Raw genomic sequence first — 236119 nt, 5'->3', positions numbered from 1 at the left:
CAAGGATTCCTTAACTACTGCTGTTTGCCTGAAGTTACAAATAAGTTCAAATTTTCTATTTCAATGCTTTTGTTTCAGTTGCTATTAACCATTGTTTTGCATAGCAAAAATTTGAAAGCAACAAAAAACCAAAGCCTTCAATGAGACAATGCTAAGCAATCACAGAAATTGCTCTCATCTAGCACTGAACAAAGTACTTTATTAGAATGAAGAAAAGTATTATTCCTAAACCTACTTTTTCTTTCCGATGCAGAGCATCTACCTTGGACTTTCCCCATCCCCTTCCCTGCTTAGTTTCCTGCTGCAAGTTAAATGAGAACAATACACATGCCTTGCCTTCATATCTGCTACCCATTTTTATATCCTCACTCTTTTTTCAAAGGCAATAATGATTGACAATTTTCCTTTACAAACTTTAGTGAAGCTCATTTATGAGACTTGGAATGGAAATATGAACACACAGTGGTTTTTGCAATTGTATCCTATTAGACTGAGAGCTTAATGAAGAAAAATCTCATTCCACGTGCAAGTTAATGACAGAAGAGTAAGGAAGGCGTCATTTGGTTCATAGAAATCTACAGGACCATAATTTCAATAGTGGGGGAAATTCTGATAATACAATGTCATTGGAAATGGGTCAAGTGGAGGTATCAACTTTCTCACACAAACACAATGGTAACAAACATGGAAAACCTAGAACTATGATGTGGATACACATTTGAGAAAATGTTTAGAAATCAATTGTTTTAAATTATCCTTTAACACACAGATGCACCATATTTTATGTAGAGTTGCCGTTGCCATTCTAAGCACTGTGCTATTTTGTTTCGTAGAGTGAAGCTCTGGTCTGTGCATCCACGCCCTTTCTGAAAGCCAGATTGCTCTTTTCTGAGAATGCTATCAATTGCCTCCGATATACTGTACATTGGACTATGATCTTACACAATACTTCACTTGGCACAGATAAAAGTGTGATACCATGCCAGTTATTACAATCACAGAGTTCCTTTCTTTGGTATCTTCACTATAACCCCATTGGTCCACTCATCTGGCACTTTTTCCCTTTCCCAGATAGATGTAAATAGAGGGCCCAGGATAGATGCTGCTAATTTAGGATTTACCTTGAACAATTTTGCATTCAAGTTATCCTTGCCAGGAGCGTTCCCATTTTTAAGGATATGATGGCTTGAATGATTTCTTCCTTAGTTCGGATGTCTGTGTTGATATCAAGATCATCTTCTGCCTCCTAGATGTTTGCTTCCTCTTTAGGTGGCTCCCTGTTCAGCAATTCTTTGAAATGCTCTGTCCAGCACATTTCCTGTTCTTTTTCAGTTGCTAGTAGGTGGTCTTGTTTGTTCCCGATGAGAGTGTTTATTAGTGTCTGCCATTTACCACTGATAAGCCACGTCATTTTGTAGACAGTTCCTTGTTCACTTCTGCGGGCATATCGAATTTCTTTCCATAAAATCAACGTAATCAAAAGCTTCCATTTCAACTTTACATGGAGTGTTGAGGACAGTGAGCTCAGTTTTGAAGTCAAAACGGGTATGTCAGCGGTGTGTCATGTCTGCAATCCTCTTCAACACTGCCATCGACTGGGTAATGCGGCGTACAACAGAAGACATGTCAAGAGGAATTAAATTGACACTCCTCTTAGCCCTTGAAGACCTGGACTTCGCAGATGATGTTGCTCTCCTATCACATACCCAACACCATATACTAGAAAAAACAACTTGGCTCAATGCATTCAGCCAGCAAATTGGACTGAAAATCAACCGCAATAAAACAGATATCATTACCTTTAGTATTGCCTCACCATTACCAGTACGGATAGTGGATTATATTCTCACCAATGCAGAAACATTCACGTACTTGGGCAGCACCATCAGCCAGGACAGTGGAACAAGCCAGGACATCTGGAACAAAATCAGTAAAGCCAGGAACACCTTCAGGAGCTTAAATACAGTCTGGAAATCATCAAAATACAACACCAAAACCAAACTCAAGATTTATCAGCATTGTGTACTTTCAGCACTACCTTATTGTTCAGAATGCTGGGGAATGAGAAAGTATGACATGTCCAAACTGTCTTCCTTCCATACAACCTGCCTCAGAAAAATCCTCCATATCTTTTGGCCCAGAACAATCTCAAACCAAGATCTATTGACACAATGCAGCTAAGAGGATATGAGCACCATCACTGCTAGGAGGCATGGGCGATAGATTGGCCACGTGCTTGGGTGAAAACTGATTCCAACACCAGAGCAGCAATAAGATGGACACCTGAAATCAAGCGAAAACAAGGCCATCTGAAAACAACATGGCAAACAGCTGTGGAAGCCAAGCTGAAAAACTTGGGCCACGGCTGGGGAACCATTGAAAGACTTGCCAGAAACAGAATGGAGTGGAGGAGCATCATCACTGCCCTAAACGCCAGAGGCATAATAACATGATGACATAGATGCACTCCTTACATAAAAATTAAAAAAAGACATTTATCTCTGGTAATCTTAGGGAAATTAGCCTTAACCAGGGCTGGCTTTATGACCCACAGGGCCCGATTGGAATACTCGGTGGCGGAGCATCCGCTCTGGATTTTCTGCGGCACTTAAGGACCCCACATCGCCAAAGACCCCCACACAGGGGGCCCCCTTAGGCGCAGGGCTTTCTTTGACATGGGGCCCAATTCTGGGGAATCGGCTGAAAGCCGGCCCCGCACTTAACATATAGAACTGTTGTGCCTACAGGTCCTTCATGCCTTATAGCTACGGAAGCAAGTGGGCTAGGATTAAAAGTTCAGGCTGCTGCTCTACTCTCACCTCGGGTGTTCTCAGAAGTAAGGGCATTTAGGTGTTTTGTTGCGATGGGAGTTAAGCACCTAAAGACCTTTGAGTATTAGAGCTTAAGCTCTTGCCACACACTATATGGGCTGTAAGTTCCCCCTACACAAGCGAGCTGCAGCCTCAACTCCTTTTGTAGCGAACTTCTAACGTTTTAATGTGGAACCTAAAAATGATTTCAATCGATTCCGTCACCACCCCCCGGCTTCCTCAGGCGGTGAGCCCTAAGCGACCTGCCCCACCCCCGCGAGCCGTAACGCACGCCGGGAAATGCAGAACGGAGAAAAGCTGCATGCTGGGGAGTTTAGGCCCTGCAGGGCACGCGATACTCCGGCGAGCGTTGCATTCCGGGTATTGTAGTCTTCCTCGCTCCGTGTGCCGGACAAATCGCGGAGCGCGCTGCTTGCTCCCGCCGGTTGCCCCAGTGTGTTCTCCTCAGAGGGGTATCGGAACCCGAGGCGGGCATCACGCTCCGCTCCCCCCCACCCTCCTCCTCTCAGTCCCGCAGGGGTGGGGCAGTTTTCACCGCGAGGCGGGAGTTTGAATCCCTCTCGCGGGTGCCGGCCTCGGCGCTAACTGCCCCCCCTCGCCTCAGCGCGGCCGTTCCCTCGGGCACGACGAGACAGGTCGCGGTGCCGGTTTGTGCTGTCCTGTTTCCGAACGGGGACGGGCTCTGTGGTGAGTACCTGGCAGAGGGGTGCCCGGGCTAGCGGCAGCGGCGGCCTCTCGACATCCAGGCCGCCAACGTCCTCCGTTTCCGCGTGGCGCGAGGCGGCGGCGGCGGTTGGCCGGGCGCGAGTCCCTCCCCTTCTGCCTGGGAGCGCGCGGTAGCCGCGTTGTTCGCGGCCGGGAGGCGGGTCGTACTCAGCCTCGCTCCCCTTGGGCCCGGCGCGGTTCTGACTCCTGCGCTGCCGGGTCTGCTGAGCTGCCGGTGCCTGCGGTGACGGCCCTGTGTTGTCGGGCGTGGGCTGCTTGGCTGAGTGAAAGGGGCCTTCAGACTGACTAACAGGAGTGGGATTGTCACTTGTTGGTTAGGTGGGTCCTGAAGGATGTAATCCCGGGTCTCTTTTGAAGTGTGTCCCTGCTTGTTCTTACGTCAGAAATTCAGGGCTATCTGGAAGGCAGACGTAGGGTGGTGACATCACAATTAGTAACTATCCCTTCTCGCCTCTGTGTTTTTAACACCTCATCAGCTAAAACCTAGAAAAAAGATTTCTGGGTGTTTAGCACCCTTCCGTCTCCCCTCCCCCTGCCCCAAACAAGTAGTCCAGCAAAAGTAGCGAAGGCCCAGACTTGACATTCTTGGTACTTTTAAGGTAATAAACAGAAAAAGACAAACAAAGCCCTCTTGGACTTTATATGTTCTGAACAAGCAGAAGAGCACAATCCGGAGTTTGCCTTCTTTAAGATAAGGGTGCCTACAGTCAGCACTGTTTAGTGGAGGAGAGGTGCAGTTTCTAGGCACCAGAGAAATTAGCAGTGTTTCTCATGGTGGAGTATGCCTTCTTTAATTGCTGCTAGATTATTCAGGCCCCTTCTTTTAATATAAAAAAAGAGTTGAAGACTTTGCATTGTAATAGATCCCGGCACAGCAGAGTATATACACTGGATACAGTTAAAGCCTTTTTATTGTTAAATGTGAAATATGAATTATTATAATCTTTAGATGCGTGTGTAATGGCAGGATCGAAGCTGGGACCTCTAGAGTTTAGTGCATAAACCTCTACTGCGTGAGCTAAAAGTCAGCTGCCTGTTAGCTAAGGCTGTAGAGCAGACTCATTTTATCTCTCTGGTGCCACTAGATGGGACACACCCAGGAGGTGTGTGGGTTACGTGTGCTCTTACTCTCTCCCCCCACACAGTTGACAGTGCTTATTATTCTTAATTCAAAGTGGCTTTACTGAAATACTTCTTCCCTGTCCCCAAACAGGAAATAATTGATGGACATTGGAGTGTCCAGAGAAAAATAAAAAGGGTATAAAGGACAAATTTCCAGGGGCTGACGGAAAAACCTTAAAAGTAATACTTTGAAGTGAAAGGTAACTAATGACTTTTTTGTGTTTTTATCACATTAGAAAATATTGGTAGATTTTACACTTTATCTGATATCTGTTCTTAAATACCATGTTTTAAAATGTTGCTGTGATTCTTGGATATCTAATTGTAGGTCTGGATTGTAGGGAAAACTTTTAATTTAAATCAAGCAGTTTTCTCAGGCTCTAATCCAGCAAATACTTATACCAGGGATCCGCAACCTATGGCACCCTGGCAGGCCGGGCCAGTTTGTTTACCTGCCGCGTCCGGAGGTTTGGCTGATCCCGGCTCCCACTGACCGTGGTGGGCTGTGTGAAGCCGCGTTGGCTGAGGGATGCGCTGGCCACCGCTTTCTGCAGCCCCCATTGGCCTGGAGTGATGAATCACTGCCAGTGGGGGAGCTGCGATTGGCCGAACCTGCAGACGCGGCAGGTAAACTAACCCCGGCCAGGGTGCTTACCCTGACAGGCCACGTGCCAAAGGTTGCTGATCCCTGACTTATACACTTGATTAACTTGTCTAACATAAGTAGTCCCACTAAAATCAGTGGGACTACTCACAATAGTAAAGTTAACCTAGTGGATGAAGTTAGGACTTCACTTGGCATCAAAATTGCAAAATAACTGAAAATATTTTTGTTGAATGGTTATATTTAGAAACCAGTTATTATAATTCAAGGATGACTAATACAGTTTTGTAAACATGGGGGAATTGATATACACTGCAAATCCTATTAGCATGGTATTTCCTTATTTGTGATCTGACACTTGCTTTTTTCTGTGCAGTGCCTTTCCTATTAAAATCCCTGAATACATATTTTAAACAACTTTTTTTATTTACCATTGGGCTAGCAGACAGACTCCAGATTTTCCTTGTGTTTGGATATTTTTTAAGGCTGCTTGTAGATCTCTATATTCATAGCAAAAGTGTTGCCTGTAATCATGAACAGTGGAAATCAATTTGTGGAAACTCTAAAGAAAGTTGGTTATCCAAAAGCTGCTCAGCTTAATGGAGAAGACTTTGACTGGTTGTTTGAAACTGTGGAAGATAAATCATTTTTGGAGTGGTTTTGTGGAAATGTGAATGAGCAGCATGTGTTAACTGAAAAAGAACTGCAAGCTTTTGATGCTCTTCTTAAATCTGGCAAGCCCATTTTAGAAGAAGAGGCTTTGGATGAAGTTCTTAAAACCTGCAAAACCTTTGATTCAAAAGCAAGTAGCATGGACAAAGGAGAACTTCAGAAGCTAGAGGAAGAGTTTCAAGCTCTTCAGAAAATTAAAAACCTAAAAATTCATCGTCGTAATAAGCTTCAAATGATGTCCTCAACAAACAGCCATATGTCACTGAAGTTAAATGATAAAGCAGAAAAGGCAGCTAAAATTCTGAAAGAGGGACAAGGAATTTTCACTGCTATAAATACTAAGATAAATAATGAACTTCACTCTCTTACTGAAGGAGTTAAGAAGTTGACCTTTTTCTTCACCTTTTCTGACTCAGAACAAGGCTTAGGTCCTCATCCAGTATTTTTATCCCAACTTGCCTTGGATAAATATTTGTGTCAGGAAGAGAAAAGCACTGCTGCACTTACTTCATACACAAAAAAACAGTTTTTTCAAGGAATATCAGAGTTGGTTGAAAGCTCAAATGAAGAAAATTTCCAACTTGTAGATATAAGCAAGCCACTAATTTGTGATGAGAACAAGGAAGTCTGCAAGGAGAGACTTGAGATGGCTAGGCTACAGATGGCATATATTTGTGCTCAGCATCAGCTGATTCAACATAAAGCTAAAGATTTAAGCATAAGCTCAGCTGTACAATGGGCAGAGAATAATCTTCAATCCTTAAAGAACAAGGTAAGCTGTTAAAGAGAATTATGTATTCTAGTGGAAGTCCTAAACAAAACCCAGACTTCTTACTCTGGATTTAACAAAAGACTAACTGGTAATTACTCACTTTTTAACTTGAATTGTTTTCCTTTAGTGGTAATAACAAAATTTAATACTAATAAAATTGCAACAGATTCTGGTGCATTTAGTGAAATATAATTTCTTAGGTATCAAATGGTGTTATTAGTACCATGTCTCCTAGTTGTCAATAAATGTAGTAATTCTAGAAATATTTTTAAATAGGTCGTTGGTCCTTTGATTATGTACTGTTGATTTCAATTGATCTATACTATATGAAAGAATGGAGAGCCTACTGCATGTATATAATAATACAAGTAGAGACTGAGGTTGAGTTTAAAATTTTTCATTGCATATTGGGCAAAAATTTAAAATAGTAAACATTTTCCTGCCCTTTTTCTTGTTTAGCATAACTTTTTAATACCTGCCTTCCCATCTACCTTTTGCGTGAAGAATTTTCAAAGCTACAGGTTACTATTTTGAATCTGGCTAATCACAAACAGGATTCAGTTTGACTAAAAAGTTGGAGGTTTTTATCTTTATTGACCAGACCATTCAGGATTTTATGTGTTCGTTTACTTTTTTGAATGGTAGGTCTAGATGTCCCTTGATTTTCACAGAGGAGCCATCATTCCTTGAGGGAAAGAAGTCTGGGGGCTGGGAAAGTGGTGGGGAAACAAGGATCAGATGTATCTGTGAAAATTTGGCTGATTAGAGGAAACATTTTGGTTGGGAGGTTTGGCATGGTGAGCTAATTTGTCAGGGAGGAGTGTGTGCAAGGGAGCTGGGTTGGCCTGAGGAAATCAGATTTGAGGCCATGTCACACTACTAATAGAAAATGTTACATACAGAACCAAGAGGAAAGGATGGATTAGATAAGACTGGTATCTCAAAAAATTTCCAAAATAAAACTCCAATAATTTTGGAATCACTTTATGAAAGTGTAAGTGGTGGTTTCCCTCCTCACCATACAACTTGAAAACCTCAGTTATGTATCTGGTACCATAAAAATTGTTTGCATATGGCATAATGGTTAAGGCCATGTTTTAGTCACAGGTATTTTTAGTAAACGTCATGGGCAGTAAACAAAAATTCACAGCCTGTGACCTATCCATGACGTTTACTAAAAATACCCCTGACTAAAATGGGGGGGGTTGCACGACTCAGGGGGCTCCCCGGGTGCTGGAGAAGGGGGTGCGGCCTGGGGAAGCACCATGGGTGTTGGGAAGGGAGGAGCAAGTGCTGCGGGGGGGGGGGGGGGGGTGAAGGCTCCTTACACAGCTCCTGGGAAGCGGTGGCCCCAGCTCCCTAGTTCTGTAGGCTGCTTCTGCTCTGCCCCAAGCCCTGGTTCTGCAGCTCCTGTTGCCTGGGAACCTTGGCCAATGGGAGCTGTGGGGGTGGAGCTGAGGAAGAGGAGTGTCGCCTTCCCCACCCCCAAGTAAGCAGCAGCTCCAAGCCCTGAGCCCTCTCACACCCAAACTCCTGCTGCTGGTAGCAGTAGCAGTCAGTGCTTCTGACTCAGGGGATGCCCGAGCTGCTCTGGCAGTTCCTGGGCCAGCCGCACTGGGCTGCTGCAGATGTCCCGGAAAGTCACGGAATCCATGACCTCTGTGACAAACACGGAGCCTTAATAATGATTGATAAGCGAGACTGCAAAACATATTCATTAAAAGTTTGTTGCTTCTTGGATAGGAACATATCTGCCAGTTCCTATTCTTGGGTTCCTCCATTCCTCAGCAGTACAGAATCAGCTAGAGTTGTTGTGAATGAGGTCATCAGGGACTACCTTCAATGGTTGTGATTTTCATTGTCCTGAAAAACTTAGGTATTAAATAAAATGTTTAACACATATACATATAAAATGGGAAATGGTAGCATGGAACATGAATAAAAATGTTAGTAGTCTTTGAATATGTTCTTACAAGTACTTTTGTTTTGCTTTTTGTAGACTTTTGGAAAAGAACACCTTGAGGCTAGAATTTCTAGCTTAAACAGTGAAATTTCAAAAATTAAAAAACAGCTAACGCAAATAAATAATGAAATACTGCCTTCCCTGGTGAAGGAAAATGCACAGCTATTGAACATGCCTGTGGTGAAAGGAGATTTTGATTTGCAGATTGCTAGACAGGACTACTATACATCAAGACAAGATCAAGTATGCAATCAGTTGCTAAAACAAAAAGCATCATTTGAACTTCTTCAGCTAGCTTATGAAATTGAACTGAGGAAACATCGGGATATCCATCATCAACTTGAGAACATAATACAAGATCTAAAACAGAGCAGCAAGGCCCTAGAACAGAGACTGGAGATGATGTCTGACCCACTCATATCTCAGCATGCAGTACCAAGGAACACTATTGATTCAAGGGATGCTGCCTCTCATAGGTAAATATTGTACAGTGGTTGTCAAACTTTGATATGAGGTATTATGTGGGAGCTAGTAGACCTCTGTGTAAGTTACCTACCATTTGCTGTTATAATCTTCTTGCAATCTCTCACTGAGAAGCTCTAATTAACTGCAGCAGGCCTTTGAAATTCCTACCAGGAACAAATCCATGGGGCTAGACACTTGCTTTTACTTGTCATATGAAATTCTATTTGGGTTTGGATGAAATAGTTAACTGTTCAAATTTCCATTTCCCTGCTTTTCATACTGTTGCTCCAGAAAACTTCAGCAGCATGCCAGAATAACTGAGTGTGAATGTTCTAAGGCCAGGCCCATGCTACAGTCGGCGTGGCAGAACGCACTGAACTGGGAATACCTAGTACTGACTAGAGCTGGGTAAAGAGGCAGAGTACCGGGCTGGAATAAGCATGAGGCCACGTCAGCCCTATCCCACCACTTTAGGGTACCATCTGTGGCAGGATCGTCCCCACTTCTGAGGAGGGCACAGAGCTGGGTTTGGTTCCACCCAATTACTCCCAGGTCTAACATAGCCCCAGCAGCCACTGCCCCACATTGGAATAATAGGATTCTCCTGCTTTTAGCTGATGTAGCTATCTAGTCTTGTAGCTCTAATGTGGTGGGGTGCTGTAGATTCAGGATTCAAACCCTACTGATGAGACATTTTGGGGGCTTTTGTTCCAATTGTATTTTTATAGACTTATTTTTACCTTTTTAAAAAAATCTATTAATACATAGCAAAAGAACGATATTAAAAGAACACTTTGGTTATGGTGAAGCTCTGATAAGATAAGAAAAGTTGGATTTATGGTTCCCTGTGCAATTTTAATTCTGCTCCCTTGGTAATACTGCATGTATGCTCATAACTTGAGTCTCATGGTATTTGGGTTTTACTTAAAGCCTCAACTTTTTGAATCTGAGTATTACATAAAAATCTTTTCATTTAAAAACAATAAAGTTCTCATGGTTGTGCAGAAAAGCTTGAAAAGAAGAATAGAGTGCACCCTTAAAGCTCAGAAACCAAAGGCACATGAAAAGAACCTTTGGCTTAAAAATTAGACTTATTTGTAAAATGCATATCTTGTGATTTTGAGGGGGCGTGACCCATGTGTTTCGACTGTTCGGAGTTAGCAGTAAGTATGATACGTAGAACAGTGATTCTTAACCTGAGGCCCCATCAGCACAGAGCTGTGGTCCATGTGACATTCTCCGGGCAATACAAGTAGTATTGGATGTGGCCCACAATAGTAAATAGGTTGGGAACCACTGCAATAGAACCTCAGAGTTAGGAATTGACTAGTCAACCACATGCCTCATTTGGAACTGGAAGTATGCAGTCAGGTAGCAGTAGAGATGGAAAAACAAAAAAACCCAATTACAGCTCAGTACTGTGTTTAACCTAAGCTACTAATAAAAATAAAGGGAAAGCTTAAAAAGAAAAATTGACAGGATAAGGAAACTGTTTCTGTGCTTGCATCATTTAAATCAGTGGTTCTCAAACTTTTCTACTGGTGACCCCTTTCACACAGCAAGCCTCTGAGTGTGACCCCCCCCTTTATAAATTAAAATATTTTTATATATTTAACACTATTATAAATGCTGGATGCAAAGCAGGGTGACACCTCACGATCCTCCCTGTAATAACCTCGTGACCCCCTGAGAGGTCCCAATCCCCAGTTTGAGAACCCCTGATTTGAATTAAGATGCTTAAAAACAGCTTTTTTCTTCTGCATAGTAAACTTTCAAAGCTGTATTAAGTCAATGTTCACTTGTAAACTTTTGAAAGAACAACTATAGCGTTTTGTTCAGCGTTACGAACAATCTTCTTGAGATGCTCATGACTGAGGTTCTACTGTACAATCTTTAACATGATTACATACACTTTTTTCTCTCCCACCTAATGCTATAAGAATGTAACAGAATATAGCAGACATCACTGCTTGCTGAGTGACTGCTGTCCCCTCAATGATACAGTCAACTATGTTACCTTTGGACTAGTTCCGTCATCATATTTAGTCATAAATACCATGTTGAAAATTTTATGAAGATTAGTATGGATTCATAGTGGTATGTCAAGGTCCAAAAGTAGACTGATTTACAGAGATACTCAGTATCTCCCATTTCCACTGAAGTGAGTGTGAACTACAGTTGCACAACACTCTTGGAAAAAATTACCAGCAGATCATATTTTATTTGGTGTCAAAATAGGGACTTAGATTTAGGCACCCTAATTTGAAAATGTAGGCCCTAATGTACAAATCTGGCTTTGTTTTGATTCAAATTAGGAGGTATAGCAGTATGAGTGGGTTGGGATGCTAGAGAGGTGCAAGGTAATTTATTCTACAGATCTATAAACTACTAAGTGATAAAGATTTTATCTTTTAATACTGTTATTTATGTTCAATATTTGATTGTATTGCTAAAATAATAGAATTTATGGCAACATAGAGCAGTAACTGTACTACATTCAGATGCATCAGTGTCCCAAAAGTAAAGAATAACATTTTAAATAGGTTAGCAGTTGAGTATCTAGGGTTCTACCTTTTACAGGAAGGAACCTGTTACAAATTCCCAAGTACTGTATATTTTTAAAGGATACTTAAAAATTTCTGCCATTAGAGAATTATCTTAAAATTCACTCCTGTTGGAATCCGTTTTACCATCTATTAAACAAGTAATTCCTAAGATTACTGCAACTGAATAGAGGAAAAACGTTTTTCTGATTTTTTTTCTTCAGTTTATGTATTTGAAAGTACTTTGTAGTTAGTTTCACTCTTTACCTTTTTATACATTCATTTTTTCTGTTTGTGTAGGTTCCCCCCCCCCGGGAGAATTTTTTTTTCAAATATAAGAAAATGTTTGCTAAAGCACAAAAATTGGCAGTGGGACTTTGGATAGGTGTACTGTCCTCAAACTACTTTTAAACTAATTATTTTAAATAGACTAGATTTCAAGTTGATAGTGTCCCTTTAATTGCAGTCTGAAATATTTCAGACTTCAACCAACCAAGGTTTAAACCAAAAAATTAAGGTGGTCTAGAAGTGACCAGGAGCAGCTCAGAAGTTAGCAAGACACATCACTCTGACATTGTTGGGCAGAACTGTACTTGCCTTTTCATCAGAATGACATCTCAGAGATGAATGTGAAAAAGCTCTGTCTTAACTGATCAACTGGTGGCATAAATGTGTGCTGAATTTTTTAAAAGATGAATATTGCATCTCTAATTTTTGTCACTGTAGGCTATACCAGCTTTTGGAAGGAGAGAATCAGAAACAACAATTGTTCAGAACACATGAAGGCATTGAACAAGTGGCTCAGAAATTAAAGCAAGACATTACTTCAGTGCAAGATCAGCTAGCAGTATCTTCTCAAGAACAGTTTCTCTTTTTGTCTAAGCTGGATAGTGATTTAGATACACTTTGTGACTCTCTGTATTGTGGAGGAAACAAGATCTTGCTTAGTAACCAGGTAAGTCCTTAGTGTAGAACTACAACTATTGCTGCATTAGTAAGCATATTTTGCAAATGATTAGTTATACAGACAAAAGGGTCTGAACATGCAGTTAAATAGATTAAAATAATATATTTCACTAATTAATACTTCCTTTAGTATTAAAGAAGTAAAAGTAGCTTTTTTCCAAATGTGTTATCAGATATAGGTCATAATCATTGGCCATGGCAGTTTAACAACTGATGTATACCTCTTTGCAGGGTATGTGTTTCATCAGTTTATGATGTCATAAATTGCATCTGTGAATTTCCAATAGAAAAACTTATGATGTTTCTTTCCTGCAACTGTGGTATGGTTTGATGGAAATATATGGGCTGAAATACAATGATATACTACCACTTTAAAAATCTATAGTAATATTTTTTCCTGGCAGCAACTCTTTCTAAGAATGTCTTTGTTCTGTGTTTATATAGTGCAGGGGAAGGCAAACTACAGCCCACAGGTCGGATCTGGCCCATCAGGGCTTTCAGTCTGGTCCATGGGATTGCCAGCCCCATGGTGCAGCAGGGCTAAGGCAGGCTCCCTGCTTGCCCTGGCCTCACGCTGCTCCCGGAAGCAGCCAGCACCACGTCCCTGCGGCCCCTAGGTGGGGGCAGAGGGTTCCATGCGCTGCCCTTACCTGCAGGCACCATCCTCCACAGCTCCCATTGGCTGAGAATGGGGAACCGCGGCCAATGGGAGTTTCGAGGTGGTACCCACAGATGACGGCAGCGTGTGGCGGAGCCACCTGTCACTCTTCCTCCCCCCTGAGCCACTGCTAAACATGCTGGCCAATTCTGGGAGCGGCGCATGGCCAGGGCAGGCAGGGAGCCTGCTGTAGCCCTGCTGCATGCTGCTGCCGCCCCAGGGCCAACCTAACCCCGATCTTGAGCCCCCTGCTGCACCCCAGCCCCCTGCCCTGAGTCTCTGCTGCACCCCGCATCGCTCCTGCATACCACACCCCCTCCTAATGTAATCTGGTCCTGGCCCATGACTAGGCTCCATGATAATACTAATACTAATAATAACAGAAGCAGCTTAGACATTTGCATTGAGTCCTTTATAACAATCAAATGAATAGCTTACCTGTGCTAAAAAGATTAAGATAATTCAAGTTATGAAGCAGTGAAAGATGGAAAAATACAGGTGCAAAGAATCTGGTTCCAGTTTAAATCTATGAAGCATTATTTTTGTCTAAGTGCAAGGAGTACTTTTAGAATTGTAACTACTTTTAATGTGAGTAAAATTGTTGTTCTACCATATTGATCCAATACCAGACAGATGGATAGATTCTGATACCCTTGTTCACATTAAGTACTAGCTGTTTCTACTTGTAATTTCACTTAGTTGAGTGGAACTGTTTGTAAAAGTAAAATGCTATTCAGTGTGAGTGTAAAGGTATTACAGTCTGGCCCACGTGAATTCTACAAATCAAATGCGATTACCTTGTACCTCACACTTTTGCTTCTTTTCATTAGGCATATCCTGTGTGTTGTGCAAACCTGCCTCCAAAAACTAAAATATTTTTATATTGTAGTTGAATTCATGTATCAACAATGCAAATGTAATAAACTTTCCTTTTTTTTTTAAATTTCTATTAGGAACTAACAGACCAACTTTGTCAACTGGAACTGAACTTAAATAAACTAAATCAGCTTATTATGGATCTTCTTGCTGATGTAAAGACCAAGAGAAAGGTTTTAGAGACAAATACCCTGCATCAGATGGAAAGAAAATTGTATGTGTATTTTTTCAAAGATGAAGACTATTTGAAAGATATTGTGGAGAAGCTTGAGCATCAGTCTCAGGCTCAAGCTATTGGTCTAGAGGATTAAACATTAAATGCTTCTTTATTCTACTGTTAAGATGCGGAAATATTTACTGTAGACTTTTTTTTTTTCTTTATGATTCAGTAGGAAAACAAACCTTTTGGATAAGTGCTTTATTTTATAAACTAATATATCATTATCAGCCTTATCAAGAATAGACTGTAAGCTCCTTTATAGTTTTTGGCGTACAGAGACTTTGGGCTCATACTTCAGTTTGTGAGGGTTTGCTTTACAAGAGAGGGAATGCATTAAGTATCTAGATACTGCTAGACTACATATTACCCTCTAGTACTTAATATGCAGAGTAAAATGCAGATTCTTGCTTCCATGATATGCTTTTCCTTTGTCTTCAGATGCTATGAAATCCTCTTCATATGTGATCTGCAAAGTTAGTGCAGAGAAGGCATTTTAGGGGTTGGAACCAAGGAATGACTGTTGAATATAGTATGCTTCCTTCTGAAGCAGATGGTTTTCCTAGATAGTAAAATTTTACAGTAAGTTCTGTCCTGCGATCCTTTGAGAGGATGTAAGCTGCAGTTGTGCAAAAGTGACAGCATGTTTGGGTATAGATCAAGTGTGTCTGCTTTTTTTTTTTTTCTACGAATTGTCCAAAATCCCTTGGATTAATTGATTGCCCTTCTTTCCTCCTCTTGCTACCCTTCCAAACTCTTCCTAGAATCTTGAATTTCTAAGAGCAAGAGTTTTGAACTTGCCTTTTGTAGCAGGGTATCCCAAAGATGTTTGTGTTCAGCAGATAATTAATCTGCTATGATCTGTTTCTTTTTTGGCTCACTCTATATAATTTGTAGTAACACAAATTTCAGAATGTTTTAATAACTGCCAGACTTATTCAATTTTTAATAAGAAAGATTTTTGACTCATCAACTGCAACCCCAAGATATGTGTAGCAAACAGTATAAGAAACTTGTTATAGATTAAAGAGAATTAAATGTGATTTCACACAATTATGATGCCTTTTCTCTACTGTGTCCATTGGATCTGGATCTTGGTCGGAGCAACAATTCTACTTGCTCTCAGGTCATATACAGATATGTTCATAAATATATATTTGATAAAGGGAAGCAAATTAAGAATGGCTATTATTATAACTACAGGTAACATTATTTTTAGTGTATGAATAACATTTTAAATGTTAAAGCAGCAAAGATTTTAAATGTTTTTAACTGTAAAATTGTATTTGACAATTACTTTTCATGTTTAAATGTATAAGAGCACAGCCTCTGTTAAAAGTATTACAAACGTCAAATATTTTAAAGTATTTAAGTCTGCACTGTCTTTTGAATCCTATTAAATGTTTAATCATCTTGACTATAAACATCCATAAATCATATCAAGGGTAAAAACATTACAGGTTAATGGAATGTGTCCTCCTACACCCATTATTAAAAAGAGAAAACGCAATAGGTGCATTTATGTCCTTAATATTAAGTGATTTAAATCTGCAAACATAAGAATGTTTCAGGTTAATGGTGGGATTGGTTGCAACAAGCATAACATTTCTGTATATTCTGATCCATGGTATATTGTACCTTTTTGCCTGTCAAATTCTAAATCTAATCTAGATTTGCCGCCTGAAATAAGACTGATCCCTCCCACAAGAGAAAAAGTTAGTCTGCATTTAAAAATCCTCTTTCTCTAGGGAGAAACTACACACCTAAGGAACAATCTCTTGACTACTGTTTTTCTGCCCAAGGTAGGAAAAGAGGCTTGGTCATGACTACATTGTTGACCTGGGACATATCCTGGACAGAGGGGAGAAGCATTTGCAATGCTTGTGGTCATAAGCTGAGATGAGTTGTTCCCTCTAAAGAGGGAGAAAACATTTTCTGTGTGGTAATAGAATTTGATTTGGACATGTACTAGTGAAGGGAGCCAAGAGTGGCCAGTGAATAGTCAAGACCTCTGTATGGGAATAAGTTATTTAACCACTACTGAACTGCCAGTTCTATCCACCAATACTATGGAGTTTGAACCCCAGTTGAGTGATGACCCCTAGAAATACTGTAAGGCACACTATGTACATTTTTAGTATCAATCTTGAATGTGGTTCAAAATGTTACCCCTATTGTCTGAATCTCCCTGTATAATTTACACTGATAAAGTCTTCTTTACTGACATGAAGGATTTTGCTTCTCTTGCTCCCCAGTGGCCCATGTGATTTACATTCTGTACTTATGTTGCATCTAGATATTATAGAATGTGATTAAATGCAGGTCAACTGAAAGATATGATTCCAGACCAGTAGTAATATATGTGGAGGTTTAAACATCAGAGAACAATTGAAGATCATTTGTCAAAAGCAAAGTTTAATGTCTTATAATTTTTTTTTCTGGCAGTAGTTGATCACATCACCAACACTTACAGTGTTTGTTTAGTGATCTTTATTTTAGGAAAAATGCTGAACTTTGTGTCTAAATAATCAGCTCTTCTTTCCATCTTTTAATGATGTTTCAGCCTTCTCAGGTTTTTGCTTTTAGCCTTAAGACTTGAAAACTGTTTGTTTATAGAGGCTTGTGCTTTACTGTAAGGATAGAAAGTAATGAATATATGCAGACATTGTTTTCTAATGAAGATCTAAAATTAATGTGGGAGATTTTTCAAAGACACACATGACATTGATTTGGAGTTTTTGTCAGACTGATTCTTAAAGGCACTGTGTGCCACTGAATACATCTCTTAAAGGCTATGACTACCTCTTTTTGAAAATCTGGTAGTGTGTATCAAACTGTTTCAGTCATGCTTCAGTGATTATTTCTCTTAAATTATTGGCAGCTGCCAGTACTTATAAGAAACAGTTTGACAAACGAATGGGCATACATGGTAGTAGGGGGAAAATATCAGTTTGTATATTGATATTAAAGTCTCTAGGTCAGTGGTTCTCAACCTATTAGCCATTGTGGACCGCATATGCAGATCTCTGTATTATGTGGGCCACATCCACACTAATATATGTATTACTTATAAGGCTCTGAGGATGTTACATGAGCCGCAGCTATGTGCTGATCGGGCTGTAAGCAGGCCGCAGGTTTGAAAGCCACTGCTCTAGGTAGAGAGTGGGTATACTAGATATTATATATGCATTATTCATTCCATCTTTAGCCTGATGGAATACATGCTAATTGTTTCATGATCTTAATGTCTCTTGTATAATACATATGTGATATCTTGTGTTCAGGGGTGATGAGAAAAATGGAGAGTTACAAGGAGTACATAGAACATGACCTTTGTAAAGTGCCGCTATCAAATATTGCTCAAAGGATTATGTCAGCTATGCAGTCTGTTCCTTTAGAGGAAGCTCAGAATAGCAGAGAAGGTGGACAGAGTGAGTAACTTGTTCAGTTTTTTAACTTAGTTGTGTATTATGTATTTTTGAAAATGGAAAGACGTAAGGGAAAATTACCTTTCTAAACACTCACTTTTGCATCTTGAGGGGTAAAAGTACAGTTTCAATGGTTTTACACAGAAATATCTCCAACACTAAGGCCTTATCTAAACTACACAGTTTTTTGTCAACAAAAGCCAACTTTCATCAACAAACCAGTGGAGGTGTACACACTGAAATGCTCCTTCCACTGATGTAACTCCCCTGCTACGCCAACATAATACAACCACCTTGACGAGAGGCATAGAACTTTTTGGGATGTGGTTAGTCATACAGCATCAGTGTAGACACTGTGCTTGCTTATGTTGCCCTAATTGACTTTCAGGAGTGTCCCACAATACCCATCCTGACTGCTTTGGTCAGCAATTTGGACTCTTGCCCTGCAGGTACACAGGCATGCACCCCTCCTCCGTTTAAAGGCCTGGGAATTATTGAAATTCCTCTTTGTGTTTGCTCTGTGTGGTCTGTTCCCACAGCATCTTCCCAGCTGACTATGCCTGCTTTCCACAACAGATGCGCTCCCGCCTGGAGTTTGCCAGAGGTGTTGGATCTGTTAGGTCTGTGGGGAGAGGAGGCTGTGTAATCACAGCTTTGCTCAAGCTGTAAGAGCTTTGATATCTATGAGCAGATTGCTCATTGCATGCAGGAGAAGGGACGCGAAAGGGATATGCAGCAGTGCTGTGCTAAGATCAAGGAGCTGAGGCAGGCGTACCAGAAGGCAAGGGAAGCCAACCATTGCTCTGGTGCAGTGCCGAAGACTTGCCACTTTGAGGAGCTGCATGGTATCCTTGGCTGTGATCCACTTCCAAGAGCCCCGTGGATACTTTGAGGGGACTGGAGGCAGCGGCCAGTGGAGTCAACCCCATGGATGAAGTGGTGGATACGAAGTGGACCTGGATGAAGATGAGGGACATGCAACAGGGTTGTCCGATACGATGGCAAGCCAGGACTGTTTTTGACTCCAGAGGGGTCTAGCTAGTCCCAGCACTCCATCTCTGGCACACGTGAAGCAGGAGAGGGAAGCTCTGGTAAGCACCCATTTTTCTTTCGTGCTGCACAGTGACAGATCTCATTTACTTTTTTTATAGTAGAAGAGAGATAAGGGATAGAAATTAACAATAAAGGCTATGCAGCTAGGTAGTGGGGCCTTGGTGAAAAAAGTTTGTTAATGTACATTGGGATGTCCGAGGAATCCTCCATAGAGATCTCTAGGAAACTTTCATGTAGGTACTTGGCAATCCCCTGCTTAAAATTTCTTGGCAGAGCTGCCTTGTTTCTCCCCCTGCAGTAGGAAACTCTGTCGTGCCAACTGACTATTTTTTCTGCAGGGACCACAGTGGCACACAAGCAAGCAGCATATGGACCTGGTCTGGAGCCATATGCATGCAAGAGATGGACTCTTGCATCCTGGGTTACCCTATGGAATGAGATATCAGGTTTGATTATCCCAGCCTGTGGAAGTGTGCCAATATTCAGAATATTTCCCTAGGCACATGTAGTGACCCTCTTTGCAAACCGCCTATACCCTTTGTCTCTTCTTTGCCATTCATTCTTCCCAACCCACCCTGCCCCATCGAACTCACCGTATTTGGGACTCTAACCGAGCTGTGTGCTAGCCGAGGGACAGTGAGAAAGAGGTGTATGTGGCTTTTGTGATTCATGGCTGGGAGTGCAGTCACAATGCTGTGTCTGTTCATTGTTTCTTTGGCTTTTGCAGATGTGCCCTTGGGTACCAATTCCTCCACATCAGCAGAATGCTTCTGTCAGATAAGGAGGCAAACCAGGAGGAGCAAGGAGATTATGTTTCTCAAAGTATTGCAGTCAACAGATACAGCAGATAGCGAAAAGAGTGTGGACGAAGACCATTAATGAAAAACTCAGGCTGGATAGCCTGGAAAGGAGACAGGGGCTGGAGTGGATGATAGATGGGCAGGAGTGGATGATAAAGCCACTGGAGGGCCAGACAGAGATGCTCAAGTCCCTCATAGAGATGCTGTCTGAGCACATCTGTGCATGTCTCCCTCTGCAGCCAATATCGAACACTGTTCCATGACCTCCCCAAACTCCCTCAACACATTCCTTGCATGTTCCCGTTCCCTCACAGTACTCCTTGCACTCCACCCCCAGAGACTGGTTTCATGATTAAAGCTGGAGCTACACACAGCTGTGAACCTGTTCCTCATTTCCGTATCCCCTGTTTGTGCCTAGTCCCCCCTACCCCCCCCCAAAAAAAACTTATTCTTTTAATTAAAGTGTAGTTCTTGAAACAAAATGAGTCTTTATTTGTATCATGCACACAGTAGTTGCTGCTAAAATTCACAGTGGCTATAGGCAAGAACACTTGCTCACCACAGTTAACGCTCAGGAAGCAAACATGGGGGGGAGGGATAGCTCAGTGGTTTGAGCATTGGCCTGCTAAACCCAGGGTTGTGAGTTCAATCCTTGGGGGGGCCACTTAGGGATTTGGGGATTGGTCCTGCTTTGAGCAGGGGGTTGGACTAGATGATCTCTTGAGGTCCCTTCCAGCCCTAATAATCTATGATTACAGGGGTCATTCAAGGCAGTAAGTGAACATTGCCTAGCCAAATGCATCGCATAAAGACAAATTACTGGGGCTCATTATCAAAATGCTCCAAAGCCTCCCTGATTCAAATAGCCTTCTGCTGAGCCCCACTACTTGCCCTGGTATCTGGCTGCACAAAATCAGCAGCCAGCTGATCCACCTCAGCATTCTGACCCTGGGCAAACTTTTCCCCCTTCACTTTGCAAATGTTATGCAGAGCATAGCTGTCTGCTATGACCATTGGAATATTTTCCTCATTGAGGTCTAACCTGCCAAAAAGGCATCCTAGCAACATTTTAATCTGCCAAACAGGGACATTCAGTCTCATTCGGCGCCTGTTGTTGAAGCACTTCTTGCTGCTGTCCAAGTTCCTGGTGTAAGGCTTTTGAGCCATGGGAGTAAGGGGTGGGTGGGGTCTTCCAGGATCACTATCGGCATTTGCACATCCCCCATTGGAATCTTCTGGTCTGGAAAGAAAGTCCCAGTGTGCAGTTTTCTGTACAATCCAGTGTTCCTAAAGATGTGTGCGTTATGAACCTTCTCCTGACCAGCCCCACATTGATGTCAGTGAAATGGCCCTGGTGATTCACCAGTGCCTGCAAGACCATGGAGAAATAGCCCTTTCAGTTGATATATTCTGTTGCAAGATGGTCTGGGGTCAAAATTGAGATATGCGTACCATCTATCGCACTGCCAAGGTCAGGGAATAGCATTGCCACAAAGCCATCAACTATTTCCTGCACATTACCCAGAGTCACAGTCCTTCATAGTAGGAAGCGATTCATGTCCCGCCGCACTTGCATCACCCATAAGCCCCAAGGTGGACTTTCCAACTCCAAACTGATTGGCAACTGACAGGTAGCAGTCTGGAGTTGCCAGCTTCCACACAGTGATTGCTACTTGCTTTTCCACTGTGAGCGCTGCTCTCATTCTGGTTTCTGTGTGCCGCAGGGCAGGGGTGAGCTCCCCACATAGTTCCAGGAGAATGACTTTGCACATCTGAAAGTCCTGCAGCTGGTGCTCATCATCTCATACATGCATCATGATGTGATCCCACCACTCAGTACTTGTTTCCTGAGCCCCGTACTGATGGTCCACCATATGCAGCTGCTCCAAGAACGCCAGCGGCAGTCTTGAGTTGTGTCTTTCCAGTGTACACAACAGGATAGACAAGCAGATTGACTGTGTTTCACAGCTTATGAAATACTGCAGGATCAGCTGCATTGTGTTCATAATATTCATCACTCGTCAGCAGTTCAGGATCCATTTCAGGTAGAAATGGTGGGCGCACCATTTATAGGGGCTGTTCAAAAAGGCACAAAACTAAGAATGATGGGATGGAAAAAAATACACCTCTACCCTGATATAACGCTGTCCTCGGGAGCCAATAAATCTTACTGCGTTATAGGTGAAGCTGCATTATATTGAACTTGCTTTGATCCGCCAGAGTGCGCAGCCCGCCCCCCTGGAGCACTGCTTTACCGCGTTGTATCCGAATTTGTGTTATATTGGGTCGCATTATATCAGGGTAGATGTGTACATTGTGGAACAATGAGCACACCCCCATGATGCGTCATCATCCATCTCCAGATCTCCCATCAGCAGAGGGTGGCAAGTTGCATAGTGGGATAGCTACTCACGATGTAACACACTATTCATGCAAGAGCGCTGACTGTGAACACACTCCGCTGACATGAGCATTGTGTTGACATGCACAACTTATGTAATTGGAGCAACTGATGATTGATGACAACTTATGTAAACTGGACTCTAGTGTACACATGGCCTTAGGAAATGCTTTTTATTGGCAATAAAACATTGTTTCTTAATGTTGAAATCATAGGACTGTACCAGTGTTTAATTTCTGTGGTTCAACAAGCTTATGGTATCTCATACTTGAATGAATATTAATGAATCTTTACTTTTAATGAATGAACAAGTTGTGGCTATCTGTTAGCAGGGCAAGCATTCTTGAGGGTGACCCTCATATATTGACTAAAAATGCTTTATAGTACAACTTCTAATCATCTACCAATAAAATCACAAAATCTAGTATCTTTTAAAGTTTTAAATATATTTAGAGAATTTACTTTTGTAATATAGTGTCTTTTTTTTGTGAGAGGGTTGGTTGGGGAATTAATTGACAATGTTCAAATTAATTCACTTTTTACTGCATGGCTAGGTGTCAAAAAAGGTTGGAAAGACAAAACATGTTGTAGATGAGGGCTCTGTTGTTGCAGATACTATGGTGGTATAGCCCTCCTTCCACCAAAAGGGCTATTTTAGATGGGCATATGAAATTGGGTATCTCATAGACAGCTAATTAAGCAGAATCCTCCCTGCTGCAGGCGAGTAGGATAGTAGAGTATGAACTTTGGCTCAGAAGTGTCAGTCCTTTTGCTATTGACAATATGGAGGGAAGGGCAAAGGGAAGGGCCTGAAGCCCAGATAATTGCAGCTCCAGTGTCTTTGCTGAGACCTAGGCATCCGAAGAAGCCTCAGAATTCCTTTTGAACGTGACTTTCACCTGTATCTTTGAGAGAGAAATCCTTATCAGATGGGTTTATTGCATCTTTTACTACAGATACCACTGCAGAATAGAGCTTTGGTATTTCTATGATGGCAATTTTGGGCTCTTGAATTTTGTATCAAAGTGCACGTCTGTTTATTCTCTGTCTCATTCATCCCTGATCACATCGTTCAAGAATGCAGTAGTATTGTTGTCTCAGGCCTGGACTACACTACGCGTTTAAACCGAATTTAGCAGCTTTAAACCAATTTAACCCTGCACTTGTCCACACAACAAGGCCCTTTATATCGATGTAAAGGGCTCTTTAAACCGGTTTCTGTACTCCTCCCCGACGAGAGGAGTAGCACTGAAATCGATATTGCCATGTCGGATTAGGGTTAGTGTGGCCGCAAATCGACGGTATTGGCCTCCGGGCGGTATCCCACAGTGCACCACTGTGACCACTCTGGAAAGCAATCTGAACTCAGATGCACTGGCCAGGTAGACAGGAAAAGCCCTCCGAACTTTTGAATTTCATTTCCTGTTTGTCCAGCGGGGAGCTCTGATCAGCACAGGTGGTGATGCAAATGAATGCTGCTGTGTAGCACTGCAGTACCGCCTCTGTCAGCGGCATCCAGTACACATATGGTGACAGTGACAAAAGGCAAAACGGGCTCCATGGTTGCCATGCTATGGCGTCTGCCAAGCCAATCCAGGGAAAAAGGGCGTGAAATGATTGTCTGCCGTTGCTTTCACGGAGGAAGGAACGAGTGATGACATTTACCCAGAATCACCCGTGACACTGTTTTTGCACCATCATGCATTGGGATCTCAACCCAGAATTCCAATGGGCGGGGAAGACTGTGGGAACTATGGGATAGCTACAGGATAGCTACTCACAGTGCAGCGCTCCAGAAATTGACGCTAGCCTCAGTACGTGGACGCACACCACTGAATTAATGTGCTTAGTGTGGCTGCGTGCACTCGACTTTATACAATCTGTTTTACAAAACCGGTTTATGTAAAATCAAAATAATTCCGTGATGTAGACATACCCCATGCAAAGATTTGGATGGGAAGTATTTGCCTTTAGGCTTGCCTTCAGGCACCTTCTCTGGCTGTATCTGGATGGCAGGTCCAACCATTCTGCACACAATATCAAACTTATCAGGCGGGATGTGGGAGGGACATCTTCACTGTTTTTCCACCCCCCCCCTTATCTGTCTCTGAGCCCTGATTCTGAGAGCTCTTTTCCTCAGTGGAGTGGATGGAACCTGAGTTATAGGATGACTATTTCTTAGATTTCTTATTTTCTTTCCCTTTTTACTTATATATATATATATATTTGACTTGTTGGCCCTCTTTTTACTTGCTTTATATGAATTTTGATGTGGGTGTAGCTGGGGCAGGACCTCTTATGGCTCTTTTTTTTATAGAATAATAGAATCATAGGCAGTATTGGCTCTGAAAATTCTTGAGGCAGAAGTACTACTATCCCTGTTTTACAGATGGCAACATGCTGCTCAGAGAGACTGAAGAAAATTTCCAAAGTTCACTCAGGACGAAATCTGTGGCAGAGCAGGGAAACAAATACAAGTCTCCTAAGTTTCAGGCCAGTGTTTTATCCACTGGACCATCCTTCCTTTTTTCCATCCAACCCCAAATCCTGGGGTTGGAGCTAGAGGATTTGTTCCAGATGGATCCATAATTTATTGCCCCTCATGCAACAAGAATGTAGGAGCAGCAGAATTACTGCAGATTTAGGGGCCTGTAACATCTGTATAGAGGCTTGCTTTTGCTTTGTGGCCTAGAGCATTGGATTATTCCAGCTCCACCCTCTATGCCAAACCTAGCTATTTGGATTTGGTTTGGAGGAGGGGAGGAGACAAGCAGGGAAGATTATTTAATATGACGAAACCTATTGATGTAGAAGGTATTTAGTGTATGGCACAGCAATATGGAGTATTCCCATGTAATATAATGTGACCTCAGTCTTAACCAATTTAGTTTGAAAGCTCCATGGTAGGATCTATTGGACAAAGAAAGCAGTTGGTGTGGTGCCATTCTGGTGGGCAAGTTCATGGTGACTTGAACGATATGGTCCAATTCTGTACACTTGTTCTAGCTCAGTAGTTTCACTGAGGGATTGCACCAGTATTACAGAGTAGAATTTGTCCTCGTATGTGCAAGTCATCTTGAAAGTCAGTGTACAAGTCAAACATGGTAGATCCAATGATGGAACTACATGAGAGTCAGAGCTGATAATGTGTGCACTGACCACTTTCACAAGCAAGACTGCACTTGCTTCAGGATATTTACAAATTCCATGGCATTACTGCAAGAACTGTTGAGTAAATGACTCGGTTAACCATTTAAAACTGGATATCTTAATCCCATGTAAGAATATTGTTAAAGCATAGAATTGTTGGACTGGAAGGGGCCTTGAGAAGTCAAATCCAGCCCCATGCGCTGAGGCAGGACCAAGTAAACCTAAACCATTCCTGACAGATGTTCATCCAGTCTGTTCTTAAAAACCTCTAATGATTGGGATTCTACAACCTCTCTGGAAGCCTATTCCAGAGCTTGACTACCCTTATAATTAGAAAGGTTCTCCTAATATCTAGAACCTTCCCTGGCAGCAGATTAAGCCTTGTCTTATTTCTTGTGTTACTGTCGATGGACATGGAGAACAATTGGTCACCCTTTTCTTTATATCAACACTTAACATACTTGAAGTCTATTGTTAGGTTCCCACTCAGTCTTCTTTTCTCAAGACTAAACATACAGTTTTGTTTTGTTTTTATAGGTCAGGTTTTCTAAATCTTGTATCATTTTTGTTGCTCTCCTTGGGACCATCTCCAATGTGTCCATGTCTTTCGTAAAGCTTGGTGCCCAGAATTGGATAGCTGAGTCCTCACCAGTGCTGAGTAGAGCACAACAATTACCGCCCTTGTCTTACATACATACAAAAGCAGTCAAGTATAATATGTACATGTACTTTTGTTTGTAGGTTGTTGGTCTGGAACTTTTCTTTAAATGGAGTTAATTAGCTGGGCACTGTCCTAAAAAACAACTAAACCAATAGCAAGTTCTTACTCAAAGGGACATAAAACATTAGGAACTGTACCACAGTCAAGTATACCTAAACATGACACAAACATCATCTAAATGTTACATTGCCATGAGGTGTACTGACAGAGAACATATTACTTATTCCAGGTCAACAGCTGGTAGTGAAGATCTGCTTTCTGACCCCTACACTTCCAGTTTTTAACTTTTTTTCTTTAAAGTATCTTGCCCAATTTGGTTTTCCTTTCTGTAGTCCATTGAGGCAGTAACCCCTGTGATCTGTTCAAACATGTCATGCTTGAACCAAACTCTCTCTCCCATTTCTTTATTTGCTTCTGAGGGCAGTTGACTGATCCATCTGAGAAAAAGAACAGCAATGCCTCAGGAATAACTAAAGCAATATGGAAACTTGTGTTTGGAAAAAGAATCAATATTGTGATTTGTCAGCAGTAATATCTCTAGACCCATGCTTCAACAACTTGATGAAAACCGTTGGGCTACTTGCTAAATTGTATCTTTCGTATGATGCAGTAGTAGTTGGAAGGTTCATTTGATATCCAGGATGTACTTCTAATTCTAGAATGGTAGTGATTTGTCCCTAAGGATTACATCTCAACAAGAACCTAAACTGTCCTGAGTTAGCTTTATGAAGTCATGCTTTTCATTTTATTGCTCGTTATAACTTGTATATACCTTTCAGTACTCTCTTAAAGTGTCAGAACTATAAAAACATAATTAAGGAAAAGCTACAATGGTAGATTTAGTCATAGTTGTGCGTTTATGTAATATAATTTACACAAACTGGATGACCATCTAAAGATTTCCTGTTTGAGAAATGTTAACAAAAATAGTCCCTGGACAAAAGTTGCGGTTCTGACTTGGCCTGTTATTACATTCTGACAACCCAAACATACCTACCAAATAAAAGTATACAAATAAATATGCAACAATACCATATCACTTTTTAATCTGTCTTTCCCTCCAACACCCACGCCCTCCTTTCAAAGGGATAAGCTTGCTGCCTCTATTCTGCTCTCAAGCCCCTACTTCCTTGGAAATGAGGGACTGAGTTCTAGTATAGGTCCATTTTTCTGTGTGATATTATGTTGCTCTGCTGCTAGATCTTTCTGATCTCTCTCCTCTCTCCATATTTAAAATGAGAAATTAAAGCTATTAGTTTTATAAAAGCAAATGGAGACAATTCACGGAACTTCTAGGTAAGTGAAAAAGAGAAAGTGGATATAAAAACTAACTTGTAAACTTGAGGAAAAACAAAAAATAGAGTACCTACTTCTAATTACTATTGTCCACTTACCTAAAACGTGATAATTTTAAAAGCAAACTTACAGAAAATAAAACATTTTTATGAAACCACTTTCAACCTAGTAAACACACTGTTGATTATTCCTGTTCTATATGTTTTAAAAATAAGTTTACAATTTGTGCTCTGTTCTGGGAATTTCCTAGGTTTAAGCCTGTTAATTTGTATGATAGATGGAAAAAGAAGTCAATTCTTAAGAACAGGTAGACTCGAAATGGAGAGGAATCACAATTTTCTGTTCTGTTTTTCATGTAAGACGCAAACACACACACTTCAACTTCTGAGATAAGCCTTTTAGAACCCCCTCTATGAAGACACTTTTAGGCTGTATTTTATTGTAATATGTGGAGAATTAAATGTGATTTTTGCTAATCTCTTGGAAGTGCCTTTGGAAAGTTTGTATGTCTTTCTAAAATATATGCTCTTTTTCAGCCAGAAATTATGGGCTTTATGAAGGAATTTACTGAGTGAAATTCTATGGCTTCTGGTGTGAGAATAGATTATCACAATTGTCTTTCTTCTAGCCTTTAAAATCTGTGAAAGCAAAGATAGGTTTATATTGCCATCTAGTGATTTTTTTTCCAGACTGCAGGAAAAGATATACAAAACAGAACTAAGGTTAGTTGGATATTAAGATACAGGTGAGATCCTCTGAACAGTGCATGGTGAAGAAGGTGTAACTGGGCAAAACTAGAGATTCCCTTGGAATAAAATCTAGAACTTTAATGGATTATTTTTTGTAATTGCATTAGATGAGGTCCTTAGTAGAATTAAAGTTTTACAATTTTTTCTCATTTAATATTGTCCACTGATCTTCATCCTATAATACAACAATGTAGTATAATTTATTTAATATTTATTAGCTTTATGTTTTTAGTGTCTGGCGTTACTGAAGGAAAGATCCCACTTACTACAATAAGAGTTTTACCTGAATAAATACTTCAGAATTTGGCCAACTTGTTGCTTCTTAATAAATAAGAAAACTTACCTATGGTTGCCTGTTTCATTGTAATAATAGTTTGATATCCAAGATATAAATAAATATAATTTGCTTTAAAAAATACACATACTCTGTGTATATATTATGGTGGAGCTGTAGTGATACCATAGTTAAGGTTGTGGCAATGTTTATATTTTGACAAAACTGTTAAATGATTATTTTTTGAGAAATGTAAAAGTGTATGTGTGGAGAGGGGAAACGCCATTGAAATTAAACTTCTCATTGTATTTGAATTTTTATGTTAGTTTGATGCAGATCAATTTGATACATTTGGAATCAGGGCTTTGGAGTGGAGCCCGGAGCTGGAGCATGGAGCAGTTCCGGAGCAGTGGAGCTGCAGGTTTTTGCCTGGAGCTGGAGCAGAGCCTGAGCACAGCTCCAAAGCCCTGTTTGGAATACGTTGATGTAAAAATGATCACTTAAATTTTTTTTTAATAGGATGAGGACTGTTTTGGGTGCCTTTTGACAAAAACGTATAAGTTCCAAGGGATCTGAATTTTGCCTCACACGTTACATCTGCTAAGTAGGACAATACTAACTAGAAATAGGTAATCCTAATTTTTCTGAAGTTTACACGTTACTATTTTTTAATTTTGTCTGCACGAAGCAGACATATTAAGCACTCTCAACACTATCATCGTCATGTGACGAGTGTTGTCTGTATTATAGACTTCACTTAATATAATACCTATTGGCTTATGGGAAAGTTCCCTGAGCTGGGAAATAGGAGACCATGAGGTGAAATCTTGTCTCTGCCGAGGGTGTTTTATATTTCCGTTATGTTCACCACCCTTATTACCAAACAAGGTCGTGATGCTAACCCTGGAAGGCAGGTAAGTGTGAGTTGCTGCTGCTTCTGTTTTACAAATATGTTAACAGCAAAATTACATAAGGTCATTCTGATATTTAGGAATATAGAACCCAGTTCTCTAATGTGGTAGATCCAAACCTTACCCACTTAATCCACTTCTATATGCTTTGGTTATCTCCTCAAAATCCATTACAGTGGGAATAGAATCCAGGATTCCTCATCTCCGGTTTTCTACAGCTGTCTAGCTAAGAGTGGTGTAATTCAATGGGAAATTGCTAAGTCTCTTCCCCTCGTCCCTTATTGTTTGGTCCACAGAAAGGCTAGCTCAAGTCTTAAGGGTCTCAGCTGGGATTCTACAAGGCCAGGTTTCAAACCTTTGCTGATGATCCATGTTGGGGGAGGGCAGGGGAAAGATATTGTGAATGGTATCAGAGGGGTAGCCGTGTTAGTCTGGATCTGTAAAAAGCAACAGAGTCCTGTGGCACCTTTAAGACTAACAGATGTATTGGAGCATAAGCTTTCGTGGGTGAATACCTACTTTGTATTCACCCATGAAAGCTTATGCTCCAATACACCTGTTAGTCTTAACGGTGCCACAGGACTCTCTGTTGCTGTTGTGAATGTATGTGATACTAGAGGGTTGTACGTTTCATTGTTTCTGTAGGCCAAGCTCATTGTGCACACCAGGGATCTAACTTACATACCTCCATGTGCCATTCACACTCTGCTCATGCAGGTTGAGTTCTATGTATCATTTAATTCTTTAAGTGCAAATGGCTTTTGAAAGGAAAAAAGCATGCAGTGAGAATCTGTGAAATGTATGGATAGATTAGAGCCTATAGCTATTTTACAGTGTACTGCCACAGAATTTAAATTAAATTGTCATTTAAGCTGCTTGTCTTTTTCTCAGTTTTTTATATTTTTTTGTTTTATCTGTTAGTTATTGAATGCAGGGTCAAACATAATTTTTTCAAATGTTTGGGCCTATGGGATGATAAATCATAACATTCAGAAACATAACATAATACACCTACATATGACATAAGTGGAGGTACTTAATTTAAATTCATCAAATAGCCATGAGAAGGAGTATTGAATAACCCAAATATCTAAAGCAGGAATATTTTCAATTCATCTTGCACTCACCCCACCTCATGCCAGGGGTTGTGCATCTCCCCCACCCCCACTCTTCTCCCATGCCAGAAGCTGTGTGTGTCTCCAAAGTGAATTTAGTCTCCAACTTGATTGGAAGGGATGGGCAGATGGCTGGAGCCCTCCCTCACATGGAGTAGGCTTTGGGGAAGCAAAGTGCTAAGAGGGAGGAAGGAATAAAACCTCTTTCATTCTCCTCTCCCTCTGGCTCCCCCCTGCTATTTCTTTTCTTTCTGTCCAATAAATCTTACAGAATATCAACATTTTAAACTCCACTGGGGTATGGGCAGAGCTGAGGTGGAGGTTGGAGATAGTGTTAGGATGGAAGGTCAGTTACTGAGCTGGTTAAAGCAGATAAGTGAACTAAGCAGATGCAAGGGGGCTCTGTGTCTCCTCCATTTCCATTTTCCTGTTCGCTGATTCTCTCCCCCACCCAAAAAAAAATCAATAGAGTTCTGCCCAGAACTTTCCTTGAAATTTTGGAATCGATCAAATATGGTGCTCCAAAGTTATTGGGTTACTTACGGACAAACTGAGAAATTCTATTGAGTTGAGTATAGGGCCTTGTTCACTCTGCCAATAATTTTTTTGAAACAATTCAGCAAACGGGGGGAAAAAATTCCATCATGTGGAATGGTGCTGATCCCCACACGGGTCATTAGCAGGGTTGGGATATTTAGATACACGGCACAGACCTCTATTGCCTGAGCTAACTAAGTAGTTGGGAATGGTAGTAAGTTGTTATCCTCTGGACCAGCAACTAAAAGGGGCTGGCATGTGCACTTTGCCAGTGGGTTCCATGTCTATTTACTAGACAGCAGAAAAATGCTGGGACTCTGGAATACCAGTTTCAATTCCAGGTTCTGGAGGGAGATGTTCTCTAGAAGTTATATACCCTTCTGTCCCTGTTCATCCTTTAGGCTTGTCCCTGTCCCCCTTCTGCTCCTGTTCTATTGGCGTCTGTCTTTGTTCTCGTTGCTTCCTGTCAACTACCTTGGCTCCTGTCCTTGTTTCCCCTCTGTTCTAACCTATCCCAGCCTACCCCTGCTTCTCATCTCTTTGCATTTGATGCAGATTGTTCTTGTTCCTCTATCCATCTTGAGCTCTGGTAAGCAGGGGTTGAGAGCAGAGGAAAGAGAATTTCCTTGCTCTGAGTTCTGGTGCCCAGCACCAAAGTGCGCCACCTGCTGCCAGAAGGATCAGTTGTAAATAAAATCCTAGCAGTTTTTGTGGGATAAGGCATGCTCGGGCACTCTGTGCGGATGAAGCATACACAGTCTGGTTGACACACAGGATTTGTGTGCACAAATGGAGCCTTTTGGTGAAGGAGGACTCTTTGGAGAATTAAGGTGCCAGCCTCAATGGGTTAGAATTGTATGTGAATTGCGATTTTTCAGATGCTTATAACTTGCCCAAATGTGAGTGGATTTTTCACATGAATGGGAAAACGCACATCCTTAACACCAGAGACTGACCTCTGCCAAATGTCAAGCCCTTGCAACAGCGCGTGGAGGTATTAATGCATCTCTGTGAAGTTGTGCAGGTTTTTTCAATAATTATCCTAGAAAACAGCTGAATTATTTTAACACAATCTTTTTTTTTTTAATTCAGCCTGAAGCATACAAATGGCAGGGAAAATTTCAGTGCAAATGCTTAAAGTTTGGTGAAGTTAAAAGCAATTGAAAATAGGGTCTTATAAAGGAAAGTTTTTGGAGATCTTAGCCATAGGCATTGCTGCCACCTCTGGCTATAGTATACAAATGCCTTTTTTTTTTTTAAAGGTAATAATGAGAAGATGAATGAGTATAAATTCAGGGAAAAGAAAATCACTTTGGAAAATGAAGAGGCAAGTATATTGTAAAACTAAGGAAAAAGTTCAAAAATATACTTTTTATGTTGTTAAATTTTATTTTCCACCATAAATTTTATTAGCATAAACTGTGTGTGTATTATCAGCAGCAAAGAGTCCTGTGGCACCTTATAGACTAACAGACGTAATGGATGCATCCGACGAAGTGGGTATTCACCCATGAAAGCTCATGCTCCATTATGTCTGTTAGTTTATAAAGTGCCACAGGACTCTTAGTCTGGATCTGTAAAAGCAGCAAACACAGCTATCCCTCTGATACTTGTGTATTATCAGTCACCCATTTGGAAAATAGGCATCCTTCCTCTATCTTTCTGTCTTACCTCTGTCATCCAGTTAGCAGCGGGAGTCTTGGCTCCAGTTCTGCCTCCTTTGTCAGCTCACTCTAATAACTCCCAAGTTGTCTCTATCTGTTTCTCCAGGAAGAAGCTTGTATTACTTTTGAAGTGCCATTTCTTTCCACCACTAGTGTAATATGGGGACTAGGTTTACCTTGCTTCTCTGTGGCTCTTGGGGTCATAGCTGTAGTCAGCCATAGGAGATGAGTGGAAAGGGTATATTGTGCATGTGGAGTCAGCCCTGTCCCACCCCCAAAATAAACACACTCAGAGGAGTATATTCTAACTAGCAGAAGGAGGACTATAGTGAGCAGAGGAGGAAAGGAGACATGCCCGAATTTCTGCTTCCTGTATCCAGCAGGAACATTTTTTTACCCTAGGAGTCATAGCCTGGAACAGTCAAGATTACAGTATTGCCAGCCCCAAGCGTTCAGAATTCATGAGTCAAACCTCCTTTCTTTCCTCCCAAAATGACATTTTGAAATATAGTAAATTAATCGTTTTGTCTGTTGGTCTGCCTTTGAGCCTTTACAGGAGAACTGTCACCCACAGTTTTATGTGTAATACTTGGTATCATAATTCAATTTTACATGCACACAAAGTGAACACAAAAAAATGTAGGACTCTCTGCTTGCTATTTGGCAGTAGAATTCACTCCACTGATTGCATGTTTGGGTGTCGTGCTAAGGATATTCCCTCTCTTTCAGCCTTAGTGGTGTCCTATTGGGAACAGGGGCACTACAATTTTTATAGTAGGAGTACTGAGAGCTATTGAACCAAACTGTAAACCTTTTATATGATGGAAACCACTTCAAGTCAGGGGGCACAGCAGCACCTCCCGCATCCCTAGTTCCAGCACATATGTTTGGGAATGGTGATTGGGGCAAACTCTTTATAATGCCCCCTACTCCATTCATTTCAGATTCATTCAGTTTATCTTCTTCCCTAACCAGATACTATCAGTCAGAACCATTAGCTACATTGATGGCAGACAAGCCACACATAAGAAGACAGATTTTTCTGTTATTTGTGTTTATTATCAACTTGTTCCCAGAGTGTGTAGTCTCAAGCTAGAGAATTGGTTTCATAACTTTGAAGTTAGGGAGCCTGAGGAATAAGCTGAGGAAGGAGAAATTAGTCACATTTTTGGTACCCTGCTTGATAAATGAGGCGAAAGAGTGAATGGGCATGGAAAATTAACTTCCATTTGGCCTCTGAAGACTGTCTTGCCAGGTCATGGATGAAGCACTTTAATATGGATGATAGAGAAGCTTGTACAGGAGCTGCTAATACCGGTTTTGCAGTCAGTAGGCTGTTAACTTTGCACTTTCCTTCAGCCCTGTAATTCACGTAAATATGACACCAACAGCAACAATTGAAAAATAATTCTAATTTTTTATTACAAATAATATAAAGGAGCGGAGTGACTTTTTTTAAAGGGATGCATATTTAGTCTTTATAGTGTTTTCTCTTTGTTATATAATCTTGTTAAATTGAATCTTCTATTTTAATAGAACTCATAAAACGCATCAGGCAGATTTATTTTAAAATGAAAGTAAGACAATATCAACATTTTTGTGTTTTTTCTGCATAAATCATTTTGAAAAGCTTTTCAGGAAATGTTAAATTGATATTTACTTAATTTTCTCACCTATAATAAAAAGGTGAATAATTTATCCACTAAAAAGTTTCTGATTCTTCCAGGAGATCCATGATTCTATAGCTGCATCATTAAATATGAATATCAGCACTGCAGAAAATAGTAGTCAATTAGCCAGTACAGAACTTACGGACAAAATGTTGTGTAATCAAAACACCAAAATAGTGAGCTCAGTATTGCTCACTTCTAGTATGAGCACTTTTATAAATTACCAGGATGTGGACCTACCAAAATGGGACGATATAGAGAGAAACTTGTCAGTACAAAGAAAGAAAAATAAGGATAGTGAAAATAATAAAATCACCAGTCTTAAAAGGAAGAAGGATATATCTACTTATTGCTCATACAAGATGGAGCAGTGGCTACCAGTGAAGGAAGATGTTAATTCACATAAAACAAAGTATGATTGGGCTTCTGAGCAAGCAGAATCACCTGAAAAAACATTTTGTGATGTCGGAAGTTTGGGACACAAGGAAAAAAGCCAGTTAATCACAACTATAAAAGAGGCAGTAGCTCTGGTGGTTACTATGGTATTTCAAGATGGTTCTTCACAGCTGAGCTCGAATCAGGTTAGTGAATAATAATCTGTTTTATTTTATGAATTTAAGAAAATGTTCATACTAGAGCTGTGAAAAATGTTGGAACCAGGATGTTTTTGGGTATCTGTAAGGGACATGGTTGATTCCCAAATTACCACTCACAATGGTTAAGAGTTTTTTGTCTTTCACTACTGATACAATAGCTCTTAATAGCTGCCCCCCTCTGCTGGCTTTTTCTCTCACAGATCAGTTGTCTAGGTATGGGTATACCTGCAACTGCCTCCTCCAAAGGAAGGCTGCTACGACCGACATGCACTTGGTGAATACTCAGGGGCTGTTGGCAGATCAAATGGGAGGACTGTGAACTGATAGTGTTTGTGGCTGAGCGAAAACCAGAGAAAACATCTGTGCGCAAGTTGAATGGCTATATGAAAGCATGTTCCTTTCATGTTGAGTGCGGTGTACCAGTCTTCTGGATCCAGGGAAGGGATAATAGTGCTCAGGGAGACCATGCGGAACTTCAACTTCACCATGAACTGGTTGAGTCCTCACAGGTCTAAAAGAGGTCTGAGACCCCCTTTTGCCTTGGGGATTAGGAAATAATGGGAGTAGAAGCCCTTTCCCCTTAGCTCCTGAAGAACCTCCTCCACTGCCTCTATGGCGAGGAGTGATTGCACCTCCTGGATAAGGAGTTGCTCATGAGAGAGGTCCCTGAAAAAGATTGGGGATGGGGGTGGCAGGGAGGGGAGGAGCCAGAATTGGAGAGAATATCCCACTTCTACCATGCAAAGAACCCAGTGGTCCTATGTTATTTGGGACCAAGCATGGTAGAAGTGGGATAGACGATTCAGAAAACATAGTAGTGTGGTGGATGCGCTATCCTCCTTTTGTCCATCTTCAAAAGGCCTGTTTAGAGCCTGATGAAGGGGAGGTTGGAAGGTTTCCGCCTGCCATTCCTGCCCCTTCATCTATAAAAACCCTGCCTCGGCTGAGGAGGATATGAGCGCTGTTCTTGTGGTTGGGGCTAAAAGTGCTTGTGTTGGATTGCCGATGTATGCATTCCCAACAACTTCATAGTCGCCCTGGAGTCTTTCAAGCTGTGCAGCTTGGAGTCAGTCTGCTCTGAAAAAATCTCCGCGCCCTCCAAGGGAAGGTCCTGCAGGGTTTGCTGCACTGATGGGTATAACCATTAAAACATGTTAATTCACAACTAGATATACTATAATATAAATATATGCTAAATATTATATATAAATCTTTACTAAATTTGATGGCTCTCTTTGCTTACCAGGAGGAAACACTATATTGTAAATATTTTATTTAAGCATTTATATAGCTCAATATAAATGTATTCAGATTCTAAATTTTTACATTTTTATTGTGTTAGAATATGAAAACTTACCATTGATTCTGAATCTATAAGGGACCATTGTGATAATCTAATCCTTGGATTCTCAAACTTCATTGCATGATGACCCCTGTTGTGACAATAATGTTACTACATGATCCCTGGGAGGTGGGGGGTGGGTGGCAGAGCTGGAGCCTGAGCCCTGGGGGGGCAGGGGAGGAGGCTGCAGCCCAAGCCCCATTACCCCAGGTGGGGGTGGAGCTCAGGCGTCAGCTTCAGTCCTGGATCCCAACAAGTCTAATGCTTGCCTTGGTGACCCCATTAAAATGGGGTCCTGATCCACTTTGGGGTCCTGACTCACAGTTTGAGAACTGCTAATCTAATCTGAAGTCCTGTATAGCACAGCCTATAGAACTTACTCGAAATAATTCCTAGAGTATAGCTTTTGGAAAAACATCCAATCTTGATTTAGAAATTGTCACTGATATATTTCTTATTGTACTAGGTGCTTAATTTTGTATTAATGAGTTTTATATCAAGCAGCATTTGAATTGAAATTGGAATTCAATTAAAAATACACAAAACTAGCATTTAATTTAAAAAAAAATTAAATGTGGCTACCTTAAATGTGTTGGATACATAAGGGAAAAAAAAGTAAATATGTCAAAACATACTTTGCATTTAAAACTGATTTATTAAACAAAGAAAGTATTAGCTATAGTTAATGAATTCACAGATCATTTCTGTTTTCCATGGGCTGGATTTTCAGAAGTATTTAGGTACCTAGTAGGATTTTCAAAAGTCCCTAAGCAGGTTAGGTGCCTAACTCCCATTGAAATCTGTATTTTTAGCTGTCTAGCTGCATCTTTGGGTGCCTAAATACCTTTGAAAATCTAGCTCCATGCCCTTCAAGTTTTTTATAATTAGTAGATCTCATTGTCTCTCAGCTGATTTTTGTTTTCCAATCTATAAATAATGTTTTCTGCTTTTTTATCTCCTGCTTTATTTCTCAACTTTGAATGAAATAGTCCCAATGAAGAAATATTATCTCTGCACCTCTTAATTTAACTGAAACCAAAAATAACTAATGCAAAAGCTTTTCTGCACAAAAGAAACTGAGACTACTTATGTTTGGAAAAATGTAAATATCAGCATCCACTCCACTATGAAGACCACAAGTATTGTAGATACTTACTGCAGTACATGGTTTTGTGGCATATTTATAAAGCTTGTATTGATCTTAAAAATAGTCCCCTTCTCCCATTTCTGTGTATACTTTAAAAAACAGCCTCCTTTCACTCACTAAAATTTGAGAAGGCTGCATTTTGATGCAAGTTTATTTTTTAACTTATTTAAAATGTTAATACATTATAGTAATGTTAGGCCATATTGCAGTTATACTTAGTCCGTACTGCAGTTGTGAACAGGTAAGGCGCTTGAGCAGAAGCTCCCTCAACACAAACTCAGAGAGTCACTGGCAGATATTTATTGAGATTTCCCTAACTTGTTGAAATTCACTGCTCTACCTTGGTCCACCAGAAACTTCTGGACAATAAGGCAAAGAACATCTTTTTCCTCCAGGTTTTTGAGAAAGTGTGTGCTGAGAATTGGAAGGGTTAATTTAGTCTACTATTCTCATATTAGTAGTTAAATGTGTATGTATTTATATGCCTAGATGTTATGGGTAGTCTTTAATATTATATAGTATTTTATACTGTGTTTTTAAATGAACATCCAGGGTTAATGACTTAAATTGTAAACTCTTGAGTCAGGGACCATCTTTTTGATTTGTGTTTGTACAGTGCCTACAACAGTGAGGTCTGGTCCATGACTGGGGCTTATAGGTGCTACCATAATAGAAATATGTAATAATAATAATATGTAAGGCTGTCAAGTGATTAAAAACATTAATCACAGTTAAACAATAATAGAATACCATTTTTGGATGTTTTCTACATTTTCAAATATATTGATTTCAGTTACAACACAGAATACAAAGTATACAGTGCTCATTTTCTATTTATTTTTAATACAAATATTTGCACTGTGAAAAACCAAAACAAATAGTATATTCCAGTTCACCTAATACAAGTACTGTAGTGCAATCTTTTTATCATGAACGTTATAAAAGATGTAGAATTATGTACAGAAAAATAATTGCATTCAAAAATAAAACAATGTAAAACTTTAGAACCTACATATCCACTCAGTCCTACTTCAACCAATCGCTCAGACAAACAAGTTTGGTTATGTTTGCTGGAGATAATCGTGCCTGCTTCTTGTTTACAATGTCACCTGAAATTGAGAAGAGGCATTCACATGGCACTGTTGTACCCAGTGTTGCAAGATATTTACGTGCCAGATGTGCTAAAGATTCATATGTCCCTTCATGCTTCAAGCACCATTCCTGAGATATGCATCCATGCTGATGATAGGTTCTGCTCAATAACAATCCAAAGCAGACTGGACCAACGCATGTTCATTTTCGTCATCTGAGTCAGATTCCACCAACAGAAGGTTGGTTTTCTTATAACGCCAGCTACAATGGTGCCATGTGAATGCCTGTTCTCACTTTCAGGTGACAGTGTAAATAAGAAGTGGGCAGCATTATTTCCTGTAAGTGTAAACAAACTTGTGTGTCTTAGTGATTTGCTGAACAAGAAGTATGACTGAGTGGACTTGTAGACTCTAAAGTTTTACATTTTGTTTTTGTTATGTAAAAAAAAAAATCTACATATGTAAGCTGCACTTTTACAATAAAGAGATTGCACTACAGTAATTGTATTAGGTGAATTAAAAAATACTAATTTTTATCTTTTTTACAGTGCAAATATTTGTAATAAAAAAATAAAGCCCTGTACACTTTGTATTATGTACTGTAATTGAAATCAATATATTTGAAAATATAGATAAACATCCAAAACTATTTATAATAAATGTAAATTGTTCAATTATTAACAGTGTGATTAAAACTACGATTAATCACAACTAATTTTTTAATCTAGTTAATTTGTTTAGCATTAATTGCTTGAGTTAATTGCCATTAATTGACAGCCCTAAAATATGTTTGTTTTTTAAATAAATGTAATGTACATAGCACACTGCATCTAGGGAAATGTGGAAATTTCTAGATAGAATTGCATAAAGCTACTCAATAGAAAAATATTACTCATCTTGATCAATTGTACTTATAGGGCCTAGTCTCATCAGTAAGAGGAATTGTTGTGTTAATAAAGAGACAAACAGACCAACTTTGTCCTTCCAAAGGCTCTTCAATTGTTAATCCAATTGTTTGGGATGCCTGTACCAGAAATGATAAGTTCATTTATTTAAAAATAGAACACTCTTCTGTTTGGGAGCAACAAGAACAGACTCATAAGAAGTACATCAGGTGAGGGAACACAGTAATCTCTTTGTTCTGTATGTGTGTAAATAGCAGTGATGTTGATTGTCACTGTTGTCTAATACTACAACAAATGTGTAAGTAGTTCTTCTTTGAGTGCTTATTTGCATGTGTTCCGTTTCTGGTGATGTGCATATGCCCCATGTGTAGGGTAACTATATTTCACAAAGGGAAAATGGGACACTGCGTGGGGCTGCTTGCCCAAGCCATGTCCCCTCTCCCCCTGCATGTGGGGCTGTCCATTCCCTGCCCTCTTTCCCCCCTGCACATGGGGCTGGCCTGTGCCTTGCCTCCTCTCCCCTCAAGCACAGGACTGACCCGAGTTGCTGTCCCCAGCCCTGCGTCTGCCATGCACAGGGATCTCATCTGAGCCCAGCCTGCTCCCCATGTGGGGCTGGTGTCACTTCGCCCGATCCCTGCTGCCCCCCACAAGGCTGGTGTCGCTGCTCGCCTGAACCCTGCCTCCCCCCATGTGGCTGGCATCACTGTTTGCCCGAACCCTGCCTGCCCCCTTTCCCCCTGGCTGGCATCGCTGCTCGCCAGAGCCCTGTTCACCCCCACACACAGACACACGCACATTCCTCTCTGCCTCTCTAGGGGTGCACACCAAACTTTTGCCAAAAAAGTCAAGATGGCTGGGACAGAGCTTAAAAAAGGGACTCTCCTGGCCAAAACTGGACATATGGTCACCCTATCCATGTGCCAGAGATTAGAATGCTTTAGCCAGCAATGTTGTTTGGTTGCATCTGCTCCCCTGGTGACCTCGAAAGTATAAGGAGGGGGGAGGCAAAGTGTCCAACCGGCCCTCCGTTACTTTCAGCTGCTCCTGGATGTGAGACTGACCCAAACAGCAATGCCTACTCTTTTTCCAGTTGCATATTTTATTCTGACTTTGTGAATAGTTAATTATTTAGACTAGGTATTTAGTATAATGATCAGTGTAAAGTTTTAGTAGGTTTCAGCTTTCTCTAGGTTCATTTTTTACCGTGCACAGGAGGTGGGGATGGTGGGTCTGTTGGAACAGAAAAAGCCAGGCTTTAAAGTGAGGGATATATAAAAGAAAAGTAAGGATTTTACAATTCTTCAACAACGAGGACAACTTAATCTAGGGACATCAGGATGAAGTTGTTCCTTTTAGAGAAAGCTATAAGGCTGGTCTCTGAACCAGATGGGAGACAGGATCCTTCTAGTCTGGGATTATCCTCAGGTAAAAGTGTTCCTGTAACTGCCTTTATCTCTGGGGTTCTGCTTGCTCCTGCCTCTGTGGCTGCGAGCAGGGATAGGCATCACACCTCTCAGGAGCACAGACAAAGATCTCTCAAGACTTCCTTAAAAGAAAGAGGATTGGTTCACTTCTTTATGTCTCCATGAAGAAGAGAGCTCTGAAAGCAGCCCCTCCCGTCTCTTTTTAGCAGGAGGCAGCCTGGAAGGCTTCGCTGGTGTCCATGTTATTGGACAATTGGATGGTGAGAGGATCATCTCCAGAGCAGGTGATAAGCAGTGTTCAGTACGTCATAGATCTGTTGTCCAGACTGGGACTGAGAGGGAACCTGGAAGTCTCACTTAATTCCAACACAAAAGATTGTTTATTGGGACTCTAATCGATTCCATGATGGCTTGAGTGTACCTCCTGCAGGGCAGATTCAACAATAGGTCAGAGTTGATAAATGAACTGCAAAACAAATCATGTACTACTTCAAGGACATGTCTCTGGTTTTAAGGTCACATGGCTTCATGTACTCTGGTGACCCCAATTATAGATTTTTTTTTCTTTCATAGATTCATAGATTCCATGACTAGAAGGGACCATTGTGACAGTCTAGTCTGACTATCTGTATAACATAGGCCTCCTAGTGCATATCTTAGAAAAACATCTAATCTTGATTTAAAATATCCAATGACATTACAACCCTTGGTAAATTGTTCCAGTAATTAATTATAATTTAAAAAAAAATTACACTTTATTTCCAGTCTGAATTTTTGCTTATGTTCAACTTCCAGTCACTGTATCCTGTTGTATCTTTCTCTGCTAGATTAAAGAGCTCATTATCAAATATTTCTTCCCTATGTAGGTACTTATAAACTGTAATCAAGTCACCTCTTAATCTTTTGCTCAGTTTAATAGATTGAGCACCTTGAATCTGTCACTGTAGGGTATGTCTTCCAATTCTTTAATCATGCTCGTGGCTGTCCTCTGGACTTGTTCCAGTTTATTAACACCCTTCTTGAATTGTGGGCATTAGAACTGGACACAGTATTCTTGCAGAGCCAAATACAGAGGTTAAAATAACCTCTCTGCTCCTATTCGAGAGTCCTCTGTTTATGCATCCAAGGATAGCACTATCCTATTTGGGCAGTGTCATTCTGGGAGCTCATGTTCAGCTGTTGATACACCAGACTGTGTCTCTGTTGTCGTAAAGGTACACATGTCTCAAGAAGTTTTGAACTCCTTCAACTGGTGGAAAGATCCATATCAGGTCTGCAAGGGGTGTCTATTCTCCTCACAAAGTCAGTAGTGACTGATATGTCATTGCTGGGTTGCTGGCGTGTACAGTACAGGGTCAAGGGCCTCAAAGAGATGCTTGGGTTCATATCAGTGTCCTGGAGCTCAGAGCACTATGCCTTTCCTGTATGGCCTTTCTACCTCATATCAAATATCAGAGTGTACAGATGAGAATCAACAATGCCATCACAATGTTTTATGTAGACATACGTGGGAACCATATCAACAATCTTGTGCAGGGAAGCAATCATTCTGTGGAACTGATGTATCCTGCACAACATAGTACTAACTGTAGATCACCTTCCAGGACTATACAACATGCTGGCAGACAATCTAAGCAGACATATTTCTCTGAATCATAAATGGTCCTTAAAGGATTTGGTCATCAAGTCCATTTTCAATCAGTAGGTTGCACGCTGCATAGATCTGTTTGCAGCTGACCAGAACAAGTAATGCAAAGTATTTTGTTACAAAGGAGGACAGAGTCTGAGTTCTCAAGAAGATGTCTTTCTAATCCCCTGGATTCAGGCCATGTTGTTTGTTTATCCCTCAGTTCCTCTGACCCTCCGTGTATTAAGGAAGGTCAGACCAGACAAGGCCTCAGTCATCCTAATAGCCCTAGACTGGCCCAGGAATACTGGTTCAAAGAAATCAGAAATCTCTCTGACACCTCCAGTATCTACCAGACTTAATTACTCAGAACAATGGGACATTTCGTCCAGTTTTATGGGTGCTCTGCACCCATGGGCAGCCAAGCTCCCCCCACCATGCCCCACCTCCTCCTCCACTTCCTCCCCTGAGAGCTCCATGTCCCCGCTCCTCTACCTACCTCACAGCGCTTCCCGCCTTGCTGCCACCAAACAGCTGTTTGGCGGTGTGCTTGGAGGGAGGGAGAGGAGTGGGAATGTGGTGTGCTCAAGGCAGGAGGTGAGGAAGAGTCAGGGCCGGGGAGGGGATTTGGGGAAGGAGTCAGAATAGGGGCAGGGAGGGGGTAGAGTTGGGGTGGAAACTTTTGGGAAGGGGTTGGAATGGGGGCTGGGCAGGACAGAGATGGAGTCGGGGTGGGGCTGGGGGCAGAGGCTGGTCAAGCACCCACCAGCGGGAGCAGAAATCAGCACCTATGGCTGCCAGGCACAGAGCCTGCCTGCCCACCTGCAGTCAACCGGACTTTTAGTGGCCCAGTAAGCTATGCTGACTGGAGCTGCCAGGGTCCCTTTACAACCGGGTGTTCCAGTGAAAAACCAAATGCCTGGCAACCCTATCATTTGTCCAGAACAAAACCATTCAGAGAGTCCCCTGGGCTATTTATTTCTGTTGCCAAGAGATCCAAGAGTCTGGCAGTCTTGACTCAATCTCCAGTTGGGTATATCGCTGCATAGAGTTATAAGGTGGCCAGTTAAGAACTCCCAGATCATGTTAGGTAACTTTCTATTAGAGCAATGGTTCTCAAACTTATTTTGTTGGGCGCCCCTTCTTTGTGTCCAGAGTCATTTACACCTCCCCCTCTTGCCCCCCACACGCAAGTACATATTCCGCTGCCCAGCACTGAAGGCAGAGTGGAGAATGGGCTGCTGACCGGGCACCAGACTCTGAAGGCATTGTTGCCCAAGCAGCAATGCAGAAGGAAGAGTGGCAGTGTGAAAAGTGATACTGATAAATATGACTTTTCATGGCAGGCTTAGTGCCCCATTGCCACTGTTACTTCTGTGCTGCTGCTTTTGACAGCCAGATCCCTGCTGCTGCCTGCAGGTATGGGACTAGGGGAGTGTCAGGGGTGGGAAGGAGAGCCTGAACCCAGGCTGCCTCCTGATGAAGGATTTGCAGGGTCGGGGGTGGGGAGGAGAAGGAGGAGGAGAGCCCAAGCAGGAGGGAGTCCAGCAAGCAGCCCTGGACAGGAGTTCTGACTGTCTCCTTTATCCCCTCCATCCCACCTCCCAGATGTGTCCTAGCGGGATAATTGTAGCTGATCTATGTAGGGCTACTACTTGTTGTAGTATACATACTTTCACTAGCCAATGCCATTATACTTTAGTTCAGGAATCTCATTCGCATGCCCAGTTTGGGAAGGCTGTGTTGCATTCTCTATTTAATTAGATTTGCAGTACTCTGCTCCGTCTATTACCTACTACTTGGGAACACATGTAAACAAGCATTCAAAATGGAAAGTAAAGTTACTTTTAGTAACTTGAGTTCTTAGAGATGTGTTGTTTACATGTGTTTCATAACCTACTTTTTTTCCGCACTACTGTTGAGACCAATAGCCTGGAGTTGATAGTGGTGCTGGGACTGAGGATGGATGGTCACTTGGTCCTTTTATATCTCATATGGAGAGGGCCTCAAGGTCATCAGGGGAGCAGATGTGACCAACAGATACTGCTGGCTAAAGCATTCTTATCCCCAGTGCATGGGGCACATGCATACAATTGGAAGTGGAACACAGGTAAACAACATCTCTTGAATAGCTCTAGATACTAAAGGTAAGCGACTTTCCTTTCCAATTTTATTTTTCTTGCCTATGGATGATCTTCATTTCTGGAAGATTTTTAATGCACGTTCTTAAAGAGAACATATGAACAGGATTACAGCACAGCTTTTTTAACTCTGTTCATAATTTTTTAAAATTTTTGAATAGAGTGGGTTTTTTTAAAATAGCATTTAAGATTCCTGAGGATAGTCATTAGCAGCCAATAGCAATTTTTATAATAGTTTAGATAAAAATTTCAGTCTAAATGCTAAGATAACGTTTAAAATATAAATCTGTCTTCGCTATTGCCACGTAATTTTAAAGATTGCATTTATTTCTTTTAAATATCCAATTTTTCTAATTTAATCAAATTCCATTGTTGATTTATTTAAAAAATCTAGTATAATATTATATATGTCAGACTTTGGGAGACACAGGACTTAGAATTCTAAGGGGACCAGAATGTAATGTTAGTTACATTTTTAAAATTTATTTGAATTCAGCTAATTTACCCTAATGACTGGGAGGTCTGTTGTGAATTACTGAATTTTGTAAATGAGCAAAAAAGTAAAGAACAAAACAACAACAACTTCAGATTGTCAAAATTAATTATACTTTATAAAGTATAAGATCAGGGACAGGGACTTAGGTTCTGTCACAGTTCTTGAGTTAACTATATCAACAGACAGGTCACTTTATTTGTTTATGTCTCACTCCATCTATAAAATTGTAAATATAAAAGTGCTAGTTATTACTAGTCAGATTCTGCCAGTAATTTTAATGTAAATTATTATTGTTTAGTACTTTCACTGGGCACTGTGCTGTGCAATTCAGAAAAATAAAATAACTTCCTTTTTAAAGAGCTTTCAAAAGTAAAGTTTTAGTAATATGAAATCCCAGCATCAGTTTTTCGTTCAGATTATAAACTGAGCAGGTCATCAGTGTACTACAGTATACAATAGTTCACCTCTGTAAAACCAGCATATCATTTTAATGTGGAATAATTAGCATTTAGACAAAACCTATATCTATTAGTCCACTGTTATTTAAAGCTTTGTTTACTATTAAACACAATCTTTTTTGTCCATAAGAACTCTTTTTAGTGACATCCTAGTTTTGATTCATAGCAAAGTCTACATAAATGTCCCTGCTTTTTATGACTGTGCATCATAAATTCTTAAATACAGCACAGGCAGACAAACTGTAAACAATTTGAGAAAGATGAAAAGTAGTGTGATATGCTTATGCTATTCCCAAGGGATCTTATAGCAATGAGCAGGCTATATTTAAATATCACTTTGTACAGTGTTAAAATATTAACCATTTTATATTACATCATGATTTCACTAATCTGCCTGCATAAACTGCTGATTTAATTATCGTAGCACCGTTAGCATGGTTAAGTTTGTTATGGAGATGCCAGTTGTGTTGAGTTTTGCACTTAAAGTGGGATTTTTAATCCCTTTGTTGTCTAAGAATACATGATATCCTTCCTAAAATTACACTTCTTTGAGTATAGAATTTTCTGAGAATTTATAAGTGAATCTGTTAATTAGTCTAGGAATGGTTGAGAAACGGGCCATTAAAAAATTTAGCACCCGGTGTTGGATTTTATTTGAACTCAGATTCTCTTAATAACAGAAAAATGCAGATGCTTTAAACCTCTCGTATTTAAAACTCCTGACATTTTGTGTGTAGACCACATTTGATGATTTTTTTTTTTAGGATTAATAGTCATTTTTACTATTTTTCTTCATAACTGCAAGTTTCTTCTTCAAGGGAGGTTGAACACAGGACACCCAGCATATATTAACTCTGCCCTGTAGTGATACCATAAGGAGGAAAACTATCTATCTTTAAATATCAGTTTAAAGAAATCTGGGGCACAAACACTAAAATGCCTTAATCATATGATCACTGTATGCTGCCACTACAGGACAAAGTTACATTGCTTTGGATGCTCTAATTGTATTTCCAAAGCTTAACATGTTTGGATTTCTTTTGAGTTCAAGAATTTCCTTCATTTATACTGCTGGGTTGAGTGCTAATTACATCCTGTAATGTATTTTCCTTTAAATTGCTGATATGTTCTATCAACCTGGACTCCATTTTAACATAATTGCTTTGTCTGGGAATATAAATAAATTATACACTATTTTTGGAATGCTTAAACATCTCTTCTGAGTCTTTTAAATTTAAGAGTCACTGAAATATTTTTCTTTGAGTTCTGTCTCTGTGGGTGCTCCACTCCAGGTGACAGTGCGTCCCGGTGCCATTGATTGGAGATCTTTGGTAGCAGTACCTGGTCAGGCCATGCATGTGCAGCTTCTGTCTTGCAGCATCGGTGGAGTCTGTTCAGTGTACACACATCACAACCCCTCAGTTCCTTCTCTACCGTCCTTGCCTGAAGATGGAGCTCGGGGCAGTGCTGTAGTTTCTTCCCCTATTGACAGAAAAATTAGATACAATTAACCCAGATTTACCCTTCCATTTAGATAAGTTAGTTAATAGTTTTTTAAAAAAAAATCTTTTCCCATCATTTTTTTTCTTCAAGTTTTCTGCTCCCTGCGGAACGAAAACCCTGCTTTGTAATTTTTGGTCCACCGTGACCTCTTGGTTTTTTTTTCAACATGTCAGGCTCTCCTGGTTTTAAAAGACGTGGCTCCTGCAAAGAGGCCATGCCACGCTCAAGCGGACATTCACTCTGTGTCTTGGAAAGACGCACATTCCACCCAAGTGCACCCACTGTAACAACTTGAAGGCGAAGGTCCAGTGCGACCGAGACCTGCACCTGAAAATTATCCTTATGGAGAAATCTCTTCTACCGGGATTGGAGAAGGGCATACCTAAACCTTCTCCCAAGTGTTTCCATCCCAGTTGGAACTGACCACAGACTTTCATCCATCATGATCACTACAGATGCCTCCCTATTGGGTTGGGTAGCACACCTCAACCACCACACAATACAAGGAAGGCAACATATCAACCTTCTAGAACTCAGAGCAGTATAGAATGCCAGCCTTTACTTCCTACTGCTCATAAGAAACAAATCAATCCGAATAATGACAGACAATATCATATGCAGGTTTTACATCAACAGACAAGGCAGGGCCCAATTGCATGGAAGCGATGAAACTGTGGAACTGGTGCATCCAGCATCACATCAACATCTCCGCTTCACATCTACCGGGATGTCCAAATACTACAGCTGATACACAAGGTAGATGATTTTCACAGGACCACAAATGGGAACTGAACTTGACAATATTCCATCTATGGGGATTCCCGTCTATCAACCTATTTGCCACAACACAGAACTGCAAATGCCCTCTCTTTTGCTCCAGAGTGATGCTTGGCCCCCATGCTCTGGGGAATGCTTTCCTGATTCGGTGGAACAAGACTCTTTTATGTATGCATTCCCACTAATCCCACTAATACACAGGGTCCTACGCAAGGTCAGGGACAACAAAGCCAACATTATCTTAATTGCCCCAGCACATATCCAGGCAGAACTGGTACCCTTATCTGCTGTGCATCAGTCTGTCCTCCACAGACTCTCCAATGAGAACAGACCTCCTATCCCAATGACAGTCAGATCCTCCATCCAGAGCTGCAGAAGCTCCATCTCAAAGCGTGGCTCCTCCATGGTTCCAAGTTAGCCTGTTCGGAACAGATCAAACACATTGCTGAACAGCAGGTGGGATTCCACACGCAATATGTTTCTTCAAAGTGTAAATGTTTGTCCATATGGTGTCTCCATAAAGGGCTCACTCCCTGCACTGCATCCCTTCCTATAGTGCTGGACTATCTGGTAGAGCTCAAGAACTTGGGGCTATCGTTCAGCTCTATAAAAGTGCATCTCACAGCAATTAATGCTTCCCACGATAAAATCAAAGGATTCTCGGCATTTACACATCCAAACACTTTTTGTCATGGGGCTTCAGAACCTTCACCCTGAAGTAAACACTCCCATGCCCATGTGGGATCTGAAGCTAGTGCTCTGGGGCCTCATGAGGCCTCCTTTGAACCCCTTGCTACCTGCTTTTTACTACACATGTCAGTGAGGGTAGCATTCCTAGTATCACATCGGCTAGAAGAGTGAGTGAAAGAAATGCAAATTTGAGTCACTGAAATATTTATTTATTTATTTCATTTCATAAATCACCTAGACTCTTTGTCTCCACAACTGAATGATCCAAAGGTGCCGCTATATCCAATAATGACTTTCCAAGTGGATATGGATTGTATTTGATCATGCTACCAAACCCAGAACATAGAAGTCCCTGCCAGAGTCTGGTCACAGTCTACTTGACCCATGTCAACAACCTGTGGCATTCCTGCATAATGTACCCATTCTGGATATTTGTAAAGCGATCACATGGGCCTCAGACCATAACTTTGCCAAGCATTATGCCATTACACAAGTCCCCAGGGCGGATGCCATACTAGGCCTTACTGTCCTCTCCGCTGCTACCATGCACATAACTCCAAAATCCCAACTGTAGTGGGTACTGCTCTACATTCACCTCGAGTGGAGCACCCACAGGGACAGCACTTGAAGAAGTAGAGAAAGTTACTCACCTTGTGCAGTAACTGAGGTTCTTTGAGATGTGTGTGTCCCTGTGGATGCTCCACTACCCACCCTCCTCCGCTCTATTTGGAGTTTAAAAAAAGAGAACTCTACGGTAGAGCAGGAACTGAGGGAGTCATGCTGTGCACGCGCTGAACAGACTCCAACGATGCCACGAGACAGCAGCTGTGCATGCGCAGCCTGGCTAAACATTGCTATCGAAGATCTCCAGTCAAAGGCGCTGGGACGCACCGTCACCTGGAGTGGAGCACCCACAGGGACACACATCTCAAAGAACCTCAGTTACTGCACAAGGTTCTCTTATGAAAGCATATCAACTAAGTGGTTGTAATTTGAAAACCATAATTTAGAAAAAAAAAATTAACTTAGTAAAATGAAAATACAATCTTGTTTTCCTATTCATTGCTCAGCAGAAGCAATGGGGAGGGAGAGGGAAACATTTATTTCTAACCTCCGATAGCCTATTTGTACAAGAAGTAAGAATCCTTATTTGTTTTAACTAAATAAGTGATATTAATTCATGTTCAACAGAAATGTACATAATGTAAATTTTGCATTCAGTAATATGAAACGATAAAATGAAATGCTCGGTGAATTTATTTTTATATCCTTATACAGGGAAATACTATTTCAAATACTACACTGTACTGTTATTTGCTTCAATGCAAAGGATTTTTTGAGAACACTGCTTCATGTTTTTGGTGATGATATTAACTGGAAACAAGGTAAGATGTTTTGTGCCTAATTATGCAGTCTTTGCATTGGCAAAACTCCCATTGAAACCAATGTATAAGTGATAATAAATATTCTTTATTAAAACATTTATACAGTGACATTAATAGTGTAACATGTAATTTTAAAGACAGAATCACACATCAGAACTGACACTTACCCACTCTTTCTGGATCGGGGCTCACAGACTTGTGTGCTGCTCTGCCCAGATCGCAGGCCATTTGCTGCTCTGCCCTGACTATAGGCAGGAGTCATAGACTGGTTGGTGCCTCGCTCTGCTTGAGGATCTGGGGCTCAGAGACTCATTTGCTGCTCTGCCTGGACTGCAGGCCAGCATAGGCTGTGCAGTGCTCTGCTAATTCCCTGACAGTGAGCAATGCCCAGTGACATAGTGAGGCAAAGTGGCTTCCCACTGACCCAGAGTGGGAGGGACTACTGCTAATCAACTACACAACCCTAAATATCTGACTGCCAGAGGCTGGGAGGGGAATATAGGAGTAAATTTCTCCAAAATTGTCCTGTTCTCTATATTCCTTCTGAAGTTCTGGTACCTGCCATTGTTAGAGACAGGATACTGGGCTATATGGACCATTGGTCTGACCCAGTATGGCAGTCCTTATCATTTTGGAAGTCTCCATGATTCTTCTTTGAATAGTGTCATGATGGGTGCTCCACTGTAGATATATATGTGTCCCTGTGCTGCTGATCAGAGAATTTTGGTAGTAGTATCCATTCAGTCTGCGCATGCACTGCTCCTCGCCTGCCACGAGACTATCCAGCGTGCCTGGGCGAACCCTCCTCAGTTCCTTCTCCACCATCCCTGGCTAGAGATGGAGCTGGAGCTGTTTGTTCACAGATTAACTCTTTTAGAATTGCTAATTTTAAGCTTCCCTTGACTCTGTGGTACAGAAGGAATAGAGGAGGGTTTGCCTGTGCATGCTGGCTAACCTTATGGTAGGTGAGGAGCAGCACATGCACATGTGGAATGGACACTGCTACTAAAGTTGTCCGATCAGCAGAGCAAGGATGCAGACCCATGTACAGTGGAGCAACCACAGAGGGACACATCTCAAAGAACCCTCATTACCGCACAAGGTGAGTAACTTCTTTCCCTTGGTATGGTTCCTTTGTTCTTCTAAGATTGGAAAATCTATGGATTCATGGAAAACTCTCCTCATATATTTTAGTCTTTAAGCATAGGAATCCAGGTAATATAACTTTCTAAGAGAAAGGATAACCTGTAATTGTGCTTCTTGGAAGATGTCTTCTGACCGGATTCCTACTCATCCACCTGTCCCCTAACAGTTGAGAAGGAGGCAATATTTTTCAAAAGATAATTCTTTTTTTCTGATGGACTCCCCCTATCTTATAAAGATTTATTGACTGTTAGTTACACTTAGAATTTAGGGATAACTCCACTTCCCTTTCTTGAAGGAACTACAGTGGAATGATCCAGGCAGTACTGAGGCATTAGTATTGGTTTCAGAACAGGGCTAAACTGCCTGGGCTTCAAAAACCCCAACTCATTGAGATTTAGGGGGTTCCAACTTTTTTTGTGCTAAGGAGTGGAACCAGAAGAATAGGAATCTGGTCAAACAATACAGTCAGACAGGTAGTATTACAAGTAAGTAATTGTCTCTTCACTAACTCGGCTCTGAATTATTGGTATCACCCAATTTATACCTCTAATTTAAATTCTCTACCTTTTTAAAAACATCTCTTCCCAGGAACTCAACAAAAGTCTGAGTCATAAAGTGTTGACTGTAATTTAGATTTTAGTTTTATTGTCATAGGAACATGTCTACAAAAAAGATGGAAAAATGCTACTTTGCAAAACCATTTTTTAGTCTTTTGCTATAATGTAAATGAAATTGAAATATTCTTCTTTGAGTGCTTTCTTATGTCCATTCTGTGTTAGGTGTGTGCACACCGTGTGCGCTGTTGCCAGCAATTTTTCGCTCAGTGGTATCCATTGGGCTGGCTCTAGCACCCTCTGTTGCTGTGCGCTTATGCGCTGGTAAAAAGGGCACCACCAGCCACAGACACTTTCAATTCCTTCTTAGCGCAGATGACAGTTGCTTGAATGACTTCTTGCTTTGGCAAGGCTTCTTCCCAGTAGTTTTTGGACTATAACCCTTAGTTTATCATAGTTTAGAGTATATAGTTATTGTGATTAGTGTTAGTGTATATAGTTACTGTAAATAGTCCCTATCATCAAGGGACATCTTCACTCCAGGCATGCCTCAGTCCCCGGGCTTCAAACCTTGTGTCTCCTGTGGCAAACCTGTGCCCGTGAGCAATCCGCACTCCAGCTGCTTGAAGTGCTTGGGGGAAACTCATGTGAAGGACAAATGCCAGATCTGTAAGGACTTCAGATCCCATACTAAAAACGACAGACACATCAGGTTGATGACTATCATCATGGAAGCTGCCCTCATACCTGCCTCAGAGCCAAGCCGCTCTGTTTTGGCACTGAGCGCTTCGGTGTTTGTGCAAAGTGCTCCTCCGGAACCAAGCTCTTCCTGGTACCATTCAACATCTCTGGTGCTGCAGAAAAAGCACAAAAAATAGCGCCCCCGCAGAGGGTGCTCACTGTTGCAGAAGAAGGACAAGTGGTGGAGAAGGAATCATGGTGAGACCCATGCCACACTTCCACTCCTAGCATCATGATGGCACCGTCAACTCCGCCCAGAGCATTGAGTCTGGTGTGGTACTCTCTGCTCACACCCGGAAGCCACAGTGGCACCAGCAGTCTGACTGTCCCGTCGACCCCAGAGACTTTTCAAATATCCAAGGATTTACGGTCTCTCCTGGTCTCCCTGTTCAACTCTGATGGGACACCTGCTATCTCCAGTGACTGGAAGGAGCAAGGACCATCAAGCTCCTTCCTGGCACTGGGCCCTCCAGCACTCTCTAGAGGCAAGCCATCCCTGACCCTGATGTCCCTACCATCTCTGGTCTGCCACAGGTCCCCCAGCACCTGGAGGCAGAGGCAGGTACCACAGTGCCATGGTCTTTGAGAGAAGACTCCTTTTCCAAGTCTGAAAGGGAACCCTATGTGCAACCTCAGGGTCACCACCAATACCCAGCCTACATGCCACTGGACTTCTGTACTGGTCCCCCAGCTGGCACCAGACCAGCAGGTCACTGGCCGATACAGTGGCCTTACTGAACCTCTGGGGCTTTCCCCTCATACTGGGTCTTCTCTTCCATTGTCTCTCTTACTCGGTGGTTTTCAAGAGCCCGGTTTCTGCTTCTTCCTGCCTGGCACGGCACCCCAACTCTGCTACCAATCCAGGTGCTGACATCCAGGATATGGCTCCTGTGGATGTCATTGAGGCTGAGGAAGAGGAAGGAGCCCCTCCTCCAGTGCAAACTGCCTCCTCCTCCTCCCCAAATGAGGCTGCCATGGGACCCAATAGCCTTCAGGGCCCAGCAGTGAACCTGGGACTGGAGATTGAAGAACTTAAGGAAACACCACACAGCCTTATTGACATTCTACCTACAGCAGCTCTCTCCAAAGTGGCCTTACCGATCAGTGAGGCTGTGATGAGTCCAGTCAAGGCCACATGGCAAACTTTTTCTTCTTGGCCTCCCACCTGAAAGAGGCCAGAAAAGAAGTAGTATGTGCCAGCGAGCAGGTTTGAATATTTATGTAACTCTTCTACCAGGTGGAGCAGGCAGCAACCAGGGCTAGATTCAATATCTAGGGGGTTCCTTTTCAACAGTACAACACAAAATCGGCTCAAGCTCCCACCCAGTAACCTGGGAAACATTATACACCACCTCTCAGTGCCAATGAGAGGCAATACTTCCCCATTCACAAGCACAGAGTCTGAGTGTAGAAGAGAAAAGGTAATGAAAGGAGGGAAGTCACCCAACATTAATTAGGGAAAATGCCACCAGCAAGATTCATAATCATAAAACTGTGAGCAGGACACCCACCTCAGAGTGCATGGGGCAGTGTCTTCTACCTCATGTTCTTGAGTTCTACAACCAAAAGTTCTTTACTGTGCCCCCCTCTGCTTCCTCATCGTACCCAACTCACAATTGTTGTTCTTGGTCAGTGAGGACCCAGGCTTCAGAGGTGAATCTGTGTAAGTTCACTTCCCACCCAGGGAAGAAGGCACCTTGCTCCACCATCTGAGCACTTGCTCTGGCTGGCCACCTCGCCAGCCACCGCTCCTCTGCACTGGCTGCCGCTCCTCTCACCAGTCACCTTCTGCCACCTGCCTCTCTGCTGTGACTTTTGTAAGTCAGTCTCTTGAGAGTCCACCCAACCCTTAGTGACTTTCAGCTCTTAGTGAGCAATTAACGTAACAAAAGACTCCTAATGGAGCCTATTTAGCTCTGTCTTTGAACAATGGGGAGGAACAGTTTAAACCAAACTGTGGACCCTTAGGGAGAGTCCACACCTCCTGGCTGGGACACCTGTTACTTTCACAGGGGTCTGACATTTGAGCCCTTGATTTCATCAGTGCCAACTCAGAAAAAAATTGGTGGGTGCTCAGCACCCACCAGCAGCTCCCCTTGGCTCCACCCCACCCCCCTGCTCCTGCTCACCTCCATCTCCTCTGTGAGCCCGCCGCCACGTCCTACTTCTTCCTCCCTCCCTTCCAGCGCTTGTGTAGCAACACAGCTGATTCACAGGGCAGGGAGGGAGGTTACAGGAGGGGGAACGCGGTGCACTGGGGGAAGAGGTGGGGTCGGGGATTTAGGGAAGGATTCCAATAGGGGTAGGGAGGGGCAGAGTTAGGGCGGGGACTTTGGGGATGGGGTTGGAATGGAGGTGGGGCCAGGGGTGGGGATGGGGTGGAGTTGGGCAGGGCCAGGGGCGGGGAAAGGGGTGGGTGGGCACGGGAGCTGAGAAATTTGGCGCCTATGCTTGGTTTAATGAGGTCCTTTCAGCTTAAGGTGACCCTCTCATTTGTGACATAGTAAACACAATTCCTGTGGGTGCTCCATTTCAGGTGTCAGTGCATCCTGGTGCTGCTGATCAGAGATTTTTGATAGCTGTACCTGGTCGGGATACACATGTGCAGTAGCTGTGTTGTGTCATTGGTGCTTCATCAAGTGCTCGTGCGGTCCAGCTCCCTCAGCTCCTTCTCAACCATCCTTGGCTGCAGATGTAGGTTATTTTCTGACACTGCCCTTGGAGCTCCAAGATGCATTTATTGTATGAGTAAAGGGGATGAGTAAAGAGAACAACACTGATGATAACATTTCACTGCCCCTGCATTCAATACCAAAGTGGTTTATAACCTGACACTAGCCAGAGTTGATCACTTTGAGCAACACAGCTCTATCTGTTGGATAGCAAGGCAAAGTAGGTGTGTTCATGTAAATACAGTTTGTTCCTGAAGTCTCTCCCCCTTTCCAACTAGCTGTTGGGAGAGTTCATTCAGACCTTGCTTACACTTTCACTTATACCCCCTGATTGTGTCAGCAGCCAATGAGAGAGACAGGCAGGGCCTGCTGAGCGCTTCCTCCAAACAAAGAGATGCCAAGGACCTGGGCCATGTTGGAAGAAAGGTTTATTCAACGGGTAGCTTTGCTGAGGAGATACAGCTATAATCTGTGGGACTCCTTGTGTAAATTTAAGGACTCACTGCCTCAAAATTCAAGGCAGAAATTCATTGCCCTTTTGGAAGAAGGTAAGACTGTGCCAGGATCTCTCTCCAGGCAGCTCTGGATGCACCTGAGTCGGCAGCCAGGATAATGGCCTCCGCTGTCACCATGAGGTGTTGTTCTTGGCTCCTGTCCTTGGGACTGCCTCACAAAGTCCAACAATCCATCCAGGGCCACCCCTTCGAAGGTTCCTTGTTATTCTCAAAGCATATGGACATGATAATTCACAGCCTGAAGGACTCAAGGGTCAGCCTCCAGGTTTTAGGCCTTTATGCTCTGCTGGCTTCCAGGAAGTACTTTAGGCCCCAGCAGCCTCCTTATTCTTGGCGCCAGAAATTATCAACTATGCTAACCATTCCTGTCCACCTCAATCTCCCAGCCAGGGTCTCAGAGATACTCCGAGGGGCCCAAGCGGACCTTTTGAAGGTGCACCGTCACCACTTCAGATCCGACTTCCCTTTTCCCACAACATTGGACCATTGGGTACTAAGTGCAGTAACAGTTGGCTATACCCTTCAGTTTTGTCCACCCCTCCCTACTAACCACCATCCCTGCCCCTCTTCAGGGACTCTTCTCATGAGCAGCACCTCATCCAAGAGGTGCAATCCCTCCTACAAATGGGGTCGTGGAAGAGGTTCTGCAAGACTTGAGAGGGAAGGGGTTTTACTCCCAATATTTCCGAATCCCAAAATCCGGGATGGGGGAGTGCAGGGCCCTCCAGCCCATTCTGGACCTGCATTGCCTCAACAGATGTCTGCTTCTGCATGGTCTCCATGACCTCTATCGTTCCTTCCTGGATCCAGGGGACTGGTACAGCACCCTCTATTTAAAGGACACATACTTCCACATTTCTGTCTTCCATGGCCACAGAAGATTTCTCAGATTCATTGTGAATCAACACCACTACCAATTCACCGCCCTACCGTTCAGCCTCTCTGCATCCCCTTGGGTTTTCACAAAGTATTTGGTGGTATTAGTGGCCTTGCTTATACGGTGAGGCATACAGGTCTACCCGTACCTCAGCAACTGGCTGATCAAGGGTCAGTCAGAGGCTCAAGTACAGAACAGCATCAGCACTGTCCAGGCCACCTTCTGGGTGCTGGGTCTGCTGATAAATGAACAAAAGCCAACTCTTGTCCCAGTTCAAAGCATAGGATTTATTAGGGACTTGACCTAAGCCATGGCCTTCCTGCCGGAGACCCAATTTCAGACCATATCATTCCTGATAGCCAATCACAGAATATCAGGATTGGAAGGGACCTCAGGAGGTCATCTAGTCCAAACCCCTGCTCAAAGCAGGACCAGTCCCCAAGTAAATCATCCCAGCCAGGGCTTTGTCAAGCCTGATCTTAAAAACCTCTAAGGAAGAAGATTTCCACCACCTCCCTAGGTAACCCATTGCAGTGCTTCACCACCCTCCTAGTGAAAAAGTTTTTTCTAATATCCAACCTAAACCTCCTCCACTGCAACTTGAGACCATTACTCCTTGTTCTGTCATCAGATACCACTGAGAACAGTCTAGATCCATCCTCTTTGGAACCCCCTTTCAGGTAGTTGAACGCAGCTATCAAATCCCCCCTCATTCTTCTCTTCTGCAGATGAAACAATCCCAGTTCCTCAGGGTCTTCTCATAAGTCATGTGATCCAGCCCCCTAATCATTTTTGTTGGCCTCCGCTGGACTCTTTTCAATTTTTCCACATTCTTCTTGTAGTGTGGGGCCCAAAATTGGGCACAGTACTCCACATGAGGCCTCACCAGTGTCAAATAGAGGGGAATGATCACGTCCCTGGATCTGCTGGCAATGCCCCTACTTATACAGCCCAAAATGCCGTTAGCCTTCTTGGCCGCAAGGGCACACTGTTGACTCATATCCAGCTTCTCGTCCACTGTAACCCCTAGGTCCTTTTCTGCAGAACTACTGCCTAGACATTTGGTCCCTAGTCTGTAGCAGTGCATGGGATTCTTCCATCCTAAGTGCAGGATTCCGCACTTGTCCTTCTTGAACCTCATCAGATTCCTTTGGCCCAATCCTCTAATTTGTCTAGGTCCCTCTGTATCCTATCCCTACCCTCCAGTGTAATGTACCACTCCTCCCAGCTTAGTGCCATCTGTAAACTTGCTGAGGGTGCAGTCCATGCTATCATCCAGATCAGTGGTCCCCAACACGGTGCATCTTAATGTGCCCGCGTCCTGGACCCCGGGAGAGCACCCGCCGAAATGCCCCTGAATTTCAGCAGCATTTCGGCAGGGACGCCTCTCGGTGATGATGCTTGTTGCCAACAAGTGATGTCATTGAGAGGCGTCGCCCCCAAATTTTGGTGGGGACGCCTCTCGATGATGCCACTTGCCATTGACAAGTGATGTCATCGAGAGGCATCGCTCCCGAATTTCGATGGGGACGCCTCTCGATGACGTTGCTTGTCGACGGCAAGCGGCATCATCGAGAGGTGTCGCTGCCGAAGTGCCGCCGAAATTCAGAGGCATTTTGGTGGGTGCTTCACCGCCGCAGTGGTCCTTCGTCTGGCGCCTGCCAGATGAAAAGTTTAGGGACCACTGCTCCAGATCATTAATGAAGATATTGAACAAAACCGGCCCCAGGACCGACCCTTGGGGCACTCCACTTGATACAGGCTGCCAACTAGACATGGAGCCATTGATCCACTCCACGTCTAGCCAGCTTTCTGTCCACCTTGTAGTCCAGTCATCCAGCCCATATTTCTTTAACTTGCTGGCAAGAATACTGTGGGAGACTGTATCAAAAGCTTTGCTAAAGTCATGGAATAACACATCTACTGCTTTCCCCTCATCCACAGAGCCAGTTATCTCATCACAGAAGGCAATTAGGTTAGTCAGGCATGACTTGCCCTTGGAGAATCCATGCTGACTGTTCCTGATCACTTTCCTCTCCTCTAAGTGCTTCAGAATTGATTCCTTGAGGATCTGCTCCATGACTTTTCCAGGGACTGAGGAGAGGCTGACTGGCCTGTAGTTCCCTGGATCCTCCTCCTTCCCTTTTTTAAAGATGGACACTACATTAGCCTTTTTCCAATCATCTGGGACCTCCCCCGATCACCATGAGTTTTCAAAGATAATGGCCAATGGCTCTGCAATCACATCCACCAACTCCTTTAGCACCCTTGGATGCAATGCATCCAGCCCCATGCACTTGTGCTCGTCCAGTTTTTCTAAATAGTCCTTAACCACTTCTTTCTCCACAGAGGGCTGGTCACCTCTGTTCGTTAGGTGGAGCCCGTCTCTGCCTAGCACTCCTCCTTCTTGGAACGCCATCCCATGGTCAAAGAATCCAAAGCCTTCTCTCTGACATCACCTACTTAGCCATTCGTTGACTTCCAACAGTCTCTACTCAGGCCTTTTCCTTCCACAGGGAGGATGGACGAGAACACCTCCTGTGGCTCAAACTCCTTTATCCTTGTTCCCAAAGCCACATAGTCTGCAGTGATCCACTCAAGTCATTCTTGGCAGTATCACTGGTGCCCACACTGAGAAGCAGGAAGGGGTAGTGATCAAAGGCTTGATGATTCTCAGCATTCTCTCCATCACATCATGAATCCTAGCTCCTGGCAAGCAGCACACTTCTCAGTTTCCTGGTCAGGACAGCAGGACTTTGTCCCCCTGAGGAGGGAGTCCTTGACCACCACCACCCACTTCCTTCTCTTGGGAGCTGTGGTCATGGTACCCCCATCCCTAGGACAGTGCAGCTCATGCCTTCCCTCCCTTTCCTCAGATGTATCATCTAGTCCACTCTCCGCATTAGTACCTGTGGAGAGAAAATGAAAATGATTGCTCACCTGTATCTGCAATGCTAGTACATGGACACTCCTCTTTCTTCTTCTAGAGGACACATGCTGCCAAATTTCTTCACCGTCCTTCTGTCCCCACTGCGCAGCTTGCTTTGATTCTTTAGAATGTTGTGCCCATAGAAGCATATCCTGACAATGCAATGCAGGGTCCACCCAATTACAACAGCTCGGGTTTGCTGCAAGCTACTGGGGCACATGGCTACATGTATTTACATGGTTCAGCATGCAAGATTGTGCCTCAGACCCCTCCAGATGTGGCTAGTTTCAGTGTTCTCCCCGAGCAGACAACACTTGGACTTGGTGCTCACAATTCCTCCCCTGTCCTTTCCTCCCTTGACTGGTGGAAAGACCCAACATCAGTAATGATGGGGGTGCCCTTTGTTCCCCCACAACTGTCAGTGTCTTTAATCTCAGATGCGTCAGACCTAGAGTGTGAAGCCCATCTCAACAACTTCAGGACTCAGGGCCTCTGATCCCAAGAACTGTCCCTGCACATAAATGTCAGGGATTTCAGGATGGTTCGCTTAGTATGCCAAATGTTCCTTCCCCAGATCTCAGGTGGGGTGGTGCAAGTCCTGACAAACCAATATTGCAACCATGTTCTATATCAGCGATCAGCAACCTTTCAGAAGCGGTGTGCCGAGTCTTCATTTATTCACTCTAATTTAAGATTTCCCCGTGCCAGTAATACATTTTAACGTTTTTAGAAGGTCTCTTTCTATAAGTCTATAATATGTAACTAAATGATTGTTGTATGTAAAGTAAATAAGGTTTTTAAAATGTTTAAGAAGCTTCATTTAAAATTAAACTAAAATGCAGAGCCCCCCGGACTGGTGGCCAGGACCTGGGCAATGTGAGTGCCGCTGAAAACCAGCTCGTGTGCCGCCTTCGGCACCCATGCCATAGGTAGCCTACCCCTGTTCTATATCAACAAGCAGGGAGGGGTTCTTTCTCTGATGCTTTTATGTTCCCATGATCAGAAGATCTCCTATTCTATGCTTTTTTCTCTAATTCCTCTGGTTCACAAGGTCCTCCTAAAAGTCAAGTGGGACATGGCAAGGGTTATTTGAATAGCTCTGGCATGGCCATGTGAACACTGGTTGGCCATGCTCCTGGATCTATTGGTAGCAACTCCACTGTGTCTGGAGCTAATCTCACAAAACCAGGGCTGGTTGTTTCACCTGAACCTCATCTCCTTGCACATAGCTGCATGGATGCTACATGGCTGAACCCAGAATAAATGGCCTGTTTGAAACAGGTTCCTCAGGTCTTGCTAGAACCAGGAAGCCATCCTCTAGGGCTACCAGCTGGTCAAGTGGAAGTGCTTCTCGATATGGGTGTCTCAACAAACTCTCTCTCTCTCTTTTTTCCTTAAGTCTATCTTGGACTACTTGCTGCATTTAAAGCAGCAAGGCCTGACACTTGCATCTATCAAGGTATATTTAGCAGCAATCTCAGCCTCCTTTCCACCAGTGAATGGCTAGTAGGTGTTCTCCCATGCGATGATGGCACATTTTATCAAGGGTTTGGAGAGACTCTATTCTCAGGTCCATGAGCAGATCCCAACATGGGACTTAGCCCTGGTTCTGTCGAGACTCACAGGTCTTCCCTTCGAACCACTAGCATCATGCCCACTGCTGCTTCTCTCTTGGAAGGTTGTCTTCTTGGTGGTGATCACTTCAGCCAGAAGGACCTCTGAAACATAGGCGCCCACGGAGAAAAATTAGCAGGTGCTTAGCAACCATTGACAGCCAATCTACCCTATCTCCCCCCTGTAAGCAGAGTGAGGATGAGCTCTACTCTGACATCTGGTGGTGAATTGTGGCGAGTTGTGGAAAAGAACTTCAGGGCCTGATCTTGTTTGCATAGGTACACCCATCCCGCCTAGCATGAGCCCACAGCAGCCCAAATGGTCACTTTGGCTGCTGTGGGATCCCCAGTTTCTCTGTTATTGAGGCAGAAAAAATAAAGTGTTGTTACCCTGATTGTGTGAATCAAGGACAGTGGAACTGTTTTATGACAGAAGGACTGTGAGGCTGAATACGATCTTAGCGGGAGCGGGAAAGAATCCGTTGATTATCCTTCATGTGGGAACGAATGATACGGCTAGTTACTCGCTGGACTGTATCAAGGAGGACTATGCCAGACTGGGGAAGAGGCTCAAAGACATCGAGGCTCAGGTGATCTTCAGTGGGATTCTGCCAGTTCCTAGAGCGGGGCGACGAAGGAGTGACAAGATTATGGCGATCAACAGATGGCTTAGGGAGTGGTGTTATAAGGAGGGCTTTGGGATGTACGGTCACTGGGAAGCGTTTACGGATAGACGACTGTTCGCTCAGGATGGACTCCATCTAAGCAAGGAGGGAAATAGAATTCTAGGATGGAGGCTCGCCGACCTCATCAAGAGAGCTTTAAACTAGGAAGTTGGGGGAGATGGTTGGGAGATGTTCGGGAGATCTCCACGCCGGAATATAACCTGGAGAGGAAAGTAAACAAAGTGAGAGGGGATACCCTTGCGGTCCCAAGATTTGATCCAAGGAGGAATAGTGGAGTAGAAACCAGAGTAACGGGTGATGCTGGTGGTAAAAGGTCTCTGCACGACAGGGGAAAGACTGTCACTGACGCCAAACGCCGAAAATTAAAAGGTCTGTACACTAATGCGAGGAGCCTAGGTAACAAGATGGAGGAACTGGAGTTACTGGTGCAGGAAGTGAAACCGGATATTATAGGGATAACTGAAACCTGGTGGAATAGTACTCATGACTGGAGCACGGGTATTGAAGGCTATGTGCTGTTTAGAAAAGACAGGAAGAAAGGCAAAGGAGGTGGAGTAGCCTTGTACATCAATGATGAAATTAACTGTAGCGAAATAAGAAGCGATGGAATGGATAAGACAGAGTCTGTCTGGGCAAAAATCACACTGGGTAAAAAAGCAACTAGAGCTTCCCCTGAGATAGTGCTTGGCGTGTGCTACAGACCGCCGGGATCTGATTGGGATATGGATAGAGACCTCTTTAATGTCTTTAATGAAGTAAACACAAAGGGGAAATGTGTGATTATGGGGGACTTCAACTTCCCGGATATAGACTGGAGGACGAGTACTTGCAAGAATAATAGGGGTCAGATTTTTCTGGATGTGATAGCGGATGGATTTCTTCATCAAGTAGTTGAAGTACCTACGAGAGGAGATGCCATTTTAGATTTGGTGTTGGTGAGCAGTGAGGACCTCGTAGAAGAAATGGTGGTAGGGGACAACCTTGGTTCGAGTGATCATGAGCTGATTCAGTTCAAACTAGATGGAAGGATAAACAAATGTAGATCTGGGATTAGGGTTTTTGACTTCTCGAGGGCTAATTTTAAAGAGTTAAGGAAATTAGTTAGGGAAGTGGATTGGACGGAGGAATTAATGGATTTAAATGAGGAGGAGGCCTTGAATTACTTTAAGTCGCAGCTGCGGAGACTGTCGGAAGCCTGCATCCCAAGAAAGGGGAAAAAAACCATGGGCAGGAGTTGTAGGCCAAACTGGATGAGCAAGCAACTCAGAGAGGGGATTAGACAAAAGCAGAAAGCTTACAGGGAGTGGAAGAAAGGCAGGATCAGTAAGGAAAGCTACCTTGGTGAGGTCAGAGCATGTAGGGATAAAGTGAGGAAGGCTAAAAGCCGCATTGAACTGGACCTTGCAAAGGGAATCAAAACCAATAGTAAAAGGTTCTACAGCCACATAAATAAGAAGAAAACAAAGAAAGAAGAAGTGGGGCCGCTATACACTGAGGATGGAATGGAGGTTAAGGATAACCTAGGCATGGCCCAACATCTAAACAAGTACTTTGCCTCAGTTTTTAATAAGACTAGTGAGGAACCTTGCAATGATGGAGGGATGATAAACGGGAATGTGGATATGGAAGTGGATATTACCGCAACTGAGGTAGAGGCCGTACTTGAACAGCTCGATGGGACAAAGTCGGAGGGCCCGGACAATCTCCATCCGAGGATATTAAAGGAACTGGCGCGTGAAATTGCGAGCCCGTTAGCGAGAATTTTTAAGCAATCGATAAACTCGGGGGTTGTGCCGTATGACTGGAGGATTGCTAATGTAGTTCCTATTTTTAAGAAAGGGAATAAAAGTGATCCAGGTAATTATAGGCCTGTTAGCTTGACGTCTGTAGTATGTAAGGTCTTGGAAAAAATTTTAAGGGAGAGAGTAGTTAAGGACATAGAGGTCAAAGGTAATTGGGACGAATTGCAACACGGATTTAGTAAAGGTAGATCATGTCAAACCAATCTGATCTCCTTCTTTGAGAAGATGACGGATTACTTAGATAAAGGAAATGCGGTAGATATAATTTACCTAGATTTCAGTAAGGCGTTCGACACGGTTCCGCATGGGGAACTGTTAGTCAAATTGGAAAAGATGGGAATGAATATGAAAGTTGTAAGGTGGATAAGGAACTGGTTAAAGGGGAGACTTCAGAGGGTCGTATTGAAAGGTGAACTGTCAGGCTGGAAGGAGGTCACTAGTGGAGTCCCTCAAGGATCGGTTTTGGGACCGATCTTATTTAACCTTTTTATTACTGACCTTGGCACAAAGAGCGGGAATGTGCTAATAAAGTTTGCGGATGACACGAAGCTGAGGGGTATTGCTAACACGGAGAAGGACAGGGATACTATTCAGGAAGATCTGAACCACCTTGTAAACTGGAGTAATAGAAATAGGATGAAATACAATAGTGAAAAGTGCAAGGTTATGCATTTAGGAATTAATAATAAGAATTTTGGATATACGTTGGGGGCGCATCAGTTGGAAGCGACGGAGGAGGAGAAGGACCTTGGGGTACTGGTTGATAGCAGGATGACTATGAGTCGCCAATGTGATACGGCTGTTAAAAAAGCAAATGCGATTTTGGGATGCATCAGGCGGGGTATTTCCTGCAAGGATAAGGAGGTGTTAGTACCGTTATACAAGGCGTTGGTGAGACCCCATCTGGAATACTGTGTGCAGTTCTGGTGTCCCATGTTCAAGAAGGATGAATTCAAACTGGAACAGGTTCAGAGACGGGCTACAAGGATGATCCGAGGAATGGAAAAACTGCCTTATGAAAGGAGACTCAAAGAGCTTGGCTTGTTTAGCCTGGCCAAAAGAAGGCTGCAGGGGGATATGCTTGCTCTATATAAATATATCAGGGGGGTTAACGTTAGGGAGGGAGAGGAATTATTTAAGTTTAGTACTTATGTAAGCACAAGGACGAATGGGTATAAACTGGATGTTAGGAAGTTTAGACTTGAAATTAGACGAAGGTTTCTAACCATTAGGGGAGTGAAGTTCTGGAACAGCCTTCCGAGGGAAGTAGTGGGGGCAAAAGACTTTCCTGGCTTTAAGACAAAGCTTGATAAGTATATGGAGGGGATGTTATGATAGGATCGTTAATTTGGGCAATTGATCTTGGATTACCACCAGATACGTCTGCTCAATGGTCTGCGGGGAGATGTTGGATGGAATGGGAACTGAGTTACTGCAGAGAATTCCTTCTTGGGTGCTGGCTGGTGACTCTTGCCCACATGCTCAGGGTTTAGCTGATCGCCATATTTGGGGTCGGGAAGGAATTTTCCTCCAGGGTGGATTGGCAGGGGCCCTGGAGGTTTTTCGCCTTCCCCTGCAGCGTGGGGCACGGGTCGCTTGCTGGTGGTTTCTCTGCAGTTGAGGTCTTCAAACCAATTTTGAGGATTTCAATAACTCAGTCCTGGGATAGGGGTTGTTATAAAATTGGATGGGTGGGGTTCTGTGGCCTGCCTTGTGCAGGAGGTCAGACTAGATGATCAGATTGGTCCCTTCTGACCTATGAGTCTATGAGACTTGCCATCAACTAAGTAGCACTTGCTAGACAAGGGACATGGGTTCCAAAACCCAGTGAATTGAGAGAGGCTGGGGACAGGTATTTGTACCTGATTGGTATAGGCCCCTTTTGAGCGCCTGAAACACAAATTGCACCCCCTCCTTTCTCCACTGTGGAATATCAGAGCTAATTTTGATTCCATTAGCAGTCTAGTTACAGGCTGCTGAGCTGAATTTACTTTGGGCCAATGGTGCACCAGCACTGAGGCTCACCTTCTACAAGCTGAAATCACTCAAGAGCTAAAATTACTAAGAGCTGAAATCACTGAGTGATGTGTTAAGTAATGGAGGCGGTGTTAAGATATATTGCTGAGCAGCTGACAGAGCAGAGCAGTTTTCGGAATGGCTGGAGTGTCTCATGGGACAGCTGGTGGAGCAGAGCAGTTTGCGGAACGGCTGGAGTGGCTCATGGGATGGCTGGTGGAGCGGAGTGGCTGGCAGAGTGGCTCGCGGTGAAGGCTGCAGCAGAACCCCACGGAGAGGCGGAGCAATCGGCCTCGGACCATGTAAGGTGCCCTTTAAGACCCCTGCCCTCCCCCTCGTTGCCACTCAGGCTGGGAAGTAAAACTCTGCAGATAAACTTTTGAACTCTGGGGCTGCGCTAACCAGGGACAGAGACTTTTGGGGTGTTGGACTTTTGGGACTTCGGGTGATTTTTTGCATTGCTGGACTTAAGACCTTGCAGGGAAGAGGACACTGCCAAACTTACTTGGGGGTGGGTCTTTTGCTCATGGTTTGTGTTATGAATCCTGTTTGTGGTGTTTCTTCAACATAATGCCACATTGTTTCCCTCCTTTATTAAAAGGATTTTATTACACTCGTGCTTGTGAGAGGGAAAGTATTGCCTCTTAGAGGTGCCCGGGGAGTGGCATGTAATTGTCCCAGGTCACTGGGGCTCGAGCTGGTTTTGCATTGTGTTATTGAAACAGAACTCCTAGATACTGAACCCAGCCCTTATTGCTGCCAACTCAGATGGGCAGAAGGGTTACACCCCCACTCCTGCCCACTGGCCAGCCCTCACCGATCAACTCCTTCTCCTTCCTCCCAGTGCCTTCTGCACACCATGGAACAGGGAAGGAGGTGGGAAGAGGTGGGGCCTGGGGCTGAGTGGGGTTTGAGCACCCTGGGGTAAATTAGAAGCTGGTGCCTGTGCTCTGAAATCAAGGCCCTTATGTTGGAATTACCTTACACAGTGTTCTTCAAGGACAAGGTCCAACTGCAACCCCACCCGACCTTCCTGTGAAAGGTGGTGTCACAATTCCATAGCAACCAGGCCATTTTCTGCCAGACTTCTTCCCAAAATCTCTTGAGAACTCTGAGGCATTGCATCTTCACTCTTTGGACTTTAGGAGTGCCCTCACTTTCTATATTGAGAGGACTAAACCATTCCACAAATCCATACAACTCTTCGGAGCAATAGCAGAAAGGAGGAGAGGGCTACCTATGTCAGCCCAGAAGATCTCATCGTGTATAACTGCCTGTATTCAAGCTTGCTACAAGCAGGCAAATGTCCCACCTCCAGCCAGCTTAACTGCTCACTCCATAAAAGCCCAGACTTTGGTAGTAGCATTCCTTGCACAGGTCTCAGTCCAGGACATGGGCAAGACCACAACCTGGTTATTGGTACATACCTTCACATCTTACTGTGCCATCACCCAACAGCCCAGAGACAATGCCAGATTCAAGCATGTCCATGAACTTCGAGCCAACCTCCTGGGGTACTGCTTGTGAGTTACCTAACATGGAATGGCCATGAACAAGCAAGCAAAGAAGAAAATGTTACTAACCTTTTGTTCTTTGAGATGTGTTTCTCATGTCCCACCCCTCTCACCCCTATGTTGGAGTAAACCAACAAGAAAGAACTGAGAGATTATGTGGCTAGTGAGGTGTTTTGTATCAGCGCATAAGCACGCGGCAACAAAGGGTATTAGTTGGCCTGATGGATACCACTGAGGGAAAAATCTCTGGTAATGGTGCATGCTGTGCACACACACCTAATATGGAATGCACATGAGCAACACATCTTGAAGAACAACAGTTACAAAAGGTCAGTAACCATTTTTTATTAAATCAGAAATGAATGATTAAAATATTTTTTTATTTTTTTAGTGGCTGATTGTGTTGTGTTAGATCCAAGGATTGCTGCATGGCTGATAAACCCCAGTGACACTGTCCCCTCTTTTGAATATTTGATACATAAGCATTTTGAAGAGCCTGTCTCAGAGAGAACAGTGAATATGAATGCAGATTCCTTGAGAAACGCATTGGTAAGTAGTTTTTAGAAACTCATAATCAGATAAACCAAATAGTGAAATAGTAAAGATATTTAGATACTTTGCAAGGTACAATAGAGAAAACTATACGCAGGATTTTCTTCTGAGAGGAAAGGGTTATCTTGGTCAGCAATATATGTCAGAGAATTGGTATAAAATAATCAGGGCTTGTTGTATTCTTTGGGCCAATGGAACCAAATTCCCCATGAGTAGATCCTAAATCCTGCAGCACAAACACTAAATTCCATGGCAATATTAATTAATGTTATCACCATGAAATCTCCTTTGTTCTCTTCCTCCCTGGCTGCAAGCTGGACTCCAACTCTCACTCCCAGCATCTCCAATGCCCTGCTGCCTTATTCCATGGAATAGTGCAGGGTGCTTGCATCAAAATCTAATTAATTCTCCTTTGTGAGGTAAGTTGAAAAGAAAGATGCATTTGCAGGTAGAGTGCTGGTAGGGTGACAAAATACAAAATGTTGAGCACTTGGCTGCAGCAAAATGGTGAATTTCATGCCAGAAATGCTGAATTTCATGGCATCTTGGGAAAATGTCAAATTACATAACCAGGCAATCAAGGGGAACTTTATATACAAATACACAACATGCACACAGAAAATCTGTGAATTTGTCACACTCAGTATGATAGAAATTTTGTTGAGTTGCTGCTCTGATGACCGGGAGATTGCTGAGCAATATTTGGTCACCGAGTTGATGGTATTCGTTGTGAATTCTCACTTAATAGAGTGGGCCCTATAAAGGCTGCCATCTCCCACTCTGGAAGAAATATATGGTGTGAGGCAATTGTAATTGCCATTCCAAAGTTTGGAAAGCCCCCTGATGAAGCAGGAAGCTATAGGCCAATTTCTCTCTTATGTATGACTTATAAACTTCTTGAATGTATCATTCTCAAAAGAATACGCTCTTTTACTGAGCCAATTATCCCTGTCAAACAGGCAGGCTTCCGGTCAAAACTTAGTTGTTGTGACCAAATTCTGGCACTCACAACTCACATTGAGGCTGACTATAAAAAAAAAGCCCTTAAAGACTAGTGTAGTATTTGTTGACTTGTCATCTGCGTATGATACTGTATAGATTAAGGGCCTGAGGCTGAAACTTGCTAAAATTATACCTTGCTACCAAACACTTTACCCGCTTTGGACCATGCTGAGTAACAGATGCCTGTGGGTGTACCTGGGGTAATAAGACCAGCTCACCCTGTAATACAGACAACGAACTGCCACATGGCTCTCTACATACACTAACCCTTTTTAATATATACATAAGTGACATACCTCCAACCAAATCATGAAAATTTGGATATGCAGATGATCTTGCCATTACAATCCAAGGTAGCTGCAAAGATAAAAATGAGAGCCAACATAATCCGGAAACTAGCAGGTACAACCTGGGGTGCATCAGCATCAGTGTTGCAAACATCTGCAATAGCACTTGTATATTCAGTAACTGAATATTGTGCACCGGTATGGATCAGTTGCAGCCACACACAACTTGTGGATACACAGCTAAATACAGTGATGCGGTGCATCACGGGAACCCTTAAGTTGACTCCAACAGCATGGCTACCTGTCCTGTCTAGCATCGCTCCCCAGCCGATATGCTGAACTGCTGCAACATTCCACAAAGCTCAGAGAATCCAGGAAACAGATGTTGTCTTATTCACCAAGACCTTTACAATGCCCCCCCTGCCCCTCCCGTGCAACGTGATAAATCCCACAAGCCTTTCTGGGAACATTTGTTTAGCATCATGCTATCAGGCTGTGATCAGAAGGAGGCTTGGAAAGCAGATTGGGCTAAACAAGACTTAAAAAATAAGCACCGTGTGCCAGATCCCACACAGAAGGGTCATGGGTTTGACCTTCCATGGTCATCTTGGTCAACTCTGAACCAAATTTGAACCAGCTATGGTAGATGCGGATGTCTAGTGCACAAATGGAAAATCAAGGACTCCGTGGTGTGCGAGTATGGTTCCCTACGACAGAGCATCGAATATATCACTACCTACTACCCAATTTCCAAATATGAAGGAGGCATTACTGCAATAAATTCTGATACTCCTGATGTAGCCATTTTGGCTCGATCAACTTCAGGTGAAATTGTAGTTGCTGCTCTTCACCAGCAATATGAAAGAAGAAAAATAGAAATGTTTTGTCTCTTTAATGAAGCTTTTTTAAAAAAACAGAATTCTTAATTGTTAGCCCTGCTGCAATAGAAATGATCCACAGAAATCATGATTCTGCTGGCAAAACTGTTTCATGAACATTGTTATGTAGCCAAGGGTTTGGGGTTCTTCATATTTTGGGCCACAACAGTGTAGTCTCATCAAAAATTTGAGATAGTTTGGAGACACTAAGCTTCACAAGTTGTGTTAATTATTCTGGGAGTTTAGAGAAGCAAGGAGAACTATTCAGATCTCAATCTGTGTCCAGTAGTCTAAATGAAGTGTTACTTTTGATATCATTAAAACTGTCTTGTCTCTTGTATACCCTGTAAGAATGCTTTAAAATATTCCAAAACATCTAGCTTATCTTAGGAACTTTATTGATTGATGCTGTAGAAATTCTTCACTGAAATTAGTGGACCATTCAGATTGAATGTGTAGTAATAGACATGTCTTGAAGTTCTTATTAGGTATCCTAAAGTACTCATTTTTAAAAAGTATATTCTTGTCCTGCAAGGTGCATGCATGCTTCGTCAGAATGGCAATTTTCCACTATTTCCTCCCATTTATTGTGTAGCTGTCTTGTTGCCTTCTGAGGGTTTCCACGTTCTGGCTACTATGTTACTTACTCTTCTTTGTCTTCTGTGCCAATCCCCTCCCTTGCTTGTGACTGCTTCTGTACTACATCATCCCATGTGAACCACTGCTGCATTTCACACAGAGAAGGGAATGAGGAGGTATAGTGTAACCAAAGGGAGGAATGAAATAATCCAGTAGTGTGTCATAGGAGGAAAAAGTGGGCAGGTTAGTAAAACACAGAAGAACACAGCAAGTAGATGAGAGAATATCCAAGGAGAAGAAGTGCAATAAGAAGTTGAGGGAATATGGTGAGTTAACAGTAGGGAAGAAAATAATATGGCGAGAACACTGGGCATGCGAATGGGATATACAGAATGAAAATATCATTTAAGAAAGAAGGCGGAGTATAAGAAAATGAAAATGTGAAAAGAGGAGAGGTAATTGAAAATAGAAAATACTCCCAGGAAGGAGAAGGAAAAATGAGCAAGGGATTCTCCTCTTTCCACAAAAAGAAGAAAACTGTTAAAATTTTAGTGAAAATATTGAGAGAGAAAATACAGAGTACAGCCAAGCAAGGAAGGAAATAAGATATTAAAAAGGGTAAATGAGATAAGTACCAGCACATCTTGTTGCATTTCCCACAGCTCTCTTATTTTGGTAGTTAGGAGTAGGAAGTGATAATAGATTGTTAATTTTATCCTACCCTACCTAAATTTATTTAACCTTAACTTTAGTCTAGTCAAGCAGTCAACAGAGGGGAAACATTTTACATCCAACTAGATTAACTGAGAAGAGTTTTCATAAATTCCATGCCAGAATGGCAAGTAATTTTCTCCTCTTCAACCAAGCCTACCCACACAGTCTCTCAAAATGTAAAGCTCTACAATGTAATCTGATGATCAGTGCCATTGGTTTTAATGGAAATTATTTCTATAGATCACCTAATTAAAAATATTGGACACTTCTGCAAGGGATGAGGTGACAATAGTTATCCCGAACTACTTTTCATGGTTAAAAACTTCTTGTCTGTCTGTGAGGGCTTGTTCACAGAATAAGATCTTCATTTTAAGGAGGAAAGATCTGTTTATTTAAAAAAATGGGTGATGCTGTAGAAGAGATGAAAGACACTAAGGCTGTCTCTACACTTGGAGCTAGGGGTGTGATTTCAGCTTACGCAGACATACTCACACTAGCTCTGCTCAAGCTAATGTGCTTAAAAAAAAGTAGTGTAGATACAGTAGCATGGGCAATGTTGAGTGGCTGCATGGGCTAGCCTTCTTGAGTATGTACCCACTGGTTCCAGGTGGATTTGTACTCGGGGAGGCTAGCCAAATGCAAAAACTACAGAACCCAAACCACCAAAACAGAAAAACAACCTTCTGTTGGTGGCCTCTGACTCAGATGATTAAAATGAAAGTGCATCAGTCTGCACTGCTTTTGATTGTTATTGAGCAAAACCCGTCATCAGCATGGAAGCATGACCTCTGGAATGGTGGCTGAAGCATGAAGGGGCATATGAATGCTTAGCATACCTGGTACATAAATATTGCAACACCGGCTATAACAATGCCATGTGAAGGCCTGTTCTCACTTTCAGGTGACATTGTATATAAGAAGCGGGCAGCATTATCTCCCTTAAATGTAAACAAACTTGTTTGTTTTAGCAATTGGCTGAACAGGAAGTAGGATTGAGTGGACTTCTAGGTTCTAAAGTTTTATGTTGCTTAATTTTTGAGTGCAGTTATGTAAAAAAGATTTTACATTTGTAAGTTGCACTTGTATGATAGAGATTGCACTACAGTACTTGTATGAGGTAAATTGAAAAATACTATTTTATCTTTACAGTGCAAATATTTATAGTAATAATAATATAAAATGAGCACTGTACACTTCGTATTCTGAGTAGTAATTGAAATCAATATGATTGCATGACTATTGAGAGGGAAGCACAAGCAGTCATTTTATCCTCCAAGATGGTCTGCACTCTGCTGGCCTCCAGACAGACTTTAGCATTGAAGGCCTACTCCTCCATATGGTCGTGGTTAAACTCCTGGAGTCAAGCAAACAAAAATCCCAAGGACCCTGGAATTCCAGCTATTCTGGATTTTCTTCAGGACAGTATAGACAAGGGACTACAGCCCAGCATCATAGTGAGTCAGCACCATAGTGAGTCCTTAACTGAAAATTTGCAAGTCTCGTGATTTCTCAGAGCTGTCAGACTGTCTAAACCTGCTGTCAGGTCAGTTTTTCCCAAGTGGGATTTGCTACTGGCTCTAAAAGCCCTAAGCACCCATCCATTTGAACCATTAACAACATTTATGCCATTGTTTTCTATATATCAAAACATGCTTCTTGGTCACTATTATGTTAGCATGACAAGTCTGAGTTGGCAGCTCTATCCATACAGGAACACATTGTGTTCCATGATGACAAGTTGGTTGCAAGGACACCAGAATCTTTCTTACCAAAGGTGAGATTTCTCTTTCCATACCACACAGGAAGAGATCCTCCCATTATTCAAAACCCCAGTGTCCTACAGAAAATCTGTAGCATATTCTGAATTTATGTAGAGCACTTAAGAGCTACCTCAAGTGGAATGAATTGATGAGAAGATCAAGCTCCTTGTTTGTATCCTTTCACCCAAAGCACTAAAGCCTTTTGGCATTCTACCTATCACTGGCCAGATGGATGAAGTTATGTGTAATGGAGACATACATTCAAGTTCACCTATTTTTGAAGACCTCTGTAGCAATATGATGGGCAGAAAGAATGTATGCCTCAGCTGAGGAAATCTGAAGGGCACCAACCTGGTCTTCTGTCAACAGCTTTATCAAACATTGTAAGATGGATTTTCTATCCTCTGCAGAGGCCTCTTTTGGAATGAAGGTGCTGTTTGTGGTTATACAAAAATAACTTGCCATTTATTTTCAGAGAGCTCTTTATTTCAGTTTGGGGTTTTTTTTTGGTCCTTTCTTTCTTATAATTCATTGCTCGTTACTTCCCAAGCATCATATAATTGAGATGCTGGGCTACAGAATGAAATATATGGAAAAAGACATAAAAAGACCTGATAATCTCCTTTCTGCTAGCAGTGTCTCCCACAATTCTACCATCCCTGATATGATTCCAGTAGCCAAAGGACAACATTTATTTCTGTCTACAATTTGTGGACCAGTAGCCTACTGTACGTAGTTCACTGACTGGCACTATTGTTACTAATCATATTGTAAGAGTTTCTACACAGCTTTGGAATGACTCTTCTGGCGTGCAGCTGGAGAAGGGATCATAGCCAGCATGAGCTATGCTGCAACTCTGAACTGCCTTCATTTTTTCAGAGAGGAGGGGAACAGCCCAAAGTCACAGAATTGTGGCAGACACTGCTAGCAGAATGGAAGTGATCAGGTAAGAAACTTTCCATTTTGTAGACATGATGGTAGAACTTTTTTAAAGGGACTGCTCAGTGCAACAAAGATAAATCTACTTGCGGGACTGCAGGCTGGGGACTTGCTGCATATCTAACTGCTTCGCAACAGAGTGGGGAGAACAGTCCCATGGACTAAAACAGGAAGTAAGGCATGGGGGAGGAGCACAGCTCCATCCCATAATACTCTGGCCAACCCAGTTAACCCTGTCATGATCAATTCACTACAAGAACTTTAACTCTAGTATCAAAAGCACAATGTTACAATATTATCTCTTAAAAGTAAATACACCTCTTCAATCTTCATGCTCAGATTGTGTTCCCAGGGGCAGTATGTAAAATAAGGAATACATTAAGTTCTAAATGTTCCAGATCATTACTTCCCCAGGAACTCTTGAAATGTGATTATCAGTGACCTAATAATATTACTAGATATGTAAGAGTTAGCATCAGTAAATGCACAAGGGAAAAATGCTTTCATGTTGGTTAGTCGCTTAGTATTGAAGTAATAATCTTAACAGTTTTATATTAGTAATTGAGTATTCTTGATTTTTTCTTTTAAATCAGCACCAGAACTTGGTTCTAAACTTGAAGATACTTTACAGTATAATGATGGGCCTGGCTGGTGAATTACAGGTAAGTTTTTTGTAGCAAAATATCATAACAAAAAATTGTACCTACATAGTGATATGGTGAATGAAAAAAAAATTTGTGATTTACCTTCAATTAAAAGTAAAGTCAGAGTCTATATATGGAAAAAGACAAGAAGGCTTCATATGTTAAATATTATTAGACACTGAATCCATCTGAGGTGCTGTTTTCAGTAACAGAGGCGCTCCCTTGATTTAGGATCATGTGTGCTAAATGAGATTCCCACAGATACTGAAGTAGTGAGAGCTAATGAAGGCTGTTTCCAAATCATAGTGTGTATCTACACTGCAGTTGCCTTCCGCCTGGTTAAACAGACTCAGACTAGTTCTGTTTGAGATAGTGCGCTTAAATAGCAGTGAGGATGTTGCGGCATGGGTGGTGACTCAGGCTAGCTATCTGAGCCCAGATGGCTAGTCCAATCTGCTGCTAGTGCTATAACATCCTCACTGCTATTTTTAGCTCTCTGGCTAGGGTGAGTCTCTCCATCTATGCTGGGAGGAATGCTCCCAGCTGCTGTGTAGACATAACCATAGAATTTAAAGCCAGAAGGGGTCACCAGTTCATATAGTCTGACCTCCTGTATATCACAGGCCATCAGCACCATCCAGCCACCAGCACACGCCAAGCCCAACAACTGAAATTAGTCCAAATTATCAGGATTCTAAACTATTGTGTGCCATAGGCAGAGAATAGGAGGGACTGAAGTGCACCAATGCCTGAGGCCCCTGTAATGGCCTGTGGTTGGCATCAGATTATGCTAAAAGTGTTCTCAAGATGATGATTTTATTTGTTTAATTTATAAGACTCCTTATAAGTGCTCCACTTAGGAAGGAACAATCAGTTTCACACATACAGAATGGGAAGAGACTGTCTAGGAAGGAGTATGGCAGAAAGAGATCTAGGGGTCATAGTGGACCACAAGCTTAATATGAGTGAACAGTGTGATACTGTTGCAAAAAAAGCAAACATGATTCTGGGATGCATTAACAGGTGTGTTGTAAACAAGACACGAGAAGTCATTCTTCCGCTTTACTCTGCGCTGGTTAGGCCTCGACTGGAGTATTGTGTCCAGTTCTGGGCACCGCATTTCAAGAAAGATGTGGAGAAATTGGAGAGGGTCCAGAGAAGAGCAACAAGAATGATTAAAGGTCTTGAGAACATGACCTATGAAGGAAGGCTGAAGGAATTGGGTTTGTTTAGTTTGGAAAAGAGAAGACTGAGAGGGGACCTGATAGCAGTTTTCAGGTATCTAAAAGGGTGTCATCAGGAGGAGGGAGAAAACTTGTTCACCTTGGCCTCCAATGGTAGAACAAGAAGCAATGGACTTAAACTGCAGCAAGGGAGATTTAGGTTGGACATTAGGAAAAAGTTCCTAACTGTCAGGGTAGTTAAACACTGGAATAGATTGCCTAGGGAAGTTGTGGAATCTCCATCGCTGGAGATATTTAAGAGTAGGTTAGATAAATGTCTATCAGGGATGGTCTAGACAGTATTTGGTCCTGCCATGAGGGCAGGGGACTGGACTCGATGACCTCTCGAGGTCCCTTCCAGTCCTAGAGTCTATGAGTCTATGAGTCTATAAGACCACAAGAGGCACCTATTTCATCCTTCAGTGCCACTAACATTTAAGTACATGCACAGTCAATATAAATCAAAGGGAAATAAGTAAATAAACCATATAGCCAAATAAAATGAAAAGAATTATCACACACACCTTAAATGTAACCTCCTTAAGCAAGCTTTCTCTCCTCAAAAAAGATGACCCTTGCAGTATATGTGTTTGTTGATTTTCAAGATAGACTATTTTGACCAAGGAGAAAAATTCCAAAAGAAAGGAGGTCTCACAGAAAATAGCCTTCCAGCAGCCCTCTCTCTTATACTTAGGAATGTAGGAATTGCCATACTAGAACAGACACATTTTATATTTAGTTCAGTATCCTATCTCTGACAGTGTCCAGCACATAATGCATAAGAGTAAGATGCAAAAAACACTAGTGGTACACAGATGTAGGATAATGTGTGCCCTGTGAAAACTTTGACCTAACCTCTAATAGTTGTTAGAGATTGGTTTAAGCCCAGAGGCATGAGGTTTTATATCCCTTCCAAGATTCTTTGTTAGTCTTTATTATTATAACTGAATATTCTAGTTACCCACACAAATGTCAAAACTTTCTTTAAATCTTTTGGCGTTCTAGGGCTTGTGGCAATGAGTTCCATGGCCTAATTTCACAAGATGAAATTCAGTAAAGACAAGTGTAAAGTATTATACTTAGGAAGGAAAAAACAAATGCCCAAATACAAAATGGGAAATAAGTGACTAGTTAGTAGTACTGCTAAAAGGATCTGGAGGTTGTAGTGCATCACAAATTGAATATGAATCAGCAGTGTGGAGCTGACAAATATACTGGGTATACTAACATGAGTGTCATGTGGAAGACATGGGATTGTTCTGCTCTATGTTGTGCTGGTGAAGCCTCAGCTGGAGTATTGTCCAATTTTAGATGCCACACTTAAACATGAGGATGGTTTGGAGAGAGTCCAGAGGACAGCTACAAAAATAATAAGTTTAGAAAACCTAACTTATGAGTAAAGATTTTAAAAACAGTGTACGTTTAGTCTTGAGAAAAGAAGACTGAGGGTGGGGGTAACTTGATGGCAGTCTTCAATTATATTGAGGGCTGTTTTGAAAAAGATCCCTCACTTGGTAAGACAACTCCCATTTTTTCACATGCTGTGTATTTATACCTCCCTACTGTATGTGCCACTCCATGTATCTGATGAAGTGGGTTTTAGCCCATGAAAGCTTATGCCCAAATAAATTTGTTAGTCTCTAAAGTGCCACAAGGACTCCTCATTGTTTTTTAAAAGGATGGTGATCAATTGTTCTCCATGTCTGTTAAGCACAGGACAAGAAGTAATAGGCTTAATCTGCAGCAAGGGAGATTTAGATTATGTCTGTGTCTATACTTGCATGCATACTCAGGTACGCTTCTACGTGTACCCCATACCTGTACTGAGTGTCCACATATGCTGTACATGTGTATACCACCATCCACGCTGCTGCTGTTTGGTATGTGATGGTAGCATTACCATTTCAGGGGTATATCCCAGGTTTCTGTGCATCAAAGGAGAAGCTCTAGGAACTGCCTTGCTATTTGGTATTGGTGCTGTCGATTGCCTTCATATATTTGCTGATGGCAGTTCCTGTTCACCTCTCCCTTCTGCCAAACAGGGTGTAAGATGTGGAGAAAGTGAATGATGATGTGGTTCTGCTCCTGCTCTGTCTTGTGGACAAATTTTTCTCCAGTGCAGTAGGCAATCAGTGAGAGATACTGGATTGAATTGTGCTAGAACTTTTTGACAAGCCAAAGTCAGCTGACCAAGCAGGTGACTGACAACCCACTATGGTCCCATGGAACAGATATGATGTCTGCTGCTATTGCCATGGTATGCCCATGGGTAGATGGCCGCTATTGGGCCAAGTAGGATCACATGGTTTTGGAAACCTGGGATTAGGAGCCAGTGGGTTCAGAACTTCCGAACGAGGAAACAGACCTTGAGGGAGATGTGAGAGAGCTTGCTCCAACCCTCCAGTGCCAGAGCACTTGATTTTGGCAAGCCATACCAGAGCAGAATTATATTGCTTTTGCCTTGTGGAACCTGGCAACACCTGATGGTTTCTGGTCAGTTGCAAACCAGTATGGGTTTGGGAAGTCCACTGTCAGGGTTATGGTTGTACAGATTTGTGAGACAATTAGTGCTGTCATCTACCCACCAGTGGTTGCCATAATCCAAGTATTGGACATTATAGCTGGATTTCAGGGAATAGGATTTCCAAACTCTGCAAGGGCCATTGATGGCACTCATATCCCAATATGTGAATCAAAAAGATTACTACTCAATCATTCTTCAGGGCTTAGTGGACCACATAGTTCGTGACCACTGTTGGAAACACAGGAAAGATTCATGACACCAGGGTGCTGAGGAGATTGGGATTGTACTTCGGGGCAGGGGAAGAGACTTCATTCCCTCGAAATGAAGCCTCACTCTACAGTGGGTTTTTGCCAACAGTTATTTTGGAAGACCTTGCAGACCCACTCTTAGCTTGGCTCATGAAACTGTACCCCTGACATCAATGACCCAGGAAAAAGGGAATTCAAGTACAAATTGCATAGATAACGAATGGTCATGAAGTTCAAGTCTGGGTGGCTGAAAGCTCAATGATGCTTACACACCAGTCTGGATGCCAGTGTGGTCAACACTGTTCTCATAATTGTGGCCTGCTGTGCCCTTCACAATATATGTGAGGGTAAAGACGGGTACTTCCATACAGTGTGGGCACAAGACAGGACTTGTTTGTAAAGCATTTAGACAGCTAGATCCCACCTGCTTGCACGGTGGTCCTGGTTCTTTGAGGACAAGAGAAATCTGGGACACCTGATGTGCATGCATCCTGGAACAGTGGGATGCAGTGGGTGACTTCTGCATGTTTGAGGGACAATATCACATCCTATGCAGCTGCTGGAGTTGCACAGGAGAGACCATAGGCACATATTTGGGTGTGAATGTACCTTTGTGGAGGATAAGTCCATCAATGTCTATTGTCCAAGATGGTCAGAGATGCAACCCCATGCTCTGGGTATCCCTAAACCTATGGCTGCCAGAAGCTGGGACTGGATGACGGGATGGAAGATTTGATAAATTGCCCTGTTTATTTCCTCTGAAGCATCTGGCACCAGCCACTTTCAGAAGACAGGATACTGGGTTTGATGGACCATTGGTCTGACTCAGTATGGCTGTTCTTATGTTTTGTTCCTTCTAACTGTGTAATTAGCCTTTCATTTCTGTAACTATTGACTCTTTATAAACAATTGTGGCAGGGCACCTCAACAGCATTAAAGAACATAAGAATGGGGTTTTCCGGGTGTTCCTCCATGGTCCCTTGCGGCCTCCTTGCCTTGCCCTGGCCCTCATGAGCATCCTGTCAGGTGACGAGGTTGGCAGGATTGAGGAGGGGGTTGACCCACTTCAGGCTCTGTACTGTGAGCCTTGGGAAGCACCCCATCCAGTTCATCATAGAAAAGGCACGTATGATGATGTCATCTGGAATGAATGTTGGAGTCTTTGCTCTATGGTACAGGAGCCGCAGGTGCTTCATGTGTTCCTAGCATTGGGCTGGAGTACAGAGAATACCCACTTACTCCAGCCTCTATAACATTTCCTGGTATAGGAGAAGTTGTGGCGGATGGTATTCTCTGACCATACATGGATCAAGACTGCTGCATGCTTGGCAGAGTACTGCACTGATCAAAGGAGTGCAGTGAAAAATCATTCTCAAGTGATCAGCACAACTTGATACTAGTGGTGACAGCAGGGCAACAGGGACCTTTTATAGACGTGGGTAAAGGTTAAGCAGAAAAGGTTTCACTGCATTGTGGGAATGGGGCTGGAGGACCACTGGCAATTTTTCTTCAAGTGCTTGTTCGTGTCCATTGCATTGTAGGTGTGTATGCTTGCCACATGCACCGATACTGGAAGTTTTTCCCTCAGTGGTATCCATAGGGGACCGGCTCAGGCACCATCTGGAGTGGCACATGTATGCACTGGTATAAGGGACGCCATTGGCTCCCTCTCCCTCAGTCCCTTCTTACTGCCAGTGATGGTGCTGGAATGTCTCCTTGCCTTGGCAAGCTTACTCCTCTCAACTGTGCCTAGTTGTGAACTTTTTGTATATAGTTGTTAAAAACTTTGATAGTTTTATAGTTCCCTTAGTGTAGAGTTAGTGATAGTTTCTTAGTCCCAAATGTGACTTAGCTTAGGGACGGGAATACCCCAGTGACTGCTGCAAGAAGCCCATGCCAGTCAGTGATCACCATAGAAGCTGTCTGAAGTGTTTAGGGGAAACCCACATTAGCAACAAGTGTCGCATCTGCAACAGCTTCTTCCGCGGATCAAAAAGGAGCAGGACATTCATCTCCAAACACTACTTTTGAAGTCAGCCCTTGCACCGGCCTCAGACCTGACCAGATTGACAGTGTTCCTAGCAACGTGACCTCAGTGTGGAGTGGTCTGCTGACACCGCCCTGGTATGCCCTTGCCAGCATTGGTTCAGCACACTCATGGATCTGGCAGTGGCAGCCCTGTGGCCACTTCCCAGGCCCCCGGACCTACTCTCATGGGATCATGGTCAGTATCCAAACCTTGCCTCTCTCCACCTCAAAGCTTGGATGCTGTGTGGCTGAATCCAGAGGAACAGGCCTGCTCTAGTCAGGTACAGCAGGTTCTCTTGGAAAGCAGAAAGCCCTCCACTAGAGTGACTTACCTGGAAAAGTGGAAGTGTTTCGCCTGCTAGGTGTTGGAGTGCAACATCTCCCTGACCCAGTCATCTCTGCAGTCTATCCTGGATTACCTGTTCTACATAAAGTACCAAGGCCTCGCCTTCTCTTCGATTAAGTTGCTCCAGATAGCCATATCAGCCTTCCATCCTCGCATCCAGTGTAAGTCAGTATTCTTGCATGAGATGTTGATCAGGTTCTTGAAGGGCCTTGAAAGGCTCTTTCTACTGATCTGGGACTAGGTTCCCCAATAGGACCTCAGCCTTGTCCTCTCGAGGCACACAGGTCCACCCTTTGAGTCCATGGCTTCTTGTTCCCTTTCCCACTTGTTGTGGAAGGTTGCATTCTTTGTAGCAATTACCTCAGCGAGGTGTGTCTCCAAGATTAAAACCCTCACTTCGAAGCCCCCGTACGCTGTATTTTTACAAAGACAAGGTCCAGCTGTGGCCCCGTCCAGCTTTTCTGCTTAAGGTAATGTCTCACTTCCATGTCAACCAGGATATCTTCCTCCCAATGCTCTGTCTGAAGCCTCGTTCAACCAAAGAGGGGAGAGGTGGCTGCACACTGTGGATGTCAAGCATGTCCTGGCATTCTACCCCTTCACAGATTGACCCAGCTTTTTATCGTGATAACTGACAGGATGAAGGGCCTTCTGGTGTCCTCTCAGAGAATTTCAAATTGGATCACCACCTGCATCCATGCTTGTTACGAGTTGGCTCCGGCTGTGCCTCCACTGATAGTGAAGACCCATTTGACTAGGGTATAGGCGTCTTTGGCTGCCTTCCTGGTGCATGTCTCTATCCAGGATATATGCAGGGACATCATGTGGTCTTCAGTACATTCACGATGCATTACGCCATCACTCAGCAGGCCAGAGATTATGCTGGCTTCAGCAGAGCTGTGTTGTAATCAACACATCCATGAACTCCTACCCACTTCTGATGGTACTGCTTGGGGATCACTTATAATGGAATGGACATGAGTAAACACTCGAAGAAGAAAAGACAGTTACCTTTTCATAACCATTGTTCTTCAAGTGACCCACTCTCCTTTCCCACTGTCGGAGTCTCTGGCAAGAAAGAACTGAGGGAGGGGGAGGCGGCAGCGCCCCTTATATTGATGCATACGTGCATCACTCCAGAGGGTGCCAGAGCTGGTCCCCTATGGAAAGAAGTGAGGGAAAAACTTCTGGCACCAGTGCATGTGACAAACATACTCACCTACAATGGAATGTACATAAGCAACACATCTCGAAGAACAACAGTTACTAAAAATTAACTGTCTTTTCTCCCTCCTCCTTGTAACCTTTTATATACTTGAAAACTATTATCATATCCCCTCTCTGTCTTCTCTTCTCCAGACTAAACAAACCCAGTTTTTTCAATCTTCCCTCAAAGTTACTGTTTTCTAGACCTTTAGTAATTGTGTTGCTCTTCTCTGGACTTTCTCCATTTTGTGGCACCCAGAACTGGACACAGTACTCCAGTTGAGGCCTAATCAGTGTGGAATAGAGTGGAATAATTACTTTGTGTGTCTTGCTTACAACACTCCTGGAAATACATCCCAAAATGATATTTCCTTTTTTTCCCCCAATAATGTTACACTGTTGACTCATATTTAGCTTGTAATCCACTATGATCCCTGGATCCCTTTCTGCAGTACTCCATCCTAGGCAGTCATTTCCTATTTTGTATGTGTGCAATTGATTGATTGGTCCTTCCTAAGTGGAGTACTTTGCATTTGTCCTTATTGAATTTCATCCTATATACTTTCACACCATTTCTCCAGTTTGTCCAGATCATTTTGAATTTTAATACTGTCCTCCAAAGCATTTGCAACTCCTCCCAGTTTGGTATCATCCACAAACTTTGTAAGTGTACTCTCTGTGCTATTATCTGTGCATATAAATTTCTCAGCATGAATATGAATTTACATTACAATGAGTATTTCTCTTTATATATCACTTAGAAGAATGAGGCACATGTGCTCATCATTAGCATTATTGTACCTCTCCCAGCAAGACTACATGTTTATGCACCAGATTGTAATTCTGCTGATCACACAGAGTAGTACTGCACTCCACATGTGGTCCCATTTATTTAATAGTACTACTTGTGGAGTCACATAGTACTCACGGTGAATAACAATATCACACTCTGGCCCAATTTCATAATTAAAATAAGTTTATATTGAAAAGATTGTGTTCTGCCTTACAGGTTCAAGGCTTGTGGAAAATCTTTTGTACTTTGGAGCTTCCCTTAATAAAAATTTTGGCAGGTGAGACAATGAGTGAAAAATAAGGTTGTTCAACAATTTTTCCAGACAGCATTTTCTAGTATGATTCATAATGCTTAATAGTTAAATAGAGGGTTGCACATTTAAAGTGCTATATAATCATCATATCATCCTCACAACACTTCTCTAATGCTGTTTTCCTCATTTTACAGATGGAGAAACAGAGCTTAAGACCAAAACTGTCAAACTTGGGTGCCTAAAGATAGGCACTTAAATCCATATTTAGGTACCTAGAAAAGCGTACCTCTGAAAATCAAGCCATTTTTCTAAGTACTTAAATATGGACATAGGTGTCTAATTCTGAACTTTGCACCCAAGTTTAAAAAATATGTCCCTTGTGACTTACTCAGGGTTACGTTCAAAGTCAGTGGCAAAAATGGGAGTAGAAACTAGGAATTCCTGGTTCCCAAGGTGGTGCTTAGTCCATTATACAACACTATCTTTTAATATTATAGTTTCAATATAGTATTGATGCCTCTAAGGTTTTTTCAAAATTGTATTTTGTTCTCAGTTATATACTTGTATTTACAGTGATGGAAACCAATAAAATACACGTGAATAAAGAAGAACTAAAAAGAACATCAGAGATTCTAGGGGTAAACTATTGTATTTCCTTTTTTTTGACAATTTTGAAATTGTGCAACATATAGTGCAGTGGTTCCCAAACTTGTTCCACAGCTTGTGCAGGGAAAGCCCCTGGCCATTCTGACCCAGCCCCAAGGGCAGCTCTAGGAATTTTGCCACCCCAAGCATGGCAGGCAGGCTGCCTTCCGCGGCTTGCTTGCGGACAGTTCGCTGGTCCCGCGGCTTCGGCAGACCTCCCACAGGTGTGCCTGCAGGAGGTCCGCCGAAGCCGCGGAACCAGCGGACCCGAGGCAGGCAAGCCGCTGAGGGCAGCCTTCCTGCTGCCCTCGAGGTGCCAGCAGAGGCCTCCCCCCCCCCGCAGCTTGCACCCCAAGCACGTGCTTGGCGTGCTGGGGCCTGGAGCTGCCCCTGCCCGGCCCGCCAGGGGCTTTCCCTGCACAAGTGGTGGAACAAGTTTGGGAACCACTGATATAGTGTAAGGACCAATCCCCCACTGACAGGAAGAGGACAAGATTATAGTTAGAAAATTATTTTGATGTTCATTTCCATTTTGACTTTGTAATATGTTCTACAATTAATAGTCTTGTAGCCCATAGACTTTTGTTATATGAAAGTTCAAATATAATTTTGGGTCCTCTGATATATTGTAACTAATGATGAGTTAACTTAAAGTTGGGATAATTTTAAATTTATTTATAGAAGCAAGATGTAGACTTATTTACCCTTTATAAGTCAGACAGTTTATTGTTTTATGTGTAAATGGTTTTCTGATTTTGAGTGTCCATTCACCAGACATCTTTGTTCCTATCTTTGTTCTTATCTTTTAGTATTCCTGCTTTTCAAGTAATACTTTTGGAAGACAGTATAACAAAGCCTTATAGGGTCAGATTTGACCACCAAAACAAGTATTTTCATAGGTTTACCTCCAGATATGAATTGACATACTGCAGTATTGCCATCTCCAAAATTAAAGAAAAATCATGTCAACCCCCATCTTCCAAAATCATGACATTTAAAAATAAATATTGTGCGTTTTAATCTTCGATTTTTTGAATTCCCCTTGCCCAACCTTACTGTAGGTGCGTGACATTTAGTGTTGACAACTCTCCCAAATTAATGAATGACAGTGATTTTTAGCTCCTGTTGCCTGAGGGTGCAGAGTTCCAGCTTCTCCCCCAAACCACAACATTCTAATTTATTAAATCTCCCACTCTCACATCTGCCCATTCCCTGCAGTTGAGCAATTAATTCTGCCCTTCATTCCCCACATCAGTTCTGCTCCTTGATCTCACCTTGATTTTTTCTGTAGTCTTGGGTTTTTCAGCACCCTCTCTCAAGCCTGGGGAGTGTGTGTGTCTCTACAGGGCCTTCCTACCCCATTATTCCCCGCTTACTAGGCCTGGTGTTGCAGCCAGGAAGGTGAGAGGATGGTGGAATATTAGGGAGTAGACTGACCCAGAGTTTGCAGGAGGGGCAAGGGGAAGAGGGAGCAGACTCATCCTGAGCTGCCAGGATGTTTCTCCTCTTTTCTCTCCACCCCCTCTCCTGTGAGAATGGCCTCAGCTGCTCCCTCTCCTCTACTCCTCCAAAATTAGATTCCCCTGGCACCTGAGGGAAGGGGAAAGAGAGATATGGCTAACTCCTGCAGCAGCTCTGATTGGAGGGTGGGGAAGTGGGAGATGGCAGCCAGTCAGAGAGTGTTTTCCTCCCAGTCAGGAGTGAAATTTGCTAGAGGGCTGGCACTTCTTGCATGATAGTGAGACTAGCTCCAGACTCAGCCAAAAGCATGTTACTTGTAAGAAAATCACAAGAGTTGGTAGACCTTATACTGGATCAGATCTGAGATCCAGCTGGTCCAGTATCCTGTCTGACAGAAGCCAGTACCAGATATTTCAGAGGAATGTGTAAAATCCCTGCAATGGGCAGATGTGGGATATTCTCTCATATAGCTTCTCTCTCCATTCATCACAAATGGGTAATGCCTCTCACCTGCGGAATTTGAAGGTGGTCCAGTGTTGTTGCTGGAGGTTCCAGTGCTAAGCCCTACCCTTCAACTCAAGCCACTAGAATTTCTGCCTCTGGCTGTGGAACAAGTTAGTGGTTCAGTTTCTCCTCACCACTTTGTTGTATAATTGTATTTTTTACTTTTTTTAATGCAGTGGTGACTTCCTTTCAATTTCTGCCTTTGTTTTCTCTGTCAAGAATTGAGGAATCACTGGAGTTTTGAATTTCTAGCTCTCTGGTTTCTCCAATGCAGCCACCTCTCTTGTGGGTTCCCTCTGCCTCCCACCATAGCAGCAGTAAAGCCCTGCAAGCATCAGGCTAAGTCTAAGAGTTTCTATAGGGAGCTTTGAGGAGCCTCAGAGATCAAGTTATGTCTTCCTGCTGCAAGCTGCTGACCGTGCCTTTGCTAGCACAATGGGCTCTGAGTCATTTAGGCATGCAGAGTTCTAGACCACCATCCAAAGCAATGACTCCTCTGTAGAAAGGCTTGATGTAAGGGATTCCCAGGGAGAGGAAAACTACTAGCAGCTTTCTTTTGAACAAGTGTTGCAGACTCCAGAGACTCCAAGTTCCAAAAAGCAAGTGTCCCCTTCAGAAGGCAGCAACGCATATTGTTAACGAGCAAGTGGTGTAAAAATAAAGGTATAAAGTCTTGCTTTTTTTCCTTCTCACTGTGAGGGAGTGTTTGCTGCAGCTTTTGTCATACGCAGAAGCTCTCACTGTGCTCTGTGTCAGGCTCACTGCTCCTCCCCCACTCTGCTCAATATTTGGGTATGCAGAGAAGTCTGTTGCACTGTAGCCTGAAGCAGAACTTCACAGGAGTAATGGGAATTATGCCTGTCTGGCTTTCAGCCCATGTAAGCTGATAGGTAGGGAAAAAGGGCTAAGAGTCTGCCTGGGACTTAACTATCTTGAGCAGTTTTGTATCATCTGTAAATTTTGCCACCTCTCTTTTTGCCCCCTTTTCCAGATCATTTATGGATATGTTGAATAGTACAGACCACTGGGGGACACCACTAATTACCTCTCTCCATTCTGAAAACTGATGATTTATTCCTTCCCTTTGTTTCCTAACTTTTAACCAGTTACCAATCCCTTTGAAACCTTATGGCCTTTCCCTGATCCCTATCCTACCTTCCGGGTTTGCCAGCCCAAATGCATCTCCCTTCTCCCAGAGAGTGACTGTAGACATTCCCAGCAGTCCCCCTCTGCTGCCAATTTCCTGACTATTATCCTAGCCCAGCTCGTTCCCCCTCAGCTGGGCTTCCTCATTCAGTCAGGAGATTGCTTAGCCACCTGATTCCTCCTAGCTATGGCCTGTTGGGTTAATTAGCCCCCTTCTCAGTCTGCATTAATTCTTTCAAGGCAAATGTGGGGTGAACACCCCATCACAAGGACTTAAGCATATATTTGCCTTAAAGTTAGGCAATATAATTTAAAGTTGTTGTTTAATGCTAATAATTGGCGGTTGAAGAATTTTTACAGCTTTGGAAGAACTTTTCTGTGGGTTGAGTTGAATGGTGGAGATTAGTCTTGGAGCCTCTAGAAACAACATAAAATCACCTCCAAAGTCCACAGGCATTACTCCTTTGTGATGAATCAGAAGAGAAACTGATAATTTTGTTTCTGTTATCAGGTAAAATATTTCTCAGTTTGCCTCCATGTTAGGGTTCATCCTGTTCTATAGAGATTAGCTTAAGCCCCGCAGCATGAGATTTAATATTACTTACAGTTTTTCATCAGTAATTATATCTGTGGATATTCTTGTTATCCACATAAATATCCAGTCCCTTTTTAACAGTTGCAAAGCTTTTGGCCTCAGCAATTTCCTGTTACAATGAGTTCCACAGTCTTATTGCACAATGTATGAAAAAAGTATTTTTATCATACATCTGAGGAAGTGGGTATTCACCCACGAACGCTCATGCTCCAAAACGTCTGTTAGTCTATAAGGTGCCACAGGATTCTTTGCTGCTTTTACAGATCCAGACTAGCACGGCTACCCCTCTGATACTTTATCAATTTTGAATTTCCTACACTTTTTTAATTTCATGGAATGTCCCTTGTTCTTATGTTGCAAGGCAATGAGAAAGAGAAGAGAAGTTTCTGATCTACCTTCTTTATAATATTCATTATTTCATACACTTTATTTCATCCCCTCCCATTTGTCTTCTTTCTAAGGTAAACAATTCCATTTTTTTTTTCAGTTTCTTCATATGAGAGTTTTTCCATTACATTGATCATTCTTATTGCCCTTCTGTGAGCATGTTCTAATTCTGTAATATCCTTTCTCAGATGAGGTGATAAATGCTGCAACAGAGTATTGTGAATTCGGCCACATCATTGATTCATGTAATGGAATTGTAATATTTTCTGTATAATTCTCCATCTCATTTCTTATGGATCCTAAAATCTTGTTTATTTTTTTGACTGCAACCGCACATTCAGCAGAGGTCTTCACTGTGCAGTCCACATAATAATACCTAGGTCCCTTTCCTGAGTTAATACAATTAATTTAGAAATTTGTAAAGTGCATGAGTAGTTTTAATTTTTCCCTCCAATGTGCATTCCTTTGCATTTATCAACACTGAACTTCATTTGCCATCATGTTTCCCATTCACCTAGACGGTGTAGATCTCTAAAGTTCTTCACAGTCCTTTCTGGTCCTGACTAACCTAAATAACTTGGTCCACTGCAAATTTTGCTAGTCACTAAGTATTACTCAGCCCCTTTCCAAATCATTGATAATTATGAGAAACTAAACATAGATAGCCAACAATGGTGACACATACAGTGATCAAATTGCAAGTAAGTAAAAATAGTCCTGAATGCTTGTTAAATTAGACTGTAACTGTAAATTGAACAAAGTAGTTCAAGTGGAATAATTATGATGTACCAATTTTATAGTTGCGATTGAAAGAGCTTGAGCAGGAAGCCCATCGAGCTGCTGGACAACAATTCCTATTGACCAGCAGTAGTCAGCTGAGAGAGGTACTGTTTAGATTGCTACTTTTCTTTAAATTATTAACACTAAAAATATTATTCATGGAGAGGGATTATGAAGCAGTAATGCTCAAAACCTTGAAAATCTTGTTCTTATTGTACTAGTTATATCATTGGATGATGATGATGATGATGGAGGATATGTCATCAGCTTTCTCACAAACATAGCGTTTACCCTTTTTGACCTGAGCAAAGTTTGGGGCCCTGGGGATTTTCCAGCTGGAAGAAGAAACTGATGGAGTGTGGTATTTTCTTTGATGAAGTCTTGTTTATTTTTTAACAAGGAACGTATAAAGTCCTGTGTCTCTGAATGCAGAAGGAACCAAGAACAAAAGGAGCAATTTCTTAGCTTAAGTCCCTAGGCCTTGTTGGCCAACACCAGATCCAAAAGCTCTTTCGCTAGCTTTTTCTAGCATCACACCATGCTCCCAACCTCCAAACTGGCTTTCTTGTCTTTCCCTCTCCCTCTGGTCTTGCCTGTTCTCTGTTTCTGTGTGATCTGCCTTCACACACACATGCACAACCACACACTCCAAAAAAAATATTCAGCTGAAAGTTCCTATGCAGGTTCACCACGCACCATTTGTCTTAGGTGGGGGCTTATGCTTTCTGTCATGTTAACTGAAGGGTGAGTTCACATTTGTCAGTCTCAGTGGGGTTTTAACTCAACCCATAACAAGGTTTCACCCAGGTCATGGCAATAGCAATGCATTTGACTTATCTGTTTTAGGCATCTTTAAAATTAAAGAAGAAGCCTGTTTGCTTTTGATAAATACAACAATTTTTAACAAATATCTAACAATTTTTCCCCATTTTGTTCCCTTTGATACAATATGCTTTTTGTTTTCTATAGAATTTAAAGCCAGATGCACAATAGTAATGCTCCATTATGTTTCAATTTTCAAACATTTCCATCACCTTGAAATATATAATTTTTGTTAATATAGGTATTGTTTGAAAAACTAAAGCTCCATATGCTGTGTGAGAAAATTCCCAGAACTGAGATGCAGCATCTTCAATCCACTTCTGAAGTTGTGGTGAGAACTAAAAGATTTTTTAAACATATACCTAGTTTAGAATTTGCTAGCATAATGAACTCGTATTTATTTGTTGTTTTTAAGTTTTAAACTTGATTCAAATTTACAGTCCGATTTACTTAGATCAGAAATTCTCAAACTTTTTCATATGATGGAGAGAGCTGTCTTATGGATGACCTCACTGATATTCATGATCAAGTAACATCCCTGTGGCTTCTACAGCAATAATGTAAGGAAAAGTAATATTAAGAAAGTTTAGTGTATTTCTATCTGTCTTTTGATGCAACTTAATATCTGGAAATCAGGAGGAGAGCTGGCAGCCAGCTTTCCAGGCAGCTTTCTGCTGACTACCAGTAAGTATTCTTGGGAATTGCTTCTGGACATTGGGGGGTCCCTTGTCTTAGTTTAGTTCTATGGCTATGATGTGTCTGGTACATTTGGCTAACTGTATGCATGAAAGGCTGGGAAGGTGAGAAAAAATGATGGCATAACTTGGAAAAATGACATAATAGAGAGACATTTAATGGAATGAAGTTGGAAAGACAAAAATATAGACAGGCTTGGAAGGATTAAAGTTTATTCAGTAAATGTTGGTAATCATCAGATCATCCACACACAAATGAAAAAATATTTCCATCAATAATAGAAATTTACATATAGGCAAAGTAAGAAAAATGCTGCTTGTGAACTTAGTTTGATTTAAGGATTTACTTTGTATATTTTGACACATGATGTTAACAATTTGTTTTTATAATAGTTATAAAGCTTTAACTTTTTGAATCTCAACGTCTATTGTTATTAAACAATCCTGATCTCCCCTTTTCTTATCCCTCCTTAATTTCCTGCAACTATGAAAATTTAAATTGATAAAACAGAAAAAATGCTTAAAAATAAACATAGATATTATCCGTTGAAACTATTAAAAAAAATATCAAATGATGGAGGCTCAGGTAGAGCACACAGTGCAGTGCAAGAAAGAGAAAAGACTAACTGGATAGAAAGAGATAGTAAGGAAAAATTACATCAAAATCTATTAGAGGAAGGATAAGAAAAAGTGAACTCAGGAACAGAAAAAAAGTGTAGCAAAAATGAGAAACACAGTAAATTACATTTTAAAAAATATTAAGTAGAAAGTTGTTTGACAGTTTATTACGAATAAATATTGTACATAAGAAACCATGCACAACTGTTTAATGCTCTCATTCTACAGGCATATAACCTTGGGGGCCTGTTATTGCATTGATGGTTTTCATCCTTGTTTTTTTTCAGTAATGATAGTGAGACTTTATAGGAATACAATTTATTGATTGTTGCATCAGTAGACTTGTAATCTGCTTAAACATTTTTCTTCACTTTCAGAATCATCATGATCTCATTTTAGTTTTCTTGTGCCAGAAATTAAAGAGAATTTTTGTCCAATGTAGATACTGTTTATCAAGAATAAAAATGCTAGTGAAGAACTCAGTTGCTCCTGGTATTTGCAGGCTTAATATAGAAAAGATTCTGATTATAATTCTATTTAGCTACTACAGAGTTTTTCAGGGAAAATGGCGTATTCTCTAGATTTTTGGCTATGAAGTTCTTACAATTCCTCTGAACCTTACCTTGTTATTGCCAGGAAGATAGACCTAATGGCAGGTGTTTTCTCACCTGTAGAAGGGACTCTCTTGAACTTGGTAGTGTGCTGCCTAGGTATATTTTAACTTTCAGTATTCCTTCCTTGCTTTTTAAAAACATTTATTCCTAGGGACAGGCATTGGAACAGACTACTAGGTAAAATACTCACAGGGGGAGGGATAGCTCAGTGGTTTAAGCATTGGCCTGCTAAACCCAGGGTTGTGAGTTCAATCCTTGAGGGGGCCACTTAGGAATCTGGGGCAAAAATTGGTCCTGCTAGTGGAGGCAGGGGGCTGGACTCGATGACCTTTCAAGGTCCCTTCCAGTTCTAGGCGATTGGTATATCTCCAATTATAATAATATAATTATAATATAATAATAAAGGCACTCATGGAGGCAGTTCACTGGAGAGGTTTTGGCACCAAAGTGCTCCCTATAGATAGATGTAGAGGTAATGTAGATAGATGGCTTGGAACTCTGCCAAAAGGCCAATGTTTTGCCCAGCAGCGGCTCCAGGCACCAGCGGCAAGCTGTAGGGGGCGCCCTGGCGGTCCCTGCAAAGAGCGGCAGTCAGGCAGCCTTCGGCGGCTTGCCTGTGGGAGGTCTGCCAGTCCCGTGGATTCGGTTGCAGTTGGGCGGCAGGTACAATGAAGACATGGGACCAGCGGATCTCCCGCAGGCAAGCCGCTGAATCTGCGGGACCAGGGACCATCCGCAGGCGCGCCACTGAAGGCAGTCTGCCTGCTATGCTTGGGGCAGCAAAAAAGCTAGAGCCACCCCTGGTTTTGCCTCCATTTGGTAGAAGCCCCTCACTCTACTGTCTCTGTCTGGTTTGATGAGAGACCATCAGACTCAGATCTTGGAGACAGTCTGTTTCCCGTTTTTTCTGTCATCTCTCTTCATACTTCCACCTCGGAAGACACAGACTGATCAACCTCAGTGGTAGACCATTTAGGAGTAGGCAAGTGCAACTTGTTCATCACCTTTCTGCCAGTGTCTTCCTCCAGCTGCAAGATATACAGGCTGAACTATTAGCAGCGGCTATCTCATTAGTGGGGCAGCAGCTTTTGTTGGTCTCTCTCTGAATATGGCACAAACATTGATCCCTGCTAAGTGAACAGTTCTGTGGGATGACATTTGATGCCTGTGGCTGGAATAGGAATCATCATTTTTTTATGTACAGCCCTCTTTACATGAGGCCTTTTCACTAGGTCTGTCAATTTAATCGCAATTAACTCACTTCATTAACTCAAAAAAAATTAATCATGATTACTCAGTTTTAATTGCACTGTTAAACAATAGAATATCAATAGAAATGTAATAAATATTTTTGATATTTTTCTACATTTTCAAATGTATTGATTTCAGTTACAACACAGAATACAGAGTACAGTACTCACCTTGTATTATTTTTTGTTACAAATATTTGCACTGTAAAAATGATAAACAAGAGCAATTATATTTTTCAGTTCATAATACAAGTACCGTACTGCAATCTCTTTATTGTGAAAGTGTAACTTACAAATGTAGATTTTTTTTTGTTTGTTACATAACTGCACTCAAAACCAAAACAATGTAAAACTTGAGCCTACAAGTCCACTCAGTCCTACTTTGTATTCAGCCAATTGCTAAGACAAACAAGTTTGTTTACATTTATGGGAGATAATGTTGCCCCCTTCTTATTTATAACGTCACCTGAAAGTGAGAACAGGCATGACACTTTTGTAGCCAGCATTGCAAGGTATTTACATGCCAGATATGCTGAGCATTCATATGCCCCTTCATACTTTGGCCACCATTCTAGAGGACATGCTTCCATGCTGATGATGCTCATTAAAAAAATGAGTTAATTAAATTTGTGACTGAACTCCTTGGGGGAGAATTGTATGTCTCCTGCTCTGTTTTACTCACTTTTTGCCATATATTTCTTGTTATAGGAGTCTCAGATGATGACCCAGCATGTTTGTTTTAAGAACACTTTCATTACAGATTTGACAAAATGCAAAAAAGGTACCAATGTGAGATTTCTAAAGATGGCTACAGTACTCAGCCCAAGGTTTAAGAATCTGAAGTACCTTCCAAAATCTGAGAGGGACGAGGTGTGGGCAATGCTTTCAAAAGTCTTAAAAGAGCAACACTCCAATGCGGAAATTACAGAACCCGAATCACCAAAAAAGAAAATCAACCTTCTGCTGGTGGCATCTGACTCAGATGATGAAAATGAATGTCCATCAGTCAGCACTGCTTTGGATTATTATTGAGCAGAACCCATCGTCAGCATGTCTTCTGGAATGGTAGTTGAAGCATGAAGGGACATATGAATCTTTAGCGCTTCTTGCAATGCCAGATACAACAGATCAATGTGAACGCCTTTTCTCACTTTCAGGTGACATTGTAAACAAGAAGCGGGCAGTATTATCTTCTTCAAATGTGTAAACAAACTTGTTTGTCTGAGCGATTCTCTGAACAAGAAGCAGCACTGAGTGGACTTGTAGTTCTAAAGTTTTACATTGTTTTATTTTTGAATCAGTTTTTATATGCATAATTCTACATTTGTAAATTCAACTTTCATGATAAAAAGATTGCACTACAGTACTTGCATTAGCTGAATTGAAAAATACTATTTCCTTTGTTTTTTACAATGCAAATATTTGTAATAAAACATAAATATAAAGTGAGCACTGTACACTTTGTATTCTGTGTGGTAATTGAAATCAATATATTTGAAAATGTAGAAAACATCCAAACATATTTAAATGGTATTCTGTTATTGTTTAACAGTGTGATTAATTGCAATTAATTTTTAAAATCTTTTGACAGCCCTATTTTTCATCTTTCTTTGGCCTTTCATCAGCTCCAAGAATCTTTGTCAACCTTTTTTTGGGATGATTATTGCCTCCTTCAGAGATAAGATATCTGCATTTTTCACCACTTGTATGATATCTCCAGCAGATCTCAGTGCAGAGAGAAGGTGATTTTGGGCTCAAGGAGAGAGAGGTTCTTTGACAACATGAGTTTGTGAACAGTTAGGATGAGATTCTTTTATCTCATTCACAATATTTGACACCTTGAGGCTAGGCTCTGCTCATACTTTGAGAGTATCTTGCTTCCCTTAGAGCAACAAACATCAAGCAGCTACTTCAGACCCTACTGAGATCCAGCTACAACAATTTGATAGGCCCTTGGTCTCCTAGGATTCACATACAGTTTGACTCCTGTTTAGATATAGCTAAGTGAGCGATTTTTTACATGAGGCCTTTTCACTTGTTTGTTCTGTCAGTGTGGAATCACTTCACCTATTCAGTCCTTCAGGTCATGAAATGGAGCAGATAAGGGAAATCTCTGTCTGAAATTCCTGAAGTCAGGATCACTATGAAAGCCTTCCTGGCCAATTTGTGGCACGTGGGTACTAGGAAATTTCTAGAATACAAGAGGAGCACTGTGGATAAGGGATAAGCCATAAGATGCCTAGTGACCCTCGCAATTGCCACTGCCACTCTGAGTTAGTTTCTCAGACCCGAAGAAGAGCTCTGTGTAAGCATAAAAGCTTGTCTCTTTCACCAGAAGAAGTTTGTCCAGTAAAAGATCCTACTTTATTCACCTTGTCCCTCCACTCTGAGTGACAGTTGCACAGCTTTAACTTATGTAACAAAGTAGCACCCTAAACTGTCAGTTGAGAATGGAAGCCTTTTGGACATTTAATTGAGTGAAAAGTTGGAGTGTAGTACTTTCAGCTTGTGAATATATTCATGGGAAAACTCAACATTCAGAACTGTCTCCAAGGAAATGAGAACTGAACAACAATTTGCAGCAGTCTGTATTCCAGGATAGGAGATACCACAGACAGTATCAGTCAACAACAAAAATGTGGACTACTTCTGATTTCAGAAACTGGGAGACAAAGCCATGGAAAAACCTATGTCTTTTGTGTCATAGGAACATAGGAATTATCATACTGGATTAGATCCATGGTCCATTTAATCCAGTATTCTGCCTCCAACAGTTGCCAGCACAGTATGCTTTAGAGGAAAGTATGATAAATCTCACGATAGGCAGATATGAGGCAATCAGCCCCCTTGCAGATGTAATCTAATCCATAATAGTTAGAAATGGGTGTAAACCCTAAAACATGAAGTTTCATCTCCTTTGCTAATATACTCTGTTAGTTAGCATTAAAATTAATAATACTGGATGTTATCTGTATAAATGTCCCAATCCCTCTTTGAATTTTGTTTAGTTCTTGTCCTCAGCAACGAATCCTTGGTAATGAGTTCTGCAGCCTAAGTGTTATGTGAGATACTATTTCCTTTTATCAGTTTTGGTTTTGCTACCTTTAAATTTCATTGGATGTTTCTTTAGTCATATACTATGAGACATAGAGAACAAATTCTTCTTTGAGTAGTTGCACATGTGCATTCTGCTCTTGGTGTCTCTGTGCCCAGCGCACAGTCATGGGAAACTTTTTCCCTCGTCAGTATCTCTTGGGCAGCTCAAGCACTTCTGCTGCTGCACAGCGCTGCATGCAGGTATAAAGGGCAGAACCACCTCCAGTCCCTGATAGCTTTTTCTTACTACTGTAACAGTCATTGGAACGCCTGTCAATTGCTAGAGCAGTTTTCTCTCAAACTTTATGTACATAGTCTAGTTATAATTAGTTGTTACTGTAGTTAGTAAGTTTTAGTAGTTTAAACACTTTGCTTATATTGTTTTCCCCCATTTTGGGGTTCTGTTGCCAGTACCAAATCATGCCCTGATCACTAGGCTTCAAACCATGTGCTTCCTGCTCAAAGCTTATGCCTGTGAGGAACCTGCACAGCAGTTGTTTCAAGTGCTTGGGCAAGGCATATATGAATGATTGATGCCAGATTTGACCAGAGGAAGAGCTCCACACCCAAACTCTGTAAAGCAAGGGGAAAGGGAGTCGACTAGAGTGCAAGAGAGAAACAAGCATTCCTCCTCCAGCATCACTCATTGACTCTAGTGTCAGAATGGGCACCGTTGACTCTGATTCCAGAAACTACACTGTCAACTTTAGCATCAATGCATCCACCAAATATGATCTCAGTGCCAACTATGCCAGAGTGTGATGTTCCCTGAAGGTATTATCTGGACCAGTGATCTGCTAGGTCACTCCAATCCTTGACTCTGCGAGCCAGCCTTATCTTGCTCTGCTGTGAGAACCCCCGCTCCTGGGCTGTTCACACACACCTTCTAGCATGTAAGCTGCTCCTTGGATTGTGCAACTGAATGACACTGGCCAATATCTCTGATCTCAGACACAACCCTGGGAACCTCCATCTTGCAGTGTCCAGTTATGCCCGTTGGATGCTGCAAGCTTATATGAGTTTGTCAATTTAACAAATAAATTGATATATACCAGGCTTGTTATCCCAAGGGAAGTCTCTGGCATGCTTCAAACCAAATGCACTGCTTCAGGTAGAATAAACAAACAGATTTATTAACTACAAAGATAGATTTTAAGTGGTTATAAGTCAAAACATAAGTCCTATTTGGTCAAATGAAATAAAAGCAAAACACATTCTAAGCTGATCTTAACTCTTTCAGTGCCCTTACAAACTTAGATGCGTCTCACCACAGACTGGCTGGTTGCTCTTCAGGCTCTCCCCTTTGATCAGCACTTCAGTCACTTGCTGGTAGCGGTTTCTGTAGATGTAGGTGGAAGAGAGAGGAAGAGCTTGGCAAACATCTCTCCCTTTTATCATGTTTTTTCTTCCCTCTTGGCTTTGCCCCCACCCCCGAGTCAGGTGAGCATTACCTCATCGCAGTCCCAAACTGACCAAAGGAAGGGGGGGTGGCTCATGCGAGAGTTCAACAGATCCTTTTGTTGCTGCCTAGGCCAGCATCCTTTGTTCCTGTGAGGCTGGGCTGGGTTTGTCCCATACATGCCTTGATGAAATACTCTTAGAGAGTGTTTGCCTGTGCTTATTTTAAGTCATGAAGACACATTTCAGCCTCATAACTATATACATGAAATTACAGCCTATAACATCACTATAACAACAATGCTCAGTGCATCATGAGCCTTCCAAAGACACCCAACATGACAGACTTTGCATTGGATACCACACAGTCATTTTGCAAGGATGAACATGGGGTTATGCTGGGTGTTCCCCAAGATACAGAGAGTCACACAGAGGCATTTGCAGCAGTGAAGAATTTACTCTGCTTCTCGATGCCAGTATTAGCTCCCTAGGTACTGTTAAACACCGATGACCCTCACAAAGCCTGCATAACAGAGACTGTCTTACAAAAGCTCCAGCAAATCCTGGGATCAGCCCTTTTTCCTATGTCACCCAGTTCAGACATTAGGTCATAGATGATGACTGGAATGATGCTGAACTCCTCCATCCATTTTGGCTTGCCCTTTGCAAAGAACTAAAAAACAAGCTGGCATGGGTGGATCCACCCCCCTTCCCTATTTAGAGGCCTTGCCAGGCCTGTGTATCCAGATAGACAGCAGGCTGCATGAACGTCAACTGGAACATAGGTTGATAAGCCTACCTACCTCCTTCACTCACCTAACAGTCAGTCCTCAGGCCCAAGTGAGCTCAGCCTCAATCAAGCCCATACCAACTGACATTGGATGACCCTGCCTATCCCCACGTGAATGAAAATGCAGAAGACAGGAGAACCTCTGCTTCTATTATGGAGTCCAGGACATGTAGTATCCAAGTGTCCTGACAAAATCCTTGCTAAGCTGATAATAGGGAAGAAACTAACTCCACACCCAATCAGAGACCCGAAGCTGGCAACCATCAGGAAGACACCCCAAAATTATGCTAACCTAGAAGTTCCTCATCCACCTCCACTTCTACAGATTCCCCTGCAATTGCAGATCCTGCAAGTCAAGTAGGCCTTTCCTATAAAATAGGCATTGATTCGGGAGTGGGAGACAATTTCATGTATTTTTTTCATGACCCAGGTCCTCAGTCTCCCACTACAACTCAGCATTACCTTAGACCTGGTAGAAACAGTAGATGGGTCTCCACTGGCATCGGTCCTAGTTACACAGGAGACTGCACTGCTGGAAATGGTGATTGGGGAGCACCGGGAAGCCTTATGAGCTAACCTTATTTTCTCCCCACATTTCTTCCTGAATTTAGGGGCACCCTGGCTCATTTGTCACAATCACCATATTCTATGATCCAATATGTCATTACTTTCCCATTAAGGTTCCACAGGAAGAATTGCCTTCTCATTCAAGAACTGAAAACCCAATAAACCAAGGCAGAGGATTCTAGTCTGGTAAACCAGACATTCCCCTATGTGGTGGCAACTGTCTTGGACCTAAAAACTCCATCCCTGCATGATGGACCGCATCTTCTTATGAAATACTGGCACTACCACAATGTCTTTGAAAAACAGAATGCAGACTCACTCTCCCTGCATCATGTTTATAATTGTCCTGTCGACATTAATCTCGGAGCCAACATTCAGTTTGCATGTATATTCTATGTCTGAATCAGAACTAGCAATAGTAAGGGATTAGCTCCAGGAAAACCTAGCTAAAGGCTTTATCCACTGCTCTACCACCCCCGCAGGCACCCCAGAAATTTTTGTGAAGAAGAAAGGAAGCTCTCATTCTGTGTAGACTACAGGGTACTGAACCAAATAACTATATGAAATTGGTACCCCTTACTGTTAATTCCAGAGATCCTGGACTGAGTACAGGTGTTTGCTAAGATGTACATTAGTGGAGCATATAATCTAGTTCAAATCAGGGCAGGAGACAAATGGAAGATAGCCTTTAGAACAAGTTATAGACACTTTGAGTATTCGATAATGCCCTTTGAACTTACCAGTTCTCCAGCCACTTTCCAGCACCTGATCAGTGACATATTTCAAGATATCCTAGACAAGTTTGTGTTTTCATAGTTAATGATATTCTAATCTATTCCAGTAGTCAAGCAAGCCATGACCACCATGTCCATGAAGTGTGAATATGATTGTGCCAGCATGGGTTATATGGAAAACTGGAAAAGTCTGTATTTGACCAATCATCTGTTGAATTTTTGGGGTTCATACTGTCAGAAGGAGGACTATGGATGGACCCTCAGAAGGTATCTGCATTTCAGGATTGGGATGAACCCTGGAGCATCCAAGACCTCCAGAGGTTCATGGGGTTTGCCAGTTTTACAGTTTATTCCAAACTTTCAAAGGTCACAGCCTCTATAACTGTCATCCTCCACAAATGTGCAAGGTTTCACTGGCCACTAGAGACTCATCAGGCCTTTGAACACCTGAACATAGCTTTCACGTGTTCCCCAGTGCTGGTCTCCCCTGACCTTAACCTACCCTTTGTCCTTGAGGCTGACACCTCTGATGTAGCCATTGGACTGATACAAAGAAACAGAGCCCCAGCATGAAATGCATCCATGTGCTTGTTCTTCATGAAAAATCATCCCTGTTGAATGCTCCCTGTTCCTGATAACTACCATGCCTCATCCCTGTTCCAACTGCCTACCATGCCTGGTTCCTATTTCCTCACCTTGACCCCTGTTGCTGACTCTGACACCGGCTTGACCCTGGATGGGACTTCTGGCTTTGACCCTTGGCTTTTCAACAACTCTGACACTACTCCCAGCTCCAACCACTAGGTCAGACAGCCTACGTTACAGGCCCTTATGGTGTCAGTCAAAACCTGGTTTTTTCTTCTTATTTGGCACATTCATTAAAGATCTTAATTTCAGCACTTTCATGTCCATGTGGCTGTGTTAAGTTCCCTCTGTTTTCTGGTAAAGGAAGTTTGTTTTCATACCTTCATATTTTTAGGTTCACAAGTGGGATCTTAAAGCTTCATTTGCCAATCAAAATCTGTTGGCCAATTGGAAACTGAAGTAAATTTTGGGTCAACTAATGGAACTGCCCTTTGAACTAAAGACTACTACCTTATTGATTTTCTTGTTATTTTGTCAAGTCATTAAATTCTTTTTGGACACAAGGAAGTCTTGCACAAAAACAGATACTTGATTAAGTTGAAAACACTGGCAAGAGCAAAAGTTTCAAAGTTTCAAAAGCAACAATCATCTACTGTATCTTGGCAGCATTTGTGGAGTCTTATAAGAACGGTAGAAAAGCTACTCCCTCATATTTGAGCACATTCTGCCAGATCTGTTTCCACTTCATGAGCAAGAAAAAATAGAGCTGCATATGAAGAGATCTGCATTGCAGCTAGTGTTTCTCTCCATACTTTCAAAAGAAAAATGCAGGTTGGACATCTAATTTTTCTCTGAGGTAACCTTTGGCTGGTGGGTTTTATAGACCGCTGACCTCCTTTGATTCATATGTTTCTAGATAGTCTCTCTTTTGGGACTTGGACTGCTTGTGAATTTCCAACAGTTAGAGCCCTGTGAAATTGAGTTATTTATTTTTTTTATATTTTTTTGTTTTTATTTTTTGACAACATTGTGTTATCTTGTTTTATCCACCCTGCCCCATCACCCACACTTCCACACCCCATCTCCCCCCTCTTAGCTCCCCACCACTTCTGCCTGAGCCCCAGGCACCCCAACTTCAATATCAACAGCCACTCCTCTCCCAGGGTGCCCAGAGCCCAGCCTGGGCTGCCTCCCTCCACTCCATTCCATGGCACCATGAGGAGAACCACACACCGCAATCCCCTTGCCAGACAGGCTCAAAGGAGGCTGAGGGCCTGCTGACACCACCTCCACACTGCAATGTCTCCCTTGCTTGTGTAAGTCATGGTGAATGTGGCTCACTGTCTCACGCTCTTTGTGTTACTTCGAACTCCTCCTATCGACCTCTACTAGGCCCACACCCTCAGCACTCATTTCACATGTATGTAGGGTGACTAGACAGCAAATGTGAAAAATTGGGACGGGGGTGGTGGGTAATAGGTTCCTATATAAGAAAAAGACCCAAAAATTGGGACTGTCCCTATAAAATCGGGACATCTGGTCACCCTACATGTATGCAATGCATGCACATGGCTCATGTGGGAGAAACCGTTGGCTGGTGTGCTCAACTTGATGGAAGCAATCCCATTAGCTCATTTGTTGCACCTCTGGGTGCTGCCATTGGCTACTGAATCTTCTGAGGGTGATGAGAAGCTTTGTTTTATAATTATTTGTTTTATTTAATTTTTTGTGTAACTTATTGCTTTATTTCATGTTATTTCTACCTATGTATAAGGATAAGACAATTTTTTCTTATCTCTAAATCTGGATTTTTCCTTTCCTTTGTTAATATGCTTGCAGGATATTATAGACTTTAAGACAGGGGTTCTCAAACTTGGGGTCGGGACCCCTCAGGGGATCGCAAGGTTATTACATGGGGGGTCATGAGGTCTCAACCTCCACCCCAAACCTGCTTTGCCTCCATCATTTATAATGATGTTAAATATATTTTAAAGTGTTTTTAATTTATAAGGGGGGTCGCACTCAGAGACTTGCTATGTGAAAGGGGTCACCAGTAAAAAAGTTTGAGAGCCACTGCTTTAAGGATTAGAATTCTAGTGATCTTGCAGTAGAGTTCTCTAGGGTGACAACATATCCCGTTTCGGCTGGGGCAGTACCTTTTTTAAGCCTTGTCCTGGGTGTCCCAACTTTTTTTTCCAAAAGGAGGCATTTGTCCCTGTCATAAACATACAGCAAAGAGTAGCATAAAATCCCTCTTTACCTTGTAAAGGGTTAAGAAACTCAGATAACCTGGGGGCACCTGACCAAAAGGGCCAATAAGAGGAGAAATGCACCCACCACCTTCCAGAAACTTGTAGATGGTCTCCTAGTGGGATTGGGAGAATCTACAATAGCCTACCTTAATGATGTGGCCATTTTTTCCAGAACACCTGGAGCATCTGCAAAAAGTCTTCGAGCGCATAAGGGAGGCAGGACTAACTGTTAAGGCTAAAAAGTGTCAAATAGGCCTAAATAGAGTGACTTGCCTTGGAAACCAGGTGGGTCAAGGAACTATCAACCCCCTACAGGCCAGAGTGAATGCTATCCAAAAGTGGCCTGTCCCAAAGTCAAAGAAATAGGTCCAATCTTTCTTAGGCTTGGCCAGATATTACAGGCGATTTGTACCGCACTGTCATAAACAGATAGCTAAGGGTTAATGTCTCTTTCACCTGAAACACCTGACCAGAGAACCAATCAGGAAACCGGATTTTTTCAACCTTGGGTGGAGGGAAGTGTGTCTCTGAGTCTTTTGTCTGTCTGCCTGTTTCCTCTGAGCTTTGGAGAAGTAGTTCTATTTTCTAGTCTTCTGTTTCTAAGTGTAAGGACAAAGAGATCAGATAGTAAGTTCTATGGTTTCTTTTCTTTGGTATTTGCATGAATATCAGTGCTGGAGTGCTTTGATTTGTATTCTTTTTGAATAAGGCTGTTTATTCAATATTCTTTTAAGCAATTGACCCTGTGTTGTATCATCTTAATACAGAGAGAACATTTGTATTTTTTCTTTCTTTTTTATATAAAGTTTTCTTTTAAGACCTGTTGGAGTTTTTCTTTACTTCAGGGAAATTAAGTCTGTACTCACCAGGGAATTGGTGGGAGGAAGAAATCAAGGGGAGAGCTGTGTGTTGGATTGCTAGCCTGATTTTGCATTTCCTCTGGGTGAAGAGGAAAGTGCTTTTGTTCCAGGATTGGGAACGGAGAGGGGGACTCACTCTGCGTAGTTTCACAGAGCTTGTGTCTGTGTATCTCTCCAGGAGCACCTGGAGGGGGGAAGGGAATCCGGATTATTTCCCTTTGTTGTGAGACTCAAGGGATTTGGGTCTTGTGGTCCCCAGGGAAGGTTTTTCAGGGGGACCAGAGTGCCCCAAAACACTCTAATTTTTTGGGTGGTGGCAGCAGTACCAGGTCCAAGCTGGTAACTAAGCTTGGAGGTTTTCATGCTAACCCCCAAATTTTGGACGCTAAGGTCCAGAATCTGGGAATAAGGTTATAACATGGTGGCAGCGGCGGGATATAGACAGAATCCAGTAGGAATATTATATTTTTCTTTTCTCTGCTAAGGGCTTTTTAGCAGAGAGAAACAGTTTGGTTTTAAAAGGGAACCAGAGAGAATTTTTTTTTTCTGCTCTCTCTAGCAGTTGTGGTTTGCATATTAAGCGAGAAGACTGTTAAGGGTCTTTTGTCATGCAATAGCCCTCCCATTAGCAGGCAAGTACCAGCACTTATATGCATGCAAATAAAGTGGTTTTTCTGGTTTCCCTTCATTGAACATTAGCTAGAGAGAGAAAAGGAAAAAAGCACTGTTGCTAGGCAGACTTCAGGAGGCAACAGAGAGCCTGCAGTTCAGAAAATAAACACCGGAGGGCACCCCAACACAAGAAAACAGGAACCATGACTTCTAAGGCAAAGATTGGCGCCGAAGAACAAATCAAAGACGCTGAACACAGGCGACAGATGGAGATGAAAGAAAAGGAAGAAAGCCTCAAACTGGCAGCCTTCCAAAGAGAACAGGCAGCCCAAGAGGCAGCACACAAAAGAAAACTAGAAGAAGAAGAGGTGGCCCACCGAAGGAAGCAAGCAGAAGAAGAGTTGGCCCACAGAAGGAAGCAAGAAGAAGAAGAGGTGGCCCACCGCCGAGAAATGGAAAAGCACCAAAAAGAAATGGAAAAGCACCAAAAAGAAATGGAAAAACAACAAAAAGAGAATGAAGAGAAGGAAAAACAGAGAAAACATGAACTGGAGATGGCAAAAGCTGGGCTGCATGTGCCAGCCAACCCTAACAACCCGGCGCCAATTATTGCTCCCCAGCACAGGAAATTTCCCACCTACAAGGCAGGTGATGACACCGAGGCCTTCTTGGAAAATTTTGAAAGAGCCTGTCTTGGGTACAGCATCCCCGAAGACCAGTACATGGTAGAATTAAGGCCACACCTCAGTGGACCTTTAGCAGAGGTGGCAGCTGAAATGCCCAAGCCGCAAATGAATGACTATAAACTTTTTCAAACCAAGGCCAGATACAGGATGGGGATAACCCCAGATCATGCCCGTCGGCGCTTCAGAACCCAAAAATGGAAACCAGAGGTGTCATTTCCCAAACACGCCTACTACATTGCAAAAAACTATGAGGCCTGGTTAACAGGAAACAACATTCAAACCTTGGAAGAAGTGAACCTCCTCATACAAATGGAGCAGTTCTTGGATGGTGTTCCTGAAGACATCACACGGTACATACAAGATAGAAATCCCAAAACTATCGCTGAGGCGGGGGAGATTGGAGCCAAATGGATGGAACTGGCAGAAAGCAAAAAAGCTACTGTCAAGGGGAACGATTACCCCAGGGGGCACACAGACCATAAACCCTACAACCGAGGACAGCCAAAGACCCTCCATACCACCCAAGTAAAGCCACAGATACCCTACTCTTCAACCTCACCAGTCTCCAGTAACTCACCTCGGCCCAGTGACCCATCAGATGGAAGATGCTTTAAGTGTAATGAACTGGGACATATCAAGGCCAACTGTCCCAAGAACACCATGCGAGTGCAATTCATTACACCACCATCACCCCAAAGATCCCCAGGCCCAGATGCCTCTCAAATACCCTTGGAGCGAAGGGAAAATTTGAGAGTGGGCGGAAAGAAGGTTACTGCGTGGAGAGACACGGGGGCACAAGTGTCAGCTATCCACCAATCCTTCGTTGACCCCAAATTCATCAACCCAAAGGCCAAAGTTACCATTTACCCCTTCATGTCACAAGCTGTAGACTTGCCTACAGCTGAACTGCCTGTCCAGTACAAAGGCTGGTCAGGAATGTGGACTTTTGCAGTCTATGACAATTATCCTATCCCCATGCTACTGGGGGAAGACTTGGCCAACCAAGTGAAGCGGGCCAAGAGAGTGGGAATGGTTACCCGTAGCCAAACCAGGCAAGCTTCCAGACCCATTCCTGTTCCTGAGCCGTCCACAGAGGCCCCGTCTGTGTTACCAGAGACCCAGACAGAGGTAGTGGACCCGGATTCCATGCCTACCACTGAAACAGCCACAGCATCTCCAGTCCCAGGCCCGGAACTGGAACAGCAACCAGTACCAGCAAGTGCAACCACATCTTCAAACTCAACGCCAGAGGGCGCCAGCGAGCCAGAACTGGCAGAAGCACACGACAGCCATACCCAAAAGGCTCAGCCAGAGCCTGAAATACCCTCAGGTGCACCAGCGGAGAGCGGTTCACCAGCAACGGAAACAACCCCATCACCTACATCGCTTCCAGAGGGACCAAGCCCAAGTCCACAGTCTGAGGAAGAACTGGTGACCCCAGCCTCAAGGGAACAGTTCCAGGCTGAGCAGGAAGCAGATGACAGCCTTCAGAAAGCGTGGGCGGCGGCACGGAGCACCCCACCGCCTCTCAGCTCTTCTAATCGATCCCGGTTTGTTATAGACCAAGGACTTTTATACAAGGAAATTCTTTCTGGTGGACACCGGGAAGAATGGCAGCCGCAAAAACAGTTGGTGGTTCCAACTAAGTACCGGGAGAAGCTCTTAAGCTTAGCCCATGATCATCCCAGTGGCCATGCTGGGGTGAACAGAACCAAGGACCGGTTGGGGAAGTCCTTCCACTGGGAGGGGATGGGCAAGGATGTTGCCAAGTATGTCCGGTCTTGTGAGGTATGCCAAAGAGTAGGTAAGCCTCAAGACCAGGTCAAGGCCCCTCTCCAGCCACTCCCCATAATTGAGGTCCCATTTCAGCGAGTAGCTGTGGATATTCTGGGCCCTTTCCCAAAAAAGACGCCCAGAGGAAAGCAGTACGTACTGACTTTAGTGGACTTTGCTACCCGATGGCCAGAAGCAGTAGCTCTAGGCAACACCAGGGCTAACACTGTGTGCCTGGCCCTAACAGACATCTTTGCCAGGGTAGGTTGGCCCTCTGACATCCTTACAGATTCAGGGTCTAATTTCCTGGCAGGGACCATGGAAAAACTGTGGGAAACTCATGGGGTGAATCACTTGGTTGCCACCCCGTACCACCATCAAACCAATGGCCTGGTGGAAAGGTTCAATGGAACTTTGGGGGCCATGATAAGAAAATTCATCAACGAATTCTCCAATAATTGGGACCTAGTGTTGCAGCAGTTGCTGTTTGCCTACAGGGCTGTACCACATCCCAGTTTAGGGTTTTCACCATTTGAACTGGTGTATGGTCACGAGGTTAAGGGGCCATTACAGTTGGTGAAGCAGCAATGGGAGGGGTTTACGCCTTCTCCAGGAACTAACATTCTGGACTTTGTAAGCAACCTACAAAGCACCCTCCGACACTCTTTAGCCCTTGCTAGAGAGAACCTAAAGGATGCTCAAGAAGAGCAAAAGGCCTGGTATGACAGACATGCCAGAGAACGTTCCTTCAAGGTAGGAGACCAGGTTATGGTCTTGAAGGCGCAACAGGCCCATAAGATGGAAGCATCATGGGAAGGGCCATTCACGGTCCAAGAGCGCCTGGGAGCTGTAAACTACCTCATAGCATTTCCCAGTTCCTCACTAAAGCCTAAAGTGTACCATGTTAATTCTCTCAAGCCTTTCTATTCCAGAGACTTACAGGTTTGTCAGTTTACAGTCCAGGGAGATGATGCTGAGTGGCCTGACGGTGTCTACTACGACGGAAAAAAAGACGGTGGCGTGGAAGAGGTAAACCTCTCAACCACCCTGGAACGTCTGCAGCGGCAACAAATCAAGGAGCTGTGCACTAGCTTCGCCCCATTGTTCTCAGCCACCCCAGGACGGACTGAACGGGCATACCACTCCATTGATACAGGTAATGCTCACCCAATCAGAACCCCACCCTACCGGGTGTCTCCTCATGCCCAAGCTGCTATAGAACGGGAGATCCAAAACATGCTACAGATGGGTATAATCCGCCCATCTACCAGTGCATGGGCATCTCCAGTGGTTCTGGTACCCAAACCAGATGGGGAAATACGCTTTTGCGTGGACTACCGTAAGCTAAATGCTGTAACTCGTCCGGACAACTATCCAATGCCACGTACCGATGAGCTATTGGAAAAGTTGGGACGTGCCCAGTTCATCTCTACAATAGACTTAACCAAGGGGTACTGGCAAGTACCGCTAGATGAACCTGCCAAGGAGAGGTCAGCATTCGTCACCCATGCGGGGGTGTATGAATTCAATGTCCTTCCTTTCGGCCTTCGAAATGCACCCGCCACCTTCCAGAGGCTGGTAGATGGTCTACTAGCTGGACTGGGAGAATTCGCAGTTGCCTACCTCGATGATGTGGCCATTTTTTCAGACTCCTGGCCCGAACACCTACTCCACCTGGAAAAGGTCTTTGAGCGCATCAGGCAGGCAGGACTAACTGTTAAGGCCAAAAAGTGTCAAATAGGCCAAAACAGAGTAACTTACCTGGGGCACCAGGTGGGTCGAGGAACCATAAACCCCCTACAGGCCAAGGTGGATGCTATCCAAAAGTGGCCTGTCCCAAGGTCAAAGAAACAGGTCCAATCCTTCTTAGGCTTGGCCGGATACTACAGGCGATTTGTACCACACTACAGCCAAATCGCTGCCCCATTAACCGACCTAACCAAAAAAACCCAGCCAACTGCCGTTAAGTGGACTAATGAGTGTCAAGAGGCCTTTACCCAGCTTAAGGCGATGCTCATGTCTGACCCTGTGCTCAGGGCCCCGGACTTTAACAAGCCATTCCTAGTAACCACAGATGCATCTGAGCGTGGTATAGGAGCAGTGCTCATGCAGGAAGCAACAGATCACAACTTCCATCCTGTCGTGTTTCTCAGCAAGAAACTGTCTGAGAGGGAAAGTCACTGGTCAGTCAGTGAAAAGGAATGCTATGCCATTGTGTACGCCCTGGAAAAGCTACGCCCATATGTTTGGGGACGGCGGTTCCAACTACAAACTGACCATGCTGCACTAAAGTGGCTTCATACTGCCAAGGGGAACAACAAGAAACTTCTTCGTTGGAGTTTAGCTCTCCAAGATTTTGATTTTGAAATTCAACACATCACAGGAGCTTCTAACAAAGTTGCTGATGCACTCTCCCGTGAGAGTTTCCCAGAATCCAGTAGTTAAAAAGTGTTCTTAAAATGTAAAAGTCTGTTAGTTATATACTTAGTAGTATATGTAAAGGTGCATGTGTTGTATTAATCTGTTTATTTTCAAGTTCTAGAAGGAAATTGCCGCCAGTGAGCTTCCCCACTGTCTGCAATTTGGGGGGCGTGTCATAAACAGATAGCTAAGGGTTAATGTCTCTTTCACCTGAAACACCTGACCAGAGAACCAATCAGGAAACCGGATTTTTTCAACCTTGGGTGGAGGGAAGTGTGTCTCTGAGTCTTTTGTCTGTCTGCCTGTTTCCTCTGAGCTTTGGAGAAGTAGTTCTATTTTCTAGTCTTCTGTTTCTAAGTGTAAGGACAAAGAGATCAGATAGTAAGTTCTATGGTTTCTTTTCTTTGGTATTTGCATGAATATCAGTGCTGGAGTGCTTTGATTTGTATTCTTTTTGAATAAGGCTGTTTATTCAATATTCTTTTAAGCAATTGACCCTGTGTTGTATCATCTTAATACAGAGAGAACATTTGTATTTTTTCTTTCTTTTTTATATAAAGTTTTCTTTTAAGACCTGTTGGAGTTTTTCTTTACTTCAGGGAAATTAAGTCTGTACTCACCAGGGAATTGGTGGGAGGAAGAAATCAAGGGGAGAGCTGTGTGTTGGATTGCTAGCCTGATTTTGCATTTCCTCTGGGTGAAGAGGAAAGTGCTTTTGTTCCAGGATTGGGAACGGAGAGGGGGACTCACTCTGCGTAGTTTCACAGAGCTTGTGTCTGTGTATCTCTCCAGGAGCACCTGGAGGGGGGAAGGGAATCCGGATTATTTCCCTTTGTTGTGAGACTCAAGGGATTTGGGTCTTGTGGTCCCCAGGGAAGGTTTTTCAGGGGGACCAGAGTGCCCCAAAACACTCTAATTTTTTGGGTGGTGGCAGCAGTACCAGGTCCAAGCTGGTAACTAAGCTTGGAGGTTTTCATGCTAACCCCCAAATTTTGGACGCTAAGGTCCAGAATCTGGGAATAAGGTTATAACAGCACTACAGCCAAATTGTTGCCCTACTGACAGACCTAACCAAAAAGAAACAACCAAATGCAGTTCAGTGGACTGAAGAATGTCAGAAGGCCTTTAACTAGCTTAAAGCAACACTCATGTCTGACCCTGTGCTAAGGGCCCTGGACTTTGACAAACCTTTCCTAGTAACCACAGATGCAACCGAGCGTGGTGTGGGAGCAGTTTTAGTGCAGGAAGGACTGGATCAATAATTCCATCCTGTCGTGTTTCTCAGCAAAAAACTATCTGAGAGGGAAAGCCACTGGTCAATCAGTGAAAAGGAATGTTATGCCATGGTATGTGCACTGGAGAAGCTACGCCCATATGTTTGGGGATGGCGTTTCCACCTGCAAACCAACCATGCTGTGCTGAAGTGGCCTCATACCATCAGGGACAATAATAAAAAAAACTTCTTCGGTGGAGTTTAGCTCTCCAAGATTTTGATTTGAAATACAACACATTTCAGGAGCTTCTAACAAAGTGGCTGATGCACTCTCCTGTGAAAGTTTCCCAGAATCAACTGGTTACAATCGTCTTTGAAATGTGGGAAATATTGTTAGTTTTTACATAATCAGTAGTATATCTAAAGGTGCATGTGTCTTATTAATTCTGTTTTCTCCTAGAGCTCCAGGAAGAAATCACAGCCAGTGTGGAGCAGGCTGTCCAGCACTGTCTATGATTTGGGGGGCGTGTCATAAACATACAGTTAAGGGTAGCATAAAATCCCTCTTTACCCTGTAAAGGGTTAATTCTTCTTTTACCTGTAAGGGGTTAAGAAGCTCAGATAACCTGGGAGCACCTGACCAAAAGGATCAATAAGGGGAGAAGATACTTTCAAATCTGTGGGGGAAAGTTTTTCATCTGTGTCTCTTGGAGCCAGCCAGGAAACAGGGCAGGAGAAAATACATTTCCCTAGCTATATCTGAACTAAGTATCTAGCCTTGCAGAAATAATAAGTAATAGCAGAAAAGAAATGCATTAGATTACCTTTTGTTTTAGCTTGTGAATTTTCCCTGTGCTAAGAGAGAGGTTTATCCCTGTTTTTGTAACTTTAAAGTTTTGTCTAGAGGGGAAATCCTCTGTGTTTTTGAGTCTTTTGTTATTCTGCAAAGTACTTACCATCCTGATTTTACAGAGGTGATTCTTTTACCTTTTCTTTAATTAAAATTCTTCTTTTAAAAACCCGATTGATTTTTCATTGTTCTTAAGATCCAAGAGTTTGGGTCTGTGTTCACCTGTACTAGTTGGTGAGGATATTATTCTCAAGCCTCCCCAGGAAAGGGAGTGTAGGGGTTTGGGGAGATATTTGGGGAAGGTAGGGCTCCAGGTGGCCCTCCCTGAATGTTTGGTTAAATCACTTGGTGGCAGCAGTGATACTAAGGCAAGGAAGGAATTTGTGCCTTGGGGAAGTTTTAACCTAAGCTGATAAAAATAAGCTTAGGGTGTTCTTGCATGCGGGTCCCCACATCTGTACCCCAGAGTTCAGAGTGGGGAAGGAAGCATGACAATCCCGTTTGCTGTTGCTGACTTGAACAGTTGGCAAGAGCAAACAGGAGAAATGCCCACTTATGGCAAAGAAAGTGGGGTGCAGTGTGGAGGGAGCAAACAGAGATGCCAGCCCCCGCTAGGGGGAAGGTAGTGCTGGAGGTGGGGTAGCTGGAGGGGGTTCCAGCGTGCAGGGCCCATGCAGGGTTCTAGCCACCGGGGCAACAGCCTTGTGTGGGGTGGGAGGGCCCACAGAGTTCCAGCAACTTGGCAACAGCAATGTGGGGTGAGCCTTTAGGCAAGTGGCTTGGAGGTCCCATGTTCTCTTTGGAAAATATGGTCACCCTAATTTCTAGGCATTGCCTTTGCTGTTACCTGTGAGCATGGCTACTCAAAAGGCAGTTCCAGAACAGTGTCTTTCCTGTTATGAAAAGGCAAATGTGCAGGTAAAGATAAATTAACTTAACTTAAAATTAATTTTAACAAATTGCCTTTTTGAGTCCTTGAAAAGTCATGCTACAGAGCCTAGAAAAGCAGCCCTCTAGACTAGATTCTGTATTTCCTTCAACCATGGTGGAAATGCAAAGTTTTCATCTATATGGACTCCCTTCCTACAGTGAGATAGAAATCTAGTATGGACACTAGGTGGTTGCCTCTCTCTCCCTTTTTGACTGGAATCTTGAAGTAATTCTTTACTCACTGATGAGTTTGCTGTCTGTCTCTTCCTCTGAAAAGAAATTTCCCGTCAGCTAGTTTAAATCTTCCTGTCTCAAACTGAACTCTGAAGTCCATTTTACAGCAACTAAAAACCCTCCCTGACTTCCCTGGACATAGAATCATAGGACTGGAAGGGACCTTGAAAGGTCATCTAGTCCAGTCTCCTGCACATGCTCTGGTCCCAATCTAATTCCTGACAATTAAATTATAAACTAGCACTCATGAGTGTCTTTCTGTTCATATGTTGTTACACCATGCTGTTCACCATGGTATCTCAGCACCTGGTTGGGAATACATGCCCAGGTTCAGGAGTTTTCTGCATATTGGGACAAGCTGGGGTTTATATCTTCATAAAAGTCCCCTCCTGTCCCACTTCTCAACTTCTAGAAATTCTGCTTGACTTTTAACACTTCTGATGCTGCTCCTAACTACTAACTACTAAAAGAGGTAGTATTCAGGTTTCAGCCATCTAGAAATCAGTTCTAAATGCTAAATTAAGCTTGTTAACATAACAAAATTGAATTGAATAACTAGCACACTACTAAGTCAAATTCTTTATTTATTCTCCAGTTAAACAAGCTGCAAGATCTTCATCCATTGCCTAAGATAATTTTAGAATACCGACAGGTGAGTTCATTTTTCATAAAGAACATATTTGCATTGAAAGCAAGAATTAACTGAACAAAAATATAGCTTTTTATGCCACTTGTCTGAGAATCTTTTGGCTAACATATGATTTCACTTATTTCTTTAATTAGTCTTCATGTTTCTGCAGCAGTAGGTAAATTCTTAGTATGAGTTCAAAAATAAGTTTGGTTTGCACTAGATTTTTTGCAGTTAACAACTGAAGCCACATATTTTTTGTTAAATGTTTGTTGCACACTTTTAGAAAACTTCACTAACAAAATTGGTTTGGTGATACAGTGCACTGCCAATGAGAAAATCTGGACCAAGAAAAGAGCTTGAGATTGTAAGGGGCTACATCAGTGGACTTTTTGATATCTTGCTATTTCTTATTTTTACAATAGTGTGCTGACAATCCATCACAGCATTAGTTTAGTCTGCCCATTTTGGTTAACAGTTGGGTTTTCAATGGATGTGTTTTCAGAGTAAAACTAAAAAATCAGTCTTTGGCTTCCTTGTGTCATCCTTTGTTTCTGCATCTCTCAGTGTCAAACTCTGAAACTTTCACACTGCAGCACCTGCATAGCCAAATAGAGCCAAATATTCAACACCATTAAAGTCAGTGTATTGAGCCACTATTGAATGTCTGTCATCTTCTCTATTAAAAATGTTTTGCAGTATCTACACATTTTCTATAGTTGTAAATGGGTTGAATTTCCACTTGAAAAGCTCTTAGAATATATATATATTCTATATACTAAACTCTTTTTCTAATTTAGGTTCACAAGATAAAATCAACCTATGTGGATGGACTACTTACATGTATGAAAAAGGTAAGAATGTAAAAAAGCTCCTCCTGTAAATTTGTGTATTTCTATATAAGATAGTTTGAAATAATTCTGAAGTTTTTTAAAATTATAACATTGTTATTAAAAATATAACCCTTGTTTCAACTTATATGGAAATATTGATAATGTGTGTGTGTGTGTGTGTGTGTATATATATATATAAGCTTTAGAGTAAAATTTCATTTTCACATATTGACTTCTGCAACAACATATCACATGCTTTTATATTTGGATTTTTTTTTTTTACTTGACTAAAGGGATTTATTTCATCTACATGGAATCAGACAGGAACTGTGACTGGCAGACTTTCAGCCAAGCATCCTGTAAGTGAGTCTTTTAGAAGTCTTTTTCATTCAAAGAAAGTGTGGTGAAAATGCATTTCATTGTAAGCCATGTCCAATAGAGGGCTCCACATCAGCTAAATAGAAATATAAACTCTGTTTACATAATTTCGCTCCATGCTGTTTAATTGTATGTAGTTACAATACAATGTAGATACAATGTAGATGCAATATTGTATGTAGATGGGAGATAGGAACAAAATATTTTGTTAAATGGGTATTGCACTTTAGACAGAGATTACATTAAATAATATTGACAACTACTTTTAGAACAGAGTATAATATTCATTGCTTAGCTTTTAGGTTACCTAAAAGAGACAGAGATATTACAAATCCTCAGTTCCGAGCCATGTAGCCTCTGGTTCCTGATATTGTTAGAGCAATTAGTGAAGACTTTTGACCTGAGGTACAATCATTGTGCTCTGCAAGGACAGCAAATCACATCCACACCTTGTAACATAACCCTCCATGCCTTTAAACCCAATGCATAAGGCATTACTTTTTCTTTGAATTTCTCTCATTAATTTTGTTTCATTTCAGTATCTTTATATTTATTCTATTTATTTTTTCTTTTCTTTTTAATTTTATACCGTAATTCTTTACTCCTTGTAGCTAGAGCCATAGATTGCCTGATCACGTCCACTTTATAAACTCCTGTTTTCGGTTGCTCCTAATTTTCCAAAACTTTCATCTTTTTGGCTTGAAATTCTGAGGCCTGGTCTCTGCTTCAGAGTGGCTTTTTTATTTAAAAAGCTTAAGTAAAATTAATCTGCCATTTGTTTAGATTGCAAAGAGTGACTGGATTTGACTTTTGAGTCTTACATGTATTTGGTTTGTGACATTGGTCAAGTTACATAATCTCCCTTTCCCATTTGTGAAATGACAGTATTAAGGGGAGTTGGGATCTTTCTACTGAATAGGTCAGCCTGCCACTGAGGGCAGTATCTGCATCCTTCTGGGGCTTACATGTCTTAGATCATGTCAACTTCACTAGCTCAATAAATGATATGCCAAAAATAAATATGTATCAGATCTTATCAGTATGAATGTTTAAAATTAATTAAATTTTGCTGTCTGTTTCTGACATTGTAGTGTACATGTACAGCAAAAAGGAGAAAAGGTTGAACCTGGTTAAATGTATTTAAAATAATGTGCCACAATTATTGCTAATAGCTTTGGGGAATGTAAAGATTATAGAATGAGGGAACTAAGGCAGAAACCTAAAGAGAGATCAGCACTTAGCACATATATTTCAGATGTGCTAATTGTTCTTACTTTTCTTCTGCTAATGCAAGTGGGTCTGTATTTCATTTTAAATTGAAACCTAACTGGTTTTCTAACCTAATTATGGATATCTTGAATTACTAAATCATATTAAATGTGATTATTTCTTATTATATTGATGGGACCACATAACTACCTAGATGTCTTTTAATAAATAAAACTAATTTGATTTCTGTTCATGTCTATTTTCATGCAGGGGAACATGTTTGCTTATAAAGTGCACTGTATATATGAAGTTTTTAAAATGTTTTCAGTATGACTTCTCTAACATTACAAAGTCTCTTGTGCATGTTTCTTGCACGGCATTGTATTTTTAGACATTTTCATTGTCAGCATTAGATAACATACCATATAAATTGGCTGTGGGTATGTGGCAAACAATAGAAGGTTATGCATTTTTAACCTGAGTTCTTCAAAGTATATAAATGGAGGGACGGTAGGAGAAAATAGTGTTTTTACACTACAGCATTCAAAATTATCTTCATTTTTGTTATTTGCATTTTAATTTTCATGATTTTGATTTATAAATGTTTGTGAAAAGCACGTATGTCTGACATACTGAAGTCAGACAAATGAACTAGCAGAATCTTAAAAGGTTCTTGGTTATTCTGTTTGTAACGCAGTATAGTTCAACTAAACATAACATTTTTCTTTTGTATTTCACAGTAAACTGATACTTGCATCGTAGTATATATTAACACTGTGACCAGAATTTCCAGAAGGACTGAGCACCCAGAAATGGAGCCAGAATTTCAAAAAACACTCCGCTGCTCTTTAGGCACCTAAATAAAAGCCAGTACCCTGCAACTCTTATTGAAAATATTGAAATGATGGTCCCATTTGGTGGTGATGAGCACTTTTGAAAATTTAGCCAATATCTTCTCTCCTGATTCTAATAAACAAGAAAAAAATTTCCTATAATTTCCATAAATATACAACTAAATATATTTGCAATGATCCTCAGCTTCTGTTTTCACTGTTATACAAAAATATTGAAGGGATGACCATACAGAGTCTAATTTTGACCAGGATCTCACAATGTGTTCCCTTATGTGAGGTTAGTCTTACTGCATTACCACCATGTTCTTATCAACTGTGCAAATTGCACCATTACTTATGCCTGCAAACTATGGGTTTAAAGAAGGCTGAGTTTTAAAAATCTGATCCATTTGTGTTTTCTGTGTTAAGAGTATAAGGCATAAAAGAAACTGATGGGCATTTTGTCTCTCATGTTCGCATCTCCCATCGTGTGCATTCTTGAGATTATCACAAGACATTAGTCAGGACTGCACGGCATCTTTAATACTTCAACAAGGAACAAGGATACACTCCTTTGTTTTTCAGGTCAAGTCTAGGATTCCAAGCCCTCCCTCTCCCCAGAAAACTCCAACACCCCACTAAAAAAGTATAGAGTAACCACATAATGAAGAATTTACTTGCCTGCATCGTCTCTTCCTATGGTTTGTGGTTTGTCAGACACACTACCAGTTCACGGTGCTCCCATTCAGCCTAGTGACAGCACCAAAAGTATTTACAAAGTTTATGGCAGTAGTCGCAGCCTACCTCAGATATCAAGGTATCCAGATCTATCCCTATCTCGGTGACTGGCTCATCAAGGGCTGCTCCAAAGAGCAGGTGCAGTTCAGTGTCGTGATGTTGTGAGTCACTTGTCAAGCTCTGGACCTGTTGATAAACGAGCAAAAATCAACATTGGTCCCTCTTCAGAGGATAGAGTGCATAGGAGCTGTCCTCAGCTCCATGCAAGCCAGAGCATTTTTATCACAGGCTAGGTTCAGGGCAATGTCAGATCTGATCTCCCAAGTCACCATGCACCTGCTTATCACAGCTCGGGTCTGCCTCAGACTCCTAGAACACATGGCTGCGTGCACCTGTGTCATCTGGCACGCAGGGCTGTGGCTAAGGCCCCTTCAAATGTGTCTGTCGTCAGTCTATTCCCCAGCCAGACACCCTTTGGACAGGCTCTTCACAATCCTGCCCCAGGTACTCACCTCCCTCCAATGGTGGTCCAACCCTGATCCGGTGTCAGAAGGTGTTCCGTTTGCAATTCCACAGCTCACAGTATCTCTGATGTTAGATGAGTACAACCTCAGTTGGGGTATGCACCTCGGTGCTCCCAAAACTCAGGCTATGATTGTGAGAGTTGTCGCTTCACATAAATGTGAGACAGCTTAAGGCCAGCCGCATGGCTTGCAAGATATTCCTTCCCCATCTGTCTGGTCGCGTGATGCAGGTGCTGACAGACAACACGGCCTCCATGTTCTGTGTCAACAGACATGGGGGAGCCCGCCCATCAGCCCTTTGTCAGGAAGCCCTTTGCCTGTGGGACTTCTGCATCCAGCATGCGATCTACCTGGAAGCATCCCACCTCCCCAGTGTTCGGAACACACCAGCGGATTACCTCAGCAGGTCCTTCTCTGACCACAAGTGGTCCCTCCACTTGGAGGTCATCAGGATGTTCTTCCAGAGGTGGGGCGCTCCCCAGGTGGACCTGTTCATCACCAGGCATAACAGAAAATGCCACTAGTTATGCTCTCTGCAAGGCCTTGACAGCGGCCCACTATCCAATGCCTTGGGCACTCTGATGTATGCCTTCCTGCCAATCCCTCTGATCAGCAGGGTCCTTTCCAAGATTAAGAAGGACAAGGCGTGGGTCATTAGGATCTCCCCGGCCCAACCTCATCAGCATTGGTTCGTGACACTCATGGACTTGGCCACAGCAACAACATGGCTTCTTACCGACCATCCGGACCTGCTCTCTCAGGATCACGGGTGGTTGCTGCACTCAAATCTCACCTCTCTCCACCTCACAGTGTGGATGCTGGGTGGCTGAACTCAGAGGAGCAGGCATGCTCTAGTCAGGTCCAGCAGGTTCTTCTGGAAAGCAGAAAGCCCTCCACTAGGGCTACTTACCTCACAAAGTGGAAGCGCTTCTCCTGCTGGGCCTCAGAGCGGAATATCTTTCTGGTCAGCGTGTCTCTGCAATCCATCCTGGATTACCTCCTGCATTTAAAGCACCAAGGGCTTGCCTTTTCATTGGTCAAGGTGCACTCGATGACCATATTGGCCTTCCACCCTCACATCCATGGTAGATCGGTATTTTCATATGAGATGACAATCAGGCTCCTGAAGGGCCTCGAGAGACTGTTTCCTCCAGTCTGGAATCCAGTTCCCCAGTAGGATCTCAACCTGGTCCTTTCCGTGCTCACTGGTCCTCCTTTCAAGCCTCTGGCCTCTTGCTCTCTCTCGCACCTGTCATATTCCTTGTAGCTATTACCTCGGCAAGGCAAGACTCTGAGATTAAGGCTCTTATGTCAGAGCCCCTGGACACAGTGTTCTACAAGGATAAAGTCAAATGGTGTCCCTGTCTTGCCTTCCTGCCAAAATTGGTATTGCAATTCCATGTCAACCAGGACATCTTCCTCCCAATTTTATGTCCAAAGCCCCACACACATCCAATGAGGAAAGGCATCTACACACCCTAGACATCTGGCATGCCCTGGCTTTCAACCTTGTGCGTACTAAGCTTTTCCGCAGATCCCCAGAATTTCACCTACACTGTTACAAACATTTCACAGTGATATCAATGACCAAACTATATATTACATGTCATCTTTTAAATAAATATTATGACACCAGCATGTGAGGTGTAGTGAGTATATCAGAATTTACAAGAGTTGCTGAATACAGTGTTGTTGTAGCCATGTGAGTCCCAGGGTATTAGAGAGACAAGGTGGGTGAGGTAACATCTTTTATTGGGCCAACTTCTGTTGGTGAGAGAGACACGCTTTGGAGCTAAACAGAGCTCTTCCTTAGGTTTGGGAAAGGTACTCAGAGTATCAAAGCTAAATACAAGATAGAGCAGATAGTTTAGTTTAAGTAGTTAATACATATTCTGAGGGACCATTCAAGGTGAAGTGGCCAATTAACATTCCTGTAGTTATAGGACAAAAACGGGGGCTAGGGGTTACAGATTGTTGTAATAAGCCATAAATCCAGTGTGTTTATTAAGACCATAATTTTTAGTGTCTAGCAAGGTTATTAATTCAAGCTCCCAGGCTCATCTTTTGAAAGTGTTGTGCAGTTTTCCTTTGAGGATGAGGACTGATAGGTCAACTATAGAGTGATTGCTTTGTGAAAAGTGTTCACCCACACAGGGTGTTTTTGTCTTTTATCATTTTCCAGTGTGAATTCGTTTGAGAGCATAGTGGTTGTCTAGTTTCACCCTCATAGTTATATGTTGGGGCATTTAATGCATTGGATGGAGGTACACCACATATTGTGATAGGTAAGTGTAGGACCCATGAATCTTAAAAGGTTTGTTGTGGGGGGTGTTGATCATTGTAGCAAGGGCCAGAGTTACACCTTATGAACCCCTAGGCACAGCATCTTCAGCACCCCTCTCCCCACCTACAGCTGACCTTCGTGTTGCACACAGTTTTAGAGAGGTAAGGCACCCCTAGAACGCCGGCGCCCCTACCCACGTGCCTACTGGAAATCTGGCCCTGGTTGTAGACGTTTTGCATCTGTTGTTTCTGGCAGCATCTGGTGCCACTTTGAGTTGGTGTGTCCTGGTCTGTGGGGAACTTGCTTCTGATGATGAGGTAGGAGTGATTGGATAGCTGTTTGAAGGCCAGAAGAAGGGGTTCAGGAAAGATTTTTTTTTTAAGATGGGGTCCCAATTGAGTATGGGTTTGATGATCCTCTGTATGGGTTCAAGGGTGGGGTGGTAGGTGACAATTAGAAGTGTGTGGGTTTTATTTCTATATTGAAGCAGGTTCTCTTGGGTAGTTTTTGGTGGTCCATTCTATGTTACAATCTACTTCTCTGGTGGAGTGTCCTTGTTTGGTGATGGTGGTTTTGAGTGTGTTTAAGGTGTATATCCCAGACTTTCTCCTCAGGGCATATTCTGTGGTATTTGAGTGCCTGGCTGTAGATAACAGGTTTCTTGGTTTGTTTTGGGGTGGGTACTAGATCTATGAAGGTAGGAGTGGTGATCCGTGGGTTTCTTGTATATAGTTGTCTGTAGAGTTTCATAGTGAAGTAACCCCTCCCCCCCTGAGCAAAAGAAAGATGTTAAAAGGTTTAGAAAACATGACCCATGAGGACAGGTTAAAACCTGGGCATGTTTAGTCTTGGAAAAGAGTGAAGGGGAGACCTGATAACAGTCTTCAAATGTGTTTAGGACCATTATAAAGAGAACAGTGATTAGCTGTTCTTTATGTCCATTGAAGATGGGACAAGAAGTAATCAGCTTAATCTTCATCGAGAGATTTAGGTTAGATATTAGGAAAAACTGTCTGTCTATAAGGAATAGGTTACAAAGGGCAAACACTTGTCAGGGATAAGCTAGGTAGACTTGGCCCTGTTTCAGTGTGGGGCGGGAGATGGACTAGATGACCTCTCAAGGTCCCTTTTCAAGCTCTACATTTCTGTGATTTTCTAACTTTCTACTAGCCCTCTCCCCAGCAGCTCCACAACCCACAAATTATTTCTTTTTGGCCTTGAATGAACTAGACTTTAAACTGAATAGATCAGCATGCTCGACGGTCAGTGCATGTGACATTTTTTTTTTTGTTTTATGCAGTAGTGCTCACATTATTCCCCCCCATGTCCCAGTTTAGTTAAACTTTGTTTCTTCTATTTTTCCTCAGTGCTGGTGTTTCTGGAGTTTGATTTCTTCACCTGTACTATAAATATGCAGTACATAGCTGATTCATTTCTCACTAGCAACAGAAACCGATGTATAGTAATATAGCACATCTTTAAACAAGAGTGCATTTTGGAACTGTGATTTCTTTCTCTAGGCATTATAAATGTTTAATTACACCTGGATGACTGAATACATTTTGTATGTGTGAAAAGCTAAAAATAAACACTTTAACTCTTCAGTTAAATAGCTTTATTTTAGTACCATACCTTTTCTAGTTATCCTCTTTTCATTCTGATGCAGATAATCTGTGTTTATTATAAATAGAGCTAATGAGGGTCCCTTTTCTGAGTATATTTTTATAGCTAAATAAATTCTTTTCTTGAATGAATACATATGTTAGAATCTTACCTTCCATTTCTTCATGCTGCTGTTTTTAGTTCTTTTGCTGCCAATCTTCTTATTAAATGTGCTGACTACATTCCTAAATTAACAGTGAAATAAAAATTCACTTGCTATTATCTCAATCTGTCATAAGATATGACTTTCAGCCTAATAACATTTATAGCAAAAGAAAGTCATAACAGATGTTAGGAAGATTTCAGTATGGAATGGCATATTAATTGCAATAGGGATATACAAGTACCTTGCTTTTTATTAAAGCGATAGGATAGCAACTATCATGTATCACTATTGCAATGATTCTGTAAAACAGATGCAGCTTTGATAACTACTTGTGAAAGGTTGTATGATTAGTTTTTCCATGTTCCCTTGTTTTTTTCTTTTTCTTGTGTCTTCTCATGTTCAGAATGGAGAACATGGCAGTGTTCTGAAAATCTACAAATATATTTCAAATTATTTACTGTTTTGAACAAGGGGGATCCAGTGGACATAGTGTACTTAGATTTCCAGAAAGCCTTTGACAAGGTCCCTCACCAAAGGCTCTTACATAAATTAAGCTGCCATGGGATAAAAGGGAAGGTCCTTTCATGGATTGAGAACTGGTTAAAAGACAGGGTACAAAGGGTAGGAATAAATGGTAAATTCTCAGAATGGAGAGGGGTAACTAGTGGTATTCCCCAAGTGTCAGTCCTAGGACCAATCCTATTCAACTTATTCATAAATGATCTGGAGAAAGGGGTAAGAAGTGAGGTGGCAAAGTTTGCAGATGATACTAAACTGCTCAAGATAGTGAAGACCAAAGCAGACTGTGAAGAATTTCAAAAAGATCTCACAAAACTAAGTGATTGGGCAACAAAATGGCAAATGAAATTGGATGTGGATAAATGTAAAGTAATGAACATTGGAAAAAGTAACCCCAACTATACATACAATATGATGGGGGCTAATTTAGCTGCAACTAATCAGGAAAAAGATCTTGGAGTCATCATGGATAGTTCTCTGAAGATGTCCACACAGTGTGCAGTGGCAGTCAAAAAAGCAAACAGGATGTTAGGAATCATTAAAAAGGAGATAGAGAATAAGATGCAGAATATCTTACTGCCTTTATATAAATCCATGGTACGCCCACATCTTGAATACTGCGTACAGATATGGTCTCCTCATCTCAAAAAAAATATACTGGCATTAGAAAAGGTTCAGAGAAGGGCAACTAAAATGATTAGGGGTTTGGAACAGGTCTCATATGAGGAGAGATTAAAGAGGCTAGGACTTTTCAGCTTGGAAAAGAGGAGACTAAGGGAGGGATATGATAGATGTATATAAAATCATGAGTGATGTGGAGAAAGTGAATAAGGAAAAGTTATTTACTTGTTCCCATAATATAAGAACGAGGTGCCACCAAATGAAATTAATGGGCAGCAGGCTTAAAACAAATAAAAGGAAGTTCTTCGCACAGTGCACAGTCAACTTGTGGAACTCCTTGCCTGAGGAGGTTGTGAAGGCTAGGACTATAACAGCGTTTAAAAGAGAACTGGATAAATTCATGGAGGCTAAGTCCATTAATGGCTATTAGCCAGGATGAGTAAGGAATGGGTAAGAGAGTGGCAATGGATGGCAGAAGAGAAATCGGTGCAGGGGGAGTGTGGCCTAGCGGCCAAAGTCTATAAAGCAGCCCTTTGGTGCAGGGTAGCATGGCCTAGCGGCCAGAGTCTATAGTGTTGGGGCTCCCCTTATGGGGTGTGGCAACCCTGGTAGGGGGGCCTGGACCCAAATGACTCCACTGGGCCCCAGCCCAGAGCCCTAATGGTGTAGCGGCTTGCCACTGACTCAGCGGGTGGCGGGGAGGAGGGGGCAGGGGGAGGTCCTAACAAAACACGCTGAGTTTCCCTGAGTGGGAGGTACCACTCCGTCATGCTCCCTGGGTCACTTCCTACCAGAGTCTGTTTTGGGATTTCCCATGAAATGTCGGGTCCTTTGTGTTCGGCAGGATCAGTCATCTCCAAGGTTTCCTCCAGTCACCGGGGAGCAGGTGGGCCATGGACGGCTTTGATTACCGGTGCAGTGAGAGGTTGTGGCTGGCTTTCTGCAGGAGCTTCCCAGGCAGGTCCTTCCCCTGCGGCCGCCCAGTCAGCCCAGCCTATGGCTCCCAGCCCCATCCCTCTCCAAGGGCTGGCTTTTAACCCCTTTCAGGCCAGGAGTGAGTGACCACTCCGCTACAGGGTGAATTTTGCCTAGTGAATTTTGCAAGGTCTGATTTATTGGAATTTGATAAAGAGTTTATTAAAGATTCCAATGTAAATGGCACAGAGCAAGATGCTGACCTTCTGTAGAAAGCATAAGGGAGGCTATCTGCACTAATGCCCCAACAGAGAAAACAGGGGTAGGTTCTTTATGTAGGAGGGCAGAGTGTACACAGAAGCCACAGTCGGGAAGAATAGATGCCCTGGGGCCAATTTGAGCCAATTCATAGTGCCCAAAAAGGATCATGCAGAGCTGCTACAATTAATACACAATTGCCCACTTGCAGGTCACTTGGGAATAGAGAGAACTTATGAGGCTTAAGAAAAATTTCTGTTGGCCCCATATTCAAGAGTTAAGAAGTATTGTAAAACTTGTGACTTATGTCAGAAGTGGAAGAAACCAACAGTTACCACAAGGCTCTGTTGCAGCCTTTGCCTGTGATTAAAGAAGCATTTACAGGGTCACCAAAGATATAATTTCCTAGGCTATCCAAAACTGAGAAAAGATATATATTATTTGTCAATTTTGCTGCCAGATATCTGTCTGTTACAGCTATCCCCTATTCCATTTTGTTTCTTACAGCTGTCCCCAGACTCCATTTTGTTTTCTGTTCTCCTGTGGCCGCCCTTCCCTGGCTGTTAAGTTGTTTACCAGGGCCACTGCCCTTCTCAAACGGAGGGCCCCTTAAGTTGTTTAACAAGAGCCATTGTCCTTCTCAAAGGGATGGCCACTTGTGATGTGTGCTAAGTGGGACCACTGCCCTGTTCAAAGGGTTAGTCCTGTTATCACCTCCTTGAGCCTGGGCTTGGTGTAGGGTAGGCAATGTCCAGAGCTGCAAGACCTATTGTGTTTTTAAGATCCTGGGCATTAGTCATAGGCCTCATGTGCTCTTGAGTCACCTATTGCACAGGACTATGTCCAAGCATGTCTCTTGGCTTACCTTCATTTTTTTCCCTGTGCCCCCTCCCCTGTGACAGAGGGAGCCTATCAGGATTACTAGCGGGAAACTGCCCAAGTTTGCCTTTAAAACCAGACATTTTTGAAACACACCTCAGAAAGGTTCCTGCATTGCTGCCTGGTCTGATCAGCCAGGGGTTCTGGGGGGTCCTGTCTCCGCTTTTGTTTTATTTTTGAACCCCCCCCACGAAGAACGAATTGCTACCTGAGAGATCTCCTGATTATTGAGACTGTACCAAGCCCTCCTTGCCTCTTCTGATGTTGCTGCTGCTTCTGCCTTTGCTGCTGCCTTGGGGACTGGTAAGAATCCCTCTCTAAAACTTTCTATACTTTTATTTTATTATTGTAGCTGCTGGCTCTGTTTCCCCAGCACTCAGACTCAAGCTAAACCTTGGTCTGTGTCTTAAAACCTCTCTTAAACTCCAGGGCTCTTTGCCGCTAAAAATAAGTTTGTGCCGCTGCTAAGCTCTGCTCCTGTGGGCTTTGCCTTGGGGCTCTCTGCTTTCAGCTGTATCCACAGCTGTAGGCACCATCCCTTGGCTTCCTTGGGAGCTGGGTCCTGGACACATACCACTCTGCCCTCTGTAACTTCCCCATAGCATAAGGTGCACCATAGGTCTTATTTTTTTTAGTTTAATAAGTCACAGTTTGTTAAGATTGTAGAGCTTGTAAGTTTCAACTGCCTTGTTATAGTTTACTGTTTTGCTGCTCCGTATAGTTGCTTGTTATAGCTTTGCTTAGAATTGTGATATTTGTTGTTTTGCCTAGTCGTTGGTTAAGAGAGATAAGGTTTTTTGCTGCTTAAATTCGCCTTCCTGCTGTCCCGATTTCTCCCTGAACTTTCCCGTGTCTGTTTTTCCCCCGCTCCAATCTCCCCCTCTGTGTGCTCCTCCGTGTCTCCCTGTTACAACCCTTTGCTGCTTTCCCCCGCATCTGCATCACCCTCCGAACTTCCCAACTCCTTGCTGCTTCCCCCCTGCGTCTGCATCACCCTCCGAACTTCCCAAACCCCTTTGCTGCTTCTCACTCTCTCCAAACTTCCCAACTCCTTGCTGCTTCCCCCCTGCGTCTGCATCACCCTCCGAACTTCCCAAACCCCTTTGCTGCTTCTCACTCTCTCCGAACTTCCCAACTCCTTGCTGCTTCCCCCCCTGCATCTGCATCATCCTCCGAACTTCCCAAACCCCTTGCTGCTTCTCCCCCTGTGAAACTTCCCAAACCCTTTGCTGTTTTTTTACCTTTGTTTTTGATGTCCGCTTGTTGCTTAAGCCTCTCTCTAGCCCTTCTTTACACTTCTCCGCTGCCCCTCCCCTACCGAAGATCACCATCACACTGCTACCTTGTCCTTGCCCTGCAGGGCTTCAGAGTCTCTCGGTGCTTCCAGCCGCTCATCTGCATACCACTAATCACTCACTCCCCCCTCCTCCTGTTTCTTGACCCAGCCTTTATATTGATATTGTATTGTTGTACTGTAACTCACATTTTACTTGTAATTATAACACCCCATTGGTTGCCTCCACTTTTCTGATATACTTTGTATTTACATTGATGCCACTGTGTTACATTGTGTATCTAGCTATTAACTCATATAGAAGCTACCATTTTATTTTGCATTTCTTTTGGGTACGCTTTGCATTTCCACACTGTATTTAGAGTTGCTTATTGACTGTACTGTATCCCATTGTGCTGAACCCCACTTGCTGTAGCCCACTATTAGAACTCCCTATACTGTTCAATAAGAACCCGCCCCCCATTGTTGTCTATTGTAAACACCCTATACACCTCATCCCATCGTATTTCATTATTAAATTCCCACCACTTCCTTTTTTTTCCCTTTAATAAAGAAATTAATTGGAACCCCAGCTGTGTGGTAATTGCTCCCCAAGATCCCATATACCTGCAGGCAGGGACAATATCCAGAGGCAGTCATCTGGCAAATGTGGAAGTTGTGGCTGTTGCAGATGGACTGTTCTCTATATTCAGCAGGGTGGGCTTTCCAAAGGAAATCGTATCAGACGGAGGGTCAAATTTTATGTCCCTGAATATTGAGTGAATTGTCGAAGAACTGTGGGATAAAACAGTTAAATCTGCTCCTTACCACCCAGAGACAAACAGGTTCAATGGAATTCTTAAGTCTATGCTAAGAATGTATGTGGACAGAAAAGTTGGAGATTTGGAAAAGTGATTGCAGGTTCTTATGGCTGACTCAGCTATAGTACCTTTCATAAGGATGAAATGTGTTTTTAAATCTTACCTGAAAATTTTGCTAAGGATGGTAACAGATTTTTTTTTAATGATAATAAAACAGTACAACTCTTCCTATATTTTTTTCCTAGGCCTCACAGTCTTCTAGGGAAAATAAGATTGCACAGACTAGATATTAAAAGGACATAATTAGTATTTGGAGAGAACTAAGCCACGTTGTAACTTTGTTGTTTAACTGTTGTTTATGGAGAGAAGGCCAAAGCCCTCTTAGTTCAGTGTCTTTAAGTCTGTTATGAGCAGGGTGAAACAGCAGGATTAAGAAATAATTCTGAGAGAAATGCCTACATAGCTGCTTGTCTGCGTAATATTTCTATTCTTAAAATTTTATCAAGTGGGCACCTAGACATTTTTTCATTTTAGAACTGAATCATAGTCTTCATTTGGGAGGGCAGTGGCTCTATCCTTGTTTGAGTTCTTCTGAGCAGTCCTGCTGAATCATGATACTGTTGACAGTATAATTCAGTATTGCTCTAAAGAGGCAGTTCAAAAAGGAGGAAAGAAGGTTACTCACTCTGCAGAACCATATGACTCTTCATTCCCTCTTCTGTTGAGACTTTTTTGGGACACCTTGAGCCAGAAAGGAACTGCATAGGGATCATGGGGGAGCGTTTTATAGCCTCGGGCCATAAATTATCTAGATACTTGCATGTGCAGAAGTGCCCCCTACTGGCTTCATTGTTATCAATGATTCTATAGCTTATGAGCATGGTGTACAACTCCTACAATGTGACTCTGAAGAAGTACTATATAACAACTAACATATTGGTAAGTACTTTTTCTTGCCTTTAGGAAAAACAATAATCCATATATTTAAAATATCTTGCCAAGAAAGGAGACATATCCTTTTTAATATTGCTCCTTTTGGAGCAGAAAAGAGAGAGATAGAAATACACATCCACAGCATCACAAGAGTTATGCAGTTAAAAGACAGTAGCACATTTTAGAAAGTCCTCATATAACAGTTTTAATTAGAAACAGAAACACAGAATTTCTGTGCACTATTGGAAAGAATTCTAGAATACTCAAGCTCCCCAGTTAGTATTTACTTAAAATGAGGCATAGAAATTCGTCAAACAATGATTAATCCTTGATCTAAAGGTATAAAATCTTTCTGTTGTTGCAGCTGCAGAAACCAGTAGGCTATGACTCTCTCTTCTTTTAAATTCTAAAAGTACAAAGATACAGTGTACATTTGCACGATTATCTGAAAGAAAGAATACACTTTTTATGAAGATAAGAGTGCTGTTATGCACAGCCTTCATGTAAATTAGACACACACGTTGCTTATCTAACATTAGTATTGTGAAATGGGCAGGTAATTTTACAGTATAGCCATTAAACTTTGTGCTGTACCTGCTTTAGTATGTCTTGATTAATTGTGAAAAAAATGGGATCTTTATTGGAAAGCACCCTGGAAAGTGGCACATAAGTGATACTTCTGCCATGTTCATTTGAGGCGTCCAGTTGGAAGGCTTCTTTTAACATTATCTAGAGTTAGCAAAAAACATTTTTCAGATAAGTATGCTGTGACATCAGCTTCACTAAAATAATGATAGATTGTCTTAACAGGGATGAGAAATTGGACTGACTTTGTCTAGGCATATTCTTAGACCTTTGGATCAAAGCAATTCAGTGTCATATTTTTTAGCTGATACAAAGCAATGCATCACTCAGATGTGCTGACATGTTGATAGAAAAAGTCAGGACACACATGCCATTTATTATAGTAGAACTCTGTTCTTTCTGTATCTGTTGCATTCAAAGTGTATTTTAATGTTGGATCACATTTCCTTTTATTTATTTGTCCCAATACTATGCAGTCACAAGATGACTATGACTGCATTAGTACTGCCAAAAGGGTCTTAGAATTTTTAAGTACATGTTGTCAAGTTCTAATGTGTTTACGGTTCTTTTTGCTGTTTTAAACTTTAAATGTATTTTAATGAAGGTTTTAGTACTTGTGAAAGGGGCTGGATTTACATCCTTGGAGACCAAAATGCTCTATCCACCTCTTATTGTTGTTGGTTTTTGTTTTAAAGTGAATCATAGAATCATAGTAATTTAGGGCTGGCAGGGACCTCAAGAGGTCATCTAGTCCAGCCCCCATGTGCTGAGGCAGGACCAGGTAAACCTTGACCATCCCTGACAGGTGTTAGTCTAGCCCAAGGGGGTCAGCAACCTTTCAAAGAGGAGCCATTGTTTTGTTTTTGTCTTTGACCAAAATATTTCGAGAACCGCATCACATATAAAACTACTTGTAGAGTTAGAATTTATCAACTAATAATAATTGAACATATTAAAGGTATTACTACTCTCCAGTATTTTTAATGTGACTAGAATCTAGGTGCTTCAGCAAGGACTTACCAGACTGCTCACAGCCTGAGTATGTAGCCACGGTGTTAAACCGTGGTGGGTCCATGCCACTGCATCTGCACTGATATCTTTAGCCAGGGTAGCTAGATTAAAGCTAGCAGAGCTGCAATCATGCTTCTGATTGCAATATAGGCACACCCCCTGTGTTTGTACAGCACCTAGCACAATGGAGACCTGATCTCAGTTGGCTCTATTGATGTTACTGACATACAAATAAGTTTTTGGACCCATCTCTCCTGCAAATACTTGTGTTCACATTTGGGTATGTTAAAATGCCTTTGCTACAGGGCCTGCAGTGATGTGACAGTCCCTCAAGTGAGTCTCTGAATAAGGCCAATATCCTGGCAGGAGGTCACAGTAATGTGATGTCACTGTACAATGTGTGTGCTCCCTGGGGCCTGAGTGGTCTCTGCCCTTCTGAATCACGGGGTGCCAGGAGCACTATGTACCCGAGATGACACAATAACTACACCCGTGCTGTGGTGGATAATGTTCTTATGAGAACCTCATCCTGGCTTTGTATCAGACTTCGAATCCCCTGCATGCAAACCTCTCACCTCTTCTGCTGGGTGCCAGTCTTCCTTGATTACAAAGCAGGGGATTGGGTGCAGGAGGGGGCTTGGGGTCTTAGTTTGGGTGCAGGAGGAGGTTCTGATCTGGGGCAGAAGGTTGGGGTGCGGGAGGGGGTACAAGGTGCAGGCTGTGACCAGGAGGCACTTACCACACTTGGCTCCCGACCAGTGGCACAGCAGGGCTCAACAGGCAGGCCAAGCCCAGGCCCCACGCCACTCCCGGAAGCAGCTGGCTTCTGGTATGTCTCTGTGCGCCTCTGGCAGGGGCTGGAAGGCAGCTCCATGCGCTGTGCCTGCCCCCAGCATCTCACAGCTCCCATTGGCTGGTTCCCACAGACCCAGTTCAGCCAAAGAGCTGCACGTGGTTCTGGAGCCGCAGGTTGCCGACCCCCGGTCTAACCTGTTCTTAAAAAAACCCAGTGACAGGGGTTCTACAATCTCCTTAGGTAACTTGTTCCATTGCTTAACTATCCTTTATAGTTAGAAAGTTTTTCCTAATATCTAACTTGAATCTCCCTTGCTACAAACTAAACCAATTGCTTCTTATCCTATCCTTGGTGAATATGAAGAACACTTGATCACCATTCATTTTATAACAGCCCTTAACATATTTGAAGACTTGTCATTGGGTCCTCCCCACTCGTCTTTTCCCAGTTTTTTTAACCTTTCCTCATAAGTTGGGTTTTCTAAGCCTTTTACCATTTTTGTTGCTCTCCTCTGTGCTCTCTCCAATTTGTCCACACCTTTCTTAAAGTGTAGCACCCAGAACTGGACCCACTACTCCGCAGTGAATGAGCACACTGACAAGAATTTAATGAGAATTTACATAATCAAAGCAATTGAACAAAAGAAGCATTAAGAATTCTATGGTAATTATAACCAAATTATTAAAGGTTGTGTGGTTCTCCAGTACTCTCAGCTACTGCGGGTGACAGGGGGACCCCAGAGCCACAGCAGTGGTGGGTGCTAGACCTGACCCCCTGCTTTTTGTCAGTCATTTTTAGTAAAAGTCAGGGGCAGGTCGCAGGCTTCCGTCAATTTTTGTTTATTGCCCGTGACCTGTCTGTGACTTACTAAAAATAACTGACAAAATCTTAACCTTATTCATAATCTATGTAACATAGCAAACTGCATAATTAATATAGCGGTATGGTCTGATTTAACCCTGCACCCGTCCACACAACGAGGCCCTTTATATCGATATAAAGGGCTCTTAAAACTGGTTTCTGTACTCCTCCCCGACGAGAGGAGTAGCGCTGAAATCGGTATTGCCATGTCGAATTAGGGTTAGTGTGGCCGCAAATTGACGGTATTGGCCTCCGGGTGGTATCCCACAGTGCACCACTGTGACCACTCTGGAAAGCAATCTGAACTCGGATGCACTGGCCAGGTGGACAGGAAAAGCCCCACGAACTTTTGAATTGCATTTCCTTTTTGTCCAGTGTGGAGCTCTGATCAGCACGGGTGGCGGTGCAGTTCCAAATCCAAAAAGAGCTCCCGCATGGACCGTATGGGAGATACTGGATTTGATCACTGTATGGGGAGACAAATCTTTTCTATCAGAGCTCCGCCCCAGAAGATGAAATGCCAAAGCATTTGAAAAAAATCTCCAGGCTATGATACAGAGTCCACAGCACAGTGCTGTGTGACAAGTGTAACAGAAAGCCAAAGACTCAAATGGACGCTCATGGAGGAAGGGAGGGGGGACTGAGGACTCCAGCTATCCCACAGTCCCTGCAGTCTCCAAAAAGTATTTGCATTCTTAGCTCAGTGGTTTGAGTATTGGTCTACTAAACTCAGGGTTGTGAGTTCAGTCCTTGAGGGGGCCACTTAGGGATCTGGGGCAAAATCAGTACTTGGTCCTGCTAGTGAAGGCAGGGGGCTGGACTCAATTACCTTTTAGGGTCCCTTCCAGTTCTCTGAGATAGGTATATTTCCGTATATTATTATTATTATAATTCAGCAACACTTAAAGTTGTAAAAATTATTATATTTATGTTTCAAAAATAGAAAGGTATATGGCATATGTTACCAACAAAAAATATCACGGACACAGCCAAAACTCCACTAAATTATGTACTGGCTAATACGTGTTGTTTTCTTATGAACTTAGTCAAATAAAACAGACTAAGAAAGTAGCTGTCTAATTTTGGGAGTGGGAAGGTTACTAAAAAAAATCTGATTTATAATAGCAATTGAACTTCAAGGTTATATGGAGTCACTCTATAGAATACTGAAGCTTCACTTCCAGTCAGTGAACACAGGTTAATGTGGTCTGCTCTCTCTGGTGAAAACCTATTAACGAAAGTGATTTTCTTTACATTATATAAATCTAATGCTGACTAATACCATAGGGTAATATCATGTAAGACAGCCTCACCACAAGTCATGCCAAGGGAGCCAAAATCCCTCCAGTAATGATAATGTAAACACATACAATATAAACAAATTGGGATTGTTGAATTTAAAGAAACTGTTTAGCACAAAAAGAAAAATCACAAATAAAATTCCAGAAGTAGAAAGTATTCTTACATATAAATACCCCTTGCTTTTTTCCCTATGATTTCCCACATGGCTTTGTTCCTAGAATTATTAGATAGAAATAGTGCCTAATAAATATGAGCATTTCTTGGTTATGATACATCATTGTGGAGTATAGTACTATTCTAAAGTACCATCAGCTATTCTAAAGCACCAGGTAATCTGTAAGTAAATTAACCAGGAGCTGTGAGGTAAGTATCTTTTTAAGGCTGACTAAAGGCATGTAGCAAGTGTTTCAGCCCTGCTCTCTTGCCATACTAGGAAGATCCTTTGAGTTAGAGGAACTCAAATGTGTTCTGACAGCTGTTTTTAACGTCTGCATGATCAGTTCAGAAGTCAGGTAGGATTAGCCTTCTTTGCAACTCAAATGATTTTAGTACCGGAGACTTTTGTTTTGTTCATTCCCTGCACTGATTATTTGTGACCTTTATAGAGAGTTCACAAGAGAGAAAAGCTCCTTGAGCCCTCCTCCACTACAATGCACACCCATAAAAGGGCTATGGACAGTCTGCCCCTTTATTAGAGGGTTATGAGTAAGTGGAAAGAACTGGAATGTTTGGTGATACGAGAAAGCATATGAGTAGTCCCTACAGTCACTATTTTCCAGAACATTCAGACTTCACTGAAGGTAATTGCATACCTCAGAAGTGTAAATATGTATAGACATTCCATTCAAATAACCATAGTTAGTGGTAAGTAACCTTTATTCACTCCCTCAGTGAAACACCTATAATCAGCTCTGAGTATCTGACCTCATTTACCCAAAATGTTTATGGCTATGTGAACTGTCTTTAGTATATTTGTATTCCTCTAGTATTAGAAAAGATAATACAAGGTTGATCTCAGCTATTTCCTTTTAAATGTGAAGAAATATTACTTAGAAAAAATGAAGATGAGTTTTCTTTACCTGTGAACCTATTGTCTGTAAATCTCACATCCTGATTCTTATGTGCCTGTAGTAGTGTCATAGAATCATCGAATATCAGGGTTGAAAGGGACCTCAGGAGATCATCTAGTCCAGCCCCCTGCTCCAAGCAGGACCAATCCCTAACTAAATCATCCCAGCCAGGGCTTTGTCAAGCCTGACCTTAAATACCTCTAAGGAAGGAGATTCTACCACCTCCTAGGTAACCCATTCCAGTGCTTCACCACCCTTCTAGTGAAAAAGTTTTTCCTAATATCCAACCTAAACCTCCCCCACTGCAACTTGAGACCATTACTCCTTCTTCTGTCATCTGTTACCACTGAGAACAGTCTAGATCCATCCTTTTTGGAAACCCCTTTCAGGTAGTTGAACACAGCTATCAAATCCCCCCTCATTCTTCTCTTCTGCAGACTAAACAATCCCAGTTCCCTCAGCCTCTCCTCATAAGTCATGTGCTCCAGTCTCCTAATCATTTTTGTTGCCTTCTGCTGGACTCTTTCCAATTTTTCCACATCCTTCTTGTAGTGTGGGTTCCAAAACTGGACACAGTACTCCAGATGAGGCCTCACCAATGTCAGATAGAGGGGAATGATCACTTCCCTCGATTTGCTGGCAGTGCCCCTACTTATACAGCCCAAAATGTTGTTAGCCTTCCTGGCAACAAGGGCACACTGTTGACTCAGATTCAGCTTTTCATCCACCGTAACCCCTAGGTCTTTTTCTGCAGAACTGCTGCCAAGCCACTCAGTCCCTAGTCTGTAGCAGTGCATGGGATTCTTCCATCCTAAGTGCAGGACTCTGCACTTGTCCTTCTTGAACCTCATCAGATTTCTTTTGGGCCAGTCCTCATAGTACCATAGTGTCATGGTACCCTGCATGAGAAGTACCAAATTAATATGCTACAAGTAGGATTTAAATAGTTTTTATAGTCTAGAGGGATGTTTTTATTGTCTGTTTTGTTGATTGACAACCCTTTCATACTGCAATAAATTTAAAGGCTTGACTATCTATATTTGAAAGTGAGGACGAGCTGGAAAATTTTGAAATCCGAATTTTGTAAATGCTGCACATAGCACAAGCACGAGAAACAAAAAACTAATCTCTACTATCAAAGTGTGGATTGCTACCTTTATTGTAATGAATCTAGAAAAGAGAAGAAGGATGAAGTGAGAATTCTTTTTCAGGAACTATCAGAAAATTTTATACTCATTCCAGTTTATTCTGTCTGCAAAACACATCTACAGCCATCTGATTTTCAGCATGATAAGTATCATTATATAATCATCTATTAGAGACGAAACATTGCGTCTTCAAGTTGGGACCTTTTAATGGACTAGTAATCAGGGTCTAACTAGGAAAAAGTGATGATGCAGTTCTAAACACTAAGGCTGGGACTGGTTGAAAGGTTCTCTTCCTCTATCCCTAAGGAATGCAATTACCTCATCTAAATGTTTAAAATTATTTTTTTCTATTTTTCATTTTTCTAATCCTTTTCAATTGTCCAATATTTTTTCCATTTTTCAAAATTTAAAAGCATTTTCTCAGCATTAAATTTTTTTTTGCAGCTTTTAGAAATAGCCTGCGTTGCTGAGACTACATTGCATCCTCCAGAAGCCACTTCAGCTTGTAGGAAACAGTAAGGAAAAATGCAGCAAAGAATCTTGTGACACCTTATAGACTAACAGACGTTTTGGAGCATGAGCTTTCGTGGGTGAATACTCACTTCATCAGATGCATGCAAAGAAAAATGGTTCATGCATTCATCAGATGCATGCAAGGAAAAATGGTTCATGTTCTGGTTGTGTACTTCTGACAGTCAAAAGTTAACTGTGGCCTTTCCTCAAATCTTAGGGCAGTTTCACCTCTTGTTCCATCTTACTCAAAATCTATGATACCTTTTGAGATGAGCTACTAATAGTGCCGAGTCTTTTCCCCTCTATGACTGCAACTACATTAGAAAAATCGGAACCTGTAATTTTCCACCAAGGGTAGCAATGGAGAAAACTAGCACAGAGACTAGTGCAGGAACTAGGGTTGCAGGGGGTGCTGCAGCACCCCTAGGTTTTAGCTGGGGATCCGCTGTCAGCCCGCTGCCCCTGGCTGCTGGCTCTATGGGGGCATGGACAGGGGTAACAGGACTGGCCTTCAGACCCCCCTATTTGAAGTGTTCCTGCACCACTGCATGAAAGCAAAATGCAGATATGACCGAGGAGTATGGCTTGTCCATTCTTTTCTATGTCTACTGACAGTATGAAACTTGTGCTTTCCAGCGATAGATAAACCTAATGTTTTAATATGGCTTTCAGTATAGCAAAAATACATTAAACTTCTACATTCAATACTAGAGCTGCTAAAAAATTTCAAATTTAGAAATTTTTGTGTGAAAAAGACATTTTAGGGATAATTTTTTTAACCATCTCTCTGAAATACCTCTTTAGATTATTTTTATTCATCATTACATTTAAAAAAAACCTGAGCAATAATAATTAGTTTAGGAATTTACTATTTAGTTAATTATGTCTTTTACATACATCTTTCTTAAATGATCTTAATCTTTGGGGGGAGAGAGAGCTCAGTAGTTTGCACATTGGATGCTAAACCCAGGGTTATGAGTTCACTCCTTGAAGGGGCCATTTAGGGATCTGGGGCAACAAACAAACAAAAACGTTAGAGACAGTACTTGGTCCTGCTAGTAAAGGCAGGGGACTAGACTCAATGACCTTTCAAGGTCCCTTCCAATTCTATGAGATTGGTATATTTCCATATTTTATTATTATTATTATTATTATCTTCTTTCTTTAAGGATACTTAGAACATTTAAATCAGGGTGATGTATCAGTTGTATGTAACCCAGTTTATATTGCCATATGATCCTCTTCCTCCTATCCTGCCTGGAAACAGCACTGATGCTTAGTATTTTGACTTCCTAGTCAGGAAATGTGACTTAAGATCTCCTCTGTTTTGCTCCTCTCCCTGGTTCTAGTGGTCTGAGTTCTGCAGGCCTTCCAGAAATCTGTTGGTGGCTTTTGAATGAGTTAACCTCTTCTCTCCACAAGGCACTCTTGAAGGTCTTGAGATCTCAGATCCCAAAGGAACTGACTGACTGATCACCCTTGCATGGCTCTCAATAGGCGGATATTTTGCCAATACTTTGTTTCCTCATACTCCTTTCAAATACAGTCCTTTAATCTAGAGGCCATAATGGTTCCTTTTACTCCCAGGGAAAATTACCCCAAAGGCAGGAGTTTGCAGTTTAGCAAGTTGTTTCTCTGTATAATCACCATGATATGCGTAACCTTACTATTAACCCCTTATTTTATGGTCATAGTCATCACAACTACTTTGCCTCTAAAAAGACAGCAATGTTTCCCAGATACTTCTCCAGGAACTTTGTCCCCAGAACTCTGAATGGAAGCATACTCTCAGGATTGGAGCCCAGAAGTGAATTATTGCTTACCATGGTGTTACTGAAGATAGACAGAATAGGACAGAGGTCATTGTCCTTGTGACCTTGTTGTCGTTGGCTCTCCAAAATGATGAGTCTGATCGCTTACTGTCTGTGGAAGCTGACTTAGACAAGATCTCACAGTGTAGGGCCCTATTCAGTTTTCCAGTCTAGAAAATCCAACTCCATCAGGCTGGAGATTGAATAGCTCTTTTGGATAAGATGGGTGAATAGGGTTCTGACAACCGCATTACCTGTGAGTAATCTTTCCTTTCTGAAAAACAATGTCTGTGGCTTTGTCCTCAATGAAAATGTATGCCTTTAATTTGTTAGTAGCCACTAGGTGGCAACTACACACAAGTCAAAGCAACTACTTGGGACTGCATATGCGCACTAGTTCCAAGCTCTGATGATGTTACCATGGTGACTTTGATCACTGCCATACTTTTCCTGTTTTTTATACCGCATACTGTATCTCTCTAAACCTTACAGACATGATCTTGGGAAATCTGTCTTTGTTACTGTAATTATTTGTAGAAATGTTAATAGCCAAGTACTATTTTTATTCTTCTACATTGAGAAAGCTACCATGATCAATATTCAAACAATAGAATTTTCCAAATGGTAAATCTTATAGTACATATTTTTCATCTTTCTATAGTATAGTCTCTCTAGAATAGCATTTCCCAACATAGGAGGTGCTAGTCTGGTTTAGGATGGCTAGGTTAGGGAAGTCCTCATGACCCTATATCCACATTGTCTCCGCGCTGCAAATGTACTGCTGCAAGTGGAGTGCAGTTTCCCTCCCTACTTCTGCAGCAGCCATGATGCTTAGTAAAAGAGCGGTTCACAAGTAAAGGTCTGCAGAATCAGGAATCAGCTCACTGGCCCAAACTTTACATCTCTTCTTTCATGTCACTTAGCTGAGCTGTGAGAGCATGTCTTGACTCCACAGAGCAACCAAAAGGTGCCCCCTGTGATGGAGTATACAAACCCCACATAGGGTTCCAACTTTCTGACCTAACAAAACCAAACACCCTTGCCCCGCCCCTTCTCCAAGGCTCTGCCCCACTCACTCTATCCCCCCCTCCCCCCTCCATCGCTCATTCTCCCCCACCCTCACTCACTCACTCACTTTCACCCAGCTGGGGGAAAGGTCCCTTTTCAACTGGGTGTTTGGTTGAAAACTGGACACCTGGCAACCCTAACCCCACACTGGACAACAAGGGGGTTAAGGAGCTACTCTGGGCTCAGGCAGGTCTACCATACCACAGATGCAAGGCATGCACAAGCTGGAGGAGGAACTTAAAATGGGGAGAGAGCAGCTTTTGTTACTTGTTGGCAAACCAAGGAAGAAAACAGACCTTCAGCCCTTAGCTCCTGGGGAAAGGACTGACTGACAGCAGGAGCTTCCCAGACCGCTGCTGCCCAAAGGCCCCTTCCTGAGGGAAGGGAGGGCCAAATTCAGATGCACCTTGAGAAGAAATCCTTTCCCTCTAGTTCCTTTTAACTCAGATTGTGTTAATTCCCTTGCATATTTTGTTCATGGAGGACCTCAGAGGGGGGGGGATTCTCAAGTGACCTGGCTGGAGGGTCCAGTCACAGGAAGAGGCATACTGCCACAAAGACAGACCAGCTGTTGGCAGAGACGCCCAGTGGGAAGAGAGCTACTACATCATTCCTGGCCACAATGAAGCACCAGAAATGAGTCAGCCCCTTCGCTACCCCACTTTGAACATATATGTAGGCTTTAGGTAAGGACAAATAGCCAAAAAAAGGGGGAAGAAGAGGGAGCAAAACTTCATTTAAAAAAAGACAAACAAAAAGGAAGAATAAAGATGAAAAAATGAAGAAAAAAAAGACAAACTCTGCTGGGAACATTGTATGCAAAGTTCTGGACAGTGTCCGTCCACCGCAAGGATCTCCAACACAAAAATGCTGGGCAGCACTGCTTCAGAAGCACAAAGTTCTAAGCATCAAAACTTGTTCTCTCATATGTTCCCTTGTAGGGTTTTGGTTCTTAGTGTGATAGCTTGACAGAGGTCCCCTAATTCTCTGCATGAATTTCACCAGAACTCTGAGAGAGTAAAATACCCTGAAAAGGATAGGAAACCAGGGCAATATCAATATGTAATTATGTTCTGATGGTGGAACTAGCAGAGCTATCACTAATGCTAGCGTTCGTAATGTGAATCCAATCCAGGAGAACAAGATATTCAGAGAATATGGTAGAAGACTTCACAGGTATGTTTTGTTGCTGGTAAACCAATTTATTTTTGCTGAAATATTCAAATCATGGATTAATAAAATGGAACTTTGCTGTAAGTACACTTCTACCCCGATATAACGCTGTCCTCGGGAGCCAAAAAATCTTACCGCGTTATAGGTGAAACCACGTTATATCGAACTTGCTTTGATCCGCTGGAGTATGCAGTCCCACCCCCCTGGAGCACTGCTTTACCGCGTTATATCCAAATTTGTGTTATATCAAGTTGTGTTATATCGGGGCCGAGGTGTATAAGGAAATTTGGGCTTTCCTTGAATATTAGGGAATGTGGTTGAATTTCTGTGGCAAGAGATTTCTGAAAGTAATTGAACCTGGCAAGATTAAAGCAGTGGTGAATATTTTCCTTTGCTTATAAAAAAAAATTGATTTTATTAACACTTGTGTGTTAGTATAGATCAAAGTGTTAAATGTATAAGTGTGTATTCCGATATTTAAACTTCATGAAAACTAGTGGACTGTTACTTGTATTGTTTTCACTTATCTGTTTCTCTTATAACACTGCTCTACAGCCAAAATGCTTCTGAAATAAATGTAATCCAACTTTACTAATTCTGGGTCACTGAGAACGAAAATGATGCTTAAAATTGTTGATTGGCTCTAGTTTTCAAGATATGCTATTGGGTCAGTATATACGACCCTTGACTTGGGAATGGTGGAGGATAAGTGAGTTATAAAGGGAAGGGATCTCAATTTAAACCAGAAATGACTAAAATACATCTTTGACTGGAACTATGAATAAATGTATGACTGGGTTTGGACAGTACTTGCTTTTTAGGCAAAACAATGAATGATGCAATCTGAAGCTGGTATTGCATCACACATGATATGAATTGCATCATGTTATTCCTAGAAGTCATGGATGATGCAATCATAACAAAGCTTACATCACTCTGCTGAACAAATTGCCCTATATCAGCTCTAGAAATCATACAGTATCATGCTCTCTTATTTGTCAGTGTTTGATTTTGCAAAGGGACACATTTCTGTTTAGCCAAAGTGAGCAGAGATGCCTTGTACTTGTGTGAACAGTGCAGATAACTTCTGCTATGTTTGTGGTGAAGTGACTTTTGCATCACAAAAGCGCAGTATAACCACTATGGTTAAGAAAGCCTATCACCTTTATTTTGGCTGCAAAATTGGAGATCAGGACAAGAAGTGGGCCCCACACATATGCTGCAACACTTGTGCAACAAATCTTCGCCAGTGGTTGAACAGGAAAAGGAAATCTATGCCTTTTGCACTGCTAATGATTTGGAGAGAGCCAACAGATCATACCAGCAATTGCTACTTCTGCATGGTGCCTCCAGTTGGGAAAGGTGTGTCAAAGAAGAAAAAGTGGACTGTGCATTATCCAAACATTCCATCAGCTATACGCCCAGTACCCCACGGAGAAGGACTGCCGGTTCATGATGCACCAGAATCATTCTCACTTGACTCAGACGAGGAAGAGGAAGAGGATGAAACTTCTGGTTCTGAACCATCAATGTCACAGGACCCACATTTTCTCCCATCCTCCTCCTCTGAACCACACCTCATAGCACAAGATGAATTGAATGACCTTGTCAGGGATTTGGAACTACCCAAGAGTAAGGCAGAGCTGTTGGGCTCCAGACTACAGCAGTGGAATCTCCTGGCAGGCTATCAGGGCAAATGGAGCCCATCAATGCTTGCAGATTATTGCTGGACAGTGACAAGAGATGCTCCATTTAATGAATACAAGAGACAAGCCAAGAAGTGCTGAGTAGACACTGAATAGGACTAAACTATGTACATAATAGTTTTTTGCCTTTTGTTTCATAATAAATTTTATTTATATAACCCTTTTGCTGATTTTTAAAGTGTTACATAAACAGGACAGGTGAAATATTATCATGTAAAGCAACCATAAACACATGAAAAGACCTGGGTTTACAATTCATGATTAAAACTCTACTATCTACACAACGTACATAAACATAAAATGTAAAAACTTAAATATCTTAGAAACAGTAGCCAATCAGTTGTTTTAATTGTCATATTTGAATTCAGCACATCAAAATACATAATAAATATCACATTTTATCTCTGAAGCAGACGACTTCTCAAAAATTGTAGACTAGTGTAATGTGCCAACAAACATTTACATTGTATATACCCTTTAACTAAATGACCCCTCAAAGAAATTTTGTGGAATGCCAATGAAGGACCTAAGGCCTGTAACAGAAAAAAGCTAATTTCAAACAAATGTATAATTATGTATAATGGTTGGAAGTCAAAAGACTAAGTGCATTCCTCACATACCATCATTAAAGGAAAAGCTCAAGTGTGTAGAGACACTGTCAGCTTGCTTTACATGTGAAGATACTATAAATATGGATTCAAAGAATGTCTCTGGATAGTTTGGATGGGTAGGGGATAGGTACCAGATGCAAAGTGGAGATCCCCAGAGACAATCTGGTTAACCTGAAAGACTTTTGGGAAACTAACAGTTTATTATATCATTTGTTACCAGCATTGTCTTTGGTGTAAGATCTAGAGTACCAATTGTTCTGGGGTAAGTGACAGGTCTCTTGGGATTGGGAGAAACCTGATGTGGTATGATTTTTTGTTTTAATAACGTTTTATCACAGAGTTATTTGTTTGGATGGCAAGATAGACTGGAGAGGCTAAGGGGACTGTTTGTGATTTCATGGTAAGACTGTCTGCCCTGAGATAGACACTTACAGTTGTGAGCAATTTCAGACAAGGTGACACTCTAGGACCAGAGAATTTTTGCTAGCAGTGTCCATTTGGTCCATGCATGCGCCCCCCCCCACTCCTTATGCTCCTCACTGAGGGTATAAAGGGGGCTGTTGGACCGTCACTGTTTTAGTTCCTTCTTACTGTTTGTGATCTAGGAGAGAGCTTCAGTGTTTGTGCTGACTTCTACAGTGGCAGGGAGAGCATACCAAGGATCCTGGCTTCAAGAACTGTATTGACTGCCAGAAACTGACACTCATGAAGCAGGTATATACACAACTGTGATGAAGCAAAAATCTAGCAAACCACAGTTTATGCAAAGACCAGCCTCCACTGGCATTCCTCATGAGCTGTCCTGCAAATGTCAGAGAATGCAGAGAGCCATATGTACCGACTCCATAGGGGGTTCAAGCATCCACAGAAAAAAAAATACTGCTCAGCACTCAGCAACCACAGCTGTTTGGCAGTGCCACCGATCAGCTGTTAGGTAGGTGGCTGGCTGGAGGCACTAGGGGGATGGTAGAGAACAGTGAGCGGTCAGGGAGCCTCCATGGATAGGGCAGAGTGGGAGCAGGAAGAGGAGAAGCAAGGTCAGGGCCTCGCGGGAAGGAGCAGGGCTGAGGGAATGTGGCCTCCTCTGCCAAAAGGGAGGAGTTAACCCCTGCGGTACCAGTGTGGGGCAGGTGCACCCTGTCACAGGCTCCTACAGGGAATATCTTACCAGGTAACTCAGTAAGTGACCACTGTGCTTCTGGACTTGTTCAAGAGGCTAGGTCTCAGGATGATCCTGGAAAAGTCCACCCTGGAACCAATGTAAACTATAGAGTTTAACAGGGCAAGGCTAGATACAGTGTTAGCCAGGACATACTTATCAAGGAAGGGATTGTCTTGTATGAGCAGACTCATATAGCAAATTCAGATGAACCCCAGGACATCCATGTGGTCTTATCTGGTCATGTTGAGTCATATGGCTGCAAAAACATATGTGACCCCATTTGCAGGGCTTTACTTTAGATGCCTGCAAGCGTGGCTACAGACAGTGTATGCCCCGGGCAGACACAGTCTTGACTTTCTAGTCATGTTTCCTTGAAGGGTCCTGGACTACTTTATCTGGTGGAAGGACAGAGGAAAGAGATGGGTGTATGGATGTATGTGGGAGCTTCCTGTTTAGTTCCCCACTGCTAACAAAGACTATAACAATGAGTACATCCCTCACAAGGTGAGAGGCTCAAATTGGGGGGCAGGTAGTGGAAGGGACATGGTCTCCTCAGGAATCTATGCTCCACATCAACATATTGAAGTTTAGAGCAATTAGGCTATCCTGCAAACAATTCCTCCTTCACATTCACAAAACTGGTTGGAAAACCATTCTCAGCGAGTAGTTATCAGTGGTTCAATCATGCTGGAAGGGCATAACGAGTGGGGTCCTGCAGGGATCCATTTCAGGTCCGGTTCTGTTCAATATCTTCAATGATTTAGATAATGGCATAGAGAATACACTTATAAAGTTTGTGGATGATACCAACCTGGGCAGGGTTGCAAGAATTTTGGAGGATAAGATTAAAATTCAAAATGATCTGGACAAACTGGAGAAATGGTCTGAAGTAAGTAGGATGAAATTAAATAAGGATAAATGCAAAGTACTCCATTTATGAAGGAACAATCAGTTGCATGCATACAAAACAGGAAATGACTGCCTCGGAAGGAGTACTGCGGAAAAGGATCTGGGGGTCAGAGTGGACCACAAGCTAAATATGAGTCAACAGTGTAACACTGTTGCAAAAAAAGCAAACATCATTCTGGGATGTATTTGCAGTAGTATTGTAATCAAGACATGATAAGTAATGCTGCTCTATTCCATGCTGATTAGGCCTTAACTGGAGTATTGTGTCCCATTCTGGGTGCCACATTTCAGGAAGGATGTGGACAAATTGGAGTGAGTCCAGAGGAGAGCGACAGAAATGATTAAAGGTCTAGAAAACATGACGTATGAGGGAAGATTGAAAAAACTGGATTTGTTTAGTCTGGAAAAGAGAAGACTGAGAGGGGACATATAACAGTTTTCAAGTATCTAAGAGTTTGTTTCAAGGAGGAGGGAGAAAAATTATTGTTCCTAACCTCTGAGGATAGGACAAGAAGCAATAGGCTTAAATTGAAGCAAGAGAGGTTTAGATTGGACATTAGGAAAAACTTTCTAACTGTCAGGGTGGTTGAACACTGGAATAAATTGCCTAGGGAGGTTGTGACATCTCCATCATAGCAGTGTTTTTAAGAGCAGAGTAGACAAACACCTGTCAGGAATGGTCTAGATAATACTTAGTCCTGCCATGAGTGCAGGGGACTGGACTAGATGACCTTTTGAGGTCCCTTCCAGTCCTATGATTCCATAATTCGTAGCCGGTCAGACCAGGTGTTTTGGACAACAGGCCCTGAAGGAAGGAGGTGGCAGCACACAGGAAAGTCTGTGCAAGCCCGGGACCCAGCATCAGGCCATTTCTCTCTCTGGATCCCCAGGATCTAGAAGGGTAGGGGTCAGTGAGTGTCTGGGTTGGGGCGGGGGGCTGCAGCTGGCCTCAGGGGAGGAGGGAGTATGAGTGTCTGGGGCAGGGTGCCGTGGCTGGCCTCTGGAGGGGAAGCTGCTTTGGATGCCTCCCTGGGCAGGGCAATTCTAAATTTTGTTGTGGCATAGGACTCCGGGTACCTGCCTCCCTGAGAAGGACACTGAATCATCTGAAGCACACTGTACTGTCAGACTCAAGTAGTGAGAAGACTTTTACGTGGAGGCTTCTTTTAAGTTCCTTGTCTTTGTTCCTCTACCCTCTTAAATCTCTAAATGCTCTTAAAAATCAGCATTAAATTGCATACATTCTCCAAATTAATTCTCTTCCGAAGAGTTATTTAAATTGTAATTTGCTGACTATTTTACATGAGAAAATAGGTGCAGTATAAATTTTTCTCGCCTTGGGATTACATGAATGGAATTTTAAGAGGCATTAGTAAAACTTCTGAAAACACTCTAAGATTAGCATGATGGACACTGTACTTGCATTTGGTTTTCAGTGAGAATAGGAATGTAAAACAGTATTCTTTTACCTTGGTAAAGTAATTTTTAAAGGAAATCTGTATCAGTTTCACTTTGTGCAGGAATTTGGAAATTCACAAGTTCAGGCTCTCCAGTCAACAGGAATAACTGAAAGTTATTGTTTTCAAAGTTTTTATTTACAAGTGCCATTTCTTAATGTAGAGCTTGAAACACACATCTTGTTGAGCAGTGTCACTAGCTTTGCAAAAGCCGAATGGAAAAGAATATAAAATAATATTCAATCAATATTAAATTGTCAGAAGAAAAACTTTTAGACCAATTTTTTCAAAAATGGATAAAGTTAGGCTCATAAATCTATACCTAGGCATTTGAATCATGGTCTGATTTTCAAAAATGCTGAAAATCTAGCAGCTCACCCACCCACTTAGATTGTCCACATTATTCATATTAACAAGCACAGACACCCATTTACTGTACTTGTTTTGTGCACATAAATGTGGATTATGTGGACACAATTTAAGTAATTATCATTTTGATAATTTGTCCCTCGTATCACAAACCACATTATTTTACATCAGAGTCGACACAAATGTTTAGAACTGCTACTTTCAAGTAAAGAATTAAAAAACAAAAAATAAATTTCAAACTTTTATTCATGGTAATAAATGTTTCTTTCCTTGCCAGTCTGCACATTAGTGGGTTGAGAAAAATGCTCTTAGTTTTCTTTTAATGTGAAAAACTATTGGACTTCATTTAGTAATGCACTATATATTTGTGTGTGTTGTTTAGGCAGAGGTCTATCTTGTACACATTTAATTGTGAATATCCTCACAGTGTTACTGAGGGAAATCATTTTCACTTTTTGCTATTTTATTTCATTATAAGTATACATGGATGGCTAAAATTTTAACTTAATTTACTTTTCAATTTGATTGCATACCTCTTAGCTTTAAAAAAAATGGTTCCGAGTTCAAAACTGCATAGGGAGTGACTTTTCGTATTTTGAAATTATACATCCCTGCTCCCAACATTCTTGCATCCTGAAACATATAACTTTGGCACGTTCATCTAACCACTGAGTTATGTACAGACGTATTATATGAACTGATAACAACTGGAGTTGACACACATTATCATACGCTAAATGTTACATGTCATGTATTGTCAGATGCTACCTGTCCAGGTGACGGGGAATAGTGTTACAAAATAATAGGAGGAAGTTATCATGGATGTCATGTTTCACACTTCACTGATAGTCCTTACTGGTTGCAGTCATACCTTTCATTGGTAACTCTTACAGGCTGTGAACCCAGGTCTCTAAAAGGGAAGGTTAAATTATTATCCCTTTGACACCTAGCCCTGGATTGTCTTCTTTACTGATGAGCCTAGACAGTTCTCAGTTTTTATACCTGTAGATTGGCTGTACTTAATAAAGAACCTCTTCCATAATGTATTACAAATTTTAAAATGCAACTGCACTAGGTAGCTCAAGCTTATGATGCTACAGTATCTGAAAATAATTTTGAGATAAAACAGATTAAAATTTTAAAAAAGCTTCTTTGAATTATGATGTTTGGTGGTGCATCCACAAATCAAGATCAGCATGTAAGAGTCCTTCAGGAATAAACAATTCCTGTAGAATTCAGTTTTATTCCCCAAAGCTAAGACAACTGCATTAGAACATCTTATATCTTTGGAAAATCTTAGATTTTTTACTTGAATCCTATCCTTACATAAAGCATGATTCAACCAGAAATCCATTCTCATTGTTCAAAGTTTCACAGTACACTAGAAATAGTATAGTAAAGAAGGGTAAAGATCCACAGGTGTCTTTCTTGTTCAGTCACAGAAAAATTGACAGCAATGTATGCCCACTTGCTTTTAACAGGTGATGGCTCCAAAGAAACAGGTGTAGAAAATTGTGAAATAGCAAATAAAATGCTAAATATAGGGCAAAAACTTTGTCCTGTATTGCAAAGGTGTGCTAGCAGAGGAAGAGTGTTCAGAACCCTTAATTTTCCCAGGACTTAAATTCTCACTATTTCCTAGCGCCACAGAGCATGGGGCTTCAGCCCCGCAGGAGGCACCAGGGCTCGGGGCTTCAGCCTCGCGGGGCATGCCGGGGCTCCTGAGGGTTTGGAAGTATTTACTGGAGCTCCGCTCTGGACATCTTCGGCTGAATTTAAGCCCTGCCCAGGTCCTTCCCATCAGTGTATCAGCAGAGAGGGATTTTGCTCTAGATTTAGGTTAGGATTCTGGCTTACTACCCTGACTGGTGCACCCAGGGCTGGCTCCAGCTTTTTTGCCGCCCCAAGAGGTGAAGCGAAAAAATAAAAATAAAAAAGATAAAGCCGATCGGCGGCAGCTCAATCGCGCTGCTTTGTTCTTCAGCGACACTTCGGCTGTGGGTCCTTCACTCCCTCTCTTCCTCTTCGGCAGCACTTCGGTGGCAGCTCAAAGAGGAAGAGCAGGACTGAGGGACCCACCACCGAATTGCCACCGAAGACCCAGACGTGCCGCCCCATTCCTTTGGCCGCCCCAAGCACCTGCTTCCTTTGCTGGTGCCTGGAGCTGGCCCTGAGTGCATCACAGCCCTGGGGGAAGTGATCTGCTAGCTTGGGGGCTTGATCAGCCTTTCAGCATGTAAACTGTAAACTGCAGCTAGGATGAATACTGTTCCTCTAAAGGAGCAGTAAGGTGTGCCCAGCCAGGTGCCCTGAAGCATCCTGTCCTGCACTGACAGATTGGTTCCAAGTAGATACAGTACACAGAATGGCTTCTTGGGTTAACTAAAAACATATTTTTTCGATAAGCAAAATAATAATTCTGTGTATTGTGATATGAAAGACTCCGTATTTAATATCCTACCCTAATTTAATGATTTTTAAGCCAACATGAATATCCTGCATATATGGCAATCACTCCACCTAAAACCTATCTCAAATCTCTCTTATCATAATAATACCTCTCTTCTCTTAAGCTTTTTAGGCTTTCTCGGTTCTCTATCATGTAAGTCTTTATAGCCTTCTCTTCTACTTAATATGGCTTTCCAGACCACGCTCAATTTTCATAGTTTTGCTGTGCTTGCCTCTCATCTGTTGATACAATAATTTAATTACTCTACTTAATCCCACTAGACTCTCTAACACCCCAACTCCATACTTAAAATTTTAGTGTACATTTCATCACTTAAATGTGAGTGTAGGCTGTACATAATTATCATTTTCATTAATTGGGTTTTTATGTCATAATTCAAAATGCTTAATTTTACATGATATACTTTACAGTTAAGTATATGTATATTGTCAAAATATAATTCAAATATTGTTTGTTATAAAATAAATAAAACATGTTAACATTATATAATCTATCAAATTAATCTTTGATGTTCTCCTAAATTATATTTTTAAAATACATTTTCAATTCCTGTAAAAAAAATTTTCCTGTTATTTTATTTACAGAATATCCAAGGTATCTCCAAGCATCCAGTTCAAATTATTAAGAAGCAATATGTAAAAGGTAAAGGCAAAAGTTGTTATTTATGTAGTTTTATAAAATGACATGCATTTATCTAAGTGTCTGAGTAAAAATATGTGATCAAGTACTATTAAAGCATACCAACATCTCAAAAATGGAGAGAGACTACATTCTAACTGTGTAGTTATATTATAACATTATCTTTTAAACTAATCTTTCTGCTGCTTCTTGCCAGTACAGCATGTGGGTTCTGCTGCCTCTTCCTTGATTTATGCAAACGAGTTCATCGATTTTTAAATATTCTCTGCCCTCCCGGCCAGTCCTCCTACCTTCAGTTTGTGTTCTTTTTTCACAGTTTGTAGCTTGCATCGTTGTAATGGAACCAAATTATCCTGCCTTATCTTACTAACAAGTTTTTCTGTGCTTTCATCTGAGAAAACTTCTCCTAGGGAGGTGACAGTGCTAGATAGTTTGATTTACGTGATCTAGTCAAACAGCTAAGGGTCAAAATATCCTTTGATTGCTAGTCAGATGGATGCTATAAAATGGATTCAAGGAATAGTATAGAGAGGGCTGTAAGTCCTAGGGAATCATGACCCAAGTGATAGAGAAAGGACTGGACCCATAAGAGTGAACAGTATGAGAGACTTGCTTACATAACCTTTTCTTCCTGCAGGTAGCTGCACAAGACCGCTGCTGCTGCTTTGTTGCTCTTGGTTTCTGTAGGGAGCAGTGGTTGGCTTTGCACAGGAGGTTTTGGAATAGGACACAGTTCAATATAATGAAGCAAAATGTTTCTAGAAGTGCAAGTGAAATGAGGAGAAGAGCTTGGAATAACAATAAAAACCTTAGAATTATAAGTGTCTATCTGAGATGAGAAAAAACTCTGAATGGCTAAAGCTGGAAGTTTGTAATTTCTCATGTTATTTTTAGCTATTTCATCTGTGTACAAACAGTGGATACATATACATGCTACCCAACATATACTACAGCACATAGGCAGACCTAGACTGAGTCTGGCAAAATTCAATAATGATGCTCATGGATCATATGTAAGGCTGTGATTTAATCATGGGTATTTTTAGTAAAAGGTCATGGGCAAGAAACAAAAAATCACGGCCTGTGACCTATCCATGACTTATACCATAAATACTCCTGAATGAATCTTAGGGGGAGGGGCACTGCTGGGGGGAGGAGACCCGGGGGGCCAGCGGGTGCTCCAGATACCGCCACAGGGGCCGTCCCGGGGAGCCAGTGGCTTTTCCAACTGCCGCCAGGGGCGGGGAAAGCCTTGGGGCCAGCCGCTGCTCTGAGCTGTGGCAGCTCCAGTTGTCCCTGGGACCACTGCTCAGGTGGTCCCCAGGGCCAGCCGCACCAGTTGGTATGGCTGATTTCGGGGCTGCCCGAGCGGCTGGCTGCAGAGCCATTCCAGCAGCGGCCGGTGTCGCTGTCCCCAGGGCCGCCTGAGCAGCTGGCTCCAGGGCCAGTTGCTTGGGCAGCCCTGCAGTCAGCCACACTGGCCACTGCAGAAGTCACGGAGGTCGCAAGAAGTCATGGAATCCATAACTTCCACGACTTCCATGACCAACACAGAGCCCTACTCAAATGTACTTAGCAAAACTACATTTTTTCAGGTTTTTCTTTCCTTTTCAAACTTTTCCAGATCTTCTCATTTCCTCCTTTGCAACTTTTACAATCAGTTGGTCACAATCAGTAGTAGAGGAAATATACTATACTTCAAGCATTGTTGCCTTTCCTACACCAAGTAGAATAGGATTCCAGTAATGCATTAACTTTTACTTGTCATCCTGTCATTTCTTCTGTAAAGATTCAGTACACATGGAAATAATTTCCTAGGAAATTGTGATTGAAGTAGGAAATTAATTCATTATTTATTTGTTGAGTACAGGATAATTGCTGTTAGATGGCTTAACTTTTCAATTCCTTGCATTTGTGGTGGTCTGTCAGATACGTTCGATGCTTAGCAACCTTGCCTGTTTTACAACAAAGTTTTATTATTTTGTTTTGTTTCTGTGATGTATTATATGTTTATCCCATCTCCTTTCTAGGAAAAGAAAATGAAATAGTAACTATTTCCCCAAGAACATTGTTTGTTTCAGCTAAAGGATATATGTTCTTAGCAGCAGGTAACAATAATGATGGAAATTATCTTACGATTATATATTAACAAAAGTCCTGTGATAACTGCTGCCAGTCCTCTTTTGGATGCCACTACATCTTCATTGACCTTGTGAAGAAAAAGCATTGATGTTAAGTGTAGTTATCTTCAAGAGTGGCCCATTCCTCACAAGCAGAGTCTGAATGTCTGTATTATAGGCAGCGCTGGTAGCAATATCTAACTGAAAAGCTACTTAATACTTTTCAGCATAAGCACCTCTAACTTTGCCAAACTTTAATCATTCATGCAGAAAGTTTTCATGCCTTGGGCAAGGATAATTTTCACTAAAGCTGTCAATCACAGTTAATGCATACAATTATTGCAAAGCAAATTAACTAGATTTAAAAAATAGTCACAGTTAATTGCAGTTTTAATCACACTGTTAATAGTAGAATACCAATTTAAATTTATTATTAATATTTTGGATGTTTTTCTATTCACCTCATAGAAGTCCACTCAGTTCTACTTCTTGTTCAGTCAATTGCTAAGACAAACAAGTTTGTTTACATTTACAGGAGATAATGCTGCTCGCTTTTTTTTTTTATAATGTCACTTGAAAGTGAGAACAGGCATTCACATGGCACTGTTGTAGCTGGCTATGCAAAGTATTTACATGTCAGATATGCTAAACATTTGTATGTCCCTTCCTGCTTCAACTTGTAGGCTCTAAAGTTTTATATTGTTTTGTGTTTGAATTCTTTTCACAAAATTATAACCTTTTGTGAAAAAAAATTAATTCTATAAAATTCTGTTGTCCTGTAACTGAAAAATATAAACAATGGAAATAAATATGGAAAGGATGTTTAAAAAGTATAATACAGTAATAGAAAAGTTGCAAGGGTACTAATGGAGAGTTTTATTTGCTAGATTTTTCCCATATTGAACTAAGAATCCTTGCACACCTATCCTGTGACCCAGAACTTCTGAAACTATTCCAAGAACCTGAAACCACTGATGTGTTTACTACACTGGCTTCTCAATGGTAAGACTACATTTACACCATCTGATGTAAACCAGACCAGTGGTTTTCAACCTGGGGTCTGCAGACTATGTCTAAGATTTTCAGAGATCCACACCTCCATTTGAATATTTTTAGGGGTCCACAAATGAAAAAATGGTTGAAAACCACACAACTAGGCCAACAAAATGACAAAAGTACCTTCAACTTTTGTATTACTGTTTATTCATAGTTATATAATCTATTTAGGCACAATACTTATTTTCATGAAAATCTGATACTTTTTCAAAAGATTGGGAGATGACAAGCATACCAAAAGAATTTCAGAATTATGAAAGGGAGTATAAGAGTTCCTAACCCATGTCCTTCAAAGCAATGCAGGGGTTCTATTCATCCCCTTCTCCTCCACAGCTTTCATTACCACTGGCTAATATATGGATAATCTGTCTCAAGACTCAAATAATAGATGAGCCTGATGACTGAAACTTGTCAAATAACTCACTGCAAGTAACGTGTTATAAATGTTGACAATTTTTCATTGCATAATTATTCACAAAACATTTTAAAAGAATCGGCTCAGCTGTGACCTAAATTAGCTTCATGAAGGATTACAAAACATCCTTTCTCTCTGTCATGTCTCCCGATGATAATATTCACTCCAGTTACACCACAAATATTTTGAAAACCTTAGACATCTGCTAAAGGTTTTGGAAAACAAAGTCTACCTGTACAAGAAACAGAGAGGACAGCACTCATGGGATTCTTGTGGCTCCAGTGAGGGCTCATCTACTTGTTGATACTTCAGTCTCCTAACAGACCCTCTGATACTCAGGAGAAAGAGCAGTATTTCAATCCTTATTTAATTAAGTCCTTCTCAGCCCTGTTCCTGGGATTATTACTCTTTGTTGATCTTCAGAGAAAGGAGATCAGTAGATAAATTCCAATGAAGAAAAAAATGGTGTATTTCTAGTAACTGCATTATTTCAAGTGTATTACTTATTAGTAAGGCTATGTTTTAGTCACAGGTATTTTTAGTAAAAGTCATGGACAGGTCACGGGCAGTAAACCATGACCTGTCCATAACTTGTACTACATACTCCTGACTAAATCTTTGGGGGGAGGGGTGTAGCCCAGAGCTGCCATGGATGCTCAGGGGGTGGGGTGGTGGGAGGCAGGCAGCGGCACATGGCTTCGGACCCCCACTGGTGCTGGGAAGGGGTGGCAGGGCTGGCAGGTTCCCTACCTGGCACTGCACCTCCTTGGAAGCAGTGACATCCCCCTCCCTCAGCTCCTAGGCAGAGGCGAGGCCATGCAGATCTGCGTGCTGCTTCCACCCCGAGTGCCGGCTCCGCAGCTCCCATTGGCCAGGAACCACGGTCAATGGGAGCTCAGGGGTGGTACCTGTAGGTGGATGCAGCGCGCAGAGACCCCTGGCCATGGCTCCGCCTAGGATGTCACCACTTCTAGGAAGCCCCCACAAGGTAAGCACCACCTTTTTGTTACTGATTTTTCTTTTTTTAATTGTTTGTATGAAATTTTGTTGAGAGCAAATTAGCTAAAAAAAGAGACAAGGAAGGACATGAAAGGGAGAAGTTAAGGGAAAAGGGAAGCAGGGGCCCATGGAGGACAGGTGGAGCCAGGCTTAAGTACTGAAACTGTTATGGAGAGGGCAGGATAGAGTGGGAGCAAACTGCCAATCAGCAAAGTGGGGAGAGAGACCATCCACAGTAAAGGGTGTGAAAACCAGTCAGGCACTGATGACGTCATCAGAGTCCACCAGTCCCAGCTTCTGCTGATTTTCTCTGCTACTGAGGTTCTACTGTTTCCAAATTTCTGCAGAAACACACTTCCAATCCTCGTTCTCCCTTTCTCTGGAGTATTTACCAATGAACTCTGAAGTAGTGGAAAGAAACTGAGGGCAGACGAAGTTGTGGTTTCCCACCTTACGATTCTTGAATCAATGCAGGTGGGGTGGATAGCTGATGGTACAAGACTCAAGGACACACAGATCCCCAGGACTGTAGCTCTAGAAAGACAATAGACTGATAAGAGCACATTTATTAGAAAATAATTTAGTTCGATTTTGAGCATCTGCTGATCTAATTAAGTCTGACATATTATCATGGAATTATATCCTTATTTCATTTTGGAGGTATATTGTAAATATGTGCATGAATATGAATCAAATTTTGTCTCAGTTCTAGGTGGGGCTCCAGACATGTTATTCTAGTCAGTAATCTCATAGCTCTTGGCAGCTGCCAGCCTTGTATAGTTGCTACCCAGGAACTTCAACTTCAATGAAATGTTACAGTCAATTTTTTTTATCAGATATAAGTGTGATAAGTCTACAAAACTATTACATAATGATTCTTCAAACAGTGGCTGCCTTCTCTTTTCAACTTCAAGAAAACTTTGTTTGGAAGCAACTTTATAATATACATATTATTATAATCATTATTAATTACAGAAACACCCTGTGACTTTAACCAGGATTAGGGATCTAGTGTACTACGTTCTGTATGAGCACACAGACTTTCTGTAGTTTCCTCTCCTTGTTCCTGGTTAAGAAGTCTTCTATTAAAGACAAGAACTTTTAGAATATTTTGTCATTTCTAATTCTTATTCAGCTTTCGTAGTCTGAATCCTTAATTTGTGACATATGTTTAGCTGCTGTGGAAACTATTATGATATTGCAGAGAGACTTATGGTTTCAGATGAGTTATAAGCTGTATGGATCCAAACTAACTTTTAGGGACATATTTTAAAATTCATGCCCTACATTCTGCCTGCAAAACACTGAATATCTGAATGTGTGCAAATATTTCCATACACAGGAGTATATTTTGTGGTGGTTCTATGTAAATACATGGCAAACAAAACATAACAATCTAAAAAACAGTGAACAGAATAGCAAAGACAAAAACACTTTAGCAAAAACGCTGAGTACACTGTGTTTAAACATAGCCAATACAAACACTGGTAAAACAAAAACATCTAGTAGATAAAACATTTCTTCAGTTATTAAAACCTAACAAAGGTTAGAAGACACATTTGTTTATTGCATATTAAGTGCAGTAGTTGCAGAAATAAGCAAATAAATAGGTTTTATATAAAAATAAAATTAATTAAAATATAAAGAGTTTGTAGAAGGAAGTTGAGTGCAGGTTATATGAAATGAGCTAGCTGTGATTTGTAGTTACACAGTCAAAGACAATAACCACTGTTTTGCCCTTTGATGGCTCTAAAGCAATGATTAACTGCTAACACTACCCACATGAGAAAGCATCATGATCTAACTAGAAAGAGAGACCTGCACCAGAGCCAGGAACAACTCCTATATTTCCATTCTTGCTCTGCCACTGTCTCTGTTTGGTCCTGGAAATCACTTGATATAAATATTTTCTCTGATTTCCCCTCGGTAGAATAGGGATGATAATATTTAGCTCACAGCAGTGTTATGAGAGTTAATTCATGTTTATACAGTGTTTTACCTTTTTAAAGTGCTATGTAAGTGCTGAATTTTATAACGATGTATGTCAATGTATCACAATCATCTTAAAAAATGAGTTATTTGAATTTTCCCTTTAAAATGATTGCAATTCAAACAGAATAATTTCAGTGCTAATAAATTAAGAATTAATTATAGACTTATAGACTCATAGACTTTAAGGTCAGAAGGGACCATTATGATCATCTAGTCTGACCCTGCACAATGCAGGCCATAGAATCTCACCCACCCACTGCTGTTACAAACCCCTGACCTATGTCTGAGTTATTGAAGTCCTCAAATTGTGGTTTGAAGACCTCAAGCTGCAGAGAATCCTTCAACAAGTGACTCGTGCCCCATGCTGCAGAGGAAAGTGAAAAGCCTCCAGGGCCTCTGCCAATCTGCCTGGAAGGAAAATTCCTTCCCGACCCCAAATATGGTGATCAGTTAAACCCTGATCATTATAGATCCTGTGAGCTTGACTTGTCCATGAGAGGCAAGGGAGGAGGCACACTCATCCTCCCTGCCTCCCCCACAGGCCCACTGCAGCTCTCCAGCAGTGTACCTGAAAAGCTCTTGTCAATTTCGCTTTTGATGTCAAAGTGAAATTGATGAGATCCTTCCAAACAGGCAGGGAGGAGCCCAATTTTCAAAGTTTTATAACTTGCAAGGCCAGAAGAGGCCATTGTGATCATATCTGACCTCCTATATAAAATTTCCCCAGTACAACTCCTGTTCGAACTAGAGCATATCTTTTTTTAAAAAAAAATTCCAATCTTGATTTTAAAATTGCCAGCAATATTCTAGATGGAAATGAAAATTTTTTAACAAAATTGAAATTTACCTACATCAAATTTTGATTTTACGAAAAGGGCATTTTCTGTTGAGAGTGGAAAATTCCCAGATAGCCCTTTTATCTCTAACACAGACAACCAAAAATACATTTCCCTAGTGCAGGGGTTCTCAAACTGGGGGTCGGGACATTATTACGTGGTGGGTTGGGAGCTGCCAGCTTCCATCATTTATAATGGTGTTAAATATATAAAAAAGTGTTTTTAATTTATAAGGGGAATCACACTCAGAGGCTTGCTATGTGAAAGAGGTCACCAGTACAGTAGTTCGAGAACCACTGCCATAGTGCACCACTTATCATCAAATACAGTGAAGTTCAAGAGTTTGGTCCTAATCTTCAAAATCCTTTATATAATTGGGCCAAGCAACCTGCAAGATTACCTCATTCTTCATAATCATGATCCCCCATGACAGTTTCATTCCTCTGGAAGACTAGAACTGCCACCACAAGATTGAGACTCATAAGAGGGAAGAGGAAAGCTTTTTTGGCAGCTGTCCAAGCAGTGTGGCATTTACTGTCACAAGAGATCCAAATGACAACCAACTCAAAGTAAAATATAAATCTGACTTCTCTGACCAAGCCATCCCACAATAAATGAATAAGTAATTTTGTTTAAAAATTCCACTGAGAGAAGGAAAGAGAGTATGACTTAAATCTGTGAGACACTCAGATACTAAGGTAAAGTGCTGTATCATTCCTAGCTAGACAGAGGGATCAATAATTTATGAATTCTCTGTCAAAGATAGAGTGGGATTAAAGAATAAATGAAGTTAAAAGTCAGCGAGTCCTTTTGGTGTCCTGTGAAACTTTTCTTTTTACTGGCTGCATTGTAGCTATAGATCTCTGATATAAAATGGAGCTTTGTTATGCTTCTCAGCTGGTGAGCAGTTCACTACCACAGGATGTGCTAGTCCTGGTCTTGCCATATCTATTCATCTATTAATGTGTCCAGAACTAGCGAACAAAGTTCCTTCTGCTGCTTCTTTCTCTGGTATCTGACTAGCTCTCCCACAGTTCTTTCAAGAATTGCCCATATAGATTTGTGAGAAATGAACTAATAATAACAATCTTCAAAGGCAGTGTGTTTGAGCATAACAGGTTAAATAATGATTGAAGCTCTGCTCTGCTAAATTGGACATCAGGCTAGAGGCCAAGTCAATAACGTTGCATAAATGTGTGAATTGAGCTTCAGGTGTCAGCCTTAGGTATTTTGTTATGCAGCAGAAATGCTGCTTTTGGACCTCATGCTCTAAGACATTCATGTGCAGAAACCAGCAAGGTCATAACAGGTTTGAATCCACTTAGACAATCTCTACTTAGACTTGTTTACGTATACCACAAACACCCTAAGAGTTTTATGAAAAACTTTTGTCATGTCTAAATAGTAACTAAGAGACCTTTTAACCTATACCCTGTATAACCTAGCCTCACCTGTAAATCATAAGGTTTAGAGAAAAACTCTACTGAACAGTAGTTTTACAGATGGATTAAGGTGAAACTCCAACAAGTCAGAAATTAAGTCAGAAATTTAGGATGAGGATGCAGAGCCACCTTATACTTATGGAATACTGTGTAGAAAGGCTTAAATATCAGAACTTGGATTACAGTTACTATCCTTGCTGATTGAGCCACTAGGAATACTATCTTAATGTGTGAAACCAGGGAAATTCCTGTAATCACAATACCATCCTTCCTGAAAAAAATGGTGACATATGCCTAGGAATCTCAGTAAATATTACTTTTACAGGGTCTTCTTCAACTTATACAAGCTATTTGAGTATAACAGCAATTCCTGAAGCTCCTTAAACAAACATGTATACAGTGTAGTATAACTGCAAAAATAAATCTTCTGTTACCTGAAATACATATTTCCACTTCAGACCCTGGTGTCAGGAAGATAATTATCTCTGTAAGTAAGCATTTTCAGGAAGTGACTAAAGATCTAGTCGTGTCCCCATATATATGCTGTTCCATATGAAGTTTGTTGATCTACTCTAAAGAAATCCCTAAGAATCTGTAGGCTCAGAAGCGCCTCCCTACAACTAAAGAAGATACATTGTTGGAAAAGTATGGTGTTTACTGGTCAAGTTCAAGTACTTACTTCCAAGTTCACTTTCATTTCAGAGTTTTAACATCTGAATCTGGGAGCAAAGGGAAAGTTTTGGGAGTGCAATAAATTCTTTCCTGTATTCTACAGGTTAAAAATAGCACATTTTAATGAAATTCCAGACCTATATGTGGTATGCATTGAAAGAGAATTACCTGAATGATGTAGCTAACTGCCAGCAATCTAATATTAAAATAGATTCTCCCCACTAAATAGTGTACAATTTAACCTACACACATTATGATAAAAATCTCTCTCCATATGTACAATGATGCATTTGTCCTTCACTGCTGTTTATCTTTGATGCTACAAAAACAATGCTATAAAATATTAAGACTGAAAGTGTAATGACTTAACCAGATTCTGGATAGGACTGATAGGCTTTTCTAACAGAGACTAAGGTCAGGATTCAGTCCTTTAGAGTAATTGATGTGACTGGCTTCTCCTGTCTCAAAAACTAACAATAACAAGAAAATTGGTGTATGATTCTGAAGGGTGAAATTAAAGTTGTTTATAAAAATGGAAGAAGACATCATTTTGTGGTAGTATAACATTCTCAAGACTTGGGGTAGTCCAGGACTGAGAGAACTCTGAAGGAATTGACAGTGGCCCAACTTTTGGTGTTTCACTTTATGGTTTAAGTTTTATAAAAACCAAACCCACATGAAACCCCTTCAATTTATCCCTTTCCCCAAATCTGTTTCTTACCTTACAGGCCCTGAGCCACCTCTCTTACTCATCAATGGAGCAAGGAATGGGAAAGTTACCCAGAAAGCAGGAAATCTATAATGAGGCTTCCTGCACCATGTCTCTTCAGGTAGAGCCACTGCTCACTTAATCCACTGGGTCTTCAGAGAGGTCAGGCAAAGGTCTGTCCCCTTCAAAGGCATCCAGAAAGAAGGGGACACACCCTTTCCCTGTATACCACTGCTAGATTAAGCAGCAGAGGAAACAAGTGCCCCATAATTAGGATAGTGCATGTATGCTATGGAATCCAAGTGGATCTATAAGACTCCTCTTTAAAGTTAGTTATTTTGAAGAGTGTTTCTTTACATCTTGTCACAGGATGAGCTTGGTTGGCCCCTTAAGAGGACCAAGTTCACATCACTTCTGTGGACATAGCCTCTGCCAAAACCAGATGAATTTGAGGACTTCGCAATCATGGGAACTGTAGGCTGCCAACAGAGCATGTTGGATATAAAAGTCTTGCTCTTCTCTGTCTGAGGGAGGTCAGAGCAATGGTCAGACACGCAGTGAATCTCTCTGGCAAGGAGGAGACAAGAGACAAGTGTGCTGATGTTGTTGAAAGGAAAGGGCTTAAGGAAGAAGCCTGCAAAGGTAGCCTAGAGAGGAGCTGAAGAAAGATCTATTGAGGAACCTTTCATAAAGGGGAGAAAGCTCTTGAAAAAGGGACGCGATGTTCACCCCGACCCTGATGAGTGGACTGTAATGCAGAGATGTAATGTCTTTTCCTTTTGGACTGCTATAATGGACAGCAGAATTTTGTTTCAGCTGAAGGGCTAAACCACCCAACCAACAGGGTAAATTCAGGCATTGGTCATATCTGATAATGGGAAGATTGCCATTTAGTCTAGCAGGAGCTACAATGAGACACAGGGACTGTATACCTTCTCCCTGCTTGTTGGTAGTGGTTCAGGCTACTTCTTGATGCCCCATAAAAGCCAGTAGATTGTGGAGGACAGAAGTTCTACCTAATGCAGCCCAAAAATATATTATGGAAAAGGAATTGCCTTGCACTTCCTGAAGACCTCTGGAAAGCCAGCAGTGGCAAGCAGAAGGGACACAGAAATGAGGGAGAAGCTGTGAATGGGTGGTAGAGGGATATGAAAGGGTAGGGTGTCAGGGCTCTTCAAGTATGGAGCTAGGCTCATTGTATCTATATTTAGCTAGATTTTGGCCAACCCTTATTTCAGGTGAATTAAGGGTTTTTCAGGACCTTTTGCATAATCCTAGTTTCCCTGATTTCTCTCTATAAATTTACAGTAGCACATATTAATGGCAGTCCTTTTATGCTGATTTCAACCTACTGTTACTTGTAAATACAAACATCAGTCACAAGGTGAAAAAAATTAAGACTAGTCCTAATTCTAATGCTTAAAAATCGGAAGCTAAATTTTAACAACAGTAGCTAATAAAATAGGAATGGAATATATACATTTTACAAACGAAAAATTGCTTTTACATACAGGAAAATGTTTGATAATAGCTACAAAGCCAATGAGGATTGTTTGTGCTTACCTACATTTTTTTAATAAATATATTACCAACATCAGAGGGGTAGTCGTGTTAGTCTGGATCTGTAAAAACAGCAAAGAATCCTGTGGCACCTTATAGACTAACAGACGTTTTGGAGCATGAGCTTTCGTGTGTGAATACCCACTTCTTCAGATGCATCTGAAGAAGTGGGTATTCACACACGAAAGCTCATGCTCCAAAACGTCTGTTAGTCTATAAGGTGCCACAGGATTCTTTGCTGATATTACCAACAGACTCTTACAGTGTCTCATATTACTCAGGAGATGTTTCGGCTTCTGTTCAGGTAGTCTAGGAATCAAGCAGTCATAGTTTTCTTCACTGTCTTATGGATGAGACAAATCGGCCTGGGGCTCCATCTTTGTTGACAGGCTTTTCAGGCAGTCACAGACTATTCCATGTGCTGCTTGTACATAAATTAGAGAACTCTGTTTCCTGAATGTGGTTCCCCAACTTCTCATTGGCTCAGTGTTAAGCTCCAAACTACAGTTATTCTAATATAGGTTTTATTAATTTGCTCATTACCATTGTATCTGAGCACCAGCTTCCAGTAGTGCATTACGCAATGTGACTACACTTCTGTCACATGTTGCTTGCTCTCTCATCCTCTTCCCAGAGAGAGAAGAGTGGAGTGTCTTATTTTAGTAGATTTTTGTTTTGGCTTTTTTTGTTAAATATACCTGTTGGTATGGGTTTATGTTAGATAAGTGAGGGTCAAAGAATTGCTCTTTGCACTGGGAGCAGAAAGTGGTGAGGTTTGTGATAGTCCTTAGTTCTTGGGGGAGTTGATATCCACAGTCTCAGACCTCCCCAGGAGAAGGTTCTGTTCCCACACAGGTGAGCTTTATCTTATTGTTGAGAGTTCCATTACACCAGCAAAGCAAAGTTGTCAACCACAGTATTTATCTCAGAGTTCTAAATGGTCTTTTGGTATCCTGGGCTCCGGCCATGTGGAGCTCTGAAGATAAGGACTCAAACCTGATTTGAAATTCTATGGGAAGCCAGTGTAGAGAGCAGAGGACAGGGGTGGTATGCTCACAGTAGCCTGTGTGACTGAGGAGACCTGCTGCAGTATTAGTTAGAGTTTCCTAAATGCTGAAGATTTGATGTGCAATTACATTATGCTCCTGTAGTCCAGTCAAGAGGTGATGAAGGCATGAATAACTCTGGCCAGGTTTTCATGTCAGGATGAGACAGCGTCTCTTAACCAACTGGAGAGGGTAAACAACATTACTCATGGACATGTGAGAGCTCAGCATCAGTGAGGAATCTAAGACTACTTCTAGAGTATGGACTGAATTGACCAATTGTGGATGTGAACATTGTCAAAGGACACTGCACTATGGCTGCAAACTCCTCAAACTAATTTCCTCTGCCCACCAGCATCACTTCTGTTTTCCTCAAGTTCAGCTCCAGCCAGATGTTCTTTATCCATGAAAGACAAGTTTGACACTGGTTGGCTAGGACTGAAGTATCCAGAATGGGTTTCCTCAGTGTTGGTCAAGCTATTGCATGTTTCAAGGAGGAAGGGAAGTTTCCTTTTCTGAATGAGGCATTGGTTATTTCAGTCAGGAGTGGCACCAGCTGTTCATGACTCTCTTTCACTTGTCAGGATGAGTTCCTTCATTTCCAAAAGGTGGAAATAACCTATATATCTGTTTTCTTGGAGCTTCAGTGAAGTTGTCTTTCCAGCCGCTGGATGTAAATAGGGCTTGAAATCTAAACCTCACAGCAGTAAAACAATATGCCAATACATATCACTTCCCTGCCCCTGTGCACATTGCAATATTGTAGAGGTTTCTAGGATTTCTCTTTGAAGAAATAGGACAGAAGGTGTCTTATGCATCATATATGTAACCTACAGACCCATAGAGAGCACAACTTTTACAAATTGGCTGGCCAGGCCTGATGTTGTTGGTTTGAAATTGGAGTTTTCTTTCTCCTGGGTGTGCTGCCTGCCACCAAGGACAAGCTGCACCTTCCTGACAGAGGTCAGTGGCATAGCAAGGAATGGAATCCAGGTCTCCTGAGGCCCAGTCCAGCACCCTGTCCATTGTATAACACTGCCTCCTTCTCTAACACCCACCAACAGTGTGGTTCTGAATTTCCCTTCCAGTGGGTACTCCATGTATAAAATTTGATGAATCTGCTGTAGCCTTTGAGCTATGAACCCTGGTTTTTTTTACCTCAGGCAGTAGAGGTTCATTTTAAATTCAGAGGTCTTAGGTTTGAGCCTAGCTGCTGCAAGCCCCATTGAGAGGCATCACATTACATATACTCTTTTACTAACACTGGAAGAACTGATTGTGTGGTAGTAATTTAATCATTTTTAAATTAGTTGCATACCCTCTGGTCATTTTCTTCTGTTGAGACAGATATGAAGAAATAATTGCTACTGTATTTTTTTAACCTAAGAATGATTTCTACTTGCCCATTTTCTCTGTTTTTATAAGCTAAATTTTAATTTCTGTTCTAGTTTCTATATCCAAAATATCTTTAATTCTATATCTTGTGTTATTTCTATTTTGTTTACATCAGGCTCTTCCATTCAGCACTGCTGTTAATGAAATGAGAAATGGGGTACAGGTGAGGTGCTGCTTAAATATGCTACTTGAGGGGTGCAGCTCATGGTTCTTAGAAGAGGTGGTTTGAAAACTGCTATGGCTATCTTTTAGTAGGATTTCATGCATGGTCCAGATTCCTCTCCCATTTTGTTACCAGCAGCACTGATTGGTCAAGCCCTTCAGTGTTTAGACAGAGATTAAAGACAAATTGCTCTTGTTATTTGTGCAGAGGACTAGAATGGTGGCTGGAACAGGCAATTGAAAATACAGTTTAATTATGATGCAATTTATTATTTATTCACTTATGATCCCACAGGGGCAAGGATGAGTGGGGAGATGTAATGAGCGTAGGACAGATGGAGTGAGGGGTTAGGAAATAAGATGGCCATATTTCACATGGGTGTATGGATGAGGAGTTCTGAGGACAGTACAATCAGGGACAAGGAATTTTTAGTAGCCAATAGAAGAGGAGCGGACTCACTCAGCAGACATTTTGTGATTGACCACGAGTGTAGTCGATAGTACATGACATCTTTGCTCAATGATGGACCCTGATCAGAGACCTATTCACTTCACAGGTGAACAGCAAATATGCAACATACTGCTCCAGTAGAGCCCTTGGCCACAGCTCCCAGGGTGACACCCTCTTATTCCCCTGGTTGGACCAACTCAGCTACGCCTTTCCTCCACTACTGCTCTTACCTTGAGTACTACACAAGATTCAATGAGACAGAGCCTTAATAATTCTGATCCCCCCCTCCACTGGCCTAGACAATTCGGATTCCCCAATCTTCTCTGCATGTTATCCTGTCCACCAATTCCTATCCCCATCCATCCAGATTTGTTGATCCAATGCAAAGGCGAGTTCAGACATCCCAATCCACCCTGCACTACACCTCAGAGAGTGGTATTTGGATAGGCATCTGCCTTAGAATGAATGTGCTCTTCAGAAGTTCAGAACATCCTTTATAGCAGCAGAAAAGACTCCACCAGACATTACCAGGCCAAGTGGTGATGTTTTTCATCATAGGCTCAGCAAAAATATGCTTCACGAGAATCAGCAGGGATTCCCCCTCCTACTCAATTATGCTTTGATGCTGAAGTCCTGGGGTCTCACCCACAGCTCTTAGAAAGTACACCTGGCAGCAATCCATGCATTCCGGCCTCCCATGGAAGGTTTCTCTGTCTTCACACGTCCACTGACTGCTAGGTTCATCAGAACATATAGCACATCAGTGGGACTTGAATCTTGTTCTTTCTGTGCTAATGAAGTCTCCCTTTGAACCCTTAGCATCATTCTCTATGTCCCTCCTTCCATGAAAGTTGTCTTCCTCATTGCTATTGCTTCCATGAGACGAGTGGGTGAACTTGGGGCCATGATGGCTGACCCGCTGTTCACGGTTTTCCACAGAGATAGTCTCTGTATGATTACACCCAAAATTTTAACCAACAGTGGTTTTTCAGTTTCACATCAATGAACCCATTCACCCACCATTTTTCTTCTTGAAGCCACATACATCTGCCGAGGAACATTGACTCTATTCCCTCAATGTTTGATGAGATCTGGCCTTCTATCTGCAGAGAACGAAACCAATCAGAAAGTCTCCTAGCTATTTATCACAATACCAAAGAGACTCAAGGGACAGGCCATCTCCACCCAGAGAATCTCTAAATGGATTTTGGGGTGTATTAAGCTCTGCAACCAACTATTAGGTCTATGTCCCCACCCAGCTGACCAAAGAAAAACATAACCTAATTATGTTTGCAGAATATTTAAGGGCAGATACTGCCACCCTTACTCATGTGGAATAATTCCTTACTCCAAAATTAGCTTAATTGATATCAATAGATTTTCTTGTGAACTACAGTACTACACACTGTGAGCAATAGTGCTAGGTTCTCTGGCTCTTAATAATTAGATATTTTGATTATATAATTGTGGGCTAGATTTTGGCAGAGTCCTGCAGTTGTAACAGTGCAGAACTGTGTGGCTCCAAAAGAAGACCCAGAAGCATTCTTCTGGAAAAATTTCATAGGATTGTATTTGAGAGAGAAGTTTTTATTCAGAATGTTCCATAAAAGAAACTTTAATTCTTGTGGGGAATACCAATAGCCTATTGTAATAATAAAAAATGCTAACAGAGTTACTGCAGCTATTAATTAAGACATGGGTATGTTTTCAGAAGTGAAGCTCTAGAAGAATAGAATGGAAGATTTCATATTCTGAGAGTTAATGTTGTGCCTGATCTTAAGTAATCAAATTTCTCAGAAAAACAATTGTTCAGTCTGTTATCCTCATTATTGTTCCTTAGATTCTGGAAGGTAGAATACTTCCTGGAGCTCCCCAGCTCACAGGGAGTGCAATACCCTTAAGAGGTGCAACATACTTCCCCACACACACAGCTGGAGGGGACAAGATGAAGCCATGATGCCACCTATACTTTGCTCCTGTGCACCTCTTGCAGCAGTGGGAGAATAATAGAAAGCAGCCCCTGTGTATTCTTCTGGACTGCAATTCTATTTTCCTTTCTCCCTACTCCTATTATACAGTCACTTATAGAGTAGGCAGAATCTGGCCCTATTTGAAGGTGCTGCTTCGTAAATCTGTTATATCCATGTCCTCAGCTAATAATTCTGGTGTAGGTGTTTATTTAAACCAGTATATGATTTGTAATCATGTGCATAAATTGGAAGCATCTCAGGCTGGTTATCAAAATAACTGTAATGATAACAGATTGAATCATTGTTCTGGGTAAGTGTGATTATTTAAGATGGTGCATGCTTGGATCAGGCACAAAGCACTCAGAGTATCAGATCTTGCATTCCTTTATTCTGTAATTTCTTAATTAGTAGTTACAGTAACTGTTGGAATTTTTATATTAGTGCATTAAGCTATATGTACTCATCACAGGAATGAAAGTTTCTGCTATGGAACATTTTGAAATCTCTCAGCTACAAGCCTAAAGGGATTAGTGGGACTATTGCAAATATATTATGTTTAATGGTTTTTTAAATAGTTATTTCACCTTTGAAATGCTTACTTTTCAGACGAGGCAACTTTGGCACCAAAATGTGCTCTGTGTGTGTGTGTGTGTTTTTGTTTATTTCTTTTCTTTTCATCTATAATATACTGTAGTCATTACCACTTATCTTGGAAAATCCAGTATGACAATTGCAGATCTAACAGATTTTTCTACATATGTTATCACAAATATGGTGTGAGAATAGAACATGGATATAGGTACTGTAGAAAGACTGGATTCTTACATCATTCTGAAGTGTTCAAAAGTTGTGATCTTAGAATTTTGAAATCATGTTACTGAAATCTTGTAATAGACATACAGGGTCTGTGATTAATTGTATTTTTAAGAAACACATCTAAGGCTGTTTTCGAGATCCTACTCATGGAAATTGTTAATGTGTTGTATGCAGTGTACACAATAACACTATAAATTACAAGGCGGTGAGGTAACGCATAATCTTTTGATGGAAGAGATCTGGAATTTGCACATTAAGAGCTATAACCCCAAAATTCACAATGACTTTTGATTTGCATACTTATAATATATCTAACATACCCATTTATTATTATTTGTTGGCTTGCTTCAGGGAGTGAAATAATATTTTTCTAGTAGCAAAATGGCCTTTCATCAATACATGTATGACATATTTGCAAAAGAGAGAAATAAGCAGTCTCCTGGCTTTGAGGATGAACTGTCAATGTTCTCATATGTCCTAATGAGTGATTTATCATTATGAAGTTTATCAGACATAAAAACATCTGCTCTATACTGTTTTACATACTCTAAAAAGATGAGCTCTCTTGTTAGTAGTTTTTGTGAAGAAGAGGCATTTAAACACTCAAGCATGGATAGTCTCACTCTATTCAGTCAGCTGTAGCAGTTAGGAATGAATTTTCTTCTGCTCCTGATAAATTGCACAATTAGTTAGGGACATTATGGTTAGAGATGAGCCTGAACCAAAACCGTGAGTTCAGATTAGAGGTCAGATTAGAGGTCATTGCTCACACATCTCTTTTTAGTGGACAGAATCTGAACACCCTTATATTTGGGAAGGTTCTAATCTAGATTTTGAACCTCCAACTCCAGGAGTGTTCAGATCCTAGATTTTTAGTTCAGATTCATATAGAAACATAAGGTGTAGATCTTGGGTTCTGGTTCAACCACATCTTTAATTACTGCATGAGTTTTTCAATGAGTTTTCCTCCAATATTTTCACTGGATATTGCGTCCCAAAAGTAACTGGTAAATATTAAAATATATTCTCTCTTTGACCTTCTCAGAATCAGAGTTTTAAAGATATTTTTAAGCCCTAATGATTTCAAAACATCCAAGGCTGTCGAGCTGGAATATTTTAACAGCTTTGCTTTTGCAGCAAAGCAATTTCTATCTATTTTTAAAAGTCCCTTGCAAGAGGCGGCAGTTGATATTAATGAAATGTAACAGTTGTCTTGCTTTGCATTCTGATAGACTGTCTGGATAGCAGCTTACAGCAATTTCACATGTTGCTCACAATTCCCTTGAAGATGTGCAGCTGTGACATTTGTTTAGACTACAGATAAGGCACAGGGAAAAAGTCTTTGAGAAGAATACTTGCTTCTGTTTTTAGATGAGTTAAACAATAGCGTGAGTGAAATCATTTTTTTTAAACCAGAAGTTTAACAAAATAGCTTAATTTGATGTCAGGACCAGAGGATTATTGTTATTGTACAATACTTAGTTTCCTATAATTGATCTAAAACAGCTGAAAAAGAAGCTATAATTTCAGTAATTTTCTCCATAATGCATGCAACAAAATAAATGGGCTTTGTGACAGAATAGGACAATTCCATCCCAACAGTCCTTTGTTCCAGCATCAGTGTATGACTCTACTAATTCCACAGACAGATGTATATAAAAGAGGCCATCTTACTATATTCTTGTTCAATTGCTTCTTTTGCTTTAAGAAAATAGCATGTATTGTATGGGAACAGAACATAGTTTGACATGCTGACTTGACTGTAGTTCATTTTATTTCATTATTCTTAGTTAATCCTTTTTTTCTTCACCTTTTAATGCTAAGGTCAAGCTGTATCTTGCTAAAATTGAGAATGAATAGGTCTGGCTGGGCATATATTATTGGTCCATGTCTTTTTGAAAATGGTCTGAAGTATTAAAGCACAGCTGGACACAATTTATAAACAGCTGCATCTCGGGACTGCACACATCAAATTGAGATTTACATTCTTGGATTTTTTGGTAAATGGAAGCTGATGAGCTAATGGGTGTATGCTGTATACTAACACTCTGAATTAAGTACAGTAGATGTCAAATAAATTAAATACAACATTTAGAAAACACAGGTGGAGCATGTATAATTTCTAATCTTAAGAGCTAGAAAGCCCTTCCTGCTTGATCTGGGAGGAATTGAATGCTTTTCAGTCATCTCTTCACATAGGTAGATGAACTACTCTGCTGCTGAAGTTCTGACTCCAAACCCAATCCCTTTCAAGAACATCCCATCTCAAACACTCCAGTTTTCCTTCTGCTTGTAGTTCAACAAAATATGGGCTTCTTTGGTGTCTCATTCCAAAATGGGAAGCAGGGAGATGTATTATGCCATCCATCTGAGGCAGGGTTGTTCTTTCATTCCTGATTTCAGCCTCTACCATGCTCTGGATTTGGAGATTCAGCCAAGATCTTCCATGTCCATGGCACAGGCAGCCTCCTTTGTCTCCGTGGGAAGGCCTCTGCAGAGTTTTGATTTGATACAGCCCTTTCCGGAGTTGCTGTATTATCTCCCAGAATGGCTTCCATTCCTCCTTCAATGGCTGAAGCCTCCACAACAAAGCTAGTTAATTAGGTGTGGAAGGCAAAGAAAATGGTCCAGTAGTGTTGGTCTGTTTACAGTGTCAGAGATGCAATCTCTGAGAGATGCTGCCTCACCCAGTTCATGGAACCACTCTTTGGTCTTTGACATGATGTTTCACTGTTCTTTCAGGTCGGTTGCTCACCACCATTGTTCACACTGGGACCTGAGCTGGTGTTTCCTACTTCCTTTCACTCTGTATTCACAGCCACAAAGAGAGAGACCGAATAATTCCCCAATTAGTTAATTCATCTAAGGACTTGGAAATAGACCGTGCCTACTCAGATTAGTTGGCAGACCTGAGATAGCTACAGTGACAAGGGTGGCTCCAGGCCCCAGCACGCCAAGCGCGTGCTTGGGGCGGCATGCCGCAGGGGGCACTCTGCCGGCCGCTGGGAGGGCAGCAGGCAGGCCGCCTTTGGCGGCATGCCCGCAGAGGCTCCGCTGGTCCCGCGGCTCCAGTGGACCTCCCGCAGGCGTGCCTGCGGAGGCTCCGCTGGTCCCACAGCTTCAGTAGAGCCACAAGACCAGTGGACCCTCCACAGTCATGCCTGTGGGAGGTCCACCAAAGCCACGGGACTGGCGAGCGGCAGAGCGCCCCCCGCAGCATGCTGCCATGCTTGGGGCGGTGAAATGTCTAGAGCCACCCCTATACAGTGGTGAGAAGACAGCCACATTCCCACTCCTGCAGCAGTGAAGAGCGGGAGACAAGAGCACTCTCAAGTTTCTCAGTTAATGTCAGAGAACCTAAAGTTCTTAACTGGAAAAAGTCCAGAACTCTCGACTTCCCAACAGAGGTCTCTGAGTGCTTGTTTGTCCCAAAGTGGAGAATAACTATTTCCCAATGCACCCTGATCTCCTAGATGTCAAATGTCCTTGGGTTTAGCTTGATGGTGAAAATCTCATTCTCAAGGTGGTTCACAAGTTTTACTGACTCCCCAGGGAATGCTTCAGTAATTTGTACTGGCAATAGACATAATATAGGATATAGCCTTGGATCTAGTCTCCTTATCTGCATCTCTTTTGACCAGCAATTTGGTAAGAAGAGAGCTGGGCAGTACAGGAAGCTGCCAAGGAGTAGGGTGACCAGGTAGCAACTGTGAAAAAATGGGACATGAGGTTGGGGGTTATGTGCGCCAATATAAGAAAAAGTCCCCAAAAACAGGACTGTCCCTTTAAAAATGGGACATCTGGTCACGCTACCAAGGAGGAGATGAAGCTGTTGTGAAATATTGAAAGCTAGACTTGATGCCCATCTTAGAGATGATTTAAGAATAAAGAAATCAATCCTGATACAATACAGGCCAAGGAAAACCTTTTAACCCTCTGCCTAAAGCAGATGGGTTAGGACAGACAGGTGACTGGCACATGGGTGAAGATCAGGAATAGTTAAGTGAGTGTACAGGAAGGAAGTTTGTAGATAGATGGCAGGCTGGACTGGGAAGAGGAAAGGAGGTAGATTGAGGGAGGAGATACAGAACCACCTATACTACAGAAAGGATTACAAGAAGCTGGGAGCACTGCAGCCTTTTGATCAGAAAATCTGTATTCGATTCATCACAGTAGCAGAAGGTTGAATAAAAGGGCTAAATTAAATTGAATCCAAATTTTAACTGTTTCCTAGGGAGACTATGGTTATACTGGAATACATGCAACCTTGGTTCCTTTATCTCTCAGATACCATGTTTAAATTGTCTAATAGAAGACATTTTTCATCTGTGCTACATTAGTACTTGCTTTACCCATGAAAATGTATATCGACTTTCAGAAAACGGACTTTTCGGCATGAACCTTACACTAGCAGCAGGATGGACTAGATGATGATGTAACATTTTTTCCATCTCTATCGTCTGTCATTCTAAGATATATAGTGGCTCATATATTCTATCCACTGTAAATGTAATCCTATCTGCATCATTTAAGGAATAAATTTATAGTATTTCTCTTATGCAATCAACATAACAGTATCCACATAAAACTGGAAGTATTTCTAAGCCTTACAGCTGTCACCAATTATTTAGAATTCCAGCCAAAACAGAATTTCATGTGCCAACATTCCAGACATACACATACAATATGAACAACCTTTAACCCAGATTAAACAGCAACAGCTGTTTAAAAACCACACACGTGTAGTATACATTTCACTTTTATGAAATAACAGGAATATACTTGTGAGAACTGCTAAGCAGTCATTACAGTCATACGTGCCTTGGTGCTAGAGTAGTTCAGAGCAATGCTCTGAGTCTGACAATTTATATAGCCTCCAGTCAAGTGACATCATGTGCAAGCAGAAAGGAGGGCGGAATAGCATGTGGTTGCGACACAATGCTTTTATTAGTGATAATCTAGAAGTATTGTAAAGAGTCAGCACTAGATCTGGGTGTGATGAGACCTCCAATAAAAACACCCTTCTGAAACAATGACTGTGTTATTTTCAGTTTTAAAAATGTATTAATGTTGAGAGCCCAATGTTGTCTCTCTGTAAACTTTAACGAGAGGGTGGGTAGTTTGAGGATTTGTGTGGTGTTCCTTTAATTAGGTAGCAAGAAGCCAGGCATCATGGGTCTGTGTTTCCTTCTGGAGGCTGCTCCAAAGGGCTGATGACAGCCTTCTTTTATTAACAGTTTGCTCCTTTAGCTTAAGTGGAAGAGTTCTATCAGTGCAGTGTATGTGAAGATACAGACATTGCTGATGACTGTGTGTGATGGGGGGAAATATATGATATGTAATTAAACACTGTATCATAATACACATGTACAAGGAGGCAGAATTAAGGTTTCACAGGTAACTATTATCCTTTTGGTCATGCTCCAAAGTTCATGAACATAGGTGAGGATGGGGTTGTAGATCAGCCTGTAAACCGAGAGCGTCATCATCATGGATTGGTACAGTGCCTGCATCACTGCCGCTGCCATACCCATCTACCGGTTGATCTCACACTCCCACAGAGATCATAGGTACAAGCGGTGGAAATGAGGTTTCTCCACAGGGTGTCTGGGCTTACTCTCCGAGACAGGGTGAGGAGCACAGCTATTTGGGAGAGCCTCGGGGTAGAGCTGCTGGTGCAGGCACCTGGGAAGCTTCCTTTCAAACTCTAATGGGCACATCTCACTGGGAGGAGGCCCCGAGGCCAATCCAGGACATGCTGGAGGCATTATATCTCTCAGTTGGCCTGGGAGTACTGAGGAATCCCTCAGGAGGAGCTGGAACCTGTTGCAGAGGAAACAGAAGTGTGGTCCTCCCTACTCTCAGTGCTGCCACTGCGACGCTCACCAGGAAAAGCAGCATAAAGAAAAAGAAGAAGAAGAATGTAACTATTATTCTGGCATTTCCTAACTTTTGAGCACTTAATTTTACAATCGTAATGTTTTAAGATAGGGATTTTTTGTATGAAATATTGTAACTGGGCACGACTCACCCCTACAGCGCCTCCTGCTGGTTGCTTTGGGAATTAGCTCAAATTCCAGCTCGGAGCGCCCTCTGCAGGCCGGAGATCCGCCTTTCAGCTACTGGCCCCATGTCCCTCCCTGCACCCCGGTGCCCCTTTTATGTGGGGTTCTGCATCCTGGCAGCAACCCCTTTTCCTTAGGGGTTTCCTCTCCCTGGGAACCTCCCACCCTCTATCCCCACTTTGCTTCAGTATAGGCTACTGCCAGTCATTGTCTAGCCCCACACCCTGGGGCAGACTGCAGTATCAGCCACTCATCATCAGCAAAGGGGTTTGGACCTGCTGCCTTGGCCTACCCCTGGGTTGCACCCTGCAATGCCCAGTACCTCTTAGCCTTCTGCTAGGCTGCAGACTGGGGCTTTCCAGACAGGAGCTCCTCTGCCTTTCCCCAGCCCTGCTTCACCCTAGGTACCTTATTTGGTTCCCTACAGCCAGGCCCTTCCCTCTCTGAACACAGAGAGAGACTGTCTGGGCTCCTGGCTTCTCTGCCCTTATATAAGGGGCTGTTGCTCAGTTTGGGGCGTGGCCCCAGCTGCTGCCACTTCCCCAATCAGCCCAACCTAAACGGCTGCTTTCTCCAGTCCCAGCCCTTATCCAGGGCTGTTTTAACCCCTTCCGGGCCGGAGCAGAGACCCACTCTGCTACAAATATATAATATGAATCCTTAAGTTATTGTGAGGACCTTAGAATAGATGTAATTGATCAATTGATTTTATACCACAAAATTGTATTTAGTAGTGTATTTACATGTTATGTTAATATTTGTTTCCATGTTATTTTTTTAATTGTTTGTATCTTAATGGGAGTTGCTCCTTTAAAAACACAGCGGAACACTTAGCCCTGGTCTACACTACGAGTTTAGGTTGAATTTAGCAGCGTTAGATCAATTTAACCCTGCACCCATCCACATGACGAAGCCATTTTTGCCGACTTAAAGGGCTCTTAACATTGATTTTGATACTCCTCCCCAATGACGGATTAGCGTTGAAATCGACCTTGCTGGGTCAAATTTGGGGTAGTGTGGATGCAATTTGATGATATTGGGAGCTATCCCAGAGTGCTCCATGACTGCTCTGGACAGCACTCTCAACTCTGATGCACTGGCCATGTAGACAGGAAAAGCCCCATGAACTTTTGAATTTCATTTCCTGTTTGGCCAGCGTGGCGAGGTGATCAGCACAGGTGACCAAGCAGAGCTCATCAACATAGGTGACCAGAATCGCAAAAGAGCTCCAGCATGGACTGAACGGGAGATACTGCATGTGATCACTGTATGGGGAGATTAATCCATGCTATCCGAACTCCGTTCCAAAAGAGGAAATGCTAGAATATTTGAAAAAATCTCCAAGGGCATGAAGGACAGAGGTTATAACAGGGGCCCACAGCAGTGCGGTGTGAAGCCTACCAAAGAACCAGAGAGGCAAACAGCCTGTCCAGATCAGATCCCCAGACATGCCACCTCTATGATGAGCTGCATGCCATTCTAGGGGGTGCCCCTACAACTACCCCACCTCTGTGCTTCCCTCCTCCCCAACCCCTCCCAGGCTACCTTGGCAGTTATCCCCCCATTTGTGTGATGAATTAATAAAGAATGCATGCATTTGAAACAACAATTACTTTATTGCCTCTGCAAGCGGAGATCAAAGGGGGGAGGGGAGAGCACTTGGCTTACAGGGAAGTAGAGTGAACCAAGAGGGTGGGTTTTCATTAAGGAGAAACAAACAAAACTTTCACACCATAGTCTGGCCAGTCATGAAACTGGTTTTCAAAGCTGCTTTGATGCACAGCACATCCTGCTGTGCTCTTCTAACCATCCTGGTGTCTGGCTGCATGTAATCCGTGACCAGGTGATTTGCCTCAATCTCCCACCCCACCATAAATGTCTCCCCCTTACTCTCACAGATATTGTTGAGCACACAGCAAGCAGTAGTAACGATGGGAATATTGGTTTCGCTGAGGTCTAACCGAGTCAGTAAACTGTGCCAGTGAGCTTTTAAATGTCCAAAGGCACATTCTACCACCATTCTGCACTTGCTCAGCCTATAGTTGAACTGCTCCTTATTACTGTCCAGGCTTCATGAGCCATGCGAGCAAGGGGTAGGCTGGGGTAGGTGCGACCACGCGGTGCTGCCGACTAGGAGAGCAGCTTAAGGCAGAAGCCTCCAGCTGGCATGATATTCCAGGCAGGACTAAATCTCCATTAGATGAAACTTAAATAAAAGAATGACCTGGAGTCATTCCCATTTTTGTCAAGGCGCCCCAACTGACCTCATCAAGGTTGGCCAGGAACACCCATGTCTGCCCAGGCGCCCCCGACCAACCTAACCGAGGTCGGCCAGGAGCACCCACGGGACAATGACAAAGGTTAGCAGTCATATTGTACCATCTGCTGTCCGCAAGGCAAGGGGTGCTGCTGTGTAGCACTGCAGTACTGCGTCTCTTAGCAGCACGCAGGAGACATACGGTGACAGTGAGCTGAGCAGACTCTAGGCTTGCCGTGGTATGTCATCTGCACGGGTAACCCAGGAAAAAAGGTGAGAAACAATTTTTTGCTGTTGCTTTCACAGAGGGAGGGAGGGGGGCCTGAAGACATGTACCCAGAGCCACCAGCAACAATGTTTTTTCCCCATCAGGCACTGGGAGCTCAACCCAGAATTCCAGTGGCTGGCGGAGACTGCGGGAACTGTGGGATAGCTACCACAGTGCAACACTCTGAAAGTCGACACTAGCCTCGGTACTGTGGATGCACACCACTGACTTAATGTGCTTAGTTGGGAGACACACAATCGACTGTACCAAATCGATTTCAAAAAATCAACTTCTATTAAGTTGACCTAATTTCGTAGTGTAGATGTACCCTTAATTGTAGAGTATTTTCAGTGACTGTCTCTTCAGTGTTTGCACAATGCCTAGCACAGTGGTGTTCTGGTCCATGACTAGGGGGCCTAGGGCTATTGTAATACAATAAATAAATAAATAATTTGAGACTGAGTGCAGCATGGAAGGTTTTGCCTGTTTCCAGAAAATGGAATAATTTTTCTTGTGTAAGCTCCAAAAAGAAAATAATTTGATTCTCAATTTATCTCTCAGGAAAGCAAGCCTCATTCTTCAAAGTGTAACATTTTGAAGGATTGGATGTCTGAGGGCTTTGCTAGTGAGCTACAGTCTTTGACCTGTAGGTTACCAGTCTGAATCTAGCCCAGCTCACCAGGTACCTGTTCCCATGTGGTGACCCATATAGGAAAGAAGTTTGGTGACACTCCATCCCTGTTCCCACATCACCATTACCACTAAGCTTTGCTTTAATTGGCAGACGTAGCAGAGAGGCCAAAAACTGTGTGGGCCATGGAAACTGTTGTGTCCCAGTTTTCCATAGAGGTAAAGTGCTTCAGATCAGGGCTGAGGCATAATAGCATGTTGTTGTGTTTTGGAAGCTTGTCCTGCTGCTTCCCTGTATGTACGTCAATGCTGTCAACCCAGTCCCCTTCACCACCACTAAATCCATACATTTTTTTAAAGTTGAAATATACATACAGTTTAGTTAGTTATAAAATGCAAGTAGCCCATTACAAAACATAACACACAGAACTATACAAATCTTGGCTGCTACACATAATCACACTTGGGCAGCTCTGTAACCTTTTCTGTTGTGATTCTCTTTTAGCATGTATCACTCACAGTTCCTTTGACAAGGTCTACATAATGCTACCAACATCGTTTTTTATTATATTTATTGCAGTCAGCTTCTCAGATGGAGAACCTTTCCCAGGAATGCTGAAGTGTCTTACAACATCTTTCAAAGGTTGATTTCCTTTCATTGTCACATGTTCCTAATATCTCTCGGAGTTGCTCAGGTTTTTTGTTTTATGGGTATTTTTGAACTCTTTTGTTGAATGCACAGTGAATTGAAATATGCATCTTCATATTCCTTTTTTATATTTTGTGAGGGATGTTCAGGTTTTCCAAGGAAATGTACATCAGAATTTCTTCATTGTTTTGTCAATACTGTCCTGATCTAGAGTTAGGTCTGATGTCATCAATAAAATGTTTTCTGCCTCATTTCCCATGATGTATATAGAAACATTGGTATTCCTCATTATAAGTCCTGATGTACTAGAAACTGTTTGAGATGGCCTATCCATTCTGACTACACTATCAGCAGCTTTGGGGGGGGGAATATTGTCACTGGCCTTGAAAAGTAATACATTATATATGCTTGGTTTTAATTCTTCTTTCTGACATCAATGTACTTTTAAGGCAACTTGTTCTTTTCCTCCCTCGTTGCTCCTATAGAACTGCCCCCTCCATCTCTATTTCTGTTGGATTTAGGCATCTTTGCTGAAGTTGCTCTGTTTTTGGCCTGTAGCCCAGGTCTCAGAAGAGCCACCTCTTTAAGGAGTTTACATTTCCTGACCCTGCCTGCTATTCTCCTTAACTGTATTCTGCACTGGGGATTTTGCTGACCTCATAGTCTTCTTAGTATGCTTAGCTCTTCTAGTAAGAGCTGTAAAACATTAACTCCATAAGTGCCTTCTAATACAAGGACTCCATTCTTTTTTCTATCTAATAGGTGTGTATCAGGTAAAGTAGGAAGCAGTATCAAGCAAAGGAAGGTACTCCACAAGCAAACCGTTGTTGTGGAAAGATATACAGGCAGGGATGGGCATCTGAGGATGAGAGCACAGATGGGGAAATGTTGTACATGTTGGAGATGGACAGTTGAGAGAAGAAGTGGAGGTGGGAGAGGATGTGGATGATGAGCATGAATTTGGCAATGGAAGAGGGTTGAAAGGAAAGACAATGTACAAGAGGAAAAGAAGAGGAAGAAAACCAGGAGACTGAAAAAAAGAGGTAGAAGGAAAAATAATGGAAAATCCAAACTTTGGACAATGCAAAGTTAAAAATTGTGGAGAAGAAGCAAAAGAAGGCCAAGTATAGAAGGCTTCATGTCAAAAGTAATAACAATTTGTGTTTTCAGGAAGGACCCCTGAATCTCCTTACTAGAGTTGAGAATCAAAGCCTCCAACAAATTCATTCTTTTGAGTTCTCCTGCACTGCACTGCATCTGCACTGATCTCTACTCCCTTGATATGTACTCACCCCACCTGCCTCCTCCAGATACAGACCATTCTGATTTAACTGCAATCTGTTTTCATCTGAATGTCTAGGCTTAACAGCTGAGCCCTATTAGGGCCTAATCAGCTTCTTCCCTCAGGCTCATGTTTATTTAAAAAAAAATGCATCTAGACCACACTGCTGATTACAGTGTGGGCCAAATTCAGACCTGGGGTATGAAGATGCAACTCCATTGGCTCTGTCTGTTTTGCATTATACCACAATTCAATTATATAATGGTGTTTTCATGCTATTTGCATATATCACTTTCTTAAAGCCCATAGCTACAGTACCATTATCCCAGTTGCAAACAGCACTAGCTTACCCTGGATTCCATGACATTTCATAACATGAAGGATGAAACTCCAAATTAAAATAAGATGCTTATGTAGAAATAGATTTACAATAACTTCTACAAGAAATCATATTTGTTAATGTAAAAATAAACACATTGACAGTAGAAAGGAGGTTAAGGGGGAAGTCCATTAGGGATTTCTCACCTGACAGCTGCATTTAGGAGAAGCTGACCCACCAGTGTCATTTCATTCTTCAAAGAAATAGCATCCCCCCTGCCAACTTCACACCTCAGGAATGCTACTCCGGATTACAGAAAGAATCAAATATGCTATTGATAAAACCAAACATTGTGAGGACAGGCAGGGAGACAAATTATTTTCATTTTTAGGCATGAAAAGCAGTATTTAATTGATTCATGACTTGCCATTTGCTCAAACATTTGTGAATTATGCTGTTGTCTCTTGCTTTATTAAACCCCGTTCCTATGTGTGGTACGCACACGTTTAAATTTGCATAGAGTGTTAGACTTAATCCATTACTGCCAAAATCTGGGATTCCCCAGTCTGACACACTAATACAAGTGTTGACTCACCATATTATTTTTAGCACTATATTAAAAGGAATGTTTGACATCAAGTACTAAGATTTTAATCACTTTTGGGACAGCATATCCATATCTCTTGAATAATAAAAGATGAGAAAATGTTAAATTTAACAGTATGTGACTGGCATGAGTGCAGACTGCATGGACTATTTGAGATAAGGCAGCCAACAGAAGTGAAATTGATGAGTCTTACTAATAGGAGACCTCATTTCAGCCAGCTGCTACAAAATCTTAACTGAGCTTTCATGGGTGAGCACCATTATTTGAAGGAGAATTGCAGGTTGTGTGGATTAGTTAAATCTGCCTGTGTGTGCATATATGGATATATGTATATAATTACTGGTAAATTAAGAGGTATTTGTAAGATGTGTCATACATCTAGGTTAGAATTGTCAAAAGTACCCTAGTGACTTAGGAGCCTTAGTCCCGTTGATTCTCAGAGATGATATCTAAGTACCACATCACTCTGAAAATAAGATTGAGGCTCCTAAATCTCTTAAGCACTACTAAAATTGTACCTCTAATTTAGTGTCTCATAAAAAACATAAAATAACATGAAATAGGGAAATGCAAAACATGGTTCCTCCATAAAGGACCTACCTTTTCCTTGTTGCATGAGATCAAAGAAGGCAAAATAACTTTTAGGACTGAAGGCTTCTATAGTAGTTTTCAGTTTGGAGTACCTGTTTCTCCCTTTTAAAACTGTAAATAACCCTAAACAGTGGGAGACTTATAAGTGTTTTCAAGAATACCTGAATAGCAATCCATTCTCAGGAGAAATAAATAAATAAATATGAGGGCTAGGGGCAGAGGGAGGAGGAGAAAAAAAAATCACAGCCAAGATGGCTTTTCAGTGACTCACATAGAGCATTTTATCTATAATCTCTCCCAGAATAAATGAGTCAAAATAGTTTCCTCAGACTTCAGTAGTAGGCTTAGACAATTAGGAACCAGAAGTACAGGCCATGATCCTGCAAACATGTAAGCACTTTCTTAACTTTGCTATCGTGAGTAGTCCTGTTGATTTCAGTTGGACTACTCATGGTAGTAAAGTGAAGCACATGTATAAGTGTTTGCAAGTTTGGGACCTTAGTATGTTACTTAATTCATGTGACTAATATCAACCAACTCAATGTGAAAATGCACTGCAAAGCCTTCCCGTGAATTTTTGTCTAAGTATCCAGACAATGTGAAAATCTGCATTCCAAATCTTCAACATTTTCACTTGCAAGGAAAATCCATGCAAATTACTAAATTTTCACAGAACCTCTGTGGAATTGAAATAGGCACAAATATTTTTCACAGTTCTAGTCCTCAGTCAAACTTTTCCAAACTTCAAATCTTTGGGTTTGATTTTTGTTCAGGTCAAGGAACATCAAAGGGTTGGGTTAGTTCTTATTTTATCTGAACCAGTTCATCCATCATTAAGAATACATTAATCTTTTAAGAGCAGATGTTTTTCCAACCAGGTCAGTGATGGAAAAAGGAGATAAAAGGCCAAGATTAGCCTGGTTCACTAGAGACAACATCCCCCACCAAACTATATGACAAAAAAGCTGTGGATTCAAAGCCCAAGATTAAAGCCTCCCTGAGCTTCTGTGTATATGCTGTATGTCTGCACTTATGAAATTGTTATTGACTCTAGAATGTATTTTCAATGATGTTTGGAATATATATTTGCTTTTAACTAAAAATAGAAGATGAAACCCATATTATATTTGTGCTTAGGAGGGGTATTCCAAGTGAACAAGTGAAGCATGCAGATAGAGAACAGGCAAAGCGCGTTGTCTACTCAGTAGTTTATGGAGCAGGTAGGGATCTGTATAGAACTAGAAACAAGTTTATTCTGACTACTGTTTACTTTTTTAGTTGATTAACTAGAGCTACAATGGATTTGAGTTCATATGAATATTTAAAAGCTAGCCATACACTGAATTTCTGAAGGTGAATAACATGATCTCAGAATATTGCACCTTGATTAAAATAGTCTACTTAAAAATCATTCAGAATAATATAGTAGCATTAACATAATATGAACATAATATAATAATATAATATCATGAACATAATATGAAAGTTATTCCCTGGCTAAGTTGATGCATTGACTTATTTTGCATTTTGACTTCTAAGTACATCTGAGCTACTATAAGGAGAATCATGAATCAATGTAATTCAAACATCTGTCTTTACATATCTAAAATTAGTATAATTCAGTATGGAATATCTTCTGCATACCACTGGTGGATGCATACATAGAAGATGAAAGAAGTTGTTATCGGATCAAGGACAGAATTTGGCCTTGAATGTTGTTTTTATTAACCTCTCTGTTCTGTACCATAAGTGTAAATAGTACTTTACAAAATACTGTAGAGAAATAAGCTTTCTGCTCTTTGGAGCTCAGTATTTAATTCAGACAAAAATATGCATACCACAATTCCTTTAATATAGGTGAAATTTCTGTTTTAATAAAATGGGCTTCTCCTCTATACTTGACTATAGTGATCTCATACCACTATGTAAAAGATTTTCCTTTATTATCCCATTCATTTAACTATTTAAACTATTTTTAGATGTGCAGATTTTTTTCTTAATCTACTATAAAATACTTCAATTTATATAGCCTTCCTAAAGGTAACCTGCAAAAGGAAAAATAGAGTATATTACTTCTATACAAAGTAAAGGGAAGGTTTCCCCCTGAAAAGATTTTGCTTGAATCAAGTGAAGTTTCTGAATAAAAATCACTTCCCCTCTCACTTTCCTGGAATTTGTCTTCTCATTAATAAATATATTTTTCCAAGGCTTGGATTTCTACTGTAAAGAATAAATAAAAATAACCTTCAGGCATTTCTACATCACTGAAAAAAATAAAGGACCCAAGCCCAATTTTTATTCCTTTGCATATCACCTTTAATATTTATATGGATGATAGACTGACAAATGCTAGTGCTCTTAAAGGCAAATTTACTAACACAATTCATTGATTTAACTGTTTAATAAAACATTGAAATAAGAAATCTGGTAGCAGTATAGACCCTAAAACATTTAAAAACTAGAGCCGTACAGTAATATCTTGATATAACCACACTTGTATGTGACTTAGAATCATAGTGGTAAGGGACCACAAAGGTTTTCCTGTCTAACCCAATGTCAAGGTGTGGGATTTGTTGGGTCTAAACCATCCAAGACAGATGAGTATCCAGCCTCCTTTTGAAAACCTCCAGTGAAGAAGCTTCCACAACCTCCATAGGAAGTCTATTCCGTTGTCCTACTGTTTTTACAGTTAGATTAATTCTCAGGAAAAGCTTCCTAAATCTGCTATGCTGTAGTTTGAATCCATTGCCTGTTGTCCTGCCCTCTGTGGAAAGAGAGAACAACTTTTCTGCATCCTTTTAATGGCAGCCTTTCAAGTATTTGGAGGCCACTATCTTATCTCCCGTCAATCTTTTCTTTTCCAAACTAAACATACCCAGTTCCTTCAGCCTTTGCTCTTATGGCTTGTATTCCATCTCTTTGATCATCTTTGTCACTCATCTCTGGATTCTTTCCTGTTTCTCCACATCCTTTCTATACATTGGTGACCAAAACTGGGCACAATCCATCAGCTGAGGACTAACCAGTGCTAAGTAGAGTGGAACTATCATCTCCCATCGCGTTGCTAACTCATGTTGAGGTTGTGATTCACCACAACACCCAGATCCTTCTCAGCAGTGCTGCTGCCAAGCAGTTACCCCCATTCTGTATTTGTGTATTTGGTTTTCTTCCCTAAGTGTAGCACCTTAAATTTGTTTGTGTTGAATTTCCTTTTGTTGTTTATACATGAGTTCTCCAATTTATCCAGATCCCTTTGAATTTTAGCTCTATCCTACAAAGTATTGGCAAACCCCCCCTAGCTTTGTGTCATCTGAAAATTTGATGCTACATCCAGGTCATTAATAAAGATGTTATACAACACTGGACCTAGAATAGATCCCCATGGTACCCCACTTGAGACCTCCCTACAATCTGATATAATTCCATTACTAATTACTCTTTGTTGCAGTTGTTTAACCAATTATGTGTCCACTTAATGGTGGTTCCATCAAGCCCGCATTTCTCCAGCTTACTTATCAGAATGTCATGTGGGACTATATCAAAAGCCTTGATGAAGTTCAGGTATATTATCAAGTATCAGAGGGGTAGCCATGTTAGTCTGGATCTGTAAAAGCAGCAAAGAGTCCTGTGACACCTTATAGATTAACAGACATTTTGGAGCATGAGCTTTCATGGGAATACCCACTTTGTCGAAAGCTCATGCTCCAAAATGTCTGTTAGTCTATAAGGTGCCACAGGACTCATTGCTGCTTTTACAGGTATATTATGTCTGCCACATTCTCCCTATTTACCAAACCAGTTACGCTGTCAAAGAAGGAAATCAAGCTGGTTTGGCATGATTTGTTCTTGGTAAATCCATGCTGAATGCTAATGATCCTTCATCCTCCAGGTATTCTCAAATCGAATGCTTTATACATTGCTCTAGTAGCTTCCCATGCGTTGAAGTCAGACTGACAGGTCTATAGTTCCCCGGCTCTTTCCTTTTCCCCTTTTTAAAGATGGGCACTGTGTTAGCCCTTCTTCAATCTTCCGGGACCTCTCCTGTCATCCTGAGTTTGCATATATTATTGCCAGTGGCTCTGAGATTTCCTCAGCTAATTCCTTCAATACCCTCAGGTGAATAGCATCAGGCCCCGCTGATTTGAATTCATTCAGATTGCTCAGAAGATCTCTGATGTATTCTTTACTTATCCCAATCTGCATCTCTTCCCCTTTATTGTCTGTAGTAAGTTTGCTACACATTTTATTTTATATGAGAAGACTGAAGCAAAGTAGGCACTGAGCAGCTTTGTCTTTCTATCATCTTCGGTTACCAGTTCACCTTCTGCACTGAGTAGCGGACTCACGCCATCCTTGATCTTTCTTTTTTATCTGACATTAGTAGTCTTCAGGAATTCTTCCCCCATTTCAGAGAGCTCTACCTATTTACAAATTTAGTTATGTTTGAAGCGCAACATAGCAAATGAAGAAAACAAAATGATGTTCATATCATATAGTTCTTTTCTGGTCGTTGAGCCTTTAGATTACATTTGGATCACATTTTCAAGGTCTTCCACGAGAGCTAGATATGTACTTAAAAAACAAAACCAAAACCCTGAGACTCTCACCTAATCACTGGCCTCCAGAAGTTAGTACTTTAACACACAAACCAAACAGCATGAGAAGTGACAACACTGCAGACTTCCTGTTTACTTTGAAGCAATTCACTTCATCTGTGCCTCGTCATCTGTAAAAAAAAAAATGTAATGAGGAGCACCAAAGTATCTGTTAATTAATTAATTAAAACCTAAATTAGGCCATGTCTATATGTACAGCACTGCTGGGGTGCAGCTGTACAGATAGAGCATCTGTTAAAATCATCTCCATGAGTGGCATAAGCTATGCTGGTGGGAGAAGCTCTCTTATTCACATAGCGCTGTGCACATGAGTGCTTATGTCAGTGTAACTTACGTCATTTGGGGGGTGGAATATTCACATTTGTTACAGTTTTCTTGTGAAGCCACAAGGAGTTTCCTAACTGGTATAGACAGATTCTGGTAATTCAGTTTTTTGAACAATGAATGAGAAATTTTGGGGAAGTGAGGGAGAGTTAAATTAATTGATCATCAAACAATAATACAACACTGGAATAATTCCATTAGGAGTCATCCCAGATATCTTGTAAATTTCTGATTCTAGCAACTTGGCTATATTTTTTCTTCTAGACATCTGTGCAGCTCCTGACGTAGCTGAGTACAAAATACTACAGAATTGTTATGAAATGTACATCAGACTGACAGTGATGGCATTTGGGTGGCTGAAATCCTCCCTCTCTCAAAAATGCAAGCTAGTTTCTCTTGACATTATTACTGTGACAACTAATATTTTATATCTCTGGTGCTTCAAGACATTGCCTTCCAGCAAATATTATTTGCAGACACAATGTTGTTTTTGTTTCTATGTAGCTGACACCTAAATATCTATCTTTGAAGGCTAAAATCAATAATATTGATGTATGGTTTTATTTGCACTTGAACTACTTGGTTCATACATTTCTTTAAATTGTATCTCTTAGCTTTTAATCTCATACCATGGAGAAAACTGATCTCTTTTTTCATACTCCTTTGCTTTATCTTGTTACATATTCACTTTGATATGGTTTTACTTATAACACATATCTAGATGCTGGGTAAGTCTTGTTGTGACTTTCTCTACACTTCCTTTAAAATCTATTCTTTCTCTTCCATCCCTCCTGTTAAAACCTTGGTCCATGCCTTGATCAGCTCATTTCAATTACTGAAGTCTTCTTCTCTGTTGCTTCCATGCATTCCACTTCTCCAGCTTGTCCAAAACACCCTACCTAAAATCATTCGCCTCCCTCATCCCCATCCTCACATCTCTTCATTCACTTCCCTGCTTATTCAACATTGAATTAAATCTCCTTATCCTCATATCAAGGCTCTGCATAAATTTGCCCCTGACTAGTTTATGAATAAAAATGAACAAAAACTAAGAACCCTGCAGGATACATGGTATGAATCTAAAATACAGATGATATCCTAAAATTTGTATTTAAACTATTAAGATGTAATATGCAGTGGGGAAAGCCTCTGCTGAGTTGCACCCAAATTCAGTAAGGCATTTCAGTGATGAGTTTAGTCCTTTCCTAATCAGTGAAAACACTTAAGCTTAAAATGAAACTTATACTTAAGTAGTTTGCTGAATCAGGACCTTAGTGTATGTGATCATCCAAATTTGTGAAAATAACTACAGTGGTCATATTCCATTAGTCAATAAACAGTTCAGTACTAATATTTATAACAAAGCAATATTTAAATAATTTTCTGTTCTACATTATTGTGCACAAGGTAAAGAACGTCTTGCTGGATGTTTGGGAATTACGCCTCTTCAAGCTGGTCAATTTATAGAGAGTTTTCTGGTGAAATACAAGAAAATTCATGACTTTACAAAGAAAACCATTGAGCAATGCCACAATGAAGGTAATAAAACCTATAAGATGCATTCTTTTTTACTGTTCAGCTGCCATGCTACATTTTACAATAAGGACAGAGACGGAACTCAGATAATGCTTGTAGGATAAGAGAAATAGTTGAAAGAAATGATGAAAATATCCACCCCTGATTAAGGTCTGTCCTGTGTTATGCTGGCAAACTGGGAGGATATGGTTGGATCCACCACAGCTGCTTCTGCCCAGATATTGTTTTACTGGGAATGCTCTTTAGCATTTGTGAACGGTAAGAAGTTCCTTTCTTTTGAATATGGCTCTCAATGTCCAGTTATCCATATTTAAAGTTACTTTAAGATTAACTTATTGCAATGCAATGCACATACCACCATATTGTCAAACTAGTTAGAAGTTGCTGCTAGGGCATTACACAGTCTGCTTAGTAAGCACTGTTTCACAAAGAGACCACGTTATGCCTGTGGCTGTGATCTGCACTGGCTACCCCATGATTTCTTGGTGAGCTTTTCGGTATCAGAGGCTATAAAGCGCTAAAAGATATTAACTCAAAACACCATCTGTGCGTCCCATGTAATATCACAGCAGATGTGATCCTCTGAAGAGTCTAAGCTAACAATTTAGTGGCTGTCTACACTTAAAGCACTGCAACGGCACAGCTGCACTGGTGCAGCTGTGTCACTGTGGCGCTTAGTGAAAATATTAATTATGCCGATGTGAGAGCTTCTCCCATCCACTCCCCAAGAGGCAGTAGCTATGTCAATGGAAGAAGTCCCCTGTCAACATAGCACTGTCTATGCTTTCAGTTAGGTTGATACAACTGCGTCGCCCAGGGGGGTGGATTCTCCACTCCCTTGAGCAACGTAGTTATATCAACATATGTTGGTCTAAACCTTAGATTTGGATTGGTGGCAGGATGTCCTCAGTGAGGGGTTTTTCACTTTAGAATTAACTTTTTGCTTTTCGTCCATCAGAGCACCACTAAACTCACCTGTTCTTTTCTTAAACTTTCTCAGAGGAGGTGGTTGGTTGGGGAATGATAGGATAGAGTGAAGGTCTGTTTTTTCAAAGGTTGATCTGATCCGTTTAATGTCTGTGTTGCTACTTTTAGTAGTGCATCAAGAGTGTTTGATAAGCATAACTGAAACATTGAAATATATAACAATAAACATTTAGTGCTCAATGTAGGCAAAGTTATTGGCATCTTGACTTTCTATACTTAATTTTGAATTTGTGTGCATGTGCACATGCATGAAGGCTTGTAGAGCTTGTTCAGGAAAAAAGGAGAATAATTAGCAACAAGACAAGGCTGTTCCTAGGAACATTTGTACAGCTTGGTGCAAATGGCGTTAGATGCCTCCCCAACAAGTTGCTTAGTCATTTACTTGGTGCTTCCTTCCTCACACCAACCTACCTGATCTCTCAAGATGTGTCACTTCATCCTAAAGTTTTTCTAAGTTCTTCTATGAGTACTTGCCCATGTGTATTATTACTCCTGGGGGAATTCTGTGTCACTGTGTGGTGCAGAATTCATGTCTTGCACAGATTTATTTGCTTTCCCTCATAAAAATGACTTTCTGATGGGGAAACAAAGGGAAGCTGCATAGGTGGTCATGTGCCGCTCCCCAACAGCATGAGTGCATTCTTTTGGGCACCTGGAGCAGCCAACGGAGAGGTGAATCACTGGGGGGGAGGGCAGGGCAGGGCTGGGAACTGGGTCAGACCTACCCCCAATCTGCTCAATGCCCATGCATCTGGACCCCCCACTTACCCAGACTCTACCCTGCTGAGCCTCACCCACCACACCCAGAACTTCCCCACTGAGCTGCCCATACCCTAACCCCCATCCCACCGAGCCTCACTCCCTGCACCCAGAGCCCCACTGCACTCAGAGCCACCACCACCCCCGCACCTGGCCCTTTCCAGCCCCATCCCGGCCATTCACTCCTACCCTGCGCTGGACTCAGCTGCTAGTCCCTGCTGGATTGAGGGAGGGGTAGGAGTGCACTTCCCCTGCACAGAGCAGTTGGGGCTGGACCAGGGCTGGAGCTGGATCAGACCCACCCCCAAAAGCTCCCCTAGATTTGCACCCCCTGTTTCCTGCCCCATCACTCTTCAACCATGGGGGGAGGGGTCACTGTACAGGGAACTGCTCCCCCATCTACATACTCCCTGTGCATCCAGACCCCCCATACTCAGAACCCCTGTGTAGTCCCATCCCTTTGCATCCAGACCCTCACCCCTACAGCTAGACCAGCCTCTGTTGAGCACCCCATACTTGAATCCCCGCCCTGACAAGTCCCACCCCCTATGCACCTGGATGTCCCCACAAGCGTGCCCCAGCCTACTTGTACCCCTGCCCCCACCAAGCCCTACTGTCCCAGCACCTAGTCTCCCCACAACCAGTACACCCTCCCCCCCACTGAGCCACAGTCACCTTCACCTGGACTCTCCCTGCAGAATCCCATTGCCCTTGCACCTGAAACTCCCCCAACAAGCCCTTGACCCACCCACTGAGCTGCTCGCACACAGAACCCTCTCACCCTGCACCTGGATCCACCCCTACACACTAAGCCTCTCCACACTTGGATCCTGCCGGATTGAGCCTGCCTGCCCACACCTTGTGCACATGACATGGGGCTGCTAACCCTGGTGAGTTGTTTCATCTGCTACTTCTGAGGGAATTCTGAACCAAAAAAATAAATATTCTTTACCAAAAATATAAAAATTCTGTGGGATAGTATTTTAAATTCTGCAATATTTATTAATAAATAAATAAATGTGGAGGCTCCAGCATGGCAGTGGGGAGCACAGGCCACTGGCTGCATTGAGGTGGGAGACCACACTGCAGCCTTCCTCTGCCTGTCCCCTCACAGACACAGACCTCTGACATGGGCCCAGCCCTTATGCTATGTCAGGGTCAGGTGCAGCTTCACTGCTGAATCTGTTTCCCAGAGGGGAATGAGCTACAGGGTGATCTCTCATCTCTGTGCAGCCAGTGGCCTGTGCTCCCTACTACCATGCTGGAGCCTCCACATTTATTTATTGACATAAAATCTGCAGAATTTTGCAGAATTTTAAAATATTGTGTGCAGAATTTTTTTGGTGCAGCATTTTTAATTTTTTGGTGTAGAATTCCCTCAAGAGCAGTATTATATTCCACTCTTGATCAGTTGTGGCCCATGCGCTTAAGATTGGAGTCTTTTGGCCAGCAGTGTCTGCTGGGGCCATGCATGCATGCTTGCACTCCCATACTACAAGCATAAAAGGGAGTGCAGGACCAACCATCACTCACTATCTAGGGCTTCAGTTGGGGAGCAGGGTTGGGGTGCAGGGGTTTGCCTCACTCTGGCACCCACCCACCCACAAACCCCTATGCCCAACCCCGCTTGTTGGCAGGAGCACTGGGTGGAGTGGGGCAAGGCCCCGTGCCCAGACCTCACTCCCCAGCAGAAGTGCCAGGGGGGTGGAGGGCACTGGGGCACGAGACACCTATTTTTCTGGAGTCCCCAGTTGGCCAGGGCCCCTGGGCATGGCCCCATTGACCCAGTGGCTATGCCACTGCTTCACCTCTCTCATTACTTCACTCCTAGGGTATGGATATTCACTACAGGCAAATGGGAATGTGTAGAGGATACAGGATTTAATACAAGGAGAGTCTGCAGCTGTTTGCCCCCACCTCCCCAAAAAAACCCACATTCTCCATAGCCCTGCAGCCACAGATACTAAATACAGTTCAAGAGCACAAATGCTGACTGATGCACAGAAGAAATATGTAAACATTTTGCCTCTTGAATTGGATTATGGCTTTGTAACTCTGAGGCTGAATTTTTGTGGGCCAGCAGCCATCAGGTCTATTTAATGAAGAATAGGTTTCTTGGACTGTTTTATGCTGGAGCACATCATATATCAATATAATGCAGTACAATTTGACATGAGCAGGTTTCATTCTGGGAACAGAGGTCTTATTCAGCAAGTATCTCAAAGAGAAAAAAAGAGGACAGGTTTTAAAATTTTACAGTAATTTCTAATGAATAATAAGATGATGAACCAATTCCTTCACTACCCCAAACAATGACTTATGAAAATGTAAGTTTAATAAAATAAATATACAATTTGTAAAAGTGCACTGGTCTGTTGAGTGCATGCATACATCCTAGCCCACATGACATACTCTTCAGCTGTCAGAAGGGAATATTCTGGGACCTGTAGTTTCCCCCAGCTAGAGCACGTGACCAGGGAGGAGTTATGGGGCTGGAGTATCATGTGACTGCTTTGGGAAGGGGGACTATATAAAAAGAAGCCTGATCTCACTCTGAGAAAGTCAAAGTAGAGACATGACCTGGAGGGAGACTCTCCAAAGTGTAAGACTTGAGAAAATTGCTACTGTAATACAAGAATCACTGTACTCACTCACCAGAAGGCCAGTCACGAGTGTCTCTTGTTCAACAACTAAATTTCAGGTGCCTATCTCTGCCAAAAGACATCCCTGTTTCCATTCAATTGTGTGTATAAGAGACCAGGTAGATAATAGAGAGATCTGCCTTGAAGCTTCATTGCAATTAATACAAAAGATTTTGAGGCACTTAAGGCATTACCCACTGCAGATAATCAAGCAAAAAGAAAGTTATTTGCCTGTCTGGTAAGTGGAGCTTTTCAAGATGTGTTGTCCACATATATATTCTACTCTTAGTGACCTAACATCTCAGACTGGAAATAAGGTGAATTTTTAAGTGAGAGTAATTAACCATTGGAACAATTTACCCAAGGTCCTGGTGGATTCTACATCAAGAGTAGATGTTTTTCTAAAAGATCTGCTCTAGGAATTATCTTGGGGGAAGTTCATGGCTTGTGCTATACAGGAGGTCAGACTAGATGATCACAATGGTCCCTTCTGGCCTTGGAATCTGTGCTTGAGACTAGCCAGCAGTGTCTGTTGTGGCCACGCAAGCACCCTGAGTGCCTTCACACCCCTCTCCCAAGAGCATAAATGACTTTCTGCCCAACAGCCAATCAGTTCTCTCTCCACTACAGAATCCAATCTATAAGCAACTTTTCTAGATCTAGATATATTCCAGTCTTAGGGACTCACAAGAAGTGACATGATGTAATTTGGTGGATGCTTGGAGTCTATCTAAAAATGGATTTCAGTACAGTCCTGCCATAAGGAATGCCTACTCTAAAAGCTTCTATTAATGAATAGTATTTGGTGAATTGGAGAGAGTCCAGAGGAGAGCAACAAAAATGATATAAAGTTTAGACAACCTGACCTATCAGGAAGGGTTAAGGAAACTGGGCATGTTTGACCTTGAGAAAAGAAGACCAAAGGGAGACATAACAGTCTTCAAATATGTTAAAGGCTTTTATAAAGAGGATGATAATCAAATGTTCTCCAGGGCCACCAAGGGTAGGACAAGAAGTAACTGGCTTAATCTGCAGCAAGGGAGATTTCTAACTACAAGGATAGGCAAGTAATTTTCTCAGAGACTTCTGCAGGCTGAAAATAATCTGAGAATGTCTGAGATTGCACAGTTCTTTCTCTATGAGGTGGATTTGGGAGAATGCCCATGATAAAGACTGCACAGTTTCCAGTATAGCCATGCAAGGATATTATATGGATAAGACATAAAGGCCCAAGGAAAACACGATGATGTTTAGGTTTGTAGGAGACCCAAGGCTACATTTCTGACCCATAGAATTCAGAAGAAGAGGCTTTAGGGGAATAGATAGATGATCTCTTCCCACTATGTTGTGAGTCAGATGAGGAATAAGATAATTCCACCTCTAAAGGAGGGGCTGCTGAGGCAGGAGTACAGGGTGTAATACTGGAGTAGCTGTTGTGCTGAGGAGGAGGTCAGTATTGATGTAACAGTGGCATTCATACCAGAGGACTGTTAAATTCAACCAAAAGTAAACAACACTCCAGCTTCTCCAAAACTTCAAGATCCTTTGGAACCACATATTTTCCTGGCACTGATTTAGGTGGTATGGTGAATCTTTGGGCTCAGGTATAGCCGAATGGAGTACCAGGTGTCAATGTACTCCATGGGTCATAATAGTAAGTAGGGCCAAGGAAGAGGTTGCCACTGGTTCTCAAGCACTTGGTGGTAAGTGCTGGGGCGGGAGCAGAGCCAGGTCTGGGGAGTGGGCCTGGATGCTAGGTGGGTGGGTCATGGCCCACCCAAGCCCACCCGTGTCTATGCCCCTGGCACGAAGTTGTAGATATTTGACATTTTCTTTTTAATGTATTATCAGAACTGTCAAAGAATATATATACTCACACCAAAATACATAACATACTTTTCAATACAAACATTTTGTAGAAAAAATCAACAATTTGCAATCTATTGTTACCAGTCACAGTGAAGAAGAGTACATTGTCATCAAATTTGTTGCTTTAATTACTGCAACTAATCCTGTGTCAGGAAAATTACTTTTCTCAGAACAAGATGGGTAAGGTAATATCTTTTATTGGACCAACTTCTATTGGTCAGAAAGATGTGCTTTTGAATTTACACAGAGCTATTCTTCAGGTCTGGGACACTTACTCAGCTAAATATAAATGGAACAGATTGTTTAGCATAAATAGTTAACACATATTTCAAGGGACCATTCAAGGTGAAGTGGCCTATTAACACCCATCCAATCATAAGGAGGAAACAAAGCATGGGGGAAGCAGCTGGTGGAGAGGGTTGTTAGTGTGTGAGATATTTTTGTAATAAGCCGTAAATTCAGTCTCTATTCAGTCCAAGATTTTTAGTGTCTAGCAAAGTTATAAATTTAAGCTCCTTTGCTCATCTTTTGAAAATATTGTACAGGTTTCCTTTGAGGATGAGGACTGACAGGTCAGATATAGAGTGATTGCTTTGTGAAAAGTGTTCACCTACAGGTGATATGGTGGTTTTGTGTTTTCCTGCATCATTTTCTCAGAACAGCACCTCTTTTTATAACAGCATATAATTGATTCAGACTTTTACTCACAGGAGACATACTGTTCCTTGTTTATTCTGTGCAATGCTTAAAAAATTACTATAACCATGGATTTTAGAGACCAGGTGGGTGAGGTAATATTTTTTATTGAACCAATTTCTGTGGTGAAAAAGACAAGCTTTCAAGCTACACAGAGCTCTTTTTCAGGTCATCACCTCCTTTACCAACAGGAATTGGTCCAGTAAAAGATATTACCTCACCCACCTTCTCTCTCTAAAATCCTGGGACCAATGCAGCCACAACAACACTCTACATAACCATGGGCTGTCATTTTATGCCATAATTGCATTAATAAATTAGTTCTACTAAGGAGTAGTGGATTACTGCAAATATTTGAAGCCACAAATAAGTCCTAAACATCCTGTTTGATGAAGTGCTACTCAAGCAATATATTTTGTTTAGATCTACTTAAAATAATATAGCTTTCTTTTCTTGAAAGATGTGTCAAAAAACATTCCCACTTCTGAGATAATGAATCCATGATCTGTGTATATCACCTGCAAAAGTCCCATAACTAAAATCCTTGGCTGCATGCCAGTGCAGGGATGGAAGACACCTATCTCTACTTGCATCCATTACAAGCTGTCAGCAATGATATAACCAGAATAGCTATACCAGCAAACCCTCCTAGACGAGGTGCAATTTTTACTGGGAAGGGTTGTTTTGCTGGTATAGCTTATACCAGTTTACTGAATAAAATAAACTATACCAGCAAAAGGATTTTTTTGTATCTGAGTCTATACTGGGGGTTTTGCTGGCATTGGCATGTTGCTTAGGGGTGTACATTTTTTTTTCCACAGTCCTATCCAACATAGCTATACCAGCAAAACTTTTAAGTTTAGACCAGGCCTGAGTAACTTCAACCTCTAATGCTTGAACTGGAAGTGAGTGTGCTTAATGCCATGCAGGGTTAGAGTAATGGAGATATCAGTGATATGTGGTTGCATCCACATTTCACTCTATCAGTCAGACTACTTTTGAATAGCTGGGGAATAAATGTTGAAACAAGTGACTTACACTATTTTCAATATTCAGTAACATTGGCCAAAAGCATCAGGACAACTTGCTGGACAACTTCATACTGGAAGATTTGTTTCAAATCTCATATTTAACCACTCCATTAACACTATTTTCTATTTTACATATCAAAAGGATATGTGGTTTCCATCATGGGACGTAAAAGGCACTTGCCTAATATCAATGCTCGAGACTACAGACTACGTACTCAAGCAGAGAGGCAGGCTGTCAACTTTGTTGTCCAAGGTAAAAAAAAAAAAGGTTTAATTTCCTCTGACTGGGTGGTGGTTGACAAATGAAGTCAACAGACAAGAAATAATAAATGGGTGGCATGAATTAATTTTGTATTTTACAGCTTTACGTGACTGAAGTATGAAACACTCACTAGCCTGTAGGGAACAAGAACACAATAGTATACTACAATACTCTGTGGTAGCTAGCTGTATGAGGTGGAAGGTTACTGCTGCTGCACTTCAAATGCAGTTCTCCTAAGGCTGTCTCTTTTTGGTTTCTTTGTCAGTTTGTGACTGGGCCTGTCTACACTTACAGCCCTGCAGTGGTGCAGCTCCACCAGTACAGAGCCACCAGTGCTGCTGTAGTGGTTAGTGAAAACGCTACCTATACCAATGGGAGAAGCTCATATTCTACCTAACAAAGAGGTGGTAGCTATGTCGACAGGAGAAGCCCTCCTGTTGATATAGTGCTGTCTACACTGGGAGTTCAGTCCATGTAATTGCATTGCTCGGAGGGGGGGGATTTTCCACACATCTGAGAGATGTAGTCATACAGACATAAATTTGTAGTGTAGACCATGGCACAGAAACCAGGGTTTCAGTGGTTTTACTACTAAGATATTCAAATTTTTATTTTTTCAGATGTCTGTTTTTTGAGAAATACCTATTAAAAGAGATGTTGTATTGTATTATTATTATTTCTGTTGCAACCAGGGCTCATTCTTTGTATGGAATGAGCAGGAAGAAAGCATTAAAGAGTTAAACAGGTCTTATCTTTGCAATATAAACTAGCAAATGTGCCAAACAAAATGCAATAAATCCACATCATTTACTTCTGTCACTCCGCTGAGTTCATACCCCATTTGAAGTAACTTGGTATCTTTAAATGACCCTTGCTGCTGCTTTAAGATGTTGCATTAAAAATCTACAGGTTTTTACTTATTTAAAGAGCTGATGTTGGCATGATTTGCATAATGTTTGCAAGTTAGAGTGAAGCTGTGAACCCTATCATGCAAATGAAAAGTACTTTTTAGACATGTTTATGAAGGTGCTTCTCATGAAAGTGACTTGAATTTTCTTATAGGAAAGAGCAATGAATTGTTGGGGTTTTTTCCCCTCAAACATTCTTTATTTTCGTGTTTTGTTTTCAAAGCAGGCAAATTAATGATGTAATATTCTGGACTATTGTCCATAGGCAGCTGCATCTTTCAAGGAGGTGTAGAGCATCTGTAACTGAAGCCAATGGGAACTGAGGACACAGCACCTTACAGAAAACATTTGTTTCCTTGCAGGCCTGAATCCCACATTTCAGATAACAAATTTGGGTTTTTCAGTTTTGAAACACCAGAAGAGAATTTTGTAGAATTGGTTGGAACTTGAAATTCCAACATTTCAAAATTTTCTTTTCTCCTAAATTGAAATGAAATTTTTGAAATATTGAAATGACCTTATTGTAGCTTTCTATTGACTTTATCATTTTGACTAAGTATATTATATTAATATTCAAAACAATAAAGTCAAAATGAAGCACTTTGACCTTATCAAAATGAAATGTTTCAGTAATTTATTGTAAAAAATTTCTATGAAATTGATATGTTCCCACAAAACATTTCATTTAGTTCCATCAGCATTTTCCAGTTGTAAACTGTTCCACTGGAAAGCTTTCAGCCAGATACAGAATTCTGATAGGTATTTGGGAAGGCTGTTAAAGTGAGGTTTATAATTTAAAAATATTCAATTATTTTTAAATATTACCAAAAAATTCCTTCCTCAACTGAGATTTTAATTTCAGAATTTCAGCTCTGAGATAGTTTTTAAAGACTATATTACACTCCACTATTTATACTGACTATAGTTACTGTTGTAAAAGATACAGTAGTGATTTCATATAGTAAGGTAGCATCTTATCTTGGTGACAATTTATACTCAAAAGACTATACTTCTTATGGCACAAATAGTGCAAGGAATGTATGGTGTACCAATTTGAAATGGCTGTCATTGGTTTTGACATGATTATTTTTGAAGAAATTTGTCTTATTAGCCATTCCCTAGCTCAGTTTTCTTAACTGAGCTTGTGTCGTCTTTTCTAACTCTATTCCACGGATTTATTATAGCTTTAACTCATCAAACTATGCCTTACCATAACTAAAATCTAGGTTATTTAGGCTATTATGCATATTGATTTTTCTCCTGGATAAGTTAAGAAACTGCTTTTCTCTCACACCCATGCACGCAGTATGTAGGTGTGTATATTTGGGATGATTCATGTTTCAGGGTATAAGCCAATCTTTAATGGTAGTTCAGAAAAAATTTTCTTGGGGGGTAGACTATTCCATAACTTCCTACTAAAGGCTTTCTCACATCTTCCTCTTCTGAAGCAGCTGGTACTAGCCATTATCAGAGACAGAATACTGAGTTTAGCTTGACCATTGGTCTGGTCCAGTCTGGAAATTCCTATGTTCCCATGTCCATATTAAAGATGAATTCATACCTTTGTTAATATTGATTCTTTGGTAATATTGAGCTTGTTCTTTGTTAACGTTATGGAGTCAGTTTCAGACCTGCTATCATTTTGCATAGTTCAGAGGACTAAAGAGCTCTCCCCCACCCCTTATTTTATATTAAAAACAGGTCACTTTCTTTTGTAGGATCTGCAGCTGACCTTTGTAAAATGGCTATGGTCGAGATTTTTTCCTCTGTTGCCATTTCTCCAACTTTAACAGCCAGGTTAGTAAGCCAACTACTGCAATGTTCTTTTTCATTTTATGACTGAAGTTGCTGACATAAAGGAATTTCTGGAATTTTATTCTTTATTGTTCCTGAACTATATGAACAAATTGTGCTCCTCAGCAGGCAACTTTTATTTATATTGTTTATTTATTATATTGATGTATATTTTATGTAATAAAGGGAAATATCTTATAGGAATGTAAGGGAAAGCTAATGCATCACAATTTCCTTTTGTTAGTATAACTATGCACAGTTGGGCAATAGATCACGGGAAAGGCTCCAGATTCTTATATACCACTAGCAAGAAGAATAAAACCTAATTTTCAGTCATAAAAGATAGAACTGTTGGTGCAGAAAGTCACTAAGCAATATTACTATTAGCTCTAATAGAAAAAAGCCTTGCAGGAAAACATGGGGGGGAAATAATTGAATCCTGGTCTTTCATAAATTTGTGGCATGTGGTCAAATAGAACTTGAGGAATTTGAAGTAGAATTTTAGATAAAAGCAGAGAACAGAGGTTTGCAAAATGTCAAAGTTTTTATCTGAATATTTCTATGTGATATTGGGATTTTTGTAAAAAATCTCAGTTGTGATAGTAACATATCAAATAATTCAACAGGACTTTTCATTGAATCAAAAAACCCAGGATTTGACCCCATAAATATACTTTATACATATAATACTTTTTTGTTTTGTATTTTTACAGCACCTATAACCATGACTAAGGCTCCTAGTACTATGGTAATGCATATAATAATATTAAATAATAACATAGCTCTTTACATGTTAAATATAGTTATGCTATTCCTTAAATATTTACTCATACATACATCTCACAGTGATTATGAGCATGAATATTAATAAGTTACAAGCTTTCAGTAGAGACCTCACAAGCTGTCCTTCATGAGTAAATACCATGAAAGTGGGATATTCAGTGTAGTGAGTTTGTCAGGTCTGAAACATGAACTGCTTATAAAGAACAATGAATCCTTTGCCTCTTTGCACCAATAGGCCTCTGTATCACACCTCCTATCATTAAAACAGTAGGGCTAGCTGCTGGCTATTCTGCAGGTGTCAGTTCTGGGTGCTCTTTCCTGGACAGGGTGTCTGCTACCACATTTTCTTTCCTCTTGGTTTGCACAATCTCCATCTCATATTCCTGTAGTGCTAGGCTCCATTGCCATAGCCAAGAGTTGGTACCTTTTGGTTATGTGTAATCACACCATACCAAGAGAGTGATCTAACACCCTAACATTTCTGTTTCACTGATAACATTTTAGCTGTTTGACTGTTCATCAAGGCTGTCCCACAACATTTTGGCACCTGTGGCGGGGAGCTCAAATGACACCCCATACCCCCTTGCTTGGGCCAAAACTTTGAACGGTCTCAATTTTGCCTTCTTCCTGTTCTGCTCCTCTCATGGTACTGCTCTGCTACCTACCCCAATAAAGGAGAACTAACAACTTAAAATGCCTTGTTGAAAAATTTTAAGTAACACTTAACTTTCAAACGCCTGAACAGCAAATGTAACTTTTCTTGTCTGGCATTTTTAGCTGTTGGATAATCAAAGTGATGCTTTCCATGCCTTCTTGGTTGCAAAGATTTGAACTGCTTCCTGAAGGTCCACAGTCTGAGCCAGCTCACGCTCTATTGAGATGGTTGCAAGGCCAACCAGCCTATCCTGTGTTATTGTAGAGCTTAGATGTGTTTTTATTAACTTCAGCTTGGAGAAGCTGCATTCTCCACTGGCAGCTGTTACAGGAAGTGCTAGAAGTATGCACAGAGCAACAAAAGCATTTGGAAAGAGGGTGGTCATCTTATTTGTGCACATGTATTCCAGAACAGCCTTTTGGAGTTGATCCTGCTGAAATGTATCTTGAAAAGGCTTTCAGTTCATCACCTAAATCACTCTCATCAATATCACGCATGTCACCATGTGTCAACACTGTCTCTAGTGCCCTGCATTGCTGGTGTAGGTCTTGGTGTAGGAGACTGGGGCCATATCTGTGGGCCTTTCAGAACCTATGGAGGTTTCACCCTCATTCAAGAGCATCCCCCATCCATGTTATCCCTGGCTCCATCTATTGGCCATCAGGAGCATTGCCATCACAAGCACCCTTGCATCAGTACCACACTCAGCCCCAAACAGATTCAGGGCTCTTCTCACAGACAAGCACCCTTGCATCAGTACCACATTCAGCCCCAAGCAGATTCACAGCTCTTCTCACAGATAACCCTGAGAAGGGTGAAAACAGGACAGCCTCCTGTTCCACTGGCATCCTCTTCCTCATCCCATGATAAGGCAAATGTGTCAGACCCTATTTCTCCACCTCCTGATGATTTCCAGACACATCAAGTATTGTTGAGGAGGGCTTTCTTCCTGGACTTCCACCCAGAGTGTAAGGATCCGTGAGACTAGAACCCAGGTCTGTGGAGCCTGGGATGGCTGACATTCCCACCAGGAGGGCGTATAGATAGACAGTACCCTGCGGCCCTCTGATTGCCCACGTGGACTATTTAACCTGGAGGTACCCCAGGAAGTTGTCTGGGCAATCACAGAGACTTCTGACCTGCTGCAACTCCAGACCACACTTTGCCTTTGTCTCCAACCCCAGCCTGACTCTGACCCTTACTCTTACCTCCTGATATCAGCCTGGTACCACCTCTGATCTCCGGTCTCCAGCCCTGGTACCAGCTCCATCTCACTGGTACTACCTCTGATCTCCACGCTCCAGCCCTGGTCTAACTGTGACCCCAACTCTTGCTTTTTTATCTCAGCTCTATTGATTCTGCTGATCCCTGCTCACTGACTACCAACTTGTGGCCATCCTTAATGTGTGGACAACAGCTCAGCCCAGGCAAGACTACTTACTATCCGGTCCCTGACACCGAGGAAATCCAGAAAAAGTCCCATAGGCTTGTGGACATCTTGACATCAGCAACCCCAGCTAGGATAGCGCTGCCTATTAATTAGGCTATTTTAGAACCCAGAAAGGTTCTTTGCAGACCCCAGCTTCCCTGTTGCCTACTGCAGAAAGGATTGAAAGGAGGTACATCTCTATAATCATCCACCTTGAGCCTCCCTCGTAGTGTTGGCAGCCAGTGAAAGAGAGAGACAGGGTCACCAGGCATCAAGCTCGAAGAACAAAGAGGGCAAGAAGCTGGACTTATTTGGAAGAAAGTTTTATTCCATAGGTGAGTTACATAGAGATTTGTATTGCTGGGGTGATACGATCTTACCCTGTGGGATACAGTTTCACAGTTCAAGGACAAGCTCACAGATGATGTAAAACAGGAGTTTGACAATGATCAAGGAGGGCAGGCTGGATGCTAGAACAGCTTTGCAGGCTAGTCTGGAAACAGCAGACTCTATGGCCTATTGCATGTCCTCTACAATAACTACGAGGCGCTCTTCATGGTTTCAATCTTCTGACCTCCTTCTAGAGATTCAGAAAACAGTCCAAGACGTCCCATTTGAAGGGCTATCGCTCTTCTTAGCAAAAACTGATGAGACTTGGCATAGTTGCAGTGACTTTAGAGCAACTCTACAGTTCCTGGGCATTTACACCCGAGCAGTGAAGTGGAAAGCCTTCAATCCTCACCAGTCTCAGCGATTTCTGGGGTTTCCCTCTCAAGCACTGGACCTGCCAGGGAGGATGAGCAGAGATTAGAGGACAACCACCACCATCCTCTGTCACTGTAGCTGCCGGCTCATCAAGGCAGGCAGCATCCTCCAAGAGCTCATTTTGATGGGCTAGTCAAGAGCAGACTACCAGTTCTAAGAGTAGCATCTTTTTCTTTCCCAATTTTTGCAAACCACCTATCCCACTTCTGTCATTCTTGGGCCCACATCAGAACACATTGGTGGGTTCTAAGCACTGTGAAAGTGGGATACACACTCCAATTTATTTCTACCCCTCTTCCCATCCCCCTACCCCATCCTCTTTCAGGGACCTCTGTCTCAAGACCATGTTGTTGCACGAGACACAATTATTTCTTGTTGTAGGAGCTATAGAAGAGGTCCCTCCATTGTGGGGTTTTACTCCTAAAACTTCCTGATCTTGAAAACAGAAGGAGGTCTCAGGCCTATTTTAGATTTAAGAGAGTTAAACAAGTTCCTGAAGAAATCAAAGTTCTGAATGGCTTCCATAATTCCTTCCCTGGATCCAGCAGACTGGTATGCTGCTCTTGACCTAAAGGACACTTACTTTCATGTGGCAATTCATCAAAGCCACAGAAAATTTCTAAGATTCATAGTCAGTGGTTTCCATTATCATGTCACAGTGCACTCCTTTAGTCTCTCAGCTGCGCCTTTTGTATTTGCAAAATGTATGGTGGTGGTTGCAATTTTCCTTTGGAGGTCAAGGATCCACATCTTCCCTTACCTAGACAACAGGCTGATAAGAAGTCAATCCAGGTCACAGGTCTTCTCCAGCATAAGCGTAATCCAATCCATGTTTGAAGGGTTCTGCCTGCTGAGCCAAACAGAGAAGTCAGTTCTGTCTCCAGTACAGAAAATAGAATTTATTAGAGTGGGCCTGGACTAGACAATGGCTAGACCTTTACTACCTCAGGAGAAGTTTCAGACAGTGCAAAATGTCATTTTAGACTTAAAATCTTATCCTCTCTCCATGGTAAGAAAGTGTTTGAGGCTGCTGGGACATATGGCAGCATGCACATGTGTAGTCCAATATGCCAGGCTGCATTTCAGGCTAATTCAGGGCTAGCCAGCCAAGGTGTATTCACCAGTGAAGTACCACATAGACATGCTAGTTCTCATACCAAATAAAATCTTATCCTCCCTACCCTGGTGGATAGACTCAGCCAGTGTCTGCAAGGAAGTTCCATTCACCCTACCTCAACAATCTCTTACCTTAGACACAGATGCCTCAGACTTGGGTTTGGCTGACTTGGGCCTCCTGCAGATGCCTCCACAGAGACTCTCTGTCTGCACATAAATATCACGGCATTGAGAGCTATCCAATTAGCATGCATAGCATTCCTTCCTCACATCCAGGGAAGGAGCTTGTTGGTGTTGACTGACAACACGTTTTATGTAAGCAAACATGGATGGGTTCAGTCTTCACTGCTCTGCTGGGAAGCAGTTCTGCTTTGGGACTTTTGCAACGTCAACTCTGTACTTCTGAAAGAGACTTACCTTCTAGGGACCCAGAATCAGCTGGCAAATCACCCGAACAGGTTGTTTATCAATAGTGGTCCCTTCACCCTGACATAGCAAGGTCCATTTTCCAGCTCTGGGGAACTCCTAGAATAGATGTGTTTGCAACAGAAGTCTGTTTGCTCCCAAGCTGGCCACATCCCAGGTTCATTGACAGCCACTTTCCTGCTGCTGTAGTCAGAGGGTCTCCTTTATGCTTTTCCTCTCACTCCTCTCTACCCAAAGTTCTGTGCAAGGTCAAGTAGGACAAGGCGCTTCTTATACTGATTGCCCCGGCTTGTCCTCATCAGAACTGGTTTTCAGAGCTCTTAGACCTATCAGTCAGTCCCCACTCTCACTCCCACTTCACACAGACTTTATTTTACAGAATCAGGGCTGCCTCCTCCACCCCAATCTTCAGGAAGAGGAGTCCTGCTCTAGCGAAGTTCAGGAGGTGCTGCTGAATATTAGAAAACCATCAACTAGGAGTACTTACCTGGCTAAATGGAAGAGGTTTTCTATCTGGTCCATACGGAAAGGGGTTTCCCCATCCCTCACTTCTAGTCAGCACATTTTGGTCTATCTTCTGTCCTTAAAACAGCAAAGGTTGTCAATTAGCTCAAGCAGAGTGCACCTAGTGGCTACATTGGCATTCCACCCACTATTGAAACTGCTCTTTTTTCCAACCCAATATCTGTAAGATTTTTAAAGGGCCTGAACAGACTATTTCCAGAGGGGCAGAACCCTGTTCCCCCATGGACCCTGAATCTAGTCTTAGAATCATAGAATATTAGGGTTGGAAGAGACCTCAGGAGGTCATCTAGTCCAATCCCCTGCTCAAAGCAGGACCAACACCAGCTAAATCATCCCAGCCAAGGTTTTATCAAGCCAGGCCTTAAAAACCTCTAAGGATTTAGTGAAGCTGATGCTGATGTGTCCTACCTTTGAGCCTCTAGCAACCTACTCCCTGTTGTACCTTTTTTAGTGGCCATTATGTTGGCCAGGCAGAGTGGGGCAGTTGAGGGCACCAGTTTCAGATCTTCCGTATACTTTCTTCTATTCACACAAAGTTCATCTTTGTCCTCACCCAAAATTTCACACCAAGGTGGTTTCCGCTTTTCATATTAATCAAGCAAATCTTGCCGACCTTCTTCCAAAAGTCTCATGGTCATAAGGGTCTGAATGTTAGAAGAGCTTTAGCTTTTAATCTGGAATGGATTATACCTTTCAGGTCTTTGACTCAGTTGTTCACTGCAATTGCAGACAGATGAAGAGCAGTGCTGTGTCCACTCAAAGGATCTTATTTTGCATCTCCAGTTGTATTCACCTGTGTTACTAGTCTAGTTGGCTAATGTGAAGCTTTCGGATAGCATGTTGAGTTATTCAACTAGGTCCCAAGCAAGCTCTGTGGCTCTTCTGGCTAATGTTCCTATAGTATACATTTGCAGAGAGGCAAACTGGTGATGTTGTTATACAATTACCTTTCACTACACGATCACCCAACAATCTAAAGACAATGATAAATTTGGACAAGTGATACCTTCCATGTTCAAATAGACTCCAAGCTCACTTCCAGTTTGCACTGCTTATAAGTCATCTACAGTGGAATGGACATGTTCAATCACTTAAAGAAGAAGAAATTATTACTAATCTCTCTATAACTATATTTTTTCGAAATGCTGCACATGTCCATTCCACACCCACTCTCCTTCCCCTTTCTATTGGAGCCTTTCCATAAAAAGGAAGAGAGGGGGATTTGGGGCAACTTGGCCCTTTGTACCCTTGTGAGGTGCACAAGGCAGCAGAAGGTGCTCGTGCTGCTCCAACAGGTACTGCTAAGGGAAAAACTCTCCTGAGAACTATGCACTGGAGTCCTCAAACACCTATAATGAAATGGACACATACAACACATCTTGAAGAACAAGTTACAGAAAGGTTAGTAACCATTTCATGTGTATCTTTTTCCATTTTTGAATGGCCGGGGAAATGACCCTTAGAGTTTCATGATGACCTCATAAATCGTCCTTTAATCACAGTAAAGGCTACAAGAGAGCCTTGCAGAGACTGGTAGGTTTCTTCCACGTCTGACATAAGTCATATGTCTTACAATACTCCTTTACTTCATCCTAAATATGAGGCCAGTAGTTTTTCTTAAGCCTCTCAAACGTTCTCTCTCTTCTCAAGTGACCAGCAAATGGGCAGTCATGTATAACCTTAATAGTTCTTCACAATCCTTTTGGGCACCACAGGCTGTCTTTAGGAATCTCCATGGTGCCTGTCCTTACCCACAAGGGCTCCCCTCTATATTCTGTGCTGCTGCATAAAAAACTTGCCCCTGCTTTCTTTCTAAGGGGCATCAGTGCAGATGCCTCCCTTATACTTTCTAGAGAAGGGTCAGGATCTTTGCTGGGTTTTTGTTCATACTCAAAGCTGTCTCAGACAAAGGAGCTGATTTCTCAACTCCCTGCTCTGAAGGCAAGCTTCTGCTGCCCACTGCTAAGGGTGTAGAGGTTTTGCCTCCCTCTACAGGGTCCATGTTTGGGGACTCAGAGTTATACTCTTTCTTAGTGTGAGTTATAATATTAGCAACTCTAGACAAAGACAATATATCTTTACTGGTTAACTCATCCACTGGAATGCTATCCACTATTCCAACATTTAAAATACCGCCAACTCTATTTGAGCTAAAGGCACAGTGGTTTCAAATGTTCCTAATACAAGAAGTCTTCATTTTCCCCTAGGAGCATATCAGCTTCCATAACCATTTCTCTTTTGAGCAAAGATATTTGGACACCAGTGTCTCTCCAACCTGGGCAGACCTTGCTATTTACTTTGGCAACTCTAATAATTTTTTCATTGACTGCCACTGATTCAGGTCTTACAAAATTAACTAAGGTCCTCTCAGGACCTCCGTGGGTCCTGAGTCCATGGTAGCCACATTAACCTGGGCTGAATGGGTTTGTATTTGGATTCCCCTTGCTTAAGGCATTATTTTTTCATGTCCCCAGCGGAGTCACAAATTAGCACTTTCTTCGGCTGTCCTCCTGTATTAAAGGCCTGTAATTATGATTACTAGGAGGGGATTGGTTCTGGGGTAGTGGGTGCTTGGAATCCCCACTGCCATCCCTTTCTTGTGGATAAAACACACCCTCCTTTATACCGGGCTTCTGCTTTTCCCTCTGGGTTTTGCGCTCACTGAAAGGACTAGTCTGTACATAGGATCAGTGATATCAGCTGCTTCCTGTACAGTGGCTAGGGTTTTATCCCAGACCAACTCTCTAACTTCTTCAGTACATATACTCAGGAAATGTTCCTGTGAAAACTTCTTTCCAATATCCATAAAACTCTTGGAGCAAAGGACATTGACCCATTATAAAAATCAAGAAATAAATGGAATGGACATTGGCAGGACACGCTGCAGCCAGACAACAAAGTTACCTCAATTTATTAAATATAGAATGATGTACTATAATATACTACACTACACATTTGGGCCAGGGTTGCCTGCAGTGATTCCAGCCTCTGTGTGCTACCTGAACTGCACAAAAGGGCCAGAATCTGGCTGCTGGCATCTGGTTGAGAATTGACAAGGGGTGTGATCATCAGCTGGTGTTTCCAGAATTGAGAGTTACTGTGTTACTCGTCTGAGCCAGTGAGGGCTTTGCTGTTACTAAGCTATGTATCAGCTGCCTGACACATGACCATATCTGTCTTGGAAACAAACTCTTCAGGACTCTGTTACCTGCTAGGCAAGGTTTGGACAGGCAATCAGTAAACTGCAATTCTCAAATTCGTCACGGAAGTCTTGCTGCAGTGCACAACTCCTTACTGCAACATTCACAAAACTGTTATCAAATTTGCTGGTCCTTTAAAAAGACAATACCACAGCAGCTTACTATCTTAACTGGGGTTAACAAACACTCTATTTCAATCACAGCATTGAGTTGGTTTATAGTAAAAGTAAAGTATGTTTATTAATAAAGGGGCACAGATTTAAGTGATATCAAGTATAAGGAATAAAAATAGAAATGGTTGCAAACAAACAAAAGTGGAATATATTTCTAAGACTTCAATCTAACATAACAAACTGGAAGCCTTTGTTCAAAGTTTTTCTCACCAGTCCTTTTTCCATATTTTTTAACCAGGACACTTCATAGAACTAAAAGTGCTCAGTTCCTTTGTCTCCTCGGGTGAAGGATAACTTAGGGGTTCTCTCCCCCTCTCTTTATAGTCCAGTAAACCTTTGAAATGTATTCTTCATAATGGAATTCCCAGATAAAGTTCCTTTCTTCTGCTGAGTGCAGATGCCAACACTGGTCTCCTCTGTGAAATCTGTATAGTGTAGGGTAATAGCACATACAAGACCAGATTTCATGGTCTGTGAAGTGTTTTTCACATCCGTGAATTTGGTAGGGCCCGACCCATTGTTCTTGTGTTTTAAGACAGCAAGAACAGAAGTTCCGAATCTACCTTCTCTTTACCTTTCATTACTCCTTTTGTTCATCTCTCGTTACTAAGGTATACAATTCCAATCTTTCCAGTCTTACTTCACATGAGTTTTTCTAACCCTTTGATCATTCTTGTCACTTTTCTGGGAACCTTTGTAGTTCTGAAATTTTAAAAATCTACAGTTTTTTCAATCTTGTACACTCCCCAACTACATGCACATTTTAAGCCTTCTGTTATTCATTTGCATGCTTCTGTATCAAAATGCCAGGGCGGGGGAGGAAATACTGGCATTCTGAGATGGATGATGATTTTAAAGTACATTTTAATGGAGCAGGGGGGGAGAGGGGAGGCACTATAGATAGAGCTGGTGATGTTCAGAATAGAAAATACTATAATCTTGTAGATAATAGTGGAAGTTTGGTGATCAGGAACACAATGCTGCTGTAAATGCGGAAAAATTCCATGACAGTGGAGTTGGGCTGGCTTTGTAAGGTATTTCTAATTATATATTTATGTTGCTATGTTAATGTGATTGTTTGAAAAAACAAACCTGAAGTAGCTTACTTTTAGCTACCTCTGGTTATAACATTTAAAAAATAATGATCGGATTTACATTTTTATTATAGTATTAAGTAACTTTTTACTGGCATTTTTAATGATATGACTAGAGATTTCTCCAGAGCAGCTCGACATAAGGTCAATTTCAACTAACTCTTGTCCATTTGAGAATTCAAAAATTCATTCATTTATATTGATTCATTCACAGTTTAATTGCCAGAGTACCATGGAACCAGAAATAAAATGTGTTACCTTTTCATTAACATGTAACCCTTGGAGGCACTATGGGCCTGGCTCACCCTTACAGTAAGGCCACTTTATTCTGCCTTAGTGTAGAAGAGAATCTGGCCCTATGTGTATTGTAGGCTTTCCCACTTCGCATATTTTAAGTTTAAACACATAGCAACAGGTGTATTATATATTTTTTAAAACTACAAAATGACACTCCATTGCACACTTTTCTCCCTCTGGGGAGAGGATGAGAAAACAAACAATATGTGACAGATGTATACTCACATTGCTTACTGCACCACTGGAAACTGCTCAGATACTGTGGTGAAGAGCACAATACAAAAACCTGTATATAATAGAACAGAAAGTACCTGACTAAATTGAGGCCTTAATCAATAAATAGTAGATCTTATAGAAATTGGGACATCTTGTCTGTAAGGCATCAGAGTAAGGCACATGAAATCTGTGTCTTTTGCCTTTAATAGGTGCTAATGTAATTATAAGAAATTTCACCACATGATTAACACACTGACTTAATGTGATGTATCCTCATCTGATGGCTGAGGATAAGACCCTCCTGCTTACTATTTTAGTGTACTAGCACACTGAAATCTTTATCTATATTTATGGGAATATCTGAAAGCACAGGGATTTGGTCAAGAAATTTAAATGTAATCATGAAATTATTATTGCACCCGTTGATAAGTGCTTTGAGATCTTACAGGGAGAAAAATCTATCCACTCCGTAATAAAAAAATACCTTTTATCTTCTGAGAGCAGTAAGTGGCAATCTAGACAAATTTAGAAAGGGGTTAGATCCCCACTGTTATCTTGTGCTTTGGGGAGTCTGGAATATTCTTGTAATGGAAGAGCTCCCAGACAAGAGAAATAGTTGTTCTAACAGATCTGGCTCTATTTCTAGAATATGAAAAAGACAGACAAAAGACAAAGAGACCAGAAACAGAAAATATTGTTAGTATTCAGCTCTGTTCTAGTAATATAAAAAGCTGAGGGATGTTAAACTTCCACTCTTGTATAGGCTTTCGCTACAAAAATGTCCACAATGCTGCATTATAGTTTGACTGTGATTGTTTTTCTGTGTATCTGCTCACATTCTGCAAAATGAAAATAAAAAGTTTAAACAAAAAACAAAGTACAGAAGGAGGAAAATACCATAGGTCAGGGAAGTGTTTGTGCTTCAGTGCCCTTTTCCACACACTCTAGTATAGTAGGACCCTTCTGCCTATATTGTGCCAGAGTCCTTGGGTGCTCTCCAATATGGAAAAACAACATTTTGGCTCCAGAGTAGCATGCCAGCTAAGGAGTCAATGAGCCTATTGTGTGGTCAGTCCTCAGGAATTTTCAGATACTTGCTATGTGTAGTTTGCACCTAAGCCTATGACTAAATGCAGACAGTAATCATATATTTTGATGTAGTATAAATAGAAATAAAATTCTTCAAACAGCATTACCAATAATGTGTATCAAAGCTGTATATGCTTAAGGTTATAATCCCATCTTAGGGTTCTGGAGGTATAAAGGCAAGTTTTTCAAGTTTCACTCTAGTGTTTTAGAATATCTCCAGAATCAGCAATTTCTGTATAAGAAATATAGTCTTACCATGTGCAATTGGAGATATATTATTCCTTCTGCTATATTAAGGAATTTCTCAATGTGATACTGTTTAGCCTGTGATGCAATTAGTTATAATCAATCATTTAAGCATTATATTAAATATGTAAACTAATAAGATTCACAGACTAACATTTGGGTCATGGAATGTCAGAACTCTTTTTGATAATGACCAAAGACCAGAATGAAGAATAGCTGTTATTGCCAAACCACTGAAAAGGTAGAACATAGACATGGTTGCCCGCCGTGAAACCAGATTCACTGATGATAGAGTTACTCATTTAGTGGATGGGGGAAGCAGTAGATGTGAACTACCTTGATTTTAGTAAGGCTTTTGACAGTTCCTCATGACATTCTCATAAGCAAAGTAGGGAAATGGGGTCTAGAAGAATTTACTATCAGGTGGATGCACAAATGGTTGAAAGCTCATACTCAAAGAATAGTTATCAATGGACTGCCATCAAATTGGGTGGGGTACCTTGTGGGGTCCTGCATGGTTCAGTCCTGCATCTGGTACTTTTCATTAATGACTTGGATAATGGAATAGAGAATAAGATTATAAAATCTGGAGATGATGCTGAGCTGGGAGGCATTTCAAGCACTTTTGGGGAACAGGTTTAAAATTCAAAATAACCTTGACAAATTGTAGAATTGGTTTGAATTCAGCAATGTGAAATTCAATTAAGACAAGTGCAAAGTACTTAGGAAGGAAAAAATCAAATACACAACTACAAAATAGGATAATACTGTCTAGGTCGGGTGTGGCCAACCTGTGGCTCCAGAGCCACATGTGGCTCTTCAAAAGTTAATAAGCGGCTCCTTGTATAGGCACCAGAGCTGCAGCTACAGGCACCAACTTTTCAATGTGCCGGGGGGATGTTCACTGCTCAACCTGTGGCTCTTCCAAGGGCCCTGCTCCCACTCCACCCCTTTCCACCTCCTCCCCTGAGCCTGCCATACCCTCTTCCCCCCTCAGGCCTTCTGCATGCCTCAAAACAGCTAATCGAGAGGTGCAGGGAAGGAAGGGGAGGCGCTGATTGGCGGGGATGCCGGTGGGTGGGAGGTGCTGGGAGCAGGGTGGATGCTGATGGGGGCTGCTGGACGTAGTACTGTGGCTCTTTGGCAATGTACATTGGTAATTCTGGCTCCTTCTCAGGCTCAGGTTTGCCACCCCTGGTCTAGGTGGTAGTACTGCTGAAAGGGATTTGAGAGTTATTGTGGTCCACAAACTGAATATGAGTCATGAACGTGATGTAGCTGCAAAAAAAAGCTAATATGATTCTGGGGTGTATTAACAGGGGTGTTGTATGTCAGGCACAGGAGATAATTGTCCCATTCTATCAGCACTGGGGAGACCCCAGCTGGTGTTCTGTGTCCGGTTCTAGCCACCACAGTTTAGGAAGGATGTGGAAATTGGAAGAGTCGAAAGGAGAGTAACAACAAATGATCAAAAGTTTCAAAAACCAGAACTATGGGGAAAGGCTGAAAAAACTGGGCATGTTTAATCTTGAGAAAAGAAGACTGAGGGGCAGCTTGATAAGTCTTCCAATATGTTAAGGGCTGTTATAAAGAAGGTGGCAATCAATTGTTTTCCATGTCCACTGAAGATAGGACAAGAAGTAATGGGCTCAATCTGCAGCAAGGTAAATTTAGGTTAGATATAGGAAAAACTTCTAACTATAAGGATAGTTTAAGCTCTGGAACAGGCTTCCAAGGGATCATGGATCCCCCATGATTGGAAGCTTTTAAAACAAGTCAGACAAACGCTTCTCAGAGATGGTCTAGATTTACCTGGTCCTGCCAGAATGCTGGGGTCTGGCATTGTGGCATTGCTGACTTCTCGGGGTCCCTTCCAGATCTACATTTCTATGCTTCTATGAATCCCACCTTGAGGAGGTGAGAGCAGGGTACACCTACTACGGGATTGGCAAGGCTAAGGATGAACTGAGACTGTCAGGGGTAGGGTTCTCCATACAGTCTGGCATTGCTTGCAAGCTTGACTCACTCCCAAGAGAGTCAATGACCGACTTAACGTGCTCCTGTAAACTATCTAGTGACCAGTACACCACCATTATCAGCACCTGTGCACCAACAATGACTCATAATGATTGAGATCAAGGAGGCCTTTTATGAAGGTCTTATCAAGGTCATCAGCGGGGTGCTACACCAGGACAAACTCATTATCCTTGGAGACTTTAATGCTTGTATGGGAGCTGATTCTGACATGGAGCAGGATGCAAGGCCATCATGGCACTGGAAGTTCAAACTCTTTCCAAATGTACCAAGTTCAGTCTCATTCTTACCAACACAGTTGTCCAATAGGCTAACAGATATAAGACAACAAGGATGCATCCTAATTCAAAACAGTGGCAAATGTTGGACTATGTAACTGTACAGCCTAAAGACATTAAAAATGTGTACATCACCTGCGCTTTGAGAGGCACTGACTTCTGGTCAGACCTCACCAAAGCATCCCAGAAGATACTTCTAACCAGAAAGGAAGATCAATGTCACTACCATGAATACACCAGCAAACAAGCAGTTTCACAGGACACTTGAAGACTGTGTTAGCCAAGACCGGTGCCAGTGTTTTGGCACCCTAGGCGCACGGCCATTTCTCCGCCCCGCGCGCTGCTCCGCGGCTCCAGTGGACCTGCCGCAGGTATTCCTGTGGAGGGTCCGCTGGTCCCGCGGCTCTGGTGGAGCTGCCGCAGGCGTGCCTGTGGGAGATCCACTGGAGCTGCAGGACCAGCGGACTGTCCGCAGGAACGCCTGCGGCAGGTCAACCAGAGACGCCTGCCGCCCCCCTGGCAAAATGCCACCACCCAATAATCCTGGCGCCTTAGGCGATTGCCTATGTTGCCTAAATGGAAGTGGTGGCCCTGGTGTTAGCTGGCATCCCAGAGAATTCCACAGACACTGAGGCAACCTGGCAGAAGCTCAGTGATGTCACATATAATACAGCATCCAATATTCTTGGCTTTGTAAGGCAGAAACACCAAGACTGGTTTGATGAGAATGACCCTGAGACAGACCGACTACTGGAGGTACCGTGCACACCACACACAAGTCTTGCATCTTGGACAAGAAATTAGCAATGAAGACTAGGTACCATCAGGCCAACATACACTACAAACCCAATTAAGGCTAATGAAGAAACAGTGATGGGCGCGGAAGGCTGCAGAACTGCAGGAAGCAGTTGACAAGCATGATATGATGGCCCTCTACAAATGTCTCCATGCTGTGTATGAACCAAAATCTAATGGTACAGCCCCTATCCTCACAGCAGATGGTAATCAGCTGCTTGCAGACAAAAGTGATATTAGCAAAGGATCCTGTGGCACCTTATAGACTAACAGATGTTTTGGAGCATGAGCTTTTGTGGGTGAATACCCACTTCGTCAGATGCATGTCTATGATATTCTCTCTCTCTGGGCTGGGCACTTTGATAGTCTCCTGAACTGTGAGTCCACCATGTCCAATGAAGCCATCAACTCATTCCAACAGCATCCTGAACTGGAGGAGCTGTCCGTGGGCCCTTTTTTAGATAAGGTTGATAAGGTTATCAAGCAGCTTTCCATGGGCAAGTCTCCAGGCCCTGATGGCATTCCACATGATGTGTACAAATGTGGAGGTTCCCACCTGGTCAGAAAACTCACCAGCCTTTTCAAGACTACATGGGAATGGGTTACCATACCCCAGGAGTATAAGGATGCTTTCATAGTCCATCTATACAAAAGGAAGGGAAGCATATTTAGCTGTGACAACCATCATGGAATCTCAACGCTGTCTATAGCGGAGAAGATCCTTTCACAGGTTGCCCTCAACGGACTCATCTTTTACCTGGTGGACTCAGAGTATCCAGAGTCACAGTGTGGCTTTTGTACTGGCTATGACACTATGGATGTGATTTTTGCAGCTCAACAAATACAAGAGAAGGCTCATGAACAGAAGAAGGATCTGTACGTGGTGATTGTTGGCCTGACAAAGACCTTTGACATGGTGAATCACAAAGGCCTCTAGAAACTCCTTCATAATTTTGGTTGCCCAGAGAAGATGATTTGTCATTTTCTCATTGCACGATGGCATGATGGCCGGGGTGATGTAATGTGGTGATTCATCAGAAGCCTTCCCTGTCACCAGCAGCACCAAATAAGATGCATAATGGCTCCAGTCCTCTTTGCTATTGTCTTTTTTAGCCATGTTCTTGTTCGCATTCCATGACTCTGAAAGAGGTGTACACATTTGATTTATATTGAATGGGCGGGTCTATTTACCTGGGAAGCTGTGGGGAGTCTCTGACCCGCCACCTGCCCTGGCCAAGGGGCCAGGGTGCCTAAGAGCAGCCTCCAGACCATGTCCCTGCCAACCATGACATTCCACCCAGGGTAGGTGGAGGGTCCCATAGGGGCCTGGGCTCCCTGGGCAGCTCTTATCATGGCCCAGCTTCTGGCCAGATTAGAGGGCGGGGCATTGGGGGGAAGGAGAGGAACAGGGAGGCAAATATTGTTTGTGCCCACAGCCCCAATAAATCTTAGTCTGCCTCTTCATTCCACAATAAGTTGTTGCAGTGCCTTTCCACTATTGAACCAAGAGGACTCCCACACCCCATCCACTAAAGCAAACTTAGTAGACTGGAGATAGGCATTTCCCCTCACAGCTACCCTGCCCTTGGTTTAGCCCACCAGTTAAAGTAGTGGCCTGGGTTATGGCCACTGCCTCATTCCAGCAGCTTCTTGAAGCCACGGGTGAGAGCTGGGTGTGAAGAGAGGACCAATGAAAGAGAACCAGTCAAAGAATGCCACTGTTCTGACTCTCAGAGATACGACCTCTCCCTTTTATACACCCTTGTCTTCCCTTGATTTATTATTTTTGTTTGTTCATCTGTATTGCTTTCTTCTCTCTGTGTTGATATCAGTCTCTCCTATTTCCCACCATTCTGTCTTTCATTTATTTCTCCAGTTCTCTTTAAACAGTGTTCGTAGTGAGCAAAATGGGACAAAAAGCTGTCTCAGCATTTCACTGGTGGCCTCATTAGTATTTTAAGCTTTCATTACAAAAATTCTAGGCCCAGTGATGACAGTTTAAATGTCAACTTCCTGGATTCACAAACTCTCTGTTTTAGGATCAAAGTCCTAGCTTTGGCTCCACTGTGATCCACAAAACTTCTATTGAGCCCTGCAGGCACCTAAACTCACTCGACCCCTACGTTTTTTACTGTAGTGCCCTATGTGCCTCTGTTTCTGCCTCTGGGCATGTGCACTGCTGTCTCCCTGTAACGGTGTCTTTTCCATCCGCTGCCAGTTGTAACTGCCACTTTCTTTTCCGCCACTGGTTTTTCATTTGTTGAAGTTTGGTCTGGACCATTTCTTTTGTTCAATGATATGCAGCGTTTCTAACTGCTGAATCCTTGTTTGCTGTGTAGTCTTGATGGGTAGTATATACTGAGTTCAAGAGTTCTTTGATTGCCTGCAGACTCCAGTTACTGCTTAAGAGCATTAATGACAGATTTGTGCTCCTCAACACTGGCCTTCTTAGAGCTCATTATGTTTCTTTCATCAGCACATTTGCCCCAACAATGATCCATCCAGATGAGAATAAGGAGGACTTCTGTCAAACACATTAGTTTAGTCCCAGGTAATGGTAAACTGATTAGGTGATTCCATCGTCACAAAAATAACAGTTGTACTTTCTGTGATCTCCTACGTGTCTCCCCTTTAAATATGTGAATTACTGCATATATTTTCCTTAGAATGCTTTATAAAAAATCTCTTGATAGAAGATTTAATCTGTTTTGGCATACGCGGAATCTATTGTATAATGATATTCTGGTGATGATCACTGATTGCATCTGTTGAGGCACTGGGAAATGGATAGGGACTTAAATTTGTTTGTTTGCTTAATACACATCAGGTTTTGATGTGAATTCAGGCTTGCATGCATAGGATTCTTTGTTATCACCCAACTCCAGCCCCAATCCTAGTGCAACTTCACAGAAGGTGGGAAGAATGATGGTGTAGCACCATAAGCACTAGATGGGGGATCACGGTAGTTTTCCTGTTAGATCTCCATAGCACATAGCACATTTGGTCAGTTTGGAAGGGTGTTGTGGCAGGCCTTGTTCCTCCAAAGGAAGCACTACTGTGGTAAAGGGTATAATAGAGCGCACTGCTGGGAGCACAGGAAAGAAAGTCTCAGGTCAGCTCAGGAACCCTGAACCAGCCCTGTTTGTTGCTCCTGCACAACAGCTAGTATGGACCACCTGCCTCTGGTCTTTTCTCTGTCCAGCGGCCCTTGGATCTAGTGCCAGCAAGGAATTTCCTGTTAGTCTCTCTCATTCCAGCTAAATCCTCACTCTATGTTACAGACTTGTAGGGGGAGCCAGAAAACCTCATTTAACAGACATCTTCTTAGCTGCAGTTTAAAGGGCTGCTGAAAGGAAAAGAGATCAGGTGTGGCAGGCCAGACCACTGGCTTTGCAGGGATAGGTGAAAGGGAGTTCATTGCTAGGGCCAGGATTACTGACTTCTGACCTTTTCTCTGCAGAGCTCCCTTTATAACCTTATAGCACCCATCAGTGCCCCTCAGAATCCCATCCACCCTATAAATGCTCCCAACACACCCACTAGCCCAGGCTAGCTTTATTTGGAAGAGTCTTTCTCCCCCCAACAAAACCACCCTATTGTCAGATTGCTTGTGTGGTGGATGGGAAGAGAGAGGTAAGCAGTTTGCTTTTCCCCTTGGGCAGGAATGGGTCTTTCTGGTGCTCAGGTTCACCGAGTGGATGAAAGAGTTCACCAAGTGCTGTTTGAAACAGCTGTCCATTGTCTTCTTTCTGCAGGCAGTGCTGTTCCAGGTGCCCTCTTGGTCACACTCTGCTGTTGACATAGAAAGCAGTTTTCCATGCATGGCAGGGCTTCTAGGATAAAAAGGGAGCAGTGCTCTCAAAACCCTAAAACAAATACCTTCTAATGAACAAGACTGGTGATTTACTGTTTCCTGAAAATTGATCTTTGTGATTTCAATAGCTTTTTAAAGAAAAAATAATACCATATTTAGGTGTTTCAAAAAGCAATTGTTTTGTTTTAAGTATCAGAGGGGTAGCTGTGTTAGTCCTGGATCTATAAAGCAGCAAAGAATCCTGTGGCACCTTATTGACTAACAGACATTTTGGAGCATGAGCTTTCGTGGGTGAATACCCGCATCTGACTAAGTGGGTATTCACCCACAAAAGCTCATGCTCCAAAATGTCTGTTAGTCTATAATGTGCCACAGGATTCTTTGCTGTTTTGTTTTAGTATTCAAAATACACCTTCAAAATGTTACACTGGTCTACCTGCAGAGCGTGCTGCACTTAATCATTCTTATACAGTATAGCCAAAGAATTAATTAAGAAAATGTAAGCCTTTAAATCAAAATCTTAGGGAGCATTTAATATCCCCTGCAGAAAAGGAAACAGAGTTAATATGTGCCTAACTGCAGTAGTGAAAACTATCCCATCACTGATTCTAGCAAAAGAGTGATTCTGGTAACTTCTGTTCCAAGGTTGTACTGAGGCTGATTAACCTACTGGTTAGTTATTTAAATTGTCAAAGGTTGAACCCCAAATTATTCTCTCAAAATATCTCTCACACAGCTACTGTGATTACAACTCACCAAGCCTGCAAAATGCATATGGGCACTGACAAGAACTGAGATATTTCATAGCTAATCACTTATATCTTTTTTATAGCAAAACACGTTGAATCTATAAACAGTTGTGATGATTTTCTCTTTGAATTAGACTCATGTAGAATTTAATGCCCCATGCTGTATGGAATACAGTGCATATATAAAAATGTTTGTACATTGACAACCCCACAAAACAAAGACTTGTACTTCATAGCTTCAAGAGTACAATGTGCAATTTTGAGCTTATAAAAAGACAGAGGGATGATAGTAGAAGGAATATCATATTAGTTCATAAATTACAGCTGGATTAGCAGAGACAGTTGAAACCAGGAAAATGTGCACCTCTATGCACTACCAAACTAGGAAATTGTGTAATGTGTTAATAGTGTTACCTACCATCTATGCAGACTCTTTCATCTGAGAGTTTCATCTGAGAGAGGGTTTTACAAATGTTAATGTATTAAACCTCATTCATGAGATAAGTGAGTACTGTCCCAGTTTTACAACAGAGTATACTGATGCTCATGCATCATTTAGCAGGACACTCACAAAAAAGACTAGGAAGAGAACTAAGCTCCTAACTTTAGCTCTGTGCTGCAGCTGACATAGGGTATGTCTACAAAACAATGTAAGCCTAGGGTTAGTAGGACGTGAGTCAGCTGAACCCTTTTTGGGAACACTGGGCTTGAGCATCTGTGCTGCATTTTCCCCCTAGGTTAAATATTTTCTTCTCAAACCTAGGGCTTTGGCATCCACTCTGTGGTGCATAGACCCGAGTCCCATGGGTCGGGGGTGTCATAGGCCAGGGAAGGCTAAGCCTTCCCTAACCCAGGCCTTGGCTTCACCCATGTGCCACCCCGAGGCTCTGGTCTCGCACTCTGTCTTCCCCAAAGCCGGCAGGGGCTCAGCTCAAACTGGTGGCCTGGAGCTTGGGGCTTGGGCAGGCTGGTGGCCCAGGGCGGCCGACAACCTGTGGCAGCTTGCGCCAGCTAGCAGACCTGGGGTCAGGCCAGCACTTGGGGCCAGCCAGTGGACCTGGTGTCAGGCCTTCACTTGGGGCTAGCTGACAACCTGGGGGTTGGGCCGGCTGGTGTGGCCAGCAGCCTGGGACTCGGGTAGGCAGGGGCTGGTGGTGGCTTGGACTCCTCTGGCCACAGTGCGGGGTGGAGCTTGAGGTTCTAGGGGGCGGAAGGGCGAGGTAGGGGCAGGTCCTTAGGCAGAAGGGGCAAGGCCAGGGGCTAGCCTTCCAAAGGGGTGGTTCACACGCCACCCATGCCCTATCCCAGAGTGCCTATCATCCTTCCCCACCCCATGTCAACACTCTAGCCCTCTACACTGCGGGAAAACTCTACTGCCCACCCTGTTTCCTAACTGTGGTGATGTTATTGATGGGACTCAGATGCTCGTAAGGAGCATATCAGTACATAATCAGCATAATTAGCTCCTTTGGTGACTGTCTCAGTAGAATGACAGCAGTGTGAGAAGACTTTATACTGAATTACCATCTAATCTGAGAATTGGGCTCTCCACCTTCAGGCTGAATCCCATTAGCAGGAAAATGCCTCTGTGCACCTGTTCTGAGGACAATTAGGACATCAGTCTTCATGGCTGTCAAACTATTAAAATTAAACTTTGCAATTCTTAATTTTTAAAATGGGATGTTCAGTGAAGGTGTTTTTGTTTTATTGTATTTATTTATTTATTTTTGTCTCGAAGTTTGAAGTAAAATGTAGATTTCAGAGGAAAAACACATGCATGCCACAGCCTGGCTGATGCTGGCTGCAAAGAGGTGAAGTGCATACCCAGGATTGGGGTGCAGTGTGCTCCAGCACTGTGCAGGGATCCTTATTCCTGCCCCCACCACATCCCAGAAGGCAGGGGTAAGGGATCCCCGAGAGGCTGCGGGGAAGTTTTGGGGCTGACTCCCACTCACTGTTCCTCATGGTGTATGCTGTCCAGGCACCTCTGCACATGCAGCCCCAGGGAGGGCCCAGGAGCAAGGAGGAAAGGACAAAGAGTAGAGGGGGACCAAGTGGCTGCCCTGAAGGGAGGTGGAGCACAGTTGGGAGAGGGATGACCCTCAACATCCTGGCAGCCAGAAGCCTCCTCCCACCTGTCAACTTTGCTCCCTGCTCTGGACAAGCTCTGCACAGCAGCTGGGAGAAGCCAGAGCCACGGGAAGGTTTTGGGACTGGCTCCCACTAACCTCCCTCACCATGCATGCTGTCCAGGCACTCCTGTACACACAGCCCCAGGGCAGGCATGGGGAGCCTGAGAGCAGAGGAGGACCAAGCAGCTGCTCTGCAGGGAGGGGAAACAGCAGGAATGGAGATCATACCCCCCACCCCCCGGCCATGCTGAGCTGAAAACTGTGCCGCTTCCCCTCCCTGCAGGGCAATAGACTGCACCACAGATTGTCAGCATAGAGAGGACCAAAGAAGTTGCCTCAGGGAACTCTGGGATACATCTGGAGGATTCTGGGACCCGAGTCAAGCTGGGACCATGTGCACACAGGAAAGCAATAGGGATTGGACCCTTCAACCCTGCAGGGTTTGGGACCCTAGGTTTGAGCCCTTGGTTAACCCACTTGGTGTGTGGATGCAATGGGGGTTAGGCTTGAGCCTTTATCCCTTATCTCTCTGTGCTTCATATCCCCATTGGTAACGTGGGGATAATACTATCTTTCCCTTTAGATTGCAAGCTTTTCAGTGAAGGCACTGTTTCTTATCATGTGTAGGTACAATGTGCTGAGGACAATAGGGTTCCAATCTTGGTTGGAACTCTAGGCACTAGGGTAATAATAATAATTAATAATTACAGGTATACCACATACTTTCTGTATTTATTAATCAATAAAGTTAATAGTTTTCATTATTGTATTGTTTTACAATATACCCAGAAGATTTACAAACAAAATGTTTACAATTCTTTGTGATTTGTGACCTTAAATATTTCATTTGAATGGTAGAGAAGAAGCTAATAAATGATTATCTACTTATTGGAAATCATAACATTTCATCTGGCTGTGTTCTCTTGCCACAGACTATACTGCCCTCAATTCATTTCTTTCAGTATTCTGTGTCCCAGTTAGAAATATGTTAATCTGTTTCACTCTGCCTCTGATCATGGTATGTAAGTGACTAATAATTAAGATCTATTATTAGCTCTCCCCATTACTGTTAGTCAATGTCAAATTATTAGTTAAAGCAGTGTGAAACTATCCATGGCTATTTTCTCTAAGCTGTAAAAAGTTAAAACTAGTAACAATTCTGATGTTTCAGCTATTTAAAAAAAAAAGGTCACTACAAACAGTTAGGTATTAATCAAACTGTGCAATAAGCATTGAATTTAAATGTAATATGTGGATTGCACAGCAATTTGGAAATAGCTGGTACTTTTTATGGTCCTTTTTAAAGAGAGAAATAAGTAATAAAATAAATTGAGCAGGATTAAAATATGAACACATATAACATTACCTTCTACGTTTGGTTTATGAGTGGGAATTTGGCTCAAGGAAAATATATGCCAGATTCCGTGCATTCTACAATGGAAATGATTCAACAGAATTTATTAATTATTGCTATTGTGATTGTATCCTTGTACAAAGATTAGGTCCCCATTGTACTGAGCACTGTACAAACAAATAATACAAAAACAGTCCCTGCCCTAGAGAGCTCACAATTTAAGATTCAGACAATATGTAACAGGTAAATAAAAAAATTGGAGGGCTGGAGGTGGAAGAAAAAGGTAAGAGTAGAGATGGCTATATCGTCTAATTTAGTAAGTACAGTAGTCACAGATGGTTGCCAGGTGGTAGTGATTGTTACTGTGATGCCTACACCGTATACTATGTAAGTTGTTTAGTCCTCTGTGATGGATAGTGTTCTGCAGAATTCATACCTACTGACTTTCTCAGGGTGCTCTTTGATGGGGTGTATAGATGTTATACACTATGAAGATAAAGAAGGGGTTGGTGCAGGATCAAAGAGACAAAAGGGAAGTGGTTCAGTTAAGCACACCTGCAGCTACTAAAAAGACTTCTGCTTGGAAGTCTGAGCTTGGAAGATGGGGGTACTAAGGAAAAGACGAAAAGCTCTCCCTAGGAACCTTGAGGAAAAGGCTGAAGAAGCTGTAAGCCAACAGATCCTGGCAATGGCTGAATCTATGGAAGATAAATAGTCCTGGTGTGCAGTGTTGTTATAGCAGTGTCAGTCACAGGATATTAGAGAGACAAAGTCGGTGAGATAATATCTTTTATTGGACCAACATCTGTCGGTGAGAAAGACAAGCTTTTGAGCTACTCAGAGCTTTTCAGGTCTGGGAAAGGTACTCAGAGTGTCACAGCTAAATACAAGATCAAACAGATAGTTTACCATAAGTAGTAACAGTGGTTCTTCTTCGAGTGATTGCTCACATCCATTCCAGTTAGGTGTGCGCGCCGCGCGTGCACGTTCGTCGGAAACTTTTTACCCTAGCAACTCCAGTGGGCCGGCAGGTCGCCCCCTGGAGTGGCGCCGCCATGGCGCCCCAATATATATCCCTGCCGGCCCGCCCGCTCCTCAGTTCCTTCTTACCGCCGTGTCGGTCGTTGGAACTGTGGAGCGCGGCATAGCTGTCCTCCACGTCCCTAGCTCTCCTAGTTTCTACCGCTTGTTTATCGCTTATCTCTAGTTCTATATAGTTGTTAATTAGTATTGTTAAGTAGATAGTTTAGTAATAGCTGTAAGTAGTTCCTTGCCGGGGGCTTAGCCCTTCCCGGCACGGCGCCAGGCTCATGCCTGTTTCGCAGGCTTCAAGCAGTGTGCGGCCTGCAAGAAGCCCATGCCTACCAGCGATCCCCACGAAGCGTGCCTGAAGTGCCTCGGGGAATCGCACAGATCTGACAAGTGCCGCATCTGTAAGGCTTTTAAGCCGAGGACAAAAAAGGAGAGGGATCAGAGGCTCCGAACTCTCCTAATGGAGGCGGCACTTGACCCGTCGACTTCGCAGACCGTGGTTTCGGCACCGGCACCGGATCGCTCCGGCACCGAGAAGACTCCCCGGCACCGACCTTCTCCGGCACCGGAATCAGAGCCTAGGCCGTCGAAGTCTAATACTCCGGCCAGGCAGACCCGGCTTGAGCGCCCGGCCTCAACATCGGCCGCTGGCACCGCCGGCACCGTCAGCACCGTTGACTCCGGGCCCGGCGGGTCCGTTGAGGTCCGGTGCCGCCGAGCTCCCCCATGAGATCTGGGTTGAGATAGTGGTCCCATCCACTCCGGAGACCTTCGCCTCGGCTCGGGACCTTATTGCCCTGACTGAGCCCACTCGGCTGCCACCCCCGGTACCTCCGGTGCGGGTTGTGTCCAGAGGCAAGCCCATGCTGTCGGCGCCGCCCAGAGACAGTCGTTCGCCATCCAGGTCCCGACGTCTTGGGCGCTCCAGATCCCGACGCCGCTCGCAGTCCCGGCACCGCTCCCCTCAGCGATACCGGTCGCACTCGCGGCAACGGTCGGCCATCGAGACGGTCGCGGTCAGGCTCCAGTCGGCGTCACCGGCACCGCGACTCCAGGAGCAGGTCCCGACGCTACTCACCGCACGGTCGACCTCCCGGCACCGAGCTGGTGGCAGGTCCCGGTCCCGGTCACGGTCTCGCTCGACTCCGGCAACCGAGCTGGTGGCAGGTCCCGGTCGACCTCCCGGCACCGAGCGGTGGCAGGTCCCGGTCCCGGTCGATCCCCGGCACCGAGCTGGTAGTAGGTCCCGGGCACCGAAGCGGCGCCACGGTACCGAGGCGGCGGCCCGGCACCGTGACATGATCCCGGTCCCGGTCCCGATCCCAGGCACCGATATGACTCCCGGCACCGGTCCCCGGCACCGAGACGATCCTCCGTGCCGGCCCGCGCAGACCCGTACCATCCAGGGTCGGCCCCGCCGTGGCCCTCGAGGCAGCCGTCCGTATCTTCCCAGACGGACAGCGGCTATGCGCTGGGCACCGACCGGCAGGCGGCGCTGTTTGCTGATCCGCCGCTGCAGGACCAAGGCCCACAACAGTGGGGATTCTGGACACCATGGCGTACCATCAGGCCCAGGGCCCCCAGCAGCTCCCTGCAGGGCCGGCGACTGCGGAGCGTAGGGCCCCTGAAGCCTCTTTGTCTCGCCCCCCTCCCTCCCCGGAAGGGGACGAAGGGTCCAAACAGCAGGACTCCGCTGTGGCTCCGGAGACAGAGGCGAGGGCTGAGGAAGACCCTCAGTTGGACACTATTGTGCCTGGGGTCTCATCATCCTCCTCCCCGGATGAGGGCGGTGGCGGGTACCTCCTCCAACAGTCCCCCCCCCGCTGGATCTCAGGGCGCACCAGGACCTCCTCAGGCGATTGGCTCAAAACCTGAGTCTGCAAGCAGAGGAGGTCTCGGAGATAGAGGACCCAATTGTCACCATCCTCTCTTCCGATGCTCCCACCAGGGTCGCCCTGCCGTTCATACGGACCATCCAGGCCAATGCCAATACTATCTGGCAGTCCCCGGCCCTCCATCCCTCCGACAGCAAAAGGAGTCGAGAGGAAGTACATGGCCCCTTCTAAGGGGTACGAATATTTACATGTTCACCCGACTCCCGGTTCACTGGTAGTGCAATCGGTGAACGATAGGGAGCGTCACGGCCAGGAGGCTCCGGCCCCCAAATCCAGAGAAGCCAGGCGGATGGACCTCCTTGGCCGTAAGGTGTATTCGGCTGGGGCGCTGCAGCTCAGGGTCTCTAACCAGCAGGCCCTGCTGAGCAGATACGCCTTTAACTCCTGGGTGGCAGTGGACAAATTTAAGGAGCTGCTGCCACAGGATGCTCGCCAAGAGTTTACGGCCATCCTGGACGAAGGCAAGAAGGTCGCGCGCACGGCCTTACAAGCCTCCTTGGACGCTGCGGACTCGGCTGCCCGTACCCTCGCGTCAGGAGTTATGATGCGTCGCATCTCCTGGCTGCAGGTTTCCGGCCTTCCGCCAGAGCTCCAGCACACGATACAGGACCTTCCTTTCGAAGGCCAGGGCCTGTTTTTCCGATAAGACAGACCCCAGACTTAAGAGTTTAAAGGACAACCGGGTCATTGCGCGGTCCCTCGGGATGCACACCCCCGGACACAGCGTAGACCCTTTAGGCCTCAACAACAGCAGCACCGTCGGCCGTTTTCCCAGTTCCGCCAGCGGCAGGACCTTTACAGGCGCCGCGGCAGGAACGGGAGGCGCAGGCAGTCGTGGGAACCAAGGGGGGCAGAACCAAGGCTCCCTCAAAACCCCCGCCTGGTCCTAAGCCTTCATTTTGAAGGTGCGCTCGAGGGCGCTAGTAACAGTTTCCCCTATGGATCCTTCCCCCCCGTTTTCCAACCGCCTTTCGTTTTCCTCCCGGCGTGGTCCCAAATAACATCGGGACCGCTGGGTCTTAAGCGTGGTGCAGACGGGGTACCGCCTGCAGTTTGTTTCGTTTCCCTCCCTTCCCGCCTCCTTCCTCGTCCCTCTTCAGGGACCCCTCTCACGAGCAATTCCTTCGGCAGGAGGTGCGGACGTCCTCAGCAAGGAGCTATAGAGGGCGGTTCCCGAAAACGAGAAAGGCAAGGGGTTTTATTCCCGCTATTTTCTGATCCCCAAGGCCAAGGGGGGCCTCAGGCCTATCCTCGACCTGCGAGAGCTCAACAAATACCTCGTGAAGTTGAAGTTCCGCATGGTATCCCTGGGGACCATCATTCCATCCCTGGATCCGGGAGACTGGTACGCCGCCCTCGACATGCAGGACGCGTATTTCCACGTTGCCATTTGCCACGCCACAGACGCTTCCTCCGCTTCGTTGTGGGGGCTCGTCATTATCAACTTTGCGGTCCTCCGTTTGGCCTGTCCACGGCCCCCGAGGGTGTTTACAAAATGCATGGCAGTTGTCGTGGCGCATCTTCGGCGCAACCGTGTCCACGTGTTCCCTTATCTGGACGACTGGTTGATTCGGGGCACGTCGGAAACAGCAGGTGTACAGCCATGTCCGCGTGATCACCGGCATGTTTGCGAGTCTGGGCCTCTTGATAACACAGACAAGTCCTCCCTGAGGCCCACTCAGAAGGTGGAATTTATCGGGGCCGTCCTGGACAGCCACTGTGGGCAGGGCCTCGCTGCCTCGGCAGCGGTTCCAGACCATGGCGGCGATCGTTCAACGCTTGCGGTCAGCCCCGTTGACGTCAGTGAGGACATGTCTAACCCTGTTAGGCCACATGGCGGCTGTGCACTTTGTGACCGACTACGCTCGGCTCCGCATGAGGCCTCTCCAGCTGTGGCTTATCAGTCATTACAGGCCAAGGCAACCGCTAGACATGTTAATCACAGTCCCTCAGAAGGTCTTAGATTCCCTCGGCTGGTGGTTGGACCAGTCCGTATTGTGTGCGGGTCTTCCCTTTCACCCGTCTCAGCCCTCGGTATCCCTGACAACGGATGCCTCAGATCTAGGCTGGGGGGCCCACCTAGGGACCCTGCGGACGCAGGGCCTATGGTCCCAGGAGGAGGTGGGGCTACACATCAACATGAGGGAGTTGAGAGCGGTCCGCCTTGCTTGCCAAACGTTTTGTCATCAGCTCAGGGTCGTTGTGTAGCCGTGTTCACGGACAACACGACGACCATGTATTATATCAACAAGCCAGGGCGGCACCAGGTCCTCCTCCCTGTGCCTCGAGGCGATACGACTCTGGGACTTTTGCGTAGCCCACTCCATTCACCTCAGGGCTTCCTTCCTTCCCGGAGTACGGAACACGCTGGCGGATCGATTGAGCAGATCCTTCCTGTCCACACGAGTGGTCCCTTCGCCCGGACGTCGCTCTCTCCATTTTCCGGAGGTGGGGTTATCCCCGGGTGGACCTCTTTGCGTCCAAGGGGAACAGGAAGTGCCTAGCGTTCTGCTCCTTTCAGGGCAGGGAGCCGGGGTCGATAGCGGATGCCTTCCTCATCCAGTGGTAGACCCACCTGTACTATGCGTTTCCTCCGTTCCCTCTGGTTCACAAGGTCCTCCTGAAGGTGCGCAGAGACAGGGCTCGTGTGATCATGGTGGCCCCGGCATGGCCCAGACAGCACTGGTACACCCAATGCTGCTAGACTTGGCCGTAGCCGACCCAGTTCCCCTGCCCCTTCATCCGGACCTGATTACCCAGGACCACGGGTCTCTCTGTCACCCAGACCTGCAGTCGCTGCACCTAGCGGCGTGGCTCCTGTGTGGCTAACTGGTTCCGAGCTGCGCTGCTCCACGCCTGTGAGAGAGGTGCTCTGGGCAGCAGGAAACGTCCACAAGAGCACATATTCGGCAAAATGGAAACGCTTCTCCTGTTGGTGCGTAGAGAGAAATCTCCGCCCTATGGAAGTTTCGGTATCCGAAATCTTAGACTATGTTTGGTCCCTCAAAGGGCAAGGTCTGGCCTTATCGTCGTTGCGAGTCCATCTGGCAGCTATCTCCACCTTTCACCCGGGTGCGGACGGTCGCTCCGTTTTTTTCTCACCCGACGGTGTCGAGATTTCTTAAAGGGCTGGAACGGTTATTCCCTAACGTCCGTCCCCCTGCTCCAACCTGGGATCTTAACCTGGTGTTGTCCCGGCTCATGGGGCCCCCCTTTGAGCCGTTAGCTACTTGCTCCCTGCTTTACCTCTCTTGGAAGGCTGCCTTTCTAGTGCTATCACCTCAGCTAGACGGGTGTCGGAACTCCGAGCCTTGTGGTAGACCCCCCATATACGGTCTTCCACAAAGACAAGGTACAGCTTAGACCACACCCTGCCTTCTACCCAAGGTGGTCTCAGCCTTCCACGTCAACCAAGAGATTTTCCTCCCGGTTTTTTTCCCAAAACCTCACTCCTCAGGCAGGGAGCAGCAGCTCACTCGCTGGATGTCCGTAGAGCTCTCGCGTTCTACATAGAGAGGACCAAACCCTTCCGCAAATCCCCCCAGCTTTTCGTGGCGGTAGCGGACCGTATGAAAGGGCTTCCTATCTCCTCCCAGAGGTTATCCTCGTGGGTTACGTCCTGCATCAGGACCTGTTATGACTGGCCCATGTCCCTACGGGCCGTGTGACTGCGCATTCTACCAGGGCGCAGGCGTCGTCGCTAGCTTTCCTCGCCCGTGTGCCCATCCAGGAAATCTGTCGGGCAGCGACCTGGTCATCGGTCCACACCTTTGCTTCCCACTACGCCCTGGTACAGCAGTCGAGAGAGGATGCGGCCTTCGGAACTGCAGTGCTCCGTGCCGCGACTTCTCACTCCGACCCCACCGCCTAGGTATGGCTTGGGAGTCACCTAACTGGAATGGATGTGAGCAATCACTCGAAGAAGAAAAGACGGTTACTCACCTTTGTAACTGTTGTTCTTCGAGATGTGTTGCTCCATCCATTCCACACCCGCCCCTCCTTCCCCCACTGTCGGAGTAGCCGGCAAGAAGGAACTGAGGAGCGGGCGGGCCGGCAGGGATATATATTGGGCGCCATGGCGGCGCCACTCCAGGGGGCGACCTGCCGGCCCACTGGAGTTGCTAGGGTAAAAAGTTTCCGACGAACGTGCACGCGCGGCGCGCACACCTAACTGGAATGGATGTGAGCAACACATCTCGAAGAACAACAGTTACAAAGGTGAGTAACCGTCTTTTCTCAAACTATTGTACTGGTGACCCCTTTCACATAGCAAGCCTCTGAGTGCAACCCCCCTTACAAATTAAAAACACTTGTTTATATATTTAACACCATTACAAATGTTGGAGGCAAAGCAGGGTTTGGGGTGGAGGCTGACAGCTCACCACCCCCCATATAATAACCTCACAACCCCCTGATGGGTCTCAACCCCCAGTTTGAGAACCCCTGAGTTAGAACATATTCTAAGGGACCATTCAAGGTGAAGTGGCCCATTAACACCCCTGTAGCCATAGGACAAAAACGGGGTGTCAAGATTCCTTCCCCACTCTGAACTTTAGGGTACAGATGTTGGGACCTGCATGAACACCTCTAAGCTTAACTACCAGCTTAGATCTGGTTTTGCTGCACCATTCCCAAATACTAACTCCCTTCCCTGGATAGTCTTGAGAGACTTCTTCACCAAGTTCCTGGTGAACGCCGATCCAACCCCTTGGATCTTAACATAAGGAGAATTTAACTATCCCCCTTCCTTTCCCCCATCAATTCCTAGTGAGTCCAGCGTCAATCCCCTTGGATCTTAAAACAAGGAAAAATCAATCAGGTTCTTAAAAAGAAGGTTTTTAATTAAAGAAAGAAAGGTAAAAGTCATCTCAGTAAAATCAGGATGGAAAATAACTTTACAGAGTAATCAGATTCATAGAGCCCAGAGGAACCCCTCTAGCCTTAGGTTCAAAGTTACAGCAAACAGAGGTAAATCCTCTTAGCAAGAAGGAACATTTACAAGTTGAGAAAACAAAGTTAAACCTAACATGCCTTGCCTGACTGTTACTTACAAATTTGAAATATGAGAGACTTGTTCAGAAAGATTTGGAGAGCATGGATTGATGTCCTGTCCCTCTTAGTCCCAAGAGCAAACCACCCCCAAAACAAAGAGCACAAACAAAGCCATCCTCCCATCAAGATTTGAAAGTATCTTGTCCCCTTATTGGTCCTTTGGGTCAGGTGTCAGCCAGATTACCTGAGCTTCTTAACCCTTTACAGGTAAAAGGATTTTGGTGTCTCTGGTCCAGGGGGATTTTATAGTATTGTACACAGGAGGGCTGTTCCCTTCCCTTTACAGTTATGACACAGGGATTAGTGGGTTACAGATTGTTGTAATAAAACATAAATCCAGTGTCTTTATTAAGACCATGCTTTTTAGTGTCTAGCAAAAATATGAATTTAAGCTCCCAGGTTTGTCATTTGAAAATATTGTGCAGGTTCCCTTTGAGGATGAGGACTGATAGGTCAGATATAGTGATTGCTTTGTGAAAAGTATTCACCCACACGTGATAGGGTGTTTACTCTTGAGGGAATTCTGCACCACTGCCTGCAGGCACAATTCATGTTCTGTGCAGATTTCTTTGCTTCCCTGCAGAAAAATGACTTTCTGATGGGGAAACAAAGGGAAGGTGCATGAGTAGTCACGTGCCCCTCCCCAACAGCATGGGCATGGGCTGTGGGTGGAGCCTCATTCTGGGGAGGCTAGCCCCCAGCTCCGCCCTTTTTGCCCATGACCAGAGCCACAAGAGCCCCTGTGGCCCCCCCCCCCATGACCAGAGCCACAAATCCTCACCACCTGGAGGAGCCCCAGACAGGCATACCAAAGCCTCGAGCCTCCCCTTACCCTGCCCAAAGGAGCCCAGGCAGGACTGGCCGAAGCCCCGAGCCTCCCTGCTCCCAGCTGGAGGAGCTACAGCCAGGCTCTCCAAAGCCCAAGACAAGCCTCCCCCTGCCTGGAGGAGCCCGGGGCTGGCTGCAGCCATGCCATACCTCCCGTCCCCAGAGCCAGCCCACCCATTGTCCAGGAGAAAAGTTTACGTAGGTGACGCTTTTTGATATGTCCCATGTAGGTTCTGGGGCTGTTGAGGAGACGATATATGCCTCCTCTGCAGTCCCAGATACTGCATGGGACATAAATAAACTTCACCGCCAAACCCCACAAGCGGGGGTCCGGCAGCAATGGGCAGTGCCTTGGCCTATTATACCCGCTGCCCGTGAGCATAGGTGTGTCATTTTGGGGCCCCAGAGCAGCCAGCAGAGAGGTAAATCACTGGGAGGATGGGACTGGGATGCTCTAGGTGGTCCTAGGTCTGACCCACCCCTCATCTGGCCAGTCCCCGTGCATTCGGATTCCACATACGCAGACACCCCTGCTGAGCCACATCCAGAAACCAGCCCCCCACACCCAAACCCCCATCCCACTGAGCCTCACCCCCTGCATCCAAAGTCCCCCCTGCACCCAGACCCCCCGCCAGACCCCACCAGCCCCACCCTGGCCAGTGACTCCTACCCTGCACTGGACTCAGCTGCTAGTTCCAACTGGGCTGGGGGTGGGGTAGGAGCCCCTGCACAGAGCAGCCAGGGCTGGATCAGAGCCAGAGATGGGTCAGACCCACCCCCAAAAACCTCCCCCAGCTTTGCAACCATCTCCTCTGCTTGCGCTATGTCAGGGTCAGGTACAGCCTCACCCTGCGTCTGTGTCCTGGAGGAGAACAGGGACTGAAGGGTTATCTCCCACCTCTGTGCAGCCAGTCGCCTATGCTCCCCATTGCCATGCTGGAGCCTGAACATTTATTTAATGACAAATAAAATTTACAGAATTTTGCAGAATTTTAAAATTTGTGCAGAATTTTTTTTGGTACAGATTTTTTTTTATTCAGAATTCCCTCATGAGTAGGTGTTTTTCATCTTTTATCATTTTCCTGTGTGAATTCATTCAAGAACAGAGTGACTGTCTGGTTTTATCCATATAGTTGTTATTGGGGGATTTAGTGCACTGGATGAGTGCCCACATGTTGTGGTAGGCCTGTGTAGGACAAATGTATCTGGAAAGGTGTGTTGTGGGGGGTCCTGATCATTGTAACAGTGGAAATATGTCTGCAGGTTTTGCATCTGTTGTTCTGGCAAGGTCTGGTGCTGCTTTGAGTTGGTGAGTCCTGCTCTATAGTGAGTCTTGGCAGACAACTGGTATTTCTGTACACCGATTAGTGGTTTTCACTAGAATTAGTTGAAATATACCATCCTCTTATCTTTCTTTTGGAGTGAGGTACAATAAGCCCTTGCAGAACTTTTTGTTCTGTGTTTTGAAATGGAAGAAAACTGGACAGTGAGATGAACCATTAACGAACCACCTTCCATACCCTTTTCACCCCACCCCACTAAAAAAATAATTAATAAATCCACTCAGTGAACCTGAATAAAGACCTTCTGGGACTCCTTAAACAGCTGTGGCCAACTGAGGACTGAGAGAGAGAGAGACAGAAACACACACTCTAGATAAGATCCAATCATAGCCCCTTCCTGAGATTTGCTTTATTAATAACTTAAATCCCAACAAATGTAAACTTCTTGCCCGAGCTTACTCCGGAATGCGGCTATTTCTATATTTCTTCCATGTAGGCCCCTTTTGTCCTTGGCTCCTTCTGTTTTAGCAAGAAACTCAGAGTTTCCAGGGTTAGAGCTAACAGGCCTCCCTTGGTCTGACTGTCAATAAAGCTAGATATTTTCCCTGTTTCTTAGAAGAAGGAACGGAAAGTAAGCAGCTTGCTTAAGGCCACGCAAAGTCAGTGGCAGAACCAAGATTAGGGCATGAAACTTTCAAGATTTCAATTCTATGTTCAATCAACTAGACCACAATGCCCCTCGTTCTACTAATGTGTCAGCATGTGGATACTTGCCTTGTACTTATATGTCAGAGGTTTCTTTCCTGAAGAGGATTCCAGTGTCTGTGGGCTGAGCTACATTGGGAGCGTTTTGCCAGTGTAGCATTACTGGTATATTATACTGGCAAGGTGTCCCATTATGGATGTGCCTTATACCCACAAAACTGTTCTTTTGCTGACATAGCCTATTCAAGCCACTCTGGCTCTCCTGAGCAAAATAATCTATATTAAACACACAGTTTTGGTGGTATAACTGTTTTTAAACTAGGAGGTTTTGCTGGCACAGCTATGTGGATCACAGATCACATCTTGGCCTGGTCTACGCTACGATGTTTGGTCAATGTAAGTCGCCTTGCATTGATCTCATTGTGCCAACACTCAAATTTGTCTCCTAATGTAAGCATCCATTTTGGTGACACATAAGACCACCTCCCCAAATGGCATTGAGCCAGGGTCGACGAAGTGTGGTCGTTGCAGTGTGAGTATAGAAACCACGTGACATATGTCAATGTTAACTGTCTTCTAACAGCTGTCTCAGAATGCCTAACACTTACCATTCTGGTTACAGCGGTGAACTCCACTGCCCAGGAGTCACAGAAGCTGAAAGTTGTTCTCCCTCCTCTGCTTAACTCCCCCACCACTCTTTTCTCTGACTCCAGTTTAATGAGCACATCCAGCAGTTCTCTTTTTTTTATGCAACTGACTATGCTGGCTACAGGCTCCACATGCTCTTGTCTGGAGTAGATATGAGGTATTGAATCTCTTGGGTCTGTGGGGAAAAGAGACTGTGCAGGCACAGCCATGGAGCAGTCATAGCAACATGACATCTATACGCCGATTGCATGGTGGATACAGGTAAAGTGGTACAACCGGAATCAACAGCAGTGCTGTGTAAAAGCAAAGGAACTGCAGCAGGCATACCAGAAGGCCTCATCACATTACAGTAACTGACTATTAAAGTGCACTTTCAAGGCCTCCCTCAGCTGCATATCTCCATGTTGAGCTCTTCTAATAGCCCCTGTATTTCGCTGTGCAGACTCTGCAAACAGCTGCTCCATCTCTGCTCTCCACTCCAGCGACAGCTTTTCCCCCTTAGGTCCTGCATATTATCTGTGAGGCAAACAGGCAGCTATAACCATTGGGATATTTTTCTTACTGAGCTCCAACCTTGTGTAAACAATGCCAGCATCCCTTCAGTCTGCTAAAAGGACATTCAACAGTCATTCTGCACCTGGGGAGCCAGTAGATAAATCTTTCCTTGGTGCTGTCGGGGTTGCCGGTGTATGGCTTCATGAGCCAGGATCACTATTAGCATTTCATCATTGCTATTGATAATCTGCTGGTTGGGAGAGAATGTGCCTGTTTGCAGCTTTCTGAACAGACTGTGTTCTTGAAGATGCAAACATCAAGCACCTTACCTGCCCAGCCAATAGTGATGTCAGTGAAACATTCCCTGTGATCCACCAACGCTTGCATATTTATGGAAAAGTAGTCATTTCTGTTGATGATACTCTGTGGCAAGCTGGACAGGGATATGGCACCATCTTTCGCCCATTGCACTTTGGGAATCCCATTGCTGCAAATCCATCCATTATGTCCTGCACCTTTATGAGGGTCACAGTTTTGCAGAGCTGGGGACAATTAATGGCTGTACGCACTTGCATGACAATAGCTCCCACTGTGGATTTTCCAACTCCAAAATGATTTCCCATTGACCAACAGCAATTTGGCATTGCAAGTTTCCATAGTGTGAGCGCCACTTACTTCTCCACTGTTAGTGCAACTCTCATTTTGGTCCCAGGGCTCGGATGAGATTCACACAAAGATCCAGGAATGTGGCCTTTCACATCCAAATGTTCTTCAGCCACTGCTCAACATCCCAAACCTGCATTATGATGTGATTCCACCAATCAATGTACATTTCTCAGACTCAGAAGTGGTGCTCCCTTATCTGCACTGCTCCATGAATACCACCAACAACCTTGAACTGGTTTTCACTGTGACCTACAGCAATATGTCCTCCACAAAATCATCATGCTGCATGAGTTTGTGGGATTTGAAAAAAAGACATGAAGATTGTGAGATTGAGAAAGTTGCCGATGGAAACTTGAGCCCTTGGTCCCAGTTACTGCTGCGTGACTCATTTCTGCCCCATCATGCATGGCCACTGTTTCCCAGAAGACAGTGTGCTGGACTGTGAGTTGCATACTGGGATACCTACTCATGACACAGACGCTTCTGGTGATTACGGCAGTGCCAACGCAAGGAACCATGTGTGCATGCACATAAGTGATATACTAACAGTGGCAGCTTCATGCCAATGCAACTAGTTTTGAGCAAAGTTTGTTGTGTAGACATGGCCTCTTGTCACACCACTGAACCACATAGTTATGCTGGCAAAAGTCTGTAGTGTGGGCCTGGCCCATATATTTCAGAAAAGTAACTAAAGAAACAAAACAAAAAACTGTCTTCCTCATTTAGTAAAGGATGCATTTATTTTCTAGGAATGATTGCATTCAATTTAATGTTGGCATCTAGCACATGGCAACAGTTATATGACAATGTGAATTGAATTCCTTTGTACTAAGACAGGAGCATAATAATAATGAAATCTAAAGGCTCCATGACTAACATTAAATTCTTTTTTTTTTTTTCAGGTTTGTTGCCCAAATTCATGATGAATTGTTGTTTGAAGTGGAAGATTCTCAAATTCAGGAGTTTTCAGGTTAGTACAGTCTAAAACTTTTTTTCATTTCTTTTCTTATCAGAATACTTTCAATTTGTGAGTATAAAAAGTTAGCAAAAGAGCAGGAACCATATTTCCCTTCATGATTTACAAAATATGTACAGTGCACACTTTTCTGAGGTTTTTCCAACACCGTCTATGTGATATACAAAATCTTATATACAGCAGCTTATCTGGAATTAATCAAAACACCACTGATTTGAATGAATGAACACCGAGAAGAAAAATAAAAACAGAGTGGAGCCTAAAAACAGTAAAATAGTAACCATTTCTATAATGGTTCAGAAGACCTGAAAAGAAAAGCGAGAAAATAAGTCTGAAAGCAGTGATTTAAATAGAAGAAATGAACAAAAATGGTTGAAATTTCCAAGAAATACCAGGTTAAATAGTAAGATTGACCCAATGCAAAGGAAATACTGAACTCCTTAATGTAGTTAGTGCCTATTAGTTTCCTGCTTTTTTTCTGCTTTTTTTACACTGAGAACATTATGATGGATCTTCCAGGCTAAGGATCAGTTGAGTTCCTGCCTAAATTTGTATCCTGTAACCTGGCATACTTCCAAGCATTGTTCCCTAACCTAGAGATTACTTCTGCATCTGGTTCAGATTTAGCTAGCCAAGAAGGGCACTCATGAGGCTGCAGGGTCTCTTCTCCAATGAAGAGTGGTGAAATTATTTCTGTGAGGCACTAAATGTTTGTTCACAATCTTCAATCTAGTTTGAAGCTGAACAATACCCTTGGCTAAGATAATCAGTATTCATGAATCGTTTCTACTAATTGGCACAAGAAATATTTTCCAATGTAACCTAAACCTCCCAAATAAAAATGAAGTTAACCTTTCTATGCTGTGTTAATTTAAACAATGTAATTTGCTTTATGAGTCTCACTTCATCATGATTCCCCTTATGAGTATTAGTCCATAAGGAGAACAGAGACTGTCCACCTAATCAAAACAAAGAACATGAGAAATATTTAAGCTCACTTTTTGGGGGCAATGTAATGAATTAGGTTAATGTATTAGTGTTTGACCTCTGAACACAGGAGTTCAAATCTGGTTTAAATTATAAAACCACTGTATCATTCAGCACAGATTACAGAAGAGGACAATGGCTGAGATACGAGAGTTTCAAAGTTACACACAGTAAAGTAGTCATTGGCCCAGATCTATGGGGAAACGTACAGATCTTTCCTACTCTATTTTAGGCCTGTTCTCATTAGCAGTAAAATTATTCCAATAAGATAAAAAATATATCTATCACCCAGACCTACCACCATTCTGTTTTTATTGGGTCAAATTCTGATCTTTGTTACACTAGTGTGAACCTGTAATAACTCCAGTAAGATCAATGGAGTTATATCAAGTATGACTGAAAGAAGAATTTGGCCTATTGTGTACAGAATAGTCTTAAATTATCTCAGTATAACTAATAAGAATATAATTTTTTCACTAAAAACAGGAAGAAAACTATTAAATTGTTAAATATTTTCTAAAATGTGAAATGAACTCAATGATCATAAAAGTGAAGGACTAATGGCCCTAAATCTAGGCAGTTGCAGTGAATAATGCTTTTAAGATTGTGCAAGCTTCTTCCACAGTGTACCTCTCTGCTGACTAGCAACACCCATGTCATCCCAGTTCTGAATCTCTACTGTTCAAAGGTTGATGATTGTGTGAAATTGTAGAGTGTTTTTAATATCATGATGTTAACAGATGTATATTGAGGATTTAGACAAGGCCACTAGACTCGTTTTCAGGTGTAACCTCATTCATGTTTCCGCAGGTGAGAGACTAAGATATTAATATTCTTTGTCACTGAAGCCAGAGGCGGTTTCCTAAGCCTAGATTGTGCTGGAGTCTCAGTATGGCTGGACCCTGCCTCGCCCACAACATCTCCCCCGCCCCCCTTCTCACTGTTCATGGCAGGGGTGTCTGTCAGGATTTCTCCAAGGTATCCAGGATGGTCTGCAGCATGCTGGTGGTGTCTCCACCAAGTGTGGCATACAGCTCTTTGTAAAAACGGTCTGCGGCTCAGCACCAGATCAGGGCTTCCGCTTGATCTAAGGGAAAGAAAAAGAAGCAGCTTCACATGCAACCATTGTGGAATTAGATTCAATAATAATCTCCTCCTCATCTCCACTGGCCTCTGTATTTCCTCCAAGACCAAATGGAGAATAAGCAGATAGTTATAATTCCTCAGACCTCACTAAGGAAGAGAGTGCCATGTCAGATTCAACAGATATCTCTCAACTTCTCAGAAGCCGAAGTTTTTGATACAATGACATCAAAACTTTCAGCTAACTCTCTGAACTTCTCTAACTATAAAGGATGGTTGGGAAAGAAAGCAATGTTTTAAAACAGGAAATAATGAAAAGCACTTCTTATCAGTGAGAATATACCAAGGGAATGAAATTGGATGCTAACCATGTTATGTCTGTTAGACTTTCTAAATCAGAATTCATATCTTGGAGATTGGTGCCTAAAATTGATCCTCCATCAGCTTTCTGTTTAAAAACAAACAAACAAACAAAAACTCCCCCCCACCCCTCATTTCTCATAAAGGATTCACTGACCTTGCAGGCACTACTGTCCACACCTCTGACATGAAGTGTGGCACCTCTTGTAAACTCTTAACTGCTGCCATATACTCCTCCTGTGCTTCTAGAGAGATTATGATTAGGCTTATTGATTTTTAAAAAGTCTCCACGCACAAGAATTTAAGGAGGATTTAAAAAGTATAAGATTTAATTTCTTTTGCAACAGAGTTGGGATTTTTTGTTTGTTTTTAAAATGCATCAATTGCTATATTGTCTTTTCTATCTCAGAATCTGGATTACAGGGTACTAGCAGGAAGAATCCTTTAATGGTGCCACTTCAAATTCATATCTTTCTTCTTTTTCTTCTAATTTCAAAAATTATTTGGCATTCTAACATAATTACAAGGTGTAATCTTTATCAGATAACAATAAAATATATACAGCCTTGCAAATCTGCAGATATCCACTTTTATATTCGCAGATATCTGCACCTGCGGATGCAGATGCATTTGTATTGTTTCCCATCTTTGCAGATCAGATGTGGATATAATTATTCAGATTCAGGTAATACCAGTGAAAGTTTACTTTGCTTTTATATCACGTTGTCAGTTCATCAGCGAAAATTGAAATCATCACTGTGTCACCTCTCTGCACTTCCTTGCCAGTTGCCTCCAGAAAAGATTCAAAACTCTGTATTTGAAAAGCCAAAGAAGAAAGAAATTCAAAAGAAATTAAGTGCTGGTGCATACAGTTTGAAGGGAAATAGAAAGGCAAATCACCAATTTGGAATACATTCAGATTACTTATTCATGAAAATGGAGATACTGTGGCTGGATGTATCGCATGCAAAAAAGTCTGTGCTTTTACTAGCCATAAAACTGGTACTTCAGACTCACTTAAACATAAATGTAGTCCGGAACTGGGTTCCAGTTTGCTGAAGATATTCACCAGGAAATGTGTCATTATCAAACAAACATGAAGAGAACCGTGACTCAGGAATTGCTTCAAACTTCAACAACAGACATAAGACCTTTCAAGGTAGTCAGCGGTGAGGGATTCCTTGCATTTTGTCAATCTTTGATTAACATGAGTGCCAAATGGATACACATGAGCTAATACCACATTCCACAACATTACCCTTGATCTGTGGATGGATGATTATAGAAAGGTTGCCTATTTGAGAGTAACTGTTCATTACACAGACCCACAACAGTTGGGAATCGTGGAGCAGGTGCTTTGTGTGACTCAGTTTAACAGCGGGAAAATACTGCAAAGAATCTTTTATTTTGTTATGCTGTTATTCAAGCACTCAGAAGATTTGATATACACAGTATTACCAACCGGATGGTTTTTGCTATGGACCAGGGAGCAAATGTGGTGGCAGTCCTGAAGTCCTGTGTGTGAATAAGCTCCTCGGTGCACATTATAAATACTGTATTTGAATACACTACAAACTGGGAAACCAGAAAGAGGAAGCACTAACTGAACTGATCCACACAAGCCAAAATCTCATTAATTACTTCAGGAGATCTGGACTTCAAAGCAGACTGCAGAAGTCTCTGAAAGAAGATGTTGAAACATGATGGAACAACAAACTACTCATGTTTAAGATAATCAAGGAGCAATAGGACAGAATATATGAAATTTTGACGGAAAAGGGGTATACTCAGCTCATTGATAGC

General features: G+C 42.5%; 2 protein-coding genes and 1 long non-coding RNA gene across 6 annotated transcripts; all 3 read left to right on the top strand.

Annotated features, from left to right (window-relative positions):
* Positions 1–3105: 3105 nt before the first annotated feature.
* On the top strand, positions 3106–16153 carry HAUS3 (HAUS augmin like complex subunit 3). Of its 2 annotated transcripts, none has more exons than XM_030563205.1 (6): positions 3106–3518; positions 4771–4879; positions 5660–6727; positions 8727–9166; positions 12425–12653; positions 14276–16153. In XM_030563205.1, exons 3-6 carry the CDS (start codon positions 5816–5818, stop codon positions 14507–14509), a joined length of 1815 nt encoding a protein of 604 aa, XP_030419065.1. In that variant the 5' UTR covers positions 3106–3518; positions 4771–4879; positions 5660–5815; the 3' UTR covers positions 14510–16153. The 2 variants fall into 2 exon arrangements, with proteins under 2 accessions (XP_030419065.1, XP_030419066.1); XM_030563206.1 differs by lacking the exon at positions 3106–3518 and adding an exon at positions 3788–3875.
* A 25-nt stretch (positions 16154–16178) lies between these two features.
* On the top strand, positions 16179–20178 carry LOC115651912. Of its 3 annotated transcripts, none has more exons than XR_004000487.1 (3): positions 16179–16217; positions 17700–18934; positions 19235–20178. It is a non-coding gene; the product is annotated as an uncharacterized LOC115651912 (long non-coding RNA). The 3 variants fall into 3 exon arrangements; XR_004000488.1 differs by having other exon boundaries at positions 17700–17846; positions 18383–20177; XR_004000486.1 differs by having other exon boundaries at positions 19624–20176.
* A 13851-nt stretch (positions 20179–34029) lies between these two features.
* POLN (DNA polymerase nu) lies at positions 34030–231932 on the top strand. The gene is made up of 20 exons (XM_030563754.1): positions 34030–34765; positions 39278–39474; positions 49663–49769; positions 67226–67383; positions 74139–74207; positions 82774–82834; positions 83384–83448; positions 88349–88432; positions 89392–89481; positions 111924–111980; positions 112757–112810; positions 113083–113148; positions 147349–147406; positions 149434–149511; positions 150411–150525; positions 178850–178932; positions 184060–184191; positions 192315–192425; positions 195061–195139; positions 231813–231932. The coding sequence occupies exons 1-20, from the start codon at positions 34274–34276 to the stop codon at positions 231883–231885; spliced, it is 2229 nt and encodes a 742-aa protein (XP_030419614.1). The 5' UTR covers positions 34030–34273; the 3' UTR covers positions 231886–231932.
* Positions 231933–236119: the final 4187 nt, after the last annotated feature.

The sequence above is a fragment of the Gopherus evgoodei genome, chromosome 5 (genome assembly GCF_007399415.2).
Source record: "Gopherus evgoodei ecotype Sinaloan lineage chromosome 5, rGopEvg1_v1.p, whole genome shotgun sequence".
NCBI classification, from domain to species: domain Eukaryota; kingdom Metazoa; phylum Chordata; order Testudines; family Testudinidae; genus Gopherus; species Gopherus evgoodei.
Note: the sequence above shows the minus strand (reverse complement) of the source record. Positions and strands in the feature narration are given on the sequence as shown.

What these genes read in the sequence shown, in the direction of transcription:
- POLN (XM_030563754.1), top strand. Translation starts at nt 34,274, where the DNA reads ATGAATATCAGCACTGCAGAAAATAGTAGTCAATTAGCCAGTACAGAA. An exon ending in GACTTTCAGCCAAGCATCCT is followed by an intron (nt 113,149 to 147,348) that starts GTAAGTGAGTCT and finishes TTTTATTTACAG; the next exon opens with AATATCCAAGGTATCTCCAA. An exon ending in TGTCAACTTTGTTGTCCAAG is followed by an intron (nt 192,426 to 195,060) that starts GTAAAAAAAAAA and finishes TTTCTTTTGTAG; the next exon opens with GATCTGCAGCTGACCTTTGT.
- HAUS3 (XM_030563205.1), top strand. Translation starts at nt 5,816, where the DNA reads ATGAACAGTGGAAATCAATTTGTGGAAACTCTAAAGAAAGTTGGTTAT. An exon ending in TTCAATCCTTAAAGAACAAG is followed by an intron (nt 6,728 to 8,726) that starts GTAAGCTGTTAA and finishes TGCTTTTTGTAG; the next exon opens with ACTTTTGGAAAAGAACACCT. An exon ending in AGGGATGCTGCCTCTCATAG is followed by an intron (nt 9,167 to 12,424) that starts GTAAATATTGTA and finishes TTGTCACTGTAG; the next exon opens with GCTATACCAGCTTTTGGAAG.